Here is a 286,514-nt window from a genome sequence, read left to right as displayed (position 1 = left end):
TATTCTACAAGGCTTGATAAAGCAGCTCTACTTCAGACTTCACTGTGTGCTTACGGCCACTGAAATTAAGTGGACAATACAAACCAAATACTCTGGTTTTAATCTCAGTCCTCAAATCTTTTTCACGATCCTTTGTTTATTTGAAGTATTTCTGTGCAATTTAAATGCAGTGTATTACATGCTATGGCCCAGAAATCAAATCTTCTTTGTGCCCAATTTTTGTTCACTCTCATGTCCCAGTGCTATAGCTATGGCAGGGGGCCTTTCTATAAACTAGAGTCAGATCTTTTAGGCCCATAAATGCCACCTACATTTCAGTCCATTGATGAACTGGATTTATAAGGAGTGTATCATAAAAATTAGCCTTCAGGCACTACAAACTTATGAGGGTAGCTAGGAGACAACTGCACCTGATACAGACTGAAGCATAAGTCTGTAATTGAAGGATTCTGGTGATTATTTATGACCCAAAACCATAAAATTCAGACTCCAACTTCCTTTGTGTTTGGGGAATTGGTGGCAGGCACTTGATTGCAGTTCACTAATGCAAGTTAGGATGTTTAGGTTGCTAGAGCTGGGGCTTTCCTCCCCACCTTCAGCTGGAAACAGCTGCATAGACTACTGCATATTGTTACACACACACACCTTCCTTGGGATGTCTGAATCCTAGTCACTGATGAAGGATCCAAGTTGTGTGCTTTACAATTTTTAAGTCTCTGGTAGGAGACTTTGAAATGAATAGAGTACTATAGAGTTATGTAAGTATTCATGAAGCCCTAGTTGTATTTGCACTGCGATAGCCAAAATAGCCACAAGAAACACCCGCTGTGAGTGAGTGGGGGGAATCCTAGATTTGTTGCACCCCTGAAGCCCTGACAAGGCAAGGGATAATAGGAGGGTACATAGTTTTCTGTAAAACCCAGTGCCATTTCTTCTACCAGTATTGTGGAGACACAGAAGAGCCGGTGCCACCAGCTGGCCATGCTTCCTATGGCTCTCCTGTGACTGCCTGGACACCTTTGGGACAGCTCCATGGAAAACAAATCCCAGTTTGCAGGCAATGACTAGTTCTCCTTCAGTGAAATAGTCACCTGTTTCATTCCTTATATTAAACAAGCTCTTTTTTCTCTGCCACCAACCAGCTGATCACGACTCCCAAGGCGGACAACAACATGTATGTTCAGCAGCGAGACGAATACCTGGAGAGCTTCTGCAAGATGGCAACGAGGAAAATCTCAGTCATTACAATCTTTGGCACCATGAACAACAGCAGCATGAAAATTGACCACTTCCAGCTAGGTTCCGTCTTTTTTTTATTAATTTCTTTCCACCTTGTGGGCACAATAGCAGATAGCAAAGGGAGAAATTTCCCCAGCTTGGGTCAAGATCTAAGCAAGACTATTTGTTGTGGTATAGCAGCACTTTCAAACCCATTCTTCCTCTTCCATGCTGACTACCCCCACTTCATATTTACGTAAGTGCCTCTGGTATTTTCCATGCTTGGGCTTCCAGTGCTGTAACTTGAGCACCTCCAGCTTTCTTTGTGGGAATTTATAAAAACAGTAGAACAGTCAAACAGTGAAAAGGCCTAAAAATGTGACAAGGGCATGTGACAGAAGGTGGAAGTTAGGCTCAGTTCTACCAATAACTTGAATACCAACCTCACTGTCTAACTGAATGGCTGTCCTAACACAACTCCACCATTGGTTTTGCAGTATGTTTGACATGGGTGGCCTATAAAGTAAACATACTTGCTAGAATGTTTTAAACACTATTGAAAGAAACTGGCTATTGTCATGAAGGAGAGGAGGCTGGCGACAGAAGAGGCAGAAGGGAAATGTTAGAGATTATATTCAGAATGGCCCACGCTAATCCTATTTTGAATTTCAGTATTGTTACCTCCCTGTCCTGCCATGTAACATTTTCTTATGCCTTTTCTCTCCTTACAAAGACATGGAAAAAGATGAATTTTGTGAAGGCACACTAAACCCAGGACAGAGAGAGAAGTGTGCTAGGTAGACCCCTTGCCATGAGTTCTTTTCCTCCCCAGGATCAGCTTCTCTAGGCCTTACAGCTGATTGTGAGATGTTCACAGAGTGAGTATTCTCCACCACAGGAGAGGCCCAGGCACATTTTCCCTCTTTTGCTAGTAAAGAGGTAGGAGATTTCAGCCATAGTCTCTAGGTACGTACAACCTTACAAATTTGCACCAGCATACCTGAATATTTACCATTTAATTGTTTAGCATTTTAATTCCTACAGCCTCTCTTTACCCTTAAAGCAAGACACCCATGGGTGTGACTGCTAATTGCTGCCTGTCCCAAAGAGGTTAACCTTTGGAGGCACTGTAAATCAGAGTATGCAGGTCTTGCAAAGTAGCTCATTCAGACTTCTCTAGTACTGCTTTCTTTACACGGATGTTCCCATATCTACAGGTGGCACAGAGCATCTACCTCTCTTAGGTAGATGAAAATCTACCTAAGTTTACCTGAATCTACCTGAAGATCTTCGGTAGATGTCTTTGAAAACAACTGGTGTCAGTGCTCAGGTCCTGGGGAAACACCCACCAAAACCAGCAAGAGCTTTTCCTTTAATTATGGTGGGGTTTGGACACAGACTGCAGGTCCAAGTCCAGCAAAGCACTTAAGCTTAGGTATCTCTTGAAGCATGTAAACAGCCCTGTTGCTGTCTGCATCTAGTGGTTAATACCAGCTTAAGTGCTTTGCTGGACCAAAGCAAAGGAATAGTATGAGCACTACTCACTTTGCTTATAATTCGCCACATCTTTCCTCTGGAAGTTTGTTTGGTTTTACCAGACCTTGGGAAGAGATTTGAGATGAAATGAAAAGCTTAGGACCACATGATGCTCCCATCAACCGTCTCTCTCGGGGTATTTCAGGTCTGGCATACGACCAGCCAGAAAATTACCGAACTATGCCTGGCTTCCAGCCATGCCTCCAACATCTCAGAGGGGACCTAATTGGAGAGCAGCAGACTTGTGTCCCTGAACAACAGGGAGTCACATATCCAGCCAGAACGCCCGTTCGTGCACCTCCTTGACAAATCTGGAGTGGCACAGGATTTTCCACATCAGGCCAAGGTTTCTCAAGGTCACTTTTTGTGTACCTAGACCAAGCTGTCTGTCCGTGGACTTTTTAGGTTTATATATAGCTCCAGGCTGGCTAATAAACAGGCACGCCCTCTGTCATAGACCATGTCAGAGTGACAGGCCCTTTCAGCCTGTTCCAAACTTAACTTACACCCAAACTTTCCCCAAACCACACAAACGTGTGTAACAGAGGAAATCTCATAGGAGGAATTAACTTGTTAAAGAAAAGCAGGATATAAGCAGGGTATAAGTTAAACTTTACATGAAAACTCACCTTACATTTTTGCTCAGAATGCCTGATCATGAACTTTTAAAAAAGTTTAATGCAAACACCTTTCTAGACCCACAGAAAAGACTTTTCACCTGAAATTTCAAATACATTTAGAAGCAGTTAATGAAAGAGCTTATTAACGCTGTTTGGCCTAGATCAGCTCATCCTGAAACCAAAGAGCATCTCCCAGTTCCCCACTGGAATGACAGAAAAGCTGAGAACTCAGTGCAGAGTTCTCTTCACCCCAAATCGTCCTTTTGGTCTCTTTCCCCAGCTCCTGGGAACTGGGTTTTAGTGAACTAAACAGCAGCCCCAGGCTAGAACACACCCATCCCATAACCAAAGCCAGCACCCAGCCTATTAGACCACTGCACTGCCACGACAAATTGCTGAATCTGCAACCTCGTTTGAACTTTTTTGTAAAGAGTAACTCGTCTTCCCATGTCTAGCTGCTAAAGATGTACAGAGAAAAATTTCTACTCTTTCAGGGACATTTCCAGAAACAGCAGAGAAGATTTTGCAGGTGGTATCAGGCAGTCCCAACCCTGTTGTTACTTAGGCTGACCCCACATATCCTTTATGACAGTGAAGGATGGGGACAAGTAATTAATTGGAAAAATATTAGATTTTTTAGTTTAATTTATTTTTTTCCTCCCTAGAAATCACTTCCAGGTTTGCGAGGCAAGCCAGTCCTTGTGGCTTTTTTCCCCAAAAACATTTTTCTCTGTCATTCTTGTAATTTAATTTTCTTTACATTGTGTTGAAAGACAATCTCCCAACAGTGCAACTTGAGTGCTGTCTTCATGTTGATATCTACAGTGTTTAAAGCAGAATAATGCCATGGGTCAGTTTGTGTAAAGTACTGCACCACAGTTGTTTTCCATCGTGTTTCATGCTAATTCCTCTTACATTATCCTACCTCCATACAGGCCAATTGGATAACCCTGATTCTGCTTTGGGAGAAATTTGCAGGCATTAATATGAACTTTAGTCTATGTTGTAATAGTCATGCTTGATTCAAGTAAGATGTAAATCTTGTTTATGAAGCATTGATGCATGATTTACAGATATTTTTAAAACTGAATAACCAGTTAGCACATCCAGCAAAACGTCTAATGTGGGATTTACAACACTGCCTGTAATTCTTCACAAAACTTTCAGCCGAGGTACATAAACCCATGCACAACCATATAAATTATGCCTACAGCATGATTACTTACTATAACCAAATTGCAACATTTGCTGTTTTCATTTTTCTGTAAGAAGCGGGTCCAAAGTATGAAACCTAAAGGGCAGTTTCTGCTTTGGACATCTTCCCAAAGATGTAATTCAGAAGCTCCATCCAGCCTCTTACACAGATTAGACCTATTGCAAAACTTGGATCAGATCAATATGCTCTTGGGGCTGTGGATGTTTAGAAAATAGCTTAAAATTCCCTATTGTTTAATGAGTCAAATATTGTCAAAATATACATATGTTCTTGAAAAAGTATTTTCTGCTGCTGTATGCTCAACTCAGATGAGTTCATCTCATGTCTGTTTGCTGGTGAATAATGGTGGGGCAGGGGATGGGAAAGTTGGGCCTCTGGATCCCAGCTCTTGACCGGCTGTGGTGTCTCTGTTTGACTTCAGGCAGGTCACTTACGCCAGGGCTGGGATTGTTAAGTGTGGATATGAATATTTATAACCCAGAGCTGTCACAGGGCATAAACAAGTAACATCTGCAGACAGCTCTCTGGCCCCCAGGTGACAGGGTGCTTCATTTCAGTTTTTGTGTGACTTAGCCTGGCTTTAGCTTTCCAGGCACACAGGTTCATACAGAACCCAGTTCCAGCACTGTCACAGTTGTACAGTGCTGTGCTGGATGCTGAGCTGACGACATGGAGGCTTTCAGGACTTGGCCCTAATGCACTCTGGCTCTAAGGGAAGTAAGGAACCTCATTACCTCCACAGGCTTGTTTTGTACACGTTTCAGATCTCTGTCATATGTCACACAGCTCTAACGTCGCAAATGTATACTGCGAATTTCTTTTGGTATTTGCCACCAAATGATGGCAAATCGTTTGAAAATGGTGAAATGGGCAAAATTTTGGAGTGGTCAGATTAGTGAATTTTCATGTTAAGCACAGGAAAAGAGGCATAAAGTTTTGAGTTAAAAATCTTTTCAAATATTTGGTTCTTATCCATCTGTAAAACTTGTAGATTTAATAACTCTGTAATTTTCAAAATGAAATTACAGCCTGCTTTTTTTCCAAGCCTGTCCGGATGTTTTCTTAGGGTAGAGCAACACGTATATACAAAATCATTGTCAAAATGATGTTTTTTCCCATTAGGATACTAGAATGGGAAATTAACATCGGCAAGCAGTTGGAGGAGTGCCACAGCAGGGTATTTGTGGAGACCTAGAGCTAGAGCTGCAGTATTCAAGATACATAAAACATTTTCTGGTTTCTTGTAGTCACTAAACATCCCATCATTTTTTAAGACTGGAAGACTCTCTAGAGTCCTGGCCAACTTTAAGTTGTTCTAACTATATTTTACTGACCCAAATTCTCTATGCTGTTTCATTTGGATGTGGTGCTTTCCAGCTCCTGTCCTAAACTGTCAAACAGTTTCTATTTTCTACTGCAGAAGTGGCTGCATTTCAGGAGCTGGAGAAATGATTAACACATGCATATAAATGTATAAATACATCTAAAACATCTTACCAGAAAAGAGCAGGCAACCAACATTTTTCGAAAGTAGAAAAGTTGAATGCTGTAGTAGACGTGCCCTAGGGAAAACTGATTTTCTGACAATACTGGGATTAAAACCTGGCAGCTAAAAGACACAGTGCCATAGTGGTGGTTTTGAAGATCTTGCCAGGGCAGTGGGAAGAGGGCTTCTGGAAGATGAACCTCCCCCTTTCTTTCAAGGTGAAATTGAAGTCAGCATGCTGTGCAACTCCATGACTTTCTCCTGTTTTGTATTAAGATAATGAAAAGCCCATGAAAGTGATAGAGGATGAAGATCTTGTGGATCAGCAGCTTATCAGTGAGCTGAGGAAAGAGTATGGGATGACCTACAATGACTTCTTCATGGTGCTGACAGACACTGACATGAAAGTCAAGGTGAGGGTTTTGACTATTGGAAAGAAAAGGCGTTGGAAAATATGAAAATAAAATACAGGAAATTATAGGCTTGCATGTCAGGCACATAACTGAGTGATGCAGAACTTTGTCATCGCTGGGTGACAAGAGAAAGGACAGTAAGAGAAATTTTCAGGAATCAGCTGCCTTCGTGTTCTGCAGATGAGGGATTTCAGGAATTGTGGTTTTCTGCTGGGATGGTGAGTCGACACCACAAAGGCTAGGAGTCTCTGGCAGGGGGGTTTAATGCAGTACGTGATGTCCTAAAAGAGCATGGTTGCTCAACAAGATGACAACATATTGTATATGGACAATACTCTAGTTGAAGGGCCCTACAAAAGAATATGTTGACAATTCGTTGCCTGCAACAGCCTGCCCTTATCACATTGGACAAGTACTCACAATATGTCACTTCCAAAGAAGAGTCTGACTGCTAAAATAAGAGTATTTCCATGATTTATAACCTGTTCTAGGCCTTGTTACCTGTGTGTAAATGGGGATATTTTAATCTCTGTATATCCTGCTGTGCCGTGATTCATGCAAAATGACTGCTACTATGTGCATTCTTTTTCCATTTGTTCTTCTTGCTTACCAGCAATACTATGAAGTACCCATAGCAATGAAGTCCGTGTTTGATTTGATCGACACCTTCCAGTCAAGAATTAAAGACATGGAAAGACAGAAAAAAGAGGGCATTGTCTGCAAAGAAGATAAAAAGCAATCCCTTGAGAGCTTCTTATCCAGGTATTACCTTCTGCACTTATCTGCTATTAGTTCCAATTTCTGTTTTACTGGAAAAATACCTATCCAACTACTTTTACAATTTTTAATATAGATTTCTCCGTATTAACAGCGTTAAGCAAGTACAGAGATGCAGCCACAGCACCATGCACTCTTGCACAGAGCACTAAAAGTCAGCATGCACGTCGTATTTCCTGACTGACTGCACATTTTTTGGACGCTAACTTTCTATATCTTGGTTCCCCCACCATGACATGGAGATAACAGCACTGATTTGCATTAGAATGGCAAATAAGGATTAATTCACAGATGTCAGCTCAGTGTTTTGAATGAAGCACAGTGTTGATATTTCAACCATTAACCACGACAATCACATTAATCCCATTCTAATCCCTTCCATGGAGCTTGAATCAGTAATTAATTCTCTGTAACTTCCTTCTTATCCAGCTTGAGATAACAGTTGGTCTTCGCCAGTATTAGTCATATATAGCATTAAAGGTCTTGCAGATGTCTCTTGTAAAATGTCTGAGGCCTTCTGTAGCAAGACAGTTTTGTTTATGCAATCTCTATATGCTGTGTTACTGCTCTACCTGTGAGACCTAAATACTGGGAAATAAACATGTCTGGACTGTGGGAAGATTCAGATCCAAAGAACAGCTGTGCAGCTATGGCCCTCTCTGTTAAAGGGTAATTTACATAAAATTTGGGCTCCCTCATCACTGCAGGCTTTACCTGCTACTACTGCATCCTCCTCACCTAATATCAAAATCCTTGGGGGGTACACTTTTAATGCCAGCTGGCTATGCAAATAATCGAGACAGCATGATGTGGTACGACTTGAGGGCGAATGGAGCAACAGGCAAATGAATAGGTTGTTGGTTCATAAACATTTTAAAATTCGATGGCCACTTCAATGAAAAGAGAACATTTAAGATGTACCCCACCCGCCTCACCACCTCCTGTTTAGGTCTCAGTGATTCATCTTCAAGACCACCAAGAAGAACCACAGTTTGGAAACAGCTGCCCAACACAAGAAAGGGCTTGTATGCTGGGAAGTGGCAGCTCCCAAACCCTTCTTAGCTTGCAAACAGCCCTGGTAATAAACACACCAGAAAAACAGGCAGGAAAAATGCAGAGTGGTACATCTATAAACAGAACTGCCACTGCACAGAATACATCTGCTGTCTGTGAAGTAGGCATCAAGTATCGGGTGGACTTCACTAGCCACGATAACTGGGCAGATTCCCAGCAAGATTCATTCCAGCTTTGTCCAAGATTATCTTCCCGGCTGAGCAAGGGTCCTGGCATCATCTCCATGGTGTTGCTCATTTGGGAGATCAGTTATAATAATGCAAACATTGTTCTTAAAAACCGTGGCTGGATTGAAAGAATACTGAGACCTAGAACTCACTTGAGTAATGCTTAAAAGCCACATGTACCAGCAGGAAATCCCTGAGTTTTGGGGGAGAGAGTCTTCCTGTAGTCCCAAGACACTGTCTGTGTTGCTCTGGGCTCACAGAAGAGAAGGGGATGCAAAATGAGGTGGAAGAACAGGGTGCACACAGGGAAGGATCTGGCACATTTGCCAGGACAGGAGTATTGTTCAGATGTGTGCTCAGATGTCAGGAATAAGGCATAAATCTGTACATGAGTATTAGTAAACTAACAGCTGTGAAGGGCCAACTAAATTCATTTCTCAGTAAGGTGTGACCCCAAACAAGCACACCAGGTATTAGGCTTGTCTGGGGCATGAGGATAGACAGCTTGAATGATTCTCAAACCTTTTCAGCTCTATGTATCTACAAAACAGATATTCAAAAAATAGAAAGTCATCATTAGAGTATCTTAAAGCAGCTCACAGGCAAGACATCATTCTGATTTATGCCCTAGACAAAATGTGATCCAATGTTTGTAGTCTCAGTCCTTGTTTATAGACAGACAGGTGTTTTTGCTGTACAAAATACCACAAAGATTTTTTCGCATACTTTCAAAATAATAAGAAAATTTCTCTCTTTTCTTCACATAACATATACGACTCTTAATGCTCCTCATTCCTATTCACATATACACATGCCCATGTTTCTTACTTGTTCCTCCTGGACAAGATTAAAATTTGCTTTTTCAAGCATTTGCTTTTTTAATTATGAAAATACAAGCATCATCAGTCAACAAGACAAAATATTAGTCAGGAGCATCCTCTGCTCTTTCAGCAATTTCTTCTATGACTTTGAGCAAGTCCCACCTTATTTCCTGCTTCTCTCAAGTGGAACAGTGTTGATCCATTGCATTAGCCTTTATTTTGAGATCTTCATTTGGTGCTGTGGAAAGGCAGGCTATTATTGTAACAGGGTAACATCTGCATCCATTTAAAACATCATTTCCTGCTATAAAAATATCCCCGCAGCTTTGCAAATTCCTATAAATCTGATTTATTTAGGTTTAGTGGAGAAATACCTTGATTCAAAAAAGGGGTTGTTTGGAGAATATTAAATAACTCTGTAGTTAGAATTTTTAAAGGCTTCAAGTGTCCCTATGGCATCACCTTCCTTTGAGAGTAAAGGTGATACTCAGCACACAAGTTTGGTTAGATGAGACATCCTAGATTAAAGGAAAATATTGCCCTATGGATGCCTTATATACTCACAGGCTCATACTGCCACATATATGTAAACAAGCTTAGATTTTAAAACACACTAAAGGTATTTCGAGTGAATGTGGTAAAGAAGAAAAAGAGGTCAGCGACTATTTACACAGAAGTATGAGTTATGTCTGAAATGAAGATACACCCTAATTCCCAGACAACCCTTGGACTGCAAAATCACTGAGCAGTTCCAGGAGCAGTGAATGACACAAAAGCTAAAGTGTCTAGTGAGAAATTCTACAGGAATCTTTTTTGCACTTGAATACACAATTCTCAGCAGTGTTATATCTACTGAAGGTGGCTTAGAGCAAAGATCAGAAGCTTTGCGGTGTTTGTTTGGCAAAACTGCAGATGCTTTGAGTTCTGGAGCTGTAAAATTTCAAACAGGCTTTATCCTCTCCCAGTGATGGATGGAACTGGAAAGATCTCCCACCCAGCTGTTACTCAGAAGCTGCGAGAGATCTCACATATCTCAGCCCACACAGCACAGGAAGGCGTTGTGATGGTTCCCTGTTGAGCTCCTTTCTCTTTCCAGGTTCCGCTGGAGGAGGCGGCTCGTGGTGATTTCTGCTCCCAGTGATGAGGACTGGGCTTACTCCCAGCAGCTCGCTGCTCTCAGCGGACAGGCCTGTAATTTTGGTGAGTCAAAGGAAATAATATTCTTGCTCCCCAAAACCACATCCTTTCTGGTGATGTGATGGATTCCTTTGCTCAAGTCTGACACTAGACAATCCAAGGAGTCCGACAACTGGAAAGTTTGCTGTAGCTACTCCAAATATAACTGGAAAATACTGTGCTAAGCAGGTAGCACAGTGCTCTCTGACAGCTAACACCACTAAACCAAGTGTTCCCCGGAATCCTTTGGGTGAAGCAGAAAGGTGAGCACTTTGAAGCTTCTCTTCAGGCTTACAGTTCAGAAAATCAGTAACCACTTCAGCTTGCATATCTTCTTACTGAACAAATAAATGATGCAATGCTTTAAGATCCTTTGCAGATCCCGGTAGCCGTATCAGACCTAGGTCAGGTACTAGGGAGATGCGTGGATGTCAGCTGTTTTGTGTTGTTGTTGTTTGTTGTCTTTTTTTTTCTGTCCTGCTCCATTTCTTAAACCTGTAAAAAATCTTAATGGAAGCTACTTCAACCCAGTAACAATCTTTCCAGCCCTCTAACCAGGTACTTAAGATCCAGCTCCATGGTCAGTGGAGAGACAGAATGAAATGTCCTATCCCAAAGCCATTACTTCAATACATTCCACTTATGCCCTAAGAGAGGTTTGCACAGTGTTACTGCTACGCTGTCTGTTCATTCGTAATCACCTGGCTTCCATTTGGAGTTTCAGCATCATCTGATTTAGTAGCTACCAATGTAAACTGTGTCATGGACCACCGGTAAAATCCTTTCTGAAGAACAGAACATGACGTTAACAGTTAATTCCACCCTTTGTTTAGGACAGCCTGAAAGAGATCCAGTGAGTTGCTGAAGCATTTGTTCTCAGTGGTTTTTCCCAACCAAGTGATGTTTCTAAGCATCTTATCTCCAAGTTGTAAAAACAGTTACAGTAGGTTTTGTAGATCATATAGACTCTTACTTCATGAGCAGTTTCTACGGTCCCTAAGGTCTTCAAAGCAGAGGCAGCAGTCCAAGCCTTGCTCAGAACAAATGAAAGAAGTGAATGCCTGTCCTAAGCCATTCACTGCAGTGATCTGTGGTGATTATATTGCCTCTAAGTACTTTCCTGCAGTGTGGATGACAAGTAAGAACTTTACCAGTGAACAAAACAGTGCCGAGACATTCTGAATTTGGGGGTGGCTTCTGCAGTTTACTTGTATGTCTAATGCTTGTATCCCTGTGGTACTGAATGACATCAAGTGCTGTTGTCCTTGGGATGAGCAACTCTTTCTCATGGAGGACTTCTGAGACTGGCTCCTAATTCAGCAAGCATAACCTGGCTGATTAAACCGAAATCTGCCCAAGAATGTGCATAAAGATTGGGTCTCACTCAAAATCTCCTTCGTTTCCTCCACAGGTCTACGGCATATAACTATCCTCAAATTGCTAGGAGTTGGAGAAGATATTGGTGGTGTCTTAGAGTTGTATCCAATTAATGGTAAGTGACCGTTTCCAGTTTCTTCAGTATGACCCATGAAGGGCATTATGCACTTTAAGTGTTTTTTTTGCTGTGATTTCTTTAGAGGGCTGGATATGACTAGGATTACTTTTTTTTTTTTTTTCCTGAAACAAACAAACAACAAACAAAAAAAGAAGGCACACAAGCAAACAAGCTTTCTTGGCACAACTGTGCTAAACATTATATAGAGTATTTTCAGAATAGAAAAGCCCAGAGATGATCTGGAAAGCATCTCATATCTTTATCTTCCTTAAACATACGATCACAAGTGTAATCCTCTGCCTGCACTACTGTTAATGACAAAGAAATGTTCATGCATGAACATTTGATCATGTTCATGATCAAGAGTTTGCAGAGCTTATAGAACATATACCTAACACATTCTCTTTTATGGGTTCATCGTTAATCTTCCTATGTGTTTGCATACCAGCAGGCTAATTCAGGCAGCTACTCTTAGGAGAACCCTCTGTCAGGAGAATTTCAGGGTACATTTCAAAGGCAATGGTTTCCTCTACTACCTAATCCCAACGACTACCTATCAGTGAAGATATGAGGACAAGAAGCAACTTATTCATTCCACTGCTATTTTCACAGTGCTGTACATGAAAGCATCTCAGTCCTTCTAGCCCCGTACAGATACAAGTCCAGACCTAAGAAAAAGTAAGAATAGAGAAAGCAGATATGATACTTCTTTCTTCAACACCTTTGTATTCATTTACTTTTTGCTGAAAACCTTAGTCCTACATGCGAAGCAGCCCTTCCCCCATTTTGTCAATGTACTTTCCTAACCTCCTTTTGAATTCACCTTTGAATTCTCCCTTTGAATAGCACCTACACCTACCTGCAAAAGCTCTGCAGATCTTCAAGGCACCTTTTATTTGAAATGAACATGACCCTCTCTGCAGTGGCATTCACAGTTCTGTAGACCTTCACCCAGCCCGTTTGTTTTACGGGCTAGAGTCTTGACTGACTTGGTCCTTTCTCATACAGAGTCTATCCAAGCCTATGATTATCCTTACTGCCTTTCTCTGATTTTTTTTCCCAGTTATTCGAGGTTAGAGAATCAGAATTGTGTGCAGTGTTCAAGATGGACACAAGCAATATGTTTTAATGATAGTCTCTCTTTTTTGTATTATTTTCCTTATAGCTTCTAACATCTGTTTTGGCTTTTGGCAATTAGTGAGTAGTGAGCAAGCCTTTCAAGGAACTGCCTTTCATAACCCTGCTCTCTTCTAGAACAGCACTAGTCCCAGCACATGCAACTATGAACTTCACTGGTTACCTCCCTCCACTCCAGAAAATGATTATACATTATTCCTACCATGTTTCTGCCTTCCAACCATATTATCAAAGTTTCTTTTGAAGTCTTCTGGAAATCTGCATTGCTGATACACAGCCAGACTACCTTTAGCTATCTAATTGCTGACCTCCTTTGGGGACCCTCAACAAGTTTGTAAGCACAAAGCCACTTCGTAAGAGACTTGCTACTAAGCCAGCTTTCTCAGGTTTCTTTCATAGGTGTCCACTGATACTAACTGTCTTATACTTTCTACCTGCTTACTTGGTTCAAGCTTCATGCTTAAAAGCCCAGAGTTTACCAAATCTACACCAGAACAAGTTTTTAAAGTGGGCATGGCATCTGCCACATCCCATAATTCACACATAATTCCAGTTCAAGACTGAAGTTCCACACTAACATTAATGACTCAGAGAATTTATCCTGCAATCCTCCACACAATCACGTTTCTGTTCCCATGGTTTCTTTCAGTGTGACTGTTTTTGACATATGCCTTCTGCATACATGAACTGGGACTCAAGCCACATGGGAGTCAAAGATATACATGCGTGTTGGGTGAGGAAAAGGTGTGCCACACCACAGCAGCTTCAGCCTAGAGGAAAAAGACAAATTTACTAACCCTAACAAAACTGTTAAAAATACAGCTTTGGTTTCTTTGCAGCAGTCTTACATGTCAGAACCAGGAAATCCTAAGATGCAAATAAGGATCTTACATTGCCAGCATTGGACTGTATCCTATCTCACACTGCAAATTCACTGAGCTACTAAAAATCGTCACTGTTGCCTAACCAAAATGTCAACACTGTTTTATGTAATCCCTTTTTTAGGAAGCTCTACTGTAGACCGAGAAGACATCCCAGCTAATTTGGTGAAAGACATCCGAAATTACTTCCAAATTAGCCCAGAATATTTCTCCATGCTTCTAGTCGGGAAGGATGGAAACGTCAAATCCTGGTATCCTTCTCCAATGTGGTCCATGGCAATCGTGTACGACCTGATCGACTCCATGCAGCTTCGGCGACAGGAGATGACAATTCAGCAATCGCTCGGCATGCAGTGCCCAGACGACGAGTATGGTGGGTATGGTTACCATAGCTATCACCAGGGATACCAGGAAGGTTATCAAGATGACTACCGGCACCATGGAAGTTACCACCATGGATACCCGTACTGAAAAGAGCAACTTAGCCTCTGACCGCCCCGTGCCTGTCTTCTAATAGCTATCCAAGCAATAGGTGGCCAGTTGCTGAAAGTTTTTCCAGGCCACCTAGATATCCATGCCTCCTCCTTCCACTGTTCAGTCAAGGGACTCTGGTCATTTGCCTTCTCAAAAATGCAGAAGCCTTTACAGTGAAGCAACTCAAACCAGTAGTATTGAAGCTTTAAACAATAAAGACTCCTTTCTATTTTTAATCCTTTATAAACAAAGGGCATCAGCAGTTGCTGTTTGTTTGTATTAAAACCAAACAAAATGTCCCCGCAGCCTCAGTCCATGGACAATACTACAGGGCAGGAGACAAACTGTCCAACAAATACTGCAATGCTCTTTGTAATATTTTTTCTAAGGAGAAAAAAAAAAATATTTATTGGAAAGTGAGAATTTTGCATTGTGCTGATGAAGACAAGCAAAGAATCACACTGCAGGACTTTCCCAAAAAAAGGAAATGTTAAGGAAGTAGCATGTGGCAGGTTCTTTAATAATAAAACTTCTTCTGAAATAGCTTGTCTGAAAAGACAGCAACCCTCCTACGATGCATCAGCATTGTAGTTAGCTGACTTTGCCAATGAAAGTAAGAATTTATGGCTATGGCAGGACTCATTCCAATACAATACAATGTAAAGTTCTCTTAATCTCAAAGCTTGCTGCATGGCCATTAATTCTTTTAATTGGGGTTCCTGTTCTTTTAGGTCCTGCCTACCTGGCAGTTAATGAGAGCTAAGTGGAAACACCAACCATACAGTATTGTCTGAAATACAGAAAACTGAAAAGTATTATTTTCCATCAGAAGAAAAAAAATTCTCATTCACGTATTTTAAACGAGTTGTAACTAGCTCTCTATAGTAATGTTCTTCAGTAAACTATTGCTCTAAATTTCAAATTTCTTTCTACCTCTTCTCGTACCCTCCCCCATAAAAAAAAAATCTGGACTAAATGTTTATAGAATTGTTTGGGTATAATTTGATTTGCTACTAAACCAGCTGTATTTCTGCCATGTCTTCTGGAATGGTTTCCTTCTCCCTGGTGCCTTTGGGCATTGGATCTGTTGCACCATGCTACTCCGCTGAAATCAGCTGCAGGAACTCCATGCACAGCCATGCCTCCAATACCATTTTGGTTAGATTTCTAAAACTTAACCCAGCAGTATGATTAAATACTATCTTGAAGTGACGGCATCATGCAAACCTTCATAGTGGCACAGCGGTCACTTCTAATGTTTCGGACACACCTGACCATGCACATTTCTTTTTTATAATCCGTGACAGTGGTGCACATGTCATGTACGGACACACCCCTCATGCATATGGGCAACAGGTCACTCAGTCGGTTCTGTCATCACAGCAAAAACACTGGAACACATACATACTACAACTCATAATTGGCCAGAGCATGCTCCACAACGTGAGATTTATCATTTTACTGTTCCGTTTTTTTTTTTTTCCTCCCTCTCCTTTGCTTTTTTCAGCTGTGAGGTAGTTTGATTTTATTTTTTTTAATTTTATTTTTGAGGGGTGGGGGTAGCAAAATGACACCAAAATGGGTAAAGCAACAGGTTCACCCAAAAGCAGACACTTTCCTCAGGAACTTGGTCATAAGAAGTCAGACCCTGCTTGCCTTTCGTAACATCAGAGAGGCAGACAGATGTCAAGGGGTCACAGGACCTTGTCATTTCTTCCTTGGCAGTACAAAGTCACCCTCCATGCCACCAGGTCTAGGCAGCACAAGACACAGTTCATCTTACCCCTCTCAGGTTCGTGACTGGAGCTAACTGGGGGAAGGCAGGCTTTTGACAGACCCATATTGAGAGGACTGCTGCCTGCAGAGTGCTTCCAAGCATTCCTTTGGTTACAGCACTTCCACAGCTGAAAGCAGTGGACAGGGAAATTAAGAAAGAAATTTAAGAGGAGTGAAAAAAAAGAATCACAGAACCAAAAGGTTTCCAGAAGAAAGATCAAGTCCCATAGGTTAGCTTCAGAAAACAAGTACTTACTGTATCAGTGTGTTAAAGTCAGCTGCCTAATTATTTTTGCTTAAAGCAAAAGCAGAGGAAGAAGTACCTAACAGTCACCTCCTGTAAGCAAAAGGACGAACTCCTCTGGATTTTCTTTCAGGTGTTCATTTCAACTTTCCTGTAATCTTGTTTTTCCACACGACATACTTAAATGAAAGCCCTTTTAACTTACATTACAAAACATCAAACCTAAATGTCCTGTGCTGAGCAGGAGGAGGAGACAGTTAACTAACAAAACAGAGAGCAATGCTTAATCCAAATGGCCTTTTTTTGTTGTTGTTGAATATTTATAAAATTTGCAGAAGACTTATTATGATTCTGGTGCTGATTTCTGCCTTCATTACAAACCGTCTCAAAATTCCTAGGAATTTTTAGCAATGGTTTAAAATCCTTACTTTGCAACCTACCTCTCACTATGGAGAACTAAAAGCAAGGCTTGAAGGAAAGAAAAAAAAAAAGTTTTTAACAATGTATAGGTCTGTCGAAGACTACACGCATCAGGGAGCTACACTACTCCAAACACAAATCAGATCCGAAGTACTGGATCTGCCCCTGCAGCATCACTCTGAGCACAGGTTTATTGAGATTAGCTACTTCCATAGTTCTGAGCGGGCAGGTTCCACACAATGAGGAAAATTTCAAAACTTTTTTCTCATACATATTTCTGGGATTCGATTCAGCTGAAAGACAGCTGTTTTCATCCTCAGGCTGTCTTTCAAGCATGATGGCTCAGTTTTTACATTCACAAAGTAGATGAAATTAAACAAGATAAAAATCACTTTAACTGGCTTGTTATAAACAAGAGAATCAGGGGGAGACCTCTCTTCCCAAGAGGTTTTATGAACTAATTCCTCAAATCTGCAGGAGGAACATAACATTTTCAGCAGCTATTAAATTCAAACATTTGTGAATCTGGGTTTTAACTCACAATGTAGAAGGAACTCTCTGCCCAATGCTTTCATTAAAGATTATGTGCCAAAGTAATGCTGGTCTCCAAAAAACTTCCTCATAAAAATCCCTATTACCATTTGAAAAGAAAAATAGTAAGCTTTCTGACAGAGTAGGTGAGCAACTATACAATGGAAATATTTAACCACTGTTACTGCAGTAGGATTCACATGATCTATTCGCAAGGTATAGCTCTACAGAACAGCCCCCCTTGCTGACCAGAGCTGTTCTCCAGCTGTCTGTGGTTTGTAGTCACTTCCTCTAACAAATCTCATATACACGCTAAATTTGACTATTGCCATGGACTGCATGGCTGCATAGAACTGCATGGTTATATTTTTGGGTTACTTACTTGTTATTGCTAAGTTTATGCTAAGTCCTTACCCATTTTTAGACAGCTGTTAATGTTCCTGTTGCTGTATAGGGGATATACAGTTCTCCTCCATTATTAAAAGAAACCTGCCTGGCCAATCCAACTGAATGTCTCCAAGACCTCCAACCTGTTCACCTGAAGACAACAGAAAGGTTTCTACACGTTAGATAGGATCTAACTCTAGAAGGAAAGTAAATGCTTCCATAGACCTCCATAGTTACATTCCTGTTATCTTTGTGAAATCTGAGACTTTAGCAAAACAAGTCAATCATGACATCATGCTTGTGATGGAAGTTATTAAAATGAAATTTATAGAGGGTAAAACTGACTAAGCAGGACAAGAGCTGAAAGCAAGTCTAAATATACTTTATAACATTTGCAGATCAATAATTTCCAGCTCTTATTTCTCTTAAGGCATACATTTCATGGCAGGAAAGTCAAAAGAATGTTTAAAGATACTCATCTTTGGTTTGATGCTCTATCATTTGAGGTATGAGGCTAATTTTTATGCTCTGACTTAAGGCAAGGCAAAGCTGCCTGCAAAAGTTGATGTAAAAAGCTACCACTAGTAATGCAAAGCAATCTAAAACTAACAGTGCTTTCACTTTTCATGGGAATGTCTGCTAAAGTTGGTAGCTGTGACTGAAAAAGACAATGAATTCAGGCAAGTATATACTGCAAACCTGTATGTAATGGAAAGAAAAAGAAACCATCTTATTGCAACTAAGTCTTGAACAGTTTGAACTTTTTTTTTTTTTTTGCATTGAAGTTTCATTTCCCAAAATAGAATATTACACACCAACAAAACTCATGTTTCTGGAATTTACATTCAAATATGCTTTCTTATTCATTCTGTACAAATCCAAACAACCAGGATTCCTTTTGATGAAATGAGCTACTATGGTAGTACAACAAGATCAGCCGTAAAACATTTTTCAGCTCAACATATTTACAAGGTTAGCTCATATAATCAAACCACAACAGTAATTTCACTTTGTGTAATTCTTAATACATGCTAGAAAAAGTTCATACTCCTGAAAAAAAAAAAAAAAAAAAAGATGGAAGAAATCAGAATAAGAATTTCACATGCGTGGTTTATAACTTGACAGTCATCGGCCACAACTGGAAACAGGCTGCCCTGCTTGATGGATCAGTGACAGGAGGTATGTTAATTAATATAGCAATGAGCCATCGAGACAGTATGCGTAAGTAGGCACACAGAGCCTGGAAAAAGGATGGCAGAGGGGAACAAAGGCAGAACTGTCTTCAGTCCACGGAGAAATGCATCAGTAATTGATTAAGATACGCTGTGGTATGAGGCTCTGACACTGAACTCATTGCATACCTTCATAAGAATTCCTTCGACAGCTATCTTTCCATTATCAAAGCCTTGTTTTTGACTGTTCCCTTCATCCTCCAATTTCTAAAATTCCTTGAATTATTTTGAACCCATTTTTCATCTCACTGAAAATACAATCCAGCAGACTCCTCAACAGCGATTCTGAGTTCACCGTGCCTGACATTCCGCAGAATGATTTTGCTCTCTGCAAAAATGAATGCAAACTCTTATCAGTCTGAGTTGTCAGAGCAACAACAAATGGTATCAACACCTGCACCCTCCTGCTCAGTGTTCCAGATATTGCAGGGCATTGTTGCAGCTGCATAACATCCGTTTTCAGATAGTGGCCCCAGTGCAAAGTCAGTCTCTCCACACACCCTTTCTAAATGCAATAAAGACCCTACGATACATTCATACCAAATAACACGCTTTTGTTTTATTCAGGATCTTTCAAAGTGAAGCCATGTAAGTTGCCAGTAAAATCTACTATTTTCTACAAAGGCATTCCAAATTTCAGTTCCCCCAGACATTGGGAGACAGGCACACACAAGTCTCATACCGGAAATGTGAGAGTGAAATTTGCTTCAGTCACATCAGAGAATCAGAAAGGACTCCACAGGAGCCAGTACGGAGTTACACTGGTGTAAAACAGGAATGAAAACAGAATTAAGACCATTCAAACCGAAAAAGATTCTCCTAGATTAAGAATACATTGATCCTTCAGACAAATTATCTGATTATTATACATTCTCAGGTCAAGGTTTGATGAGATTGGTTCATGGGGACTCTCTCACTCAGCAAGGGATATTTCAATGTAAATCACCAAAATACAGTAAAACAGTCAATTCGCCTCTTATTTATGAGGTTATTAGTAACATCTTAAGCCCTGGAAAGAAAACTTCATGAAGCATTTTTACATTGGAAGATGCCAATCAACCCTTAAATCACTTCTGCAATGTGGACAAGTTTTATCATCTCTGCTTTGCTAACCAAGGAATTCACACAGGAGCTTGTGCAGTGACTCAGGACAGTCAACCGAAGTGATGAAAGACATATGGTTAGAGCCCAGGACTGCCCTCCAATGCAGCATGTCACCCAGACAACTGAGTCCAGGGTCCAAGCCTCTTCTTGTCCACTTCAGGTATAAACTCTGTTTATTTCAGCAGATTTTGAACTCCTAATTTGCACAGATGGAAAGAGGGAAAACAGCTCTCAAAAATAAATGGCTCAAATTAAGAGCTTGAATGTTTTCCTCATCCATCTCTGACATCCGGACCCAAAGTAGTCTCAATTGTTCTGCAAATGGGAAAAAAGGACCCTTCGCTATGTCAAGAAAACATTAACATTCTCTCACTATGAGTAATAGCATTCCTCTTAGCCAGCTCCACGCTAGAGCGAATCTTCATCTGTATCGATGTCACTGCTTGGTTTGTTCAGTCTCTCAAATTCTTCTCCATCCTACAGAAATAAGAAGAGAACAATGTGAGCAAAAGACATCTTGTTATTAATACATAGAAAGAGGAAGAGAGAAAGAAAAGAAGAAAGTTTATTTACGGTATCTCTATGATATTAACACCCAGTAATTTACATGTTTTACCAGTATGTTAAAATCTTCCTCTAACATATACACGTTCATAAGAAACATCCCGTTCATCTTTAATACTTTTTAGTGACTTGTCTCTAAACAGCTTGTAGTATTCATCAGGAAACTTGCTCACATAGCACTCTTTGTTTTTACCACAGATGCTCAATTGTAAATGCTAAAATAGATAATGCCAGCTACCCCAAAAAATACATCTGTATTATTTACTGCTTGTTAAACAACAATATAAAAGGGTACCATGTAGAAGTCCTTGAAAGCATCTCTACCAAGTTTAATTTTTTCTAGAATTAAATGGAGACAGCACTCTCTGCTGGTTGCATCATGTGTAACAGAGCAGATCTGTACAGGCACAACACACAGACATTAGTTCCTTCCCACTCTGACTAATTTCTCAGCTCAATTAAATGAGCTGAGCCTAAAGGCAAGCCCTCTGTCATGTTCTAGTTGTCTAGATTACTATTCAAATTAGGGGGGAAAAAAAAGTACCTGCAGAAAATGTTGTGTATGAAAAAAATCATGTTAAAATGTCTTCAGATATCTTTTGACTGCTACAGTATGAAGAATCTTAGCAATTAAAAAAAAATAAATTTCTTTATGGGCTCAGCTACACAAAGATTTATCAGTTCTACATAAGTACAATTAGTTCCCAGGTGTCAGTTCCAACTTCTGTATGCCCAGGGCCAGTGGACAAATATATCTGGTCAAAGAAGTCGCAAAAGAGGATTTGTATAAAAGTTGCTGAAGTTGCTCACAGCACTGTCTGTAGTCACGGCAGAAAAGCAACACTTACCTGAGCTTCATGAATTTAAAAAGTGGAATACACAAAATAATTTCCCAACAGTTTTAAAGATTTATGAGTCTGGTCACATGCACAACAAATCTTCCAAATATGCCATGGTGGAAATGGAGGTGAAACAATGGAGAAACCAGAGAAGAGGAGTACTGAAAAGCCTTACCCCACTTGACCTCTCCCACGTGTCTCCTTTGAAGAGCTTGCCCCTTTCCCGCAGAGTGACAAATTCCAGGCCTCTTGGTTTACTGGCATTATAGATGAATATGGAAAGAAGCACCACAGGAGCTTCCAAAAAGAATTCTAAAGAAGGCCTGAAGTCAAAAATGATGAAAGACACTGTGGTGATGATGACAGTGGTGATCTGAGCAGTCATAACATGGAACATGTTGTCTCGGAACTTCAAGATGAAGGCTACGGACAGCCCCAGGAAAGCTGTGACAAAGATAAGAGCCACTGAGAAGACGTTGTGCCCATAAAAGAAGCCGCAGTTCCCTATCTGCCTCCGGTCCTTGGCCCGCAGACCCAGCATCAGCCCATTGAACAGCACCCCGAAGGCATACAGTTTGCTGTTCTGCGTGAAGATGCTTTCAGCAAGCTGGTCCCCATCTTTCAAGATCTTTTCGTTGTAGATGTTAGCCAGGGCAGATATGAAGCACTGCACTAGAATAAGCAGATGTCCCAGACTGAGGCGGAGAGGTTTCAGTGCTCCTGCCATGGTGCTGGTGACGTTCCACTGGAAGCTGGGAAGGAAGCTGGGTGCTCCGCAGTTGCCCTTTTCAACACACGGTTCCTCAGGTCCCGTATAAATAAGGCAGTGGTTAGATGGACTGAAAAACATATTGTGATGGAATCCATGTACAGCCAAGCTTTGCTGATGGCCTCCAGTTCCCAGAGTCAGGGCGACAATGGAGAGGAATAAGATGACCAGAGATGCCCACTGTACCCAAGAGAGTTTTCGCCTAGGAGCAGACAAAAAAAGCCACTAACTTTAGAAACACGGCAGCACAAATTAAACGACAAGAGAACGAGCTCTAAAAAACACACAAAAGACATCATGCCACAGGTAAGGAGATGTAGACAAGTACAAAGACACATCTTGGGTTTTCGTAATTGACAGGAAAATGCCAAAATGTAGGGTTCTTTTCTGTGGCAAGTAGACCCCAGCCTGGTGATCACAGAAACACAAAAGGGAGAACACACAAAGCGCAGAGATAAATTTAAGGGAAGTCTTTCAAGATGGTAGTTCTAGATGCCAAACACGTGACCACTAAAAGCAACTATTGTCTCCGTGAACACAGAACACAGGTTTGATGAATTCAAAGAAAGTCAGACGTTCAAATAATTCTCTTTCTCTGGGAAACCTTCACAACATTTCACTTTTCCCCCATGATTTTGCGCACCTTTCTAATATTTTATGATGCTAGGAATGCAATTTAGAAGACCTAACAGTCTTAGCTATTTTACACTTTTTCACCCAAGGAAATCCTGTTTATTGCATGAAAAAAATAATCAGAATTTTGGAAGATTAAGCAAATGGTGACATATTGAGATGTAAATCTAAAGAACTAAGAAAAACCCTTTTGGTCAGACCATCAGATGCTCTTCTGGAATATTAGCGCCTGTAGAAAAGGCATCTTTGTTCAAAGTTGAACACAAGTAACCTTTTAGGTGGAGTATGAAAGCTAATATCCATTTCCCTGCTACTCTTTTCTGAATCTAAACCACACCATAAAGAGCACGAGTCAGCCGAAGAACACGCAGGACAGAGAAACTGGCTTTTGTCACATGAGTAACAAAGAACAGACGTACATATTTACTTTTAAAAACACACAGTTGACCAGAAACACATCAGGGCTGGCATAATATTACAGCATACAGCTGTGTCTTTCACTCTTGCATATCTCGTTCCTTCTCATTGGGTTACATTTACATTCAATTAGGAACAACAAACTGGCAAGAAGTACTGCTCATCATGAAATATGAAATTTAATGAACAAATGAAGGAACCCAAAACCAGACCTTAATTCTGGCCATTCAACAAGTATATAATCATGATTTCACTCGTTTTCTGTTACAGGTGACCAAATGTAGACACGTAGGAGCTCCTAACAAGCTATTATTTCCAATGCCTTGGTATGCAGAATACAAAGCCATCTCTCATCAAGTTGGTATAGCCATAAGAAAACAGTATTATGGCGCCTATCAGACACAGAAAGAATGTAACATAACCTCTTCATCAATGCTAGAAAGATAAAAAATTAAATCTCATTTACCTTCATAAGTACTACTTACTTTAGCACTATCCTGAAGAGAAGAGCTGTTGTTATAATGACAAAATTTGAGAAAAGTACAGCCATTGCCTAGAAAAAGAAGGAGAGCAACATTATAGTCCAGACACCATGTCGACACCAAAAGCCCACCAATTTTGAGTGGTCCCCTTTTTGCAAGGTGTTTGGAAAGCATCACCCTGGTGCCGAGTAGCACATCCTTAAAATGAAATTCAAGTCCCACTTCAAAGTATCAAGCAAAGTGTGGAGATTAAGTTTAACTGCAGCAGGAAGAGCTCTGCTGAAACAAAGATGTTAGGAAAACAATCCAGCTGGAAATGTACTTGGCCAAAAAGAAAGCTGTTTATTTTTCTGGCAGATCAGTTTCCCCGTCAGGCCGACCACTAAGCTGCAAAATCAGCTGTGTCAGCACAAGTGAGAAAGGTGCTCCAAAAGGAAACTCTGAATAGGGGAAGGTGAGGCTGCTTCTGATGGCAGCTTGTAGCATCCAGACTTGGGCAGAAAATATACTTTTGCACGTCAAATGCACCTGCTTTATTGATTATAAAACATAAAGAGATGCTCACCTTGAATTTCATGACAGGATTATCCTGTATAAACAGTATACATATAAAAAAAGGCATCTGAACTCTTTCCTCTATTTCAACATCAGATGGAGATTGCTTTTTAGACAATTTTGCACAAAAACATATACATGGATTCAGAAGTGCAAAGTGACTTTATCTTGTACTTTCTTATCTACATTTCCACACTCTCAGCTATTGCAGAGCCTTTCTCATTTATCAGAGGAAAAGCATATGCCTTTTTCCCATCACCTTAGGTGTTTGGTTTTTTTTGGAATAGATTGGCACTACGTGCTGAATAATAAATCTCATGAAGCAGCATGACAAGGTCTCAAGTAAGCTGAAGACTGACACAAGAAACACCTGCCTAAGAAATCACAGCTTAATTTTCTGCTTTGTGAAATTACAACTCAGTTAAAAAAAATATATATGTTAGATGAATATTGTGGAAGAAGGAAAAACACTGAATAAAAAGATGAATCTGGAACTGACAGAAATTACTCTGGAAAAATGAGGCTTGGTGCAAAACTGATATATAAATGATATGCAAAACGTTCCACGTATATTTTTGGTCTCACAGGCTAAGCCCCAACCATCTCTGGTAAAGTAATATGACCAAAATCTGTAACAGAATAGTTAAAAATGAATTTATTTTGAGTTTCTTTGTTCTCTGAGGCTTCAAGAGACCTCTGCTTTAGGTAAGTACAAATAAGAAACAAATTAACCACAGATTACTATGCTACTAGCTTGCATGCTGGAAGCAAAGTTTCTAAAAATAAGTTTTACCAGTAACAGATTGAGCACAAAAGAGCATCCACAGTTACTGCTGAAGCCGCAAGAGAAAAGATCTCACCAAAGCAACTCTGTATCTCAGACAACTGCTCACCCAAGTAATTACATAGTCCAAAATCTATAGTTTTAAAAGTCACATGAAACAAAGTTCAACCAGGCACGGCCACCTTCTTTTAGGCATCTTGCCTCTGCCTTTTCACTTTCAGGGTCTTGAACTCTTTCAAGGTATGCTACCTTACAGGTATTTAGTTATCTCATCTATTATTTATGTCTGTATTACAATTTCAGCTGTCAGTTAAAAGACACCAAAAATTCTGGAAGAGCACACATGCTCTCAGGGGAGAGAGACCAGTTTTGCAGTGTGTCCGTGTGCAATATACAAGCTGTGCATTTCACGAAAAGATCACCTTAACTTGAGCCAAAACAAATTGCTTAAGAAAGCAACAGTGTGGTGTAACCTTTTAAGTATCAGGTTTTGGTATTACAAATGTTATAGCTGAATTGCCTTCCCAAAGGAGAAAACATCAACTTATATTAAAACATTCAGAATGTTCATTTTCAGTATATTTTTCCAGCCAAGCCCTTTTCCAGACTGTTCCGTCCTTGTCAAAAATGTACACCTAAAAGGGCATCATTTTAGAGGAGAAGGCCTGAATGAAAATGAAGAAACATTTATACAAATTTTTAATGTCAAACAAGTGTAGCCATGCTATTTATAGCAAGCACTAATCATTTGTTTCCACCTAACCGGTTTGTGAACCAAAAAGTACCCTAGCATGCAAAAAGAAAGCTCAAAAACTGTATGCTGAGAATCTGTAGATTTATCCAGAAGGCTGAATGTAGCTAGAAGAAACTAGCAATTAAACTTTATCCTTAAACACAACCACATTTAATGCACAGCAACATAAAAATGTATGTAAATATTGAGATTCAAACAGTTTTCTTCTTTCCCAGTTCACTTCCTATTGCTCACCTGCTTTAGCAGGTTACATTTATTTGCTTTTCTTTGGAAACGGTGAGGAAAGAATGCAAGTCAACATGTGAAGTCACGTACATAAAGCAACAGAAGACAGAAAATTGAGACTCAAATACTAGCAAAATGAGCAAATACATTTAAAAAGAAATACAGAATTGAAGAAAAAGAAGTGTAAGCACCAAAAAGACCTAAAAGACCTGTCACACTCTTAGGCAATTCAGCCTATTCTTAAATTATTTAGGATGGAGAAAATACAGAGACCTTCCTCTACTGACAGCTGTAAAACACGGATCATTGGCAGGGAAAAAAAAAAAAAAAAGAAAAAAAAAAAAAAAAGAAGGTCTAGCTGAAGATCTAGAGATCATTCATTTACCTGCAAATCTTGCCTTGTCAATGTTACAACTGTAAATAGCTTAAGGTTAATGTTACCCATTAGTAAGACATCAGAAGATATTAATTCAGTACATGCGTACTTACTGGCTGGAGGTAGGTCAGCACATAGAAGACAATCAAGTTGTCCAAGAAGTAAAGAAAGGCAGGAATTGACCATTTCATGGAATTACAAAAATTCTTCCAGGAAAGACATCCAGAGGGATGATCCAAACAACCCTCTGGAAGGAAAACAAATTAAGAGGAAAGACATTTTTCTTGTTTTCTTTTAGTACAAGTTTTCTTTTAGTTTTCTTTTAGTACAAGTCTATTCCAAACCCTTTTGAACAGGTACCACTGTTGTGTTCTTAAGAACACTGCTGGACTGCAAAAAGCCTCAAGTACTATAGGTCTCTGGCAACACAGAGGACACACCCAAGGCAGAACACGTAGCTAGAGAGCAATCCATTGCCTATGGGCATTCACCTTCTTGTTTCACCAGAGAAACCATCCAAGAATCCTTTAAACCCCCCATGAGAGTATTTGCCCACTGGAAGCAAAAAAGCAAATATCAATCATTTGCTGAGGGCCAGAAAGCACTCCAGAAAGTCCCCACACAATAGTCACATCATTATTGGGTGATTATTAATCACATCTAGACCTGAAACAATGACTCAAACAGGGGATCTGTTCATATACCACTCAGAGGATGGCCAGTAACACCAGAAATACAAAATAAATCAGAACTCGGTATATATACAACACACAATCCGAGTCAAAAGAGAGCAAACGGGAAGAAAGCAGAAAGGACAAGGCACAAAGAATGACTTTTCCTTAGGTATTCAGGACACGTGCTTTAGGGTTGTGCCAAACCTTAGACTGGTCTAGAGTTGACAACAGAAGCACTTTGTTAGTACAGATTTAAGATTACAGAATGTTATCTAATCCTCTTCTGAATTAGTCACACACTGAGCTCAGTAAAACTCAGAAATCTGGTAGAAAACAAAATAAAAAAAAGCAAAAGAAAGCAGTAGAAAGGCCCAAAAATAAATTAGAAAAATAGCTTGCAATACGAAACTGGAAGGTAATGAAGCCTGACACCACTTTTCCTGTACAGACAGCAGCCCCAAGATTTGTCTTTGTAACAAAGCTACTTTGAATTCTTACATTCAAATGCTGCTTCTGACTGAAATACCACCACACACATAATCCCCTCCAGTGGAAGGTGGTGGCACTTCTAAATAGAAGCACTCAGAATATTGGAAGGTAAAGGCAAAACCTTTAGTTAAAGCAATTTATAAGATTCTGTTCAGTCACATCTTCACAGTGAGGTGAAGTACCTATTATCCTACCCTGATGCTGTGCTAAAATTCTTAAAAAAAAAATTAGATTGTGTATTCATTACACTATCTAATTCAGCTTACCTGTCCTCATTTCAGCTATCATATCAACAACTTGAGAACACATTAATTTATAGCAAAAATTACAGTTGTAAAAAGTGTTGTTATAATTCTGTATGGAAGACACAATCCCAGAGAACATTACTAGCAGGACTTTTGCTACACTATTAAAGGTGAATCTTTTAGTCAAAGGAAAAAAAAACTGAAGTACAGCAAATCTTAGAAAATCAGTACATCTTAGTTATGTTAAACATGCATACTTACCTTTTTTCTTAACCCATAGTGCCAGTATCAAACAGAGGAACAATTTCACTACTTCAGAACATATGTTCACCGTTGTAGGAAGGTAATCATACTTGTTATCTGTGGGATTCAGCAAATTGTAGAGAGTACACGGTCAGATTCTATCTCCTGCATTCACAATTAGAGAAGACACTATTTTAACCCCTCCAGTCAGAATTTTTGCTACTCCCCATAAAAACAAAAGGCTCTTTCAGCACTTCAATTATAAATACTCAGGTTGTGATGGTATACCACTGCCTGAATGCTCCCCTTCCTAGGTGAAATCCTCCTTCATTTGGTCTCGGTTTACAATGAAACTTTAAGGAAGAATTCAGGAATAACGCTATCTTAAAAAACTAAGGGGAATATCTTCCCCCAGACAGAAAAATGTTATTTTTTCCCTCCAAGGAAAAGGCTTCCAGGATGACACAATATCTTTTAGGATTATACCTCCTCTTTGCTAGCGCCCTTCGCTGATATACGCTGGCGGGGGAAGCGTTACAGCAAGACAGTTATAACATGCACACTATTTCTTAAAACCTGTTGAGAAACATTGGTCAAGACGTTCACCCCCAACCGTGCTTGCACCATTTATTTGCTGACAAACAGCTCCTGAGGCGTTCGTTCCCTGCCGCGCCTTTCCAGGGACGATCTCCACACGGATCAGACATCTTGCAGCCGCAAGGTGCTACTCTGCCTTAGATCCCGCGACATTTATGCCAGAAACCACGAAATTTATCCCGCTTTATGTAACAACAAGACGTTGGCGCTAAGAGCTCTGCGGGCTAGCATTTTGGGGACGCCTCGCCCGAAATGCCCGCTCGCCCCTAGCTGAGGCACCTTACGCCCACCGCCCGGCAGTACCTTCGTTGGCAGAATACTTCATCAGGAGGATGCGGCTGGAGCCCAGCGCTATGAACACCCCGCCGAGCAGGAAGGTGGCGGCGGTGCTCTTGGAGCAGGGGGCGAGGCGGCGGCAGCACCTCAGCTCCATCCCTCGGAGCCCTCCGGGCGAGGAGATCCTAGAACAACCGGCTCCCTAGGAAGCCACGCAGCCAGGTGAGGCTGCTCGGTGCCATCCCACACCAGGGGCTCACGCCGCGAGCCATGCCGTCCCCTCGCTTTTGCATTTAGGAGAGGGACGCGCTATGAGGGGAGCCGCCATCATCGCCACCCCGCCCGCCGCTCCCTCAGCGCCCGCCACGGGGCCCCTCCCCCGCGGCGCTGCCACCTCACCTCACCCACCCCTCCCTCCCCTCAGGGCTCTTGCCCTTACCCCGTTACGTCACCCGTGCTGGCCTCTTCCCCCGCGGCGCGCATGCGCGGGGAGGCCCGGCCGCGCTTTGCCAGCCCCGCGCTCCGCGTCATGGGCGCGACCAGGGGGACGGAGGGAGGGGAGAGAAAATGGCGGCGGGTCACGTGACGGGAGGGAGGGCGGGCGGTGGGAGGTGGAGGCGGGGGGCGGCGCCGCGGCCATCGCTCGGCGGGGCTGAGCTGAGCTGAGCTCGGCTCGGCTTGGGGCGGCCGGCGGCATGCAGAGCGTCATCAACACGGTGAAGGGGAAGGCCCTGGAGGTGGCCGAGTACCTCACCCCCGTGCTCAAGGTGCCGCAGGGGGCGGGAGGGCGCTGCAGGCGGCGATGGGGCGGTGCTGAGCTGTGCCCCCCCCTCCCCGGTGGGAGCCCGGGCTGGGGAAGGGGCTGCGGGGGGCGAGAAGGGCAGCGAGGTCCTGGAGGGTGTCCAGGGCAGGGCTACAAGGCTGGTGCAGGGCCTGGAGCACAAGTGCTGCGAGGAGCGGCTGAGGGAGCTGGGGGGGTTTGGGCTGGGGAAGAGGAGGCTCAGGGGAGACCTCATTGCTCTCTGCAACGACCTGAAAGGAAGGTGTGGGGAGCTGAGGTCAGCCTCTTCTCACAGGTAACCAGTGATAGGATTAGAGGGAATGGCCTCAAGTTGTGCCAGGGGAGGTTTAGGTTGGAAACAAGGAGACATTTCTGCTCAGAAAGAGCAGTCAGGCATTGGAGCGGGTCGCCCAGGGAGGTGGTGGAGTCACCGTCCCTGGGGGTGCTCAAGGAGATGTCCCTGGTGTTCGGGAGCCTTGTTTATTGTTTGACATTGGTAGGAGAGTGATGGTTGGACCAGATGATCCTGGAGGTCTTTTCCAACCTTAATTGTTCAATAAATCTCCTATTTAATATTTCTACTGTTAGTTATTTACAGCATCAATCTCTCTGCCCGTAGTTTTGTAGCGTGACCTTCTGTATGCCTTACACCTCACCGCTTAGATCTCTGGGTTGAAGGCAGCGATATGCAGCTATTAAATGAGCTTGTCCCTTGGAGGTATCCTGCCTGGGTAGTGGATCTTCCTAGGCTCAACCACCAATGCGTGCTGCAGTGAAGCTGTGGTGTGGAAACATGAAGTGATGTGTTCACCACGTACGCTTGCTGTGGAGCAGCTGGCGCTTTATTCTGCTGTGAGCAGAAGAGGAATCTGTGTGACCAGATGTACAGCTAGCGGCCGGGAGGCAAGGTGGACCCTCCCACATGGGGGAGGTGATAATATTATGTGTATGTGTTCCCTTTACGAGGGGCCTGAAATAAGTGCTCCCATTCCTTACCTTCAAAAATAAATCAGGCTTGTGTCTCGCACTAGCTTGCATACCACAGGATGCTTTGAGATGAAAAAGATGAGATTATTTACCCTCGGGGAACAGAGTGTGGGTATTTTACATGTTTCCTTCTGTAATTCCAGAAGCACAACTTTGTGTGTGTTGCATAATGCATGTGGTTAATGTTGAGGTTTTAAATAGTAAGCTGACTCTAGTGTGATATTGCATAATGTGTTATCAGGAGTTCTTGGGTTTATGGTAATTAAACTGCTAAACTATAGCTGTTTGGGTTTCTTTGGTTTTTGTGAACTGCACAGAGTGATGCTATGATGTCTGCCCAGCAGCCAGTTTGCTTTTCCTAATGTTGTTCTTAAATGTCTCTATAGAGATATTATGGGAGAGGAAGGTGTCAGATGTGTTCATGAACTAGGTGTGCTTGTTTCCCTTTATATAACACAGGTGGTAGAGTGCACCAGGGTTAAGTGTCAAGAATAGTTAAGTTAAGCAGTGGCTGGTTTTCTTTAATGCTTTCCTAGCGATTGAGTAGGCTGAAGTTGTAGCCAAATACCAGGTTTCTTCACTAAAAGCCTTCATATCAATGCATTGCACTGCTGTTTGGTGCTAAGAAACAGTTCCAAAGCCCTGACTGAGAGGATCACTAAATTCTATATGGTTTTCCATATCTTACTGGTCTCTTACTGGTGAACGTAACACAAGGTGTTAAGGAGTCTTTTTTCTTAGTTGTTGATATAGTTGGCAGCATCAAAAAAAAATACTTTGTATATATAATCTTTTCACAATTTCCCCAGGTACTGCATCTAAGTAATTATGTCAGGCCTTACTTATACATCTTGCTTCCATATTTTATCAGCCCAGGCAAAGGCTACCTCCAAGTTGCTTCAGAGATCTGTGTGGACTGAGCTGGTTGCAAGATGAAAGTCTCACAGATGTTTTTATTTACCAGTAAAGTGGGTATGTTGATTTGCCAGCAGAACTCAAACTTCTAACTTTTTTTTTTTTTAATTGTAGGAGTCCAAATTTAAAGAAACTGGAGTAATTACACCTGAAGAAGTAAGTATTTAGAACCTTTGAAATATCAGTACTTCCATATTTTCTAAATACAACTTTTACTCCAAATGATCACGCTCATTTCAAACTGTTTACACCTTTGTCAGTTCCTTCTTGAAACAATTTCCATGCTGTGGAAGTTAAATGGCTTGTTACTCTACAGATGAAGTAGATCAACAGCAGTTTCTTCTTGAAATGCAACATGGCATCTGAATGTGAATTATCTTTTCCTGTACTACATCCTAAAACACTAATAAGGAAGCTCATGCTGGGTCAACAACTCCGTATATATCATGGAAGTAAACAGGAATATGTTTGTTTCAAAGGCCTTTTCCATAAGCAATTCAAAGGAGAACTTGTACTGCTGTGTCTTGGAAACAGTCTTCTCTTTCTTCTCTTTTGGTTCCTTCCAGGGCTGTGGCTAAATCATTATATATGCTTGTTCACAGCAAGCATCCCTCTCCCAACCCCAAGAGGCTGCTTCAGAGTGATTGTGTTTTGGATTAATGCCAAACAGTTATAGTTTTTAAAGGAGTCTGCTATGAAGAAAAAACAACAAGAATTTTTCTAGAATATTAGCACTGCTTTTGCAGTGCTATTTAGGCTTCCCTGTTCTGCTGTTTTTCATGTTAAAATGCTACTGTTCTGAAAATACGTTGTCTTTACAGAGGTGTAAGAATAGCGTTCAGACTGTTAGGTAGAATGAAAGAAAAGTGAGACTGTACAAACATGAAGATGGGAGAGAACAAATTACAACTGGTACAGGTAGTGCATGTGGGCAAAACTGTCTTTCCTAATGTCGGTAGCGAGCATTTTTCTGCTCTGTTGCAAGGCATGCAAGCACTTGTGGTTTCTGTGATCCACGGGAGTACTACTCAGAAAAACAGGCTTAGCAACATGGTGTTCTGATAATTGTGTGTGCATAGGTGTCTGTGTATTTTATGTACTAATGTATTATAGATTAAAAATAACTGTTTATGGAGAAAGTAGATACATATCACGGAGGAATTAAACATTAGTAGATGTAGGAGAGAACGTTGCAGCAGGACTGAAAGATCAGATACCTCCTATAGAACATAGGAAGAACCATGCTGAGTTAAACTGCTTGCAGCATTTAAACACCAGTAAATGAATGCAAATAGTCTGTGTTATAAACATAGATGCTGATAAGATGATTAGAATGGATCCTTCAAAGCCATATTGAAGGGAAATGGTTATACAGTAAGACTAATAGTCCTCTTAAATTTAGATAGGACCGGAGCATGGATATGCTGATTGTCCCTTTGACAGTCTTTCCTATTCCCTGACGATTTTGATCTTAATATAGTAGTGATTGCTAAAGAACTGATATCAACTGTGATAATGGTAGGATGTTATCTTTGAATGAGTTTGGATTTCATGAGTAATGAATCTCAGTTTAACCTGCTCTGCCTGTATGTTAGTCTGAGATGCTCACCATTGTGATAAACTTAGTGTGGTTGTTGTGGCTTGTCTCTGAAGATGAGTCTGTTAGTGATAAGGCTAATGATGACTAATCAAATTCAGCACCTGTATTTTTTTCATTTATCAGTGCAATTGATTTAATTTTAACAAATTCTTGCCTGTCATGAGTTCTTACTAGCTAATGCTTCAGAAAGGTGGCCATTTTCATTTCATATGTAAGTACAGGCAAATCTCAAATTGTTTTCTTGCCACTTCTGCTATACCAATTCAGGTATGATAATGTTAGTGCTTTAGAAATAGAAAGTGAAACCAACTAGGTTAATTATGCTGTTTAGGAGAAGAAATTTAGTGTTGCTTTTATTTATTTATTTATTTTTTGCATTCATAGACTTCCAAAGAGTGCTTTGAATTTTTCATCTTAAATAATGTCCTTCAACATTGGAACTGCAAATACTGTTCCAATTCTCTGAACAGAGCATTTTAAGTGGTTCTAAAGTTTCATGTGTTATTTATTATTAGGTAAAGCCTAATAACGTGTTTTTTAATTTCCATGTGTGTTGGAAGGGATTACTGTTTTCTTTAAAATGAGTATTTCACTAGAGATTTTTCTTGGAAAATGGTTGAAAGAAATCACTTTTGCAGAGATTAAATCTGCTAATCTGCATGCAATACACATTGTGGTATTTTCTACTACACTGATGTGCCTTGCATTGGAAGGCGTGATGAGAATATGACTGGCACTTACGCTCCAAGCCTGTTGTGTCACTCCATAACAGATTGTAGTCGGCCTGGAAGTACATTATTGTAACCTGGTGTTTTAAGACAAAGCAATTGCAGCAATAGGCTTGCACCTTCTTTTCAAAAGGCACTAATGCATACAGCATGCAAACTGCTATTCTTAAAGGCAGGTTTGCCTTCTACCATTTGTGTAGAAAAAACTAAGTCAAGTGGGTTATAATTTGCTGTGTGGATTTTGACTTGGTTATACAAGTCTAGCACAGCATACCCAATATTGCTTTGAAAAGGTGATGTGATTTTAAAAAAGCTGTTATGTCTGATAATAAGAACAAGTGGAGTGAAGATTGTTAAAAGCTATTTCTTTAGAATGAAGTTCTACACAAGTTTTTTCAATGTTCTAAGTACTTGGTTATCCATATCTAGTAAACGTCAGTCAGTGATACATGGTGATGGTCATTATCAAAAGCGTACTATTTATTCTTCTGTTGCAGTTCTCTCACTAGTTCAATGAAATGGTGGCAATGTTACTTCCTCTCTTGCTGCAAAATTGTTTTGAACACTAGAAGAGAAACACCTTGTAGCTGAAACTCAAGTAAAATACAGAAATATTTTTTGGTTTGGTTTTAGGGGAAAGCTTAATTTCAAGTATTCATCTTCTCATGTTAATCTCTTGAGTGTCTTTGTAGAACTTTGAGGAGTAGCAAAGAAAAGCAGCTTATTCATCACAAAGTAAACAGTGCTACTTGGCCTAGGAAGCAATGCTTAGTATGCATTTCCTCCAGGTGAAGTTACTTTAGTCTTTGTGGGTCTTTATGGTTAGCTGAAAAGTTGTTAAAGCAATGAAATGATATAAACAGATAATGTAAATAAGAACTATTGGAGGAATATATGACTGAAAAGTCACTATTGCAGAAATTGCTTCCTTACTCTATATTTAACAGTACTTTATTTTTTTTTCTTAACAGTTTGTCGCAGCTGGAGATCACTTAGTTCACCACTGTCCTACTTGGCAATGGTAAGCGAAATCAAAAGAATTAAGGAAAGTTAGCATCCCTACCTATGCTTTTGTATGTTTCCATTGGATACAATTCATCGTTTCAGAGTAGTACACTGACTCTCACAGTAGAACTTATGCTATTTCTGTGATGAAGTGATACGAACTTTAAGTCAAACAGGTCTAATTTGTTGTTCTGTGTAGTGGTAGTGGAAATGAGGATTTGTTTGGGGATCTTTTATTTGTTTCCCAAAGGCTGTAGAGGAAATAAGCTACCATGCATGCTTTCAGTGTTCAGCTGCAGCATCAGTGTGTCTCCCTGAGTTTGTCTTAGTAATGGTGATTGAAAAAGCAAAGGCCATGTCCAACTGAAATTGCTAAGAGCAAGTTGTATTTGGTATATTTTAAGCAAGAGCTTTTTGGTTAAACATTCTCAAGTTGGCCCACATCAGGTAACTGTGCTTGCCCTCAGAAATCCCTTATCTTCTGTGTATGGTAAGGGTGCAAATAAGGTACTTATGTTTTATTAATGTCTTGCATGATAAAACTAATCAGTCTGTGCAGTTGGTATCATCAAGGTTCTTGGCTCTATACTGGGCTGCGAACAGATGAAGGAGGAATTGTTATGCTCGAATCATTGTTTCTTGCCTTTTTATTGTCTCCTTCAGAGAAAATGTTGAATCAGGTCTGTGTGTCAGCAGTTGGCAACAGACTATTTAGAAGCTTAGACTCTTATTCCAAACCAAAAAACACAGAAAGCAAAAGCAAGTGCTTAAATAATGTAAGCTCTGGTGACTGTTGCCGGTTTTTATATCTTTACAAGTCTTTCTTGCTTTTTCTGAAATTAATCTCTACAAATGCTTGGGACTGTGTTGTTGCTGATCCTAGTACGTTTCATATAGACTAGATTCCTCTGTCAACCCATCTTTGCTTGTAGTTCCTAAGTAGCTATTGAAGCAGCAAATAGGTTTTGATCCAAGACTTCGTAGTTTAGGAGTGGCCAACCTTTTTGACCTCATACCTAGATCAAAATCTCTCTGTAGCCAAGAGTAAAGTCATAGCAAACAAATTCTGAGAAAAGGGCAAGAGAAGTATGTAGAATGTTCTTCATATAAGTTGAAAATAGGGTTCTTTTGCACATCACCAAATTCTCAACCTTTTATGGTGCACTTCATTTTGCAGGGCTTCAGGAGAAGAACTAAAAGTCAAGGCTTATCTGCCAACAGACAAACAGTTTTTGGTAACTAAAAATGGTAAGGCTGAAGTTTAAATATAAGTGTTCTTAGGATTGATAGCATTCCTGATTGTGCTATCAACTCTACTGATTGTCTGTATTGACAGGGGAAGCAAATATCTTGCACTTTGGATGTTTTGGCTTTGGGATATTAAAAAAAAAATTCCTGCACATCTAAAATTTCTTCTTTAGACCAGTTGCTACTAGGGCTCTATACTAGTAATGCAGTTTGCCTTGCTGAAGTAGAAATGAAGCTTAAGTATAATAAACCTCCTTATCTGCCTGTCCTTTTTTTTTTCCGTCCTTCAGCTCACGTTCAGTTTCTAAAAAGAAAATAGGTTTATTTTCCTCTTTTTTGGGGAAAACCTGGGTTATGGAAGTGTACCTAGAATGTCTTTCATGGTAACACCAATGCTTCTAGTTCAGATGTGTAACTAATGTCAGTATTCCTTTCAATAGCAGTGATATAAAATACATTTTTAAATCAAATTTTGATCAGTTTCACGGTTATGTATATATAATATTTGTGATTCTCATGCATTTTATTAAAAACATGGTAAAGATAAGGTTGCAACACAATCACGGCAAAATCATTTTCTTGAAAGAAAGATCTTGTATCAAAATATGTCAAAGATAATGTCATTAGAAGTACTTGCAGAACTGAAGGGATCCTGAAGAGATTTGCACTTGCAGTGGGTTGTAATTTCATTCTTTGATTTCACTTGCAGGCTTTCAGAGTCTTGCAGGAAACTGTCATGTGAAAATGCTAATAGTAGTGTTAGATGGACTTTTGCTGAAATGGTCTTAATGGCTGCACGGCCAACTTTATTTCTTTTTCTCCTGGTTCCAGGGTCCCACATTGCTGTGACCCTTCTAGGACACATTTTAAAATGTTTCCTGTTCATGCTATCTGTGCTGGTAATGATGCATTGGCCTACCACATGAGTAGAAGTTATGGGCTAAGGGTGAAATCAAGAGCCATGCTACAGACTTCATTTTGGAAGTCAGGACAACTTCTCTTGACTCTTTTACACCCCACTCTTTCTGAAAATAAGCAATTGTTGACATAGTTCTTGCTTTCTGCATTCTTTCTGTTAATTTTTCTGGAAACTTCGTTTAAATCTGGACTTGATGTACAGTGATATAATAATTCATGTGTCAGAAGTTACTCTAAATAACATTAATGCTAACCTCTTCAAAACTTCTAGATAATTACCATGATAAATAAGATATGTTTAATAATAAATTGCTGATTCAAACTTGTAGCAGAAGACAAATCAATTCAGTAAACTTAGGCTAATGTAAGCGAAGTTGTTCTTGGACTAGAAATGGTTTAGTGATGCGAAGAAAACTAGTAGGTTGTCTCCAGTTGTTAGTGAATGAATAGGCAGCCTAAAGAGACATGAGAGGTTTCTAGTGGGTTGCAAGAATAAGCTTTTTCCAGTCAAGTCAAGTGATGCACTGCTGTGAGATTAAACACCTCCTACTATATTTAAGTTTGTGCTTTTGCATTTGAAATATAGCTCTAGAACTTCTTAAATAAGGATATATGAGAGACTACTATATTTCAGAAGTCTTTGTAGAATAACTTCATACTTCCATCCGATTTTGTACAGAATGGCTGCAATCATTTTGATGTGCAATTTTTTTGCAGTTCCGTGCTACAAAAGATGTAAGCAGATGGAGTACTCAGATGAGCAGGAAGCAATTATAGAAGAAGATGATGGTGATGGGGGATGGGTAGACACCTTTCACAATGCAGGTATTCAAAGTCTTGCTTCAAACTTTGCATTTGGTAATTGATAAGATAATCAGTTTCCACTATTAAAAAGTAAAATCTTTCTCAGATGGCTGTGTTCCATTATCTAATCTGGGAAAAAATAAGTTACAGTGCCAGCTACCCACTTGCTCTGCATATGGCTGCTTAGGTATTTAACTGAGTGCTTGTATGCCTGAAATAGGCTGTTTTTCAGGGGGTTGGTTGACAGTATTTTATTATTCTCTTGTTAAAGTACAACTAGGCTATCGGTCGGCTGAAGAGCTGTGTACCAGTTCGCTCCTTTAAAAGATCTTGTTTAGAGAATGTTGCTTTAAAATATTAATTTGAAGAACGTGCTAATTTCTACCGATCCTTTAACTTAGTGATGACCCAAAGAAACTTTAATTATTGTAGTATTTCACATCTTGTTAATTTGTTGTGTTTGAGTTAAAAGGGGAATCATTAGAAAATAACTCTTATTTTAGTATCTGAGGTGGACTAGGGGGCTGAAAAAGAAAAATTAAATACAGTGATCACTGTGAGATGTGGCCTTTCTCATAGGAAATCTTCAGATCGGCTTCCATTTATAATAAGACTAAAATTAATGCTTAAGTGAATTTGTCTCGTTAGTATTTCTGGCAGAACCTCTTAAATCATATTCCTCTTCTCTTGAGAACAGCTAATTTTATTAGTTTTAGCCTTTCTTCATGTTTTGTCATAAGTTAATCAACTTGTCTTCCAATGATGCCGTTTTCTACTGTTTCCAAGGGTAGAATGTACTTTAGTCAGTACTTACTTTCTTTGGTGTATTTCATTTTGCTGTAATCTGGTAGATATTCTCACTAAATTGTTCAGCCAAGCTGGGAAGAGGAAGGGTGAAAGAAGATGCCCTTTTTTCTTTTATGGATGTAGGTTTTTGATCGCTGGCAACTTTTAAATGCATTGCACTTCATAATACAACACCCCACCATAAGGAAATCTTTTTGACAGAGCTTTGTCATATTCTTGAATTAAATATGCATTCCCCTTTCCTGCTTTGTCAGGTTTGTTGTTTTTTTAGGGTGGACTGATTTTGGTCACTATGCTGGGCTAACACAGCTGCAAGACTCTTGACTAGACCCAGCCAGGTTTCCAAACGCCATCAGAGGAGATAGGTGGAAATAAATTATTTGTATTTCTAGGCTTTATAGCAACATATTTTTCTGGTGGGTGGGAAACACTCTGTAAACAACCACACAGCCACTGGAAATGCATCGTTTCCTAGTAGTGTTGACCTGGCATACCTGTTTTCCAAACAGTTGAGGTCCATTCATGCATTTCTGGTGGGCAGTAATTTGGTTCCAGGTTTATTCTCCATAATGATCAATTTCTCAGCTGAAGAGCTAATAAGATGTGTATACTATGTCAAAGCAGATGTTGGCCTGTATCCCAAAGAGCAGCAGATGAGAGCTGCATTAAAACTAGGAAGGTAATGGGGAGGTACTGAAGAGTTGATACTACTGTGATTTGGGGTGGCTTTTTTTTACCATTGCTTCCTCAGCTAAAAGCATCGTGTCCTGCCATGATATTGCTTTGTCACGAACACTTTGCTTTCAAGATGCTTCAGAAGTACTCATAAATACAAATACTCACAAGGCTGAGTATTATTGCAAAGTGAATGCCTATGCTGAACTCATTTTTTGTGTAAAAACTCCTTAAAATAAAAATCCAAATTACTTTGTGGTGTTCCATCAACAAAATTTGCTTGAAGTACCAGAACTGTGCTGTTGTGTTCTACGTTAAAAGTATGGTCTCATTATAGATGTCCATCTCCATGCATGCTACCAACACCAAATAAACAGCCTTTCAAATGTCTAAAAACGTTGTGACATGTAACTAGAAAAATTATATGCTGCTTTTGGTTGCAGGTCTCACTCTGCAATGTCTCAACCTATTTCCATAGTGTTCTGTGACAAAGAAACTTCTTTAATGCAAACTTCTTGTTCATTTAACAGGTGTAGTGGGTGCAACAGAAGCAGTTAAGGAGATCACACTAGACAGTAAGGTACTTGTTTTGAAATTTCTTTTGCTTTATTATGGGATGTAAAGGTAATAGAAGTCTTACCTGCAGCAATCTAGTGTTGCTTCTGAAAGGTTTAAATGCACTTTTATTGCTAGATATGTTGCCAGATGCTCATTGATCTTCACAGCCCACCATAGTAGTTAAAGCATGTGCATCACCTTATTTTGATGTTTACCAAAGCAGTATTCTTACTGCAATGTCTTTAGTTAGTCTGCCAGAAATCTACAAACTGAAGATGATAATGTGTTTACAGTGATACTGTACTTGTGTCTCAAGAAGCTAATGTTTGGAGAGCCAGTGTAAAGAAATTCTTATATGGAAAAAATAATGCAGGAGTGTGAAGTATTCATTCATAACCTTGAAATACTTCTGCAAGCAAGTTTAAACACATTAAGTTCTATTCAACAAACTGGTGTCCTCACATCCACATGAACTAAAACTGCTTAAATATCTTACAAAGTCATCACTATCGGTACTTTTCCAAAAAGTCACTCTGTAGCAGGTGCCAAATCTGAAACTTAAGCCCTTGGGAAACTGAGAATAGTTGGAAAAAATTGAGGGGTGTGTGTGTATGTACATATTTCTTAATGTGCTTAAGAGAGCCAAAGATAAAGTGCTTTAAGATTAGCTGATGGCTCAAGTGGAGTTCCAGCTATGCCTTATGAGAATTTGTGGAACTATCCATAAATCATTAGATTCTGAAGTTTAGGGGGGAAAGAGAACGGGCTCCCTCATATTACCGCACAAATTGTAAACAACTCAAAACACTATTGATATGATGAACTGTGAAATTCAACCATTTTAAATGGAACTGTGCTGAACATAGTAAAAAATACTGCTTTTTCACCACTTGGTTACATAAGGGTTGAAGAAACAGCCTTAATGAATACCTAAAAGTGATCTCTGTTTTTACAAAACAGTACTTTTAGAATATTATTGTGATGCGTAACTGTTGTGTTATGACTTGGATTTCAATTTTTATGTTTGGTATGCAGAAAAAATCTGCTTGTTGTATAGTACATCATTTCTTGGAGTACAAGTCCAATCCAGAATGACGAATCCTTTTATGATAATATGCTGTTTGCCAAAATACTTGACAACGTATTTTTGTACTGGTTTTTTTTTTTTTTTTTTTTTTTTTTTTTTTTTTTTTTTTTTTCTAGTGAGGAAACCAGTCTGGTAATGCTTACAACTAGGGCAGTTTCTAATTCTTATCATTTTGAGTATTGTCCTAAAGTCTTCATGAAACTAGCATAAACTGAGACCTCCCCCTTCTGAATTTCTCTAGAATTGTCTGTTGGATTCAAATGTTATATATCAGCACAAAATTTGGCTGAGGACTTGTCATATTTGTCATATTCTTCACCTCTGTTGGGCTCTGTTTTCTCAGACAGTGATATAAAAAAAAAAAGGGGGGGGGGGGGGCCCTTAAATGTTTCAGAAATAATTATGGAACTGTTGCACAGTTGTTTGTGGATTAATTCACACAAAATATCAGTCTATGTGTTTAGTCATTGCCTTTCATTTGATGTAGGTGGATTATTTGAAAAGAAATTGTCTGTTTAATACTATGTCTACTCTTTGCTTAAGAACACAGTCATTCTGGAATACAAAGTCAGAGGATAAATTTGTAGTGGATTTTTAACGTTATGCTAGGATGTCAAAACTAAGTTTGTTTAATAAGCAAATATGTGAGTTCAGCATAGTTGCTGAAATTGTAGGAGCTATTTTTCTGTATAGCTCAGTTGACTGGACCTAAACATGCTGGGGCTGTTAAACTGTGTAGATGCATCTCAAATGCAGCTGTCTTAAAGCAGTGCTTTCAATTTAACTTCTGAAGGATAATATAAAAATACCAGAACGATCAGCATCTTGTGAAGATGATGATGAGGAAGATGAAGGGGAAGCTGCAGACATGGAAGGTATTTTCTTAAATTGGATGAGGGGGTGTATTTATTTCAAGCCTTTAACTATAGAACACTCTAAGAAAATACTACTTTTTAATGGAATGCATGTTTTGTTTTGTTTTGTTTTTTTTAAAAAAAGTCTCTGTTCGTTGTTACCTTTTGAATGGTATTATTGATGCATGTTTAACTTCTGTGATAAAATTTCTGTGAGTGTTGAGTGGCAAATTAGTTTGAGTAGCAGCACAGATGCAAGCAAAAAATAGGGATTTTGGCACAGCTTCATTCTGGTTTCATATCTACGTTTAATCTGTCTACTAAAAACTACGTGTTTAAGGATTGTTCATTGTGCTTGTTACAGTCTGTCAAATTGTGTTAAGAGGTATAATGTGGTTTAGGGGTTGGGAGATCTCCCTGAACAAAAAATCTTTAGGTATGTGTGGATATTTTTTAATGGAATTGTTTATGAATGGGAAATATGACAGCTAACTATGAGCTGAACACAGAATTTTATGGGTCTTCTTTTCAGAGTATGAAGAAAGTGGGCTATTGGAGACAGATGATGTGAGTGAACAGTTCTGTCTTCTCTGTTGCAATGCTTATCACCAATATGAGCACAAAATAAAAATAAGGATGACAAATAGTTCACATAATCTTATTTTAAGTGGTGGGATTTCTGAACTTGGTTTCCTGTGGATTTTTCTCCTGCCAGTCTACCCTAATTCTTAGGTCCTGAAATATTTCAGTTACAGTAGTTTTGCTTTCTTTGCTGATCTGCTTTGTTCTGCTTACATGCAATGTTCTATTCACATGTGATTGTTCTTGAGGCTCACATGTGGTGAATTGAGTGGCTTGTGGGTTAAACTGACTACATGGATGCTGGAGTGTTACGAGGGAAAACAGGGGGTATGGTTATTTGGGGTACTTGCTTAAGATCTTTGTGACATGTGCATAAACAGACCTCTGTCTTCTGAATTTCATTGGAATCATCAAAAAGTTCAAAAGCTATTGGTGAAAGAATGGAGGGGATAGAACTATGTAGTTGCATGCTTTTTTGAGAAATCAGACTTAGGAAAAAAAATTGAGTGAAATCAGTATTCCTGCTTTGAAGACTAAAGCAAAACCCCAAGTCCTACATTTCTTAATATTAAGAATATTAATTTCAATTTTACGACCCTTCCTAACTGCTTAGGATGTGATGATGGAATATAAACAAGACTGTACTAATACTGTCATTTTTACCTTGAAAACCAGGCAACACTTGACACAAGACAGATTGTTGAAGTTAACAAAGCTAAAGTTGATGTTGGAGGGGAAGATGCTATTCTACAGACTAGAACTTATGACCTCTACATCACTTACGACAAATATTACCAAACTCCAAGGCTCTGGTTATTTGGATATGATGAGGTATATCTGTATCTTTTTCCTCACTTCTGTGAAATTAGATCATGTCAAATAGCAAGGCTACTTTGTTATTGCTTTCTTATTCACTGAACAAATTCAAAGAAATGGTGAGAAAACCCATTACACAGTCAGGGTTGCAGACAGGGCTTTGGGGGTTGCAGGAAGTAAAAAATATTTTGCTGAAAAATTGTACTCTGTAACCAAGCACATTTGACAGAAAGAAAATCATGCACTGCTATTTCTTGAGCTACCAGAAATAACCCCAGTCAATTTACGTAAGTAAGCAGATGTGTGTTTTCATGACCTTTGGGGAAAAAGATTAGATAAATCACTTTTCCCTTTTAATGAATAAGTTTAAGTTAAAGTTGAGGACTTACGGCTCAAATGCCTAGATGAGAACCAGGTTCTTGGTTCTCAAATATATTGACTTTGCCATTCACCTTGTGTATTGTAAACAAAACTTTGTGCAGTGCTGTTTCCATACCATATGGATCTTACAACAGTTCCTTTGACATGCTTTCAGAGCTGTTGTATGTTAGATACCTGTAATTATCGGTACCTCATATGTTAATGATGTTAGAATTAATGAGAAGGAGCAGAAGATTCTTTGCCAGTAACGCTTTTGTTCAAATGTTCCCTTTTTTCTTGTAGCAACGGCAGCCTTTAACAGTAGAGCATATGTATGAAGACATTAGTCAAGATCACGTCAAAAAAACAGTGACCATTGAAAATCATCCTCATCTTCCTCCTCCTCCCATGTGCTCAGTTCATCCATGCAGGTAAGTCTTTGTTCCTGGTGTGATTCAGGATGCAGGTATAAGGCATTTTGCTGGTCTTGTTAGGAATTCTGTTTAGATTTTTTGGCTGTATTTCCACAGGTGGCTGCCATAGTGGTCTGCTCACTTCTGAGGGAGTGTGAAAGGCAGATAACAGCTTTTCTCTGGAGTCACTCCCAGTGTTTGCTTCTGCAAGTGTATTATGAAGTTAGAGCTCTCTTCTGTGCTTAACTTGCTTTTCCTCCACTTCCCTATAGACTCCAGAAGATGGCAGACTACTAGAACACTTTTTAAAAAAAAAAAAAAAAAAAATTCTATGCAATAAGTGGCTGCATAATGTGTACTCTGGGAGAAGAAAAAAGCTATTTCATTTCAGTTTGAAATAACTTTCCTACTCTGTAATTGCTGCCTTCTTTTCCTCCAGCAGTCCTTGAAATTTTGTGCTGATAAACAGGTCTTCTATATGCCACACTGAAATATTTGTTGAACACAAGTGCAAAACACACTCATGTTCTCAGTGTTTTCTGTTGCATTTTCCACGTTTCTCATCCAAAATGCAAGGAGTCTGTAGTTAGACTAGCTGTGCAGATATTTTTTCAAACAGGTCTTTGAAGGTACCTTTCATCTTAGATACTAGGCCTTTATCCCTTCTGAAGTGGCTTAGTGATGCAGAGCCAGTATCCTAGCGTAACTCCTCAACCTCTTGGTAGTATTAAGATCTTGGAGATGTGAGTTTGGGCTTTCTCTTAAAAAATAAAAATAGAAATACATGCTTTATAATCTTGTATATGTTTAAAATATAAATAAATAAAATCCCAGTTGCCTCTTTCAGTCTTGTAAATGTCTTTGTACCTGAAGAAACGTACATGGATCTTATGTCACTAGCTGAGATGTCAAATAATTAGCTTGTCATTGGCAAGCTTATGGTAGCTTTTGCAGACTCGAAACACTCTTATTACTGGTTTAGGCCATCTTTAATTGTACGATTAGTCTTAGGAAGAGCGTACCATTCTTAACATAGAAAGAGCATGGAAGCTTTGCACCGGTGGATGGCTGCTCTTGATCTTGTTATGAAGATGTATATTCACATACTTCAGAAATCTGCATCTTGTCTTTCTTCCAGATCCTAGTTCTTTAACCACTGCTTTACAGCAGTGTTTGCTTTCATCAAGCACTAGGGGTTATGTCTGAACAACATTGAGCAGGAAAACCAGTGTACAAGTGGGAAACAGCTTTCTCCCCTGTACACCTGACTTAGAGAAATTTTTAAATAGTGAACTTCATTTTTGGTCTTTAAATCACAAGGTTTAAGACTGCAGTAACAATAGATTTGTCAAAGCATAAGCCTTGGTACTCAAGAGCAGTACAGGAGGGCAGAGAACTATTAGGGAAAGAATAAAAGGTGGAACAGAAAATGTCATTAAGCTTCTGTGATTAACGTGTGGCACCACCACCTGAAAATTGAATACTGCAGTACAGTTCTGGTCATCAGTTCCACAGTCTGAGGTAAAGGAAGACTAAAACTGGAAGAGGTACAAAGAGGGTGTTAGAGATAACTGCTATCAGTTATGAAGCTTCTTCCAAATAAGGAATTACTTGAATAACATGCCACCCTTCAGCTAGCAAAATGCTGCTGAGGAGGGAGTTCTGGTTTCTGAGACCTCCATCACAAACCCTACAGAAGGAGAATAAACGATAGGCGGTGTTTTGTTTTTTTTCTTCTTCTAAATAGTGAAAACTAGTGGCATTGAATGCAACTCACTACTTGCACACTGAAAGCCAGAAAAAGGAGTAAATTCTGCATACATCTAATTAAACTAAAGTTGTTCAGGCAATATAATGAAAGAAAAAGACTGTTAAGAGTTGTTACAAGTGAAGTTACTGCTTCAGTGCTAGGGCGTCTCTGGGCTGTGTACTGCTGGAGACTTGAAGTATTACTAGGCACTCGCTCAGGCTTCTTGGGCATGTACTATGAATTTATCAGATAAGGAGGTGGACCTCTGGTGTGATGCAAAGGTTCTTGTAACATATGAAGATAGGAATCTTAGTATGTCAATCTATTTGTTACTCTGTCTTGTTTGCACTAAGTAGGGCTTTAAAAAAGAAAAAAGTGCATCCAGTTCTTTGCACAGCTAGTGCTTTTGAAGGACTATCAGGTGGGATGGATGTAGGAAGGCTTAAGACTGACTAGGAAGATGACTATCCAAAGCAAAGACAAAAAAATAATGCATGAAGCCATGGCTCGGTTTAGTCACTGCTGAAAGCGGTGCTGCTAAGTTGGTTGTGAAGAAGCTTCTGTTGATGGATGCAGGTTGGAGCGCGCTCAGAGAAGAAACAAAGATGACATCTGGGAATGACAGCCCTCATTAACTAGGTAGAGTTTATGTAGGGCAGTGACTACAACGTAATCTGTTCAATTTTGAAAATTCCTTTGCAGAGTAAGAACCAATTTAATACTAGCTTGTGAACTTGGATTGAGTTTTCTTTTCCAGGAGATCTGTGAGCGTATCTTTTCATTTTTTTCCTGTGAAGTGAATGAAGTTTCAATGCCTTTGTTATGTATTCCATATGTACTCTTGAAGAAATAACTTGGATCATTAAACTTGCTGCAATTAGTCTTTTAAGAATAGCAACAACAAAAAAAGGATATTGCAGTGAGACCGATTTGTCAGTAATCTTAAATGTAGCCTTCTCAAAAACAAGGCAGTCTAGTTGATTGGCACCTGCTTGACCTGGGAAAGGCCTGAGAATGTGAGAAGTGACTGATAGCATAGCTAAAATGGATGTTTCAAATGGGGTTCTATGAATTCTATGAGACTGCTAGGTACCAGTGCTGTAAAGACCTTGGCTAAATTAGATTCTCATGCTATCTGACTTTTGAAGCATTAGGTACGTTCTCTTGTTCTCCAAGGCAAGCTATTCCATCTCCTTAATATAATAAGGCTTACAGCTAAGAAAGTCTGGACTTCTGAGTTTGTTTTTTTTTTTTTTTTTTTTTTTTTTAAAAAAAAAAAGGCCCAAAGTACTGTTTTTTCTTAATTTAGTTGGGAAGTTCCAGTGTTTATCTAGCTCTGCTGCTGTTGCTTCCCTACATGTTACAAATATTGTGTAATGTAAGGTATTTGGATGGCGCTAACCTTGCTTGGCTGTTCTTGTGATGCATTTATCCCTTTGTCCTGCGTCAGAGAAAAGAGAGAAACGGGGTGGTAGAGTGAAGATGATTGCCACGGGCAGCTGCTTAAGATTGCTTCTATTCTGAGTAATTAGTTGAAACTGTTCATCTTGCAGCCCTGCTGGAAGACAAATTTATTGTCAGCATTTTTATGGTACTGGCAGGAACATACTCAACTTCCTCATTAACTGCTGGAAACTTTTAATCACAGTTCTCAATGTTCATATCAGTTTTATGAATAAATTATCAAACTCGTTAAGTAGGGCAACTCAATCACTTCCGGTGGTTGTATGTGTTTTGTGGGGTGTTTTTGTTTTGTTTTGTTTTTTTCCCCCCAATATGTCCGGATGGCTTTTACTGTTTCCATTTACTTTCCCATGTTATGTTTCCCTTGTGAAATTTATTTCTTTAACCAAAAGTTTTATTCACTTACTTACAAAGCATGGGAGGGGGTTTCTTCACTTAAAAAGCAAAAACTCCCAATGACAGCATAAATGGTTGTCTTATCAGTCTAAGAAATCAGCAGCTTTCAATTTATTTATAGCCCCTTAATGCATGGTCTTAACTCTACATATTTTAATTTCTTTTCAATAGCAACAGTGGTATTTCTGACTTGAAATATGAATAACTCGTATCAACCAACTCTTGAGGTGATTCAAGTAATACCTGAAAGTAATTTAGGGGATTTTCGTAGGTGTTTCAAATGACTGACCTATTTGTTAGCTCAAGGGATCTACAAACAGGTCCTGGAACAAGCATTGGTGAGCACCTAGTATTTAGTCACCTTGAATTAAGACAACCACTTGTCTCTGGGGAGCTCTTATTCAGAAGTAAAATAAAAATCTTTGAGCTTTGAGATTTCTAGATAGGATGTTTTAGGTTACATTTCTCCCAGTTATCACATTCCTTTTATATGGAGGGGGAGGTATATGCTTCATGTTAATTCCTCAGAATTATCTAATGGAAGGAAACCAATTTCTGAGAATTTGCAAGGTTCTTAAAAAGCTTCTCCCAAGTAACTGTAAGAATGACTATTATGATGACAGTTAAAGAATTCGAGATCACTTTAGTCCATTTAAAAAAAAAAAAAAAAAGAACAATCATCATTAAGATGTATGTGATTGAACCTGTATTCTGTAAAACACTTGTAACATCTGCGGTGACCTGGACTCTGTGCAAGTACAAAAAATAGCCCACCATTACAGATGAGGTCAAAACTTAAGCTTTAACAGCAGTGAGGTTCCTATATTGAAGTAACCAGCCTTGGTACCACATACAGCATGTGTTCTGCCATGGCATCATGAGGATCCAAAACTGCAATTAACAGTGAAGAGTAGCTGGCATGTACGGATCAACAGCGCAATAAATGACAAATGCTGACCTTCTGTATTTCCCCAGACATACATGTTCCTGTTTACAATGTGTCTTGGTAATTTTGCAACAGCTTCCTTCCTTGTGTTCACAGTCACTGTCAGAATGATTAACTTCAGAGGTGATTGCTGAACGCCAACAATTAGTCAGTTATTTAGATTTGCATAACAACATCAAAGCGTGTTCAGTAAGTTACGCAAACTGTACTTGCCACTCTTCCTAGATCTCATAGGCACATAGTTGTACGGGATGGCTTCTTTAAACTGCTATTGTTGACTAGTTTGAAGTCTTGGATAACTGAGTGTCCACAGCACTATATGGTCTCTCTGATTGTGATTGCCTGCAGAATCATGAATTTAAAATAGGGTTGATGCATAGATGGAAGTAAGGTGAGTTTGGGTTATGAGTATATAAATAAAACTGCAATTAACCATACAGTAGTCCTCTCCTCTGATTTGGTATGTTCTTCATCCCGTAGGTTATGAGGTAGAAGAGCTATCCTGAACACAAGACCATTAGTCCTAAATTGTAACTGGTCTTGAAAAGATTTGAAGTGTTCATTGTTGGAGATAGTCAAAGCTAAACCAGACAACGTCCCTGAGTAATCTGTTCTAGCTCACTATTCCTTGTACAGGGAGGTCTGGACTAGATGATGACCAGAGTTTCTTCTAATTCTTCTCATCTCAGCTCTTTTGTAATTCCATGTCATATTCCTATGATCAGCTTTGTACAGAAGTATTTGTGCGGTTCATAGTAGGTCTGGTAAGTCACTGACTTAACCTCAAAGTACAGTCACATGGAGAAATGTTCATCCTCCACTGCACAGTAGTAATCTGATTTAGAGAGTTTGTCAGATTAAACCTTGTCATGATTTTAGTCATGAGTGAGCAGAAGATAGTTTAGAAACTGTTGCCATAGAACCCATTGCCATAGAACTACAGCTGTAGCCGGGGAAAGTTTCCCTAGTCAGTCCCAGAGCAAAAAAGTGTTTTATGCAGGGTTGGTTTAGCCTGGCTTTCCTAGGAAGCTCTGTGAATTATGTAAGTAACTTCCTCTCTTAACTTAAGCAAATTCGAAAGTTTATAGGAGGCAGTGAAACAAGTTGCAACAATTTCTAGTCATCTTCTAAGGGGGGTTCATCTGGGATTAACCCCCATTTCACAATTAACAGATATACTAGCGGCAAGCAGAATGCCTCTCACTATGCTACTCAGAATACATTGTAGTGTAGCCCATCCTCCCCTTTCCTTGTCAATGTAAGGGGCTGGTAAGTAATGTTATATTCATGACAATATTTTCAGTTATTATTTAATTTCTACCTTAATAAACTGAAAATTTCTTCCTCCTTTGCTGAAGGTAACCATCCAAAATTTAGTTTATGCAAAATGAAAAGGAGTTGTTTTATCTTTAAAATAATTTTTACTGTTTTTCAGGCATGCAGAAGTGATGAAGAAAATAATCGAGACTGTTGCAGAAGGTGGGGGAGAACTTGGAGTTCACATGTATCCTTTTTCATTACTGCATGGTATTTCTAGAGACTTCTTTGCACTGTAAGGAGCTGTTACCTAAGGGTTCCTAAACTGAAATACAGCGGTGTGTGAAAGCAGTAAACAGCTGTTTTATTAGCACGCTACAGATCTGGGATGAGATCTGTCCAAACAAACACCACTAATCAGTTGCAGGGAGTGGGGCAGGAACCACAGGGGAAAGTAGGTAGTGCTGAAGGGACAAGCGTTGAGTCTCTATACAAGTGGTAAGGAAGTAGCTAGAGGGTGGAACTGATAGTGTGATGCAGGAGGATGTATTAGGAGGTTGAGCTGGAGGTTCATAGAGTGTGGTCAGATTTGGTACGTGCATAAGTGTAATTTGGGAATCCATGCTATGATGTTATCTCACAGTAAAGACTTAGAAATATGAGAGATCACAGAATCATCTAGGTTGGAAGAGACCGTCAAGATAACCTAGTCCAACCTCTGACCTAACGCTAACCAGTCCTCCACTAAACCATATCACTAAGCTCTACATCTAAATGTCTTTAAAAGACCTCCAGGGATGGTGACTCAACCGCTTCCCTGGGCAGCCCATTCCAATGCCTAACAACCCTTTTGGTAAGGAGATGCTGCTTCTGCGTTAGATTTGGCTCTGAGATTCGTTTCTGACAGCTGTGGAGATCCTATTACTGCTCACACGGAGTGAAGAGAGTATTTGACAAACCTTGCTTTGGGAAAACACTAGGATGACAAAGCAATGAAGATGACATCGTTCTGAACATCAGTATAGAATGCCTAACAATTTCCTTTTAGTTAGGTGACTGGCATTATGCTTGTAGTAATTGGTACTGTGCTTTACAATCGAAATAACCTTGGTATTAAAAGCAAGTACGTCCTTTCAGAACAGTAATCTAACTGCTTTTGCAGCTACAAGGCAAGCAAGGGAGGGGATTACTGAGCAGCCAGAGGCCCTGAATCAGTAAAATTCACGTTCACTGAGTTGACACTTGCTAAATTTGTGCAGCAAGCAACAGAAAATGAACTGGAAAATACTGCTTCTCAGTAGTTTGAAATAGCTTATTTTCAAGATTTTTATTTTTTTTTTTTTTTGCTATTTCTAACATAATTGAGTGTTTTTAGCAGACAGTTTTGTACATCATTGTTGTGTAGTTCATGTTTGTCAAAAAGTACCAGTATAACATAATTATTGTAAGTTGTGATTTATTTTTCTTTTTGGTTGTCTGTCTGCCTCAGCCCCAATTGGACAGACATCCAGCAATATCAGACAGCAATTATCAGGCATATTCCACATTACAGATTGGGGCACAGCAAGTGTTTGAAGGTGACTCATTGAAGATGACTCATATAAGGGAGACTAGGAAGACTTCAAGGAAGGCAGACTTCAAAGCTTAGCAAAGCTAATTTCTCTACTTTCCCCCATCAACAGGAAGGAGCTTTTCCAAGGAATTGTTCAGAACAGCAACTTCTTTTTCTGAGCCACTGAGGAGCCTGATTTCCTTGCAGTTACAGGAAGGTAGCTAGGAGTTAACCTTTCTAGGTGCAGTTTACCTTGGCATTTGTTAATAGCAAATATTAAGTATGTAAATGGGATTGCAAATTTTTGTGTAGTTTGTAAGATTTATTGAAAGGAACTTCCGTTTCCCTGCTTTAACTTGAAAAAGAAAGGTCTGTGTATTTGGAGGAGCATCAGATGTTACTACTAGAGTTCTACTGTGTAAATTTCCCAGTCTCTAACTGTATAATTTTTAAGTACTGTTTTCCTATTAGCAAGAAAAACTGTTGAGCAGACCATTGCATGTGACTGCTGGTATGTTTAGGGGTCGGGGGGTAGAGGATTTCTAGCTGTTGCACCTTTTCCTTAACACCAAACACAGGTACCTTCTTATTTTCTTGAAATTTGTACAAGCAGTCATTCCGACAATAGAATATGACTATACAAGGCACTTTACGATGTAACTAAAATGAGAGATCTTCTATCAAATCTTTTTTTAAATAACCCTTCCATGTGACATACACCATTACACACAATTTCTGTAACTAACCTTTTATCAAGTCAATGCATTAAAATAAAATGTTCCATTACCAGCCTTTTTAATAGAAGTCTGTGTGTAATAAATAAATCACTTTCATTCCTATACGTATACTGCAATAAAAGGTGGATTTTTTTCTCCATAATTCCTTCAATTTCCTTTCAACAGAAGACTCTTTTTTTCCTCTATATTGGAAGTTAAAGTCTACTTTACTAGTATTAGTAGAAGCCTAATCTTCTTGGCTTCATTGCTAAGATGATTCCTGAAAACGTAACATATTTCTGTGATTTAAATTCACTTGAGAGACAAGTTGTTTTTTCCCATAGTTATGAATGGTTGTTTCCTCTAAGTGGAAGAAGGCTTTGAAAGCTGAAGGAAAATAAGTGATGGTCTTATTAGGAAAATTTAACTACGTCTTAAACTAAAGCAAACAACATTCTTTGAATAACGTTCAAATAAATGACATTCTTTGAAAGGTGAGTCAGATTTACACTTGAGTAAGACTAGCATTTGGAGATAGCATTTTTGGGGAGACAAAGGAGTATTAGTATGTAGCCTGTTCAACTTGTAATAAATGCAAGAACAGTCTAATTACAAAACTACAGATGGAAAGAGGGAGAAAATTGTGTTAGAGCAGGGTTCAATCTTGACAATTTGTCCCAACCTAGACTATGCGAACTTGCAGCTGAATAGCATGATTTCCATTTTAGGTTAAAGCGTCCATAATGTTTGAATTCAGGTATTGCAGACGCATCCAGGCTTTGGCAGCTATCTTCTGCCCTGTAGAATGCAAGTTCATCATTCATCAAGATAGGAGAAAAGGACTGTCATGTATATGTCATAGCTTCACTTAAAGTCTTCGTAGCTTTTGCAACAACATCTTTGTCTCACAAACATCCAGCTGTCATGCTACAGGATAATCCAAAATTGGTTATCTACATTTTCTGAACATACAGTTGAGTAGGAAGCTTGGCACAACTTATGCCAAGTCTTGCCTGTTCTCTGTACCATGTTCTCACTTATCAGGGTCTATAATCAATTTCTCTGTTCTTTGCTTAAAACAGCTTTCCTCTTTTGATACCAATTTTCACTTCTTTCTTGGACAATATTTTAAGCAGTGTCTATATAAGTGAAGAGTAACGCTGGCTGAAACAAGTTAAAACTTAGCCACACCCTCTGAGTCATGTCATAGGATTTTCCTATCAGATTCATTTCAAAGATGTGTTGAATCCTTTGTTAACAAAGGAAACAGCTTTTCTCCACCCAAGAAATGTGGGGGGGTTGATTTTCTTATTTTTTTGGGGGTTGGGGACAGCTTGCTCTGTCAGAATGTTTTGAAACCTCCTTCTCCCTAAAAGGTGTCTATTCTCTTCCTTCAGGAAGGTGAATTAGCCTTTCAGTGGTCTCCAGTATGTTGAGATAACAAATACCATGTTCCTCTTTGTCAGGCTGTTGACAGAAGTGGCATGATTATAGTTTTTTTTTTCTTTTTTAGTAATGGAAGGCTTTTTTCTCTGACTATAGGAGAAAAACAGATGGGCAGCAGCAGTGAAGCAAACTAGTCAGTGGCTTCCATCAACACCATGATATTTAACATCTTACAGCAGTTGTAGCACAAATATACCCTGATATTACAAAACCTTACCCACACATGAAAATAAGTGGATGCTTGGCTGGGTATCAAAGTGGCTGGACCTGACCTGACGGAGTTGTGTGCACTTGCAGCAATTTTTACTGCAATTTTACATTCACACTTTTCTATTTGTGACTAGTATTAAAAATTCATGTTAGAAATGAAGACTGCTGCTGTTGGAGCTGCTATAAATGTATGCAAACATAGTAACTTCAGTTTTAGCTTCTGGCAAATCCTACACAATCATTGTCTGAATTTTGCTTCTTTTGAAATAACTCCTGAGAAGTTCTGCTATGCTGGAGTCCTTTTCCTACTGTGCATCTTCTGGTTTACGTGCCTTCTAGATCTCTATGCATTGATTTTAGACTTTTTTGAGTACATTCTAGTTTACAGGTACTGCAGTCAAGACCTAGGTAAAATCTGATTCTGTTGAATATGAAGTTTGTTTGTTCGTTTTTACTGTAGGGAATGGATTTTGATGCAAAAGGAGTATTTTAGGTATTTTAAATATTGTCAAATTTGATGTCTATTCCTCATTTTATGTGCAATGCTTTGAAAACACAAAGTTTTGTTTCCAATAAAAAAAAAAAAAAAAGACATCAGTAACTTCCAAGCCATACGTGGAAAGAGCATTTATTTGTTTAGAAAGTTCAGTCCAAGTTGAAGCTTTAAATAATGTCGAGTGGAAATAGTGTTAAAGAACAAGGGCAATTTCAACGTTGTCCTTCTGTTGCAGCTTTTTTTAGGTGTGGGAAAGCACAGCTTGTTTGATGGGCCTAGTAACAAACAGCCTAATCAGTTGCTGGAGAACCAGACAAATTCAAGGCATTCTTGGTGTTACAAAGTCCGTAGTGACATATGTAATTTAGTATCTTATTTTCATTAGCTTATTGATTTGATGTTTCTTCCTGATACATGCCTATCTGCTTTCCTATTAGAAAATAACCTTATCTGCAAGTAACTGTAGGAATTGATTCAGATCTCATTTATTTTTTTTAAAGATGCATTTAGGAAACATGGCCATGTGAAAGAAGAGAGAGCAAATTCATCCACAAAGTATCGTAACTACTGTTGGAAATACACATGCATGTAATTTTACAAAAGGCTCATTTTTTGATAATAAATCTCCTCCTGGTTCCAGCAAGGATTTATGATTAAAAAAAAAAAGCAAATCTTCCAAGTTGGAAACTTGCAATCTTACATCACCTGGTTAACATCGTATTATAAGCATTGGTGTGCTTGCTTTATTCTGTACAGAAAGAAAGTCAAGTTTAGCGTGCTGCTAGACTGACTTAACATGTGGGCAGTTGGTCCTGTTCAGAACATCAGTTGTCAGACTGGGCAAATACAGAAGTCTTAGTACAGAAGTGAAACTGGAGCACAGAACACAAGCAGGGTTTAAAGTAGGAGCAAAATTCTTTGTGGAATAAAACTGAAAATTTGGGGGCAAAAATTAATTTTAAAATTTTTGAGTCAGACATTAATGTAGTTTCTGAAGAAAGGAAGGTAATTCATCCTTCTCTTTCTTCTATGAACGTTTCTTCAGACTAAAAGGCAATGGTATCAGACAAATTTGCTGAAGAATTGAAGTTAAATTTTACAACGTTTAGAGAATTCACGTTTCTGTGAAACTGAATTCAGTGTTTTTGTACAAATAGTACTGGGTCTGGCTAAAGAATAGTTTCTGGCAAACATACGGACTGGAGAAATACCCAATTCTAATTGAGGAATTGCTTTTCTCCTAAGGAAAAACAAGATTAGAACATGTGGATGTGTTTGTCTTAATCAACGTGATGATTTATCATCAGAAGCCGTTAGTACCAGAGCGGTCTGAAAATGCTGCTCTTCTATATTTCTACTGTCTTGTATGGTCACATATATTATGTGGTCTGCCTTTATTTAAGGGTTATGCAGAATGTGTTCTTTACACACGGCCATCAAATACAAAATGCATTAACGTGTTCCTTTTTGCATAATTTGTTCCTAGAAAGAAAGCCTAAAAGTTTCTCTACCAACTGTTTTCTTGGCTTGCTCACGTGATTTTCAATATAGTACATCTTATCTTAAACTTCTAAAATAACTCATTTCACAGATTAAGTTTTCCTGGCTTTAGTGCCTTCTTGCAAAAAGAGAAGATATTTATTGATGGTTTCTCCCTCTGCATTGTGCCTGGTAGATCTGGTACGTACGTGTCTATCTTTTACCTACATTCAGAATCATGTGTTTACTGCTGATCAATAATTAACTCATTGTTTGCCCATAGAAGTCCTTTCGCCCTGCGCTAAACAAAGTATGCTTGCTGGACACGTTGTGCATTGATTTGTGTGTCTGAATGAGAGAGAGAGACAGACCTGTGTTAGGGCATTATTAGCAACTAATTCAGTAATTATTTTACAACTTTATACTAGCTCGCTATTAGTCACTACAGTGTAATTGTTGAAACTAATGGCTGTCTTTGGCATATGACTACCTGATAGTACTCAGACAAATGAAGTTTGTCTGTAATTTACTGAAAGCTGAAAATCACTTCATAACTCTTTTGAAGAGTTATCTGTTCTTGATTGCTCAGACTCAGCCTAGGCTATTCTGGGTGAAAAACTAGCAATACCAGTTTGTTTTAGTGGTCAATCTTTAATAGGACATCACTTCCTACTACTCTTTTAGTATGTTTTCACATGTACTATAACAAGAACCAGCACCTAGGCGTCAGAACAGATAGTAAACTTCCCCATTTAGTGGGCTGGCTTTTAGTGTTAGAAAGTACTGTTTACACTTCTCTTCCCATGCTTTGTTTTTATTTTGCATTTAAATATCAGTACATCCCAAAGGTACAGCTTAGCTTTGAGAATAACTGTGTTCATAGTGCTGCAGATTGCTTTGCCAGTATAGAACCCCCACATTCATCAAAAGGGATAAATCAGAAGTAGCTAATTGATTATCAACGTTGATTCTCAGTTAACAATCTCACATCAAGGGTTTCTAACCAGGTTTTCTTGGTATTAATACTTGACCTGCATTTGTTTTGTTTTGTTTTGTTTTAATTACAGGGAAGAGTTAAGTTTTCCCTTATAGGTATGTTTCTAATACTTAAACAGATCATCAAACAGTCAAGCCAACTTAACTTGTATTTTAATTTTGTCTCATCAGCCTATCACATCAGAGTACAGCGAGATCCTCAAATCTATCTATGAGAGGGAGCTTTAGGAATGGTGTTGTAAAGTCCAATGGGTAGAGATTGGACATAGACATGAATCAGTTTTCTTTTTGTCAGAGAAATGTGCAGTATTTGTATATGCTTCTGTATGAATGTTTAAGAAGTAGAGACGAGCTAGCTTAAAAGTGAACGTGCTTTAGGTTTAAGAGAGTGTGATAGGCACTTCAGCACTAGCTGCTCCCCATCAGTTCCGAATAGAAGGTAAGAATAATTCATTTGCATGGAGATAGTGTTTTTGTTGTTGTTTTTCATAAAATCCAAATTATAGGCATTTTCATGTTGTCAGACTCTTAAACACCTGCACTGAAAGAGATCCTGAATCAGGGATGAAATTGGGACCAGAGCAGAAATAAGACAAGTATTACAACTTCTTATTTTAAGATTATTGAAGCAGTGTGCTAAGGGTTGTGGTGGGTTCTTTAATCAAATCAAGAATTACTTAGTAATAAAATAGTATTGGACTGCGTTTACCTAAGATTTTCTCATCAATATCAGTGCACACATTATAGTGCAACCTAGCTTTTGCTGGATTCTGGATTTTGAATCCATTTCATACATAATGAATGTGTTGAAGTGGATAATGGGTGCAAGTGATGAGCTCCATGCAGATGCAGTAAGAGGTAACTTCAGTTCAATATGCTGCCTTGAAACTGTTCCATGATGAAAACTTTCCATGCCTGTAGTCATACGCTGTACAAGTGATCATGATTGTTTTCAGGTTTAGGCATCAAACTATTTGGACATTTGGTAAAGGAATATGTAGTTATTAGTCTTATTTGATTTCTGTTTCTTTTATCTGTTTCTCTATTACTTTTAAGGCCATGCCATGCCTGCTGGAATAGAGTTATCATATGAGCTGCCGATTAGGCCATTCTGCTGTTGAACAGTGTATCAAAACTGGACTTCGTCAGGTTTTGTTTTGAAGTACTATCATCCTTACTTTGAAGTAATATCATCCTTATTTATGTCTCGATCTGGAATTGGATTGTTTTGGGTTTGTGTTTTTAGGTTATTTTTTTCTTACCGACAGTCGCAAAGCATTCTTGTAAAACCATTGTAAACTTCTATTCATGAAAAAAAATAAATATTTTCCTTTTTCCAGTTATTGCAGTGCACAAGGATAAAAGCCAACAACTTTCTACTTGCTTTGACAATTTTTTGAACACTGGCAGAAGTGGGGAGAGACCTTTGTTAGTACAGCTGACATTTGTAATTAGCCTATCAAAAGGTATTTTCCTAATAATTTCTCTTCAGATAAATTTTAACAGATTCTTACCAAGACTAGATGAGGAGGATTCTGACTATGCACAAGTCTTCAAGCTGACCTGTTAGCTGCCACTGAGAAACCAGTTCATTATCTAGTATGAGTTTCTTGAGAATATAGCAGGAACAAAACCGAAGTCGACAATGTTAAGAAATTGGATAAGCTGTATGAGGTAACCTCAATTAGATTTGAATTTCATTTAGCTCTGCATTCAGTTCTAGTCCCCACATCTAATCCCTCAGCATTTTGCTCTCAAACTGGGAATGTTTCCACAGGTCTTAGGAGATGTTGTTGCCTATCTGGGAAATTTCCACTACGCCAAGTATGTGCCGAGTTTCTGTTTCCTGGTAAGACACAATATGTGCCCCCCTCCTTCCTAATCAAGTAAGTCAAACATCTTGTAAGTAATCTAAGTAATTATTTCCTCCTCCTGCTGCTTCAGTAGACAATGGCCCAACCGCAGTCTGTAGCGGGGCTGAAGCAGCTTCTCTGTAGTGCATGTCTCTCAGTGAAGATGAAGTGGAGGAGGGGTGGGAAGGTAGTTTAAACAGTTTTTTTTTATCTCTATTGGATCCCTGTCAGCAAGGGGAGGAGAAGGTGAAGAGCAGTGACCTGAGCGTAGTGAGCACTGTTACCCTCTTGCGTCAGGATTATTTCATTTCAGAGGGGAAGTTGGAAGCAGCAACAGCAATAAAAGCAGCAGTTTCTGCCTCGTCTTCCAGAGCAGCATCTGCAGGCATCTGTACCATGACACTCCACTGCATACGTCTTTTTCTCTTGCTTCTTCTTGGTTCATGGTGGCCAGACTCAGGGAAGAATGTGGTGGGAGCTGCGAAGATCAGGGAGCACTATATAGCTGCTCAGACCATAATATGGACCTACAAACCAGAACCTGAGGAGAAGTCCAGGTAACAAAGTACGGGTTAGGAAGGGTAAAATTAGTTGTCTTTTGGGACTGGAAGTGTTTTGATTTTCATGGAGAATTTTGGAGCTCAAGAGAACCTCGGAGCCTGATCTGTTGGCTTCAGAGGAGCTGTGTGATCTGAACTGGAGACAAGGAAGTATCAAAAGTTTTTTGTTCATTAATTGATAGAATCATTTTTATGTTTTCAGAACACTTTTGTTGAATACATACTAGGGCTTGTTTTTATCATCATCTGTGTTTGTCTTTTTTAAAAATGTCATTATTTTTAGATACATAGATTTTGAGCATTGCTAAGTTTAGCCATGATTTGATAAGATTATTCCTTAAAGCCTGATAGGTTTCACAAATAGGTCCTAATTTGGGTACTATCACTTTCACTTAAATCGAAGCCTGATGAACTTTGGAACTAGTTGTTGTTTCTGAGTTGTTCGGTAGTTTTTGTGAAATGTTCATCCTGCGTTCTGCTGAGCAAAGGTTGTAGGATCAAGCATTACTATACTTTAGGTGAATTTAAACTAATTTCAAAACTCTTCTTTTATATAGCATTGCTGAATGGCCAACCTACATGCATACAGAAATCAAGCATGTAAATAACTTCTTTATATTACCACTGTTACACTGAGAATTACACACATTGCAAGTGCAATGCTACAAATGACAGATCTTAGACCTAACTTAGAATTCTGTTTAAATTTATCTTGGTTCTTATACTGAGTTTACTATGGTCATAATACATAGCTTCTAGCTATGAAATGAAATGGTACAAATTACTCAGATGAATTCTTCTGTATTCCCCTACATTGAAGGGTGTATTTGGATATTACAACTTTTTTTTTTTATATATATATATATATATCAGTGAATGACTTGTTTTCTTTATTGTGGTTTAGTCTGTGATTTTTTTTTTCTTTTTTAATATGTATTGGATTTCTGGATGCTGTGGGAAGGACACTTCCAATTCAGTTTTCAATTTTCTACATATTCCTTTTTCAAAACTAATTCAAACAAAGTTTCTGTGTTTTCTAAAACTTCTCCTTGGAAGTTTAATACAGCGTACTGTGACCATAACATCAAACTGGCAAGACAGAAGAATACAGGTTTTAAACATAGGAATATGAAGTCAAATACCATGTAACTGTTGACCTGGTCATGTGGATTCAGTATTTAGAACTTCAATATTATCTGCACTGAATGCATCAATATAAGCATCGACTACTATTTCATTAAATGTCACATTTTGGATAGATTGTTTTCATGCAGTAGAGATTCAGTAACTGTCTCAAACCTGAGTTTGAGGTTTTTACACTGTAATTAGGTAAGAGTTTTTCATGAGCAGTGCCTATTGAGATATCTCATGTATGTGTTTACAGTAGGTTACATACTGTGTGGATCTAATGAACTTTGTAGAACTTTTAGAAATATGAAAAAAAAAAAAAAAAAAAAAAAAAAAAAACTCCACAAAGATACTTACTGAGGAAGGGCTAATTACTTGAATCCCAAAGGCATCTAACTTGTTCTGATTTCAACAGGAACTGAATATGTAAATACAGAGAAGAATCTGATAGTTTACTTTTTGGAGTTCTAAGTAATTGGAGAGGCTGAAAAGAGAATGGATTATTCCTGAACTGCTTCCTTAATCTTCCAACCATTCAGGCTAAGGACACTTAACTTCTCTTCAGCATCAGTGTTTTTATCTTTGTATAGGTTTAACGATTACCATGACTGAGTGATATTTATAAGATAGTTCAAAGCAGAATGAAAATGTATTATTTGTGCATGCTGTATTTGCTAATGCCATTGCTGAAGGTTATGTAACTAGACTTAGTTGCACAGCCTGAGATTTGTGAAGTGTTCTTTTTACCAATACAATGGGCATTAGTAAGTTTCCTCCTCCACCCCATAGTCTTACGTGTGTATTCTATTGAACATTGCCACATTAGCGCAGTACCAGCCAATGAAGATGGTTTGTGTTCTTCCCCTTAAGAAAGAAATTAAATTTTATCAGTGACTTCAAAGAAAACACAAGGAATTGAGGCATGGACCACTTCTGCCTGACTGCAGGTGAAAGAGTGTTCCAGAGGTATTTACAAAAGATCTTTACACAGAATCACAGAATCACAGAATTTTCTAGGTTGGAAGAGACCTCAAGGTCATCGAGTCCAACCTCCAACCTAACGCTAACAGCCCTCCACTAAACCATATCCCTAAGCTCTACATCTAAATGTCTTTTGAAGACTTCCAGGGATGGTGACTCCACCACTTCCCTGGGCAGCCTGTTCCAGTGCCTCACAACCCTTTCAGTGAAGAAGTTCTTCCTAACATCTAACCTAAAACTCCCCTGGCTCAACTTAAGCCCATTCCCCCTCGTCCTGTCACCAGGCACGTGTGAGAACAGACCAACCCCCACCTCGCTACAGCCTCCCTTGAGGTACCCATAGAGAGCGATAAGGTCACCCCTGAGCCTCCTCTTCTCCAGGCTGAACAAGCCCAGCTCCCTCAGCCGCTCCTCGTAGGACTTGTTCTCCAGGCCCCTCACCAGCTTCGTCGCCCTTCTCTGCACCCGCTCGAGCACCTCCATGTCCTTCTTGTAGCGAGGGGCCCAAAACTGAACACAGTACTCGAGGTGCGGCCTCACCAGAGCTGAGTACAGGGGGACGATCACCTCCCTAGTGTGACAAAAACAGATCTCCCCCTTCTGGATGCTGAATGACACTGAAGCAAGTTCACTTGATAGTCTCTGCTCAGCTTCTCTGTGCACGAGAGACCCATCAACTTCCCACTATCAAACGTGCCTTGCTTAACTGAAAGAGCATTACAAAAATAGTAAGTGGAAGTACTGTTGGATCCAGCCATTGTATGTACTAGGAAATCAGCCCATATATACGAAACTAAGTACAGATTATTCTCCCTTCAGCCCTCATTTCATCATTTTCATTCCGGAAATGTTGTGTGCTGGTTTCTTTCTGCTTGCTTCAACATTTGCTGAGAAAACAGTGTGTGGTCTACTGGGTGTGTATTTCATTTATGTAACAAGATTTGGAAGAATTGTCTGGTATCCGAAAAAGCAGATTTTTTGGCTTTCTGTGAGCTTCTTAGTTGTTTTCAGGGAACAGTTTTATGTTTGTCTCAGAGGTTATAACTACTACAGGTGCTTGCTGTTTATGCTGTTATGCAATTATTGTGGTAAGTCTTAAAGTTTAAACAAGGAGCTCACTAAAGAGAAATACAAGTTTTTCATGATGTTTTGTCAGATGCTTTCTAGGTAAATATGGTCAGGACATCTTCTTCTCTTAAATGGAGAAAACAAAGATGTCTTCATCACAGAATCAAAAGGACTATAGAAACCACAAGCAGAATCAGGGATAAACTGTGCTAGGTACTGTAATTGTACATTTAATAGGTATGATATGGCCTAGCTCAACAATGTCATAGACAATAGAGTAAGAGGGAGAAGGGAAGACAGTAAAAAGTGTTAGACCATGTGACTTGCCTTCAGCAAAATGTGTGTTTAAATGTAATTCCAGAATTTATTTCCTGAAATATCTGTTGAAAAGCACTGACATCTCTGAGAATCTGTCCTTCTAATATTTTTTTGCAATTCTTCTGATTTCAGATTGGTACATTCTGATCCTGTGTTTAAGAAAATTTCTTACAGAGAATACGAAGTGGATTTTAAAAAAGAAAAGCCAGCAAATAAGTCTGCAGGTAAACAGGAAAGAAAAGTTCTGAACTATTTTTGTTTGTTGCATGTCTTAAAGCCAGTAACCTACTAAGCAAGCTTGTTCTTGCACATTTAACCAAATAGACACAGGGGATGAGGTCTCTATCTACAGTGCACTAGGCTTTGAAAGGCCATTGAGAAGCTGGATTTTTCAGAGGCTAGGGCTCAGTGCTATCTGCAAATAAATTGCATGGTACAGAGCTGTTCCCTTCATTTTCAGCATCAGGTGAAACCTGCCATACACATTTAGAATTGCATGGCACAGTCACAGTGATGACACCAATAAATTCATGTGGAATTGGCCTAAGGTCTGAGACAAAATGTGTTTCTGATAGATCACTGGAAAGGAAGAGACAAACTATGAAGTCAGATGTGAAAAATATCCCCTTGCCTTTACTGTCCTTTACTGCTTGAAGACACTTTAAATGGATGGAAGCAAATTCTTATGCTATACATGAGCATCGTACTTATGCAGGGTACTTATATAGTCTATCTGTGCTTCATAAATAACTTCTAGATGGTTGAAACCATCTAAATTTCAAAGCAAATGTGAGGTTTGTGATATCAAATTGTTACAAGTCAGCCTGAAAGGTCTAGTCTATGATCCGATTCTTTCCAGAACGTGTGTTCTCCTGTACTTTCTGAAAGTGCTTTCTCTTTACAAAGGAAGAAATTTACAAAATGGTTTACAAGAAAAGACTAACAGTCCAAAGGTTGCCTTAGTGATCCCTTTTAAGAAGGGATATAACTCCCTCTTAAGACCTGTTGCAGGCTATGCATAAAGAAATTGCAATATGAAACCAATTATTTATTTGGATTACATGTTTGGATCTTTTTGTCTGTGACTTATGACACAGAGAGTGTTACTTAAATGTTTGAATGCCTTTATAAACTCTTAATCTGCCTTCCTGAAACTGTATGATTGAATTCTATGTGAAGGATCCCTAGAAATTCCCAGTGATCCTCAGTGTGAACCTGTTGATAAATACTTTGTATCTGGAAAATAGCTTTTTCTTTGTGTTAGTTTCCAGATACACAATTCATAACATTAATGACTGTGAACTGCATGCTTTACACCTCCCATGTCCCTTTTTATGGGTAAACGTTCATTGCAATGGTATTATATTCCTGTCTATATTTTGTGCAACTTGTACTTTAGCAGAGCTCACACTCTCTGATGGAAAACTCTTCCTTTCTCTAAACAGACTGTTTTGCTCACTGTTTCCTCTTTTCTTATCTTGAATATCTACAGGACTTCTCGGACCAACTCTGCGTGCTGAAGTCGGAGATACTTTAGTAGTTCACTTTAAGAATATGGCTGACAAGCCGGTCAGTATTCATCCCCAGGGCTTAGTTTACAATAAAAAGGCAGAAGGTAAATGCTATAAAAGATCTATGTCTTATTCTTTTAGACTATTGCATGAAATATAGAAAGGGCCCCAGACCAATGTTTGGGGTTATGTGTAACACAAATATATGTTGATTGTGGATTAAAACTTCACACTCAGTTAGCTCCTTGTTCATCGATATAATACGAGGAATATGAGTGTCTTTTGACATGTACATTCTCTTGACCAGCTCTCCTGTCTGTGTGTCTAATACTTTTTGCTCCTCAGGAACCTGAGGAAGCAAAGGGAGTTGAAGGGCAGTGGGCTGTATTTCCCAGCAGAACCTGAACGTGCATGTTTGGACAACACTGATATAGTCCATTGGTTTTCCAGAGTACAACAATTGAACCCTATCTGGGCAGAACTAGCTTTTTATTGCTCAACTTGATGCTATCTGGCCATTTACCTTCATCTAATAACCAAATAAAGAGTAGAACAGAGTTTAATGTTAGGACAATTTAAGGGGTAGTCAGGGATATTACTTCTCAAAGAGCTTTAGCTGTGGATATTCTAGCAAGGAAGAAGGTGGCCCAGGAAAGTGTTGAGGCTAGAGTTTCTTTAGGTCTTCTGGACTTTCCTTCCTGGAGCAGGTTTTGATGAAGGAGGAGGAAGAGAAAAGAATTGTAAACTTTAAAAGCTTTTCAGAACAACACTGATTTGCAGAAGCAAACACTGAGAAAGCAAACAGTCCATGAATGGATTTGTACATACATGGGGATCTGACAGCTTTTGACCTTTGAATCGAGTAGGTGGTTAGCTGTGTGTGAAGCAAGTGAAACTCAGAACATTGTCTTGCTCCCTCACATACTGTTTGGAGTGAAGACCCACAAAGTTTTCAGAGACAATTCATCCCATAACTGCAAAATGATTTATTTTAGGAAATGTAAACTCATTGACGCAGTTTATGATCTTATGATCAGTCTACAAACTGACAGTTAAATGTCTGCTCTAACACAGTGAGTTGGAGTGATTGACTGTGTTTCTTGGATTGCCTTGCCCTAGGTGCTGAACCAGAGCTCTAAACTGCAGTTTTCAAACTTATTCAAGGCTTTATTTATTATATGACTGCAAAAGGAGTTTTGCCTTCATCTCATGGGGTTGGACAAAATATGTTATTGGGTATGATAGGTAATTCAGTTTGACTATCCTATTAATATGCCTTTTGCACCTAAAATTTTCATCCTCTGACTCCCCTTTGTCATACGGTATTGGGGAGGGGGGTACTGGGTAGGCGTAGATACGAGAGATCACTGATATCCAGTGCACAGAAAGTCTAAGGCAGCAAGCCAGTGCTAGTCTGCATGATGGCTTTATTAGAGATGATTAGAAAGATGACAAAATGGGTAGTATTTATCCACAAATAAATCCACAAAGGATTAAGTGAGCAGAGACAGCTTCATGCCATCCTAACCCTGGTCAGACCATCAAAGAGCCCCACCTTTTGGCAGTGAAAAAAAGTCCCAGGAAATTTTAGATTTGTAAGAAACAGAAGAATTGAATAGGTACTCTTCCCTATGCTCCCCTACACAATGTGAATAGACATGAGTTGTTCCTATGTATATGGCAAAATAGAAATCAGACTTTTGAAATTGATTGTATGAGCTTTACTTACCTCATGCTTTAATTATTCTTTATCTTCATGTGACCCTACTGACTTTTCTTGGCAGGCTCCCTGTACGATGACAGAACGTCATCTGTAGAAAAACAAGATGATGCTGTGCTTCCAGGCCAGGTCTACACATATGTGTGGGAGATAACAGAAGAAGTTGGTCCAAGAGAAGCTGACCTTCCTTGTCTTACTTACGCTTATTATTCTCATGAGAATGTGGCAATGGATTTTAACTCTGGTCTGATTGGAGCACTGCTTATCTGCAGGAAAGGTAATGAAACACTTTGACTACTGTAAGGTAATGTAGGCTTATTTTTTAATAATATTAATGTTCAAGTCAAACATGTTTTATAGACAGCAGATGGCATGGACTTGGATCTTGACCCTTTCCTGTACAAGGAAAGGATTATACAAGGGCACTCTTCTCACTGACAGACATCTGTTCAATTGCAGAACTTGCCTACTCATTATTACTGAACAGGAGTGTCATTAGTACTAACCATGATCCTCCTGAAGTTTTATTTATTTATTTATTTATTGAGAATTGGTGCTTTTAGTATTAGAACAGAACACAGTAGTTAGTTGGAAGGGATCACTTAGTCCAACTGACTGACTGCTAACTAAACGTTACGTTATCAAGAGCATTATCCAAATGCTTCTTGAATGCTGGCAGACATGGGCATCTGCCACCTTCCTGGGAAGCTTCTGTGTTTGACCACCCTCACAGTGAATAAATTTTTCATAATGTCCAGTCTGACCTGGTGCAGCTTTGCTGGTCCTGCATGTCTGCATGGCATCAAGACTTTCTCTTTTTCCAGCTCTACCCTATCCAGCAAACTGACTTGGGGTGAGCAAGCGTTTGGGAGGGGACACAGCTGACAAGCTGAACCAAATTAGTAAAAGATATTCCCTACCATGTAACATCATGCTCTACAATAAAAAATGGAGGTAGAGGACAAAGAAGCGGTGGGTGGAGGTGGCATTGGCTTCCAAGGTGAATTTTGCTTAGACTGGCTGGCATTGGTCTGCCTGCGGGAGATGATGTGTGATTTTGTTCATTTTTGTGTTCATTTTTTTGTTTGATCATTTTTTCCTTTTTCCTTTTTCCTTAATTTACCGCTATCTTAACCTACAAGTGTTTTTTTTTATTCTTCTTTCTGTTCTCTCTTCCATCCTGCTGCAGGGGATGGGCAGGAAGTGAGCCAGCAGCTGTGTGGGGGCTTGCCTACTGGTTGGGGTTAACCCACTACAGTCTGACACATTATGAGCATCATAGATTGTGTAATGTGGAAAGGTTAGAAAAGGGGACTTTTGAGTTAATGCATTGACTGAATGACTATTCTTTGTATGACAAGCAGATAAATTCCTCTGTTGATCTGAGAGTCCTTCTTTGCAAGAATACAGGAGTTTGTAGCTTGATAAAAGTGAAAGAATTATATAAAGATAGCTGTTTCCACTGCAGGTGCTTCCTCCTAAGTAGAATAATCTGTAACCTCACAAATTTTCAGTTCCGGCAGTCCAAATAACATACATTTTAGTCTTTAATTATGTACATTTACTGAAAGTAGCAAATTGAAGTTTTTGATCTGAGCAATCTATAGAAAGAATTGGTGAAATCACACCAGTTCTGTGTGGCAGTTAATTATGCCTAAAATTAATTCTGCTTATGGATAGAAATCTCACCTGCATCACAAACTCAACTTAATAGCTTCCTATAACTGATCCAATTCTGCGGTATTTGTGATTCTTTTATACGCAGAATTTTTTTGCTTTTTAAAGGAACTGATGATCTCATTGTGGTGCTTGAGAAGGCAGTGTTCACACTGCAGATGGCTCAGACATCATTCTTCTCTTTGCCGTGTATCTCAGAAGAGAAGCCAGAGTCCGACTGTGGACAGAAGGCTGTTTGATTCTCCCATTCATTAAGGTGCTATCTGCAGCGCATTGCCAGAGTTGTCAGAGTCAATTCACTGCATGTTTTTAATCTTCCCTTGGATATTAGAGACTTTGGTTCCATGGTTACCCAAACCCAAAAGCAGTGGAGAAGTCAAATTAGTTTATGATCATTATTAAGATCTTTGGTTCTTGGGCAAGCTCAGCCAGCACATGGTAACAAATGAAGCAAGCACATTAAATACACAGAAATGCCGTTACATTGATGTGGAAACTACTCTACTTCTGCTTCAAATTGAGATCTGTTGTTTCTTTCTTCTTCATAGGAAGCCTCAATGAGGATGGGTCCCAGAAACTTTTTGACAAGGAGTATGTACTCATGTTTGGTGTTTTTGATGAAAACAAGAGTTGGCAAAGATCAGCATCGCTCAAATACACAATTAATGGGTATGCTAATGGAACATTACCAGGTACTACTCAAAGCTTGTGTGATGTGAAATGAACATTAATGAAGACTGAATATGAATGTGAAATGAATGCTGCTAGAAGGAAGTTATGCCATATTGCTGATAAGAAGAACAGGATTACTAACTTGAATAAAAAATAAAATCTTTTTTACTCAGTTAATGGGGGAAATAGTGATGTGGCTAGGCAAACTGCTGATTTTAAAGCATGTGGAACATAGTAAATGGAAAACTTCCTGTAAGTGAAAAATCAGTTGCAGTTAAATCAGATAATTAAGTGGGAAGACCTTGAGGGTAGTAATAAGATAATTTTGTTGCTACTGTTTCCCCTTATCCTAAGGAACTACTTTCATATCTCCATCCAGTCCATCGAGCAAATACAAAAGACTGTTTAGAGTGTTTTGTTTTGTTTTAAACAAATACTGGATAGGATAGTTACTTTCACTACATTACATCCACTACACACAGCATCATTCTTTAGCTTGGATCATTTTTTCAAACAAGGACAGCTTGGTGCTCTGAAAGAGAGCTACTGGCTTTCTTCCTCCTTCATCTCACTATAACTCAGGTTGTCACTTGCACGTAAAATTTAAATATCTTCCACAGCAAGCTTCTGAATCTTCCTCTTGTTGCAATTGCTAATCACAGATATCAGAGATTTATTTAATGTTTTGAGTGAAGACTCATTTAAGACTCATTTCACACCTAGTGTGGCATGGGTAATTTGTATGATTTGCCTATATTCTGAACACTACTCTCACTTTTCTTTCAGATTTAGAGGCTTGTGCATATGACAACATTAGCTGGCATTTGATAGGAATGAGTTCCAAGCCAGAAATTTTCTCTATTCACATCAATGGCCAGGCCATGGAGCAAAGACATCACCGAATTTCTACTGTTAACCTAGTGGGAGGAGCATCAACCACAGTAAACATGACAGTGAGCGAAGAAGGAAGGTGGCTGATTTCTTCTCTCGTCCAAAAGCACCTGCAAGGCAAGGAAACATCTATTTATTAGGCAACTGTAGAGTTGTCCTCTTCTTCTTTATGTCCCAAAGAGCTTCTGTTCTGCAGCGGTACAGTAACCGTGTTTCAGATGGTTGTCATTTCACTAAGAAACCAGCAGAGAACAGGGCATTTTGTTGGAGCTGGAACTGTAAGATGAACTAAAAGGTGTTCTTACCTGCAGCTTTACTGCTGTGTGCAGATCACAGAGCAGCAGTGAATCTGAACTTGAGCTTCTAAGTTTGTGAGCTGCTCAGATGAGCAACATTATAAAATAAGTGAGGAACTGCCTGTTTGCTGAGAAACTGAACACTTTTAGCTATGGACCACTCAATGTAAAGAAAATACTTGCTCCTTGTCATTTGAAAGTGGGTATAATTAGTGATCAAAACTCTGTTTTAAAGAATGAGAGAAATCTGTCTTATGAGAGCTGGAAGACATATATTTTGAAGGGGGGCAGGAAGGAGGAAAAGTAACTTTCTATCAGTTCAGCCTTTTTCAAAAAGGATTAGTTGAGAGAGCTGCTGTATTCAGTTTGATTAATATGGTTTCCTTAGAGGCCTCCCCATCCATATAACCTATATGGATGCAGCTTTTTTAAGCCTGAGAAGATAACAGTTGTGGACCAATGCTTGCAGGCCACCTTAGCTGAAGAGATGAGAAATGCAATTGAAATGGTAAGATTTCATAAAATGGAAAAATCACTGTGGTACTCTTTTATTTTTCAACTAGCTGGAATGCATGGCTACCTCACCATAAGAGACTGTGGGGACAAAGAGGCGAAGAAGAGTCGTCTCTCCTATAAAGAGCGCCGTATGGTCAAGAACTGGGAATATTTCATTGCTGCAGAAGAAATCATTTGGGATTATGCCCCAAATATTCCAGACAGCCTTGACAGGTAAAATAATATTTTGTCAACATAATAGAGAATGTTAGTACAAAATCACAGAGTAATTCAGGTTGGAGAGGACCTCTGGGGGTTGTCTCACCTGAAATTGTACTCAAAGCCGTGCCAACATCAGTTATTTCCAACTGCAAAATTAGACCAGGTTGCATATCATTGAATTTTCAAGGCTGGGGACTCCTCAGCCTGGGCACCTTTTTAACCTCACAGTGAAAAAGATTTTCCAACATAATCTGTTGTTATGTAGCAGCTTGCATCCACTATTCAAATTTTATTGATCAGTTTGTCTTTTCCTTTATTTTTAAGACACTATAAAGCACAGCACTTGGACAACTTCTCAAATCTCATTGGTAAAAAGTATAAAAAGGCTATTTTTAGGCAATATACTGATGGCACCTTCACCAAACGTCTGGAAAACCCTCGTCCCAAGGAAACTGGGATCTTGGGCCCAACTATAAGAGCTCAACTTAATGACAAAGTTAAAGTAAGTAACATAAATTCAGAGATATATACTATAGCATAATTTTTCTGTTGGGCACAGTTACATGAGAACTAGTTTGATTATTTTTTGACAAATCATATAGCTAGTGTTATAAATATTGGCCTTATTAAAAGGTATAATGATGCGTGATAGTGTTTAGGTTAATTTTTTCAACATTCTGTCCATAATTTCCATGATTGTGCTTTATTTTACAAACACTATTCATTTACACTTTTTGTGAAGTATATTTTTATGTTGACAGTGGTCCAAAATTAAAAAAGTCAGACCCTGTTGGACTTCTGGGGAAATGTAGATCTGAGGCTGAAATTAATGATATGCTCACTCTTTTTTTCTTTCTTTTTTTTTTTTCTGGCTGTTTTAGACAATGTTACGAACTTTTAATAGTTAAATGTTCTTTTACTGAGTTATCAAATGAAACTACAAAGCATCATAGGCTTGTGCTGCTGTTTTGCAGTATCACATCCACCTGCCTTTTGGTTGTCACTTAGGGATACATCACAAGGTTTCCTGGCCTTTCGTTGCTACCATGATTCTGAACCTGAATTTAGCACGGTGTTCCTTCCTTTTTTTTTCCCTGATTTTATCATGAGTAGATAGGACATCTTACCTTTTTGCTCACCTCCCCTTTGATTCCTGGAGTCCGGGAAAAGACAGACTTTTAAGTCAGACTTCTCTCATACTGAAGGTAATTAAGAATTTAAGTCAATAATTCCAAGTATTTCCTGAAGCAGTATGTGCCTAGAATCTGGAAGAACAAGTGTTCTTTTTAAGTTTTCCAGAAAGTTTGTGTAAGAAGCTGAATTTCACTTAATGGACTCTACAAAGTGTAGAATTTGCGAGATCCTGACAAGTACCAGCAGCCTTTAGACATTGGATTTATAATGTCAGACAATATTTAAGGTATCCCTGTGCCTTTCGAGCTCTTCCAGAGCTGAAACCAGGCAAATTCTACTGTAGTTGAATCTTTTGGTTATATGTTTGGACACAGATTTGTGGGGTACTGAATTATTTTTGTCTTGTTTTGTCTATCAATACAGATTGTGTTCAAAAACAAAGCCAGTCGACCCTACAGTATTTACTTCCATGGAGTGACACTTTCAAAGAATGCAGAAGGAGCTAATTATCCTCTGGATCCCACAAGTAAGAAATTTGTGGGTCATGTTTTACATACCACTAACTGTTGCAGAGGGTCTCATTGCTTTGAAAGAGATGCTGTAGATAGGAATGCATGTCTAGGAGACCTGAATTCTATGCTCTGCCTCTGCTGACCTGTTAATGTTGCTTTATAGAGAAACCAGGGTAGTATGTGCAAAGCATAAACAACTGTTCTTTTTTTGGTGTCTTGATTTTCTGTTCTTGCTTGTGATTTTAGAGAGACCCAAATGTTCCTGCTGAATTTACCTCAGAGGTAGCTTGAAATGGTATAACTACACCAATTTCATTGAAGGGTGCAACCTGACACTGTATAAAGATCTGTCTCTAAGTTTGTATCATTATTGTTTTCCCTCTTTATTTTTTCCTTAGGCAATGACACCCAAAGTAAAGGAATTCAACCAGGGAATACCTACACTTATGAATGGCAAATTGCTAAAACAGATCAACCCACTGCACGGGATGCACAGTGTATTACTAGGCTATATCATAGTGCTGTAGATATTGAGAGAGATATAGCATCTGGACTGATTGGCCCACTTCTGATCTGCAAAAGTGAAGCACTGACGCAGAAGGGTGTGCAGGTAACGTGTCTGGCAACCTTTTGGAGAGATTTTGCTTATTAATTTATCTACAGTGAAATTTGGTTTTGCTTTGATTTAGAGAAGTGTCTCGTGAAGAGCAATCAAACTAATATTTTTCTGAAGAAATGACTTGAAGATATAGTAATCATCCACAGTTGTGGATGAATTATATTCTGATTTTCTTAAAGCAGCATTTCAACAAGAAGTCAGCCTGATTTACAAGTCTGTTCCTAGACTTGATGCTAGTTTTTCCTGCTGCTATTATGCCTTCATACTCTAAAGACATTCAGACCTGAGCTGGTTCTTGTCTGTCAGACCCTATTGAGTTACATCCATGACAGTCTCAGGCATCACTAAATCTAAAGCAATGCGACAGGATGGGAGAGTTCTGGGAGACTGATTCTCTATTTGCCATTCATTGAAATCTTGCTGGCAAAGACTGGAGCATTGCTTTGGAGAAAAAAAATGTCAAAAACTTGTGCTCAGGTCAAACCAGAAGGCTGGTCCTTTTACAAACTGCCCTGTTGCATACCATCTGCATGTAAGTAGTGCTAGTGGCTCGCTCAGTGCTCCACCTCAGGCTGGCTGCTGCACTGTCATCCTGAAGTCCTGACCCGCTACTCCCTTTCATTGACCCCTTGAATCACACTTACCACAACTCTGTTGAAGCTGACGTTGTTTAAATAGTAAATAAGATAGTAGAATTGAGTACTTGAATAAGTGCCTCTCCTCATAAAATGCAATTGTGCTCTGTTGGTTGTCTTCCAGAAAAAGGCAGATGGGGAGCAGCATGCAATGTTTGCTGTGTTTGATGAAAATAAGAGCTGGTACATAGAAGATAACATCAAGGAATATTGCAGCAGCCCTGCCACTGTTAAAAGGGATGACCCCAAGTTCTATAACTCGAACATAATGCACAGTGAGTGGGATATCAAACTGAAGATTATGAAAGCTCATGTGAGCCTGAGCATTCAGTGATTGATTGTTCACAGATGTAGTGCAATCAGGGAATTCTGTGGCCAACACTGGGCTGGCTTTCAACCCAAAACAAAGGCAAAAGTTATTCAATTTTGATGCAGTTCTCTGCTAATTTGGAGATGCTGTTTCCAGAGCTGGAATCTCCATCAAGGCTATTGGGGTTTCAGCCCTGTGCCAGTCTGTCTTTGAGTGTAAATATGAGTCCCATTCAGTGGACTGACATTGAAGAATGAGAGACTTTCAAAGTCTTGCTCTTTAGTTTTAATATTGGTGAGGCATGAAAATATTGAGCCAACTTTTATTTTGCTTTCATTTTAGCGATAAATGGCTATGTGTCTGACAGCAGTGAAATCCTTGGATTTTGCCAAGATAACGTGGTTCAGTGGCATTTCTCCAGTGTTGGCACTCATGATGACATTGTCTCTGTTCGTCTTTCTGGGCATGCTTTCCTATATAAAGGAAAATACGAAGATGTGTTGAACATTTTCCCAATGAGTGGAGAATCAGTCACAGTAGAAATGGACAATGTTGGTAAGTGGCAAGACTGCAGTGTTTATTTGACAGCTCCTCTAAGATACTATTTTATTCTCTAGTCTGTAAAGATTTATCCAGATTGAAAAGGTTTTCAGATAAACATAGTGGCATAAAATCATGAATCATTCCCCAATGCTACTGATATGTATACAGTTTTGTTGGCTAAGCACATAGCATAGTGGTTGTTTGTGTTTTTCTTGTTTTGTTTTTGTTTTTTTTTCACTTCACAGTTAGAATTAGGGTTAGCAACAATTGCTTTAAGGCATTTTAAGACTGTCCATGCAAACAACCCAATATCAAGTCCACTGCATAATTCCCAACTTTGACTCCCAGCTTGTCCATCCAAAGTAACCTAAAATGAGCCAAGATTGTCAAATTACACTGGCCATTATTGAACAAAGTGGCTACGTATTACCTCTAGGCTTGTGGTCATTTAGCAGCAGTAAAGTCTGGCAGCCTGAATCAGATCATTAGTTCATCAGTATCTATTTCAATATCTAACTAGGATTAATACCAGATCTTGAAAAAAGTGGTATTACAACCCATGTAGTCCACACATAAGGAATTAGTTATGAAAGGATAGAAATATGTTTCTCATTGAAGACTGTGTCCAATGATCACCTTAAAATCTCCCAGGGTTTAGGTATCTTTATTTAAAATATCAGTGTGCTTTTTTTTTCTCTCTTTTGTGTGTTTGAATAACTGATTATTTTTGTCCTCTAGGTTTATTTTCAGTGATCTTACAATCTCAAGACTTTATCAGTTAAAAATGCATTGTATGTTAAGAGTTGTTTTTTTTTTTTTAATTATTGTTCAAGTCTGGGGGATTATAATAACTCCAGCAGACTTGCTGCAACTTCACCAGTTGCAGGGCTGCAACTGGTAGCAGGGGCTGCAGGGCTGGTTCTCATTCCTCACTCCCAGCTGCTGTTGTGCAGCAGGTTTTATCCATCTTTAATCTGCTCTCACAGAGGTGCAAACCAACAGTGGTTATTGGCTCGGCTCTGGCCAGCAGCCAGGTCCCTTTGGAACTGTCTGGAGCTGGTTCGGGTCTAACATGGGGCAGCTTCTGGATTCTCCTAACAGAGGCCACCCCTGGAGCCCCCTGCTACCAAACCCTTGGCACGTAAACCCAATACACGACATCCTTCTGTCTTCTGTCACTTCTGCTAGTTCCAAAAGCAAGCTGCAACAAGCAAAGAACTTGATCTAATGCTGTTTAAGGAATCGGATTTGTATTTTGTTCTCTGCATATCCTAGTTTCAAATGGAGGAGCTTATCTTCTAACTTGACAGGTTTAATAATTCCTCCAAAACCTAGTCATTTTAGATGCTCAGATTGGCAGCTTAATATTTTACGTCCATATTAGAAATTCAAGTTACTTCATTTTTTGAAGATCATCTCTCCTTTATGCATTCAAAAGCTTTTAAAATGCTGTGTTTGTCAAAGGTTTGTCTATGTTTTCTCAAAGTGTTTGTTTTGTTTGGAGTTCTTTGTGTGCGGCAATATACGTAACATAAAAGACAGCTTAAAATTAAAATTTTATCTCAAAAGATCAAAATCTTGGATCCTGCTGTAAACATAGGATTCTTTATATAATTTCTTTCTTTTTCATGAGATATGTTTGGACTCAGATCCTTGGTGCACCTTAATCATTGGAGATCTCCATCTGTTATTTATTTGCTGTTGTTTATTTACATGTATTGATTATTTTTCACTGCAGTGGAGCTCATAGGAATCCCAGCTGAGGATTAGCACTCTGCTATAACAGTTGCTGTAGAAACAAACCCAGCAACTTGCCCTGACCATTTACACAATAGGCAATATCCGCTCCAATAAATACTGCATATTAGAAAAACATTTTTTTTATTTTGTTTGCAGGCACTTGGCTTTTAGCATCCTGGGGTGCCCCAGAAAAGAGTAACGGCATGAGGCTGAGATTCAGAGATGCCAGATGTGAATACGAGGATTATTCTTCGTTTGAAGTTGTAGATGTCACATACACCAAGACTGATAAAAAGGCTGCTTCCACCTCAGCTGAAGAAAATGTGGGAGAAGAAGCAGAGACAGATGATTTCGAAGATGATTACCAGGAAGAGCTGGCTGCTCTGTACTCCATCCGAAGCTCAAGAAAGTCAAAAGGAAATGAAGAAATGCAAAACCTCACAGCACTGGCCTGGGAACACTATGAAGACGCTGCTGCAAGTTCTACGGTGGCTGGTGACTCAGGTCTGAAAGTCATAAACACCAATGAATCCACACAGCTCTTAGAAATTCATACCACTCCTCTTCCCCAAGTTGAGGCTGAAACATTCCAGTCAAATTACACATCAGTGACAGCAGAAAAGGATTTATTTTTGGCTAGCACCAGTGATGGAAAGCCTGACTTAGTATTTGAGAACAGAAGCCAAAGCAGTTATGCAATAGATCATAGTAACATGTCTGCAGCTGAACACTTGCTGAGCAATGGGGAAGCCCAAATGGAAGTTGCAGAAGAGCCTTTGACTAACGGAAAGGACAGTAAATTTTCTTCAGAAGAACATCAAACAGAAAGCACAGGGAAAGGAAATGACAGCATTAATAGTAAAAGGAAAAAGCGAAGCTCACTGGCTATTAAGTTTTACTCCATCCAAAAGATGAATGCCCTTCTAAATCATGTAAGAAATAAAAATGCTTCATTTTCTGACGAGACAAGTGCACCTCATTCCATGCATCACACGGAGAACACCACCAATATAACTCCTGTGGGAGATGGACAGCTTCCAAGTGATTATGATGATGAACTGGAAGAGGAGGAAATGAAGGAGGGAAATGCTATGCAAGCAGTTAATTTGACACTTGAATTGGATGTCTTTGTAGAAGGAGACGAGTCTAATGCATCCAGCCTCTCTGAACTCGAATTATCCAAAGACAAACAAGCAGATACTTTTTCTTTAGATCATACTTCGGGCAATGTAAGACCTAATTCCAGCCCTGCACTAGTGAAGAACTTACTGGAAGCATCATTGCCCAGGACTGTGAAGTATTCATCCAAAATGACAAATGAGGAATGGAATTTGGTGTCCGCAAAGGAGAGTCTGAGATTAGAGGCAAACTTAGATAAGTCTGTTAGTGGTAAATTCCATCGTGGTGGCAGAAATGGTACATTATTCCTAAATAAGCATATGAAGAAGGATGACGGGTTCTCAGGTCTAATGGGAGGAAAGCGCAAAGGCAGCCACCGGCACCCAACTCTGAAAGGAAAGCGGGGAAACAGGAACAATACTTTGAGTTCATCTGGAGCCCTCATCAGGATCCGAAGGAAAAAACAGGAATACCCCAAAACTGCTCACTTGTTGAGCCCAAGGAGTAAAAAATCCCAGAAATTCCCCAAATCTGCAGCAGAGTTTGGCCGCGCGCTGTTTCGGATTGAGGCCAACCACACAGCGCCGCCGTGCTGCACCAACACCACAGAGGCACCCAGTGAGGCCAGCCACGGGGGGCTGCCAAATCACACGCTCTCGCCACGGCAGTTTAAGCCATCCATTGTGATTGGTCTTCCCCATGGCAATGGAGACTATGAATATTTTTCAGGAGAATATTACGCTGAGGATACGTCAGGTGGTGAATATGAATACCATTATGTGAGCTTTGATGACCCGTACATGACAGACCCAAAACTGAATATCAAAGAGCAACGTAACCCAGAGAGCATTGCTGAACATTACCTGCGTAGCAGAGGGAATGAGAGGAGATACTATATTGCAGCCAAGGAAGTCTGCTGGAACTATGCAGGATTTAAAAAAAGGTTTGGCTAAATCCTTTACATTCTTTTTGCATACCATCCTCATATGTAAAATTGAAAATTCCTCTGTAAAATTGAAAAATCCTCTGTAGTACGTCAGGAGGGAAACTTCCAGTTAGTTTTGTTATACTTGGACAACATGTTTTATGTCCTTTAATTTTTGGATTCTGTAGTAGAGACAGCATAAAGACTTCCTTGCACAAAGCCTTTCCAGTGTTAAATGGGCTAACTGATTTAATACATGAAGGACGTGCTTAGAGGCAGCATGAAATCACACAGTTTCTAGCACTAGCAAGAAGTGATTCTGGTGTCTCAGTTATCTCTTGTAAAATTAGATAATACTTTCCAACCTTACAAGGTCATGGCACTGAAATATACATGCAAAATGATTAATCATGCTAGTGATGGAGAATGCCTTATGTTTAAAAGTGAAAGCAAAGCTGCATGAATTATAGCAGTGTTGTTCTTACTGTTTAGAGAAATCAGAAGGTGACTGGATCACAGACCCTAACATTGAGGATTTTTCTTTTTTTTTCTTTTTTGACAGCGCCCCCATGCCACAACAAAAAGTATGTGATTTGAGAGAGGCTCATACTAAAAATTTAACTTAGTTCATCCAAATTAGAATCACTGATTACCCTACAATGTATAGAATTCCTAGCAATTTTTTCATCAAAAAGCTGAACTTTGTGGTTCTTGAAATGAACAAGACCAAAATGGCCTGTTTTGCCACAACTTCAGTTTTTATCATGAGCAGAAAAAGCAGGAGCAAGGAAACTGTCAGTACAGAAAAATCAGCTCTGAAATATATTATTTTCAGATTGAATTTCTAATTTATTTGAATGATATTTTCCTCACTCTTTCTGTATCCTCCGGGTTTATTCCTGCCTCACCTCAGTCTGTGTAAATGGCACTTGTAAAAATAGCAGAAACCACAGACAGTTTCTCAGTGCGCTTGGAAAAATAAAGAAATCCTTATGCTCAGAGCACTATACAGACCTCCCCAGTGGGGTTCATTCTCAGCTGCTGTGATGTACATAGTTTCAGTGAAGTTAACAGAGCCCATGGCATATGCAGTGTCAGTGTGCTGGAGAGCTGAAAACTGTCATATTAGGTGACATAGGTTAAGTTTCTATTTTTGCAGTACTGGTAATAAGGCAATGTTTATATTTTATCAGAATAATAACCTCCTGGTGCTTCTATTTAAGACCTAACAAATGGTCTGAGTGATTAAAAGCTTATTGGTCCTTGCCATCTCTGCTTTTGCAAAATACAGATATAATTTGATGTAAAATGTGTTTCTGTTAATTTTCTGGAGATGGTACATCTATGAGAAAGTAAGGTGTAGGTAGCACAGTAAATCTGAGCTAAGCTCTGATTTAGCTTATTGAGGCTAATGGTAAAAAAGGGAAACAGAGCTTAGATGGGTTTCCAGAGGCTATCTGGAGTTTTTGCCACTGACAAATGACCAAATCTTTGAAGGATCTCATGAACTCAAGAAGTAGAATTGCTTAAGTATTGTAAGTTACGGTTTTCAGAATCCTCTGACATTTGTGTACTTATTCTTTACATTCTGAAATGTTTCTGTTGTGTGAGTACTCAGATTTCATCAGAGCAATTTCCAATTCACTTGTATGATTTTTTTTTTTTTTTCTGGTGGGAATTTCCTTTCAGTGCAATGAACGACAAAGCCTGTAAAGATGGTACCACATATAAGGTGATTTTTCAAAGGTATACAGATAGTACCTTTACAACTCTCCAGGATGAAGGCGAATATGAAGAACACCTTGGCATCCTGGGACCAGTTATCCGGGCTGAAGTGGATGATGTAATCCTAGTAAGTCACTGAGTATGTGTACAAGATAGGAGTCTCATGGTGATCTTAGTGTGATATAAATGGGTCTCAAAATACCACATTTTACAAGATGATAGGGAAGTATTTTTCAGAGCTAGAAATTGCATTGTAGACAGAAGAGCACAGTCCACTATCCACAGTAAATTCACTTCTGTTTTTCTAGTTTCCAACCATTAAATAAATACTCCTCACCTTTCTCCAGTCAGTCTTCCAACACACAAGGATGGAGTACATACAGTAGATCTCATACATTTCTGCTTATTTCCATGAGTCGTATACAATAGGAACACATGGAGCTACATTAAAAACATGAGTATGAAGAAAGTCTACTTTAGCTTGGGGAGGTAAATATGGAATCTCCCTATCCTCATGTCTCTTCTCTGGGACAAGAGAGAATCACTGATTTCAGTGCAAGTGACACATACAGAGGTCTAATGTTACTATTTGCTTATCTTGAGCCCTTCTTTACTGCAACCACGCAGCAAAACATACGTAGAAACTCCCTGCTTGCTGTAAATAAGCATACCCAGGAGTGAAGGGCAGCAGCAAAAGACCTAGGAATCTGGGCTCAGTAGAAGACAGGGAGTTAGACTCATGTTTCCTACTTTGTAATTAACCACCTGCATTGAAGTATGTGACTTTGCATGGAGATCTCAAAAGAAATCCCTGCTAACTTTGTCATGAACAGTGTGAACTGTAGTCATACAAATCTTGACCCTGGTTTGAGGTTATCGAAATGTAATTGTGTAGGTGCTGTGGTTTAGGCCTGAATTTTCTCAACAGATTTTTTTTTTCCTTTTTTTCTAGGTTCATTTTAAGAATCTGGCATCCAGACCTTATTCTCTCCATGCCCATGGACTCTTCTATGAAAAGTCCTCTGAGGGAAGCACTTATGATGATGAGTCTACTACTTGGTTTAAGGAAGATGACAAAGTTCAGCCAAATAGCAGCTATATATATGTATGGTATGCAAACAGGCGATCAGGACCTCTGCAGTCAGGAGCAGCTTGTCGGTCCTGGGTCTACTACTCTGATGTAAATCTGGTAAGGAAATTGAAATAGCCATTGATAGCATTGCAATTGATCACAAAATCATTTAAGTTGTAAGGGACCTCCTGATATCATCCAGTCCGATACCCCCCTCACTGGCTCTGGCAGAATCAGGTACAGTGGGTTGTCCAGGACCATGTGCAGACAAATTTTGAACATCTCCAAATGATGTTACTATACAGCTGTGGAAATTTCATAAGATGCAGAACACTTTTTAGATATCTGTCCTTTTTATCTGGCCTAATGTTCCCATCTGACATTTAATCTCTTACATTCAGCTAAAAGAGGATATATGCTGTTGATAGATTCAAATTAGGAAACTCTAGTTGAGATTGAGCAGAGGAGAGTAAAGATACAAAGCAGTGGAAATGCAGGCCCCTTCCCTCAAAGTTTTAGGACCCAATGCATTTCCATAGAACGTTATGCTTTTTGACGTCTTTTGGGAAGTCCACTCTTATATTTAATGTGGGTTTACTACCTTCTAGGAGAAAGATACTCACTCAGGTTTGATTGGACCAATACTGATCTGTCAAAAAGGAACCTTGAATACGTCAGACAATAAAAGAACATCCACCCGAGACTTTTTCTTACTTTTTATGGTCTTTGATGAAGAGAAAAGCTGGTACTTTGACAGACATTCTAGAAGATCTTGTACTGAGAAGACCCAAGGAAATCAACAATGCCACAAATTCTATGGTACTTATTTCCTTTTGTCAAGTATGCAGTTTATTGGGGTAGAAGGAAAGGTGTTAGGGAAGTTTTCTCAGCTTACCCTACCTTTGGACATGCATAAATCCTGCACATTAATTATGTGAATGTTTTTGTTGTTGTTGTCCTCCATTTTACCTGTAATAGTCATAGTTTTATATGCAAAGATTATCATTGGCTGGAAAATTGATACTAAAATCTAGAAATCTATCTGACATGTTAGACAAAGTTTCTACAGCAAGATTCTTTCACATGCATTTACCCCCTGCATTTAAAACAAACAAAACTGTTTTCAGAAAGAAGCTAATACTCTGGAAAAGTGAAACCTGCCTGAATTGTAGAAGTACAATAATAATTTGGCAAATCAACTAGTTCTACTGAAAGAATTTTAAGCAGTCCTAGGACAGCCTTTCATATTACCTTTCTGTGGATACAGAGATTTTAGTTATGTAGAGTTAAGTAGCTATGTGTTGAAAGGTAATCTGTTGTTCTGTTTGAAATAATGGTCATTAATGAAAGCCTATGAAAATCTGCCCATTATGTGAGCTGTCTTTAAAAAATCTGATGTTTTTGTGCCATAAATCTTAAGTGATCATGTTTGAAAAAGGCATGTTGAAAAGTAGAATCTGCCATTGAAAATGTGGTCTCTAAAATCAGTTATTAATCAAGGGTGTCAGTTGTGACAGAACACATCATTATTCTCCTACCTGCCACATGTTGCAAGCAAACTGAGCTCAAATTCTGTGATGAGGTCTCTGGATTTTCTGAATTGATGGTACATAGACTATATTGTGTAGCACTTTAGATTGGAAAAAATTATATTTTTTCCTCAAATACATTACTTTGTTAAATATTTGACTAATTTTAATAACTGCATTATAGCACTTTATAAGACATATTTTTGGAGTGTATCCTTACCAGCTGTATGTTATTTTTTAGCCATTAATGGAATTACCTACAATTTGCAAGGCTTAAAGATGTATGAAGGTGAACTGGTCCGATGGCATTTGCTGAATATGGGAGGGCCAAAAGACATTCATGTTGTTCATTTCCATGGACAGACCTTCGTTGAACAAGGAGAGCCAAAGTATCAGCTTGGGACATACACACTCCTTCCAGGTAAGTATCAGAATAAATTCTAAGGGGTGATGATTGAAGTCTGTCATAATTATACCAATGTAAGGGAGAACAGAAGTTTGCTTTGGGCACAGGGAGAAAGAGTCTGAGGGCACTAACGGTTCAGTTGTCAGTGATGGTAAAAACTCATCATTTTGCATCTCCCTTAAGGTGCAAAGGTGCACTTATTTTAAGAGGGGGAAAGCAAAGGTAACATTGTCTTCTGAAACTGGAGATATGAGTAAACTTACAGACAAAACAGACAGTATGGGCAAATATCTTCCTGTCAGATGGCCAGGGATGTATATGGAAGATGAGTAGTAGAATGAGCTATAGCACAATTGACACAGTGGTGATAGTTACTGCTTTCTCTGCTATGTTTAGCAGGTTATTTATTTTTTCTGGATCAGGCCACAGTATGATCTTTAGTTTAACACCCAACCTCACTAACATCAACCTTACAATAACGCTAACACTTCTGATATGTTTCTTTCTTCCATTTTTTTCAAGGCTCATTTCAAACAATTGAAATGAAACCACAGAGACCTGGCTGGTGGCTTCTAGACACTGAAGTGGGGGAATATCAGCAAGCGGGAATGCAGGCATCCTATTTGGTTTTAGAGAAAGGTACTGAACTAAGGTATTTTTTTGTCTGGAGGAGCCAAGTTGTAAAGTGATGTCTTCCCTCTCAGGATCGCTGAAACAAATCTGGGAGATGTTTTCAATGAGGAAGAAAAAATATTCAGCCTTTAGCATAATAGCTTTGAATTTGTTGTGGTGTTTTTTTTGTTTTTTTTTTTTTCTCACAGTGACCAGTAGATTAATCTATTGAAAGAAATTTCAGAGATTTATTTTGGTCTTCTCTGGGAAAAGAGTGGAGATGTTACAGTATTATTAAGAATTGTTCTGAGTGCTGTTTTAGAACATTCCACCAAGATGTACATTGGAATAGACAACTTTTTTAAAACAAACTTCTTGTACTCTCTCTAGAGTGCAGGATTCCAATGGGTCTGGCAAGTGGACTTATACTTGATTCACAAATCAACGCTTCGGATCATATAGGTGAGTTAATAGTTAAAAAAGTCTGGGCATGCTACTGAACATCCCCAGAAAAGTACTGCAGGTCTATATTTTTTTTTTGCATCTCATGATACATTGTAAAAGATCAGTGCATTAATGAATCAACTTTCAGGTTAAAAAGCTCTTCAATTCTGTAGGCAGAGATTGTGACCTGTACTAGGTAGGCCTCATCGTTGTATTCCAACACTGTTCTGGGTCTTCTGTCAGCATTATAAGCCTGAGAGTCAGGAAGTCCTCTGTCATGGGTCTGCTGGATGACATGGAACAAATCTAGCTTCAAATTTTTGTCTTCTGGGTTCCCTGCTTGAGAATCAACACCAAATGTTCAAAAAAAAACAAACACTGAGATTTGCATGTGGTATGAGCTGTGAAAGTGCAAAGTGTATCTGTTATGAAAGATTTGGGAAAGTAGCATCTAGAGCAATCACAGTCTTTGATTTACCAATTTTATTCCTGGTATAAAATTGGTATCATTTGATAAGAAATATTGATTGGATTCTACATAGACCGTGGCAAAAGAAGATACACAGGTTATTCACACAAGCAGAAACACACCATTTCCCTTGAAATAACAAATAAATTACATATTTTGAAGAATTTGCTGTGGATGTAACTGCATTTTTTCATATTCTTCCCCCCTTCTTGTCCCATCCATTCCCAGTGTTATGAAGGCTTGAAAGCTGATTCATATATATTCAACATCAGTTCTTAACGTGGAAACTTCCTTATGTATAGGGGAACTCTGCCACGAATATGGCAATATAGAGCATGTTTTGTCTGATTCTGCTTGCAGCCAAAACTTGTTTAGCCAACTCTAGACCCTGATCCCAAATGAGTAGAGTATATTACATAAAATGCTGTTATTTTTTTGAAGTTATTCTTCTAACTATAAAGCTTTGTAGAGTAATAGTTGACTTGCAAATGCTGGCTATGTCCAAATTCTCCCCCCTTCCCCCCCCCCCCCCCAACAGATCTGAAAAGAACTGAAGCACTTAAATTAGCATCTCCTTAAATTCTTGCTTTATTCATATTTTCTCTGTAGACTATTGGGAACCTAAGCTAGCCCGATTAAACAATTCTGGAACATACAATGCTTGGAGCACAACAATGAAAGATGATCTCCCTTGGATCCAGGTATAAAACAACACGTGCTTGGCCATCACTGAGTCTGGGCATGGACATAGAGTCCTGTGTTGTGATTTTGTTGTAACTTTTGTTAGAAGGTCAAGCTGCTCTTGTTCTTGCAGAGAAGACTGCTGGGGAAAACTGAGAAGATGCAACAAGTTTGGTGATACCATAAATTGCCCATCTCCTCTGAGTAACCTCATCTGTAGTGTTATTGAGGCTCAGTTCCTGGACAGTTACCCTTACAATTTAGGCTGTAGCCATTTTGTGGGCAAATTAAGTCATTATTTCCACTACCATTTTTTGTACTGTCTACCTAACAGTTACATATTTATTTTTATGTAGGTTTGTTGGGGGATCATTTAAAGTGTAATACTCTCTAGTATTACTTCAGATAGTTTTGGAGGTTTTTTGTTTTTACTGGATGTTCCTATGTGCAGTTTGACGCATTACGGGGAAATGAAGCTTATGTGATTATGGCTTCAAGTACTACATTAATCAGTTGCATCACTTCCATCTTCTATTCCAAACACTTTTGCAACAGATACGGGTTTCAATTGGCTATCTACAGAATGTAGCTAATGTCTTAAAAATCAAACGAAAATGTGCAGTTGGGAGAAGAGAGACTCAAACTAGTGTTGCAGCATAAGTTCAACAGGTTGCTGTTACGTTTGGCTTGCTAATGTTTGACATGCTATCAAGTTAGTGGAGGTGAAGTAGGGGAACTGTAAAAAAATGTTGAGAGAAGAAATAATTTAATAAGGGACGTGGTAGTGAGAAGCTGAGGTTATTGCAGGAAAGCATGCAGAGATGTGGGGTGGAGGGCATATGACAGAGAATGAGTTCCACTGGTGACAGGAACGTCTTGCTAATTTTTTCTTGGGTGCCGAGTGCTTGGATCTGTTGTCAGAATGGATGGTGGCTTTCTAGCACTTCAGAACGTCATATTTCATTTCTCAGCCTGAATATCCAAAACTAGAGGTGGCTTATGAAAATATGAACCTTGACTTTCTCTATACTATTTTCGCCTATCTGTAAAATGAAGATAGCAATTCTGCCTAGCACAGGTGAAGATATTCTGAGGTGTCTTTGTAGTGCTGTGGTGAACACTGTGAAATAGACTCTGAAACTAAATACACACAGAAATTCACAAATATTAGTGAAAGCATTTGTTTGGACTCTGCCATCTGTTTGTATTCCTCCTGAGAGTATTAGTGTTGTGGGTACAAAAATGCAGGGCTCAAAGCAATTGTGTAGATGCCAAAGAATGACGCTTACTTCACTATTCAGTATTCACTTTATAAACACTCTTTTTTCCTAGGTGGATTTTCAAAGACAAGTTCTGTTAACGGGGATACAGATGCAGGGTGCCAAGCAATTTTTAAAGTCCTTGTACATCCAGAAGTTCTTTATTGCATACAGCAAAGACAAACGGAAGTGGAAGACCTTCAAAGGAGACAGCTTTCAAGCACAAAAGGTCTGTACATGCTATGGGGGTTGCCACAACCTTGGTAACCTTACTGGATGATGCAGTGAGGTGATAACTTTATTTTGGTGGTCTTCAGAGACTTTAATAATATAGTGCTTGAATCAAATTATCGAATAATCACATTCAGACCAGAGGACAAATTACAAATTGAGGAACCTATGAGGCTGGAGTTTAGATCAGCCCTCTAACCTTGACTGTAGATTCTGGCTTTCTTACAAACATCTCTCCCTATTTTTATTTCTGAAGCCCACATTGGCTTTTTGAAGCAAGCAGGAAGATGAACTAAAAATTAGGCCTACCAGATCCTGTTTCCTTTCTCTTCCTTCCAGCTGTCACAATGGTTGAATTTTAAACTGTCTGAAACACTTGCAGGAGGCCCGTGTAATAAGAATGGTCATACCCTGCAAGAGGCTCGTTTTATGCCTAACCCTACCAAATACAGCTCCATTCCATTTACTCTGAGGTGTCTGTGGTGGAACTCCCGAATCAATAATCTATTATCTTACCTCTCCTTTTGCCTCTACTAATATGTTCCTACAGTTCTATATAGCACATAGCAATGGGTTGTTTATGTGAACTGAGGCCTACAGGTGCTTCCAAATGTGCTAAGGTGGAAGTGTGAAATATTTCAAGTTGCCGTGCGGCATAGGATGTCACAGGGGAAGATGCTAGTGGCATAAAAGACTACTTTCATAACAGCGGAGGCTTTCAGTTTGTGTTTGCATTATATTAACTACATGTGATTTTTTTTAATAGATTTTTGAAGGTAATTCTGATGCCAATAGTATAAAAGAGAACATCATCGATCCCCCTATTATTGCTAAGTATATCAGAGTCTACCCAACGCAGGCCTATAACAGGCCTACTCTTCGCATGGAGCTCCTTGGCTGTGAAGTAGATGGTAAGAACAGATCATGTGTTGGTGCTTCCTTTCTGGATAATTTTTGTGCTAATAGGTTAAATTAAACTGAAATTGCAGGTGTTCTCAGTTCCAACATTGTTGCTGAAGCTATGTCTACTTGGATGAACAGAACTACAAGGCACTTCTCTTAACAGGTTGCTCTTTGCCACTTGGAATGGAAAATGGAGCAATCAAGAACAGCCAGATAACGGCCTCATCTGTTAAGACATCCTGGTTTAACACATGGGATCCTTTCCTTGCTCGTCTCAATCAGAAAGGAAAGATAAATGCCTGGCGAGCTAAGGTAACAAGTGAAAAAGAGGGACAAGGGCAAGGCAGCTACTGTTAATAAATTTGTGCTGCCTGTGTACTTGTGGGATTCCTGCACACCATGTCCAGTGCCAAGTGGACTTCACAGCTTTTACTTACAGCTTACTTCACAGCTCTTTTGTCATCCTTTGAGAAGAAGCCCATTTAACTCTCTTTCACTAGAAATCTTGTTAAGCTTCTGGCAACAGCACTGAAATCATATTTTGGAGAGATTGATGGTGTCCTTTGGGCCAGAGCCTGCAGCACTTCCCCGCAGAGAAATAGCCCTTTTAATTTCAGGAGTTGAATACAAATTGAATATTTGGCTCCAGGGGGTTAAAGAAACCCTTGCTGGACTGGTCGATAGGCAGAGCAGCGTAATGGATGTGGGGCTGCAGATTCTGTGGTTCATTCTGCCACTGTTCTGCTGAATGACTTTCAGCAGGTGTGTGAGCTTCTATGTCTGCAAAATGGAGCTGCATTTATTTACAAAGCACCTGGAGACTTGCTCGAAGCAACTGTTTTCTAAAGTGTTTGGTATTAGTATTATGTACAAGGCACTTTGAATTTTGCTGGAAGCTACTGTTTTTGTATAAGTATTTGGTATTTTTGTGATATATTGCATTTTAATGCTGGAGAGAGAGAGTCTGCTGCACCATGGTCTTCTCCGTTGGCTGCAGGGGAATCAGTTCTGGTGCCTAGAGCACCTCCTTCCCTTGTGTCTGCAGGGTTTTTTCTCTCACATTTTTGTACTCCTCTCTGACAGCTCCTGTATGTTTTTATCCTTTGGTTATCACAGAGGCATAACCAGCATTGGTCATTGGCTCAGCTTTGGGTCCTGCTGGAACTGGCTCTATCTGATTTGGGGCTCCTGGTCTTTTCTCACAAAAGCCACCCCTGCAGCTCCCCCCTACCAAAACCTTGCTACATAAACCATTGAAAATAATGTGAAAAGACTCCAAATACACTATCTGCAGTGAATAAGTTAGTTGTATGGGTCACCAAGAATGTTTCTGACTTTAGCATAAGATAGTCTTAACTATCTTTAAACAAGAATTTTCAATTAAGCAAATAAAGCATTATTTGCTTTCAATTAAGCAAATAAAGGCATAGACATGTTTGCTAATAGATAACCCTTTATATCAATTGTAGTCGAACAACAACCAACAGTGGCTGCAAATTGATCTACTCTCAATTAAGAAGATAACTGCTGTTGCTACCCAGGGGGTCAAGTCCATGTCATCTGAAAACTTTGTGAAAACCTATGTTATTCTCTACAGCAACGAAGGCTCAGAGTGGAAATCCTATACGGATGGTTCAAGCTCAGTGGCAAAGGTATCATGCTCTGCTCAGACAATTCTGTCATTGCTTGGTTTTAGATTCTGAGCACCGTCAGGGCCCAAAAGCAGAATAGCCAGCCAAAAAGATATTCTCACAGGACACTAAATTGTTTGGGAGCTGGGGTTACTACAGATAACTTCATAATAGCCATCTGATTTTTCACAGTAATTTACAGTAATAAAAGGAAAGAACACCAAATCCATAGAGTCAACAGTGTGATAAAAGGAACTGATGTAATGAGTAAAGGAGGGCATTCAATTTGAACGCACAAGGGCTTTTAATTTGAATGAACAAGGGATTTTCCAAGGCCTCTTTCCAGCTTTCTTATTTTTGCCTTTATTTTGTAATTGAAATTAGTGAGCAGTTATGTTGTAACAGATCTGGAAGGCTCTAGGTACACACAGCTGACAGGGTACTTTATATTGTTACCTGTATCACTTTACACCAACCTGACCCACAAGGGCTGTTAGTGGAGGTAAAATAACCCAAGTTTGGTTTTGTTGTCCATCCCAATTAGAGTGGTAGCTTTTGTGATATGGATGGAAACAGAGGCTGTTTATTTGCTCAGATATTGATATTGCTGACCTAAATAACTTCGACCCAGCATTTTAGAAAGAGACTGGATCTTAAATAAGAGCAGAAGTTAACCAGTCCATCCTGTCCTGGTTGGCTAACGCAACAGCTAGGAACTATTTAAAAAGAAAAATCAGCTTATTTTTAATGTGCTGCCTTTTTACTAATTGTGTGTTTTGTATTTGCAGGTTTTCTCAGGTAATGAAAACAGCGATGGACATGTCAAGCATTTCTTTAACCCACCCATCCTCTCCAGGTTTATCCGCATTGTTCCAAAGACATGGTATCATGGAATTGCTCTTCGGGTAGAACTCTTTGGGTGTGATTTTGATGCGGGTCTGGCTGCAAAAAGGACTGAAAAATCTGGGAGCTCTTAACCCTTCTGCAATCATCAAGCAGGGCAACTTTAAAAAAAAAAAAATCCTTAAAGCAATCATACTTAGTAGTTTGGATGTGTGCTTCATCAAAGGACCTAATGTTTTGCCAACAAGAATTGAGAGGGTTCTTTTGCAGATAGTTCATTCCTATAAATATACACTTCAAAAAACAGATTCTTTTCTCTAAAGAAATAGCAGTCTCTTCTGTTTTATATATCACTTCTTCATCCTAAGCAGTATAATCTTGCTTTTTACTTAATTTTAAGTTCTAAATCCCTGGGAACAGAGACTAGCCTTAGTCCTGAGCCCTGATTGCCTCCATTTTGTAATGCTTCTGCAGCATAGAGGAAGAATAGACAGCTACAGGCAGATGTTCTCTGTACATAGTGCTTGAGATGGAAAACAAATGCAGATACGGAGCTGTCGTGCTGCATTCCTGCAATGCCTAGGTAAGAAGAGATAGTAGGGGTAGTCTCACCTCCACGTGTCTTTTATGTACAGTATGACAAAGGTAGAATGCATCCCAGTACTGAGGCATATGCAGTATCCCTTCTCTGAGAACGTGGCTTCACATTATCCATTTGGTTCTTACATACCAAGCACACTGGAAAAACTATTGGTTACACATCGTTTATCTTCAGTGTCCTGGCAAGGGGAGGAAGAGTCAGCCATATCTTTCTTTCCCAGAAGCGAGAAGGGAATTGATTTACCCCAGGTCATGGAATGGCAGTGGCAGAACCAGAGGGAAAATCCAGAACTCCTTACTTTCAGTCTCATACAAACTTTTAGACTATGAGGAGCTCCCTGAATAGGTAGCATTGAGAACTTCAGCTGTTGAGAATACAACCTGGTGGTAGCGGAGCAGCAGATCAAACTGGATAATAATCACCTGCATCCTATTTAGCACTGACAGTGCTTTCACTAGAGGAGCTACTCTTGTGTGTAGAGTGTGCACACGTTTTTCCCAGGATGACTACATTTAGTAAAAATACGAACGCAGTCCATGAATTCATTCCAGCAGTTTTAGCTATGCTTTCACTAGTGTCATTGGATTCTATCCTGTAAATTAATTGCAAAATGCCAATTTATCGCATGGTTTCCTTGGGAAGGGTGGAATTTTTGAAGTAGTTTGTCTTTGATCCTCATATGGTATTATCCAAGTTATTTCAGTAGTTTTTCAAATCTTGTGTCTTACAGACCATTCAAAATAAAGATATAGAAAAGGAGTGTCAAGAAGTATACAACTAAAATATTTTTTCCTTTTTTTTTTTTTTTTACTATGTCACAAACTTGTCATTTTTCACTGGAAAATAAAGATAATACTGCAGCATGAAAACCATCAACATTTTAATTTGTATATTTGCCTTGACAGTTATACTTCTTTGGCAATAATTAGTGGAAATTTGCATCACAAAAGTAAAATTTCCTGCTCAGTGGGAAATTCCAGTGGTAATTAGAACTAACTTCAAATTGTGAAACTGTATGGAAAATTGTTTCATCTTAGAAAATATTAAGAAACTGATCTTTTAATGGTGCTTAATTTATTTTTGTTTGATGCGATGATGAAACTGCAATAAAAGTCCCCTTCACTTTTTTTTTTTTTTTTAAGTAATTTAAACTGTAGAGAAAAGTTTCACCTGAGAATACGAACAATGAATGCTGGCTAACTTTGGTCGAATTAGAATTTTGTGTGATGAGTGCTAAACAAATCTATGTTTAAGAAGGCCATGTTCTTAAACTAATTACTTATTTATAACCTTTATTATATACATGTATGTAAAGTTAGACAAGTGCAGAGCAGGACTAAATACATCTGCATCAGTGTTCCAAGTTGGAGGCTCTGCTTCTGCTTGCTAATGGATGGGGCAGTGGTCAGTTTGGGGTCATCTGTCCTGGTTGTGTCCCCTCTCCACCTCTTGTGCACCCCCAGCCTATCACACTGGGGAAAAAGACAAGACCTTGGCACTGTGCAAACACTGTTCAGCAGCAGCTAAACTAGTGGCATGTTGTCAGCATTGTTTTAGTCACATATCCAAAACACAGTACCATATGGGCTGCTCTGAAGAAAATTAACTCCATCCCTGCCAGGCCTAGTACAGTCTCTACTCCTTACTCCTTAACATTTAGATCATGCTCAATTCCTATACTACAATACATCAAGATCCTCATTAACCACCGCCTCCCTTCTCATCTGTTGGTACCTACACAGATGTTATTCCCTTAGCCTGTGGTCTGTCCCAGTAAAATGTCCAGTCATAGCCCATGACGCAAGTAGCTGCTCAGAGGTGGTGCATTGTGTTGAGTTCCTACACGCCAAACCTAGCTCAGGTCAGGTCACTGCTGCGCTTGCCTGGCTTTTTGTGATGCTCATTCTCTGTTGGGTCAGGTGGTTCACATTGTGGGACTTCCTATAACATGCAACTCAAGGCATGGGTTACAGCAGCGTGTACCTGCTTCAGTGTGGACTTCCTCAATGGTCGCAGTCCCTTTGACTGTAGTTCATGCTGGAGTTCCTGTATGTCCAGTGTGGCAGCATTGCCCAGGCCACCTGCCAGCCTGGGCACGTGGCCATTGCTGTTATCACAATATTCCTGGGAACAGCACAGTGAGATGATAAGGGCTCAAACAGCAAAAGTCAAAACTAGTCACTAACAACAAGCACTAGACTCTAATAAACAGTCAGGCCCAGGACCCTGCTAATTAGCAGTTAAGCAGCTCCAACAGCTATCAATTCCATCTGGCACACTGATCTGTCATTGTCTTGGACCCCTTTTGCCACACATTGGGCAAGGAGCATGGCAGGTTGACCCTAGCCAGCAGCGGAGCTCCAACCCAGCCACTCACACACTGCCCCTGGCAGGATGGGAGAGAACTGAAAGGACAAAAGTAAGAACAAGCTGTGGGTCAAGACCAAGACAGTGTAATAAGCAGAGCTGTGCATGCAAGCAAAGCAAAGTCAGGAACTGTATTTCCCCATTGGCAGGCAGATGTCCACCCACTTTGTGGAAGTTGGGGTCTCAGCATGCACAGCGGTTACTTGGGAAGGCAAATGCCATGACTGCAAATGTGCCTCCCTTCCTCCTCCTTTCCCTCAGCTTTTATTGCTGAGCATGATGTCGTACAGCACAGAATATCCCTTTGCTTAGTGTGCATCAGCTGTCGTGGCCGTATCCTCTCCCAGCCTCCTACCTCTCACTCCACAACCTACCTGCTTCAGGGGCAAAGTGGAAAAAAGGAAAGGCCTTGACACTGTGCAAACATTGTTCAGCAATAGCTAAACCATTGGTGCCTTGTCAATACTGCTCTAGTCACAAATTGAAAACACAGCACCCCATGGGCTACTCTGAAGAAAATTGACTCCATCCCAGCAAGACCAAGCACACAAAGTATTTCCATATGCAAATGGAGGGGTCAAGTTCTTGGTCTAGGTTTACAGCAAGACGTGAAAACATATCTGTACTGGATCTGCCATACTGAAGGTAAGCTGTGTTCAACGAGCCCTTAGGTGACTGGAAAACAAAGAATTTTTATCATGTCTATGAAGCAGCCAGCTTAGGTTGAATCTGCCAAGGCTTTTGGAAATATATAGTCAAAATGATCAGGTTTATACCACCTTTTACACACCACAGGATGCAATCCTGTATACGTTGAAACTAATTATAAAATACGTAGGGAGAGCAAAAACTCCTGCAGTTCTCTCAAACTAAAAAACCAGAGATGCGTATCACTACATGAAACATTAACAAACACACGCTCTTTTGGACTAAGGGAGAAACGTAGTATCAGAGTTCAGAGTATTCACATCTTGCCAGTATGTCACACAGGACTCCAGGTGGGTGCCTTTATGCTGGCCTTTTGATCCAAAGCCCCAGCGTTAACTGTTTGTAGCCTCAAATGGTGTAGTAATGGAGTTGCTGCTCTGTAGTTCCAGCTTCCAGGAGGCTGCAGGGTGTCCAAAGCAGAGCATCTCCAGACGATAGGAAGGGATAAGTGTGCATGAATCCCCATGCTTTTCTCACTAGGTGCCACTAAGCGTTTCCTTTTGCTTTCCAGAAGTGGTGGTGGCTGGACTACAGGCAGAAGCTGTGAAACTGGTCGTGTCTGCTTGTCGGTGGGAAGTGAGGAGGAAGTGTGTGTAACCACAGCTGAGCAGCCGACAGCAGCACTGCAGTAGTTTCTCCAGACCCAGACGCGTGAGCCCAGTACTCAGACAGGTTTGTACAGGTTGTGCTGTAAAGTGCAGCTGTAAAGGAACAGCAAAGCACGATGGAGACACAAAGCTGCATATTGCCCGTGGATTCGAGTTGATGCAGATCGTGTGTCTGTGTTCATCTACCCAGAAACCTCCTGAGATATGTAAAGGTGAATCTGGGCTTCGAGGTACTTCACGTATTAAACACCGCTGAGCATGTGTGGCAAAAGTAAGGCATGCACATATGAAGCACCAGGAGAACTCTACAGAAAAAAGCAACAAGTGGGAATCTGGCTAGGGCTTCAGGCAAACATCCAGCCTTTTGAGCACCCTCCGGTGCACCCTGGTATGGCCATGAACACTGGTGTTTTTAGAACAGTGCTAAGGGTCAAAAAAAGGGATTGCAACTTGATAAGCAGCGATGTGCAGGAGGTATCTTCTATGACAGGAAAAGACCTTTTGGAGACATACCTGAAGGAGGAAGGTAAAAGCTGTGCCCACGCACACAGATGTGCTAGGGAAGACTGTTTATTACGTGTGACTATATAGCACCACAGAAATGAGATGCAACAGTGTCCTGGGGTGACCAATTGCTGTTTGGTATTAGTGAGTCAGTCGTTCCACTTAACGAGCATTGAGTGTTCCTCTTCTTGCTCTCACTCCTTTACTTTGTTATGTTTATTCATGCTAGTTGTATAGCATCCGCCCAATTCATCCACCCACACTTTCCTATCATTACTGTGCCCTACTCTGCACTTGTTTGTTACACCCAGTACTTGCATCATGCTTTAATTACAATAACCTCCTCTGGGTAGAAGCTCCATCGCCTTGGAAGTTTGTACAGCACCCTCCAAAATGGGCCACGGAATCGTTCTCAGTGTTCCTGGGAACATCTGTAACACCTCCCCTAGTGGGACAAATGCTATGCTAAGCGCACTGGGAACTGGATATGTCCAGAGGCACAAACTAATTCAGTCTGATCCTTGTGCTTTTATATTTTAAAAAGTACTGGGTTTGTTTCTTCTAACTCTACTTGATCCACTGTTTGCTGTTCTTTATAACCACCCTCTTTAGGCACTTACCAGGAAAATTTGTACATCAGTGTCCCCATCTGTAGCAGACTTAAGGGACTTTTCCTTTTTTTTTTTTTTTTTTTTTTTTTTTCCCCAGTAGCCTACTGAAAAACATTTCAAAAATGTTCTGCCCATAATGGAAATGCACAATGCTATACAACGTGATCTATCTTAGGCTCAGGGGTAATCTGATAACCCATGGCAAGTGATTCCACAAATGAGTCCTTCAGCCATAAATGTCATTTCCAGTGGCCATGTGCTTCAGCCTGCACTGTGTCAAGCGCAGAGTGCCATAGTGTCCAGTGGATAGAGCTTCTCCCAGAGTTTTTAGATAGTAACCTGCCTCCTAACAGCTCCTACACTTCGCAGAGGTGGCTGCTGTGTGTCCTAAGTGTGAAACTAGAGGTGATGAAGACAGCACTGAAGGAGATATATGGAGGAACAATGCGGACAATAAGGCATGAACTACAGGTAAAAAGCGGAGACATTTCAATAATAATAATAATAATAATAATAATAATAATATGAATTTGCATGGAACTAGAGTATTAAAATGGCTTGGACTCTTGGACTTCCAGATTGTGTTGTAGTAAAGTAGAAGCAGAAAATATTTGTCATTGGTCCACACTACAGAGAAGAGCTGTTGCATTCCTTCAGTGAGGGACCTTTTCTTACAGTTCAAGAGCAATTGATCAGATTGTAGCAATACAGCGATAACAACAAGCATTGACCCTCACTTTAGCTCTGTAAAATACAAGATTACAAGGTACCCCCAAGAGATTTTCCGCTCTCAAAAGCCAGAATGGCTTCAAAATGGCTGTGGCATTGGAAGAATATTCTAGCAAAATCTGTGCATCCTTTTTTTTTGAAAAGGGGAAGGAATCCTAAAAGAGGAGGGGGTTATGCCGATGAGACAATTTTGTTGACTTTCTAAATTATTTTTTTTAAAAACAGTAATTTACTGCTTGTGGTCCTGACATGGGAAGACACTGTGTTCTTCCCTCCAATCAAATTATTTTGTTCCATTGTTTTTGACCCCAGAGAAACACATGCTCTGTGCTTGGAGGACAGGCCTATTCTCTTGAATTGGGGTGCATATTTACTGAAAACGTGACGTCTTAAATATTTGGAACTAACAAACCCTAGGAGCTCAGGAAATAACAGAAATGAAGGCATCTGAGTAAAGTAATCAATGGCAAAGCTTTTTAATTAGCCCTTCGTGACCATGTAATTTCTGTAAGTCTCCTGTTGAGAGCCCCCAAATCAAAGGATCAGCCAAGGGGATCTTGAAGAGATGGACCTTCAAGGTTGCAACCAATCTTCTATTCTTATAGGTAGCTACACTCTATAGGCCTTGTTGTAAATTAATCATTTCAGATTTATTTTTTTCTTCTGTTCACGCTACTGTTGCATTCCATCATACATGGTAATTAATAAAGTCTAATTCCTCAAATTAATTAATCAGCCAAAATCATAAAAGCACAGAAATTAGTTCCTGCCTTTTCTCACAGTTACGTCCATGCTCAGCATGGAAAAAAATCTGGTTTGCTGCCTGCTTTTGGTGAGTTTCCAAGTTACTTGCACCATCTTAGTGCTTTCACCTACTGGCTTCACAAGAGCGCGTAAAGTTTTTAACTTACAGAAGCTTTTCTCCAAACAGCTTGGCAAGAATTTAAGAGAACTTCTCTCGCACATACATTTTATAAAACCCTCCGCAATTAAATACAGGCCAGAAGTGGTTAACAGTGCTCCCCTCTGGTGCATTTCTGTGTGAAACTTAATCAGAGTTTATGGCGCAGGTAAGATGTGACCTTAAAATGCTTTTTGAGTCTCAGACTGTACCGTGCATTTAGATGAGTTGCTTGGATCTCGTGCCTCATTAAGCATCCCCTAGGGGTGATTCCACCGCAGATTAAAACAAAAAGGGTTCTTGGTCCTTAGCACTAAGGAAAGCAGCAACAGTGCCCTGCTGAAGGAGGGGCTTGGTGTTATTCTTTTCTTCCAAAGTGCCAACAGCAATTCCAGAGATTGGTCTGAGGATCTGGAGAGTTCTGGGCAAGCACAGACAGATGTCAAGCTTCCCTTGTGCTACAGAGGAGCAGGAAGAAGAGCGGGCATGTACCCTAGCCAACCAAAGAGCCTCCTACTGTACTACTGCCCTACGTTGAACGAAGGTGAGGCTCCTCCTAAAGAGGTTGTCTGAGGAAACCCGTACACTCTGAAGGCAGCTCTGGGTGGTGAGGTAGCACAACACAGAAGGTACCACCAAAGGAGTGACTGGGTGAGGGACAATGGATCTGTCCCTCCAGGCGAATCCAGCAGAGAAGGCCCCCTGAGGCACTGGGCACTGACCCAAAGCCTGCAGCCCCCAGGTTGCAGTGGGATTCTCAGAAGTTCACGTTTCCTCCATTATGCTTGCTTGGGATTCTTTGTAGGCCAGCTGAAGATAAGGGCCTGCTTACTGCTGCCCAGCTGGCACTCATTTTAATGTGAATTGCATTAATGTATCCAAGATCAGACGCAAGTTTTAAATGGATTCCTTACGGCTTTGGTTTCTATTAAAATTTGGAGTGATTGCTCAAACCAGTCACATTTTTCCAATAAGAGAATGCTTTTCTCTGGAAAATGGTTTCATCCTGTGTGGAAGGTAGTCATTTTCAAAACACTCTTCATGTTATCTGATTAGGGAGATAGAAATGAACAAACACATACCTTTGGAACAAACCAAATTATTTTCTAGTACTAACATAAGGTGGTTTTTGGTTTGGAGTTTTTAAAAATACAGCTAAAAGATAGGAGTTCCCCCTCTATTCTTATTTCTTTATTTTTAAACTTTCTATTATTCCTCTTTTCTATTAAAAAAGGCGTGTGCTTATTGAGAGAGGTAGGGAGCAGGTAAGATTAAGGGGAGAAAGTGTGGGAAATCCTACTTTTCATAGCTAATGCTTTCCATCTTGGAGGAAAAAAAAGAAAAAGAAAAAAGAAAGGTTTTGAGTTTTTTTTTGTCTACTAGCAAATGCCTTTGACTTTACTTTTCCTAATAGAGTGGGGAGATAGCAAGAGAAAATAGAGAGGAAGACTGGGGAAGGAAGGAAGTAAAAATCTGGGAATAAAATTTTGGCTTGTTTCCAAAGGATGAAAATGCTCTGAAAACAAAATAAGGCGGGTGCTTCAGAGAACAAAAGAAACCCTGGGAAAACCCGGTGTGCTTCAATCAGAAATCTGCTTGCTCTTTTTCTCGCACAGCTTTTGGAGGACAAATCTAGGTACCCTGCCTACTGTCTGTATCACTTCGAGTAAATGTGTTGAGCTGCAGTGGAGCTACTCTAGATGATTGCTATTTTGGAAAGGACAGAGGCTGCCCATCAGATCCTGTGAGCAGCCTGCAAGCTGCTGCCCCTAGGCAGGATGTGCCATGGGAACTCTGAGGTTTCACTCCTTCCCTCTGCCCCTGCTCAGCACGAAGCGATGGCCCAGGTCAGTAGGCAGGTGCCACAGGCTTTACTTACCTGCTACTGAGCCACATGCCAGCAGTACAGAGGGGGTGCTAAGAGATAAGTGAGAGGGAACTGTACATTTCTGTTCTCTTTCCCACAGCAACTTGTCTATCAGTCATTATTTTGTCTCATTTCACCCTAACCATGCTATTTTACGAGATAAGCAGTTCCTTGCAAATGGCTGGGGTGGAAACCAGTACTACTAGCAAGACCTGATTTGTTCTACTTAGAGTTCTGCTTCAAGCTGAAGTACATTGAAGTGGCTATTGTCATCTTTTCTTTCTTCCTAACAAATCTGCAAACAAAAGAGGGCATGAAACTGCTGAGAGGCAATGGCCTGAGGGCAACTGAAAGGAAATTTTGCAGGACCCAGAAGACATCCAGAAAGCAGCAAACCACTGATGCCAGACAATACAGGACCAAAATGTTTAAAATGGTTGGCTGGGTTTTACACAGCTGAGTAATCTTATTAACCTAGAACCTTTTGTAGCTACATGTGTTCAGCTATAATGATGGAAATAGGAATAAAATCCTGCAATTAAAGGAATCTGTTCTGGGTTCAAGAAGAACCTGTTCTTGCTTGCCCACCTGTGCGTAGTCAGATGTCTTCTAAGGACTTTAATTTTGCATCCTCACGTGCTGTCCCCAGCTAGAAGGCAGGATATGTGATTGCAGAAGTGGGAGCCCTGACCCCTTATGTGAACTTTCTAAGGCAACAGTTCGGAGAACAAACTGTTGGTACAGAGTAGGAAGCCATAGCAGTGGTAGCGACGTGGTGGAGATCAAAGGGAGGCAACACAGAGGTGAAGGAGTTGGCTAGTAGGGGGTGGTAAGGGATAACATAGGGTAGAGTGAGTAGCAGTACAGCCAATAGATTGGAGGAGGACTGTAGTTCTGGATGAAGCTTCACTGACGTGCAGAAAACGGACTCCACAATCAGTAAGACTGTAATTAGGTGTGTTTATTCAGTGTTGGGCAGCACGAGGGGTAGTCCCACCAAAGTCATGCGCACCCCAACACGGCAACTTGCCTTGGTTATATGCAGTAAAGAGTTACACATGCATGAAGTTTCCCAGTGCGCCTATACACATGCATGACCTATCCCTGCTTCATACTAAAATTAGTTCCAAGGAGTCATTTCCATTCAGTCATTTCCAAGAAGTCATTTCCTCCCATCTGCACTTGTGTAGTGTCTCCTGGTGGTGGTTGGCGGGGGTCATGGGGATGAAGGCTGATAGCTCTTCATCACTGCTAGGTGACCTCATGTCTTTGTGCAGACTCAGCTGCTCCTTGGCCCTTGTCTAATCCACAGGGTTGGTTTCAGATGGTTCTTGTGACAGGTTCCCCATTTTTGTCAGGAACCATCCTTTGTGAGGGGCCCAAGACTTCTTATTTCGGTTAATTTGCACAGGAGCAAGCAAAGTCATTCAGCAACATGTGTTTTTAATACAATAATCCAGGTATTCGTTAGCCAGCACCCTGTCTGCTACGATTCCCTCCGCTCCCTCTCTCACAGCAACTGCAGGAGCCGGGGCCAGGCAAGGCAGGACCGGCACAGCAGGTGGAGGCTGATCTCTTCGCAGAGATCCTTCCCAGGAAAATCTCGTGCGTGCCCTCAGGGGTAGGGCGAGACGGGGCAGTTTTGGGGGCAGTTTTGGGGCCAGCGGGCCCTCTCCCGGCCCCTTTCCCAGGGCGCCCCGCCCCGCCCTGCGCACACGTGCTTTCCTCCCGCCACGCCTTCCCGCCACGCCCCCCTCTCCCCATTGGCCGGCTTTCCTGGGGGGAGGCGGTTCCACCCAATCAGCAGCCGGCGCGCGGGCACGCCCCCCTCCCGGCGGCGAATGGGCTTGAAGAGCGGCGGCGCGGGGGCGCGCCCTGAGGCTGGTGGCGCCGGCGGGAGGTGACCGGGGACGGCGGCGGCGGCGGGGACACAGGCGGGGACACCGCGGGGACACGGGGCGGCCCCGCGGCCACACGGCGCTGCCTGCCCGGCCCCTGCCCGGCCCCTGCCCGGCATGGCTGTGCCGCGGGGAGCCCGTCCCGGCGGCCCCGGCTGCTGCTGGGCGCTGCCCACGGCGCTGCTGTGCGCCTACGGCTTCTTCTGCAGCGTGCGGCCCTCCGAGCCCTTCCTCACCCGCTACCTGCTGGAGCCGCACAAGAACCTCTCCGAGACGCAGGTACCGGGTGCCCGCGGCTCGGCTCGGCTCGGCTCGGCTCGCAGGGCGGTGGCCATGCGTCTTACCACCCTGTCTTCTTCCTCCTCCTGCAGGTGTTCAACGAGATTTACCCGGTGTGGACGTACTCCTACCTGGCGCTGCTGTTCCCCGTGTTCCTGGCCACCGACTACCTGCGCTACAAGCCCGTGGTGCTGCTGCAGGGCCTGAGCCTCATCGTCACCTGGTTCATGCTGCTCTACGCCCAGGGGCTGCGGGCCGTGCAGCTCCTCGAGTTCTTCTACGGGGTGGGGACCGCCACCGACGTCGCCTACTACTCCTACATCTACAGCGTCGTCGACGTGGAGCTGTACCAGAAGGTCACCAGCTACTGCCGCAGCGCCACCCTGGTGGGCTACACGGTGGGCTCGGTGTCTGGGCAGGTCCTCGTGTCTGTGGCAGGGTGGTCCCTCTTCAGCCTCAACGTCATCTCCTTAACCTCCGTATCCATCGCCTTCGGCACGGCCTGGTTCCTGCCGATGCCGCGGAAAAGCCTTTTCTTCCACCACGTCTCCAGTCAGCCGTTCAGCATGGAGATGAAGGTCATGGACTGTAAGAACGGAGCGGCTGTCCAAGATCAGCCCAGCGTGCAGAGGACGCCGGGCTGGGAGGATGAGACTAAAGTCCCCTTAAACGTGGAGGGAAGCTCGGCAGAGAAACAGGTGAGTTGTGCCCTGGGTGTGCTTCAAAAGAGGATGTAATACTCACGTGGTTGTCATGCATGCCTAGGTGTATATGTGTGCACACAGCAGGAGAGGTACAATATCCAACAGCAAAAAGCATCCCTTTACTTACACAACTTCCTGATTTATGGTACAGGAAAATCTCCGTGTGATTTCCCTTCTCTGCTAGAGCATGGTATTTTCATATGGCATGGTATTTTCATTCAGCAAGGTTTTGCTGAAGTTGTTCTGCATGCCTCTCAAGGATTTGCTTAAAACTCTGGGTATCAAATTGCTGTTCAATGCCAGGAGTATCTCGGGGCACTAGAAATTCGGTGCTTGTCCAAATTCTGTGTATGCCTGTGACTCGTAGGGAAAAAAGCAACTCTTCCAGCATCCACATCTTGAAAACATTTGTTCCTTCAACTGTTGTGTAAGCTGTGTAGTAAGAAGATGTGTAGCAACTGGATTTTAACTTACAGTTCAGGAAGGACGCTAGTCCAGGGAGGAAACAGCAGCAGTTCTGGGGAGTGCTAACAACTGGTGTTGGTTATCTACAGAGGGACAGGGCATGGGTAACTTGCAGGAGATACTGTTGGTAATAATTTCAGCGCATCCCATGAGCACACCACAGGTTATGCCAAGTGCTCTGGGCTATGTCACCTCTAGCAAAAGTCCCCAGAGGGCTGCTAGCTGTCCTGGGGCCGTTCATTACAGACAACAGCTTGCACAGAGAGCAGCGTGCTGCAGGTGCCAGCACTTGGTGTGGGGCCAGGTGTGCTGTCCCTGGATTGAGAGGAATGAGGAGCTGGGGGAATTTTTTTTCTTAATGTGTTTGAAGAGAGCATCTGTGCTGCTCTGTGCATGTGTCAGAGCTGGGGTTTGCTCACTGACAAGGGGGGAGCAGAGAGGGGCTCTGCGCTTTGGCTGGGTTGAGGGGGCAGCATCCCGGGCTGCTTTCAGCTTCCTTCAGCTGCCACTTGGAATTAAAGGCATTAACATTCCCGGGACCCGATCCTGCCCCATCCAGCACAGCCTGCCGAGAGCCAATTGCTGAGATGGCAAGGTGTTTAAAAAAAATAAAAGTATACAGATTTTTAAAGAGGGGTGGTCTTTATTTTGCTTTGTCATCTGGTGGGAAGCAAGGAGAACATGCCAGGACAGAGTGGCACAGCAGCAAGCCTGAATGCACGAGGCTGGTGCTGAGGGCTCTTCCCTCTGGCCTGTTGCTCTGTGCTGTCCCCAGGTGCCAGCACCTGAACGGTGCTTTCCTGCCTTGTCCTCCTGGTGCTGGTGCCAAGGAGGGAGCTGTGTGGCCACCCGAGAGCTAGCATGTATGTGTTTCTGCAGACTCTGTTTTTAGGGCAGGAGTGGCTTTGCTGAGGCGATTAAAAACAAAAAAAAAAAAAACAAAAAAAAAAAAAAAGAAAATGTCTTTAACCATGCAAACTCATATGCTGAATGGTATTTGTTAACCACAGAGTGCCTCAGATTGGGAGGGACCTTAAAGATCCTCTAGTTCCAACCCCGCTGCCACTGCGCCAGGAATGATGAAGGGATGAATGTCGCTTATCTTCCCCTTCTGTTTATCTTTCTCACACAGCAAGGGGCAAAGCTGCTTCAAAATTAATGCTGGAAGGGGGAGGATGCAGGGGGAGGGAGGTACCTGTGCTTTGGTGGTGGTCATACCAGGTGCTGAAAGCTGGGAAACACTGGTGTCCGACTGTAGTCTTAACTAAGGTAATGGCAACTGCATTTGGTGAACGTGCATTAGAGGCTGTACAAATAATTGAAGTGAGGCATTGCCGAGCGATAGGAGGGCTGATGGGGCCCTTCTGGCTCAGCGGGCACCTGCTCGCATCGAGTTTGCTGAGTCAGTGCTTGCAGTGTCTGTGGCAGTTACCTTCCCTGGTTTTCTGCACCTCAACTCGTGCTTCACGTGAAGCCTTCTGCGTGGGAGCCATGTGCTAAAGCTGGCTCGCTGTGAGCTGACTTCTTTCCGAGTCATTCTGTTGGGCTTTGCAGAAATAGTATCCAGAGCAAGCCTCTGGCAAAGCACCAAAGGGACCGCGTGGTATTTAATAAAGGTGTTCAGAAACTGGTGGGACTCTGAGGGGTGGAGAAAAGGGAGTTCAGGATGGAGTTAGGCTGCGGTCTTTGTTAGGAGTTTGAGCAGCGATGCCTTAAAATAAGTTTTATTGCTTGAGGAGAATATTCTTTCCAAGGCACAGGGTAAGTGATTCCCATGGGTCAAGGGCATGCTGCCAAGAGCATGAAGCTGCTGCTGATGGGGAAGCTGCTCCAAAACTGGCTGTGTGGTGGCTCAGTGTGCAGTAGCTCAGTCCTGTGACAGCTCCGTATGTTATCCCGCAGGGATTTTAAGCTATTTTAAGCTACCCATTGATGCTGGGTGGGCTCAGGAGCTCTGTCAAGGCCCACGTGAAGTAACTGCTGTTCAGGCTCATGTGAGAAGGGTCTTGCTTGTCCGCAAAGAGCGTGTGCACAGAACAAACACAATTAGCAGCTTTGTCTACAAGGTGAAGACCTCTTCGTTTCCTCTGCTGATCTGGTGTAAAGTGGTCTAACAGCCTGTATGTACAAGGCAATTTTCATTTGTCACCATCCCGTCTTGCCAAGACTGACCTGCTTTCAAAATTTTCCAAACCATTTTGTGGGTCTGCCCCCCCCCCCCCCTTTTTAGTGCTCTTTCTAGAAAGATCCGGAAGAGATTCATTTCTGTCTCACTGAGTTGTCAAAGCACTTGCATAAACAAGAGCTGCCATTTGTGACAGGGTCTGAGGGAAGGAGCTTTCATTTCTCTGCAGATCCCCAGGCAATACCTCTCTAAGAGCCTTGGTGAACATTAACAGGAATAGAGTAGTGGAATGATATTGCTCCTTTGAATAATTCATTCCTGAACGCTACTGCTAGGGAAAATTGACTGATTTATGAGGGAGAAATACCCTCATCTGGTCACTTCCACACTCTCCATGCTACCTGGTTTGGCTGAATGTGGATCAGGACTTAACAAATGAAATGTCAGTGGTGCTTTTTCCTGTGATTTGAGTGACTGGCTTTCTGAACCCGTTTCTTCAAAATAAAAATGGGCCTGTGCCTCTTCTTTCTGATACTCTTTGGTTGCTCTCATGGCACTTCTAACAACCAGCAGCTATGGCTCCGTGTGAGAGAGCTGGAGGTGGAGTGGGTGCTCGAGACCGACCCCTTCCTTTCTGTATTATGGATTGGTGTGTGGTATTTGTGAATGGAGACTAACATTTCTCTCCCCCTCCCTCCTCTTCATGCAGGAGCAGAAAGTAGACATCGTGAAGGTGCTCAAGGATCTCTGGCGGGACTTCTTGCAGTGCTATTCCTCTTGGACCATGCTGTGCTGGTCAGTGCGGTGGGCACTGTCCACTTGTGGCTACTTCCAGGTCATCAACTACGCTCAGGGCCTGTGGGAGATGGTGCTGCCTTCTAACAGCACGGAAATCTACAATGGTGGCGTGGAGGCCGCCTCAACGCTGCTAGGTAAGCTGCTGACGTGGCTCCTGCTCTGCTGTGAGACATGCCTCATGTCCCTCAGGGCCACCAGCACATGATTTGGAAGTGTCTTAGGTTCCTCCACACATGCAGGCAGGGGAATCTCTGCACTTGGGCAGAGTCTTCCCTGACACGCGTGGTGTGGCACTCGGTGCAGAGTTTGCTGTTGCATGCAGCCCTGGTTCCTGTAATCCAGCTTGTAGGTGTTTAAAGGAACCTCCCAAGTCAGTTGTTCTGAATGATTTGCCAGAAAGGCTCCAGCTGTGTGATCGACTCTTCTTGGCTGTCGCTGTAGCTGCAGCCCTGAAACAAGTTGGGGTTGTGCTTGTTTTAACCACTCAAAGCCTGGCTAAGGGTCCTGTGCATTTATTGCGTTTTCTCTGGCCGCAGAGGGAGCACGTGAAAGTTTCCTGTGCGTGCACAAGCACGCGTGAGCCACTGCAGAGTCATTTCAGCAGTGTTAAGCAGAAAGGCTATTAAGATGAGAAGTCACTTGACTTGAAAGGGCCAGGTGGGTCCGTCAACAAAAAAAAAAATTGTTTAATAAGTTAATGCTGTTTCATTACCAGAACTAGGACAATAGTTCTTTTAATATAGCTAATGTATCTTTGCAGAGGCTGGCTAGGTGTTGCTCTACTATGTTCCTTTTCTTTGATGGAGTCATTGTTCCTCCACGTGCTGTGAACTTTACCTTCTTGGGGCAGAAGAAACCAAGGTACCCAAACAAGCAAGGCCTGGAACCTGTCTTTGGCATGCTCAGACCCCTCTTGGAGTTCAGTGGGAAGCTGAGACTCATTTATAGCTCTAGTAGCTGGACTAGCACCCATTGTTAACTGTGTTTGAACCTGTCACCACCTTTATTTAATGGTCAGAATCATCATCTTCGGAGTGCACTTAAATAGCATGTGGTCATATGCTATCACAGTGTGATCTTGTGGCTCTTATTTCTTGTTTGATACAGCTTCCCCTACCATCCTGCCTTGGCCACAGGAAGGAGAAGAATTTGTATCAAGCAAAAGAAGTCAGTTTGTGGGTGCAGAAATCACAGGTCACTGCTACACAGAAGATGCTCATGCTTCGACTGGAGCATGGTCTGTAAAGCAGGGAATCTTCAGAGGGCAGTGTCAGGTTTTCAGAAGTCTTTACCGAGCACATTAAATTATTATGTTAAGGGATTATAGCATGGCCAGATGTGGACAGATTGGGGAAAAAAAGTGAGGAAATATTCTTCAAAGCTTGTTATAAGCATCTGTGATGTCAAGGTCCTTTTCAAATCCTATGAACAGTGGCCCTGTTGGAAGGAAAGGTTGTTGGCACTTAGCTCCAGGAAAATGGAAATTGTTGTTTTCCCACAAAACAAACTTCGTTTTTTCCTCTATTGTCTTTACTGTAAATGGTTGAATTATATTGGGTGAGGTCTTCTGAAAGCAAGTTAGCTTCTGTCCCTGAGCTGCTCAAAAAAAAAAAATCCTTCTGCTTGACAGATTCATTACTTGGAACAAATGAAGTTTAGTGAAGTAATCTCAGCAAAGAGCCTTAAATATATAACAAGACTAGAAGTGATCTGTTGAAAGTGAGCGCCCAGTGAAGCACCCACCTTTTCTACCTATTCTTAAGTAAATTGAAGTTCTTCATTTGCTGTCATCTTACAGGCCCCTCTTTGCACCAAATCTGGTTTGAATTGCATTCTTTTTGAAGATGGATGACTCCTTGAATAAATCTGTGTGCAGCTGTAGTCCTCAGATCTGTAGAAGAACATGAATGCTCCTTACTTTTCGTATTTTATTGGAAATCCCAGGTCCCATTGGCCATTGTCCTTGCTCTTGGTCATTCTGTGGTCTGTTATGAGCAATGTCTAGTAACCTTCGTGAGAGATGCTGTTGCCATCCCTGCCCGTAGCTGTGGTGTCTGGTAGAAGGGTTTGAGTAGAGCATGGTGACTCATGTGGCTGTCAGCTTCCTGTCCTGGGCAAGACAAATATTATTCTCTGCTGTGAGGCCAACTGATGGTGTAGCTGTGTCCCTGCAGCTTCTTGGGACTCTGTGGCATTCCTTTATCAGACTGGGATGGGAACCACTGAATCAGCTGTAGGTAACTAATTGCAGCACACAGATTAAGTTTTCATAATTAGGTGTCGGGCTGGTATAACATTGAGCCATATGGGGAGTATGACTTGGAGTTGCCACTAAATCCCCAGAGTGAGATGTAGAATCTCTCTCCCCAAGTTTCTGAATGTCTGAGGCAGTAGAAAGAAGGCTCTAGGACCTAGCTGTTTTTTGCATCTGAGGGTTTTGCTACCAGGGGCTCCAGGCTTCCAAAGACCACAAAATGTCAGTCTGATAATGTCACGGCAGGCACTGGAAAGAAGAGTTGAGGGGGAGGGACAGGGAATAAATTCTTTGTCCTTGGCACAGCTACCTGCACTAGCCTGGAAGGTTGTTGTGAGATCTGACAGGATTGCCGGCTGGTACACTGATGGTACACAAAAAAACTTTTGTGTACTTGAAGGGTTTCCAAGAAAGCAGGCCAGCCGAGGGCTACAAAGCATAAATGCTGCTGGGTGGCACTTCTGCACAGTGGTGAAATGCTGAATACAATCCTGTTTTTCAGAGATCTCCAGTGAACCTCCCATTGTCAGCATGCTGTTTGCTGTATGCAGCAGCATCTTTATGCTATCAGTTGCTCTTTGGCTTGTTTGCAAAACAAAGCCTACTTGGAACAGGAATTTACTTGTAATATGTATTTTGGTTTCTCAGAAGTTAGAGCTGCAGCAGTGCATGAAATGGACCCTGTCTACTGCTTGAAATGTGCATGATAATTCATGCCGCTCACCTTGTGATCTGTCTTCTCCTCCCAACCCCACCTTTCTAAAATCCAGCAGGAGGTACAAACCTGTTTTGATTATAAAGGATTGTTCAAGCACAGTTAGCGGTGAAAGATTTATTTATTTTTTCTTATTTACAGCCCCAGTAGCTTTCAATGAAGCTTCATTCTGGTAGAAGGAGGGGTTTGAACGCATGCTCTTACTGATACAGCCCGGTGTGAAGATGACAGTAAACGCAGGTTTTCCTGCTTCCTGAGTTGAGAGCTCTTAACAGCTGTGTATTAAAATAGATTGTGTCTTCTTGTCCCCACCTGCAGTGAATGTAGATCCGAAGGCACCACAAAATCATTAACTGGGTGCTTTTGTGAAGCAGGGTTTGCATTTCTCTGCCCAGCTGATACCTCTACAGTCAGCGGCAGTGGTATGAGTCATGGGGCTATTGTACTTACGAAGCTAGGGAGAAGATTTCAGGAGGGGTCACCACTGACCTATTTCTGTTGCTGTTGTTGCCAGAAATGCGAATGGGAACTTACAGCACAGTTCCAGGTAAAGGGGAGGTCAGGAAGGAGAACTCCTGAGGTGTGCACATTAATATCTTTCACTTCGTTAATGATTCTCTAACAGAGGCCATACAGCTCCTAATCCGCAGTGTCCAAATTACTTGAATTGCAATAACAAGTTATGGTTTCTTTCTCACTCACAGGAGCTGTAGCAGTGTTTGTTGTGGGCCATATAAAAACATCCTGGGCATTGTGGGGTGAAGTGGCACTTGCCCTCCTCTCCTTTCTTATTGCTGCTGCTGTATATATCATGGACACTATTCGCAACATCTGGGTGTGCTACGCATCGTATGTTGTCTTCAGAATTATCTACATGCTGCTAATCACAATAGCAACGTGAGTATTTTTTAATGTAAATTGCTCTTGAGATGACAACTGTTGGGAAAGCTGGCCTGTTGTCTCTGTAAGCATGGTCTCACCTGCCAGGAGTCTGGAAGTCTGTTGCAAGGGTTTGTGTTCTGATTCAGGTTGGAAACAGAGGCATGGAGATGTGTATTTGGTTGGCAGCCTGCCCAGGCTCAAAAGTCTCATGACACTAATGTGACTATTTCTAAATATTAGATAGTGCCGCTTGTTTTGTAAATGTGGCTGGATTGAAGTGTTAGCAGATAAGGAGAGGACAAGGTTTTATCTACATTGTGGGATCAATTTTTGCTAACCTGTGTGTAGGAAAATGTCAATGTAACTCCTGTCTTTGAGAAGGAAAACACAGCTGTTGTTCAACCACACATACTCAGTGCTATGTGACAGCCCAGGCACAATCTGAGGGGAGATGTTGAAGCTGGTAACTGCAAAGGGAGTTCTGGTCAGAAGGATGCAGGAGGTTACGAACCACACTGCAGTAGGCTGATGTTCATAGATTGCCAACAGGTCTCTGAGATTAGACGGTGTTGCACCTTCTCTGGATGGTGAGGCCCTTTGTAGCTGCATCAGACGGGGATGTTTCAGTCTTACTGGAACCTACAGACCTTCCCAAGTTTTTGCAGCCGTTTAGATGTCTCTGCAGGTCTCCTGCTAGTCTGTCATGAGCTTATTTCTCAAAACACACTGTCAGTGCAAGCTAACTTAGCTGTGGAAAATATTGGACCAATCTATGTGACTCCTTAGGTTGCACAGTTGTCTTGTACAGAGATGTCCCTCATATTCTTGTTCCCTGCTTCTTCCCCATCCTTACATTTTTGGTCATCCCTTTCTCTCCAGGTTCCAGATCGCTACAAATCTCAGTGTGGAGAGGTACGCCCTGGTGTTTGGGGTCAATACTTTCATTGCCTTAGCACTTCAGACTCTGCTCACATTGATTGTTGTGGATGCCAGAGGGCTTGGGCTGGACATCTTCACCCAGGTACGATAACCTCCTTTAGCTTTACGGATGGGAGGGAGGAAGGTGAAACAGGCTGTAAAGCGCCTCAGCCACCAGTTTCTGGGTCAAGGGTTTGCCAACAGAGGAATGTTCACTAATTCCTGACGTTTTTGAAGAGGAAGGAAGCTCATGAATTAACTTTCTTATGTATTTGGTAACTGTTTTGTTTAACCACTTTTTCTTTCTCACCTTCTCTGCAGTTCATGATTTATGCATCTTACTTTGCGGTTATCTCCCTGGTGTTTCTGGGCAGTGGCATATACACTATTATTAGAGCTTACAGAAGACAAGAGCAGATGCCAAGCAGATCTCCTGAAAGCCACTAGTGCACCAAGTGAAGACCTTCAGTGGCTACGTATGAAGATAGAGGTCTGTTTTTTAATCTCTGCCTTTTCTTCCCAAGGCAGTCACCTTAATGGTACTTGATCCATATTTATACTATATTAGTAGCACATTTTAGAAGGTAAATGTATTAGGTCTTACGTAAGTAAGAACAAATATCTTCTTTCTAAAATGCCTTTTGTTCTTCTGTTGCATATATGGATGTGCAGCAAAGAACAGTAAGTTTTCTCAAAAAATGAAAGCCTTGAGAGGCTTTAGTCTAAAGTCGTGCATCTGGAGACTGTCATTGAAAAGGCAGCTTTGATGGCCTGGTAAACAGCTGCTCTCTTTGTCATTAAGATGCTGCTGTGGTGAGGGCATTCTCCTCGACCTCTTTGTGGAGAGACCTGGGCCTGGGAGAGGAGGTGGCCTTAGGCCAGTGCTCTTGCCATGCCTGCCCTGAGATGCTGGATACTCTATTTTGAGGACTCATACACTTACATTTCTGCATATACACATGCTTCTTTTAGTTTAATATTATTTCTGCAGCTTATCTGCTATCCCTGCTGTCAGAGCTTCGCCATGGCTGATCATGCCACCTCCACAAAAATCTAACTGTCCTGGGGCAACTTGTGACAGCGCTAACTTGGCTGCCAGCGGCGCTACTTGTGCTGTGAAGGTCTGCACCCAAGGGACTGTAAAGCTGTAGGGAAAGCCTAGGGAGAGTTCAAGTAGGCAGGATGCTGAGCTGCGGAATTGCTGGGCATCTTTGCCTTTGTCCTCTAGGTCTGCAGATTCCTGCAGTTATTAGAGTCACTGACTCATATCGCAGAAGCCTGGGCTATTTCAGTGGGAAGGTGGATGTGATTGTAGCACCAAGAAGGAAGGTGACTTGCAGGATTTTAAGCTGTTCTTTGTAACCTCAGAGAATCATGACTGCAGTGACTAGACACCTTCAGTTACTGTATTTAACAAAATGAACACTGGAGGCCTTGAAAAATGCTGATTGCTGATCTGTTGCTTCTTGCCTTTTTAAAATGCTTTTGTTTCTGGTGGGTCTCTATCCACTAGTTCTACCTCTTCTTTCCACTTTAAAAAAAAAAAAAAAAAAGTGTTTACGGAGAGAAGAGTTTTTTTTTATTTTCTTTTGTCCAGTCTGAGCAATTTTGGACTTGCCTCATATCTATTTTTTAAAATGCTTTTTTTTTTTTTTTTTTTTTTTTTTTTCCAAATTGCATCAGCACTGAAGGAGTTGCACAGAGCTGTCCTAGGCTTGGGCACCTGGGTACTCAGGCATCATGACCGGCACAGCAACAGGTATCTGTAGCACTCTGGTCATGGCCTATAAACTGTCCCAGTTGCTGTGCAGGTTGTAGTTTTAAGTGCATGGGAGAACTGGAAGGGAGAACATGCTGTGCAGTGTGCTTCCTTTCCATGCCTTCTCTTTGTGTGGTATTTGGAGTTTATTCCAGTCAGCCTGAAGAAGCAGCTTCATTTCATTACTTGGTTTGTTTAATGCCATGGAGATGTCACAGCTTTTCTCTCCTGGCTGGGACAGATACGATCTTCCTCATCATTTCTGAGAGCCTCAACCTTTATGACTCAAGCTGAATGACTAATGTGTTTGGGATGTGCTCTCTGGGGTCTACGGAGCTCTCTAAGGCTGGCTTCTCAGGGAAGTGCACTCCCCAAAGCTTCACTGTGTCAGCAGGCTGCCTTCTGAAACTTCTTAGGGGCTCAGCTTTATTTATACTTGTATGTGTAAACTTAACTGCCTTATCCTGAAATGGAAACTTGAAGCCAACTACATATATATTCTGTTCTTTACTGTATAAAAAATAATCTGAAGCTGTGAAATGCTAGCTGATGAGCTGGCCTGAGAAAGGGTAGTAAGGGCATACCTTGTCCTTTGGGTTCCTTGGCCTGATGGCAGCTGTGATGTGAGATGAGGCATGGATGCATGGCACTTGTATCAAGTGACAGAAAGAAGCAGCTCAGTTTTAATTGCACTTTTCATACATAGAATAAATCTTTGAAGGGGAACAACCCAGTTAATTTTCAACTTATATTTAAGGAACTAATGAATTACAGCAATAAATTTTTCTACCAAAGTCATGAAATTGTGACAGCTCTAATAGTGATGTGCTACACTGTGTACATCTTCAGGCCTATTTATGGAAACTACACCTAGATGTTGTTCTTATGTTATGCTGTTGCTGTGGTGATGAGGTGTCAGAGTGTGACTGTACGTGGAATTATTGATGCCTATGAAATTCTGTAAGCATATTGATGTTGTTGGTAGGACCCCTTCAGCTTGTTTCTAATTGAATAGCTATTTTTGTTAAATAAAAATATTTCAAGATATGTGTGGCCGGTGTTTGTTTTGTCTTTTTGATAACTTGCTAATCCACAACATTGTTGCTGCAGTTGACTAATGCAGATTGTTCTGAGCATCTCTGTTACAAAGGGAAAAATCGAGACAAACCAGGAAAAGAGAACTAAGTCTTAAAGAAGATGATGGCTGAATGTTTTGTGTAGTTTAGTAGAACTCTGTGCAAGTGTCTTATCTTGAAGTTCCTTAATTGTCGATCAGTTCAGCAATTCCACTCTGTAGTTCCAGTGCAGGCTGGTGCAGTGGGGGAGAAGCTTACTCACTGGTGTAGGATCACCCTGATCAGGAAGCATCAGCATCACTGAGGGTGACTGTAAGGGAAAGCAGGTGCAGGTTTACCGTACAGGAGGACCTTTCTATTCACATCTACCCAATTATGAAATTGAGGCCCTAAGGAAGAAACACTATACATTACCTCTCCTGACATGCCACACTTGACTGGTTTAGAAAGCTGTCCATTCCTGTCTTGTGATTCTGGAAGAGATGGCTTGTACCTGCTTGCGCAGGCTATGCTGGAGGTGAAACTGCTCTCTGAATATCCACTGCCAGTTTGTAGCCAGCAAGCCTTCTGTAGGGCTGGGTGAAAAATAAAAAATGGGTGGTAGTTGGAGAGAATGGGTGTGTGCTAGGAAAAAATGCAGTCCTTGCTAGGAAAAAATGCAGTCCTTGCAAGTGTTTCTTTGAGAGCCTTATCCCTGAGGCAGGATGGATAGGATTGTCAGCATGTTAGGCTTCTGAATTTCATTCATCAGCTTCCTCTGGGTAAATACAGGAGTTAGCTGTAAAGGGATGCCAGCCTGAGCTTCTTGGCTGTGCAAGGGATTAAAATCTATGCTTGCATACAGCAAGAGGGTAATTAGTAGCTCAGATAGTATAGCGTTACGTTTCAAGGCAGATTCAAGCATTGCATGTCACTGGTACTGGTGAAAGGTGTTGTGACAAGAATCCTGAAGCTGCTCTTGCCTGTGAGCAAAGCAGGTCCACGTGAACCGTGGCAATCCCCCTTGCTCCTCCCATTGCATATAGTGAGAGCTGAGAAGAGACGCCTAGCTACTGCCACGGAGCTGAATCCCTGCCTTGGTGGTACAGCGCACGCTGCGGTTTGATAGAGACGAGATAAATACCACGCACGGCCAGGGTGCCTCCCTGGGACACGGTGGCTGTTTCTCTGTTCCAGCTTGTGCCGGGTGCTGCTGGAGGTAAGTGTCGGCTCAGTCTGTGCATCCTGCGCCGGGCTTGCTGTGATGCTGGTCATCCTTGGCATGGCTTTCTGGACTTTGGGATCCTTGTCAGAGGGAGAGGCTTGCTGTGTCCAAAAGGTAAGGCAGGGTGCGACCTGCTGGAGGGTGCTGTTCAGTGGGCAGCCCCCACTGTGGTGACCGTGGGCTAGCACTGACCCCGAAAGCCTGCCAAGGCATTGCAGGGTTTTACTCTACTGTGCTCTGTCTCTCTGTGTCTCGAACAGCAGGCTGTTCTGGCAGAGCTTTCAGGGGAAGGGGAGGGCTCTGCACAGATGTGATCACGTTTTCTGTTCTATCAGTGTCACCGTAACCAAGCACTTGGGAAGGAAATAGGGACTTTCCTTATGGAAAGGGACAGGGGACTGGCAGCTCTGGACCTTATTCCTAGTGACTCTTGACAGTGTCAGCTGCTTCCTACAAACCATATAAAAGGTGTTACGGTGCTTGTTTAACAGCTCTCTGAAGGTGTTATGCAGCCTTTCTCTGTTCCCTAAAGGTGGCATCTGATGTATTAGTGACACGGAAAAAAGCAACCAACGTGTTGGGGCCTGTCCCTGAAGCACTGCATTGCTCAGCTATTGTTTTCATTGCATTTCTTCACAACTGTGTTGTGTAGCTCCCTTGCAGAAAGGAACACCTGAAAACTTAAACTTAATGACATATGGGTTCACAAACACAAGCATGCGATAGATTGATAGATTGATCCTAAAATACCATTTTTAAATGTCTTACATTCTTTAAATATCATTATTAAGGATTATAGCTTAATATTCCAGCAACTGGGTCTAATCCTTGTTTTAAAATCACACCGATGTGTAATTAGTGGAATAAAGCATCTCTTGTGAATGAAAGCAGTAGCACTGGCTTGTAAGATGAAAGATGGTCTTACGATAAAAGCAGAGCACAAAGAGAACCGGGAGGAATATCAAAGCTTTATTTTAGTCTGCTGTGAACTTGTCTAAGCCACCTGTCTGTAAAATGCGGAAAATTGAAATTCCGGAGTGTCATCTTCATGTACGAGATACCTAAGTGACCCTGGGTTGCGGGTCAGTGGTTGATGTTTTTCCAGGTGCAGCAGGAACCATGTATATCTCAGGTAAATACCAAGGAGCCCTTCCTACTTGCTGAAAACAATGTCAAAACCCATTTCTCTTCTTGCTGTATGTAGGACTAGAGGAAACCCCTGCACCAGAAGCCTTCAGAAACCTCCTGAAACCCACCTTGAGGCAGTTTAGCCCCCTGCTATGAGTGCAAGGGTAACTGTCCTCATGACCTTTAGAGCTATCGATGCCCAGGCTAAATTTACTCCTGGCTGTTTTCTGCCTGGGTTTTATTTTATTTACATAAGCCTTTGGGACACAGAACATGTTGTCCCTGAGGTGTTTGGCCTTCTGGTGTACTTGTAGATTGTCATTTTCAGCTCAGTTAATGATGTGGGGTTTTTTTTGTTTGTTGTGTTTTCAAAACGGGGACCGGGCGCCATGTGGGGGATGAGGTGATGTGCGCCATGTTGAGGATGAGGTGATGGGCAGGCACCATATTGGTGCTGCCAGCCAAGACACCTCCCTCCCCTCTGCCCACAGCCATCGTGCTGCTGCAGCCTTGTGGCGGCAGGAGGCCTGAGGGGGGCCATCCCCCTGGATGCCATGCTGGGAGGTACAGCGCCATGCTGCACGTGCCACAAAGGCGGGTGCCATTGCCAATCCAGCCAGCATGGAGGTTGTTTCAGTCAGTGCCTGCACCCACAACATGCAGCCCTGCTGCTGCGCCTGCTGGCTCCTCCAGCCCAGAACGTCATTTATTCGGGGTTGTATTTTTTATTATTTTTTTTTAAATTTTTATAATTTGTTTATTTTTTTAATTTTTATTATTTATTTTTTATTATTTTTTAATTTATTTTTAATTTTTATTTTATTATTTTTTTTCACTACATTTCGAAGTTCAGTGAGAACGCTGTGTGATCTGAGAGTGACGTGATGCAGCAGGTCAAGCTCCCTGCAGGCGCAGCGCTATTTTTACTGACAAAAGCTCCGATTTTGACACCGGCAGCTCCCCCCTCTGACCCTGCTTCTCGCCAGCAGCGGGGGCCAGGAACCAAAAATAAATAAATATATAAATAAATAAAAAACGCCATGGCGACGGGGCGGTGCCACACGGACTTTGGGCCTCGGGGGCCGCCGTCGGCGGGGAGTGGGGCCCGTGCTGCTGCCATGGCGACGGCGCCGGGCGGTGCGGAGCTGGGGGGGGCGGCTCATGGCGGCCGGGGCGGGCGGTGTCTTGGTGAGGCGGAGCTGGGGTGTGGAGGGGCTGCGAGGCTCTGCAGGAGCCAGGCACCGGGTACATTGCCCCTTCCGCCCTAAAAATGGAAAATAGGTGGCAGGTGTGCCTTGAGAGGACAAGGGGTGACGGCTTTAAGCTCAGAGAGGGGAGATTTAGGTTAGATATTAGGAAGAAATTCTTGTCGTGAGGGTGGTGAGGCACTGGCACAGGCTGCCCGGAGCAGCTGTGGGTGCCCCATCCCTGGAGGTGCTCAAGGCCAGGCTGGATGGGGCTTCGTTGTCATATTCTATTGACCAAAATGCAGTTCCAGCAAAAAGAGGAGCTTTTGTAAAGTTTGCATACAAGCAAGTTTGCAATAAAAATATCCAGCTTTACTATTATTCTTCTCTTGTAGCTAAATCTTGACTAAATTTTGAGGTCTAAAAGAGCAATGCTTGTCAACTGTGGTACATAGGGTTTTAAGAGACAGAGCTGGTGTTTGTGTGAGTAAATATCTGAGAACTCAAAGATGCTCACCAGAATTTAAAACCTTGAAGGAATTTAATCAGTAGCTTCTGGATGGAAGAGTTTTTACAAAACACTACGAAATGCTTACAGGTTGGGAAGTCCAGATGCGGCCCTTACTGTCTGGAAAGGCAGGAAAGAGCTGTTCCAGGGCCATTTGGGGTCAGAGCTAATTCTTACATCCCGTGTTGTGTTGCCATCTGCTATGCTGTGCTCATGTAATGGTGTACTGTAAATGATGCAGGTTTATCCTGTGAGAGACAGCAGCAACTCCAGCAGACATCAGTGGGTACAAAGAGAAAAGATTGTTTGCCAGATCCCATCCTTACAGTGGCTTACCCTCAGTTTTGTCATGAATTTGACTATAGCCAACCTGATTGACTGGTTACTGAGTATATTTTGTTTTGTTTTGACTTAGATCTTGCCCTGCTAGCCAGAGCTGGAAAGGCCAAAACCATTCATGTTCAAGGCCATTAATGCTGCTTAGTTCTGAGGTGCTGTGGCACTATCTGACGTGGTTGTGTTGATTCTGCTCCCAAGTTTGATGTGGGTGCCATGGGAGATATCAACATTCTGTGCTCGTGTGTCACTGGAGTTTTAAAACATTTTTTCCTTCTTTTGTAGTATTACTCTAAGGCATCACCAAAATGAGTGAAAATGATGACCAAGGTGATCCGGCAAATATGGGTGATATAACAGAAAGTGGAGAATATGAGGATGACTTTGAAAAAGACCTTGAATGGCTAATTAATGAAGAGGAAAAAGAAAACCTCGGTGAAATAGAGGTATTTGTTAAATTAATTACTAGTTTTCTTAGTTAGAAGGATGAAAGAGTAATATGAAAGCACAAAGGCACAAAAATCAGTGTGGCTTGAGATGTGTAGGTACGTTTGCTGAATTTTGAGAAGGAATATTATTTGGAACTATAGTGAAAAATATTTCAATGAACTGATTAGTTTGCTTATAATTGTCTTACAACAAAAAGTTCAATGTTCATTGAAAATAATATGTTCAGTACAAAGTACTTCTGCTTTCAGTGCAGGCTCCTTCAAGTATTTGTGCAACACATTGTTCTCTTTTCGTATTGTCGCTGATTGCTTTACTGCTCCAGCCATGGTTGGTTAAACTTTGTATAGATGTTAACATGGAGAAACTGTAGCAGAGATGTTAGCACCAAAAAAAGCTATTTGTTAAGACACTCTCTATCTGACAGCCTGTTTAAAAAAAATAGTGTAGTTAGTACTGCTTTCCTCTCCTGCTGTTCCTTTTCTGTTTCCCTGATACTGTTCTTTGTTGGGAGAACGGTTTGAGATAAATAGTTGATTTTTATTTTTTCAGAGTCCTGAAAGAAATGAAGGACATATCAAAGGAAAAAATGTTAAAGTTGTGGAGACCTTTGAGGAAGACAGTGAGGAAATGGAAGAAAATCCAGATCAGCTTTCAGAAGCTGGTATAGATGTGAAAGTGAAACCCCGCAATGAAGAAAGTTTGGTATCTGGGTCTGACATGAAACAGGGGGATCATCTGTCTGATACAGATAGTGAGTGCTCTATCCAGGAATCCAAGCTAGAAAACCAGCAGCAACTGGATGAGGAAGAGGACGAAGAAATAAAGCGTTACATCTTGGAAAAGATTGAAGAAGCCAACAAGCTGCTGGAGAATCAAGCTCCTGTGGATGAGAATAGAGAACGGAAGTTAAAATTTAAGGATACATTGGTGGATCTTGAAGTTCCTCCTCCAGAAGATGCTGAAGTTTGTAAAACAGACTTTGCAAGAGAAGATGATGTCTCAAATAGGCTATCTCGGTTGCATATTTCTAATGAAATGGGACAGGAAAGCTCATTGTTTTCACCACATGCTGGCAAGAATGAGGAGCAGAAGGATGGTAAAATCCTGGTAGAAAAAGATGGGAAGTTTGAACTTCTAAGTTTACGTGATATTGAAAGCCAGGGATTTTTGCCCCCAATAAGTGTTTCTTTCACTGATATTGAAACTCAACGTACATCTCCAAAATCATACCCCAGTTCTTCTGGTGCTGTCTCTCGAATGAAGGAAGTACCTCCCGTAAGACCAGGTGTACATTCTTTGTCTCCTGCTGGCGAAGAGTGTGTGTATTTCCCTAAGCCCCCATCTAACCCTAAGTATCGTCCAAACTCTGCTATCAATGCTGCAAGAGGTCTGGGAAAACGGAAAACTCCGCCAAGAGCACAATCTGCAAATGTGCCCGTGAGAAGTTCCACTTACTGTCTTTCTCCCAGACAAAAAGAACTGCGGAAGCAGCTAGAACAAAGGAAGGAAAAAATGAGGAAAGAGGTAAAGATACAGAGGCAATGAACAGATCACAGTGACCATCACGAAGGCCACATGATCAGGGCATTTACTCAGTAATAATAATAGTAATTCTCTGGAGTTTGTACAGAATCTCTCAAAACTCCTTTCCTTTCCTTTTATTTTTTATTAAGAAACAAAACAAAACAAAAAGCAAACAAACAAAAAACAATACAAAGAGACACCAAAACCATGGAGTGGTATAGGACCATCCCTTGCTCAAAGCAGAAATTAAGTATTTATTTAATACATCCTTTATAAATAAGCCTTTTTTTTTTTCTTTATTGTACTTACAGCTTTTGCTTATTGACTCCCTGTAAATTCCATTACAGGTCCACTCTTTGCTGGAACATTGTACACAGTATCACATATACATTGCAGTGTGGTCTGTGGAGAAAACTAGCATTAACCACAATAATGCAGGTGCATGTGTGGGTGTTGATGAAGTATGTAAAAGGCAATTATCAAATGGGAGAGTGTTTAGTCATAAAGTAAGATTTTACACAGGAGGGTGGCTGTGAGATCTATGAACAAAGCAGTATGTGTGTTTGAAATGGAAGGAAGACTTCAAAATGGGCATGCATTTTTGTTACTGGTCAAAAATGAGTCCAGAGGAGAGCTGCAAAGATGATCTTTAAGGTCTTTTCCAACCCAAACCATTCTGTGATAATAGTGATCGCGTCAGGAAGCTATGCATATTCATTCAGGACAGGATAGACGGTTTGGATTCTAACCAAACTGTTCACACTTCTCTAGGGTTCTAGTCAGGTGCTTTAAATGTAAGGTCATGGTCTGAATAAAAAGAACGTGTTTTTCTGTGCCGTGATGTTCTAAGCAAGCTGGAAATAGTTCTGGCCTGTTTTGTGTGAAAAGTTTGCTGATGGCAGTGATGAGGGGCATGAAACATGGAGAATTACTGATGTGCTATATTTGTACACACAAGTTTAGATCTCTTGACAGCATTCTTTGCACATTTAAAACAATTAGTGTGGTGGAGGCAACCTTCTGTTACTAGGCTAATGTAGTCTGCACTACTTCATTGGCTAATTCCTGAAGAAGGTAAGAATGTAGTACTGTATTTCTTCATCTGTGAAGGTGAACTAACACTGTGGATTTCACAGGCACGAAACGTTTCTTGACTTTATTTGAATCCATCTGCCTCATTTTGGTGCTTGGGTTGTTTTATTTTTTTTCATTTCAGTAGAGTGGAAATTGTAAGTTTGTAGGATGCTGTCTGCAAGTTGTGTGTGAGTGGGAGGAATATCATCTATTTGCAGGAAGAGTAGATTTTGGAAATGAATGGGGATTACAGCTTTTGTCAGAGAATTAAAACCTGATAAACTGTCCTCCTCAGTTTTCTGAAGCATTGTTTGAAACCATTTCTGCTATTTATAGATACTTGTTAGCTAAAATGTGATTAATAATTACAAGAAGTGTTTTCAATTTTGTAAAAATCATTTTTTTAAATATTTTTTTAAACTTGAGAAAACTGTTAAGCTATTAATAATCCTGTGAATAAATGCATTTCAACTTCATGTCCAAAAAAAAAACTCCATTAATACAGTAGTGCCAGCAGTCCGTGAGCAGTTAACTATCCTTTAGGGTTTAATGGTCTATCAAGCCTGAGGGTTTATTTAATATTTAAAATGCATCAATTAGCTCTGATTGGCTTCAAATCAGTTTAATTGGGCAGATGTCATTTTGTTATGGGCAGATGACCTGTAGCTACTGAAATGCCCATGAGTTGGGATGTATCATGGAAATGGAGGTAATCACAAAAAACAGGTAAATGCAACATGCGCTGGGGAAGTGCTCAGACTAATTTCTTCCTAAAAACAGTACCAGCTTGCTGCAGTCTGAGTATTCCTGTTCCATCAGTATTTTTGTGTCAGATATAATTCAAATGGCTCATTTATTACCCACTTTGACAATGAAGCCTTTGCAGATTAAGACAGTTATCTTAATGAGCAAGATTTTTATTCACTCTTAATCTCATACAAGGAAGAAGAAAGGAAAAAAGAACAAGAAGAACAGAAGAGAAGGGAGAATGAGATGGTATTTCGAGCCTGGTTACAGAAGAAGAAAGAACAAGTGCAAGAAGAAAAACGAATTCGTCGTGCAAAGGAGCTGGAAAACTTGAACAGCAAAGTAAGATCATCATAATGTGAGACTGGGAGTTATACTGCTCTGGTTAGATAGGAAAACTGAATTCTAAGCCCCTCTTCTTAGCGAAGTTTATGAACATTCATAGTGATAGGAAATGTTTTTGTCATATTGTTTCAATGAAGAGCTAGATTGACTTGCATGTTCAGGATGGTTCTGCCTGCCAGGCTGGCTTATGCCGTACAAGCTCTACGCGTGACCTTCATAGCTATAAAATCACAGGAGGTACAGGAATGCCCTTTTTTAGCAGGTGAATGACTTCACTGAGCCCAGCAGTGAACAAGCCAGAAAACCCTTTGAAGTATATTCATTACCATCAGAACTTGCTGGCCAGCAGTTAATGCATGTGACGTGACCAACCATGATGATTCAGATACTCTGAAGTTCCTCTGTCTTGCAGCAAGGGGCTTGAAAAACTAAATTTAGTATTTTTTTTTTTAAACATACTGCTATGTATTCAATGACAGATTAGCATATGGTTGTTTGCCTATAAAATACATTTCCCTAATGTGGATGGAAATGCCAGTGGAGTTGAAAAATTATAATAAAATGATTAATATAAAGGTCATTTGATGATAAGCCTCATGTATATATGTCTTTTATTTAAATAGGACAGGAGTAGGAATCCAGAAGAAGCCTTCAAGTTATGGCTTAAAAAGAAGCACCAAGAACACATGAAGGAAAAACAGATAGAAATTTTGAGACGGCAGGCAGAGGGAATTGCCTTTTTCCCAAGAACAGAGGAATGCAACAGAGCTTTCAAAGAGTGAGTAGAAACATTCCTTGGGAAGCCATTTTGAAATTTTTGTAGTGTTATCAACTTAGGCTGTCATTTTATAGTACATCTTGAATGCCGAAGTCTTTTTTTGAGCGAATATGCCCTCATTAGTTTATACTATAGAAAAAACACATCAGTTCTTTGATGTTTGTTCATTGCTGTGAAATTAGTTGTCACAGCCTGAGCTGAACTAGGGCATTGCTTCTGCTGAAAAAGAGAGATCCTTTTCCCCTAGCCCTTTATGCCTGTTTTAAAGCAGTCATGTGCCAATTTAGTCTATTAAACGGGCAGAAAGTTTATCTGGTAAAGTGATTTTTTTTTCTTGAGTCTGCAAGTTGAATCAGCTCAACAAAAGGGGGTACGGAATGTGGATGCAGAACCAGGAGTGCTGGGATAGAAAAGTAGTACCTCTCGTGTTTGGGACTGATGGGCTTTTAGTTGGCCCTAACATCTGTATCCTGAAGCACCAGGTGACTCTAGTTACTCGCGGTCCAGCCTCCTTTGAATGGATGAAATAAAGATTTCAGTTGTTACCTGTCAGTACTGTTTCTCTCTCCACAGATGGCTAAAAAGAAAGAGAGAAGAAAAACGAGCAGAAGAACTGGCTGCTAAAGAGCGAGCGAGGCAGCTTAGATTAGAAGCCAGAAGAGCAAAACAGATGCAGAACATCCACTGCATTAGTTCAGAGCCTAAATCCTTTCGCTTCAGAGACCATTACTGTTGAAAATTTAGAGGTAACTACAGAGTTCTTGGGGGCAACCCTCTTAATTTTTATGGCTCTTTACAGCTACTGACTTTGTGGTGTTTTTAAAGCTTTCAAGTGAGTTTAACAATTCCCTTCATTGACAATGGTTTTGCTATTTATTCGTAATGAATTCTGTTGAAAAGCCTGCTTTTATGTACAACTCAGGGATCTTCTTGGTTTGACCAAATCTAAATGAGAGCGAGATCTGTTTGCGAGGGTGGCAAATACATACTCCCCTTTCAAAGGCACTTTATTACTGAACTCCACCATGAATTCCCGGATGCAGGCTATATGTAAAATGGTGAATTTTTGCTGGATTAATATTGCTGTTTGCTGCTTGTGATGATGCCTGTACAACTTGTTGTGTTGTTGGAAAATGCTATTTCTTGAATCTTTGAGTTACTGCTTTCTACTGGTTTGTGGACCAGCTGTCCTGGCTAGGCCAGAGGACACTTATTTCAGAGAAAGTGGTGACTAAAGGTTTACACATATGTGAACTCGCATCATTTTTTCAGAAACTTATTTCTTTGAGCCAGACATATTCAGTAGTTTTATACACCATGAAATTAAAGATAATGTGAATTATGATCTTTACCACTATCAAGGAAGCTGGATTCCTTGTCTAAATGTCCATGTTTGCTAAACTTATTGAAATAAACTATGTCACCCTTGATGCTGTGTACTCTTGATACAAGAGAATATGCTGAGGTGACTGATGAAATCAAAGGAAGGCAGGGTCAAAGATACAGCTGTATTAAATCCAAAACTGTAACGTTAAAGTAAGCAAAGAAAGTTTATTGTAGTTTTCTTCATGCAACCCAAAGCATGGCCAGAAACAGTAGGAATTTGTAACTTATATACTCTGAGCATGGTATGAGATTTAAAGAAAAACTGGGGGAAGGCAGCCATTGTAGAAACCCTTTCTCCTAACTAGACAACTACATATGATAAATATGGGAGAGAAAACAGATCAAAATGTGTATTTGCGTCCTCCTAAATTTCCTCTACATGTGCAACTCAAATTTGAATAGGCTTCTTTGGATTCAGCAGATCATCTGCTGGACTATCTCTTTGAACCAACATCAAGAAAATAAAATCATAAAAGTAAAAATACTTTTTTTTATTAGTACTTGTGCAAACTTAGTGCTTACTATCAGCCTCCTGTAACATCCAGGAAGACTTTGGGCAAGGACTGAGTTCTTAATGCTAGGTCAGGTTTCAGCACTGTGTACTAAAGGAGCTACATCAGACTTTCTTTGCTGAGGTTCAGCTACCTAACAGCTTGGCTCTGGAAGCTGAAATAGATGGAAAAGGCATCGTTTTATCACCCCTCTCCCTTCCCCCATTTTCTAGAATCCATTTAAAGCCAGGTCCTTTTTATATATTATAGATAGAGCTCATCCAAGCTCTTTTTCCCTTCTCCATATGAGGAGGGCAGCAATACTGCATATGCTCTTTCAGAGCTTACAGCTGTAAAGCCTCATTGCACACACTCCTTTATATTACTAAATTTAAAAGGCTGAACATAGACTTGAGGACAGTTCCTCACTTTGAATAATATTAAAAAAACATGGAGCTGACTGTATTCCATTGTCTTTGATTTTTATATTATTATTTTACCATATAATACTTCATTTACTTTGGTATAGCTTATGCTTTTGTCTCCCTCTAACGAGAGATTCATTAAGATTTGTTAATGAGACTGTAAACCTCAACTAATCAAGGGGATCTCTATGTTCTACAACTTGGACCAGCATAACATTTTGGTCTTGCCTTTGTAGAAGGAAATAAGTAGCTTTTCAGACTGAAAAACAGTAGAAGTATTTCACAGGCTAAGGAAGTCCTGTCAGTCCCTGACTTCAAGTGGCAGAGAAGCAGAAAGTGCAGGATTTCCAATTTTAAATGCGCCCCTATGGAAAGAAACAGGAAAAAGGAAGCCTGCTGAACATCAACTAGTGTTATTCTTCAGAAAGAGTGCATGTGCAGTTGCGTTTGCTGTGTTTTTAAAGGGCTATCAGCTCCCCTTGACAGTGATTGCAACAATTGAAAGTTATATCTTCGTATCTTGTGTAAGGATGAAACCTTCCAATATTCTTCTTTGTGGAAAGGAAGGAAGATGGAGAAGTCTCAGAAAAGGAAGCTTCTGATGATGTTTCTGTACAGGCAGCTGGATCCAGTACACGTAAAACCTAAAGATGGAAAAGCTGAGAATGAAAATGTATCTATTAAGGTTAATAAGAGTTATCGTTCTGTGACAGCTAGGAAGGATTTCTGCTCAAAAGCAGAGTTTTTCAGCTTTATTTTAAATTTAAAACTAAAAAATGGCCATCTATCCAGACTCTCAATATAAAAGCATTAAGTACTGTTTATGAATTAGTAATATCAATCAAAATTCAAGGTATGATTTTGAGAATAACAGAACTCTTGAGCTTAGTTGAGCAAAAATAAGTGAGGCCAATATACATATATAAAAAAAAATAGGTACTGTGAGTCTTCTGCTGCTAAACTTCAACTACTTCCAGACTAGACTGTTAGTCTAGTTTGTTATTTAAACATCAAGCTTTTTTGTAGTGGAACCCTATCTTGGAAGAGATACAGCTTCTCTCTGTGTTTCCTCCCACCTTCAACAATACTATCTTTAGGGCAACAGAGACTACTCCTGAAGTAGTATGATTTATTCCTACCTGAGTTAGATCTCTTCTCCCTATCATTTTTTAAACTTAAGTATTTTCAGTTGGCTTTCTCCTGACACACTAAGTCTAAACAAATTTTGACACAATCATTTGTGGTGCTATGGACAGTAAAAGAAAACAGTACGTATTATATTGTTCTGCTTATTCTTCCAGATTTGTTTTTTAAATATCAAACAGAAAGCTCCATTCAGCATGTTTCCCTTGGGTGTAGCTTTTAAATAAGATATTAAGTAGTTTCCAGAAAGAAAAGTCTTGCTTTATGGCAGCACAACCCAGTGCTGTGATGACAGATGGAGATATGTGAAGGGTTCTTACCCTTTCAGCCATTTTCTCAGCAGGGGTATTGCAAAACTCCACAGCTGTTGAAGTCTTTTTTGGACTGCTAGTTCCAACATTTCCAAGAAGATGTGAGCTTACAGCTTTGGCTAGCTTACAGTTCACAGTTGCTAGCTCTGTTGTAGTGTATGGTTGGGCACTGGGGTAGTATGTCTGCTGTCTCCCCCACTGAAGAGAAACCATCAGCTCCTCCAGCAACCTGCACAGAAAGGAAAAAAATTTGTGTTTTTTTTTTTTTTTTTTTTTAAAAACCATACTGTCAGCAAACAGCACGCTTCAGAGGAATTGTCTCTTCCCAAAACTTACTGCACAAGTCAAAATGTCCACCAAAGAAGGTTTAGTATTTAAACAAGGAAGCAAAGAGGCTATTCTCAACGGCCATGCATCACCAATACAGAATTTTAATACCAGTGAAACTTATTTGATATCTGTCTGGATAAGCGTAAAGAAGTCAATACAGGTAGAAGAATCTGTATGCTTTGGAAGGAGACAGAGGAGACTTGAAGTCAAGACAGTAAGCGATTAAATATAGGAGGTCAGTATCTGAGAGGTATCAGTTCCCCAGCATAAGACCCCTGAGAACTCACACCTCCAGGGAATGCTGCAGTAAGAATTAATGCTACTTCGGCTATTTCAGTTCCAAGATTGAAAAGCAACTATACTATCCATCAGCATGTTGTTGTTGTTAAGTATCACAGGAACAAAGGAAATCTATTTGATTCTTCTCCAGCCCATAATAAACTGAGAGAAATGAAAGCTTGCAGAGAGGTAATCTGGATTAGAAAGATCATACTTTTGTGTCTCAATCATTTCTTGACGGAACTGATCGCGTTCATTCAGCAGATCCTGGATTGCGCTCTGTGCATCCCGCGTTTGACGCTGAAGAATTGCTCTGGTATTGGTTAGCTCATCGGCCATAACCCTGCAGAAGAAATTTCCAATCAGTAATTTAAGTGAGCAGTTTCAAAGTCACCTTAACTCTACGACAGACAGTATTTAATCAGCTCAAACTAAGGATTAAGCTGCTGTTCCTCTTCCTTCCCTGCCACTCAGGGCCTGTATCAACATAATTACTAAGGACATGTAAGATGGCTACGGCTACTTACCATTCACTCTATGACAAAACTGCTAAATACCAGCAACTTAAATGAAGGAGAGTCTTCTATTACAGTCTCTTTGATGCAGTAAGGCTTTTCCACAATATGCATTAAACATCACTAATTAAAATTTAGCGAGTTATACATGGCTACAGTAGAAGATTAAAATCATATGATGCTATTTGCCGATCTGGTAAATCAACTACACCTAGCAAGTTAAAAGTCCAAGGAGATTTTGACATTCAGACCAGTTTAAGATTTGCTCCTGACTCTTGCTACCCATTAGCATACGGTTAGAGAAGTATCAGTAGGGTTCTTAGTAACACGAGTATTTAAAGAAGAGATCTTCCTCCTTTTCCACTTTCTGCTGTTCCCAGTAGATCCCTGAATCGCTGTAAAAGTTTATCAAATCAACTTCTCCACAAATTTATTATTTTATGGGGATTATTTGGGGAAAAAAATAGATGAGTCAAGACAGCTGTCCTGGAAGATATTTTTAAACCCTATACTGGACATGTCTTACTACATTGACAAGAAGTGGAGTTAAGATTTTAGGAGTGTTAGGACCCACTCTACTACCTTTGAAAGGCAGAATTATTTAGACTTACAAGGAGTTTACTTTCTTTATATCTTCGAAGAGACTGAAACTTCATAGTAAGTGTCTTATAGCTGTTGCGGCTCTGCATATATAAGTAAGAACACCCGCAGGCGTTGCAGTGGGTGTGTGAATTAAAAGACTAAAGCAAAATGCTGCTGTAACAGTTCTGTGAGAAGGAATACCTGCTCGCTAGGAATTTGCTTCGCCACACATCGCACTGTATAGACATGCGCTCCAGTTGTTCAGACAACTGAGACATATTCCGGCCCAAGACTTCGTTTTCTAGGATAAGCTGATTTTTCTCACGAGCCATCCGTTCAAAGTGATACTGCAGGTCATCCCCAACAGAAGCAACAAGCAATTTCTTCAGTTCCCGATTCACCTAGAATTAGACCAAACTATCTTATTATTACCAAAAGAAGGTTGAAACACCTTCTGCTTTCTGAATGCAGCACAACTTACTGCAAATACCAAACTGTAAGTTGCCTTCCTCCTTCCAGCATGGGATCTACCCAAAGCAGAGTATATTAAGCCTCACAATACACTTCAGTAAGCCATACATTTTTAAGACTAATACATGTTAACACTTTCTTGCTTAAATTTTAACAGTGTTCAAAGAGGAAGAATGAAAATCTGCTACAAGAAACAAAGAAAGTTTCCGCAGCGTTCAAGTCCTGACTCAGTTAAGATAGCAAAGGAGGAAACAAGACATCCATTTATTACTTTTGAAAGTTACAATCCCCCTTTCTACGGTAACATTTTTTACTTAGCAGTTGGGTTGAGGAGTAAAGACTTTTCTCATGAAAGATACATTTCCCTGCAGCTCTCTAGTGTGTTTCTCCCAGCTTTGCGCCTTTGATACTTTTATCTGCTGACAGAGAAGCCATACTGGAGTCCTCAGTTGCACTTTTACTCCATATCTTAGCTGATAAGTTCAAAAAGAAAACTTTTTGTTTCAAGGCTACAGTGTCACAGCAGTTAGCTTTGATTTTATTCACAAACTGTCTAAATAAACCAGAGCTGCTCATCTGTGTGTGAGGAAAAAAACACACAAACCTTTCATTTCTTACCTCTGTCTGTATACGAAGCTGATTAGAGAGACCTTCTTTATCCTGTAACAACCGCTTTTCTGAATTCTTTAGCTTTTCAAGTGCATTTTTCAACTCTGTCTGTTCTTTCTTGGGATCTACAGTGCCATCCGACTGATGGAACGGATCTCCTTTATGTCCCACTGATTTAGCTACTTTAGCATTTTTAGTTGGAACAACGTGGGTGATAGCTGCTTTGGGGACTAGTATACGCATAGCTTCGATCTCTACTGATTTATCAGCGTGTATTTTCCCTAGCTGCAGAACTCCGGGACTCAGCGAAGAGACTGTCTTTTTCTGTGGGCTGTGGTGGATGACATGGTTCGTAGTGTTGGCTCCAGTGCTTGCTTCCACCGATTCAGCCGTCTGCTCTGTTTCCATGCCATCTCCAGGTCCTCGGATGGGTGACGAGGCATAGTCAACTAAAATTCAGAAAGAGTGGAAGGAGAAGTTTACCACCTTTCATTTTGTTATGGTTTCATTGCAACTCTTCCCTTTATTTACTCTAAAGGTGGAGATTTTCATTTTACACTGCACGTGTAAAACAGTCCTTTACAGCACAAGTTAGGATCTAGGAAGTCATTACTTAAGTGTGTATTGCTCATTAAGACAAAATCATTGATCTGAATTGTATTAATTCTGGGCTGCCATACAAGATTGGGTAGATGCAGACATGAGAAAGAACTACTAAGGAAAAAAAGTCGTGACAATGTTACCTATAGGCTGACAGCAAACTTCACATTTTGGGAGCTTGACAGAATGAGAGCAGGCCTATTTTAAAAGCAACAATAAAAAGCAGCTACTAGCTACATAGCTACTAATGCCATAAGAAGTTTAAGAGGTTTAAAGTACTATCTGCTGTACGTTTTAACTGTGAATGAGTCAGTTTCACTTCATTTCTAATCAATGGCCCCCAGTGCTCCCAGCGAGGCTGCAATCTGGTCTAGATTCCCAAGTAAACATAACAGTCACTGACATTCATTTTACTTAAGTTCACCAAGTTTTCAGCTGAGTTACATATTAAAGTTTCCTCACAATGGGTAAAGGCAGGAAAGTGTCTTACAGCACAGCTACACATGCTGCTGTTACTTCTCAAACTGTGGGCGGTAACACGTGTCTGCATCCTCTATCCAAAATTTCAAAAATACCGCAGTGGTGCCGTTACACTGCCCAATTTTCAAGTTGGTTGAATCAGTACCACCAGGTTGTAAAGACCACAGTAGGACTGACAGACAACTGTAAAAACAAGTGACAGATTTGGTTTTCCATACAAAACTAGATTACGAAAACCCATTGTATTAACTGCCCCATCCAGGCAGCTCTTTGTTTTTCACTGCAGCAATGAGGCCACACAACTGTTTGCTAACAGCTAAATAAAGGGAATAAGCCTTTAGAATTGAGGTTAAAGTACTGGTAACCCAGTCTGCTTAGACATCACGTGAACCACCTACCTTTTTCTAGGGATGTCATTTTCTCTTTAGCACTCAGTTCTTCTTAACTACATGAATCTGAGGAGAGGAAAAGAAGGAAAAAAAAATCTTTAGCGAGATAGCACTGATGGTTAATGTTGGGTTACCCTATTTTCTAGTACAACCTTGAAAGTTCAGTTCAGGCACGCTGATAACGCTCTTTGCCGTGAGCTGGAAGTTGTAAGTAATTTATAAGGGGAAAAAAATAAATAAATAAGCAAGCAGAAAAAAAAAAAAAAAAAAAGAACTCCAGGACCTAGAAGAGCTAAAAGGCCACGCAGCTTCCAGCATTTGCTTCTTCTTTCACTGAACTTGACCTCCCAGCTCTTGCTGCTCGACCTCCACCCCTCAAACTCCCGTGACAGTACCACAGCCCCGCAGCACAGCCTGAGGGGCACGCACAGACAGCCTGAAATCACCAGGGAAAAAAGCCAAATCCGCGCTGTGCTCGGGGCGGACATGAGGGGAGGAAACGACGTCTCCCGGCCGCTCCTCCGCCCGACACGGCGCAGGTGGCGGGGAGCAGGCCCCTGCCAGCTTCCCAGGCCCCGGGCTGCGTTGTGGGGGGTAAAAAAAGGTAAAGAAACAGAAAATGACGGAAAACGAGGAAAGCAGAAGCGCAGCCTCCCCTCCCGAGGCTCCCTCAGCCCCCGCCCCTCCCCCATCTAAGCCAGGGCACGAGACGGTGACGGGCCCGGGTCCCGATCCGAATCCAGCTTCGAATTCGAATTCGAACCCGACCCCAACGGCTGCCCCCCCCGCGGCCGTTACCGTCGGCGGCAGCCCCGCGCCCGGCTCCCCCAGCGCCCGCCTCAGCTTCCGCTTCCGGCCGCGGGGCAGGGCCGCGGTTGCTAGGGAACGGCGGGGGCAGGCGGCAGCGCCATGGTGAGCGCCCGGCTGGGCTGGGATTGGGATGGGATTGGGATTGGGATTAGGATTAGGACTGGGATCGGGGTTAGGGGACTCAGCGGAAGGCCGGCAGCGGGTTTTAGGCGGAAACACGTCTGCCCGCTGGGCGTTGCGGTTCCTCAGGGGGGCGGTGGGGCTGTAGGGTCGCGGTGGGCGCGGTTGGAGGGACCCCAAAGGCCTAACCCCAGCCCCGGCCGTGGCAGGGACACCCCCCCCCATCGGACCGGGCTGCCCAGAGCCCCATCCGGCCCTCACGCAGCTGGGGTCTGTCCCTGCTGCTCCAGCACCCACGCTCGGCATCAGCGCCTGCTGCTTCATCAGGGGCACCACAGCTCGCTTCCACACACAGGGCTTCTGCTGAATCCAGGCTAAATTACGCAAAAAGGCCCTTTTTGTATTTACCCGTGTCAGCAGAAGTCCTGCTTTGAGTTTATGCGGATGCCACCTAGGTACAGAGTGCATATCACAGCTGCTTCACGTTAAATATGATGTGTTTCTAACCTTTGCAGCTGAGGTGACACCAGTTAACCGATCCATTAAAGTGGTGTTGAATCCTACAGCTATCTCTAACGATACTTTCCATAGTGATTTTGTTTAACTTGTTTGGAAAAGCCTTCAATGACAGGGACTTCCTGATGTCCTGACATAGCTCCATTACTTAATGATTTTTATAGTTTCTGTTTATATTTTTTTCCTTATGCATTTGTTATTGCAGCTGATGCCAGTGGTTACTGGTTCTATACATGGCAGGCATAAAGATAACCCATTTTTGTCTGTTACATGCAAAAGAACTTGAAGATTATTACTTCACTATTCTGTCTTTTCACGTTACTCTACACTAAACAGACTTTGTTCTCTTAGTATTTTCCTATTGATCACATGTGTTTAAACTTTGGATTTTTTCTACTGTCTGCAATTTTCTCTAAATGTGGTGTTTAATCTGCATACTGTACGCCAACTGAGGTTTCACTGCCGCTGACCAGCATAAAATTCTTGTTCCTTATGTCTTAGATATTCAGTGGCAAATTAGCCACATTTTTCTCTTCTTTCCTGGCTGCATTCTCCTGTTGAACTGCGATCTTCTGTAACTTTCAGATTTTTCGTGTCTTTTTGCTGTCTGGCTAGTATTTCCCCAGGTATTTGAATTTATTTTCTTGATCATCATTGTAGTAATTGGCCTCTATAGAATTTCAGACCATTTCTCAGCTAATCAAAATCACTTTGAATTCTGCTTCTATTTACCAGGCTGCAGTCTCTCCCAGCCTATTGTGAGCCCAGATTCTGAACGTGCACCTCCTCTGTTTCATTGTCAGTGTAACACTGAAATAAAATATGAAATAAAACCAGATGTGGGACAGGCCATTTCGGGACTCCACCTGAAATCATCTCCCAGTTTGCAAGTGAAGTATTCCTAATTGCTTTTGCATCCAGCAGTCATAACTGCTCTTTTAATTCAGGCTGTGATTTCCTACTCTGCTTGTCAGAATGTGGGATGTCTTGGATTAAAAGGCCTATCAAAGCCAAGTGTGTCACATCAGTGACTTCGTTACTCAATTAGGTCAGTTACTGTGCAACTAGAAACTGGATGTGATAGGATTTGTTGTTGACACGTTAACATTTTCTGCTTTTTATTATCATAATTGTCTTAGATGCTCAACAGTTTTCTGTTTAATAACTCATTCCGTTGTCTTCCAAAGGCAGCAGTGAGGCAGCTGTCCCAGCCTCATCCTCCTGCAGGGCCTGGTGGCCTTGCTCTAGGTGTGCTCAGAAATAAGAGTGTTTTGAGGTTTCTTTGGCTGGTCTTGGTGGTACATCAAGGACCATTTTACATGCTAACATGGGTATGTCTAACTTCTTCAAGCTGTTCTTTCTCTCCCCGTTTGGCAGCTCTGTCCCCTGATTAAAACCAAATGTGTTACTTCTTTGGTCATAAGCTGCTTAATTGCTTTGGTAAGTGCTGAAGTAAGAAGTGTATTTCAGTTTCCTCTTCATTATATATTGTATGTTCTCTTTCCCTGTAGTGTAATGGGCTGCTCTTTTGATTTTCTCTGACATTTCATGTGTTACAGAAAGAGATAAGTTACCAAACTTTTGGGCAGTGACTTTATACACCTGATCCATCTCAAACATTTTCAAAACATCTTTTCTTAGACACCATGAATTAAAAAATGAACGACTCCTTCCAAGGAATTCAAGTGTTGTTCTACAAGCCAGGTTTTAACCTCAGGAACCTAATTATGTTCTGAAAGCAAGGACTATTCTGGTGGAAAGCTTGGTAGGCCCATAGTACTGTGTTACTTAAAACTAATGTAATCATAATTCATAATTTATTCTACTGACTGTAACACGTATATCTACTCAGAAAAAAAAAAAGAAAAAAGTTTTAAGTCATATAATGGCCACAGAAAGAAAAGTATAGTAACTTTTAGTTGTTTCAGGTCAGTGTACTAGTGTTAGACCTTACACTTGGCTTGCACAGAGCCAGTGCACTGGAGACTTGGTTGGGTGCGTTGTAAAACCAGGCACATAACTGGGGGGGAAGCTAAGGTAAAAGAGAAATGTTTTGAAACATCGTGCAGTTGTCTGCTAGCTGTTGGAAAGCAGTTTTCGTTGACATCAGTTGACAGGATTTCAAATCAGCTCTGATGCATCTTGAGTGTGCATGTGTGACATATGGCTGCTGTGGACTGTCGGCAGTAAATGCCCTGAGAGAATCTCACTTGTTTCCCTCTCCAGAGGTGGTGTTTCACCTGGCTGCTGGAAGCAGTTACTCTTTTGGGGTGCCTTGGATGTAATCACACGCAGAGACATACTGGAACATCATCTTGAAAATGTTTGTTTCTTTTTATTAATGAGTTTGTTGCACTCTGACACCTGAAAGAGTTCCAGATGTAGAAATCCACCATTTGCCAGAGAAGAATGGACTCTACGTGCAAGCAGTGGTCATACAGATACAGAGCCTTATCGCACTTAGGCTGTCTGGAGGTGCAGTTACATGCTTTTGTTTCCCTCTGTTCTTTAAAACCATTATTCTTGCCCCCGCAGCTCTCACAGCTGCAGAGTACATCCCCAAGACTCTTTTCATAGCAGAGCAGACAAGTAATACTTCCGTCTTGCACGTGTGGCTTTGTCTAATAGGACGTCATCTGGATGTCATCCAGCTTTGGTTTTGTGGATGTGCAGGCACACAGTTAGTGGAATTTGAGCTTCCAACTACCTTTGATTGAAAAACATCTTTGATTCATCACTGGAAAAGACTTTGTGTTTTGGAAATGAATCTTAGAAAATAGGAAGCAAATCAGCCATTTCTAGAACTTGACCACAGTGAGCTTGCTCATGGTCCAGCGTTATCGTGTTGTGATCAAGTTTTCGGCTGAAGGCATTATAAGGCAATACAGCTCCTGAGGCAGTTGTGGAGTATACCTTGGTTTACTGGAATTTCATTTGGGAACCAGTAATCTCAACCATACTGGACTAGCTTGTAAGATGGGATGATTTGGTGAAGAGTGGTCATTCAGAGATGAACATATAGACAGACAAAACTCTTTCCCATTTAATAGAGTTTCCTGAACAAGGGCACATTTATAGAGTAACTTTTCTTTTAGTCATTTGCAAATTATGTACTTTTGCTTGCAAAACGGTTGCCCTTAAAAAAAATATCATTTTCTTTTTTTAAACTTTTGTGGAAGAGATGAAAACCTCTCCCAGAAACTTCCTTAATGCTTGAGAAGATTTACTTCTTTGGTCTTCAAACAAGGGACAGTTTCACTGGAGTGCCAGCTGGTGATTACCTTGGTTTTTCATCTGCAGAGTAAGTGGCCTGAGTCTTTTTGTTGTAAGCTGGCATGACAGAAACAACCGCAAAGACTGGTTTCCTTACTTAATGGCTGTCACTTGCAGCATTTAATTGCAGGGAAAATAAAACATTGTATTGCATGGTGAGTCTTATACAAGCATCAGAAGTACGATAGCGTTTCTTTTTGAACCAATGTTTCTTAGTATTGCTGATTTCCTTCTTGGGCAGGCAGCCTATGCACGTGGCAGAAGATGTAGCTGATAAAATAACAGGATTTTGGGCCTGTGCAAGCCAAATGAAAACTGCTAAAAGAATGCAGCTATATTTGACTGAGCAATGTGAAACATTGTTCCAGGAATTGTTTTGGGTTTGATGCTGCCATCTTTGTGGCATTACTTGCTATACAAAATACCACCCTGCATATATAAAGTTGACAGGTTCAGAATCCATGGGATAAATTGCCTCCTACTCCAGCCAACTCTCGGCTGTGGCTTGCAGGAGTTGCCATCTCTCTAACAGTAATTTTAGATGCAGTGAGAGCTCTTCTGACTGATGTGTCTGAAGTAGCTGACAGCATGAAAGGCAAAGTGATCTAGTTATCTAATGAATGTATCATTACATAATGATACATTCCATATTAATCTCCCAGAATTATCTCTCAGGATCCTTCAGATTATAGGTGCAGTTGTTAATAACTTTGGCACATCTATTCTAATTACATGGGTTTGTTTGTTTTATTTTATTTTGCCAGAAACCAAAGCAATTCAGGGATTACTCAGTGAGCCACTGTCAGGAGTGAAAAGAAAAGTTGCCAACTGAAAGTTTGTAATAAAGGAATAATGGGATTTGATGATAGAGACAGTGGTTATTTAGAGAATTGTTCCAGGCAGATTTCATGTGGATAAAATTTATACTGAAGGATGTTGTATCAGAGGTTTTAATTTTGTTGAAAGCACATCTGGACTTGGGTTATTATAAGAACCCAACAGGTCTGTGTAGGACGTGGAGGAGTGCAGAAGGATGGGTGTTACCTGTGGGCAAGAAGCATCCAAACTGACAATAAAAATCATGGAATGGGCATTTGGGTTGGAAGGGATCTCTTGGGGTTATCCAGTCTGGCCCCTTGCTCAAAACAGGTCTAATTGGAGCAGGTACAGGAGTCCTGAACATCTCAAATCCTCTCCTCCCGGCAGCCTGTTCCAGTGTCTTGGTTAAAAAAAACAACCGACTGACCAAAACGCCATGGGATTAAAAATCCTACTGTGTAACTGGAACTTCCCGTGTTTCAGCTTGTGTCCTTTGCCTGTTTTGCTGTCAGCATGCGTCCTTTGCAGTCAGGCTCCTGCTGGCCCTACGGGCTGTACTTGGGCCACCCTCACCCTCTCCTTTCTCTGGCTGGCTGAGCAAGAAGGCACCAGTGTCTCAGCTCTGTCTTGTGGGTTGTGTTCACCACCCCCTGACTTTTCTTCCTCTTTTCAGTCAGTAGTGTCCATTTTATTTAAGCCGAGGGAATAGGGAGTCTCTGAAAAGTGGTTTGGGACTGTTCAGTTGAGCAGCTTGACTGAGTTCCTAAAGATTAGCAGTGCTCTGTATATCCAGGTGGGGGGCTCTGCTAATCATTGACAGGTGAAAAACAGATGATGAGGAATACCTGTTGCTGTGAGCCTGGAGCCGTGAGGCTTTTTCCATCAGCATCGACCTTTAACTACAGCTGTGGCCACCATGAGTAATCACTAAAGGTCCTACCTCATGAATGTGCTTGGCCTAATCCTCCAAAACTGTTTTGTGTCCACCTGTGGCCTTACGCAGATGGAAACCAGGTGCACTGGTGCCTAAGCAACATGCCAAGGTCATCAAGTACCCTTTGGTGAGTAGAACCCAGGAGTTTTCTCCCAGTTGACAAAATGGAAAGAAAAAACAGCATAAGGATTGATGAGTAAATGTACCTGTAGTCTCCGGAACACAGTGCCACAGCTTATTATTGAGAGCTTAGCAAGTATTTGTATGTGTAATGAAAATATCCCCTGATAAAGTGAGCACATACAAAAGGTAGACTTTTTTTTTTTTTTTCATGCTAATACCTATAGGTAAATACATTTCCTCTGTGAGGTTGCCCTTGCAAGCTGTCGTGAACAGTTCTGTTACTCCTCCAAAACACACAGCACTGGCATTTTTTGGAAGCTGGGTATTGAAGAAGGCTGTGTGACCCCGTTTCAGCCACTTTCCTGTATTAAAAGGACTTTATCTCTCAGGCTGTGGGAGTCTGTGCTTTGTAATTTAGTCTTTTTATCTCGTTTTGCCATTTAGCTTATTTTGAGGCATAGTGTACTTGGAAGTGGTTGAAAGGAGGTGTCCAACCTCCCTTTGAGCACTAGGTGGTGCTCCGATATTTGCAAAGAAGCGGCTCTTGGCGATGCAGTCCCGAGAGCCTTGTTGCATCTATTTGCATGGGATTCTTCATTAATTTTAACCACCTTTTTCATTAAATAAGTCATGCTTTCGCTGCAGAATATTCTAACGTGCTTGGAAAGAGCAGCCACACACCAGAGATGTATACACATGGGAAGGGGAGGATGTGTGCATGCATACTTGAGGCTGTGTACCTGTTCTTCCACATGAATGCCATGCATATTTAGGTACGATCTTTCACTAAACCTAGTACCCCTTCTAGTTTTATCTTTTCCCTGTGTTCATTCTCTTACTGTAGTATCTGGGGATGGCAGTTGTGGAGCAGGACTGCATTATGCCACGGATTTTCTAGTTACCTAATAGCAATGCTGTCCTTGCCTTGCCTGATGTGCTCTCTTATGGCACACTGTAATGACCGAGTTACGGCTTCGAAGCCTGAACATCCCCAGCTCACTGGGGAAAAGGGATGAGCAGCGGTGTGGATCCAGTCCTTGCAGCTGCCGGACCAGCAGAGGTTGCTCATGGCAGCTGCAGAGCCAGCAGGCTGGGCAGGGACAGCAGCCCTGTTCTGGCTCCTTCTGCAGGTTTCTGCACTGCAACAGAGTCTGCAGAAGTGGGAAAGGAGAGTGAACCAAATGAGCTGCCTTTGCCTTGTTTTTGGGAAAAACAAGGTGGGGGGTTATACTTAAGCAGTCTGGATATTTAATCCATTAAATCTTGCTGTCCTTCTGTGGTTGATGGTTGTTCCTATTGGTGTAATAGACCTTGATGGTGATTATTCCCATTTTACAAAAGGATGAAGTGGGAAATACAACCTCCTTTTTGTAAAAGTGTCGAGCATCGAATTCACTAATGCAGGGGATAATCTGTCAAGGTGGAACTAAGCTATTTGACCCAAACCATGTACAGGTTTGTTATTCTTCAGTCACTGCCCGCATCCAGCAGAGACCTTCACATACTAATGGGGACTAATGCAGGCTGCTCAAAACTGTGATGACAAAAGTCCTCTGCTCTGGAAGAGAAGTAATTTTTGTTAGCTCATCAAAGAAATCTTCATAAAATTGACCTGTAAAAGGCCAGTAGGAATGGCAGAGTTTAAGAACAGGATTCAAACTACCCACTCTGCTTCCACTGCCGCAAAGGATTTTACTTTCTGACAACTTTACTCCTGGGAAGCTGCTGAACAGCTTTTGCCATGAGAACTGTTCACAGCTAACTTGTCATTAGCCTGACAGCAGATTAAAGGGTATATGACCACAACATCTGTGCTAGCTGAGGTCTGGATTTAGTCCACCTATGTTAGAATTAATATTTGACACAATCTAGGAAAAAATCTAGGAAGTGTGTTAACTTCAGCATTTGGTTAAACAGTAGTGCAGGCAAAGTACTTGCTTTACGTGCCCATAGTAGTGAATAAGAAACCTGTCAGCAGGGTTGTTTGCGTACTTCAGGGCATCGTAAATCTTTACTGCACCGTTACATGCTCTGACTGTTCAAGCTGGATGCAGCACGTTTGGTCTTTGGATCATTCACTCGAACTCCAGGGTGTTAACGCTCACTGGTGTCAGCGGGCCGAGGGACACCCTTAGCTGTGATTCCAAGGCAAACAATTGGTTCTTGTTAAGACCAATTTTCAGAACCTTATTATAAGCTGAGATAATTTCAAGATGCTGAAGGCATTAGGTTAACCTGAAGTGCTCGTGAGAGCTTTCGTTCAGGATTTGTAGGTGTTTTCCTTTTGAACCTCTACTTCCAGCTGCCCATAATGATCTGAGACTTGAACCATTCTGCTGGAAATTTTCCAAACAGCTTCTACTGGGAGTCGAAAGTTGAATGGAAGACTTGAATAAGAATGTGTGGAAAACAAGTTGAAATATTTTCTCAGTCCTAATAAATAAGAAAACAGACAAATAATAAGCAAACAAACAAAATTAATAAAAATTCAGTGTTCCTCCAAAGAGCTTTTGTTTTGAAAGGCTTGGAAATTGAAAGCTGGAGTTTTGACAGAGGAAAGATGTATGAAAGGAGACTACCTTTGAGTGTGACTATCAACGTTAATGTTTGGATGAGTTTTGAGCCTTTCAAAACTGTTTTTCCTGTACGTACAATACAGGAAGGGTTGTGTAATGGGATGTGCACAGGTATCTGAGTGTATGTGCAGCCCTATTGTCCTTTCTGGGGTCACATGCAGACGCTAACCTCCTATTTCAAAGTCAGAGACCCAGCATCCAGCAGCTGACCACGGCAGTGTGAGTTCTGCCACTACTGATGGATTCTACAAAGCACCTAAGCTGTATCCTGAAATGTAATTATGCAAGTGCCCCAAGCCTGTGAGATGAGGAGTGTTACAGATGCTTTTCTGAGTCAGGGAACGGCTCTGCTTTCGCTATAATCACTGTCACACTCTTCCTGAGTTGGTGGAGGCAGGTAGGAAAATGCTGAGCACTACTGACTACTACTAGAGAAATTATATGGGGCCATGTAATTAAGGAGTACAATAATATAACTTGTGATCTTCAGCTTTATAAAGTACATCATGTAGCATGCATTAAATGGAGAGATACTCCCTTCAAGATGAAGTTTAGCTGGTCTTCTAAAGCTACACCTGTCTTCACGGAGCAGGAGCAGCAGTGTGGGGTCCTTCATGTGTTTTAGAGAAATTGCATTCCAACATCATTAGAAAAATACCATGAGTCCATAACTAAGTACTTAATTATAACATGTAATTGCAGAGGGTTGGAGTTAAGGGTTGAGGATTTCAGTTCTTGACTCTCTTACATGAGAGACTGGAGGGGGAAAGAATAGGTTACACTAATCACGCCTACATACTACATAGAAAGCCTGCAGAATTTGCATAATCTAGTAAAAGCTGATTTCTTCCTTAGCAAATTGGCAGAACAGCCAGATAACGTTGTTGTTGTGAGGTGGGAATGCAGATTTCTAAATCTGGGAAGAAAGTTTTGGGTCTTCAGCCTTTAAGGGCTGTGCTCATTGAGAGCCCTGCACATATGGAGTGGATTTATTGAACCAAAATCCCAGTCAAAGGTGACGATTAACTTGGTCAGTGCTACAGAGACAGAAATATCCCCACATTACTTGGCAGCAGAAGGTCTGGGCAGCAATGGCCATGTGCCAAAAGCATGTGCATAAGCCAAAAGGTATCTGAGAAGCTGGGTACCAGTAGTAGTGGGAGTCAGGTAACTGGATCTGGAGGAAGTAGCACCTGTTTATGGCAGGGGAAGCGTTCTAAATGCAGCAGTGTTTCACTTGTTTAAAAGATTTCCAGTGTTGATTAAGATTTTTGAAATTTTAACCAATCTTAATTAGTTTCTAATAGTTGTCTAGGACTTCTGTGAAATTTTCATTAGGTAGGATTTGCCTTATACAAGGAGAGGGGGGAAAAAGAGACTTCCAGAATTCACCAGTGAACTTCTGAATGCGAGGTTTAGTTTGAGAATTGTCTGTAGTCAAGACATTGCCATGGAAATTGCAGTTGCCAGATGTTTCTCAATTTGAAAGTGATCTTTCTGACTCTCTGAAGAAAAGCCTGTCGAGAAAGTGGTGGGAGGACCAACAGCAGCAAAGGGGCTGTGGAATTGGAGCTACAAAATTTGTACCAGTGCCTGTGGCAGAGACATGGACAGGGGAGGAGGAGGAAAATGAGATTTGAGAGACAGCTAATTGAGAGCTCTATCTGCACAGTGCTGTGGATTTATGTTGTGCCTGGAAAATATCCTGTATTAAAGGAACTGTGAAGGGTAGAAGATGGGTTGAATTGCACAACATAATAAGTGTGCATTGCTGAGGATTCATTTTGGGTCTTAAGGTGCATTACAATGCTGAAAATGAGAGCACTTTCTGCCACTTAAAATGCTGTTCGTTAAATGCCACCAGTATGTTTGAAGTCTTGTTTCTTGCAAAATTGTCACCAACATTTAATGGCTTAGCTGTTTCTGCACCTTTTTTTCCCTTTCCCTTTTCTCTCCTAAATGGATATTTTTCTTTTAAAGAATTATTGGTGATAGGAAATTACTCATAATGTACAAATGGAATTTTTTGTACAGCTGCTTTCAGCCTACTTGCCTCAGAAAAAAACAAAATTTATGTGATTTCAGTCTGCATGTTATGTGTATCTGACCACTGTCTTGTGTCCTCCCTTTTCTCCCCAGTAAGTCTGAAATTACTGGCAGATTTCAGGCAGAGGGATAATGATGTTCCTTCAGGTTTCACAGTAAAGCAAAGAGGGAAGAAACCTTCTAAGGCATCTTTAAAGAAAGACTTCATTGTGAGCTCAACCTAGTTACACATCAGAGAGTCCAGGTGGGTTTCAGCCTTTATTAAATGCTTGAGCTGAAGAGAAGTTACAGGTAAAACAGTTGGGGAAGGGAAACAGGAGTAGAAAGAACCAGGGCTCATTATTTCTTGCGTTTGCTTGTCATTTAGTAAGGACAAGTAGTCCTAACGGAAGGCAGAGTGTAGTGGTACAGAAGTGTATTTGCCTAGTACTGTTGCCGTCTGAAGTTGTGCATACAGGCCCTCTTGTTCAATCAAACTGAAGGGCATACAGTGCCTGGAAACTAAGAAGACAGACATGTTTGATGAAGCAGCAAGTGCTTTGCTCTGTGATAAAGTGACAGTCACTATTTCGCTCACCGTCCCTTTGCTCTCTGAAAGGCATCTCGCTGTAGCAGTCCCGTCACTGACTGTATGAAAGGGAGTGATGCTGTTTGGTTTGTCTAAGCTAGAATTGCTTTACAGCTTTTAGAGTACAAGTATCCCATTTATTCATAGAATCACAGAATGGTTTGGATTGGAAAGGACCTCAAAGCCCACCCATCTCCACCCCCCTGCCATGGGCAGGGACACCTCCCACCAGCCCAGGTTGCCCACAGCCCCATCCAGCCTGGCCTTGAGCACCTCCAGGGATGGGGCATCCACAGCTTCTCTGGGCAGCCTGGGCCAGTGCCTCACCACCCTCATAGGGAAGAATTTCTTCCTTATGCTAAATCTCCCCTTTTTTCATTTCAAGCCATTCCCCCCTGTCTTATCCCTACACTCCCTGACAAAGAGTTCCTCCCCAGCTTTCCCGCAGGCCCACTTTAGGTACTGGAAGGCCGCTGTAAGGTCTCATTTTCTAACTTCCATCAACCTTTATGTAGCATGTCAGAAAACTGGTCATGATGTTTTTTCCCCTCTCCTGGGTGAAAACTGTTTGCACAAATGGAGTTGGCCAGCTCATTAAGTATTTTGGCATCTATTAATGTAATTTAGCTTGACGTGTCTTGTTTGATGTTTCAACTTCATCATTTTACATAACATTTTTGTAGAGACTCCAATTGTTTTAAATGGTTTTGATTTTGCTCTTTCAGCTTCATGGTTTTATCCGCAGGGGACTGTCACATCTGAGATGTCCTTACCCGAAAGAAAAGCACTCCTAGCCCACTGGTTGAGCCCATTTTTAAAGCTCACTGAAGTGACAGCTTTTGTCTGGTGTTCTGAATACATGAGAACACAGCGCTACTTGAAAAGCTAGGTGTCCTGTTCCCTGGGGAGGTAACACCTAAAAGCATTCAGCTGAAAATAAAGCGAAGCTGTCTGAATGTTAGAATGGGAGAACACTAAAGCTAATAACAGCGAACAGTTTAAAGCAATAGAAGTAGTATTTCTGGGGCTCTTCAGCAAGCAGGTGTTGCAGTGACAGTGCTTCTACCTGTGGCCTGCTGGGGGAGCATGAGTCTGTGAGTGGCTGCTTTGGAGGAAGGTGGAGGTGGATCTGGCTGCAAGCCCTGATTCCAGCTCCACAGTTTAGGATTTTATCGCTGTCTTTCTTTACAGTTTCTCTGAAGTCCTTTTGTGGTAAAGGTAAATCTGAAGTGGTGATTAGTCCAGAAGATTTAATGATCTGTGAGCTCTGAGGAGCTGTTTCAAATAACTCATAACAGGACTTAGATACCCACTGTTAAGAGATTCAGCATACATCTACAACAATAACTTCTGGATCCGATTCTGAGACTCTGAGGAAGGCCGCTGGTCAGGTCCCACACTTCAGCCTGTTGTCTGAAGAGCATGAGACCAACATCTACTAAAGGAAGGCACCAACACATACTGCAATAGTTCTTTGTAGGTTCTACAGAAAAAATAGGAAAGATGAGAAGAAAGATACCTGTGGGCTGGCCATTTCAACAAAGTCTAATTTTTGCCAAAGAGAGTGCTCAGCAAACTTGCATGCACTTGTAATTTATTTATTTATTTCTAAGAAATGTAAGTACATGTTAGTGCATGTTATAAATTCTGACAGTGCATAACAGTGCATAAGCAGATTACCTTATATAGGAGTCAGATTCATATCTTCACCCGAAAAGTTGTAAATTTTGTGTTTTTGTCCTTTAATACCATCTAATTTTTTATAAAAATATTCTTGCTCTCCCAGAACATTTCAGAGAGTGCCTACAGCCTGGCATAGGAAGCAGCAAGGTTGTTAAATAAATGTTTCTCCTAAAGCTGTTGCCAGAATTTTGGGAAGTTTCAGGGCTCTCTTTCCAGAAAGTTTTCTTTTTGTATGAGGAGAAATACTCATTCAGTATGAGGATTGTTCTTGCCTGCTGGCCCAACCTGTTCCCAGTAATTTTCATACAAACAGCTTGATCGCTCAGACCAGTGTTTGAGCACAGCTTTTTCCTGGGACGGCACAGAGTTTTACAAAATACGGAATCAGGAGATCAAGACGGGTCTTTTTGACTCTGATCCAGCTTCTGCTGAGGTTTTTTGCAGTCTTTGTATTGTTTCAGTGGGAGTTGATTCAGGTCCTTTTGATTTGATTTCCCTCAGATCGGATTTCGGAGTCACTGAGTCACTGGGAAAATCGAAGGAGCAGCAGACACGAAGCTACCCACTTAAAACAGCGACGTGCTTTGTGACTCCTAAACTTCCAGATACGTGGGCAATGGGCCCTGAGCCTGTGTCAAAATTTCATGCATGCTGCCGCTCCTGATTGCATATATAACCCTCAGTAGAGGCAGGATTACTAATAGCATGTAAAGGTGCACTTTCCAGATACCTCAGAGCTTTTGTAATTCCAAGAAATATTTGGATAGTTTCATGTGAAATTTCTTGAGTAATAAGCTGAAGGAGTCACGGTGCATTGCAGGCTGGGAACTGTTTTAAGCACAGGTGGTTGCTCCTAGTCAGCCAGAGATCGTAGAGATTACAGCTAAGAGCACGGATTGGCAAACAGGTAGAAAAATATTAACTTCAGGCTCACTGATGGGACAGAATTATCTGTATAGTGAAAAAGAATAAAGCCATATGAAAGGCGAGATCCTAGTAAAAATTAATTGCCTGTATGTTAACATGGGGAATCATCTCAACTGCCCTTCTCTTAGACTGTGATGAGGCAGAAATTGCACATGACCAGTAGAAACAAATGGCCTGAAACCCCGATTTCCTGTTTACTCCATCGTAAGAGATGGATTTCATCTCTAGGATGAAATTTCTAGTCAAAACTAGAGGGAGAGGACAGAGATGCTCATCCTGGAACAGTAGAATAGTGCGGTACTCAGGAAGGACCCTAAAGTTGGGATAACTGTATGTTACCAGCTGCATGTTCTGCCTAGCTCAGAGCAGGGGGATAAAATTGTTCTTCCACCTTCCCGTGCAACCTCTTTACTTCCCGAGCTGCTGTTCCACCACTCTGTTGTTTCTTATGAGAAGCTTTGGAAGATTGCTTTTGTTTTACTGCAGAACAGAAGCCCTTTGGAAATCTGTGAGCTTTCCAGGACAAGAGATCATTTCCTGCCCAGCTTACCAAGCGCTCTGCTTTCTGGTTATGAGCTTCCTTGGCAGCCACCTTCCAGACAAACTGTTTCTCCCTGCTGCAGAGTTTTTTATGAGCACAGTTCTGTCAGAAATGCTTAGATTTAGCTTCCAGAACTTAGCTCCATGCTAACAGAGTGCCTGCTACTCCCATCAGTTTCAGAACTAAGTACAATATATATATATTTTTTTTTATTCAGCTGTACTTCAATAAATGTTTCTCCTGTGCACAGAGCCATAGAATACATACTCCTACTGCATATTCACACATAGAAGGATAAACAAAAAGCCTAAGCTAGCAAAACCTACACATATATCCAAATGCTTTTCCCTGCAGCTTGCGAAAGAAGGAATAAAGAGAAAGATTATTCTTTTTGTCTTCGCAGTAGGTGGACTGAGATCACTGATTTCAGTGGCCCTGGATTTTACCATAGAAAGGGGCTGCGAAAACTGAACTAAAGACAGCAACCCTGAAACTATCAGTATGTGAATATAAAGCAGACAGTCACTGCTGGGTTTTCTAATGCTGGTAATTTTTCCACTGATGTGAAAAGCGTAAGGAAAATTATTTCTGTCTCAGTAGGTATTGCTTGGTTAATAGTGTGGTCGTGATCGAAGAGGCTGTGTGTAATTGTGATGAGGGTGCAGATACAGAAAGGAATGGAAATAATGTTTTAAGGGGAATTTTTTTGGAGTTATAAGGTATTCTTAAGTTGACTTGATTTGTTGCTATTTGAGCTGTTCATGGTGACATGATTTTACTGGTCCCTAACCACGTCAGCCGTTTCCCCTCTGGTGCACTGAGCAGGATACCACCTGGCAGATCCCCTCTGGTCTCTGATCACCCTGTTCTGTACATGTGTTTTCTCTGCAAGTTGCCTTTCTTAGGAGGAGGAGCAGAAGGCAAGGAGCAGCCCCAGCACATTTCCCATAGTACCTGCCTGTCTCTGAGACTCCTTTCCATGTGGCAGCCTGGGACACACTCGTGGAAGAGTACATAGGAAAGTTGTCTGCCATAGCAGTTATGGGGATTGTGCACTTGAATGGAAGATGAAAGTAAATATTTGTAAAAGATAATTTCAGGGTTGTGAAGGCTTTATATTCTATTGCAGTCCTTATAGTATGTGATGGGAAGTGGACAGATGTTTGTGTTTGGTATTTGCCTTTGAAATCCTGTGGCATTACGTAACTAAACAAAAGGCTCACTTCTCATTTAAAAGGATTTATTATGAGTCTAGTATGTAGTCAATTTTTAAAGCATACGATATGAAATTGGTTGATGTTTTTGATGAGTTGGAGTGGCAGTTTTACTGCGATGCTTGGGAAGGGCTCATCTGAATGTGTTTGCATTATTCCATTTCGTGATTGCATTCTGGACTGCCTTCTGTCAGTTCTAAGGCTATCCGTATGAATCTCGAATAGTAAAATTGCAGTCCTGTCATGTTTTACATTGTACTTGCTTGGCAGAGTCCGCAGGTTGCTTTTAATGTTGAATTTCTTCACGTTGCGGTATGGAACAATTTACCTGTTCACAAATGTAATCTGTTTCAGTTATTTTTCTAATGTTTTCCTGAAGCTTGTAAGCTTTCTTCTGATACGGTTCTCTGCACTTAAAAATGACTTATTGTGATATTTTTATGTCTGTAAAGCAGAGAAAATTCTAGTTATGGCCCAGCTTTACAGATTTAAATTTGATCGTTTTAGAAAACTGTTAGCTCTGTGTGTTTTCCAGATAGAAAATAATAACCAATTCCTATTTACCTGCTAACTGATTCCATTACTGGGCATTTGGGGGTTAGCTCAGCAGTGCTTTCTGAGTCTAAGCAGCCTTTATTACCTTGGGCTTGCTTGCCATCCTAAAAGAAGGTAATACAGAGTGGTCATTTCTGCCATTCAGCTAAATAAAAAGCAGTGGCCAGAAGGGCTTGCTAAATAGCAAATGTGAATAGCTCGGATGTTGGGTAAGATCTCAGAAAATGAATTTTGAATGCATCTTAAAACCAAGGATATGTTAAAAGAAAGAAAAAAAAAAAGCTGGCCAATTCCTCAACAGACAAGACACCATGCAGTTCCTCACTGTAAATGTGAAGATACTGGTGACTAAATGAAAAATCTAAACTCTTTTTCTTTGCTTGTTCATCTAAACGTGTTACTTGCCTGAGACAAGTAAACATTTGGATATTTCCAAATTTTTACATAAATGAAAATTAGTAGCTTCTCTGTCAACTGCTACCTAGCAAACATGTTTGAAAGTGATGCTATAATATAAAATTGGTAACGTAAATACAATTGTATCGGTCTTGGTGTTATGAGGAGTGCATCTTCATTTATTTCATATGTCAGCAGTGTGTTTTTTTTCAGAAAACCTCTGTGGTAGACAGCTGCCTCAAAGTGATTGTGTGTACCATGCATCCTTGATCAGATGGTGGTCAAATTCATCAGTCAAATGATTGTCTTGTCTTCCAGCAGTAGGAGTGTATTTAAGATCAAGGGCGAAATTTGTCATTTATTATAATCTGTCAGCCCTCCATGTTGTTTATTGCCAGTGACATGCCTATATGGAAGAACTAAGGTGTGAGTTTTCAGGTAGGAAGGTGTTTGTTCTGGCTTACATGTGTCTAGAACGATGGTGATAGCAATGAAGACACGAGCAGGACTAGCGTGAATAAGGGCCTGAAACTAGGCTAAGTCCTCAGGGAGTTTTTGTGCACGATGCTGCACCTAAAACATATGTTTAAGTAATGTCCAAGGCTGTAGCGCAGAGATAAGGCTGTGCTGCCCCCACCGTGCAAGTCTCCCTGTGTTACAGTCATGTCTTTGTTTTGCAGTGGAGGGCACCGTACGGGCTGACAGTAGGGTGGGGAACTCGCCTCAACGCCTTTAACTGACCAGACATACGTGTTCGTCACACTGTGAAATCCTGAAATTGTTCTTTTTTATCTCATTCTTACCCACCGCTGCTTCTGTTGAGTCTTTAACCTGCAAAAGCTCTTATGTCAGTTTTAAGCTGAAGATGTTGGAAGAAAAGCTGCACTGACAACAAAAGCAAGATCGCGGATTTGTTTGGCTTAATGTCTGTAGGCTTCCACTCACCACAGAAGTGATTACGACTCTTTACCTTCTGATGTTCCGGAGTAGGCATTGAAGCCCGTGGGAACTCCTTCTGTCTGGTTGCTTAGTGGGCTGTCTTTGAAACAACTGAAATACTGCTGTTTTCTAAAATCTGAAGGACAAAAAAAGCCTGCTTGGCTGCAACTTCAACTCCCAGTTGTACCTAAATGTTTAAGATAAGAGAGTGCAGGTACCTCTAAAGAGTGGAAGCCTGTGATGAGACCATTCTTGCCCTCAGGAGTAGCAATCAGATTTAGCAAGGATATGGAAAATAAAAACGTAGAGCTCCATCTAGCAGCTCTCAAACAATTGGTATTTGTAGGACCAATAGCTACCAAACACACACCACTAAGAGGTGCTGGAGCTGCGCGTCCACGTGCACTGCATCGCCTTTGTGCTTGCTTCCCCGAAGGATGAGTGGAGACAAGCTAAGCATGTAGCTACAGTTTCATAATTATTGCAGTCTACCTTTCAGGTCACACTCCGTAATGGCAGAAAATGAGGTGTAAATGAGATCAGGTTGCTTGTGCTTTATGTAAGTTTCAGGCATTTAAGTAGTGAATTGAACTAATGTCCTTAGCTTGAATATGTTTATCTCAGCATTAACAGAAGTTCAGGTATCGCTGGTCAGGAAGAGGAAAGTGTTTTCCTGAAAGTTGTGTGGGAAGCACGTTAAAATTCAGTATTTTCATTGTGAGCAAACACACTTTTTTAACATACCAAAGCACATCAGATACCTGCCTCAATTTCACAAAATTAAGAAGTCTAACAAGAACTGCTACAATAATTCAGATTTAATGGGTGATGAAATCAGAATAAGATTTTAGATTGCCTGGAAAACTGCCATATTGTTTTTATCATACTTAGAAGATGAGAGCTGACAAGCGAAAAGATGTCACCAGCTGTGTTAAGCAGATGAAGATGTGCAGGCTATGCATTTACTAATGAATTTTTTGACTTTTCTGATAGCAAATGCAAGGAAGTTTATTATTTATTATTATTATTACTACTACTATTACTGTTATTGCTATTTGTATATTTAAAACCATGTATGGTTGCTCTGATAGCCCTCCCATTTTTGTTTCAGAGTCAAGATGATAGATATGCTTTCACTGCTGAATGGTATGACCCAAATGCTTCACTCTTTCGGCGTTATGAGCTTCTCTATTATCCAAAGGATGGATCAGTTGAAATGGTAAGAATAAAAGAAAAATAACAGTTATTATAAGTACAATATGCAATTAAACAGTCTGTAAAATGGAAGGCCACTAGCTATGCCAATGAATTTTCCAGGTAATGAAAATGTAATTTAAGATGTACCTTGCTCTGTTTCTAAAACTAAACAAAAAGCAAAAACACTAGGTCACAGTGGAGCACATGGAAGACCTTCCATGTTAATGATTTTTACCTTAAATCTTATTTTGGCGTGGAGAGATTCATTTTCACAAATCTGTTTTCATTCAATCTCTACTTGGGTTTTAGTATTGGAACCAATCTGTGCTAACCTACTGCATGAGAAACACAAATTGAAGCTAATTCCAAGCAGGGAAATAAGCTTCAGCTGAAATTCCAGAAGTCTCTGAAGAGTAAAATGTTAAAAAAAAAAAAAAAAAAAAGTTATCAAAATAGAAGAAATGGTAAACTACTCTTAATTTGGTTTTAAAGCAAAGAAGGATATTTCAGACAGTGGGATCCAAATCTTTCCATCAGTGGTGCTTGCTTTTTGACTTATGGTTCATACAACTAATCCCCTCTATTTATTAATAGGTTAAAACAAGGATGTTGCAGAAGCAGGCACATATATAAAGACGAAGTATGGATAGTACAGATTATCCTACTAAAACAGCCAATTCTTTGTGCTCCCCTTTAGGAATGGGGGAATGGTTTTGACTAGTCTTTTCTGATTTTTAATGGCGATCTAAAGGTCTGAGAGTAGACTAGGTTTGTACATTCACGCTTCTAAATTTCGTTATGAAATTTTCTTTTTCCTGCTGTAAGTATCAAATGCAGAAATCAGAAATAAGAAAACTAGCAAAATGTGCCTTTTCTTACCCAAACAATTGCGTACTGAAACTGTGGTACCCATCAGCATGAGGAGATGCACTTTGCACTTTTTACTGATAGTCTCTTCAAACAAACTCTACCATGATGTTGTCCCTTTTAAGTTAGTTATTTGTATGATGTCTGTGTGCACAGCTGTCAAAATGTGAAGATTTTTTTTTCCCAGAGACAGTTTAGCTAATCAGTCAGGAGCCGTAATAATCTTCCTACACAACCATGTGTAGGCTGACAAAATTGTTGTTCATTTCACCTAGATGTCTCAAAACCAAGAGCTTTCAAGGTGTTCTTGAGCTGTCTTAACACTTTCTGCATCAAACATTTTTGACTTGGTAGAGCAGCATTTTGCTATTGTGCTCTCATGTTAAGAGAGTAGTACTGTGTGTTCACAGTCATGAGTACACAGACTTCGTATGATCAAGACAACCATTAAAAAAGCAAAAATGCTTGTAACACCTCTATAGAAAGAATTTTTGGGTGAGTTTGTGGACAATGATTAAATTTAGGATTGCCTTCTTCCCTCCTGGGTCTTTTTTTTTTTTTTTCCTTTTTTTTTTTCTTTTCATTTTCTCTGAAATTTGATGAGTCTTTCTTCATTACTGTCAAATTCTTCTGTATCTTTTGGTGTCTTTCCAAGAGATGATGACTGCCCACCCTTACCTCTAACATGCTTTAGGAGAAGGGAGGTAATGGATGTGAGCCTGCTTCTCCCTGCTTAAGAGAGATACTGACAGAGAGATCACTTTTCCTACTGTTGCAGTGATAGCTCTTCTTTATCACACACCTCAGCTGAGGGTGGAATGGAGCATTTGAGGGCTTATGTTATGTCAAATCCTCAGCTTTTATTTTCTTTTTTAGTTCTTCATATCTTGGTTGATCCTGGAAAGGAAAATTGCAGTGGGAATAATGTGACAAGTTTCCAGCTTGCCTTGCAGCCATTAGAAAACAACACAGGTTTTTGTCCAAGAACAGCAAGCAACTGCTGTGATCAGACTGGATGCCTTGACAGAGATGTGCCCAACTGTCCCAAGTTTTCTGTAGTTAATAACTCTCACAGGAAATTCCTGAAGCCTGAACAACTTTTCTTTTTACATAACATTTTCGAAAAAGAGAGAAGTCTTTAAAATGAACATGTACTTAGCAGAGAACTATTTTATTTTGGATAATTAACCTGTGCATGTACATGAGAGAAGGGTGAAAAAACAATCAAATTTGTCTTACATCTCTTCTATTGCAGTTTATCATTTGCATTATAAAAAGGTATCTTAAACAAATCCAAAATTCCATTCTAAAGAATTGTTTAACACAGATAGATATCTCTCTTGTTTCTTCTGCTTGAGAAGAGAGAAAAAGCTGGGAAGGGTGCCTTTCTAGAAACTGTTAGTGAAATAACCAAGGAAATGTTCAGATTTTTAGTCAAGATATTGAAGAATTTTAATGTTCGATTCAGTTGATAGGATTCCTGGCCAAGTCTAGGAAAAAACAAGTAGCTGAATTCAAGTGATTTTTTTTCCCCAGTATGTTATTGTTTCATTTACCCCTATGTTTGTAACTGAAGGGCACGCAGTAGGATTGGAGAGGATTGAAGATATTTCAGCGGGGAAGGATTCTTCTTTGTAATTCTGCCTCAGCAGAAGGAAGCATCCAAATAATTTATATTCTCTGATCTCCAAAGTTTTAGCTGTTCTGGAAAAGCTCACAATTCATCTAGCTCAAGCCTAAAACAGGAGATGAATTCAAACATTTCAGAACATGGAGTATGTAATTTTACTGATTTATTTTTTAATCTGAGGCTTACAGGAATGAAGTTTTCTTTTAATGCTGTTCTAGTTTGTATACCGTTGCAATGGAGGACAGTACACATAAATGAAGAACAGAAGAAGAGAAGTTTAGCCTGAAGAGGGCAAAAATTTTCCTTTCATAGGATTCCATTTCTCCAGGAAACTGAAGGGATCTGTAATATTGACATGGAGCAGAGAAGAGTGTGTTCATCAGGTTCTCTTTTGTGCTTTGCCAGCCCATCCAGAAAACTGCACATTACCGTCTTGCTACGTGCTGAGAAAGATGATACAAAGCTGAATTATCTTGACAGGCATTTGAGCTTGCAGCTCTAGGCAGTGAGAACTTCTCAACCTAGTGCTGCAGCCATCCATCCATCCCTAATTCAGAGTCTTATGCAGTCAAATAAAGCGTAATATCACTGGAACAATGCCCTGAAGAGGAGACTTGCCACAGACAGTGTGCATCGTGGTCTTTACTGGTGTGAGCCGTTGGCCTGTGAAACGGCACAGATCTGCTAGGGGGAAATTCTCAGTGAGACTGGGCAGAGGTATCCATAGGCACGTGAACCATTTATCACAGTTTGAATTAGCACGAGCAAATGGTAAAATAAAAACTGCAAAGACAGCTGTCACCCTGAGACTATTTAAATGGAACCAATTTTTAATCGGGTTTTAATCTTCTAGGCATTCCCAGTACGCCTGCAAGTTCAAATAGTTAGGAATTAAATCAATTTAGTGATCAGATTCAATCTCACTGTACCATGGAAATTTCTGAAAGTTGAGTAAAAATTATGTTGAGTTTGCCTACAGCTTAGATCTCTTGCTAAGGTAAATCTTAACCTTCTTTTCTCTGCAGTATGATGTGAAGAACCATCGCACCTTTCTGAAGCGCACCAAGTATGAGAGCTTACACCTTGAGGATTTATTTGTGGGCAACAAAATTACAGTTTTTTCTCGTCATCTTTCCTTAGTGGACTATGGAGATCAATATACAGCACGCAAGCTGGGGAGCCGCAAAGAGAAGTAAGAATACCTGTTTTTTGAAATCTTACTTTGTGGTTGGGGATTCAAAGTAGTTGTTGTTCTTTGCTGGAAATGAGATAAGATTTCTTTATTGTGGTGAGAAGATGAATTACTCACAGGTTTTCATGCAGTTGGAAGGGATCTGGCATACTGATGGCTGGAGGAAAGCAAAGTGTTCCCTGCTTGTAGGAAAACCCATGATTGTCCCTCCCACGTGATAAATCTTCAAGGCCAGCTTATCCATGATGTCAAGTGCTGCCTCCTCCAGGTCTCTCAAAAGAGGAGAGGCTGAGAAGAAAAGCATGGGCTCCAGTTCAGCTTTGTTACTCCCCTCAGAGCAGGCAGCAACGGTCTTGTGATTTCTGTATTCCCTTGGGGCTGTATTGGTGTGGTAACCATGATGCGTGCTGCGCTTCGAAGTCCTGAATCTTGCAAAACTATCACCCGTCTCTCTGGAGTCTGTGCACTCTCTGGAGTCTAGCACCTTACCAAACAGATCTACTCTGTGTTATTAGTAGTAACTGAAAACAGTAGGAACAGGAATGAGAGTCCCGTTCTCCATTGCTTCTCCAAGCATGGATATGTTTTGTTTGTTTGTTTGTTTTTTCCTGAGAATGTTTTCAGCATTTCCTGAAATGCATCATGAGGATGGGAAGGGTAGAGTGGGAGTGTCAATAAAATCGTCAAGCTTGTTTGTTAGGACAAATTTCATTTATAATGGGTAAAGGTAAGACTCATTGTCTCTTTTCATTTGAAAGACTTGCTTTGGGAAGGACATTAAGAGCCCATCCAAGAATAAAAATATCATGAGAGACTTAATAAAATGACAAGAAGATTACTTTACAAGGAATTTAAATCTGATTTGATTGCACTGCAGGTAATTTCTGAATTTGCAAATGAGAAATTTTCTATAATTTATGTAATTTGCTCCAGCTTTTTTTTGAAAAGAGTACAGGATATTTTCTTAGGTATGATGTTCCAGGGAGCCCTATTCAGCTCATTGCTTGTTCCCTCCAACTATGTGGGCTTATTTTGAGCTCTTCTTGAAGAGGTGTAAATAACTGGGCACACAGGAAGAGCTGCAAGTTTTAACACTCTTCTTAGTCTTAACCTCACAAAAACATTGACTTGGAAATAACTGCGCTAAGTTTCCAGAGGGAGTTCTTCAGGTACTTTTTCTTCAAAGTGGAGTTGGGAATGGTGGAAGAGTAGCAAAGCAGGTAGAGAATAGCAAAGGAGGGCTTCTGTATGTGTTACTGCTCTCGGTGTGCCTTGTTGGAGCCTTGGGTAGATTACATCTGTCTTGTTTAGGGTTTTTCTATCAATGTAACTTTTTATAGCTGCGTATTTTCTGCTCTGCCTAAACTAGCATAAGCCCTGGTGCTGATGCAGTTAAACCAAGAAAAAGTAGCTTGTGATAAAATGGCATGTTCTTCTCATCAGGGAAGCTATATGTGTCTACAGCAATGCTGCAGTCAGCAACACCAGAGTTGTGTCAGTGAGGTGGTCCTGGGAGAGTGGGTGAGGTTTTACACTGCTCTACAAAAGGAAGGAGGGAATTTATGACATGTCAGCTGTTTGGAAAACATTTTAGGAATGTCGACTGAAAGATAACATAGATATGCAAGTGGTGTTACATATTCAGAATGGCCTAGGGGAACACAGTGAAAGGCATCTTAAACAGGCAAGGGATCCTCAAAATCGGCTTTCTTCACAGAAGCTAGCTTTCACCGGGTAAACAGGGTCATAGTGAAGGAGCCCTTGGGCAAAATGGTTGCATATGGGGTGGTTGTCCCTTTGGCCTGGGCCTAGCAGCCTTTACAGCAGCTATTAGAGCTATTAATTAAATAGATACAGTAAGATTAACACAGTACATAATAATTCCTAAAGATAATTTGTAGTTGGAATTCTACTAATGATTTTATAGATGTCGTATGAAGAGAAACATTTCCCTGTCTTTTCTTCCCTGTGTGCTGTACAAGACTACTTGTAGTTTATTTTGACTTCGGAGGTACAGTCATTGGTGACTGAATATGCACGGAGACAGGGCCAGAAAAGACCTATAAAGAAGACTGAGAAATGTACATTAAAAAAAAAAAAAAAAAAAAAAAAAAAGATTTTTCAATTATGGGCCTTTGTTTTTTTCAGAAAAGCAAGTGTGACTCTAGGGACATGAGGCACAAAACAGATGTATTAAGAGACCAGTTTTTACACAGGCCCTTTCTTGATTTAGGCTAATAACAATTCAATGACAGTTCAATGACAATTCAATGTAGCTTCAGATTGTTACACTTATTTTTTTCTGTCCTGGGTCAATTTTTAAAAACAGCCATATTTGATTGTTTTTCTTTCCACTCCCATCCCAGTACATTGTAAGGAAAGGATCACAAACCATGCCCAAGATGGGTAAGTAAGCACATGCTTGCCTACCCATTACTTACCCATAAAAGTGATTTCTGTTTCTCTGGTCCTCCAGTTGTGATCCCAGGTGGTTGTAACCTGACGTAAAAAACTGTCTGACTAGTGTGTCCTTTCTAAACAGACTATACTCAGAGTCAGTTAATACCTTCGTTTTTGAAAACTGTATGAGAAAGCTTGTGTCTCAACCAGAAATACTCAAATTCTTTTATGATTGGATATGCTATTAATATGCTTCCAGTCATCGACATAATTAATGGTTCATCCCCTACCAGACATAAGCTACTGTAGATATATAAGTCCTATGATTAGGAATAAGTAGATCTCACAGGCATAGCCACATCATGGGTTGTGCACCATTCCTTTGATCACTTCCCATCTTCTGTTTTTTCAGTACTCACTGGAGTACTGTCATCCAGTCCTTCTGAAAATGTAAGTAAACATGCTTAATTCTTTCTTCTTTGTTCCTAGACATAAAACTGTTTCAAAAAGTACTTTGCAGACTGCATCACGTCAAACCACAAAAACATATTGCTAATTAAAACTAAAAATAGGGCACATGAATCAAAATTCAATCTCAGAAACAGTCTTCAGCATCCTGAATTATGTTTTTTCTTACCCCATGTGTCTCTGAAAAGCTCATACTGAAATGTTACAGCTTATACAGCAATGCTCGAGAAAAGATAATAAAGGAATTGCTCAATGCAGTATTTATTAATGTCTTCTAGGGAAATTACTTGATAATGTAATGCTTCATTACATATTGCTAGGAATTACAGTTTTACTGGAAAGCTTGAAATTAGAAAAATAAGGGTCAGTTTATTTCTAGTATTAGCAGTCTGTGCTGAACAGCCTGTGTAGTAACATAGATTTAAAAAAAGTTCCTCAAGGAAATGCAAAGTGCACTGGAGATCTTATTCCAGTGATTTGATCCTTGGTGTTCATGGTAAACGAGAAAGTTGAGAGCCTCTTAGGTCAGGGTGCACATCATGCCTCGTGTGACTGTGTGTGCACATCAGTCTAGCACACAGCTGTTCCCCCTCAAGTGCCTTGATTCACATGGCACATCCTGTCATATGATAAAGTGTCCCAAAACGAAGTAGAGCTGTGATATCCTTGGGAAAGGTGTTGAGCAGTCTGTGGGCCATATGAGTTATGCTGGTACACTTTCCTGTACAGTGGCCAGAGGTCAGCTTTCCTGGTCTGAAGACAAGGCTAAACCAGTTTTGTTTTACACTGTGATGGACGGAAGCATAGGCTCAGCTGACTACTCTACTGCAATTTCTGATAACGGCCTGCACCCCTAGTCCACAAGCCTTTTGGGTTATTTTTCCCAACAGATCTGGGCCTATGCTGAACTGTGTAAATTAGTTTTCTGATGCTTGAGGAAATCTATGCTTGTTTCTGAGCCGTGAAGGTCATCTATGCCTCTCGCTTGCTTTCAGATGAAACGTTACATGCATTCAAATTTCCCTCTTTCCATTTCTTGGCCCTGACATCTCCCTTCCTTTACACTTGCTGTAGAATAGATAGTCTGTCTATTCCCAAAGCATCTGACAATCTCGTGTCACTTGAGGTTCAAAGTAAATGTAGTGAAAGTTCATCCGTTTTCTGTAGCCTCAGCATATTTGTTCTCACTAGAATATGTTGCTGCAAACCTAGAGGTTGCTTTCTGTGCAATGATGGTAAATAAAATGAGAAATTTGCAGTTATTTACCTTGCGTTTATGGAAGTACTGCAATAAAAAAACCTATCTTGGGTAGCCTTCGTTATTGGAAACAGTGTAAAAGATGGAAAGAGCTCTTTAGGATTGTTGGAGACGTGGAGTCTCAGAGATACGGGGCTGAATAAATCATCTGTTGATTTGTAAGCTGAGCACATTTGAAGCTGACTCACCACAAGATGAATGCAAATAGAAAATGCCATTTTACAGACCTTCTTTTTGTGCGTGTTACTTTTGATTAATAATACGTTTAGTGCTGATGGTGTACTTGGTCCAATGCAAAGCACACTAATAAAACCGTCCTAGCCTTGGGGATGTACAGTATAAAAAGATAATTATTGAGAAGACAGGATGTACTTGGAAACAAAGATGTGGGGGAGAGTGTAGAGATTTTGGGATTGGTCTCCCTTAGAATATAGCTGTCAGTCAGTAAAAGAGATGTAAAACCTCCCTTCGTAACCTTTTATTGTGCCTGTTAACAGTGTCAGCCAGTTGACATTCCAACTGTATAATATCATGAAGTGTATGTACCGTGCTAAGCACAATTTGATCCTCTTCTCACTGGGACATCCAAATATTTAAAAAGTAGTAATAAAATAATCATTTCACTTTGAGTTTTATGGAAGAGGCATATGTTTAAGTAATATTTTTAGAGAGAGAAGTTTAACAGCTTTTTATGTATGTAATGATTTACATAGGGAGCTGAGCAAGGTTAAGGAGAAGGAAACAAATGAGTTATGTTCTAACGAAGAGCAGGGAGTGGGGAGCATAGGGAAACTACCTGTCATTACAGCAGGAGAGAGATGTGCTTCAGCAATTTGATAAATGTATCATACTTCCTTCTGACGGAATATTCCTCATAGCTTTTGTGCACCAGGAAACAGTTCTTTTCTATCTGTTGTTAAAGACCCAATTGTGAGACTGTGAAGTTACCAACTTTAGATGTTTCCTTGGATCCTTGCAACTGAAATCCCTGAATAAAATCTCTCAGACAAATTGCACTTAAAAAGCAATTTAGGTGTTAAATTATGTGGATTCTGTGGGAAGAATGTCAAAAAAAACAGACAAGTTTTCAGCATGCAAGGAATTCCTCAAGTCTGAAAGAGAAGCAGCAAACTTCGAGTGTTGATTGTGAAACAGTTGCTCCGAGCTCGGGGTAGGAAAGGTAGCTGTTACTGCGGAACAGAGGTACACACCACTCCAGGAAGCAGCCAGATTGTTTGCTCTCAGAGTGAGGGGAGAAGCTGGCAAATAGTGATCCGTGGTGGAACACTGTGGGCTGACTTGGCTTAGGAGCCATGGAAATTGGACTGTGCAAAGCTCATTCTTATCAGAATAATGTCTTGCACAGGCATTCAAGAACAGCGTGGAAATTGATGAGACACTGGGGCTGGGATGCTTAACTGTGGCAGAATTTCTCTCTTTGATGTGATGTTTTTCTGTCTGAATATAAACTCAACATGCACACTAAAAGCTTTAAGGAAAGAAGTGTTGGCAGTCTCTCTTCTATTTTTTTTTTCTTTTCCAGAACATTGGCTTTGATTAAACCTGACGCAACACCCAAGATTGGCGAGTTAGTAGATATCATTATTAATGCAGGATTTACAATAACTAAGGCCAAAATGATGATGCTTTCAAGGTAAGGAATTTTTAAGGTCAGCTCTATTGTATCTAAATATTCTTTGTGCAGTTAAGGCCATTCTTTCTAGCTATCCCATGTTGTTCCACACATTAAATCCATTCCAGTGAGTAATAAAGGGAAGACTCATCTGTTTCATAATCATGTGTAGGTTTCTGAAAGCATGTAGAGAATTAAGCTAAGTATTACAAAGTTCTGTGCAAATGAGTATGGGTGATTAAATATAGAATGTCTCTGGATGAATCCAAGGTGACTAGCATTACTTTAGCAATTCAGTAGTGTTTATTAACCACACGTCTGTATGTGCTCACCTCATGGATTCCTGATACAAACCATGCTGCTGATTATAATTCAGTTGTCTTAAAAGGAGTGAGTTTCTTCACTCTTAGTCAATCCATCATCTTAATTTCTGCTCCCACAACCTTGCTTGCTTTTTAATGACTAAAAGTCCCAGGCAAAGCAAGTGATCTTCTGATCTCAGTGCAGGGTTGAACAGAGTTTACTCATGCATCTTTCTACTTCTCCCCACCCTTTGCTGCTCTCCACCTGCCTCACTCAGCAACAGGAATATAAGAAAGCATTTTGCAAAGGAAAGAACACAGATGGTTAATTTACCCTAGAAGAATTCCTCAAGGGTACCATACAATTTCTCAGTTGCTGCTTTGCCAAACCTATTGATATAGAACATCTTTATCAAAAGAAAAGCTATCCATATTAAATAATATCATTATAATGGATTCTTGTGGTTTCTATGTGAGGTCAGGAGCAATTTTGCCCCAGCTCAAAACCTTTTTGGCTTTTTGAAATCCTGATAAAACAACTATGTGACTCCCTCCTCCTGACTCTGTGTTCATCTGCTGCAGTGTTTGATACTGGTCCCAGATCCTCCCTCAAATAACTCCCGTTCATGAGTTCAGGTTTGTAACAACAATTTACAATTCACAATGTCTTTCAAGCTAGCATTTTTTGGCTTGCTCTCCTGCAGTCTGAGATATTTGATCCTGAAGTGTTGGGTGGTTCTTTATTTCAGTTTCTGAGAACTTGAAGAACTGTTGAGCCAAGTCGTGTGACTTGAAGGAAATGGAAACTTGGAGATTTAAACTTTTATTGCCTATTACTATTTAAAACATCCCTGCTCGTCTTATAAAATTGAAATTAATGATTAATAAGCACAAGATTGAGCTGCAAGACTGGATATATTTAAATACTATATGAGAGTTTGTGGTTTCTCTGCATAATATACTCTGTTTCTTGTGACTATGCCATTTTAAAATGATAAAACCATGGCTTTGCCAAAGTCTTCTCCCCCTGAGAAGATCCGTCATGCTTGTTCAAACTGTCATCATCTATTGCTTTCTGTAAAGAAATTATTACTGACATTTATCTGGCAATCTCTGTTAACTTGATTCACACCTTCTGTAAAAATTGTAGCCAAGATATAAAAGTGAGGGCAGGCACCTGATTTGATAGGTCAGCTCTCTAGTCACCTAAGTTAATCATATCTCAGTTGAGTCTGCTGAGTCTATTATTCCCACATGAACACTGTTTTCTTTATAAGCAGAGAAATAACGAGTGAGATTAAATGAAAAAGGAGCTAAGCTATACAGCACAATTGCAGTTTTGTATTTCTTGAAATAGGAATACTTAACTGAGTAGTAGAGCTCAATTTGTTTCAGAAAAACATCCCTCAAATATTTCTTCATATTCAGAAATAATAATGCGGAGTACTGCATACTTTTTCCCATTTGCTTTCCAAAGTTATTCGGTGAATTAGTTTCAGAAGAGGATATTCTGATGAAGTACTGAATTGGAAGCAAAAAAAATCTAGACTAATTTTCAGAGTATATGTTTGAAGCTTCAGATCGCAAGAATTCCAGTGACTAGCGTCATTTTTGAACAATGTCACTGCCAGAGTTACGACATGGAAGGAAAGCATGTTATCTGTGTAGTCAGTGAAAATCTTTTGAATGGCCCATACTTACATGGAACTGAAACTATTCACTTTCAATGTGCAGGCACTCATTTAGTTAAAAAAAAAAAAGTAAAAAAGAAAAAAAAAAAAAGTTGAGGCTGTTCAAATCTTTGTCGAGGTTAAGAAAATTGAAATATTTTTAGATTCTTCTTTAGGTTATTTCTTTCCTCTGGTAATATCAGGCTTAAGTCTGGACTGCAAATGGAGAAAGATATGAAAAGTTGCACAGCAGATGATGGTATTTTGACTTTGTTCAGACTTTGAGTCTGTTATTTGGAATACATGCCGGTCATTTATTTCAGTTGAGGGGGCTGCTCAAAGTGAGCAAGATCATGGAGACCTGAAAATTTCAGAAGACTGTTTCTATAGGTAAAAAAAAATTTCAAGATGGGACTCCTTCAGTCTCTCTGCATCTCTGCTTTGGTAGTGAGATTTGTACCCAGACTAGGGGTGAGCAGTATTGCTTGCTTTCAGCTGCCAGTCCACCTGCAGAGCTTGTCCATCTCCACAAATTCCCACTTCAGAACATGGTACACACCAGGACTGTACACACCTGGAGCAAGCCAAGACCAAGCCTGCACTTCCAAACTGGAATTTTGAAGTTGCAGTTGCAAAATAACAGGGCTAGACTTGAAAATCCTTGTGGATTCTTCTAGCTGTTGCCATGCGGAGTATGTACAGTGGATGTAGCAAGAGTTAAACATGGGAAGCAGATAAGGAAAAAGCGGGAGGAGAGTAGGCTTGCTCCCTGCAGCAGGTGTAAGGTGGAAAGCCAAAGAATGGTGTGCCCACAGGTGGATGGAAAGTGGGTCTGCACCATGGTCCCTGAAACTTGCATAGTCCTGCTAGCTGAGTGCAACACTGCTAGCAGCATGGCTATGACAATGCAGAGCTTAGAGAGGGCCACCACCCCATTCGAGTGATAAATATTCTGGCATTTAGCCTGCAGCAGCATGTGCTTTGCTAGCTGGGTGCTTAGGTACTGAGACTAGGTAGCAGCTGGAGCCCAGACATACTGTGTATGCTTGCTGGCCTTTATTTACCTGACACCATGAGGAGCCCTCCTCATTACGGAAACCCCTTGCTATGGGAGACTGCAGTGTGTAGTAACTGGTGTTTTCCCCAAAGAGAAGTGCAAGACCAAATTCACTGTTCAAGTAGAAAAGTATAGGAGAAATAATTTTTAGTATGGAGGACATTGTGCTGCCCATGTTATTTGTAATTTTTGTGGCTACTGAGTAGAAACAAGGTTATGCAATATTCTGTTGTGCTCCAGTGTAATCAAACACCAGCCTCAATAAGGAAATAAATTCCAGTGAAGCAGATAAATTGTTTATTTATGTTTTAAAGCCAGACCTCATTAACTAGCTTACACACTGAAAAAGAGCTGAAAGATGAAAGCCATGTAACTGTAAATGGCTTATCAAGAGGGTGTCTGTGCTGCGTTTGTTTTCCAACCTGCGAATGTGGGGACCAGCAGTGACCCTGAAAATCCGTGTTTACGGGCTTCAGCGATTACTTCCTTTCCAGAACAGGCTCGTAAGGGGAAGTCAACTACACCTCTAGCCATGCTAAATATGACAAAGATAAATGTAATTTCTGTTACTGGACGTGAACACCCCACAAGCTGTCCATCTTGTGAAGACATTACCTGTAGAAACATATTGATGAATGGTAGTTTGTGGCTTTCAGGGGTTTTTATATGTACATACATGCATATATGTATATGGATCTTTTTATTCTTCCAGAAAAGAAGCAGTGGATTTCTACGTAGACCATCAATCAAAACCTTTTTATAAGTAGGTATATCATTTTCAGCTTGACATACATATTTATTGAATGCACATGATTCCTTTGCTGTATTTGTCACTGCAAGACCATGGGAACATCAGGGCTTGTCTCTAGTTGAGTGCAGCTCTTTGAGAAGTATGCACACTGCTAATCTTCCTCCAGGGACAGATCCTTATTCCAGCTATCCAGGGTTTTAACTCTCACTTTTACAGCCTGATGATATCAGGGGACTGTCTTTGGTCTCTCTGAAAAGAAAATGTTCCAAGCACGGCAAAACTTCAAAGCCAAAAGAAGGAGCGTCTTCAGGATCAGAGTAGAACTTGCAGGTAATGAGAACTGTGAGGAAATACTTACCTGTGAGAACTGATTTGTAGCAAGTATCCCAAATCACAGGTAACTGAAAGGATGGTGCATGAGGCAGTTGTTTACCATACTGCTACTCTTGGGCAAAATGTCAAACTTTGGTGATGCTGGACTGCTTTTCCTAACATGGAAAACCTTAGTCTTTCTGTAACTGATCAGGCTGACACTTATGTCCCAGACATTTTCAACAACCACCTTTCTTTTCCCTCTCTGCGTTTTATAGTCTACTTCTTTCAGGAAGAGAGTGTCACTCTGCCTTGTGTTTTTTGTGGAACATGGTTTTGCACTGTCGAAAGATCTGATTTCAGTGCTGTTATGAAGTGCCTGGGTATAAGGATCCGCCAACTTTTTTGCAACAGCAACTGATCTATTTTGGATCCAAACCCAAGCCCTTCACTGAGGCGTGTGACTCTAGGCTATGCCTGACCACTTTGGAGATCAGAGGAAGATTTAGAATTGCCTTTTCTTCACAGACTAAGTTTATTTGAATATGTTGATAAATAAGCAAGAGTTTTGCCTGTGGTGTTGTTTCACAGATACCTATCTACACTAACAGTAGCTATCTGAGGAACCACGAGCTTTTGTCCTCTGTGATGTACCTGGTCTCCCATCCTGCAGTCCTATCAGCTACATATTCTGTACAGGACTTTTCTCTAATTTACAAACAAATAGTTATAAATAATTACAAACCAAATAGAGCAAAAATCTTCAAGCAGGTGAAATGTAAATTCTGCGACCCATTTATATTTAGCATTTTATTGCTTGTCTGTAAAGACTACTTTCAGATTTAATTTGCAAGTTCACTAGTCAATGCAAGTTTGGTGAATAGTAAAAAAAAAAAAAAACAACAACCCTACTTTGGAAAATAATGTTTTTCATATTAAAGAATTAAAATTATAAAATGAATGTATTTAATATTCAGAATTAGACTGCACAGTAAAGAGTGTTGTGGAAATCAGTTTCCTTCTTGGGTATGTATATACATAAACCATTTAACTATCCTAAAGAAGCAGTCTCTCAAGAAGAGAATGTGAGTTCTAGTAGTATCCAGTAGCTTTTCCCACTGTAGATACTTTACGTTTATGTAATTCTTTATAGTTTTAGTATTTTTCCTTTAGCAAAGAGCTAGTAGTCTTCTGTCATGCCCACTGATCTGCACAAATGATCATTAGGAAAAGGATGGATGGAGAAGCATTCATGTCCACAAGTAGAATTGTGTAAAGCCTTTAAAAAAAAAATAGTGCAAAAAGCATTGAATAAACTTTCTCTTTTGTTGGTTCTTTCCAGACTACACAGTGAAAAGACAGGATTGTCATTATGCATGCTCTGTAAAGATACAGAATTATAGCTGTGAGGTTTTTTTTTTCTTTCTCTTTTGAATAGAACATCTGGGTTTCGAATTTTGGGTGGTTGCTTTTCTTGTGAGATGGTCAGGATAGGAGGCAAGCTGCTCCTGACAATCTCTTCTCCTTTCTCATATTCATCCCACCAAAATGAGATAATTTCTGCTTATGCCAGAATGTGATAACTTATTTGTGTTTAAGTCCTGCCTTTGTCCCAAACTTTCAAAATCTTACTTCTCCCTCCTCTCCTGCTTTGGATTTTGGCTGTGCAAGCATTGACTTGGCATGCACAGAGGCCAGGCAAGCGAAGCACTCCATCCTAACAGCAGCACTGAGGTTGTGTCAGTGAGGACCGTGCACAGGGCAAACGTAAGGATCCTGAAAGTCACTTGTGCAGAAGAGATATGCTTAGGAATCATTTCTGTCAGAAAAATCACTAGCAGGGGGCTTTTTCACCATCACCAGTACTGATCTTTTAAAATTTATTTTGAAACCTAACGTACTACACAGTAGCTTGAACTAGTTTGTGTTATCTGATTCTTTCTCTACAATCATAGTAAAAAGAGAGACTTTGCACATGACCCAGTCTAACCTCCTCCCCGAAGCAGGACAACTTCAAAGTCAGATGAGGTTGCTCAAAGCCTTGCTGAGTTGACTTCTGAGCATCTCCACTGGATAGTATGTTTTTGTTGGCTTTAATTTGTAGCCTGTATCACCATATGCTGTTTCTGTTTTGCAGTGAGCTTCTCCATTTTATAACAAGTGGTCCCGTTGTTGCTATGGAAATCTTGGGAGATGATGCAGTTTGTAAGTGGAAAGCATTACTGGGGCCTGCAAACTCTGCAGTGGCTAAAACTGATGAACCAGACAGCATCAGAGCAAACTTCGGACATGATGGCATTAGAAATGCAGCTCATGGCCCAGATTCAGTTGCTTCAGCTGCACAAGTAAGTTTTTGACTGGGTGTATTAATTAGCTTTCTTACTAACATAATTTGGTAACGTAGCTGGGTCAGGAATTCCTCTTTTTTTTTGTTTTCCCATTTGAGTTCAGAATTAGTTTAGGTATTCTTCATGGATCCTTCTTAGCATGGAAAAATAAACTGTCTGTAAAGATAAATTGTGTTTATGTCTGTCACAAAGGGAAATCTTGGGCACTTTGATCAGGAGAGCATGCCTGGTCATTTTTACCATCTTCTGCGTTTCACTTACTTGTTCTCCTCCACAGTCCTCACTAATCTTCTGCTTGCAGCCCACTTTTCTCTGCTGTTATTGTTCATAATTAATATTTATGAAGACAGGACATTTTGTATTGTTTTGTGTTTTGAAATGTAATACAGTGGGCCTGGCATTGATGAGTTTGGTTCTCTTTTGCTTTGTTTGCAGTCTGTGTCTTTTGTTAGAGTTAAGAAAAAACCCTGGGGCTGGGTGATAGATATTACCAGCATTTCTATAAAACTTATGCGCCTATTCATGTGCATCGATGTGGGGTAGATACGTTGATAAGCAATGGCTAGGACAAAGTTTACCTAACAGTTATTTGGTATTGCACCATGGTACCTTAGCTCTAGGCCAGCCTGGCCTGCCGGGCCTCTTTGCATGTCCCTGGTTTTGACAAGAAATCACGTTCAGGACCTGAAGCTTTTTTTCTGATGGCAAGTTTGGTGGAGATGGTATGTGTTTGGAAAGAGTTTGGATGAATTTGGTCTCTGGTGAAGTGACTTTTTTAATCACAAAAGTCTTTGTAGTTCAGATTAAATAGCCAGATGCCTTCATGTACAAAGGGAAACGTTTCTCTTTGTTCCTGTGTACTGCCACGACAGCTATGCCAGCTTTTGAACTGAGAGTGTAGGGGAGAGAGCATCTTTTAGCACACGACTTTGATTATAAATTTAATTAAGTGTTTTGTCTTAAGCTTGTTGTCCTTCTTGCATTTCATTATTTTTAAAAGGCAGTTTGAAAGCCTCACTCATCAGCGGTATTTCTTTGACAGGAGCTATTATATTGCTGAACTTCTGCAGACGTGTGCATCTTTGTGGTGTTACTGATACCAGTCTCTGATAAGTCCACTGAAATTTTGAATTTAGCAGCCCTGTGCCTATTTTAATCTAGTAGGTCCAGTATTACATGGTTGTATTGCAGCTGCCATGGAAACTAGCTGGCTGCAGCTTGCAGAAGCTTTCCTGAAAAGAAAGAAATATAAGATAGAGGGGCCTAAACAAACTCTTCTGAAAGAAAACCAAAGTCCCAGCCACCTGTAATTAATGTATTGTGAACTAAACAGTTAAAGAAGAAGACTGCGTTATTCTTTTTTGGGGCTAAATGATAAGTGAAAGTAGCCCTCTAGTGCAAGGTGGTGTCTCTCTTTCTGCAGGCCAAATTTGGGAATTTGTTTATGTTAGGCATAAATTAAATGTATTTTATTTTTAAGGCACCATTGGGTTTTTGTTTGGCATTTCATTATCCCAGTCCATCAGCATTATATATTTGCTTTGCTCTTCTGGCTTTTAAGAGGCAAAAGAAAGTGTTAAATGTTTTATATATTTTGCTGCCTTTTCCTGGCTGCTGCTTTTAGAGCAAACATTGGTTAACAGAGTGGGACAAGGTCTTCGAATCATGCAGCATGTCATCAGAAGACGGATGTAAGAAACTAACCCTTTTGCCTCAGATATGCAAAGTTAAATTGTAGATCATTTTCTAGGAGAAAAACAAAACACACTTTCCCTACCATTGGAAGATCCATTAGTTAAAATTGTATAATTGTTCAAGTCAGGATTACAGGAATTGTCAGAATGCCATGAGGTAAAGACTGCGAGATAGTTAAGTCTATTCCATCTGAATTCAGCTAGTAAATTAAATGAGACAATTCCAGGAAATGGCCTTTAGCGTTGTTACTGTTACACACAAAAAATCAGATAAATTTGGTAGTAATATCTCCAGGATATTATTATTTCCCTTAAATAGAAATTCATCAATTCTCTTACTTAATTTGACCAATAAGTCTTAAATGGAATCTGTGTCTCGAGCATTTGGCTAATGTTTATTGGCAGATTGTGTAAGCTATGTGAATAAATGATATGGAAAGAAGCGTGAAGCTGGTAGTGAACAGTAAAAAAAACATCACTGAGGAAAAAAGTTCGGATGTCAGGCTTACCCCAGTATGGTCTAAGACCCAGGCTTCATGATACTTGAATAGCAATGGCAGGAAGAAAGGAAGTAATTGGAGGCAAAGAAGTTCTTTTGATCCATCCCAGAAATCAGAGCAATTGAGTTCATCAGCTTCCATTCACTAAGACCAAAAAAAAAAAACAGAGGGGAGGGTCAGTAAGTCATGAGAAGGGAGTCAACAATTTTAGATGAAGTTCAGTTGTTTAAAACAAAAGGAAAAAATAGTTTTAAGCAGGTGGGATGGAGGTCAGTTTTGTATATAGAAGAACTGGATGCTCATTGCATTTTTGCTCATGTGGAAGAAAAAATGGTGTGAGAAAAGGGAAGCAATGATGTGTCTATCTGGGAGTTGATTTGGGAAAGATGCTGAGGAAAAAGAGAATTCAGAAAACTGGGAACACCTCTGCCAACTGATTGTGGCAGCAGCATTTTGAGTGCTCTGAATGGAAATAGATTGCATTGTAGAAGTGGAAGGGAAAAAATTGCAAGAAATATTCAAACTGTGATTTTATGATTGTAGTAATGTTGCCAGAGAGGGTAAGATATGTTTGAGAGAATATTGTAGGGGAAAAGTGTTTAGCACAAAAATCCATAATTAAGGTTTATTTTCTGTGACTATGGATACTTATGGTAAAAGTTGATGTTTGATGTATGTAGCTAGATAAAACTAAAATGTGTTAAATTACTGTTGTTTTCAGGAGCTGGAGTTGTTCTTTCCCTCCAGTGGAGGTCGTGGACCAGTCAACAGTGCAAAATTCACAAACTGTACTTGTTGCATTATTAAGCCTCATGCAGTTAATGAAGGTAAGCTATGCAGATAGTGGAGGTGAAACCAGTGTGTGCTTTGCTGTATCCCATGATCGTTCCTGTGCTACTTCTTTTTGCAAAAAGTGAAATCGCAAGAACACAGAATATATTTCATAGTATGTGCAAAAGTATGCAAGTACTTCATCTTTCATGCATGTTTTTTATTTCTGCAGTTTACTTCCATGGGTTGAATGCTGTTTGGGTGCTTTTTAATTTCAGAATAAGCAGTGAGAGGTGAAAATAAGGAAGAAAAATCAAATTATAAATGAGATTCAATGAATCTGGCTGTGACAGCTTACCATATCTTTTCTCCTGTCTGTCCACCAGACTCATCTAGGGGAGGTTAGCATCCCCACAGCAAAATAAAAGCAAAACATCTGTCTATATTGCAGGGCTTTCCGTTCACACAGTAACATGTTACATTAAAACTGCTCACAAAGGGGTATTTGTTCTGATACCAATCTTGTTCTCCTGACTGCAGTGAGGATGGAAAGTAGCGAAGTCTTATTTACTCTGTGAAAGGGAGCCAGAATCTTGAAACATTTGTTGGACTCCATGATGCTTTCTGTCCCAACTGTTGCCATGCAGAAATAATCTCACTTTTGTGTGCTCTACTTAGATAGAAGAATATGTGTAAGAGCAGTGACTGCAGTAAAATATTTTGGTTCTGGCACTTCAAAAATATTTCTGAATGCAGAATAAATATTGCCACGTGAGAACATTGAGGTTTTTCATGGTAAGATGTGGACCACACCACAACATTTTAATTACTTCTCTCTGGTTAGCTGAAATAGAAACAGTGGAAGTGGCCAGAGCAGTTTCCAGGCCTTTCACACCTCAAGTCTGAAGGGCTTGGTGAAAGAAATGGCTTTTACAAGAAAGAGTCTTGCATTTACTGTTGGTAAAAGGCCTGTTATCTCTTTGAGGCCTTGCACTGTACTTGCTACTGATAAAGTCAGCAAAGACAGAATGATGTTCCTCTTACCTGGACAGCAGGTGAAACTATGATATTAGCTGAACACTTGCAAGAGGCAAACTTTACTGTGGCAGGATTGTTAAGGTCCTTAATTTTTCAAAATGGCAAAGTGGATGGCTTGAGCTGTGTATTCTCATACTTGAGATGTAATTTCTATTGCATATGGGGGGTCAGACTCTTACTTAGTGAGTCCAGGCCTTCTTCATTTTAATCCTCTTCGTTTCTGTAGATTTCATAGTGCCCTGTCTGACACTTTTCTTTTGTCTTGAACTACTCAGATTTTTTTCTAAATCAAGGGACAAATTCTTGCTCCATTTGCACTCCCCTCTGTATGTTGGCTTAAGGGAGGGAAGAGTCACTGTGGCTGGGCAGCGATCTCCCCTTTTGGTGGAAAACATTGGTGTGGCTTTGCATTGAGTCTGGACTGTTCCCAGTGGGCAGCTTGAGGTGAGATGAATCCTTCACAAAGGCTGCAGGAACTCTCCGGCATCATCATCCCGATGGGCCAGGAACGTCCCAAGGAAGAGGATTTGGCTTTTTTAGCTTGTCTTCAGTCTTCCTTAGTCTTTCTTGTCCTCTTTAGCCTATCACAGAGTGGTATCTCTTTTGGAAGTCTTGGTTCCAAAGAACCAGCAGGAAGCACTTTTGCACCATCACCAGTTGGAAGAGCTGTGCACAGCAGAGTAGAGAGCTACGTACTCACTTTACAGCAGTTTTTGGAAGACTTAATTCTGAAATAACTCTCTTGCAATTAAACTGTCTGGTTTAAAGCTGAAGGAACATAGCCTTTTTCATCTATTGATTCCAGAGCTTTTATTTTTTTTTGCATGCTATGTATCCAGTGACAGGCTGTCCCAGCAGAAGTGCCACCATTCCTCTTTCCCCTTAGAGACTGCTTTGGAGTCGAAAGAATTTGGGGAACCTGTTCAGACTCAGTGGTCTGTAACAGAGGAGTGAGGCCCTGCTCATCTCATCTCCCTTTTAACAGCTATTAGTAACTGTTTGATGATACCTGAGACATTCTGGTAGTTCCAGCAGCATCTCCTGTATCTCAATTAAAGTAGGTGCTATAGCAACTAATGAGCTTCCCTCTAGGCAAAATAGCATGTAGGAGACCGTGTGGTCTTAAAGAAAGGCAACTTGCCTCCCCCTCAGGAAACAGCACCTCTCACTGTGGCCGTCCACTTCTGCCATTTCTAGCAGGAAGAATGCAAGGTGAAATGTGGCAGCTGGAGAGGGGACGAAATCCCACGTAGCCATCAGTGTCAGGCAGCAGTGCAACTGAGGCACAGAGAGGAAAGTTATGTGGGTCAGAGCAGCAGAGCCTCTTATGCATTGCAGATTTGATTTGTGCTCTACAAATTTTCAGTATTGAGTATCTAAAAATAAACCTTTTTGTAATTTCCTATGCACTGCTGAGGCTTTGAACTTATCTAATTACCATGAATATAATCTGCTCATTACACGTGTACAATTATGTGAAGTTTCACTTACACGCTTGAGTTTATACAGAGCCGTAGTCTTCTGCAGGAACATTTGACTGAATTCATGATTTGAATTCTACTTTCCTGTCCTTTTCCCCCCCTTTTTTTTTTCTTTTTTGAGCTGAGTAAATTGCATAACAAGTTCTTAGAAGGAAATAGCAGATATTTTTCACTTCCAGAAAATGGTTTCCTCAAGCCATAGGTAAACAAAGAAGCTTTTCGGTGAGCTTCCCTTGCTGTCGAAAGGCTGGATCAAACCTCCAGTTTGCATCAGTTAATTCAAGGACAGAGCTACTTCTTAGTAGCTGAATTTGGTTACTGTAGAGGTTTACAGGATCCCGCCCAGTGCTGAAGTGGTGGAAACTCACAGGGTGTTTTATCTCCAGCCTTGCCGGCCTGCTCCCAGCCAGCACACAGCAATGCCAGTCGCTAAGCAGGCCGCCATGTGGTGCCGGGCCCTGCCACCTGCAGCCTGTCACTGGAGGGTGACAGGTAATGCAAGTGAGAGTACCCAGAGTACCTGGCAGGCTTCAGAGAAACCCTGGGGCCTGAGGAGGGGTGTTGGGGAAGTTAGGTGATGCTCACAGAGCTGGTGGTGCAGGGGCAGGGAGGGGTGGTACCACCGGCCCTCAGAGAACATGCATCATGTGTGCCCCTCAGAGCAGGAGAGCAATAGCTATTTTGTCCGTGTAGTGTCCACATAATTTCTGTTGAGGTTCAGCAGCTGGGAAATTGAAGAATTATCTGGGAAGGCCATTGAAACTTGTGCCCTGGACTAGGCAGCTTTAGCTTGCTCTCTAGCAGCTCCTCCCAGTGGACTTGAAGCACTTCCCTGGCTGGCTGGGAAGCTGGCAGCAGCCAGCTGGCTGGATTTGAACTTTGAAGAGGGCTTGCAAGAGCACTCCAGTTCCTCTTTGCTGGGGATGTGAAAGAGTGAAAAAGCAACGTGACACAGCTCCATGTAGACTCAGTCTGACCGGGGCTGTGTCTGAGGGATGCGGCCTGGTTTGACCTCTCTGGAATCTGCCACACTTTTAGGTGTCTTTTAGCTTCCTCCTTCTCTTGTCTTGGGACCAATTTTCAGCCAAGGAAGATGGTAACTAGCAAGCACAGCTCTTTAGCACTTTAAATGTAACATTAGTTACAGCACTACACTATCTGTTTTGTCAGCAGAAACAGTGTTTTGTAGGTCACTGAGTGGGATTAACTTTAATTTATTATGTGTAACAGGTTAGTCATGTTTGCTGTAGGAATTAGAATTTGATATTTCATGACTTTCTTGGCCTAAAGTTTCTTTAATGTGACTTTTTCTTGGTTCCCTTGTGAAACAAACAGAAAAAAAATGATGAAAATAATGATGATCAGGCTATAAAGGCTGAGATCAGAAGTGTGTTATATTTCACTTTTTCGTGTATGTAGGTTACAGCACAGAGCTTGAAAGTTGAAGCCCTGTCTTCCATTTCTGCACTCCCAAGCTAAGACAGGGGTTCTAAAGACAGTCTTGCCAAAAACAGATTTGGGGCTAGAACTGTGCCATGAACTTGAAAAACAAAACTTCTAGTTGGGAATTCATTAGACCTGATGCAAACTGAAAGGCCTGCCTAAAGACAAAGGAGCTTCTGTGGTCTCATAGAATCACAGAATGATGGACTCAAGGGCTTCTGGGTGTGTGGCTGCCTACACAGTTACATTTGTTCTCCTAGGATGTGCTAAGCTTGAGATTTTGTTCTAATGTTACTGGTAAATTGTACCCCTGTACCTTATTTGTACTTAAAAGAAAAAGTTAATGGTGCTGTCTACCACATTATTCTTCAATTAAGTCTCATAGAAAACAAAAGGAGCAGGACTTTTTTGTTTGTTTGTTTGTTTTTCCAAATGGAAAAGATATTCAATGGAAATATGATTTTAGACCTGCTCTGAGTGGATGATAAATGTTAAGAGAGCTATCGCCAGCTTTCCTATCTTAATACTTTTTGGACTGCATTAGCAAGTCACAGAGCTTTATATTGATCAGCAAAATGCTGCATGACAGGTGACAATAAGAATCATATTTCCTTATTTATGTAAAGACTTAGTCAGAAAAAATGTAATTGAGAGTAGTTCTTTGCTCTAAAGACAAATCTAACTTTGTCAAAACGAATACCAAGGACAGCAATTCAGTCTGCAGCAGGTGCAGAAACACGGTTTACTTATGTAGGACCTCAAATGCAGTTACTTTACAAGAGATGGTGGAGAGAGGAAGACTAAAATCCAGCATTGCAGTAGATTATGTGTATGACTGAAAACAACCAGAGATCTGTTCCTGACATGCAACAGACCTGTTGCTCTTTGAAAGAGAGAAGACGTCAATGTGAACCTGTTCAATTCACCTCTGTAGTGTGCTAAATTTAATTACGTGCATGGGGTTAGGAAAGGAAATAAGCTGGAAAAGAAAAAGAGGATGTAATAGGAGAGGTGCGAATCTGTCATCATTCTCAGGTCAAGATATTTATCTCATTGTGTTTTAGCAAGCTAATTAGTGTACATTAGATACAACTTTTAAAAATCATAAACAAGCTCTGGAAATTATTTATTCTCACCCTGGGTTTTTAAATAGACTTAAGTTTGCATAACTCATTATTTTAATTTCCAGGAAACTTCAGAAGTAGAACAAGCTTTTCAGAAAGCTGTTTTCTCATACTTTAGAAAAAAATAGCAATACAGTTTTTTCATAAGTAATCCAAAAGTATATATTCTGTCTATAAGTATACATTATAGAAAGGTAGAAGGCAGACATTGTGGACTTCACCTCATTGTAGGCAGAAACTTGTACCTTTTCTTTGTGTCTTGTCTACAAGGTTGAGTGCAGAGAGGCATCAGTGATGAGAGAGATGAACACAAATCACAGAATCACAGAATTTTCTAGGTTGGAAGAGACCTCAAGGTCATCGAGTCCAACGTCTGACCTAACGCTAACAGTCCCCACTAAACCATTTCCCTAAGCTCTACATCTAAACGTCTTTTGAAGACTTCCAGGGATGGTGACTCCACCACTTCCCTGGGCAGCCTGTTCCAATGCCTCACAACCCTTTCAGTGAAGAAGTTCTTCCTAACATCTAACCTAAAACTCCCCTGGCTCAACTTAAGCCCATTCCCCCTCGTCCTGTCACCAGGCACGTGGGAGAACAGACCAATCCCCACCTCGCTACAGCCTCCCTTGAGGTACCTATAGAGAGCGATAAGGTCACCCCTGAGCCTCCTCTTCTCCAGGCTGAACAAGCCCAGCTCCCTCAGCCGCTCCTCGTAGGACTTGTTCTCCAGGCCCCTCACCAGCTTTGTCGCCCTTCTCTGCACCCGCTCGAGCACCTCGATGTCCTTGTAGCGAGGGGCCCAAAACTGAACACAGTACTCGAGGTGCGGCCTCACCAGAGCTGAGTACAGGGGGACGATCACCTCCCTAGCCCTGCTGGTCACACTGTTCCTGATACAAGCCAGGATGCCGTTGGCCTTCTTGGCCACCTGAGCACACTGCTGGCTCATATTCAGCCGACTATCCACCATCACTCCCAGGTCCTTCTCTGCCTGGCAGCTCTCCAACCATTCCTCTCCCAGCCTGTAGCTCTGCTTGGGGTTATTGCGCCCCAGGTGCAGGACCCAGCACTTGGCCTTGTTGAACTTCATGCAGCTGACCTCAGCCCATCGGTGCAGCCTATCCAGATCCTCCTGCAGAGCTTTCCTACCCTCAAGCAGATCGACACACGCACCTAACTTGGTGTCATCTGCGAACTTACTGAGGGTGCACTCGATGCCCTCGTCCAGATCATCGATGAAGATATTAAAGAGGACCGGCCCCAGCACCGAGCCCTGGGGGACGCCACTAGTGACTGGCCTCCAACTGGACTTGGCTCCATTCACCACGACTCTTTGGGCCCGGCTATCCAGCCAGTTTCTAACCCAACGAAGCGTGCGCCAGTCCAAGCCAAGAGCAGCCAGTTTCTTGAGGAGAATGCTGTGGGAGACGGTGTCAAAAGCCTTGCTGAAGTCAAGGTAGACCACATCCACAGCCTTTCCCTCGTCCACCCAGCGCGTCACTTTGTCATAGAAGGAGATCAGGTTCGTCAGGCATGACCTGCCTTTCATAAAGCCATGCTGACTGGGCCTGATCACCTGCTTCCCCTGCAAGTGCTAAATCTTTGCATGAACTTCAGAGAAGTACAGTGGATCATTTGCAGTGTGACCTCTGGATATTCTCACATGCAGTATGGCAATTTCAGTGCTACAGTTGACTGAAACTACTTAGTAAAGCACTGCACTTTCAGATGCAGACCTTTTTGCAGATATGTTTGCACAGAGAGAAAATGCATTTGTATAAATTAAATGCACTCTGTCTCTTAGATTTTCCTTGAATATATTATAGACAGGGTGTTGCAGTGTTCTGAAGTGTTTGGTGGTCTGGTGACAATTATTTTTTATTTTTAAGGAAGTGAGAAAAAAATAATTAAAATAAAAACAACTTAGTTTTCAACTTCTGAATTAAGAAAAAAAAATTACCCTCCGTGAGAACAATAGTCCATCCACTTACGTCTGTTTTTTACATTCTTTGCTGTAGTTGTAATGATGGATATTCTGTTCTTGAGGTGTTTGTTTTTTGAAACCAAGCCTATGTTGTTTCTTGATTATTTCCTGCATGACGTTTTAGCAACTTGGCATTGACTTCCCAGCTTAGACTGACTTTGAATTTCAGTGGCTAGTGGGGAAGCGGCATTTATTTTTCCAAGTATGAAAAATATTTTTTACCTTTGAATCAATTAAGGTAGAGGAGAAAGTGGACTGAATCTGGAATTCGTTTCTGACATTTTGATGCAGGAGGGAAGAGAAGGAGCTATACTTCATTGGAAGAAAAAATAATCAAATGGCACAGCCAATCTTTGAGAAAGATCATAAATATCTCATACTACTGGAAAGTTTTCCAGTAGTGTTCAGTAGACTTATGTAAGTGTTGAATATCATCTTTGTGCAGAGCTTTTAATATTTCGGAAAAAAAGATATGAAGAAGGAGTATTTATTACTGCATTTGGGGATTTCCATTCTTAATGAGTTAGAGAAAAGGTCATACTATAGTTACACTTAATCATTTCTAAGAGTGGTGCAGGAAATTTCAGGTTAATGAAACTACTTTCATTCCAAGAAAACTGATAAATCAAGACTCTATACATTCATTTAATTCACTTACATAATGATGATACAATGGACATTTACCAGCATGTCTGCTGTGAAGGAAAAACATGCTTTACTGATCTTTGAGTTCTCTAAGTATGTTTTACAGAAAGGAAGGTAAATCAGAGCCAGATAGTATAATTCGCTTGAACATCAGTGCTTTCATCAGAGGCCCTTGGTGTTAGGAAACCAAGATTTTCCTTCAGTGAAGTAATTTGCATGTTTGGATCTGTGCAGCATAAGCATCTGCTTAGCTTTAATTTTTTTTCATGAACGCTGGACTGGAGACATAAGCATGTCAAATTAAAAGAGTTTTATAAGTCTTGGCATCTATCCTTGGGCCAGTTCTTGTCAATATTGTAATTGGTGACTGGAATGGGGAAGGACAGAGCATGCCCACTACCAAGCACCTACTGCAGTTTTGGAGGATGTGATCAGAATTCAAAACTGCAGAAATGAAGCAATGTGAAGAAGAGGAAACTGAATATAAACAACTGCACAGCATGTCATGGAAAAGGGAAGACAAACGCACAAATATGAAATAGTGGAGGGCAGGATATCAATAACAAGTGTGTAGAGAAGAGTTCAGAATAGTGATGTATCATAAGTACAGTCATCATCATTAACGTTGGACACACTTTGTTTAGTTTAGGTTTATTTACAGTAACTTGTTCTGCTCAGTGCTGCAGAGATCCCAACTCGTGTATAGCATCCAGTTTCTGGGCGCTCTGTTTCATGAATAATGTAATCGGCTGACAGCAAAAAGAATAGGAGATTCAAACAAATTGATTTTTGCTGAAAAATTGAAAGGTTTAATTTACTGAACCTTAGATGGAGAAGACATAGATACACAGCTTTCCATATATAAAATAGAAAATATGTGCATATTTATTCCTTCAGACGAAAGAAGATTTAATCTAATCATTATGGAAAACTCAGAAGTATATTGCTGGCTTGATAAATGGGGATGTAATGGAACCATTGTTACCAGAAGTTTTTGAGAACATTTTAGAAAAATTAAAAAAATACAGCCATACGTAGTCTAACTTCACCGTGCCTGTGAGCAAAAGATAAACTACCTAATATCTTGAAGTCCTATCTTACTGCCTTTTTCAAATCTGTGCATGAGGAGAAATGTAAGGTATTGAGCCTTAAAAAGAGTCGAGAGACAGAATGCAGGAGTATGTGAGTCTTTTGCCAAGGCAAAAATAAATGGTAGAGCATACGGTGTGTTTACTATTGATCTAGGGCAGTGATTTGGCAAACTTTCCATAGGAAGGGAAATACAAAATTAGTAAAGGCTGGAGCAGATTCTAGGGGATCTCTTGAGGATTTTAACCTCCAGAGTTGAGTTAATTGACAGCGCAATAGTAGATTCAAAATATTGTTTATAATTATGGGCAAATGCATAGTGCAAGGAATGATTTTAACCACTTCCTCTTTGTAATTGGAACCATTCATGAACAGTCCCATGCACAATGTTTAGTTAGGGATTAAAAAAAAAATCTATAAGCATATGAATGGTTTGGATGATAATACTATATGCTATCATACAAAACAGTGGTACAATCTCAATTAAAATATTATGTTTCATTTTGTTTATGCTCAGGAAATAAGCAAAAGTAAATTAAAATCATGATATAAACATTCTCCTAGCCAGAGTGATTGAGTATAGTCTTTTCAAGTTAAAAAAAAATCACAGTTGATGTGAGAATGGAGTAAAAAACAATTAACAGCCCTAAAAAAGAAAAGAAGAAAAAAGAACAACAAGACGAATATTTCCTTTTAAGTCTTCTAACACAAGAACAATGAAAAACAGAAACCTAAGCATTTCTGTTTTGTTGTTGTTGTTGTTGTTTTCTAAACATCAATATGAGTTCATCATACGTGTTGCAGAGGTATTGATCTTTCCTTCTTAATCTTTCCTTTTTCTGCAGATTCTTTTCTCTAACATCATCCACTGCACAGTCAACTTGCTGGGCATTTTCTGTAGCCTGACAGTGATTTTGACTTGGCTTTTTGTATAGGCCTTTGTATTTGAATTTTAAGCGTGATTCTTCTCATCTGTTCCCATACAATAACTCCCAGAATTATGATTATTATTTTCCTACAGGTTTTCATCATTTTGTGTCTCAATGCCTTGTCTGGAACTCACAAGTGTGGTTTTCCCTTGTTTGTACTGGTTCAGAAAGTTGAGTCAGGGATTAAAACTTTGAGCCGTTCACTCCCTTTGAATCTTTCTGCTGGCTCCTTTTCTCAGTCACATCACAACCTTGGCCATTTGGGTTTCAGGGCCGCTAAGATTTATTCTCTCTATGTGTAATATTTCTTGTACCATCTTCTATTCTCCAGTCAAGAAGTGGCAATATCTTCTGTCTTCATCCTTTCATTATTTTCAAATGAATAGTTTGTGAAGATTTTCACCAAATGTGCCCTTGTGTGTTGATAGAGTTCTCCATAAATATCTGTAAAGCTTCCCTTTAAACTACTTTTACATCTCCTTTAATGCAATGCCTAGAAAGAAATCAGGAGCGATGGAATATCTTGGATTCAATCAGGTGAACAACATTCTCTATCATTTGCTTGTATATTCCTTTTTATCTTTTGTCAGTTACCCCTTTTTGTTAATCTGTGTAGCTTTTGAACTTCCCGTTTCTTCTCCATTTGCCCAGCATAAGGCTAGGAGATCAATAGCTGCAGATTATCACTATGGTTTTGCGATGTCTAGAGAATGCATGTTTATGTTGTTTAATAAGAACGCCCAGAGTTGCATGGTTCTAAAGTGGAAAAGCAAAAGAGAAGGGATAGATAAACTTTGCTCTTCAGAGGATAGGTTGGCCAACTGATAGGAAGAAATGCAGAAATGAAGAAAGATGGCTGTCAGCTTCCTCCTTTTGCACTGTTGGCTGATCAAGTGAGAACTTCAGCTGAAACACATTGAGGAGGGCCAGCTCTGAGTCCCACTTTTTCTTCTTTTGGAATTAAAAAAAGACTTTGTTCAGAGCCAAGCCTGAGCCTCTGGGACAGGACCTTAAAGCTTGACAACAAAGAATCAGATAACCTTTTTCATTTCATTATAATGCAAAGGAAAAGTGCATTTCAAAATGTCAAAAAACAGACATGAAATGAAATAGCTACTTATACTTAGTGGTATTTAAAGTATCCAGTACCAGTTACTTCTGAAAATATGTTATTGGATTAGGTAGATCATTGATATGATCGGTCATGGCAGTTTATATATTCCTGTGAAAAATTGTTTGTTGTTCCTGAGAAATTATTTGTAGTTATTGGAAAGGTATTAAATAAATGGCACATAGAGATTGAAATGAAGAAGCCAGTTCTTGACTTGCCTTGCCTTCAAGGCAGTCTGTCTTACTTAATAAGCTTTTAACAGTGGAATGGTTAAATTGGGAAACAGGCCAAGAACCAAGGGAAGAGAATGTAACGTCCTTAGTCATAGGGCTGGTGGTTAGTAGTGCCCTGGGACTGGCAGATCTCGGGAACACAGCTGTGACATCCCAATAATTAAAATGCTGTTAGGTCAAAAGTGACTTTTGTGAACTGTTTTATTTTTATTTTATTCCAATCCACAATTCTGCAGAAAGTTGTAACATTTTTCAGTCTGATGTCTCCCCTGCTATTTTCTGCTCCTTAATGAAGTACAATTTTCAAATATTGTGTTGTGAAGAAACAAATTGTTGAAGATCAATGTAACTGATGAGATCTTGGTGCCTTACCATTTTATCTGATTAAACTGTGTTGAGAGATTATCTGTCCAGTATGAGGTGCATAAATAACATAATGCTGTCTAGGAGACATAAAGTGCTCTCGCTTTCTCTCTCTTTCTGTCATTTGTTAGGATTAGTATTAAATTCCCCAGTTGTATTTAGTAATGCTTGTGATTCTTTTGTGTGTTGTGATTGAAAATTCATCATAATTAGTGCCTAATCTACAGCTTTGATTTGGGTTCTTACTGTAATCGCATTTTAAACATGCGCTGGCCCTGCTTGAAGGGTCCTTAAAAAGTTGACAAAGTTGTTTCTTTCACTGCAGATCTGGATTTTAAAGTTGAAAACAAATTGTAGAAAGCTGCTGAAACGACGCTTTATCTAATTAGTTCTTCTTTCCCTCAGCCTTATCTGCCCACAAAGGAGAGTACATGTCCCAGTTCAGTCATGCAATTGGCTGAAAGCCCAAAACAGATCCCAGGCTGAACCTTGAGCTTGTGCTCTTCAGCTCTCTGGGGATTAGCCTCTATGTTTTTTGTTCCTATTTCAGCCCAGGTATAATCGGAAAGGAAAGCATCCCAAGGAGAAGTGGTGCTTGCGTTGCCTGAGCTGGGACAGTGGAGGCCAAGTCACTGGATTTGTAGATCTGCACTGCCACTGACAGCTCACCCATCCTCTTGTGCCTCAATTCCCACATTTGGGAAGTGGAATTAACATCTCATTTTGCAGACATAAATGAGATCTCATGCCTCTTCCTCAAATCACTTTGATTTTTATTTTTTTTAGCAAGACATCTGTCTGCATGCAATGGGGACAGTAATTCTTGTGGTTAAATCGTTTAGTCCTGCAGTCCTGGGCAATCAAGGCACTCTGTTGCTCTGATGAGTGATAGTGAAGTAGGAATACAGTGTAGAGGACAGTCTTGATAGGTTTCCTCTCTATAGGGAAGAAAATTCTTAAAAACTTCAGTGGAGAATCAGCCTAGAAAGCAAAATGCTTCAGTCCCCTTTCGCTTCTCTAAAACATGGATTTTGCTTATAGCTCATAAAACTGCTGAGGATAAAATTCTGTAAAAAGCAGGCTTTCCTAGTACCTCAAAACCTGATAGCTGATTAGTGTTTTAATCACAGTTCTTGCCAGCTGTGAAGGCCTATCCAAGCAGGCCATTCTTTACTGACACAGCCTAAAATGGAGATTTGCAGCTGTCAGGCAGAGCATCTTTCTCATGCCAAGGTAACTTTGTCCCTGCAAGTGGTGATTGCCATTTGCCTGCCACCGTCCTTTCCTCCATCTCTACTGGCTTCGTGTAAAGCAGTAGCTGTTAACTGGAGAAGTGGGTCTGAAGAATGAGAATGAGGAAATGTTCATGCTCTGTCACAGATTACTTTTTTTATATATTTATTTTGTGGATGATGCCCAGCCTCACCATTCATCCCTGAAGTCAAGAATTTTAGGCTTGCTGCCTCCCTGAAACCGACGTGTGGAAGTGCTGAGCTGCACAGCCTTTTCTGCAGTGCAGACCGAGAGAAACTAGAGGTCTGGTTTCTCTCTGACATGGTTTTGCATTTCCTCTGAAAACTTGTTCGAGTCCCTTCATTTCACTGCTGCAGGTTTTTTGAATTGATTTTTTTCCCTTGAAAAGAAGGAGAAATATATTTTCCTGGTTTTACAGGAGGGTTACAACGAAACTTTTGTCAGTGTGAGTGAGCTGTGTTGGAACAGAATACTGAGACAAGAGGAACCATGCCTGCCTATGTTATGTGTTCTGTAGACCCAAAATGCTGCCTGGACTGAGCACATATACAAATCTCAGGCTTGCCTGTTACCAGTTTGATGATTTTTTGGAACAAGTATGCATTGTTTTATATGGGAAAGGTTTTGGTTTTCCTTTTTTTTTTTATTATTACTATTATTATTATTTTATTTTTTTTTTACTTAATCCTTAATGTGAAAGTACTGTGGCAAATACTGCAGGTACAGCTTTTTTCATTTTCATTTGTAGATAAAATTTTTAGATCTCCAGCTATCTATTGTATTTGCCCAGAGCTTCCACTGCCCTTTCAGTGTGTAGGAAGCTCACCAATCCTATGCTACAGATATTAGCAGACTGTGTACAATTCAGGTCTTGAGCATGCCAGAACCTAGATATTGTTCTAACCTTTGTATTATACTAATTTACTAAATTTTTATGCAGTGCTACAAAAAAAAAAAGTTCAATTTATAGTCTAGTTAACAAAAGGAATTAATGACTAAGAGTCAAATCTTGTTGTTGTCGTTCATTACAGAATATTCTTCTATCATTAACTCTGCTCTGAATAAATGTCTAGAATTTATAGTTGCTCACAATTTTTACTAGAGGACAGACATTTATGCTCTATAAAAACACTGATGCTATAAAATTCTTTCACATGGAGTACTGTGCTTGGCTGACATGATCTAAAATACACATTCAGTGGAAAATCAGTGGTTCTTGTTCTCCTAAGTTTAGTGTTTTGCTTTTTACAATGCCATTCAGCCTTGGAGGATGCATTCTGGATTGTATAAAATAAACAGTATAATCAGCAGTAACATATTTGTGAGTTACAACCTTAGAAACAGCAGGTTATTTTTCACTAATGTGCTTTTCCCACAGAAGACATGAATTTCTGTGATGTTTTATTGACAATGTTTATCATTGTCCTGCATTGTTTTTAGTTCAAAATTGGACCCTCTGTTGAATGCTGTACAAAAACAGCAAAATAGGTAGCCTGTGCCTGGAACTGATTGCTTTCTAAGCTGCAATGTTGGCATTGGAACATTAAATATATAAATCTTGACCTTGAAGCTCCTGGGTGTTTTGCAATTGATCTTAGAAAAGCAAAGACTACACAAACTACCATTTTTGGTAGAACATAATGAATCACGTCATTTCAACACCAATATGGAATTTAGTTGTTTGAAGTCATCACTGCATCACTTTAGATAGGAAATGCAGATATTATTATAAATTTATAAATGTAAATTTAGACAGAATATTTAGGTAGAGAGCTCTGCTTTTTGCTTCCCTTCACAGCATTATACAAACACTGTTTTTTGTTCGAAAATAGTTAGTATGGTGGCATAAATACCTTCCAATTGGAATTTTTTATTTTTTTTTAATTGAGTACTGTTTCTTGTGTTTTTCTTCAGGGCTGGCTGGGAAGATTATAAAAGCCATCACTGACGAAGGATTTCAGATCTCAGCTTTACAGATGGTAGGTTTTCTTTCGTATATATTTCTCTGATAAACAGAGACTGGAGAAGTGCTGTGTACACTTTACAGCAATGCACAGGTGTCTGCCTGCAATACAAAACCCTTGTGCAGACTGTGAAGCACTGTTTTGGGATCAGCACTGTCCTTGTGATATTTGTATTTTATTGTTTGATCAGCTGACCTGTTTCGCCTTGCTGGTTGACCTTGAGCCAAGACACTTTACCTCTCTGTGTCTCAGATTCCTATGGTTATTTCCAAGGGAAATAATGATGCTGGTCTTTTCTGGAGCAACAGGGATGTCTTTACAGAATGCATTAGTTAAGATTAGGGAAATAATTGTTAATATAATTCCTCATTTTTAAAAATATATAGCTAGCATGAATTTATGGGAGAGTTTTCAAAGATACTTAAAGGATTGGCACCCTCATCACTATCACAATTTAAAGGATGTTGACAGAGATTGTTCCTGTGAGTATCCGTTTAAGTTCTGCTCTTTGTATTTTGTGGTAGTCCTTAGATCTGAAATCCCCTCATGACTCAAATCCCCACTGCAAATGAAGAACAGCCCCTTCCCTTTACTATGCAACAACCAGCTCCTCTTGTACATCTTAGTGGCATTAGTTGGCACTGCAAATTAAATACAATTTCAACTTATGTTTAGGGTAGAAAATGATACTGTATGCTCTTTTGTATGTAGCAACATTGGCTAAATGTTGATGCTAATAAACATCATATTGCAGTTGTAAAGCCATTCCTTTTATCTAGTGAAACTTAAATGAGTACTGTAAGTTCTGGTTTGTTAAGAAGGGGTGTCTGTCTAGTTTTGTTTTTTTATTTAAAGCAAATGGCTAACGTTTTTGTTTTCTTAGTTCAACATGGAGCGTGCAAATGTGGAGGAATTTTATGAGATTTACAAAGGTGTTGTTGCTGAATACATGGTAAGCATAAGTTTGAGAAGAATCTATTTAAAAATAGAGGATGATTAAACAAGAAAGTGGTCACCTCTGTCCATTTTTGTGACTGTGATTGGGTTTTCTTTAGAAACTTGTCTTTGTCCAATTCTACCTTGTTCTGAAATAACCTAACTCATCTCAGAAAGTATGCTACATGTGTTGTAGGAAAGGAGACTCTTGTGTGAAAATTGTTGAGCCAAGGAATTTGTAATATACAACAGAGTAAAAAAAAAAAAAAAAATCAGTTAAATTATTTTATTGTGGTAGAGCTATGAGAATGATGAGAATGTATCATATATATATCTTTGGCCAGTTTGATATTGCAATAGTGGCTTGGATCAGAATAAGTATTTATTATTTTGTTTACAGTAGGGATGCTGTATTTGAATGCTTTCCTAATGACATTTTGAGCCATTCTTAAATTTATTGATCTGTATTCTGTGGATCTTCAGAAAATTTAAGAAGCTAAAGATATAGTGTAATCCTAGTGGACATCTAAGTATAAAGACATATACATAAGACCCTGAATATATTTATGAGACCCTGTTTGTGTGTGTGTATATATATATATATACATAAGACCCTGTATATTACTATGATTTGTTGTACTGCAACATAAAACTTCCGATGGCAGATAGAACAACAGGAATGCAGGAAGTCAACTTTTTCTGTATCACCTTCTGTCAGAGAATTGTCATTAATTTTGCAGATCATAACAAGTTTAGTTTCACTCTCATGCTATGTACTATGCAAGTTATCTCTAATTTATAAATAGTTAAATTATTAAAAGTTTTCTCTGCAGTTACAAATATTGCTCCAAACAATTACTAATATTACTGGGACAATGTGACTTTTTTTTTCCTTTATGACTGTTGAGTCCAATTTACTTCAGCAGAGTTTGTAGATTCCTCTTTGGATAGTTTATGAACTCTAAGTTAACTGTCAGATTAGGAAATGCTTATAAAGTTTCCTCTGCTTAACACCCTTTGAACTGAGAATTCAAGGAAGTTTGGACAGGGAGACTTGTAGGTAAGTAGCAGAACTCAAATGTGGTGGCATTGGACCAGTATTTCAAGACACAAAGAATCCTCTGGTGCTGCAAAAGTCTATGCTTTGAAGCAAATTGAAAATTCTCAACCATTTTCTGCATTTTTATACAAACTCCAACCCTCAAATAAGTTGCAAATTTATATAATTTGATTGGAGACTTACTCAGAAGGGAAATGACATTTAAACAGGGTAAGTCAATAAAGACGCTATGTTTCAGATGAGATTTGAAGAAAAGTAAGAATCTGGGGCTCTGTCCTGCACGCCATATGTGCTTGACGCACTCAGTTGAAATTAATGGGATATCTTCATGCACTCAGGGTATCTGTGAAACAGGAAAACGTGGGAAAGCTAATCATGATGGTAAAGGGATCCAGAGAAGGCGCATATGGGAACAGCAATAGATACTGTCAGTGCAGGCCAAATAGGAAGATGTGCAATAGGGTATTGAAGAAAGAACATGACCTCTTGTGTCTGTGACTCAGAACCGTCTGTTTTGATCTGAATTTTATTTATAACTTTCAAATAACCCAGTGCAGAAACAGAAGATGCATATAATCCTGAAACCCTTTTCAGGAAATGTACTCTTATTTCTTCTGGTTACTCCTTGTAGGTGAGGTAAAGGCTTGATGTGTTGCATATAAAGCGGTTCTCCAGGAAAAGAGAATGCTGAACAGTTGCTAAAATGAAAAACAAAACAAAAACAGCTTTCTTAGTTTCTTCTCTAATCAATAGGTCCTACATAGAATTACATAGGTAACAGATATTTACATAACAGAATTCAGAGAAAACATACAGAGTAATGACTTTATGGCAACTTACTGCTTCTTAACAGGAGCAAATATATTGCTCTTTGCCTGTTGTTTTTATAAAAATGTCCATTAGTGATGAGGCCATGTTTTTAAGTGAAATATTTATTCTTTTTTTTTTTTTTTTTTTGTAAAATGTGAAACTAGTCTGCTCTCTATTCACATCACAGAAAATATCATAGGAATATTTCTACGTACATTTCCTAGGATCAAGCTGATGATAGAGGCACTTAGCTAAAATTCTTTCCCATTGATTTCAGAGTAGTGAGATTAAACATGTGCATTCAGTGTGATATTCATTACAAAAATACCAATTCTTTGGAACCATTTTGCTCAGATTTGTTTCATTCATTTTTCTTTTCCAGGAAATGGTTACAGAGTTGTGTTCAGGCCCTTGCATAGCAATGGAGATTATACAGCCTGAACCTCCAAAAACGTTCAGAGAGTTCTGTGGTCCTTCTGATCCTGTAAGTACTCACTTGAGTGATAAAGAATGCTAAAAAATAAATAAATAAAATAAAAAATAAATGATGCACTGCCTATGTGAATTAAAATATCACAGCATGGTATGGCTGCCATGTACTTGCTGCATTTCCTCGAAGCATGTGAGCATTACCTTATGGACGTGAAATGCTAGATTCTGGATCAGTTTGCGAATCCTCTAACAGATCCTCTGATCTTACCTAAGCCAGATGATAAAATACCATGATGTTTTTTTTTATGATTATTTGTGTGAAAAGAAAGCCATTTAGGCAAAAATCTTGCTTAACGATTCATAAATACTCTAACAGAAGGCTTCAGAACCCTAGAACAGATAGTTATTGCTTTTGCATGCCAGCATAAACCAAATGTTAGCCACTGCAGTCAGTGGCACTGTCCTAGGACAGAAGCATAAAAGGAGGATTGGTTTCAGTGGTTTTGGAAGGGACCAAACAAACAGTGATGGTAAAACTTTTGGTAGCTGTTTGTCATGCTAATGCTTCTAGCTTTTATTTTTCATTTGGTGAGGTAAGTAATTGGATATGCGTGATACTGCAAGCAATCTGGAGACAAATGTAAATGCTGTCTCAAAGGGTTTGCCATTTTTTGTTAAGTAATCAAGGCCATACAGGAACCATGAAGTGAAGTATCAAGATGGAGGCAATGGAGTCACATCGGATGCTATGATTTGATGTTTTAGTTGCAGACAGGGTTTACCAGTTTCAATGAGGAAAAAAAATAATCATGTGGCTTTGTATTAGAAAGGTAGAGTAAGTTGTTTGGGATGTATTTCTCTTCAGACCTGCAGTTTTCATTACAGAAAGAATGAGTTAAAGGCATTGTCCAAGCCTGTTTTTCCTCTTCTGTTTGGTCGCGTTAAGTTTTTCAAATGTTCCTCTGCTGGGTTAGCATCTTGTAAACAGAGCAAGTAACATATTTTATCTCACTTAGTTTTAACTGCAATGATATATCAGTAGTAATGTGTCTGGTATGGTTATTTCGGATTTACTTCAAATTCCATGTTTTAAGGTTTCCAGTATTTAAAACTTTCAAAGATGTAGTTGCTTTATTTGCACCTATTATATCTTTTTCACGTTTCTTCTTGTTCAATGCCTGATATGTTAAAATTAGAATATATACACAAACATGACATCTGCTTTATGTTACTAAAGACAAGTGCACCTATACAAGGGGAATTTATTTTCACTTGCTATATCCCATGAAAAGTTCCATCATAGCTATACATGTGTGGCAGAAGGAATTGTTGACGAGTTGAGGAGCTGAGGGGTGTATAGACTGATGGCTTCTGTGGGTAGCATAGGAAAACAGCAAAGGAGGGAACTAAATTCCTGTTTCCCAGATTGCTTGCTAGTGATCTACCTATGCTGTTTGCCTTTCTCTCTTAACGTTTAACTGTGTGACCTGTGAAGTAAGAATGAGTACCCTCCTGCTTCCAGGGGAAGCAGACGTCTGTAAGTTTTGGACACTGACATCATAGCAGTTGTGCTAATGTATGTTTGGAAGACAGGCAGCTGTTACACATTTCTCTCTACTGTTTTCTATAAGAATTCCAAGCTCATTGATTCCTTAGGCACTTAAAGTGTATATATAGTGACTACGCGTGTTTTCAAGAGGGGTCTTTGCCTGAAATTTATGTATCTCTTCGGATAGTGTATGTGGCTTGTCCTTGAGGAAGAGGTGGCTAAGATATCTCCATGGGCTTTTGTCATTCTCAACTTGTATTGTCAGAGAAGCTCCTGACTGAATTCAGTGGTCAAAATATCTGGCTCAAACAGAGGTAGCAGGAACCATAACAGCAGTTACATTATGTGGCAAAGTTATATACAGACTATTAAGATACCAGGAATTAGATGGTCTAGTGGTTAAGTAAATGTACGTATCACACAAATAGTGTGTTAGCTTCGAGAGATCTGGATCTGTCTGTAACTTTGTTGATTTAGATATGCTGGATCCTGATGCGTATACAGGCTGCTTATAAATGCAGGTGAAGACCAGTTTGTACCTGTGGTACAGAATGCATCAGGTTGGGTCACTTTGGCTGCTGTTGGGTAGTGCCCTATTTGGCAAGTAGTGCCATTGAAATCACCGTGATTGCTCTCAAAGCAGGGTCCTATTTGAATTGAGTAAAGGTGTTGGAATTTGGCTTATATAATGAATCTCAGTCACATGTGCTGTTAATTATATCTCAGATACATTGCGAATGTAATAAGCACTTTGTGGCAAGTCAGGTATCGTAACTGGGTCAGAGTAGTCAGCCCTCTCAGTCTGTCCTTGGTTTTGCAGGGAAATAGTTGGGAAACACCTCAATAAAAGGCATCCAAATCAAAGCAAGATGTCAATAGAAATAGGTCTGGTTTTGTCCAAGCCCCTGGTATTTAAGGCTGAAAAAAGAATCAGATTTGTTCCATTTTGAGCATTATATTTTAATACACTAGCAATTTATACCAAGCGTAAAATGCTAAAAATGAAAGGGGGCTTTGTGCTATTTTCTTGAACTGGGTAATATTTTGTTAGTACCGCAGGTCAGTAAAGCTCTCTGCCAAAAATATCTTGCATTATAAAACAGCTTATAAATACTTTATTAAAACCTCTCATGGGGTAGTGGGGAAGACTGCTAACCAAAAAGCTGTTTTGAGCTTTTTTGTAGTAGTGTATGAACAGTCCATGAAATCTGGAAAGTGGGATAAAGATATTTGTCTGTAAGGACCTGTGCTAGACGTGTTCACTCTCAAAATTACTGTCCCTGACTTGACGGAAGGGATCAGTGCCCCAGGTTCCACACCCATGGGTGTGTGCGTCCCTGCTGGGTAGCGGATGGACTAGGAGTAATGTTTTTCTGCAGGTCTTGCTGCTTCTTGCATTCTCATACACTGACACATTTCCGATGAGTGGCTGGCTGGATCATTGCACTTTTGGTGAACTGTCAGCATCTTTATACTTGGCTGAACCTTCTGGAGTGCAGCCAGATTTTTTCTGGTTTTGGTGGTCTCATCTGAGACTTTTCTGTACTCTCACATCAGCTGTGCTGCTTGTTGATTTCTCCTCTGGTTGCAGGCCTTTAGCTTAGCTGTTCTTCACAGGCAGATCCCAGACAGCTTGTGTAGCTTGAGCTTGAATTCTCTTTGCACCTAGTTTTCTCTGTCCTGGAAGGCCTCTGTACCTACTCCGTACCCTACTCTGTAGGGCTTAGAAATGGAGGGTTCTCCACATCTACTGCAATAAACAAGTATTCATAATTTGTATTTTGTTGCAGCAACCCCATAAAGGCCGGTAGGCTATTCTGATCCCTATCTTGAAAATACTGTTTCTTTACGACATTAATATGTAATGTTTAAAAAAAAAAAAGGTCTCTGAATTCCATGCCAGACTCTAACTTTTCGAGGAGGAAAAGCTCCCAAAGCAAAGAGGTATGACGTATCAATATCCTATGAGCAGCTGAGCACTTTTATTTAGATATTTGAATTTCAAGTGGAAATGGGATTTCTGAAATGGCGTTGAGTTCCACAGATTTTCCATGGTGTCTGAATCAATCAAGCCCTTTTTCAAAATATACTATCAAATCTTGTTATGCAGATTATTAAACTATGTGTGTTTTTTTGTCGGTTGCTTTTATCTCACTCTGTTTCTGCTGGTGTGGTTCTCAAGAGAAAAAAATATACCTATGGCAAAGCGGTAACTGCTCTAGAAAGCTAGGAAGAGGAGTTGAAAAGTTAATTAAATCAGATTAATAGAGCACACAAGCCTTTTGAACTTTCACTGCACGCTATCACTGAGAAATAAAAGAGTTGCTAACTGCAACCAAAGTTAAACAGAAAAGCAGCTTCTTGAGAAATGACAGGGCTTGGAGGAGTACGGGTAAACGCAACACAGTGTGCTTTATCAAGAATGCTCATTGTTGAAATACAGTAGGAAAAAAACCAGGAAACTATTTTAAAGTGAATTGAGAATAGAGAAGAGAATGTGGAGGGCTGCTGGGAAGAGTAAAAGGGCATGGGTATCTGTTGTTTCACACGGATCAGGAAGCACAAGCTAGCACAGAAAACCTCAACCTCTGAGCAGGGGGATGGTAACCAGGGAATTCTGTCCCTGCGTAAGCTCAGTGGCACCAATCAATGTTTTAACTGGTTGGTGGTTGTGTATTTTTGGTCCCTAGAGCACTCTGAGGCCTTTTGTTAATACCTAGATCTGAAGCTACAGCTTCAATTTCACATCATCTTCATTTAGTTTATGCTGAAATAGCTGCTGGTAGCATATTATCATGGAATTGTTGAGAAGATTAGTTAATATTCATAAAACACTTGTAAAATACATTAGAAATGGAAATAGAGCTTTTATTTTTTGTTCTTATTATTTTTTTTTTTTGAACTTTCCTCATACACAATGAAAAGGGGGGTTATAACACGTGATTCAAGGAGTCATAAGCTACATGCTCCTGGCAGGTTACATAATTTTTAGTAATCTTAAGAGCTTTTAGTTAGGACTGGCAGTACACTAAAAGTGACTCAAGTACCTTCTGCTGTGAAATATTGTTAAAGTGATGGGACATGGTGCAATATGTCTGCATGCAGTGGGCTGAAAAAGGATTTTCGTATACTTGCACTGGATCCTAACCTGCATTCTTTTTGCGTTGGGGATTTGCAATTTTAAGTGAAATAGTGCATTAATAGTCTTTTGTACTTTTGCATCAGTGACAAAAGCTGAAAGGGAGAATAGATGGTTTAAAACAAAGCAGTGAACTGAAAGAGCTGAAGTCTGCTTTAGCTCCATTCCTGACCTCACTGTGTGACCTTGGACAAAAGGTTCAATATGTTTCTGCCTCAGTTATCACATCAGTTAAATAGGATAACGGTATGAGCCAAACAGCACTGTTGCTGTAAGATTCTCATTTTGTGTAGTCCTTCTGTGAATGTCTAGCGCTGAAAAAGATCTGCATAAGAGGCCAGGAAATGTTCATGTTCAGCCATTTATTAGGAGCACAACATTTTTATATTACATCACATAAAAACTAGTTCAGAGGAAAATGTAAAGAAATACAAAGACTGATTTTGAGATGTCAGGTATGCCTTTTCTGGTAATACCTTTGTAGCTGTTTCAGTGTGGGTTCTGATTCTCCCTGTAGCCTGGCGAATCTTGATCAGAGTGTTGACAGTGAAGCGCATAATGCGTTTCAAGAGAAGTAAGATTTATTAACCTCATCTCTGATGAAGACTTTCATATCATCAATTACCTGCTGAGATAGCCTGAGTCATGTAATAATAATAAAAATTTTCATTCAATGCCAGACCATTATCAGCTAGAGTAGCAAACAGATCAATACCAGTTACGATACCCTGCTGTCTAGGCCTGCAATGGGAAAGACATAATTGAATTGCTGAGATGTTATTCAGGGTCAGTCATCTGACTCTGTCCTTTCAGTTTATATTCTCCACGTCAGCTTTTGCAGGTCTAATGAAAATGTGACATAGACAGGGCTGAGGCCTGTTAGATAGGGGACGTGATGATTTTTGACTGAGAGAGAGTCTGTAGAGGGAGATTTTTCCCTCTGGTGCTTTTGCTGAGCTGACACTGCTGATTCATAAAGCCCAAAGTCTCAGTGAACTCAGGACTTGTCCTTTATTCTGTCTCACCCCTCTGTGTGTTGGGGGCTTGTTAACGCATGATCCAGAAGAAAGGAAGTGTTAAGACTGCTGTGCACTAATGATCCATTAATGAGCTGTAATGGGACTATGACCATGAGCTGCCACCACTGCTTTAGGCTATGCCAGATGTAGTGGTGTATGGTGTGAAATTTACCTCCAAAAGTGTCGCAACTTGTCAGTCAGGCCCATATCTTTGTGGATGCCAAACCCCAGGCGTGTAGCAGTGATTTGCTTTCCCTGGTTTAAAACAGAAGGAGTCTGTACCAGAAACCAGGCTGATACATAAATGTCATGTTTGTTCTTCCTTTCAAAGCTGGATGTAGCCCTGTGAGCAGCTGAGAATTACGAATCCCCCCAAAATATTTTTCAGGCATGAAGGCAGTGTTCAGAGTAAGTTTTTCTGATGTATTCCTCTTGCTTCTGGGTGGGTATTGCAAAGGTCTGTCAGCACCCTGGCACCCTCCCGCCCTGAATATTTGGTTTTATCATGCATGTGTGTGCTTTGTAGTGGCAGGGATGCACAATCTGGTTACAGTTTTGAGGAGACTGAGCTCTGCTTCTGATGTACTGACTTCTCAAAGTCACTTTTTGCAGGTGACAGGAAGTCCTCTCATAAGGAGAGGGACATCAGGCTCACTGAAATATGCCTTTGTGAGGAGATCAGAATGAAAATCAGAAGACTAGTGGTGGAGAAGCCTTTTGCTTGCAGATACCGCTTTAAATGTGGCTTGTTACTGCCCAGGGGTTGCTGTCATATGATAGCTGTTTGGTGTCATGTGGAAATGGAGTTTGTAGGCTCATGTTGATTCTTAATGCATGCATGTTGAAAACTGCTGTTATTAGTGGTGATTGGCAATCACCATCAGGATACTGAACACTGACAGAGCCCTGCAGACTGAGCTCTGACTTAAATTCGGTGTGACTGAGGCATGTTGGCAAGGTTATGGTTTGAACAAAACTATCTGCCACTCCTTGTCTGAGGCTCCGGAGCTACCAGACCTGACAGCGTCCACACTGTGACATTTTCTGCCTAAATAAATTCTAGATGGGAGGTCACCGCACTTAGATTCAGTGGTCACAAATTGCAATCATTTGGTAAAATAGATGATAAGAAGTATTGCATGGTCTGATATCAAGCCCACTACCATCACAGAGACATGATGCTGCTGGTTTCATTCTCTGGAGAGAAGATTCTGAGGACTTCTGGAAGACTGCAACTAGAATACATTTGCATCTTGTTTGTGGTTGCTGCTTTAATTTTTTTCCCTCAGTTGCCAACAAAGTCCATCTAGCCTATGTAGGTTCTTTTTGCATAGTTTCCTTTGCTATCTAGCACTATGGTATTTTAGTGTCCCCTGATGACAAGGGCCCCTTCTTAACTACAATTTCTGGACATCTTCAATGAGTTACCAAGATTTGTCAGTGGTTCTGTGTGTCCTCCTGGAAAGCAGCATCAACTTCAGAAGCCTCAGGGTTCCCATCTGCATTCCCATCCTTTCCTTATGTCAGGTTGTCTCTGGCTTTGAACAGGACTCCTCATGCCTGGTCCCAGGCTGGAATAAATAGCTTGCCTTATTTTAGCAAGAGGAGGGAAGCTGAACATGAGCCCAGAGACTGAAGGAAAACAGGGTTGTACCGCAAGGCATTAGCAGCACTGGTTGCTGATCTTCATTGACTTGCTGCCATAGAGACCTCCTACCTAGTCCCAGAATGCATAACGTGCCAACGTATCCTGAAGCCAGGTTGATAAACTTTTCCCTTCGAAGCATCTTATTAAAGCTAGCCATTTTTATAAAGAATTAAGCCACATTTAGAATATTTACTAAAAAACTTTATTTCTTGGTTAAGAGCTTTGTTCCTTTCAGCTCTGCAGGTGCTTCACAGATAAATGTGCAGACATTCAGGCTCATCTGCAATCACAAAGATTTAACTGTATCTATAGGTAGGTGTGAAAGAAATCTTTAAGGATGTTTCAAGGATCATAAAGGCTCCCTTTGCACTCAGACTGAATGCATCTCAACGTAGTAGGTGGGTGTTATTAAAAATGTGATTTTTTTAGGCTTCTTTGGTGAACACAGGATTTTTATAAATGCTGTGAGTTATATAAATTTGTCTATTCAGCCTTTAGGAGGTGGATTTTTTTTGATTGTGAGGAGTTTTGATTCTAACTCTCCCTCTGCAAGTCTGATTTTACAAAATTAATGTTTCCATATCCTGTTTGTGCTTTACCTTTCTGTTTAGGTTCTCATTGAGCTTTCAGTATATGCAGTGGTTTAGAGAGTGTGATGTATGTGATTTAGTATATAATATAGATGGATCACATTTTATTTATTTTTTAGATGCTTGTCTTGCCTAGCTTCTTTATGATTTGCTGTTGTTTTGTTTTGTTTTGTTTTGTTGTTGCTGTTTTGTTTTTTTAATAATGGTAGCTAATACCTTTCAAAATACCATATGTTTATTGTTTCTCGTCTTGCATATCTTAGCTGGATTAAGGAGAGAGGTTTTGTTTCTCACTACTGTAGAAAAAGAGGTAGGCTTTTAACTACCAGGTGGTCATGTGACACCAGCCTGATATAGACAAATACACGATGTACTTTTACCACTGGTAGGCTGATCAAAGGTAGCCTGCAGGGTTCTCTCCAGGGCTTGTTTCTCCCAGCTACACTGGGTTAAAAGGTGTCTTTTCCTATGGTAGGGTTTTAACACTCTATTCTAAACAGAAATATATTCTTCCCTTGGGAAAAAAACAGTCTTTGCCAGTAAAACACAGAGGTGGTCATCAGAATTCCCTTCCCTTCCCTTCCCTTCCCTTCCCTTCCCTTCCCTTCCCTTCCCTTCCCTTCCCTTCCCTTCCCTTCCCTTCCCTTCCCTTCCCTTCCCTTCCCTTCCCTTCCCTTCCCTTCCCTTCCCTTCCCTTCCCTTCCCTTCCCTTCCCTTCCCTTCCCTTCCCTTCCCTTCCCTTCCCTTCCCATTTCTGAGAACAGATTCATTGAAATGCTCAGTCCATAAAAGCACGAGTTAAGAGACTTCTTGAGAACATGCTTGGATCAGGATTAGTTTCAGTCTAAGCTGTTGGTTTCTTTGTTTCCCTTTTATTCCATTTGATTCCAGCAGGCAGCAAATCACTCTTTTACATTGAACAGTAATGTTTTTGAATATAGGAAAGTTACTCCCTGAAAAGAGGCATTTAAGCAAAAACTAAAATTCCATATGACCTCAGTCCTTTCTTGGAAAAAGGGAGCAGTGTTTTCAGAAGATATGGGAAATGCTGATGTCACTCTGGGAAAGAAAGTGATACTGCTACTGTACTAAACTCTTTTTTCCTTCTCCAGTTTCTTAGTAAAGAACAGATATACATCCTGGTCACAGTGACCTTGTGTTTTTGCAAATTCTTTGATTTGAATAGATTAAAAGCATTTGCCTACATGCCCGATTCAGGCTTTTGTTGACTGTAGATAGGCTTGTCCTTCGCTCAGATTCTTCCTAACTAAAGGTCGGAGCACATTTTGGTAGTGCTGTTAGGTATACTTCAATTTGTGAAGTAACATGAATTGTATCTCCTGTAAAAAAACAATGCAAGAAAATAAATATGCCAGGCTGGAACTTTGCCAGGCTGCAAGGGTTTTTTTTCCAGAGGTCTGTACAAGGCTGTTAGAAAGAGGCAGCGCACGGAGGTGCTTGTTGATAATGTACAATAGAGGAAGTTATAAAAACACAGGGGAAGGGCAGTGGTGCACTAACTTTTCCATATAACCATGATGATGGGGTGAGCTTGTGTATCCTGAAGTTGGCTGCAGCTGTCCTAAAAGATTTCCTGTCTTTCAGTTGGCAGCTTATCAGTAGGTAATTCTTGGATGTACATGACTTTTCGTTTTTTTCTTTTTTAAGATCCTTTGGGATAAACAGATGGAGAGGATGATCAAACTTATGAAACTCTTATCCCAGAGAGCTGCTTATTCAACCACTGCTTGGTTAATAAATGGGTGGTAGTGCTAATCATAACCAAACAGTAAAGAAGCTGCAGATCATAGTATATTTTATGTACTCTTGGCGATAAATTGGTCTTTGAGTACACAAAAGAGATTGATCTGTGGGTAACATATCGTTGCTAGAAGATCTGTCAGTTTCTCAAGTGGGTTTCCCCTAAAAGGGATCAGTTGGCTTTCTAAGTGGCATAGGTGGTTTCCTTGCCACTATACATTGCAGCAGGGTGTGTGTGGACTGAAATCCCCTAGGTGCTTTACATGCCATTATAGTAATTCAAGAAGTACATGCTATAATCAGAGCATATCTGAACTTTCCTTCTGCTTCAGCTACGTTATTGAAGGCTTAAAAGTTGGCAAAAGCAAAGCTGTGGCCTCAGACTTCCTTTCTGTAAGAGACAGAAATAATCTGGTTTTGCTTTTGTTGTGATGATGCCTATTTTAGTTATTTCATTTTCATTACTGTTTTTTAAATCCTCTCTGCAATTGCTGATGGCCTTGAAAATAGCTGTGGTAAGAGTTTTCAGTCCTTAGCACTGGTCTTACTTTTTCTAGATGCTATTAACTAAACAAAAGTATAGTTTAGTTTAAGAACACTGGATTTAAAATGAGTAATCCAAATGCTGAGAATCCAAATAATTGAAGGTGCTGCTTGCTGGTGTGCCTGGTTTAGGCTGACACTTTCTGTTCTACTGCAGGGCCACCTGATCAGAATTTTTAGCAGCTTCTTTCGTTTACAGTATGATGGACTGCATCCGATATGTGCATGAGACTTCTCCTGAATACTCCTGCTGAGGAGTTTTCCCTTTCTGTGCAACCTTTCTGCTGGTCCGTGATATAGAACGAGTTTGGGGTGGAAGAAGGGTGAGCAGCAGTTCTTCACATTTACGGGATAGCCATGAGGCTCTGGATAGTGGTAGACAAGGGATGTGAAAAGATGGAAGAAGAATTTGTGCAGGTTCTCCCACCAAGGTCGGATCAAGCAACCCCTCGTAGCAAGTGCAGCATCAAGGCCTTTGCTATGAAGAAACAGCAGTGAATGACAGCTGTAGGTGACTCCCTGCTGAAGGGAACAGAGGTTCCTGTCTGCAGGTCAGGCCCTGTTTTTAAAGAAGTTTGCTGTCTCCCCAGGGTCTGGCTCAGGAATGCTACCAATAAGCTGACAAGCTTAGTACAGCCTTTAGATTGTTGCCCACTCCTTCTCTTTCATGTGGGTACCAGTGGTGTTGCAACAAGAGTTCTGTGGTCAATCAAAAGAGATTTCAGGGCACTGGGAAGATGGCTAAAGGACTCAGGAGCACAGGTAGCGTTTTCTTTGATCCTCCCAGTAATGAGTGACATTGAAAGAAACACGAGCCCAGGACATCAGTGCCTGTTTCTGAGACCAGTGCCTCTGCCAGAATTTGGGGTTTTATAATTGTGGAAGAGTCTTTGAAACACAAGGTCTTCTGGGGCTTGACAGGATCCACTTGTCTTGGTAGGGGATGTGTTTCTTGGCTTGTAACCTGACAGTACTGAGTGAGACTGCTTTAAACTAGGATTGATGGAGGAAGGAGGTATCATTAGGAACACCGAAGTTAAGTCAAGGGGTGGTATGGCACCACTTGAGGGTGGCAAGGATAATGGGAGGATCTGTGCCACTCCAGGGAGCGCTGAGGGTTCAGGAGCACATCTGAAATGTTTGTTTACCAATGCACACAGCATGAGGAACCAATGGCACGAACTGAAAGCTTGGGTCCTTTCCCAAAGCTCTGATATCATTGGTATTAGTGAGACCGGGTGGAATGAGTCCCATGAGTTGTGCTGGAGGGCTGCTGGCTGTTCAGGATGGGTAGGCAGGGCAGGCAAGGTGGAGGTGTTGCTCTGTATGTCAGGGAGAGATTGCGCTGTACAGCCCTTGCCATTAGGGATGATGTTGTAGAGAACCTCTGGGTGACAGTGAAGGGGATGGATAGCAAAGCAGATGTCTACTGCTGGTCATCCAGCCAGGATAATAGCACTGAGGAGTTATTTAATAGGCAAGTGTGAGAAATCTCTGGATTGGTAACCCTAATCCTTGTGGGATGTTTCAGCTTCCCAGAAAAACTGGGAATATCATACTACTGTGACAAGAAAGTCTGGGAAATTCCTAAAGTATGTTGAAGATAATTCATTGTCACAAGTACTTAGCCAACTAGGAAGGGTGCCCTGCTAGATCTGTTGTTGGAGAATAGAGGAAGGCTCATGGGAGATGTGGCAGTAGGTGGCTGTCTTGGCCATGGTTATGGTGAGTAAGTTGAGTTAAAAATGTTTGGTGTAATGAGAGAAAAGGACAGCAGAGTTGCCACCCTGGATATTAAGAGAGCAAATTTTAAACTACTCAGGGAGCTATTTAACAGCGTCCCATGGGAATCAGCTTCAAGGGTTTAGGGCAGCTGTAAGAGCTGCTCACTTTTTAAGCACCACTTTTAAAAGGCCAGGAGCAGGCAGTCCCGCTGTGCCACAAGTCAAGCAAGCAGGGCAGAAGACTGGGCTGGCTAAAGATGGAACTCCTCGTGGAGCTAGGGCAGAAGGAGAAAATGTATGGCCTCTGGAAGCAAGGTCAGGCTTCACAGGGAGAGTACAGAGCTGCAGTTCACATTTGTAGGAAAAAAACACAAAAAGCCAAAGCTTAACTTGAGTTGACTCTGGCCAGTGTGGTGTCAGACAACAAAAAAGGCTTTTTGAGTATGTCAACAGCAAGAGGAAGTCTAAAGAAAGCACTGGGCTGGTACTTGATGAAGATGGTCACCTATGAAATAGGGGTGAGGGAACATCCTTTTTTTGCCTCAATTTTTAATACTAATGATAGATCTTGAGCTGCCCAGTCCTCTGAGATGGAGGATGGAGGATCCTGACAGGGGAGTGCTGGCTTTCCGTTTGCGGTCACTGAAATTGTAAGGGACCAGTTGTAACAGTTGAATATTTGTAAGTACATGGGGCCTGACAGGATTTATTCCAGAGTACTGAAGGAGTTACTGGATGTTACAGCTGGATCCCTCTCAACAATTTCCCAAAGGTCTTGGAAGTCTGGGGAAGTCCCTGCTGACTGGAAACTAACCAGGGTACAAGAAGGGCATGAGAGAAGACCCAGGGAACTACTGATCTGTTAGTTTAACCTCAGTGCCTGGAAAAGTTACAGAGAAGGTTGTCCTGGGTGCTATTGAAAGGCATTTAAAGAACAACGCTGTTATCAGGCATAGTCAACATGGGTTCATGAAGGGAAAGTCCTGCCTTAGTAACTTGATCTCCTCCTATGACAAGGTCACCTGCTTAGCAGATGGAGGGAATGCAGTGGTTGTGATGTAATCATGCTGGATTTTAGTAAGGTTTTTGGTACCATCCCTCTCAGCATCCTTCTGGACAGACTGTCTGACTGTGAGATGAATGGGTACATGCTATTCTAGGTGATGAACAGGCTCAACAGCAGGGCTGAAAAAGTGGCAGTGAATGGGGCTACATCTGGTTGGTGAACAGCCACTGGTCTTGTTCCCCAGGGCTCAGTTCTAGGCCTGCTTCAGTTCAAGGTTTTTATCAACGATCTGGATGCAGGAGCGGAGTGCATCCTTAGCAGCTCCGATGATGATAATGAACTCGGAAGAGCTGTTGATTCTCTGGAGGGATGTGAGGCCTTGCAGAGGGATCTGGACAGATTGGAGCACTGGGTGATCAGCAGCAGCAGTGTGAAGTTCAGCCGAGGAAGATAGTGGGTTCTGCTCCTGGGACAGAGTAATGCCAGACACGGTACAGAGAATATAAAAAGGACGTTAAGGTGCTTGAGTGAATGCAGAGAAGGGGAACAAAGATGGTGAAGGGGCTGGACGCATATCCTGTGAGGAGAGGCTGAGCACACCTGGGTTGTCCAGCCTGGAGCAAAGGAGGCCGAGAGGTGACCCCAGGGCTCTGTGCAACTCCCTGAGGAGGGGAAGTGCAGGGGAGGTGCCGGCCTCTGCCCCTGGTCACCAACGTCAGGGTTCATGGGAATGGCACAAAGCTGCCAACTGGTGAGACTGGATGGTAGGAAAAATGTCTTTATCACGAGGGTGGTCAAACACTGGAACATGCTTCAGAGGGAGGTGGTTGATGCCCTGTGGTTGTCAGTGTTCAAGAGGCATTTGGATCATGCCCTCAATAACATGCTTTAACTTTTGGTTAGCCCTGAAGTGGTCAGGCAGTTGGACTTGGTCTTTGTAGGCCCTTTCCAACTAAACTATTCTGTGTTCCCATGGCAGCTCTCCAGTTCCCCTCAGTGACCCCGCATGGCCTGGGTTTTGCAGGCTGTGACTTATCATCAGAGCACTATGCTGGAATTAAAGCAGCGATAAATCAGGGAGAGAGAATAGTTGAGTAACTGGCCTGGGATTTGGAAGATATGAGCTAAGATCTAGACATTGAGCTTATGATGCATGTGAAATGCATATTTCTTTGTGTTCCTGGGAAATCAATGTCTCCCTTTCTTGCTTTCCTATGCTGAAAAATGAGCTCCATTTTACTCCTATTTTATTTTCTTCCTTGTGTCTGTTCGTACGGTAAGGTTTTCAGGCCAGAAGCCATCTCTTCGTAATGCTGACTAGTACAACTGGTCCTGAACACAGGAGGGGCTTTTAAGAAACAGTTACAACACAAATACTGACCGATTCCTTCCCTCACAACAGAGCTGCTAACTGTGTGGGAGGAGATGGCAGCATTACTGCCTCCAAGGAAAAGCTTGCTGTTGGACAGGAGAGGCTTCAGGGCACGGAGCTGAAGGGAAAGCATTCTCTCATGGTAGAATTTTAGAAGCCATTTTCTCCGATTTGCAAAGTGTGAAGTTCAGCTACCCGTACAGCCTTTACAAATGTACAATTCTGCCTCTAAGATTTCTGAGGAAAAGATAATTTATAATTATCTTGTTCTTAGAGGGGAGAACTCAGCCAAAATATCTGCAGACTAAAAATAATGTCTTGCAACTTCATAGTGGCTTTCACTGGAGACTCTCCATATATTTTGCTAACAGGAATTAATGAAATCCCAAAATATCCCCTGCAGCTTAGTATTTTTTTTAATCCTTATTTTACACGTGAATTAATAAATGGATAAAATTCTGGATGCATTGAAGGCAGTGGAAAAGCATCAGTAGGACCAATATTTCACCCTTAAAGCTTAAAGTAAAGCAACTCATAATCAAATTCAGTTATACTATATTTTCTGACGTCCTATAGGGTTAGTTGTTTTGGGTTGTTGTTAAATGCTTGCTTTTTCCATCCTGTCAAGTAAAGTAAATATCTGTTATTCCACCCAGGTAATACACTAAGATAGCTAGATATTTTGTCTTTACCCTTATTTTGTGACCAACTCATATTTGGTGTGTCAGTTATCCTCAAAACTTCACCATCAAATATAGTTTACACTTAACTCTGAAATGTGCCCGCTTACTCTTATCTAAATTCAGCCCATTGACTGTGTCAGATATGCGCACGAATGCAACAGTAAATAAATTTTGTAGCAGGGCGGTTATCATTAGAATTGCTCAGGCATCCACGGGAAGTGCCAAGACCTTTAAAAAAGCTATCTCAGGCTGGCAAATGTGCCACGGTTGCTGCCCACAGAAAAGTCTGTGGAGAGCTGGTGCAGCACCTTTGGGCCGCCAGTGAGAAGGCTTGGTAGGGAACGTGTGGGAGTGAAGCGGAGAGGATGAAAGTGCCTCAGGGGATGGAGGGTGAGAAGCAGACAGTATAACAACTTCTACAGACTTGTGAGCTTCAGGAAAGCCTGCCAACACTGGAGCATCCGTTAGCCAAAATTCCAGAAGATACAGGGCTTCAGACTGGTAGTTCAGGGGTAGGCTGACTTTAAAGTAAACAGAAAAGCAGATAATTTATTTTATTTTTTTTTCTCAAGCTAGAGCGGGCTTTTGTAACACAATAAACTATGGTTTGATTACTTGCTGCTACTGTTGCAAAACTATTTGATTTCAGAAGGAGATGAGTCTCTGACGCACTTTCCACAGCTTTGCAATTGAAAATTTGGTTGCTGTTGCCTGGATCAGATGATTTAATTTGCTGAACAAACCTTTGCAGCCACAGTATTTCAAGTACGTAACTGTAGGCACACAGGCTTGGCTCCGTTAAAGCTAAAAGAAACTTGTCAGAACAGCCAGTGATTGAGGGCATAAATATTTTATCATCAATCAGGAGAAGATAACCTGAATATCTAGGTCAAATGTGCAGTGCTCAGAGGATACAAGATCATGCTAAATTTTATAGAGAAATTTAGCATAATCCGTGTAACCTTCCCAGATTCTTGGGGATCTGTATATCAGTTCGTTTTGTGATAACAATTAAAAGGTGAGGGCTGTGTGTGTGTTTGGAGGGGATTGTTTTGGTGTGACTTTTTTTGTATGATTTACAGAACGTACAAAAGCCTTTCTGATAACATTGGCTCCCTTGGAAGTGTGCATAAGGCCTTCGATATTCAGTCCATATATGTACATGACGTTGCTGCAGCCGATGTGGACACAGAGAAAAGAAAATGTGTCACTCTGTCAACAGGAGACTTCTGTTCTGGATTGCTTTGTAAAATGAAAGCTGAAGGAAACCTATTGCATTCTCTTGAACATTGACCTGGTTTTGTATTTAGAATCTTTCTGAAACACTTGTCAACAGAAGGGCCCCAGCTTTCAGGGCAGAACGGTTTCTTACCCAGTTAAAGACTGTACAGCAATGACAGATCCATCTTACGTAGGTTTTTCTCTCAGTGATAGAGACAGAAGGCTTAGGACTGCATTTGGTGAATTAAATAGGCCTCAGATGTCATGTTCTTCTGCTGCAGTCGATGTTGAGTGTAAGGTGGCTCATTGCATGAAACAGGAACATAAACCAGGTCAGCACCGAGGTAGTTGCAGGGGAAGCATCCATATAAAACTTCGTTGCTTAGATTTTGAGAGAAGTATGGACTTGCAGAGAAAGCACACTAAGCAAAGGGAGGCAAGCGAGCCCTTGTGATATATTGTGTGCAAAAGATCATCCGTGACCACAGATTTGATTTGGAGTTCAGCCTTTGTCTTTAGATGGGAGGATCTTCTGTGAAGGACGTATCAGGCTTATCAAGCAAAGTTGTCCCCACTGTAACAATAGCATTCAGGTGTTTCTTTAGCTTAAATGATCATTACAAGAGACTTGTCTAGTATTGTGTTCTGCATAACAGAATCTGTGCTGCTTTTATCATTTTACTTCTTGCTGATGGCTTCTGTCAGAGCGACTATTCTGTGCAGTGCCCTGCTGCAAGAAGCAGTGTGTCACTGGTGCTAAAATTCCTGAAAATAAAAGTCAACTGAAGAGCTGTGATGATGGGAAGAGAAAAGAGAGGTGCTTATCCTACCTGCCTTACATAGCTGTTGTGCTCCACTCATTTCAGAGGAAACTCAGGTGCCATCAGCTTTCAGATGGCTAAGGTTTAGCCAGACAAATTCCACTGAAAGTGCTGGAATTTTTATTTGTTCCCAGTAAACGTGGGTTCTGTTCTCTTGAAAAGGGCGTAGCTGCTCCTTGAAAGGAGAAAGCACTTGCTTTGTTTGCCTGGGTCTGGCTACTGCCTTCTAAATCATTTAGCACCCTTGCAAGGAGGGACTGTCTCTTTTATGACAGCAGCTCACCAGGGTGAGCCAGAGGAGGAAGAAGCTTCCTGAGCACAGGGTGGGAGACCAAGTCAACATAAAGCTTTCAGAAGGGGTGGTGATTGAGGATGCTGAGAAGAGCAAGGAGCAGATGCACAGTCAGAGCTCAGGTGGAGAAGGAAAACAAAATGTTTTGCTGTGGCTTTGAGGTGACTGCAGAGTTTCTTGCAGCTCAGGAAGTCCTGTAAATGCTGGTGGTCTTTAAGCAAACCTAAAATAATGAATCTGTGCTGGTAGCACACCATGGGTAGGAGAGGGATGGATTGTGAATTCTCTTATTTTTATTCTGTTTTGCTCAGGAGAAGTGGCAAAAAAAAAAAAATATAAATTCAAGGTTCCTTTTCTAGTTTGTGTTTTAGTGGAACATAGTTCTAGGCTGTAAAAGTTCCTCTGTGTGTTTTTGGTGATGAAGGCACCAAAGAGTTTGATTTTTCCCACTGAGGAAGGAGGGAATGGTTGCTACACAGAGTCAGTGTTTGCTTCTTTGCTTTTAGCTTGAATGCCATTTAAACAACAACCAAGCAGACAGAAGTGTTTAAGAGCACTTATATTTCTGCCTTTCTAGGTTCCCAAGTAAACATTCAGGACAGATGCTTTAAAATACCTGGTTGTATTTACTTGAAATCTGCAGTTTTGGCTGGAATATATGCTACTGGTCTATACAACTTCGTGTCTAGTCCATCAAAAAGCAGCTGTTTGAAGGAAAAGTGGTTCATGAGCTTTGCTTATCAAGTATGTTTATGATTTTTCAGTCTGATTTTGACGTAGTATTTTACGGATGTTATTGGTGAATTTTTTGTTTCCTTTTGCTCATGTAGAAAGATTTTAGAATGTGCTAAGCAGTTCATACAAGCAATGTTGCACAGGGCACAATTATATGATAGAAACAAGAAATATATGCGTCCGTAACTTATGTAGGAGGACAAGGGTCTTCAAAGGGCTGGATGTAGATCAAAGCCCAGCCTATTATGTGTGATCAAATAGCCAGCTGCACAAGACCAGAGAGGATGAAGCTTTTTGGTACAGCATCCCCTGTTTGATTTGTTGCAGACACAGAGTACCCTTCATGTGAGATGCAAGTTTGTGGCATCCTCATTTGCACATGTGCATGAAGTTCCTGCACACACATGTTCCTCCCCTCTTATGCATATGGTAGAGCAGCTGGAGCTGCTCTTAACTGCTCCCTTATCACATCCTCATAGACTCATTTAGGTTGGAAAATACTTTCAAGATCGTCAAGTCCAACCATCCACCTAATACTGCAAGTTGACTGCTAAACCATGTCCCTACAAGCTGCATCCGCACATCCCTTAAATACCTACAGGGATGGCGACCCTGCGACTTTCCTGGGCAGCCTGTCCCAGTGTCTATCCACCCCTTCTGTGAAGAAATTCTTCCTGATACAAATCTAAACCTCCCCTGGTGCAACTTGGAGGCGTTGCCTTGATTCTTTTGAAAAAGTTTTTGAAAACCACTATGTGAAACACATATTCTAAGGCTCAAGCAGCAAGCTTATGAAAAAAGATTAAAAGGGAAAAAAAAAACACACCCCCAAGCCAAGTATTATATTTGTATCTATTTGCTGTTGCAGTTGAGGAACTATAAATAAAATGCTTGGCAAGCATCATGTCATAGAGCAGAAGAGCATATATTAAGACGTGCTATAAGGACCAAGTTTTGTAAGGAAATCTCTTCCCCCTCCCTGAAACATTCCCAAGATTTTCAATTGTACATACACAAGGATGCCTATATCTGTTCACATATCTCTTTGTATCCTCATCCTTTACTGATACCTTATTCCCTGGGGGGTTCTCAGTGGTGTTATGAGATGGACTAGTGACACTTTGGAACTGATGGTTATTGCTCTTTTTTTTGGCTATGTAAATGTAAGCAGAGAATGCCTTACCTCTCATCCTGTTTATTAACTGATGGCAAGAAAGGTTAATTTAGATTCTTGTTAATCTCGTGCTAACAATGTAAAGAGCTGCAGGCCCAACTTCTGTGTGCTTCTGATTTACTCCAATGCCAGGCAGAACAGAATCAGTCCCTTTTGTGCAAGAAATTTCAGGTTTTGTGCAAGATAAGTTTTAGGAGGGCAGGAGAATGTGTCACAACCCGTGTAGAAAAACTGAGGAAAGAACAGGAGATCATCGGTGAGAGTGAGTGAGTCCAAGCGAAGAACAAAAATGAAGTCTTCTGTTGTGAAGTTGTGAAGCAGAAATGAGAACGCAGGACAAATGATAAATCAGGAGGCCATAAGTGTTTTTAAAGGAGAAAAAAAAAAAAAGAACAAAAGAAAAAAAAAAAGAAACATGGGCTTGGTGAGGAAGGAGGGAGAACTTGGGAAAGTTTCAAAAGAAGCGTCATTTTTGGACCTGTGGGAGGAGGGAACAGTTTGATGCATAAGAGATAAAGTTTGGTGTTTCATCTTCTGTTTAATTTTTGAGATCGGAGCTATTTCTTACTAAAGTATTTCTAGAGATTCCATAGCCACAAGCATTTTTTCTAATATGCCCAAACTTTACTTAAAAGAATTGATATCCTAATGCTGTTGCCAGTTTCCTGACGAGGTAGTTATTACTGGAATCAACAGTTGTTTCAAGGAAGGCTTGATTTAAGTGTTGTGTAGCTATAGTTGACTGGTATGCGACTTTTGTTTTTCCAGCGAATTTTCTTATCACAGGGCTTTAGTGAGGAGAATAAGGTGGCTTTTTTCTACTGTAGTCTTTTTTTTTTTTTTTTAATATGAGACTCTTGACCTTTCCTCTGAAACAAAATTTGCCTGATGTCAAGATTATCTTATTCAGACATCCCTGGCAGGCATCCATCTTCAAAGATCCTGTATAACCTGCAATACACACATGGTAGCAATGGGGAACTGAAACATCTTGTAGTACATTTTGGGTTATACACATTTCAAACATTAAAGCAATTTGCCTTTCAGGTGGGTAGCAGATCATCACAGGAAATGGATCTAGGTTTATTAGGTCACCATGATTGTTAATTGTTATTACAGGAAAATATCTAGGGCTTGCTGGGCTAAGAGAAGGTCTTGCCCAGAAAGTCCAGTTGCCTTAGTTTATGAATGAGACGTGACAAGTGGGTGAAGTTGGAAAGCAGCTGAAGGTTGCTGGCAGATATATTCTTCTGAGGTCTTCTGGGACTAGCTTAAAACATTCACTGCCTTCTCAGATGAAAGTGTGCATCTTGCAAGTGGTCCTCATCTGTACCCGTGCAAAGTTTTCCAGGTCAGACAGGAGCCACAACTGAAGTTGTTTTGAACCCACTTGACACCGAAAGTTAAGAAACGCTCAGACAATCCAGTCTGGTGACTCGGCTGTGGGGGCAGTAACCTCTGGCTGTGACACTGAAACAAACATCTGGGAGGGGCACAGCAAAACTGCACTGGCCACTTCCAAAGTGATTACACCCTAATAAACCTGGTGTCTTGTCAGAAAGTGGCTGATGTGTGCTATGTTGGCAAGGAAGAATATTTTGTTGTTGTTGTTCAGTAGCTATAACCTCAGCTTGTCATCAGCCTTGTCCCCTTGCTGGCAGCAGTGCTCCCTAGAAACTTATGGAAGAATGTCAAAAGGGTTTTAAGGAGGGGTAGTTGGGCTAATGCCATCAACACTTAGTTTTTAAAGGAGGCATATTGTCCATGAGGGAGGTTTGGAAAAAAACCTCCATTGCATTGGGAGGAGGGACCAACAAGGCTTAGCATGGTTGGCGTAGGATAAAGGTCCAAAGGTAAGTCTGCAAAGAGGTAGTGCAAAAAAGTGCAGCATGGCTGCTGCACTTGAAAGAAAGAGCACAGTGGAGGTAAGAGCTAATGAAAGCAGTTCTCTGAGGTAGAAGATGGGGAGATTCACCCTGCTGAAGAGATGGGAGAAGAGTGTTGTCTCAAGATCTGAGTGGTATCTGCTATAATAAAAAAAAAATATAGTCAGGGAGGCAAAGGAGAAGTTTGGTATCATGGAGAAAGAAAAGAGGGTTGAAATGTCAACTACAAAGACCAGAGCATGTTGTAAAGAGTCTGGAATCATACTGCATGGAAGCACAGCAGCAATGAAGGCTGAAAGCCTGGCTGCTCAGTAGTTCAGTCTCACAAATGTCAAGTACTGAGGCAGAGAGTACAGTGGTAGCGGAGGCAGTCTGCAAGGTGGCATGCTAGTGTCTGCTCACTCAGGACAGGAACATTCTGTGCTTGAGAGCTGCAAAGTTGTCAACACAAACTAACTACATTAATACAAATGCCAGGAGGGTGGATCTGTAATATGGAATGTCCTGCATCCCACCCAACGTGGCTTAATTAGCCCAGTTTCAAGCAGTTTTCACAGGTTTGGTCATGGCTTTCCAGCAGTTGTGCCTGTGTAGTGCAAGCTGGAATTTCCCTCCTCATTTTCTTTTACAATGTACCACACATGCTTGCATATAATAATAATGTTTTGCTTTATAAGATTCTACTGCATCATGTCATTCACCAGGTCTTTTGATTTTCTTGTGTTCAACAGGAAATAGCCCGTCATCTCCGACCTGGAACTCTGCGTGCTGTCTTCGGGAAGAACAAGATTCAGAATGCTGTCCACTGCACAGACCTCCCTGAAGATGGACTTCTGGAGGTAAGAGCTGCTACATAAAAATATGCTTTTATATTGTAGGAAATTTTAAGTGAAAAGGTGAGCTTGACACTATTTTAAGCTGTTCAAGTGTTTTATATGTGGAATAGCCTTGCTGGAGACCGGTGAACAATGAGAAACAAAAGCAAAGAGCTTATTAAGGGCAATTAACTCATTTAATTAGGATACTGTAAAAACGTATCCATGCACTTTTCTTGAGCAAATATAGTACAATAAAATACTTGCTGAAATGAAAGTTAAGTCTTCTGTGTGGCTGAATGTATACTTGCAACTGGATACCAACGCCTAACAGTGTTTCTGTAAGGACATCTTCTTGGATAACCACCGTCACTCCCAGTCTGGATTGTCTCTACAGAGAGCTTGTGTTGGGCCAGGGATATCACAGGCTCTAGGGATTCAAGTTTTCCACATAGGCAATGGTTTTCTTGGTAGGTGGTGATAATTATGCACATCAGTTGGAACTTCCTGTGTTTTATGGTAACTTACTAATTATTACTTGATGTTGGTGTTGTATGCTTATATTAAAGTTCAATAAAATGAGAAAAATAAATTAAGGGAGTTCATAAAGACATAAGTACTCACTGTGAAACCCAGAATAAGCTGACTCACCTAGTGCCATACCCCAAAGATGAGGTCTGAACAAGGGGGGCTGAAGTGATGTGTCAGCATATCTTGGATGGATCTCTTCATCACTGCGGATGTTTCTCCAGTGCTTGCATAGCTTCTGTTGTACTTCCTACGTGTATTTGCGAGTGGTTTGCTGTCAGAGTGTATCACTATGATGGAGCAGCAAGAGTTTTCCTAGCTTGGATAATTTTATGCTGCCAAAAGTGTTTTTTCATTGAGGGAAGAGGAAGAGCTAACTGCGTCATGATCTCCCTTCATGAAGTAAAATTAGATGTGTGGGTTAAAGTGCTGTTTGCCAGGAAATTGCATCTAGCTTAAAGAGTAGCATAGTGTTAACTGAGAATTGCAGCCAACATCAACAAAGTTAAAGCTTTTTAAACCATTTCCAAGCTGTCATTAAAAGTTGACAACTTTTCATTTCTGCCCAAGGTGTCTGGATTTAAACAAGCAAACAGGTATTTATCACCGTGTGCCTAAAATCTATCCGTCATGGCTTTTAGATGGCAGCAGTAAAAAGGTGTAACCTACAAGGGAAAAATAAGTCTCATCAACACTGACAAGGCATTTTAGTACTTCAGCAGAATTCTCTCTCATGTTCAGTCTGTCTCCTTTATGCTGCCTACTGGTGCAAAGCAGCTAAAACCCCATTTTGCTGGTGGTTTAAAATGAGTATATAGCTACTGTGAGCAAGGTGTGTGGGACAAAGCATTTGAATTGCTTCTCCAAAACAAAAGTTAAGGCTGGAGTTCCTTCTCAAGTGGAAGTTCTCCACTACGTGTGTTTGTCCTTTGAATCCCACAGCCTATTCAAAACTTCTTGATCTAGTATTGCTCTTGACTGCACACTTCGCAGTTCCCATGGCAGACTGGTCATTTTAACAGTTTGTTGTTTTTCCATCTAAATCTAAATCTTTCTCTCTCTATTTTTTAAATTATTTATTTTTTAACTTAGGCATAATTGTACATGGAGTGTGGTTCTTCATCTGTCTGTAGTTTCTTATATACAGTCCATGTTAAACCAGCAATTTTAAAGGACATCAGTTAGCGTTCTTTAATGAATGTGACAGAGCAGCAAATGTTTTATTGTCATTGTTTAGCAAATTAATGTTGTCATGTAAAATATGGAGACCTTTTTACTGCTGGAACTGTACGTTTTGGAGTTTCCTTAAATCTGTGTTTTGTAGGAAATGTAGCTTCCTGAAAATGTTGTAGGTAAGCAAAATTAAAAAACAAAACAAAACAAAAAAAAATCTTCTGGATTTGTTTAAGTGGAAGAGCTTGCCACAGCTGATGAAGAAGAAATGATACAATATGTGCAGAGATAATCCTTGTGAGAGACTTCCTACAGAAGCTTTTCTGTGGGAGGACCTCAAAACCAGTCACAGATACCTGATTTGCTTGTCAAGCAGAAATCAGACCTTCCACACTCCGAGCCCCAGTAGCTGTAACAGTGCCACATGCGCTGGGCTAGAGCAGAGCGACTCTGTGGCGTGCAAGACAACCATAGAAAGAAACTTCAGCCAAAGGCACTGGGCCAAACTGATGTTTTTAAGAAATATGCCATTCAGTGAATGATAGTGAGTGTTTTAATTCTTTAATGGATAACTGAATATTTTAATGTATTGAGTTTAACGGAGCAATTATCCCCAGCCTCAGAGGAGGTGAACTCAGATAAGGAGCTTGTTGTAGAGGAGAAGGACCTCAGCAGTCTTGTGTTGGCTTGGTGTCCACATGTAGCAGTGGAACTTGATTCTTTCGGCAGTGTTATAGTGTGCACTCGTCATGTCCATGTTCTGGTAGCAGATGTTGTTATTGCTGAGATGTTAAGTCTGCTGCTCCAATAAAAACTTTACAGTATCATTGCTGGATAACAGATTAGTAGAGAGGGAGTCTGGAGTAAGTGTACCCCTGCTATATCTTTATAGACTGAAATTTCAGAGAGAAATCTAGGCTACTGGGTTTGTACTACAAAGATGAACGACCCTTTTTAAAACCCCGATGAAAAGGACTTAATCATTAGCAATCTCTTTCATTTCTTCGGGTGGCATTGTTTGTACAGTGTTACTGCTCTGTTTCAGATATGACTCAGTATAGCTTGAAACCCCAGACTCTATGCAAATTATTGCATTCCTTTTTGCTGATGGAAAAGGTAAGTTTGGGATCTGAATTCAGGCCAAAGAACCTCAGTTTCATTTTTAACTCTGGTGCTGATTTTATGTGAGCTTGGCCAAGCCACTTTTCAAATTTTGGCATGGAAGTGTTTGGCTCTGAAATTCTGTATGAAGATGCTCTGACTTATATTTATCTTCTCCAAAACGAAATACTAAATGCAACTAGTTTTAGAACAGAAATTGCAGAAGCTTTAGTACAAATAATGGCATGAAATTGTTAACACTGTTTTTTTTTTGTTTTGTTTTGTTTTGTTTTTCCTACTTACTAACACATTGAACTTTTCTATTTATTTTTTTAATATTTTTATTTTTTCTTTGCAGAATAGGAAATAGCTTAATTACTCTTCTGAATCCTTCCATGTTCTGCACCTCCCCTAAGACCAATAATTTTTATTTTATTTTATTTTTTTTTGAGAGAGAGAGGATGCTGTGTTGTAAGCTTTCTGAAACTCTTGGTCAACCAGAGAGGTAGGCCTTAGCCAACTGCTACAGGCCCAAAAGCAGGCAGAGCCAGTCTGATAGACAGTGAATAATGCTGTTTACTGCCTTTGATTCAGAGCTCCTGTACAACCTTTAACATATCTATGGCTGAATCATCCCTTTCCAGATGTTCCCATTTCCAATGCAGCCTCTTCTTACAGGCTGAAGAGCTGCAGAGTAGATCCTCCAGTATCTCGGAGCTTGAAATGAGCCCAGCGGGTTTGTACAAAGACAGCCTTAGCTGCGTCTGTCAGCCAGCGTGCAGACTACTTACACTACTAATGCTAAAACAGCTTATTAGGGGTCCCTGCCACAGCCCCAGCTCTGTTGTGGCCTCATGTTGTGTGTGCACACCTGCAGGGTAAGCAGTGCCCTGAGGAGCTTAACTGTTTAGAGGAGATGAGTTGGATAACTGAGGATCAGGTGCTTGCTGAAGTTAATAGTCAAACTCTAGGTAACTTCGGTGGTTCATACTTAGTTGATGGTCACTAGAAAGGGAAGGTAGTGAACTTTCTCCCCAAAATCATGACCAAGGAAGGAGTACTTGGGGGAAGGAGAGAGAGCAACTCTCAACTCTTTTCTCAGGAACAAGGGCTAATTAACCAGGGATCAGCTTACACACCTAGTTTTAGAACAATGTGTGTTTAATTAATGCAGTGCAGTAGTTTTCCAGTGTTTTCTGTTGGACTCCTTTTCCATGTACCTGGAAAAAGGAAAGTTCACTTTTTAATCTAAAAAACAAGCAAACAAACAAGCCAAACCCCGAAAACCAAACAGCAGCACTCGCTCCCACCAGTTTGACCCTTAACTCCTGTCTTTGTTCTACAAACTACTTCACGTTTTGGGCAGTGACTGAAGCATATCAGAGTTAATGAATAACTCACTTTGGCGCAGGGGATGAGGGGAGATGCAGTTGAGTCTAAAATGCAACTGGCCATGTGGAAAAATCTGTGTATTTTCAGTTGTAAAGCTGTAACTACTTTTTTTTTTCTTGGTATGCGGATACAAGAGGAAGGAGAATATTGCCCTGAATGCTCTTGGATGAGCACTTTGACTTACTGGGCCAGGCGCTTATTTATTGATTTCATATACTTGTGTGTCTTCTGTCAGTACAAAATGTATTTTCACAAGTGACAATGGGCAGACACAAATAGCTCAGAACAGTCTGTTTTCTCAGCTTTGCTGTAAGTTTTCCATTGTAATGGGGAGAGGAGAGGAAGGAGGAAGTATAGAAAGGATTCTGTTAGACATGGAGTGTTTACGAGATGGTGGGGACAGTTTTGCATCTACGCACTGACTCAACTCACCGTCTTGGACCTGAGGAACATTTCTGATAAGTGTCTTGTTGAAATAAGTGTTTGCAAACTATCAGATCTAATGAATCAGCATTCCCTAGTCAAACAAGTTTTCTTGAAATTAGTCATTTCTAGGCTAGTTTTAATTGAAGTACTTGATATAAAGTGCTGTGGCTAACAGGCTTTACGATTTATATGTCCCCTTAAAGAAGTGAAAGAAAATTAAAAATCAGTCAGTGAAGGTCTCACATCACTGGAGGTACAATGAATGAACTCTCCACAGGAGGTGGTGCTGTACGCACACCTTAGCTCCTTGTTATCTTAAATGGCAGAACACTTTCCAGATTATGCAGGAATCCATGTAATCTGAAGGCATTAAAAAACTGCTATCCTAGACCCTCAGTTACTACAAAACCAGTATTTGGGGATTTTGTCATGCTCGGCCTGCAAATTGTTGCTCGAACTGTGCAGTTCAAGGTATTTTTGTTCCTGAAGGGCATTTGTACTGCAGCCAGACACTTGGGGAGCGATAGACTGCATGCCTCTGGGGTAACCTGAAAGGTGTCCTCATTGAGATGCAGCCTGAGTGTCCGAGCTGTCCACATGAGCTTTATCTTCCTGTGCCATCCTGTATGGGGCACAGTCAGTCTCCTGGGGCTTCTTTGCATTGCTGAAAAATGCTGTCATACCTGTATATACATGTGTGTGTACATAAATACATGTAGGGAGAGGATGCTGCCATTGGTGCAACAACATGGTCGAAATGTGAATTTTGGGTGGGATAACCTTCTCCCCGTTGCTGAGGGAGATAACGTTATTAGGTGACTAATTCTTCCAGTGGCCGATAACATGGCAAGCGCTGTGGGAGTGTGCTTACCTGTGCCTTTGTGTGTCTGGTAGGCCATGTATGAAACAGCAGAGGAGGGTGAGCTGCTCAGCCAGTTTTTATGGGAGTGGAGGATGTGCCAGCTTTCTTCTGGGTCTTGTGTCTCCATCAGTGCTCTTTCCACTGACTCCTCAGAGCTCCACACGGCTGCCGGGTGCTGTTGGGGGCAGAACTACTGCTGGAAGCTCTTTTTTCCCCTGCACAGCCTCACACCGGTGAGATGGGCTTACTGTTTCTGAGCAAACAAGTAGTATCATCCACCTGCACAGGCTACCTGTGGTGGTCTGACAGGCAGAGGCTCGGACAAGTTCTGGCAGTAGGAAGTTCAGCTGGTTGAATCCAGCCTTGGGGAGATGGGAGGCAATGTCATACGATAAGCAGTGACAGGATGGGCCAGTTCACCAGATGCATTTTGTCCAGACAAGTGCTGTGGGCGATGCAAAACAGCACTGTTTTTCTTGGACTCTGTATTACCTAAGTGCTCTGATGAGTGTTAAGAGCTGTGCTGCTCCTGGGCTTTTAGCGCAGCTGCCTTCCACCTGCCAGAAGCCAGCTGTACCTTGCTCTGGTTTTCCAAACAGTGCCGTGAGAAGCACACCTTGTACCTCCTTTCCCTTTGCGTTTATTTGAGGAGGCTGGGAGGAGGGGGTTGTTCTAGCAAGCTGTTCAGAGTGGCCGGGGAGGCACTCACCTTGCGGCGGGGGAACACGACAGATGCGTCCCATAACCATTTCCCTAAGCACGGAGTCCTGTTACAGAAGCACTCTGCTCCCTGCCAACTCGCCTTTTTCTGCTCGCTGCTTTCTTCCCTGCCTGCTGCCATTGTCTCGACACGTGGGTGTGCTGCAAGGTGGTGGCTATCATCCACCCTGGAAATGCTGTTGTGCCAGCAGGGAGCTGGTCGCTGGGTTTAGGTTGTAACAGTTTAGGACGGAAGGCATCAGAGGGATGCGGCTCTGTTACACTAATCTTGTTGGTGCATCAAGGTATAGTCCAAGCAATTTAATAAAGCATGTCAATGAGTAACTCTCAGAAGCGTCAATGTGCTTACTGTGGAATTTGTGTATGTCACATTCTGAACAAAGGTCTCCTGCATTGCTTGTTACCGATTAACTTGTCTGGTATTATGCAAGCTGCCTCTACCAGCTGAGAACTAACTCTCCCCATTCACAGGGCAGCGCAGCTTGTAAAACATTACACAGCAGAAGTGCATAGCATGGCAATGAACCTTTCACTGAGGGCATTTCAGCCGTACAGCATTTCCCTCAGGAGTCTTTAAAATATTAATAAAGAAGCCATTGTTTCACTCAGTCATACGGCAATTTTGCAATGAAGTCTTCTATTAGGGGCCCATACTGAGCTGCATAATCCAGGGTAAGATGCTTTTAATAATTTCCAGTGAAAAAAAAATACAAAATTGGAAGGTTTGAGTTGTTGGTTTTGTTTTGTTTTGTTTTTCAAGTTTTCACCAAAACACTATTTTTGGCTGTCATTTGGAAATTTCAGTCTCTCCTGGTACAAAATGATTTCTAGAGAGACCTGTCAGATAATGGTTATTATGATTCAAGTGCGTCTCCATTTTAACTTTTTGACACTTTTTACCCAACAGCTGTGAGAACAGGTTGGAAAGAATCTGGAGTGTAGGAAAACTTCATCTCATTTGGTGATGTTTTTGCATATCAGCAAATGTTAGCCAGCACTGGAATTCTGTCTCAAAACGTTTCCTGAGGCTGTATATACACTTATAGAGAGAATTAAGTAATCTTTTTGCATAGGCCCATCTGAAAAGAAATTAAAATTAAAAATAGCAATAATAGAGAGATGGATTTTGAACACATGTTGGTGATTTATCCTTTTTTAAAATTAAATTATGATATTATTGGGTCACTTGCAGCCTAATTTTGAACATCAGTTGTATAATTATTATACTTGTGGGCCAGACAGGCAAACTAAACTAGAACCTTGTTTAAACAGAGTTGTGAAATAGTTGAGCTCTTGTGCTTCCTCTTCTGGGTAAGATCCGAGGTCCAGCTGCCCCTCGCTCTGCCAAGTCGGAGGTTTATAAGTGCCAGAGAGGAGAAGTTAACGAGTGTGAACCAAGCAGCTCCCAAAGCTCTTTAAGTTTCACCTTACCCCGGAGGTAACCTATGTGATAAACAGGGCTTGACTTTTGGCATGTGTCCATGTTGCACTGAGCAAGGTAATTTTGCAGAGGGGAGGTCAAGGCAGAGGGACAGCTTTGCACTTCTTTATAATTCATCTGAGGCCCAGTTTGCGTCTTTGAGAGCACTGCTGTCTTCTTTCGCTTGACATATTCTCATTTTGAACCAAAAACCTCAGGTCCTATTTCCTCTACCCCTGTGCTGAAGTACAACAGCAATTTATGTGCAACTCAGCTGCTCTGTGGGCAGACTAAAGGAAAGAGGAGAGAGAAAAGCCTGCGGTAATACCTCATACAGCAAAACCAATAAGCAGTGCTGTCAGTTGTGCAGAAGCATGGTATCTCCTTTTGTTTCTTAAGCAAGGAGTTCTGCACCTTTTCTCATGGTAAGAGAAGCACTGTTTTCATGTAGTGCACACTGCTGTGTGATGCAAATATATTTTTACATGAATTCCTGTTACCGACCTCAGCCAGCTGCGCCTCCCACCTCTCTCTCAGAGGTCAGGTAGGTAAATAATTAGCTATATTTGTACTTCCTGTATAGCATTTGCACCTTCTCTCATCAATGCAACTCTCTTGACTGGATACTCTAAACTAGCAGTAATTATTAAGTCAGCCATCTGCATATATGTGTTGAAATGTACATGGAGCGTGAGGGTTGAGGGGGGGAACAAATCCAAACTTGTATTAATATGGATACAAGACTGCACACATGCTTTCCTGTCCAGCATACATGTAGATGCTAATGATGAGGGTTATCTTGAGTTAGGAGTTTATCAAGCTCCAGAAACCACTTTGTCTTTCATTATTAATAATAAGCAATTAATCAAAGTGTGGTATCATTATCAGTGTCGGTTTTGTGTTGTGTTGTGATAACACTGCAGGCTCAGGCCCTGTGCATGATGACCGTGTGCTAGCAGCTGTGCCAGTCAGAATGGTGATGGTCACCTGAAAGGATGTTGGCCATAGTCTAGGGCTCTTTGAAGTCACCAGCATCTTCTGGCTTCAGTAAGAGCAGGATTGTCCCTCTCCCTCCTTATCCCTGAAGTGCATTGGTGTAGAGATGGGGAATGATAAATCTGTAAGTATATCACGTTACCATGTGGGCAAGTTTCCCTCTGTGTTGATCTCAGTAGTAGTTATTGCCGTTGTGTTGGAGAGGGACAGTGTGCCGAGAGTAGCTAGCCACAATCTGGGAACTGTGGCCTTCCTGGTTTACTCAGTCCAGCTATTGAGCAGGGACGTGGTCAGCCAGGTGCCAGGAGTCTGGTCCTGTCATGACAGTTTGAGGTTCAGCCCATAGCAGGAGTGTTGTAATTGCAGAGGATCTCTGAGACTTGAAACAAGCTCTTGGCCTCCCCATACTGACCTGTCCCAGAGGGGTATGGAGCTTTCTAGGCTCAGTGGCCTCATCCAGAAGGCACTTTGAACACGACTCTGTGGGAGGGTTGCCACTGCCTGGGCAGGATGATTCCTGTCAGCACAGAGAGCCATGGTCTGCACAGGGGCTTGTGATGGTGCATGCAAGGCCACTGCTTGTGGATGGGGTGGTGGTCTTGTTTTGTTGGGCTTTTGTAGGGTGTTACAGAGTCACAGAATCATGGAATGTCCCAAACTGGAAGGGACCCACGAGGATCATTGGGTCCAACTCCTGGCTCCACACAGGACCATCCAGAAATCAGACCCTATGCCTGAGAGCGTTGTCCAAATGCTTTTTGAACTCCGTCAGGCTCCATGCCATGACCACTGCTCTGGGGAGCCTGTCCCAGTGCCCGACCACCTCTGGGTGCAGACCCTTTCCCTAACCCCCAGCCTGACCCTCCCCTGTCCCAGCTCCATGCCGTGCCCTCGGGTCCTGTCGCTGTCCCCAGAGAGCAGAGCTCAGCGCCTGCCCCTCCGCTCCCCTCGTGAGGGAGCTGCAGGCCGCCATGAGGCCTCCCCTCAGCCTGCTCTGCCCTGGGCTCAACAAACCAAGGGACCTCAGCTGCTCCTCACACATCGTGCCCTCCAGACCCTTCACCATCTTGGTAGCCCTCCTTTGGACACTCCTTAAAAGTTGTATGTCCTTTTTATGCTGTGGTGCCCTGAACTGCACACAGGTGAGGCCGCACTAGCACAGAGCAGAGCAGGACAACCCCTTCCCTCCACTGGCTGGCTGTTAGTCTGGTCTGTCATGACTCTCACCTTGTTGCCAGGTGTAGCCTGTTGGGTCTCATGGCCAAATGCTTCCTTGCAGAACATCTTGGTTGCCCAGGAAGAGCTGTAAATGATGGCTGCCTTCTGCTTCATTTATTTGCTTGTTGCTTCCTCACCTGAGTACATGGCGTGGGTGAAAACAAGTTCTCACTTTGTGACCGCTTCCTCCTGTATTTGCATGAATCTGTCAGCTCAGGACCGTGACTTTCCATGCTCTCAGAGTAGGTTGGAGAGCCTTAAGTCGCTACTGGCAAGAAGCCCTCATGGTGTCTGTGGCATTGGAGAGCTTTACCAAGATACTTCAGGTGCTGGCAGCAGGGGCCTCTTTCAGAGTTTTTATCCAGCATTCAGGACATGGTTGCAACTTGTGCCCTTTTATCAACACCCGTGTTGTTGCACCTAGCATCTTGTCTGTACCGAAGGTGACTGGTTCAAGGGTGTCACAAGCATGTTTGTAAGAGCTCCTCGGCTTTGAGGCAGGCAAGATATATGTCCCTCAAGATATAGGTGAAACACAGAGGCAGTGATCCTGGTGGCTCAGTGAGTTACTTGGGAACCTTGAGAAAGCCGTGCTTGCTGCCATGTTGTAGTTTTTTCATGTGAGGTGGGTGCCAGGACCTTCCACTTTGTTTTTTTCTAGTGGCTCTTCCAGGCCAGTGAGCTTTCCTGATGGTGACCAAAGAGCAGGGCTTCTGGTGAGAGAGCCCTGGGGTAGTATGTTTCGCCTCAGCTACCGAGCAGTTAGCTTATGCCATGGAGTAGCAAGATTTACTGAAACTGTACCTTCTTAGCGGGCCTGCAGATATCTGTGCTTCAGAAATCAGTGGCTTGAGTCAGCACGTTAGTTATGCGCTGTGTATAAGCAATGTTTCTTTGTTATGTTAAATAAGCTTTTGGTTTCACTTGTTTTTCTTGTACTGTTACAGAGTCAATAGCATAAATCTTGCTTTCTTGGCGTTTTGTTTGTTGTGTCATAGTGGTGATTGTCACGTCCTCTCATTTATACCCAGCTTGAAGTTCAGATTTCTCTAATGTACTGTTCAATTTCCAAACAGCTTCCATTGCTCTTCTCTTACCATATTTTCTGAGTTGATCGTAACCATACACAGTGTTTGAGATGACTCTGTTATCAGCATGTAGTATAAAGGCAGGATATCTACTGTTATTCTCTAGTGTTTCTTTAATGAAACCTTCTGTTACAAAGGTTTTTTTTGTTTGTTTGGTTGGTTGTTTTTGTTTGTTTGTTTGTTTGTTTTTTTGTTTGTAGGGTTTTGTTTTTGTCCCAGCTGTACTTAAATTAATCTGGACACATGAAGAGTGTGTGTGTACTTCAGAAATAGTTCTGTCTTGGGCAGCCTGAACAGCTGTATTTCTTACAGTGTGTGATGCTTTAGAGAGGGGCAGGAGTGACTGACTTCTGATTTTTTTTTTGAACAAACTTTCTGGGACTAAACTCTCTTTGGGTACATGTGGGAAAATAATTCATTATGAGCAACGAATTAGATCCTCTTCTTTGACAACAGTTTTCATTCCTATACTGCTTTTGCCTGGAAGGATGGTAGGTTTGGGATGTGTTAGTCTAATTATTTCGTGAAGTGCTGAGTGAAGTGTAGCTGAAATTCATTTTAGGCATTAGCAAATGCACTAGAGACTTCATGTTCATGTTGATGTTCAAAACAAAATTAATGAGTGAAGAGATTTTTGGCTCCTCGTAGTGACCTCAAAATGAGATAACCTGTGAAAATTATAAGACCGAAGTGTTTTGGGAGAGTGGTATTTTTGGTATTTTGTACTGATGCTGAAAATTGAGGTCAGCAAAGATTCTCTGTGTCATGTGCATGGATGCCTACACTGAGTCAAGACAGTAACGTTTCATGGTGATTTCAGGGAGAGGGGTCTGTCCGGCTGCTTGAAAGGTGCTGAGATGACTGACAGCTCTAAGTTAACACAGGGATCAAAAAGCTTTCCATCTCCCAGCATCCAATTTCGGTTCAGCAGATACGAGGAAGGACCGGAACTGCCATTATCTTCTGGATGATGGATGTGAAGTGAATCGGTGATCTCAGCATGCGTTTTTACCAGTGTGTCTCTTCATCAGCCCCCTCACTTCTGACACAGGCTGTATTAACAGGATCTGTTGTCCAAAACTGCCACCCCAAAGGTCAAGGGGATTGGACCCTGAGTGCTGAGGTACCTCTCAGTGCCAAGATTTTCTCTGGAGCACTGCCTGTGTCATGTGGTGCTCAAGGTGTGCCTTGCTCTGTCCTTACGGAGAATCACAGGATGTCCTGAGTTGGGAGGGAGGATGAGGATGAGGTAAGAGAACTGATGGCATCTAGCTGCACTGGTGCAAAGCATTTGACACTGTCCCACACAGCATCCTTTTCTCTAAATTGGAGAGACGTGGATTTGACAGATGGACCACTTGGTGGGTAAGGAATTGGCTGTCTGGTCTCACTGAAGGAGCTGCAGGCAAGGTCTCAACGTCTGAGATTGGTGATGAGCGGTGTTCCTCGGGGGCTGGTACTGGGACTGGTGCTGTTTAACGTTTTTGTCAGTGATGTGGACGGTAGGATTGAGTGCACTCTCAAGCAGGTTTGTGGTCAACACCAAGCTGCGTGGTGTGGTCAGCACACTGGAAGGAGGAGAGGGGCTTGGACAGGCTTGAGAGCTGGGCCTGTGTGACACTCATCAAGTGCAACAAGACCAAGTGCAATCCCAAGCAGAAATACAGGCTGGGCAGAGAATGGACTGAGAGCAGCCCTGAGGAGAAGGACCTGGGGGTGGTGGTGGATGAGAAGCTCAACACGAGCTTGGGACTGGATGGGCTTTGAGGTCCTTTCCAACCCAAACCAGTCTGTGATCATCAAATCAAGCTGTGTTTGGCTGACACCTCTCATCAACCTTTTTGCTTTGTTTTCTGGGTAGAAGGACAATTAAATTGTAGATGTCTGTAACTTCTAGGCTTGAAATCCTCAGGACACTTTGTGCCTGCACTGTGTCTTGAGTTATTAATGAGAGCTTTTGCTCTCCCTTGAAAAACTGGCTGCCTCACTTGATTTGCTTCCTTTTCTTTTTTCTTTTTTCTTTTTTTTTAATTTTTCCTGGTTCTCCATGCTCTGAGAGCACACATTGTTCAGATGATAATTGTTTGTGCTCTGCCAGGGCATTAGACTGGATTTTGCTGTTGCCTGCTGCATTTACTCCTGACAGTTTGCAGGGACGTTTGGAAGCTTCTGGAGGGAGCGGCTGACTTCATCGATGTGAGCTCTGCAGCGTGCATGCGACTGAAGCAAAGCTTCATGGAGCTGGAGCAGCTCTCAGCCTCTCCTGGCTGAAGCAGTTTGTGGGGTCAGAGCCAGAAGGTCACAGTTATTCATCCCTGTCACTACTTCCTGAACATGACTGGTGTTAGTCCCCGAACAGGAACTAGAGCAGGCATAGCTGCAGACTGCAAGGCAGGTGGGTGGCTCCAGGGATTTGTAAGGAGAGTGCTGATTTTAAATTTAATCCTGTTTCATCCCTGGCAAGGAGCAGACACACCTGAATGTTCAGCATCCTTTGAAGGTCATTGGGTGGCTTCTGTGAAATGCATTGGGTTGGCTTCAGGCCAGTTCCTGGTGTGAGCTTGTCCTCTACCACCTGTAGAGGTCCTGGAGAGAAACCAGAGGAGTGCTTGGATGGCAGAAACCTTGCCCTCGGTCCTCGGGGTGTGTTGAGGGGCTTTATGCAGGCGCAGCTGCTTTTTTCGTGGTTGATACTGTACCTGGGCCCTGGGAAAGAGAGTGACTGTTTCCTGAAATAGGGGGTGTTTCGGCATGCCTAACCCCAGCTGGGATGCCCTGGTTGCCTTGGCACTTTTAGATCTGGGTTCTTAGAGCTGTCTCCAGCTGGGTCCTCTAAAGACGGGGGCACCCAAATCTCTTGGTATTGCTGAAGTCCTTGCTGTTGGTTCTTGCCTTCTGCAAAGCCCCGCACGTGTTGGCACTGAGTGGGATAACTGGTGGCTGCTGGCGCCTGCTGGCTGGCGGCTCTCGTCTGAGCTGCTGAGGGCGAGGTTCTTGGAGAGCCGCAGCCTCCTGGCGCAGCTGTTAGCAGGTTTTACTGGAGCCGGGCGGCACTGACCCACCTCAGAGTTACATGCGAGGAGGATCTGTCCTCGGCACCCAGCTCCACACTTCATACAGCACACACTGTGCCTGTCCTCGTGGGTGAGCCTCTGCAGAGCAGGCCGTGTGGCTCTGAAACAAGCCAATGGAAGCTGGTTGAGGAGGACGTTTCCTGTAGGTTGTCAGCAAGCTGAGGTTGTTGGGCTGCTCAGCCCCAGGCAGTGTCCTGCAGCACCTGCCAGAGCGGGTGGGGGCCTGGCCGTGGGGTGCAGGATGTGGTGGGAGGTGGCGGAGCGCCGCTCAACCTGCCCACGTTCGGTGCTGTGAAAACTGGTTCCTGGCCTTTATTTGTACGCCTGTGCCGGCACGGGCTTAAAGGGGCTTGGCGTTAAATGTGTTGTTCTGCTTCTTATTTTATAAGGATTTTAATGCCTCGCTCTACCCCTGAAATCCAGCGGCCCTGTATCAACAAGCCAGGAGATAAAATTCGCATTAATGGTTACAGTTGTACTGAACTACAGTGAGCCAAGCTGGCAGCAAGAACAAGGTGCTCAAACTGGCAGCTCATAATGCGGTGTCCTGCTGGGCGGCGAGGAACAAGGCGCCTGCCTGGAGAGAGGGGCTGTTACACGGGCAATACAGCACAGACCCCGCCCCCAGGAAAATAAAAATCAGCCTGCAGGTGCTGTTAATTTTAGCTGGATGAGCTCGTTCACGTCTTTACCATCCCCAGCTTTTCACTGTGTGCATAGCAGCACACGGCGGCTCTGGCAGTAGGACTGTGAAGGTAAAGTCTGCTGTGTAATCATCATTGCTGGCTCCAGTGCGTGAGCTGCCTGTCCAGAAGTCCACGCGTGGTTTTCTGGTGTGGTTGTGGGTTGGTTTAATCCCTGCAGCCGTGTGGTGCTGAGCCTCCACTGGGGCTGACGAATGAGTTGTTTTGGGGCAGCCTGGTGGTAGCCGAGCTGTCAGGAAGCCCGGTCTCGTCAGTGGGCGGCTGGCAAGCGTGAGGACAGGGCAGCCACTGCAGTTAGTGCCTGATTAATTAGTGAGCCAAGCTGGCCAGCCTGCTTTCACTGAGTCCGTGCTAGTGATTTGTGGATAAACGCTTGGTTTTTTGCATTATTTTATAATGTATTACTCAGGGTGCATGCTGCCTGTGCCACCTGCTCCCTGAAGGAAACGCAGGTGCCATAAGCTTTCCGTGGTGTTTGGCCAGCCCCCTAGAATAGGACACTATCTTTATTATTGGTTTACACTTGGACTTTGCTCTTATATAGTAAATTAGCCTGCAATAAATTATCTATGAGTTGGCTTTTCTTAAACTAAAGTTTTTTTTTTTTTTAAAGTATCACCTGCCAAGCACATAAGGTTTGACCTGTAGGGGCGAGGCTGTGCCTAAGAAACCTTGACCCGTGCAACCCCCATCTCCACCCCATCTGGGTTGTAAAACAACCGCCTGCCGGGCGCCCACACGGCCAAGTGTTCCCGTAACGTGTGTGACTTCAGCGTGCCTTTCAGGGAGTACTTTGGTGCTTCACTCACAGCGGCTTTGTTTTGTTGAGCCCTTGCCTATATGCATACAGCAGCAAATTAACCAGCCGAAGGTGAGGTTTCAGCTAGCTCATGCTCGTTGTTAAAAATGATTAAATACTTGTGCTGACTGCTGTGGTGTACAATAGCTATGTTTGGCCTTCGAGCAGATGGCTAAAAGTTCAGCAGATTGCTTTTCCAGTATATTGCATTCTAATTATGAGGGCTTTTTCAAGCAGCTTGCTCTAGGATATTCATGTTTTGCCACTTTACCCAGAGAAATTCTGCCTGGGATCTGCTCCATACAGCATAAAGGGATCCTGACTCCGGCAGGAAGCTGGCTGCCAACCCGTCACATCTCTGAGCAGCCCTCTCAGGCGCAGCCTGTGCTCAGAGCAGGGCAGCTGGCCCAGCAGAAGCCAAGGACAAATCCCAGCCCTGCAGCTCCCTTTCTTCTGCTTTTGTGACTCCAGTTTTCTCCCCGCCTGGCCCTGCAGCACTTACCTCTGGCGGGTGGTTAACAAACGGCTCTTACCTGACCTTACCACAGGAGCACTCAGCTGGTGCCGCTAGGCCTGGAGCACATGCAGTGACAGTGAACACCGCAAGCCTTCACTGAGGATGTTTTAATGAGCAATGCAATCAGGGTGTGCATGCCTCTGCAGCCTCTAAGGCATCAGCTCAGGGCGAGGGGAGAACAAATACTTAACCCCAAACGGCTCTGTTATAGAGCAGAAGCATCGTGTATTTGCTCAAAGGTGGCAGCAGCGCTTGACAGCAATCCCAGTGCGCGTTCCAACCACCTCAAGCTCGGATGCTCTGGAAATGATAAAAATGTATTTTGTTTTTGACTAGGTGCAGTACTTCTTCAAGATCCTGGACAACTGAGAGCCTCTATCCCCACGCAAAGCAAAAGCCGTGGACACCAAGCAGTGTGTTCATTCATTTATTTGTCCAATGTTTCAACCTGACTGAAATACAAGATCAACAAGAGCACTGTACTCCTGGCTATTATTACATGTTAGAACATAGAGTTTTGCACTTTAGACAACATTTAACACCATTCTATGGGGTACTGCATTGCTTTTATAAAGTTTAAAATAAAGATTTATTTTCAAACATGTGACTTTGGTTTATTTCATACATTACACTTTCTTGCAGAAAAAATAAAATTGTACAACTGCATAAATATAAAATTCGTCCACCATGAAAATGGTTAAAACATTCAATAAAGACATTAGCACCACAGTGTGCGATGCCTCCAGCAGGAAAAGAAAAAAAAAAAAGAAAAAAGAAAATATACAAAGCAAAGAGTTATGCCTATCACCAAGGGGAGTGATAGTCTGACCCAGGTCTCTCACACAACATACTGGAGGATGAGGGAAAAGGTGGAGAGAGAGAGAAAGAGAGAGAGAGAGAGAGACAGCATTCGCTACAAGCACAGTACACAATCATTTATTCTCTTTAACTTCACTTAAGTTAGTTTCCCCTGCCACCCCTCCAAATAAAATACCCTAACACCACAGAAAAGTCAGAAGCCTTATGGAGTGCTGTTAAATATAGTCTCACAGGTGGGCCTTTCTTTTAAAAGGAACAAAATAATTAGAAGTATCATGCCAGTTCTAGTCCCATTGAGTATTTACACCTTGGACAGCAAAAGTCTTTGCTCACGAGAAGTAGAAAACAGATACAATACATGGCTTGAAAAATGACCAGAGTATGCACCTATAGTACTGTACACTAAATAAAATACACAAGGCAGCAATACTTAGGGGCCAGAAACACTGCTTACTACAAGTCAGTTATGGAATCATAATTTACAGTAAAAATGGGCATGTCCCAAGGCTCAATTTTGTTTTCTTTTGTCATTTACAGTAGAATAAATATTTGTCGCTATTGCTACACTTTGTTTACATTCTAACCTAGTAAATGCAGAAAGCTAGTGTAAAGCATATAGATTACGTGTAGGTCCCATACGTATGACAGTTTGTTCAAGACTAGTAGGTTTTCTTTTTTGTTCTTTTTTTTTTTTTTAAACCTTTTTAAATGGCTAGGAGGAGGAGAGGGGGGAAAGAGAGTTGTGCTTACAATCAGCTGCTTCTTATGTCAAATTTAATATCAAAGCGTCCCTGGAAGCGGTCTTTGTCGCTGTACTGGATGTTCTGCCCGTAGGCCCTGCACTCCACGCGCACTTCCACGTCGTAGGTCAGGTTGGTGAACTGCACTGCCACCAGCGGCTGCAGGTACCGCGGCTGCAGGAGCTTGCCGTAGTAGGGGTAGTACTGCAGGGCAAAGCCGGAGTAGCCTCCCATCCCGTAGTACTCCACTGTGCCTATTTTGTCTGCATCTTCTTCTCTCTGAGAGATGGGCAAGAACAAGAGATGCTCGTTATCCCAGCGCTGCATTTTGCAGCTGTTTTCCCACCATCTGCTTTTCACCAATGCTGTGCGCTCTCTTTGGTCACCACCCATCCTCAGCCTGACAGCATGAGGACCATCCCCGTGGTGGAGAGGACAGTCATGAGCTGTCCTACCAGCAGCTGCAAAAGGAAGCGCCTCCAAGTGTGTATCATCCAGGAAAAGAGCTTTTTTTTTAAAAAAAACTCAGCCACTTCTTTGTACATAGAGAGGACACCACAGCTGCTTGTCATACCAATGCACCATCTGTGGTTAAAAAACTAATGGAACAAGAAGCCTCTGCTGTTCCTCAGCAGTTCTAATATTCAAGGCAAAGCATCTCCGCCAGAGCCATTTTTCAACCATCCTTGCTAAGAACTCCAGCGTATCACTTGGAAGCTATTCTGAGGATCCCTTTTACTCCTTGGCCCTGCTGTTGCCCCTCTCTGTGAGGACACTGCTGTTGTTCCTTCCTCACCAATGACATTTTGGGAAGAGCTCCCAAGTGAAAACCACCCCAACTGCCTGCAGGAAGGCAGAGCGAGGAAGCTCCGGCTGGACGAAGACTCGGGGAGTCCCTGCCTGCAGTATGCTGATTGCGCCTTCGTTGCATCTCACTTACCTTGGGAGCACAGTGCACGGGGATGAGGTACGGGTTGTATTTTGCCATGACCTCTGCAGGAAGGCTTTCGTTTACTGGAGCCTAGAAGAAACCCAAACCAAGGCAACGTTACACACTGAACGCCTCTTGGCAGCAGCAAAGCTGAGTGGTACCAAACTAACAGCTAATGGGGATCCCTTCCAGCTCAAGTTCAGAGGCAGCAGCAACTGGTGCCTGTTCCTGGGAGGACACGTAACACAACTACACAACACAAAAGTTAACCCACGTAAAGCTGCTCTGGCTGCCAAAGCAAGCACTTCAGGGTATTTTTCATTTCACTGAGGAAAGCGTCTCATGGTAGAGCACCAGCTGCCAGCAGGGTTTGTGCAAATGTCACGCAGTGGCAGAATGAGACGCTCTGCTGGAAGCTTTGCTACCTCTGCGCCAGGTGAGTGCAGTTAGGGCTGGAAAGCGCAGCGCAGAACAATAGAGGCAGGCACACCCTGACGTTCCCTAACTTTGACATCACCGGCACGGAAGGACAAAGGCTCCAAGTGTCTGCGGGAAAGCTGGGAGCGTCAGCTCCGACGTTGGTCTCTTACTAAGAGGAGTTTGGCTTCACTTGTGTTTGGCAACACCAGAGCTGTAGGGTCCCTGATGAAGCGTGGAATGGGGGAGACGAGGACTGCCTTGGACACGTGCGCCATTCCTGAGGGAAGCGTGTGAAGTCATACCTCCACCAGACCCTGCTCTCTAACGCAGCCCGGAGCTCTGCAGAGCCCTGTGGCAAGGAATGGAGGCAGGCACCGACCCCTTCTCTTCCCCGATCATCAAACACGCACCCTTCATGCCATCCTACAACCGCCAGGTACCAAGCACAGCATGTGCCTGTTCTAATGCACCCGCTGTTGCCACCCAGGATCAGATGATTCAAAATTCAACTGGATTTTAGCACAGGGCAGTCCCCTTTGTAAAACATGCCTCAAAACACGTCAGCTGGCCAGTCAGTACCCTTCCCCCTGCTCTCAGAGACACTGATGGTGGTGATGAAGGCTGCTTGCCGCACCATTTGCACTGCTTTCCCCCCAGAAGATGGAGAGGCGTGTTTTGCACAGTGCCTCGTTCAGGAACATGCACTCTGCTGCCGAGTCCTTACAGAACGTTTTAGCATTTAAACGTGCTGGGGAAAAACCTGCAAGTAAAAGCGGTTCCTGTGCAGCTGAACTTCCTTCAGCGTCACTGCACACCTGCTATGCAGCCCAGCCCGAGCCAAGGGTGACAGCAGACATAAACCAGCATTTCTGAAGCTGCATTAAATCACCTAAAGATCTCCTCACCTTTCCTGCAGTAAGAGCTTTGCCAAACTCTCCGATGTAGTTTACGCTTTACAGACATGTATCAGCCTAATGCCTAATATAGCACTACTCCATTTAATTAAGTGGTTTTAGCAAGCCAGGCAACTCCGCACTGCCTGAGGAAAAAACGGAGAAGATGGAGGCGTGACACAATTTGCTGAGCTCACTACAGACACGGTAGGTCTGCAACGGTCACGCAGAAGCGCAGGGTTAAAGTGGGTTTTACCAGCTGAAGAGAACACCTCCTCAGAGCAGGCCATTAGCAGGCTCTGCGAGTCACCAGGCAGTTCACCAGCAGCTCGTGCTGTCAGAGCTCACTGCTGCTCGCCATAAGCTTGCAGTGTGCAGTTTGCTTTTTAAAGAAACGTACTTTTAAAGCCAGTCGTTCAAACGGCCTCACAGTCCCCCCGCTGCAGAACGGGTTTCATGCTTATCTCCCTCCAGAGACAGAAGCGCAGGCACAAATTCAGTAACTGCTCCAGAGCCACAGCAAATCTGCAGCCAACTCCCCGTCCTTATCAGTAGCTCCTGTTACAAAGGGAAGGGATACTTGCCTTAGGTTTGAAGCCAATAATTCTGTTGAGCTTGACGAGGATGCATGGTTTGCCATCCTTGTACCCAAAGGTGGGATCCTGTATTCCAGAACAGTTTTCCAGCCATTCACGTTTGAATTTGCAGACCTTCTTCTGGCCTTGGGTATCGCTGTATGGTCCTCTGTCTTTGTAATCCATAGGCATCTCTGCCATGGTGGAGGAATGGAAAAACAAACGTATGCAACTCAACCTTCTGCTCGTCAGGAACAGCTATATTTGTGCTTCACCGTGCCGTCGGGATTTCCCACTTGCCCAGGCAGGTGACGCCACCTTCTAGAGGCTGACAGCACAGACCTGCACCCAGCCACTCCCCCACAGGCAGGCTGATCGCAGACCAGCAAGTCTGTGGGGGCTTTGTTTTCTATCTGAGGCTTCCTACGGGCTACCAGAGAGCAAACACATTTGCAATTCGCTGGCACAGAGATTTTTTTATCAGCTTTTACGAGCGGGTTCCCCTCAGATTTCACATGCACGTCTCACATGAGGCGACAGTCTGATTCCCCATCATTGCATATAATCTGTGAAAGATTAACATCTTCCCGATGCTTTGCTGCATTGCATCAGGAAGACCGACACTGGCTTCAGCAAAGTCACCTGCAAAATCCCCCTGTGGCTTGCAGGGAGGATGTAAGGTCAGTGCCAGGCGCTTTTGAGAGTCAGCTGCACCTTTGGCCAAGTGAAATCTGCAAGTCCCTGGCCACACACCCATTGCAGTAAGCTTCTTAGGTACGTCCCTGGCCAAATGTGGTCTGTCTCAACTAATTGTTTAATAAGCAGTAATGAGACTGAAACCAAAGTCTACCAGTTAAAGTTTACCAGCGTGGCTCTGGTAACAATGCAAGGAACAGCTGAAGACAGAACACCGCTGCTAACCCTCCTTTTTTGATGGGCCTGACACAGAGGCACCGGTCAGAGACCTCAACCGTAGGAAACCACCCAGACTTACCCCCGCAGTCCTGAAATACGATGTTTTCGGTTTGCTGATCAGCGCTGTAGTCCTTCAAGAACTTCTCAAGATTCTTCACGTACGGCTCGTAACTTTTAGAGTCGGAGGCAGTGAAGGAAATTTCTGTCTTTTGTACCTGGGGGATTTGGGTCAGTCCTAAAGAAAGCAAAATCAGAAAGAAAACATTAGGAGCTGCACAGCCTCCAGGCAATGCTACACACACCGAGAGCATAAAGCGTGCTTACTAATCTGCATTTTTCAGACCTCAGGACTTGCACAAAACAAGCTCACTAGCGGGGAGGTTCTGAAGGGCTCTTATCTCCTCTTTCCAACAACAGTCTGGAATATTCGTCACGGTGTTTGCATCACTAAGCAGATAAAAATCACAGAGGCAGAAGGGAGGCTACAAGTCAAGGTTTTTCTCCAGAAAAACAGCCAGCCGCAGGCCCCCTGCCCACTGCTGCCTCCTCCCTGAGGGCAGAAGGGAAACTGTGTGAGAGAACATCACACAACCAAACTCCCCTGGAAGGCTTCTCTAACACATGTCCCTGACAGGGTGCAATGCTACACGTTTAGGGTGCATCGGGGATGCCCATTCATCAACCCCTGCAACAGCAGACGAGGGGGGCTCCCTAAGTTAGGTATGGCCTCTCCACATTTCCCTTGTGGGATGCAGGGCAGGAGACATTTTCTCAGTGAGTTCATCAGACTGATCATTTTGACTCGTCTTTTCACTCCTTAAACATCATTTCTGGCTGTAGAAATAGCATCCTGAGCTCTATAATCAGAAACACACCACCGAGCAAGAAACACCTCCACACAGGAGAGACGTTCAAAAGACTGCCCTACATTCTGGGCTGAGTAACCAGCTCCAATTTCGACTTTCGGAGGATGAGTAGAAAAAGAATGCATGGGCAGAAGGCACTGGATACAAGTAATGGCTGTGGATGATGAAAAATGCCAAGCCCTTTGCTTGTCATTATGGGACTTGGAAATAGCTGCTCTTGCGTGAAGCTCAGGTCACGTTTTAATTGAATGCATTGATGCACGGCTAACGCTTAAGCTTAAAGTAATGGGAACTGGAGCTCACGCTGCCTTTGCGGCTGCCACTGTAATTATTGAGGTCTCGACTTGTGTTCAGTTTGTCATCTCCACTTTAGCGAGAACAAAAAAAGGAGCAGGGGAGCAGCATTTGCTTTGACAGCAGGTCTGTTGCCAACAAGTTCCTCCAGCACAGAACTCGGGCAGCTTAGCTGGCTGGCCCCAGCCCACAGGAGCTTGTGACTCCTGCCGTTTTTCCAAAGCCACTTGAGTGCTTCTGCTTAGTCCCTCCTCGGGCCAGCTCACCACTCCCCTGCCCACTGAGGTGGAATTTGTAACCCGGGACAAAGATTAGCTTTGTTCCCCTAAACGCAGCTCCGAGTAGCCAAAGATAGCGAGACGTCCAGCGAGCAGCTTGCGGTTTCGAGTTTTATTCCAGGAAGCAGCGCTGCCCTCTCCAATCTCCCGGTGGTACGAACAGGCCGGGGCGAGCGTTACAAGTTTAGAAGCAGCTCGGTGCTCCACCAGCAGAGTTAGGGCTCACCCTACGAAATCAGTCGAGTTTTCAATCCCTTTTCAATTAATTATTTGCTTTCTTGCTTCACAAATGGTTATAAACATATAAACTGTGTTCAGTCTGTGCTGCCAGCCTCTCCTTGTATTACCAGCCCGCTAGGAAGCAACAGGCTGAGAGTCGCTTCAAGTGGCTATCTGGGTCTGCCTCCTCCAGAGTTCAGGTTACAGTTATCATCTGCGTGTGTAAATATAACATTCAAGAAAGCTCGGCCAGGCCTTAATAAGCTTTGGCCAGGCAGCTGAACTATCGGCTGCGCTGAGGACCCCTGGCAGCAAGTCCCCACCCCTGCTTTTTATCTTATCCAAGGCAGTGCAGTGCGTAAAGGCAGCCGCGCAGGCGAGGCAGAGGTGAGGGGAAGGGCAGCACGAGCACCTGCGGAGGCCCCGGCAGCCCGGCCACTGACACACCCAGCCCAAAGCCAGTCTTCTGGCCAGTGACCTGGAGAACAGGCTCCCGACCCACAGGGTCTGCCTTTGGGACAGGTCCACACCCGGGTGCCGATGTGCAGAGCAGCACTCATCAGACAAGCAGGACAATCGATGTGAAGATGAAAGGTGCTTTATCCTGATTCAAAAAGATCCATCACTGGTTTTCACCACCACTTCCATACTCACATGCCTGTGACTGACTGCACGGAGCCCTACGCACAGACCTATCACTTATTTCCTTCCTTGCCATCCTGCTGTGCCACCTGTATGTTCATATCCAAAATAAAAGCTTCACTACCAGTGAACCCTTCCTCTCTGAAACACTTCTGCAGCCCTTCTGAAACCTTCTCTCACCCCTACTGCGAGAACTGAAACAAGTAAGGAAAAAAAATAAGGAAAAAATTTACCAAGTTGAGCCATGCCAGAGCTACCTACCAGGGGCCAATAGGCACGCAAGGAAATATGCAGCACTAATGAAGTACAGGGATGATTAAGCCTCTTAGGGACTTGAGCACACGAGGAAGCCATTCATGAGCAAGCTCTAAGGGGAAAGAAATGAAGTCTCAAGTGTTCCCATAGCCAGGAGTCCAAGCAACGCTCCCTCACTGTGCAGTGATGTCCTGCTGGCCGCGGTTCGTCTCATGCTATCACCGGAGAAGCACCAGTCACGTGTAGTGATGCTGCTGCCCACAACATGGAACAATCAAGTCACTGATTGCTAGGAAAACGGTGACAGAGCTGCTTTTGAAATACTATTTCCGCAGTTGCCTTAGAGGACACTGCTAGGAAGTCAGACTGCTGTTCGCACTTGACTGACACCAGCCACTAAGCAACGAACGATGCCTTGACTTAACAACACGACGCCTCTTTTTGTTGGCTAACTTCATGACTGCATCAGGGTATCTAAAATGAAGCAAGTGTGAGGCCATTATTTTTTCCAGCTACCATTCTACTTCCATAACGCTGTTGCAGACTAAAGTCACATTCATCCCATTTCATTTAAAACTCAATCCCTACACAGACCTCATCGCTCTAAGCTGCAGGAGCAAGACTTCAGAAAAACGCGTCTGGAGGGTGAAGGGGAAGAAGCCAGGAGCGGTAGGTCAAGCTCGTTATTAGGAATGGTTGTGCAAGCCTGTAGTGACAACAGCTGCTTCATCACGCTGCGCTCACTTCCCAGCACCACGTTCTCCTGGTTCACGCTGTGTCTGAGCACCACTCGGGTGACACAGATGACCAATTTAGCAACCACTACACCATCCCTACCCAACGCACCCCCGCCAGCCTCGCTCGGTGAGGACAGACTTTGAGAGCCTCCGCACTCATGGATGTCCTTCCCAGCTCCTAACCACTGCCTGCCTCACCACAGAAGTGCAGAAAGCAGGTGCAAGTTCTCTACAAATGCAAGGTCTGCTCAGCTGGAGGCAGGTTGTGTCTCTGGAGCTCGAGATCCAGGTATTTCTCGTACTCTGGTGCTGCGACAAGAGGCAGCAGCAAAGCATGACTCGACAGGAGGAGGCACTCGCTCCTTGGGGCTTTCCTGTCGCTCTCATTTCCACCTCCCAGATACTATCTGAGCTAAGTAAGCCAGCTGGGGAATACACACCACACCAGCACTGCCCAAGCACATCGTGGCAAGATGGTGTTTAAACCAGCAGGGACACGAGGACATGAGATCTCCTGACCCTTTGCAGCCACTCCTGAACAGCCTCAGGCAGCTGTGGGCTCCCCCCCACACCAGCTGTAGGGCAGGTGGACTGTGTTCCGCAGGACAAGCACCACAAGATGGCAGGATACACAGCCCGATTTAGATTGGGTCGGGAAAGAAAATGGATTCAGGAAAACACTTGGCACTCTGTGTTTCAAAGGCAATTCCCCCCCCTTCCCCCTTAGCAGGGTAAGGGCTGTGGCAAAGCAGAGCCCGAGGCACGGCACAGGTGGAAATGTACCAGGAGCAGGGGCTGTCCCCGTGGCAAGGGCTGGACAAGGTGAACTGCGCTGCCCCTTCCCCCAGGAGGGAAGTTATCCTGGAAATGCACAGCCAAGTGGTGCAGGAACCAATTAGCATGTTAATGATATTTAAAAATAGCACTTTATGGCTTTCAGTGCTGTGCCCCTATCAATAACTCAATGAAACATCCTGTAGCTTCTGCCACTGTTAGTGAATTTGTGTACTGCAGAACAGGAATGAGATTGCAGCAGCCCCTACAGCATTTTTTTTCCTGCAAACCTTGAAGGAGAGGTTCATGTGAGCCCAAGACGGTTAGGGAAGGTGCAAACTGAAGGGACTTGCCCTCTAGTTTTCAAGCTGCCAATATACTTGGCTTGCAACTCTCCCCACAAGAACCAGGAACTAGAATTGCTCCACATTTTATTTTAAGTAGTTCACAGTCTGCACGGCTCCCAGTTCATGGGAAGTTCGATGCTCACTGTGTACATGAGCAAGCGTGCTAATCGTCAGAAATGCAGTTCTGCTTGCAGTGCAGGAGACCACAAGCAGCATGGGAACACGGGGACTGCTGACCTCCCGCAGGCAGCGGTGCACAACTCAGCACAGCCTCGATAAAGCCCTTGTTAAAAGTTTATTTGGGCACATTGTGGTCTAACGGGTGCCATGCTGCAGGGCTAGAAACAAACTTGACATTGACAGCACACCTCACGCAGGCTCATCCACGCTGGTAGTAAGTCAGATGATGGCTTGCCAAGGGCCCTGTGCTGTTAGCAGGTAAGTGTCCCCTTTAAATGGTATTCATGTGCCATTACAGTGGGTTTGAAACCCTTTTCAAGCAGGCTGCCATTTGTTCAGGAGTTAGATTTTTTTTTATTCTGGTTGGTTTAAGTCCTGAAAGCCCATTTCAAACTCAAAAGATCCCCCAAAGCCTTTTCAGCCTTCCTCCATTTTGCTTCCTATGGCACCCACTACAACAGCATCTTGAAATTCTTTTTTTTTTTTTTGTTGCTGTTGTTGTTAAAAAAAGGACAAAGCTCAGAGAAGTGGTGCAGTATTTAATTAAGAGACAAACCCTCTGCAGGCTGAGATCTTGCACAGAGATTTTACTACCAAGTTGCTTTGAAATTAGCTTTGGGTAATGGGGGTTTGCAATAATTCTAAGTTACCTAGAATGAGTAATTATGTGACATCAGGCTAAACAGCATGTCTGTCTGGATGTGACCCAAGATCCAGTTTCTTTGCTAATTATTTCATGTCTGGTAAGACCACTGGGCTTCAACTGAGGAAAAACACATTAAAAAAAATAACTCTTCCACCATTACCCATGTTAGTCTTCCAAATGCAGCTAACAGCTCTGGTCAGCACCAGTGACAGTTTAGTCCTTCCTGCAAGCATCAGAAGCCTGATGCAGAGCTGGATACAGTGCTCCAGACAGCACTTAACCCAGCCATGCTGGTACCTTAAATGCCATATACTAAGACAGCAATTTCAGTCTGTTTTGTTTAAAAAATGCTGGTGGAAAAGCAGTTATCTGAAAAAGATGATTCTCTGCGGAGATTAGCACCATCTGGTGAAGGCAACGCTCCCCGTGCTGTCAGAGCAGGGAACAGTTGCAGCATAGCAGCACCGCAGACAGTGGGGCTGTAAAACACCGTGTGACACTAGAGCCAGCTTCTGCAGCTACAAGCCGTCAGCCTCACAATTGTCACTTAAATACCACCGTTATTAAAAGCTTCTGAACTGTTTTACAGAGCAACTGGAGGCAGATCATTACCATAGCCAGTGCCAAGCAGCCTCAAGGTCATTTGCAATGTGGGCAAGCAGCAGTTGCGCAGCTCCCTGCCACGCTCCGCGCGGCCGCTGGCTGCGGCAGGAACCAGCGCAGCAGAGCCTGACCTGCGGCAGTGGCTGCTCACCCCGTCTGCAGCAACAAGAGGGGGGCTCTCAGCATGTTTGCACCTCGAGCAGGGGCTCCTGTTTTGTCTAACAGAGAAAGGCCGTCCATCAGGAGCTGCCTCTAACCCTCCCCACTCGACATCAAGGGAATCAGCCCTCTGCAGATGCTGTTACCTCCTCCGGCTCACACAGCAGAGCTCAGCATTAACCAGCACAATTCAGCAAGCACATCCACAATTGGTACTGCCCCCTCTCTCCCTCTGCACCCCAGTTTCAAGGATGAAGCCAGCATTTTCCCTTTGTCCCTTCATTTTCCCATAGGAGTGCAGTGGCTATGAAGAAAAACTGAACCCAGTTCTGTCACAGAGCTCATTCCTGAGCAAAACCTGAGCCTCACTGCATCATTTCTGTTTAGGGAAAGGGGAGAGCAACAATCCAGGTTCGAGTTCCTCTCCGAGAGGAGGCACACTCCATGTGATGCAACCTTTAATTCTGTCTGGATTGCCTTCGATTTCCCGTGCTGTTAACACAGAAGGCTTAGAACATACCCACCCCCTACAAATATGTGTTGCAGCAACGAGATGCTTATTTCATCCTCCTCCTGGAGGTGAGTAACCAAACTGCCTCCCCAGAACAGCTTGCACCCGGGCCGGCACAGGCCTCCTCGTTAGTTACCTGGAGGTGCCACTCGATCCTGGTATTTGGGTTCAAATTCACTGACGGTGAGCAACATCACTTGGATGGTCCCAATGAAAATACCTGCCAGGCAACCGTAGAAGATGACATAGAAGAGGAGGATCTTAACTGCAAGAGAAAACAAACGGAAAGATGAATCGAATCAAGCCCCAATTAATTTGGGATCATAAAGGGTGAGGATTACAATGCGTTCTCACATATTTTAATGGATCCCTTGGCTGACCAAGGCTACCACAAGGTGCCAGGCTTTCAGCAAAGCACCAGCCCAACGCAAGTCAACGTGCTATAGGCAGTGCTACACACTCCACACCACTCTGGGCATCAGAGCTATTTCCACAGAGCCCACAGGAGCTATTAGATTCAGGTTTACAAGCATTGGTCAAGTGTGACCTCCCTAATAATTCAGACTCTGGCCTCCACCAGAGACAACAGAGGCAGATTTTAGGCCCAAATCAGCACCAAGGCTCAATCTCAAATGCAGGCAAGCACTTCAGCGTGTCACAGCACTCCGCATTTACCAACCTTGCGCATCTACAAAGGCACGCCAGCACCGCTCATACTAATTAAAAACTGAATTATGTAATAATGAAGGACTAAATTTAGTTTGGGTCTGAAAGGAGATGCCTAGAATAATCCTAGCGGGGGGGAAGAGCCTGAGAGGCAGCGCAGCTCAGACTCTGGGTATCGGTTACCAGTTTACAGGGATTATCTCAACTGATTAACTGCACAGTAACACGCCGTACTAGGCATCACCAGGCCACCTACAGGAAGGATAAGCCAACCCATGCCAAGCAACTAGGGGCTAATCGGGCTGCGGGAACAAGCACTGCAGCGAGGAACACTTCAAAGAGCCTGCTCGATCCCGGCGTCCTAGCCTAATCGCGAACGCGGACGAGGTTTACATGGAGGACTCAAGGTGAACAGATACAAGGGCAGGGGAGGAAGCAGTAGTGAAGGTATTCCTCCTCTCCTGAGCCCCATCACAAAAAAGCTCCATCAGTGGAGAAGCCTCCTCATTAAAGCAGCCATTTCTGGTGGATTTCGTTTTCCATTTGTGAAAGAAAGGATCAGGAGGGCCAGGCTCAGAAAGACACTCCATCCTCTCGTCCGCCGGAGAGCGGGGCGGCAGCCATGGCTGGTGAGCAGAGCTCGGTGCGGATCGCGGTGCTCCAGGAGTTAAAGCACTCTTTGGTATCCAGGCAGCGTAAAGCAAATGGTCGTGACGTCAAAGACATTTGGAAATTTTTTCCAGAGCACGGTCATAGGAGGTGCTGTTGTAACAAACCAAACACTAATGCTGTTGTCCGCAGCGTAACGCCTTTGAGTTTTTGTAACATCAAAAGGCCGGCGCTGGGAGGTAGCTTATTGAACCGGTCTCCCAGCCGGGATGCTCCTAGCCCCAGAGACACCTTAAAGGTCACGGTTTCAGAACAAACACACGGCAACCCAGCGCGAGGGGGTTGCGCCACACAGCTTCCCACACCAGGTAGGCTTATGACGGAGGAACGGGATGGCCAGCCTGCAGGTTGACATCGCTCCTAGGCGGCTGGGCACGAGGAGGGCTCGCTCTGCCTCCGTGCTGCAAGCATTGCGGAGCCTCGGGCGCAGCGGGCACCCATGGGTGCGCACCCACAGCCCCATTCAGCTCACGTAGGGGCAGGGCAGGAGCCCGCTGCGGTCCAGCAGAGCCAGGGCTGGCACCTGGGGCTGCTCCCTCACGCCAGGGCCAGGCTCAGCATCGCAGGGCACCCCAGCACCCGCGGGGGGCTCCGGCAGGGCCCCGCTGCCCTCCCTGCGGGGCGAGGCAGCGCCAAGGACGAGGCGCCCTCACAAGGTCGCCCCGCCGCCGGCTCCCCCCCCTTCATGCCCCCGTCCCACACTCACACCAGCTGCCCCCGGTGCGGCCCAGCAGCTCCTTCTTCTCCGAGTTCCAGATGAATTTCTTCCAGTTGCCGTCGCCGTCCTTGGCCTTCCCGCGGGCCATGGCGAGCGAGCGGGGGGCGGCCGAGGGGATGGGGAGAGGGAAGGGGGGGGTGAGCGCTGAGGGGCTCGGGCGGGCTCCGCGGCACCGGGACGGGCTGCGGGGAGGGGGCTTGCGGGGAGGGGAGGGGGCGCTGGAGGGGGTCCGGGGGCTGTCGGAGCACGGAGGAGCGGGGAGTGAAGCAGCGGAGCCCAGCGGGCACGGAGCGGCCGCGCTCGGCGCCCTCCGCAGCCCTTCATATAGGGCGCGGGCCCCGCCCGCACGGCGCCGCAGCCACTGGCAGGCGGCGGGGGGCGGGCAGGGGAGGGGACGGCACGGGACGGGAGGGGAGGGGAGGGGGCGCCGCGCGGCACCTGCCGGGATGTTGTGTGTTTTTTTTTTTTTTAATTAATATATTCTTTATTTTATTTTTATTTATTTATTTATTTATTTATTTATTTATTTTTTGAGGAGGGCGCAGCCGCCCTCGCAAGGTGACCTTCAGGGAGGGGCCGGCCCGATGATGGGGGGGGGGGGGGGAAAGCTGCGGCACCCTGTGGGGGTCCCGGCCCCGCAGCTCGTTGTGAGGGGACCCCAGGAAGGGGCAAAGGGCTCTGGTGCAGCCTTGGGATCCCCATCCACGATGGAAGTTCACCAAGATGCCCAAGTCCCACAGTGTCATGACACAGCTGAGTCACACGTGCAGCCCGGCTGCCGTGCCCCACTGGGATGTATTTACCTCTGAACTTCCTCCTGGTCACGACATGGCGCCCCGGGTGTCTTCCTGCTGTCAAGCTGCAGGCTTGCTCTGTCAGCCTTCCCTCTGCCCGTTCTGGTTGCTCAGGAGGCTAGGCAACCGCACGCCAGCCAGCCCGCTGTCCCCAGGGGCCAGCCCCAACATGGGGCCCTTCTCCAGGCACCCCATGGCCACCACACACAGCCAGCCCCTGAAGCGATCTGCTCAGGCCTGATTTTTTGGGCTTTGGTCTGCTGGGAATGGGCACCTCGAGGTGATCACACCCTGCAAGGCTGAGCACGGCCTCCCCATGCCTAGGCATGCAGCTGGGCTCCTCAAAGCCTCGCGGGGTTAGGAAGAGGAGTGTCACACAGGAATCAGTGCACCCAGGGGCAATGTATGCTGAAGGCTCTGTGGTACATCACGTGTGGTCAGAGGGAGCCAGCCAGGTGTGCCTCAGGGATTTCCAGCCTGGGTCCGGGGAATCGGCCCTCAACAACATTTGTGCGGTGGAAAATGGCCGATCAGATGGCTGAGGACAAATGGCGTCTCCCTCCTGCCTGGTGGCTGGTCAGAGCTGGTCTTTAAAGAGACCTGCTGATGGTGGGCGATAACGAGAGCAAACAGACAGCAGTATCTGATACCCGAGTGAACATCATCTGCCGTGTAGGGAGGACGTATCATTTACAAGTTAAGAAGGCTGTGATTACAATCAGGCCAATAAATAGAGGAGCACCACAGGAGGAACAAGCGGTCACTTTTAGCACCCAGCGCCATTGCTGCTGTAGCCAAGGCTGTGTCTCAGCCGCTGGGCCACCAGGCCTGCCGGGTCACTTGGGAGCCGAACCTGCTCTCCTCCTGATGCCCTGGGTGCTGTTTTTGCCTTGGCCCCCTACCCTACAAATTCCCTACCTACGCTGGGAATTGTGTGCAGGTTGCAGTGTGGTCACCCAAACACAAAGCCCTCTCTTTAGCCTACCTCATGGATGCTGTGTCCAGCTTTACCCTCGGGTCAGGACCCATCTCATCCAGTCTGCCTGGTACAACCCCTCACAAGCTGGTTCAGGGCAGGTGGAACAGCAGCAGTTAACGCAGCCCTCCCTGCCCTCTGTCCAGGCAATGGGGTCAGCCAAAATGAAGCCAGCATCAGGTACTCAGGCAGGTGCATGGCAATCTCCAAATCAGAGAAGAGAAAGGGACCGCACACTCTCCCACAGTGTTAGTTCCTGAGGCCACAGAAAGTGAGTTTGGAGAAAGCAACTCGAATGAATGATCTGAAAAACCTGAGCAGTCGTATCACGGTTACAGACTAAATGGCTACCCAGAAACACGATCTTCCCCCGAGCGTGTTCTCACTCTCGCTACGGGAGCTGGTGGTGCCTGTGGGAGCCAAGCTGCAGGAGCTCCTGGCTTCATCACTGTTTGTTTAAGGATCACCAGGAAACTTTCTCCTCTTCCCGCAAACGTCTCTATTACTGTACAAATACACAGAGAAGTGGGGTTGGCAGTGCCAGGGGTACCAGATCCCCGTAACTGCACAGGCTGGGGCATGCAGGATCTGGAATGGGCAAAAGGCACTTCATGAGGATTGCACAGCACTTCTGCAAACCCTTTTCCACATCCGCAGTCCCATGGATGCTCGGGACACGCACTTTGCTTAATGTTGGCAAATTATCTTCTCAGAATCAGCAGAACTAATAGGCAACAGGGTGCCATATTTTATTCAAATTTACCATTTGTTCAGCTGCTCCGATATCAATCAGGCCGTCTCTAAGGCCACCACTATATGATCTGATTTTTTAAGGTGATAAGAGCCTCAGGCAACTTTCGAAACTGCCAGGAACAAAATGTGCAAAGATATCCGTGTTCAGATTAACTGCAGGAGGAAGGACAGGGCCGGGGAAAGCTGTGCACCGGCACCAAGGAAAGAACAACATGCGAATGGACTTTGTTAGGGGGTTATCTCACCGCCCTTAGGAGCTGGTGCATGAGGAGCTCTCTGGTTTTCTCCAGTGGGTTTGGGCACAGCCATCTAATGACGAGATCCCAGCTTCCTTTGGGTTTCCTGCTTTACAGGAGACCCAAAGAAAGCATCTCAGGTGGGCAGAGGTGTCTCACTGCAGTGCAGGAGGAGGGCAGACACAATTACTTTTGATGCAGCAGCAAGAGAGAAGAGCACAATGTAGAGCAAAGCCAAGCCATGATTTATCCAGCTTGGTGACTTGGGAAATGAGACTGTGCAGCTGATGGTGACCGGCAGAAAATTCGGGTAATGTGTGATCTAGAAACATCTCTGACGGTGGCTGCGGGCTGTGCTGCGACATGCAGCGGAGGAAGGGGAGAGGCTGGCTGTGGGGAGGGACTCTCACCGGCTGCGGGACCGAGTGCTAATTATAAGATGACAGAAGTGTGCAAAATGGCCTTAAGTAGTTACTATTCGTGGGCTGCCGCTGCAAACAAACGGGGCTGGGCCTCCTCGCGCTGGCATGCCCGGGAGCTGGAAAAGGGCAGCTGCTCAAGAGCTTGGCACCAAGCCTGCATCACACACAACAGGTGAGAGGGGGCGAGGAACGAAATGGGTGGCTAGGGCTGCTGCAGCCCTGCAGTGCATGGACTGTCCTCTCTCGCAGATGAAAAGCAAGAGGCTGCATGGCACACGGGCAATTTGCACCCCTCTGGGAGCTGCAGGAGGCCTTGAAGGGGACAGGAGCAACCCTCAGTGTCCCCGCAAGGGGAATACCAGCATGTGGTCCCCTCAGAGCTTCCCAGTCCCACAGGGCACTGCCTGAGGCCTGCCCTCTGATTTTCTGCTTTGGAGATTCAGGGGAAACCCAGGAGCTGCTGTATATTACCTCATCTCAAGTGGGGTCTGTAGTGTCCCAAAACACGGCGTGACAAAAATAGCTTTCCAGTCTTCTTCCTTCTCCTCCTTGTCCCCCACAGATATGGGGTCACAAGAGATTAGGCTTACAGACATATGTGTCTGGTCCTCTGAGCGTGACAACGCATTTGAATGGATTTATCACATGGAGCTATGCAAGCTGAGGTAACTAAGTTCAAAACATTGTGAACTGGTAAGCCCTGAGTAAATAGATATATACAGAATATAAATATAAAAGTATATATATATAAATAAATATATACGGAACTGACCTCCAAAATCCAGCCGTGTTCTTTTCTCTAATACAAGCTTGATGGTTGTGTAACATCACTAGTAGGGGTGCCTGCACAGCTCACCCTTGGCAAAATGACACGGACAACAGCTGCTAAGATTGAAAAGTCAGTGTAAACACCATGCGTGAATGGGAAACCCAAAACTGTCTGAGGAAGCATGTACCCCAAACTGATCTTGCTGCAGCGGGAAACAACCATCAGACCTCAGCTGATCATGCTGAAGAAGACACCCACCATCAGCTGGAGTAAGTGGTAACCAGGGAATGACAGAGAGAATTTTGAAACAAAGAAGGTGTCAATCTGAAAAGATGTACACAAGAAGCACCAAAATTTGTAAGGGAGTGGGGAGAGACCCAGTGAGCAGCAGTGAAAACCCAATCTAGCACCGACAGTGGTCACCCTGCTGGCATCACACCTCTGCCCAGACCCAGCAGCCTCCTGTCTGTGGGACTGCTGGTGTCCTGCTGGGCTGCCTTCCCACCAGTGGGTGCATGGAGTAGTTGTAGGGAGCAGCATGGGCACCCCTAAAGCAGGAGTGGCCACAATCCCAGCAGGAGCAGGTTGTAAGCAGGGGAACCCACATTCCCAGAAGTGACCCCTTTTGCTGTAAAGAGAGGGGTGGGTGTCTGTGTGTCTGGGATGAAAACTTTTGTAGATTAGTTATAGGAGCATGTTGAGGAGCTTGTAGGAAGGAATGTATTAGTGTCTAACACTGTGGTTTAACTGTGGTGTTGCTGACATTGGTCCTGAACATATAGTTCACTGGTTGTTGGTTAATCACACATTTCTTCAATCAATAAACCACTTCAGCCCCAATCTGGTTTAACCAAAAAAAAAAAAAAGTTTTTTTTTTTTTTAATATTTTTTTTTAGAAAGGTTTTCCCCAATCTTGGCAGGGGAAGGCCTGCATGCTCAGTCAGTGAGAAAGCATTCACTTCATGGTGAACTAGTGGTGGAGCAGGGCACTGGATGGTTTCTAGGGTGGCCTGGCAGGCAGGAAGGTGGAGACAGAAAAGGGGGATGCGTGACAGACAGTGCGCTGTGTGCCTGGTGTTTGATAACCGGGGCAAATACCGCTGGTGGACAGTATAGAGTTGCCCTGGCTGAGCACACCCACCGGCGGTGCAACTCGCCAGCTATCAGCATAGTTCTGATGGAAGCAACGGCGACTTGTTAAGGCAGCAGTAGCCAAACCATATTGTCAGACTTTCTCTTTTTGGCTGGTGAGGGGAAAATTACCCTAATCTCACTGAAGATAATATGAAAATAATTTCCTGCAGGAAATCCACCCTGTTTTCACACAGGGAAGAAGCATTACCCAGGAACTAGCTATGAAGTTGGCAAGAAGAGCACAGTTCTGTGCCAGTGGGCACCCGGAGCCCTTACTGGAGCAGCAGCCAGCTTTCTGGTACCCGGCCACCAGCCCTGGCAACGACATGAGCTCCTGATGCAGCCAGCATCTGCACAGCTGGGGGAGATAAGGAGCCTGCATCTGCACGGGACTGATTCAGCTTCACCCCTGCTGGTTGACACAAAATGGCTCCCATCGGAGACAGAAGCAATATGCGCCATTAAAACAGGTCATCATTAGTTTTCTGTCTTGGCAGCAAGACTGTAAGGTTTCAGTCTTTGCTTGCTCCTGACCATGGTTTGTAAGGGGTTTCTAGTGGTAGGTTGTATTTGGGCACCAGCCTGCTCGCCTGCCCCAGTTAGACCTCTGCTGTCTCCAGGGCCAGCACGTCTGGGACTTCCAGCACTAAACCAAGTCAAAGAATGAGAACTAAACAAACTCCAAAACTATTTTGAGGCCTGCCCTAATACTCTTTAAGAAGACAAACAAGATCAGAGTGGAAAACATTTCTATCTTTAGCCATCAGGAGCAAGACTTATCTGAACAGCTCCACACAGGAGTTGGCAATGGGAATGGGTAAGTTAGGGTTTGACTTGTTCCTAAACATCTTGTTTTAATTGTTCTGTCAGGGCCACAGTGGGATTTGCAGTGCCTGCCAAACGCCTTTCTCTTTCTTCTCATGGGAGGTCTTTTCCCTAAAACAACTCAAAAATGTCTATGATTTTAAAGGTTACTCCAGTGTTGTCCACACTAAAAGTCCTTACCGTATGAAGGTAGATCACCCTACAAACTGGGGAGCCTGTTGTCCTCTGTTGGCTCCTTGTTGGTCTTTGCTTTGGTTTGGGTTGTCTGGTAGGACTGCAGTGTCCTGAGATGACCAGCACTGCCGAATGGCTGCACCCTGACCTGAAACACAATAAAGAAATACAAGAAGACATTTTGAGTGGAGAATCTCTCACACAGATATGGCTTCATTCCGCTGGCATAAATTCAGTGTTGTGGTAGTCACACTGGAGTCTGAAATCATGTTTTCTCCTTTAACTGGTCGTGCATGGACCACAGCACCTCACACAGCCTCATTGCCAGTTGGGAAAGGCCCCACATGAGAGCCATTAGCATGCAGGCCAACAGAGGCAGACACACACCTAACAGGATTTTAAAACCTGCTGAAGTTTTTCTCATTATAATCAGTGGGAATGAAGGGCCTGACCTGTGCGCTGTATTCAAAAAGCCAGACGGGCCGCAGTTTATATATTTAGATGCTCGTGTACCTTGGAAAATCTGCTTGTAATTTCCATGGTTCAGCCTTTCTGCTCAAATAGGCAGGCTACCTTTGACATGGATATTTGTGCCAGACCCATGACAAAGCTGCAATGGCACAACGGGAGTTGGGCCCTTGTGACACTGGTGTCTACAGATGCCTCAGGTGTTCCTCAGGAACGATCAGTTCTTGCTGAATACGAAACCACAGGTTACGACAGGGAAGTGAACACCATGAGCAAACCACTCCATCACGTCTGGTCTAACAATGCGACAGGTAGAGGACAACAGCACATGTGATACCTCTGCTCTTATTCACACGAGGAAAACCTTTTTCTGTTATTTAAACACTACTTATCGATTGAATAACACAAACCCTTGCAGCATATAATTGTGACAAGACAAGGACCTCAAGACACAAAGTTTTGAGTTGCACTATTTTCTCACTGGAAACCCTCCCAGAAGACCAACATGAAAATCTGCTCTGCTCCGTGTTACAGTATTCCCCAGGCTAGCAGGATTGGGGACTGAATAGAAATTCCCTTTTCTCCCCACCCGTATTTCCTTTTGAAAAAGGAGTTTCTACTGATAATCAAAGATTAGCTATTACCAGCTGATGTTCAAAGCACTTCACATACAATACTCAGTACTCACTTCACACTCAATATGATAACAGCCCTGGCTAAACAGTTTTATTACAAGCTAGTTTTCTCAATTTCATACATAAGAACATCAGACTGGCCACACCTGGAGCACACCAAGGGGCCATTTAACCCAATGTGCCTTCTCAGCTGTGGCCAGTAGCAAATAATTCAGAAGAAAGCCTAAGAACAGGGGAAGTACAGAGTGACCGATGTGACCTCCCAGGTGCCAGCAGCCTGCTGCCTTGGGATTTCCCCAGCCAGGGAGTACACTGACAGCTAAGGGTGTAGTCCCAAACCTAATCTGTCTCTCGTTTAGGAGAAGCAGTTCGTATCCAGCACGTGGCACCTCGCCCAGCTCAGCAGTGGGACTGCAGCCTCTGCAAGTAAACCTTAGAGGCCAGTAATTGCGCAGAGGTGAGGACAGGTTTCATAGCTACACACTTGAGGAGCTATAACCTGCACTGGGCTTTGCGCTATTACTTGCCATCGTGGTTTCAGTCAGAGGGTTTAAAGGTGTCTCTGGTGTCACTACATAAACCACCATCAGCTTCAGGGGGCCCAGAGATCAGCCTTCCCATGGGGTGAGCAGCACGAAGTGCAACACAGACTTCAGTGCCCATGTGTTAGAGTGCGTGATGTGTGAGGTACCTAGCTATGTCTTCACCTTACTATCATTGTGGTGTTTCAGCCATCACCTGTATGGCAACGCCACCAAAGAGCATACTAGCTAGGAGTATAAGAGTATACAAAGAGCTCTGAATCTCCCACTTGGAGTTTTCTCCTCTGAACACAGTCACAAAGCACATACGAACTACTCCACTTTTTGTTTTTCAGCTGAGATGACCAACTGAGGTGGCCTGCTCGTCACCTGTGGTGACCCAATGACCCACAGTCCTTCCTTGCTGCACCACGAGACGAGGCTAGCCACACGGAATGACGCGCTCTGCTAGGCACATACTTAATTTATAAGTGCTAATTAATTGAATAACGTGTTGGTTAGCAAGGCCCCCGATCTATACTGTATTCAAAACACCATCTGGAAAACGGCTGGTGAGGTTAGCAAGATGGATGCTCTGTTAAATCGGGTACCTTTGTAAGAGAAGCTGTCCCAGCATAACTGATGTGACGGTATTTAACGGTGAAGACGTGTATTTGTTCTCCAGGAGAACTTAGGTGAGATAGCAAACGTTTGGTCATTGGGATGGTGATCAGCGTGACAAACGGTGCAATGAATTTCCTGTTTTAAATGGAAAGTAAACAGTCTACTCAAAGCACTTTAAATGTCATCAGTCTCTTAGGAAGTGCACATCAGGAGGTCGTGACTCTGAAAGCCGTTTAGCTCTTCAGTGTAACTTTTGCCTCCACCTAGGCCCACTGGCTGCACACAGCTGAGAGCAGCCACCTTTACACTGATTTCCTTGTTCCAGGACGGGGAGGTTCTGACTTGCCTCTGAATTGAAAGGCTGAAGCTCTGGACAGATATTGCTGTTTCAGTTCTTCCACGTTTATCTCAGGGATCAAGTTTCCAGGAATCTGCTGCGGTTGAGTTCCCATAACAAAATACCATAGGAGAAGTCACCCACATCAGGTGCTCACAACAGGCCTGTCAATCCTTCTCTCCCCTCTTGGCTTCACATCACACTGAAGAGTAGATGCACAGTGCTATAGCCCCTGTTTTCTAACAAGTGGGTACATGGCGGCATGTGGGAAGCTGGTGGCAGAAGAAAGAGCAGAACTGGTGTTTTGTCGCTTCAGGTATGGCTCCAGGCAGGTGACGGCAGCATCCTTGCTGCAAGGTCAGCATCCTTGGTGACGGCAGCATCCTTGGTAGGTGACAGGCACCAGAGAGGGGTCCATCTGGGAGCCTCGCACAGAGCCACGGGCAGCTGCCCAAAGCCAGCATCTGCTGGGCCCCTGAGAGAGAACGATGCATGTTTTGCCTCATGTATGGGTTTGACTGTATGGAGATGCTCCGGAAACCTAATTTCAATGAACTTTTGCAAGCTAACAAAACATTTAAAAACTTAATTAAATCACATTAAAGCCCCAACTGTGCATTTATACTTAGATTTAAAGGTGTGATTATTCTCTGCAGTATACTTCACCTCCAAAGCAAATTGAGGAACATTTAATGTAGTCCACCCTAATTCTTACTAAAGGTGTCCACTATAATGCAGTTGATTCACCTGTGTGAAATTCATGCTTTTAGTTCACTGAGATGACTTTTTCCTGAGATTTCTTTTGTAAAGAAGCCCTTCCAGAGAGAGAAGAAGGGACTTGTTTAGGATCATCCAAAAGAAGATCCAGGAGCAGACGCTGGGGAGCCCAGACATACACAAGTACTCAGAGAAGCAGCTTTTCTCTCCACCACCCCTCTGTCACTGCTGGAAATGTTTTCAGTGGATCTAGCCCTGCTGTACTCTTTATCTACCCCTACCACAGTCATACCTTGCTGCAGACCTGAACAGCAGAGGCAAGGTAGGACGAGCAAGCTAGCAGGTGGCTCGTCTGGCTGCAAGCAACACTGTACAGAAAATTCATGGAAATGCCACTGTCCTTTCAGACTGCAGTCTGTGGATCATTTATTCTGCCCTTTCAGCATAACGCAGACAGTATAATTTCATTCCATTACTTCTTCAGTCAGCCTGATAGCTTATCTTTGACTGAAGCACAAAGTATTTGCTGCAGTCATATTGTTCCAGGCATTTTGCTGGATGCATGTTTTCCATTGAAACCAATTTTCCTTTTAGTAAACTACTTTTTTTATATTTTCCCCTCTGACAGATATGCTGTTCTCTGCAAATCCATAGTCACTGCATTCTTGGGATTGCAGCTTTGATGTGTAGCAGCTTAAAAAAAAAAAAAAAAAAAAAAAAAAAAAAAAAAAGAACAGAAACCCATTGCTTTCCAGGGATCCGAAATTATTAAATCAGAGTGAATGCAAATTTCTGCAAACTGTAAACACCTCTCTGATGACATCACTGCTATATCTAGGTTCTTAAGGATGTACAGTGGCTCCATTTGGCCACCTCCCATGTCAGCAATGCTGCTGGAACAGGAACACCAAAGCCTTGGAACTTTATAGGCACCACAAAGCTCAGGCACTCTACAGGAGCCAAAAGGAGAGCCTGGCAGGCAGATTCAAAGCAGCTCTGAAACCCATGAATTTAGTTTCCTCCCTATCCCAATGGTGGTGTGAGGTTGGGCAGTGCAGAGAGACTCAAATACACAGAGGAATAAAGCATAAAAATGAGGAAGACAGAAATATACAGGATTGCCTCTGTAGAGTAGATAATTCACTCCTATAAATATTTTAATCTTACCAGACTAGACTTAACCACACAACATCAGCATCTTGGGACAGCATCTTGGGACCATCAGTAATACTCAGAATTTATGTATGAAGTTTACCGGTGCTGAGTGTTAACACGATCAAGAAGCAAGAAGCACTATTGCTTACGTTTTCCTAAGGCAGAAGCTGAGAGATGGTAAAAAGTGACTTGACTTTGGAGTTTTCTAGGGAACTGGGGGCAATGCCCAGAAGTCAAATTATAATTACTGTATGTTTGGCGCCATGATTCACACACCTGTCTGGCCAGAGCTCATGGGGTCCACAGCAGAGCTGAGTGCAGTGGTTAGGTAGAGAACTGTGGACAAGATCCTCTCTAAAAACAGTCCTAGATACCCACCCATCCCACCCTCTCTATTACCAGGAACCCTAGGGCCCAGACCTTTCCTCAAGCTTCCAGTCCTCACTGTGGAAAACTACAGAGCTCTGACAAAGCCCTGTTGAAACAATGTTGGAGTCGTCATTAACCTGTCAGGGACTTATGCCCAGACCTTTATTATAGTATCCTTACGTGAAGCTGAATAAAACATAGGATATTCAGCGGAGTCCTTGACAAATGTATTACATTTGCCTAATTTTCTCATTTGCCACAGAAGGGAGTTGGAATTATTCTTTCTGAGCAAATGAGTTTTAGCTTTTCTCATTACCTTTTAATACTCTCTAGTGCACAGAATGAGAGGAAGGGTCTTTCGGCAATTTTGGCTGAAAGTAAAATGCCTAAAGGTTAGAACTGAGAGTATGAGGGAATTTGCCACCATTGTAGAGAAGTTTCCAGCCTTCTTCTGCTAGTCTTGACTGTATGAGGAGTTTAAAAGCAGAAAAAAAGAAAAGAGAAGAAAAGAGAAGAAAAGAGAAGAAAAGAGAAGAAAAGAGAAGAGAAGAGAAGAGAAGAGAAGAGAAGAGAAGAGAAGAGAAGAGAAGAGAAGAGAAGAGAAGAAAAGAAAAGAAAAGAAAAGAAAAGAAAAGAAAAGAAAAGAAAAGAAAAGAAAAGAAAAGAAAAGAAAAGAAAAGAAAAGAAAAGAAAAGAAAAGAAAAGAAAAGAAAAGAAAAGAAAAGAAAAGAAAAGAAAAGAAAAGGAAAGAAAAGGAAAGAAAAAAGAAAAAGACAAGAGACAGAGAAATCCTTATCCAGGTAGTAGAATGGGCTGTTCAGGTGATTCACATAGGGTGATCTAATGTAAATAACCAACTTAAAAATGGAGGGTTTATCCATACACAGCTGTCACTTTCAGCCTCTGTTCAGTCAGCACATATCACTCCAGTGAGTTAACTTTATGGCAACATTAGAGCTGTGAAGTCTTACACGTTTTAAGGTAAAGAGAGAGACGTATTATATTGAGTGGGGCATCCCACATGCATGAATCTGTCATCTGACCTAAAGGAGTATCCAGTCTCCTCCAAACCATTGCAGCTTCCACTGCACAGGGCCCTGCATGTTGGAATTGAAAGAAGCTGATGTGAACAAACTCCGAGCACGCAGCTGCAGTATCTTGCTGATTAAAAATACTAAATCAGAGGCAGGTCAGAAGCCTCTTGCACACCCTCCTCAAGCCTAGACTTTGTAATAGGTGCATGCCATTCCTAGGAGTTCCACCAAGGTCATCGGACTACTACCTAGGTTGAGCAGCTGCCAGAACCATGCAGGCTGAGTCACCGCCCAGCTGGACTGTATACCTTGCCATCGTTGCACTGCATGATCCTTGAAGGTCTTTTCCAACCCAGAGGGATCTATGGGTCTCCGAGCTGCTTGAGGCGGGACTTGCCAATACAGCAGTACAGGCCACAGCTGAGAGCAGCGACAGAACGCATCCCCCAAAAGGAAACCAGTTATCCAGACAAAAATGCTTTTTTTGCTGACATAACTGTGTCAACATCAGGGTTTTCACAAGCTTTGTTGTTGTTGTTGTTGTTGTTTCTTTCTTTTTTTTTTTTTTTCACACTCCTATCCAGCTCAGCTTCACCAGCAAAACTGTGAAATGGAGGCCAAATGCCCTGAGACAGCTAATCCTGCTTACTTATATAAGAGCAATCAAAGATGTATGGCTGATCACAGGTAGCAAACGTTGCAACACACAAGAGCTCGCAGGAGAAGGAAGCAGAACACACTCCATATTGCAGTGTTTTCAGGGAAGCATTTCCCTGCGCACCTTGCAGAGCGTGGGCAGGGCTTCAGGAACCTGAAGGTCACCCCGGCACACCTCCACGCAGCATCGCCTGCCTCGCCCTGCTCTGCGGCTGCGGGACACCAGCCCAGAGGACACCAGCTGTGACAGAGGCACGCGTACGAGGTGCACAGAGAGTGGGAGGAAGGAGCAGACCCACGGCAGGCTGTCAGCAAGGCAGCCCTTCTGCACGGGGGCACGCACCGGCCCCCAGACCGCTCGTTGTGGCGCCGTGGATGAAAGACAGACTTAAGGCAGGTGATGCCGCATGTAGTGCATATCCTATGGCAGACGACCTGTAATTCTTTGTCTGTACGATGTTAGAAAGCGGGGGTGGTGTTTTTAAAGATATTTTCTATAGTGGAGCTAAGAATGGCAGGTTTCACAGTGAAGCTGTTGTTCAATTAAATGTGATTCAATGTGTTTGCAGATCTGACTGAGACAGGGAAGTAATAAAACAAAGATACTAAAACTTAACCGTAACTCTTGCCATTTCTTAATGACATTTCTACTCTATGCCTTTGACCCTCTGATAATTCTACTTTGTTCCCTGCTGCTGTAACATTTAGAAAATAACTGGAAACTTTATGCCAGTTGCTAGCTTATCATGTTTGCTTTATGACAGCCCAAGACAAAGGCCAATATATCATAAAATAAAAGTCCAACTCCATATTTAGACTCCTAAGTAGATGCCTTGAATTTCAAATGAGCAGAGATTTGCTCTCTCACTGCTTTTAATAGAAACTCAAGAGTTCCTGAAAAATCAAGTCTTTTATCAAACTGTCAGATATGGACTCGGGAACAGAGCTTTTTAATGCAAATCAGAGGCACAGGCCTCAGCGAGTGCTGTGTCATTAGTACAGCCATTGGAGGGTGGGGACTCCTTAGGATAGGAAGGGACCTCAAGCAGATACCTGTGCTTCTGCTTTCAAATGACTTTAGGGACAGCTTTGCATGCTGCCGGGCTGGCTTAGCCGCAGGGGCTGTGCCTACCGCTCGAGATTGCTGGCCTACCTCCCAGGCAGAGCAGCAAGGGGCAGGTTGCCTTGCTGCCATCCCTCTTCCATGTGGGGTCTGCGGGGCAGGAACACCTCCTAGGTGGGAGCCACGAGTTCTGGGAATGTGCCTGCAACAAGGCTGCGGCTGAAGGACTCTTCTGGCTGCACCTGCTCGTTGAGTGAGCGTGGGCACGCTCCTACACCCCTGCTTTGCATGGGCAGCACTTCCACTTCTGAGGTGAGACGAGAGCTAAATCAATGGCAGACATATCCGGGCTATTATAATGGAACTGAAACTTGGAGTTATGTTGGTATGGCCTCAGTTAAGTGAAAAAAAAACTCCTATTACATGCAGGTAACCACAACAGTCGCGCAGGTATGCAACTGTAGCTCAGGCACTTAGCCTAAAACGTTTCTCGGTAACTGAAAGAAAGGTGGGAAAATAGGGAAAATAGGCAGTTCCTAAAAGCATATTGCAAACTTTTACAGATCAGCACTTCACCCCATGAAAGTTAACAACACACACCTTGCTTTGGCAATCTTCTTCTTTGTGGAGCAGCCCTCTCCACCCAGCACACTGAACATGCCTGGGAATCCTGCTGCAATGTTGGTTATTACCCGGAAGGCCAAGCTCTGTTTTACCATGGAATTTGTCCCAAGCTGTAACATGGACTGGACTTGCGTATACAGGCGAGGCAAAAACATGCAGTAACATGGTTAACAAAGAATTGCACTGTAACGTGACTCCTTGGCAGAGATCTGCCTGCGTAAATGCCATTTGGGGCTTGATAGATGGAGGGAAAGGTTTTAACGCTGCTGCATTGTGCTACTGCTATCAACCTTGACAGATCCCACCGTGGTTCCTTAGTGTTTTGCCTGAACCACTGTGCCCTCTTACTAGGTGCTACCAGCCACAGTCCCATCTATGGGGGCAGGAAACCCCACAGGTAACTCCCTGAGGAATACCAACGGGAACCCCAGGTCTAAGTCCTGTTTGTGCCTCAAGATTTTCTCACCATCGCTTAGGAAACCAAAAAGGCGACATCTCTGTGCCCCCATTTCTCTTCTGTGAAGCAGGCAGGGCTAACTGCAGTTTTTAAGTCCCAGAAACGTGAGATGAATGCAAGGGAAGCCATGAGGTGCTCAGGTGGGGTGGTACCAGAGACCACCGTGGCTCATGGGACTGTGAGCCCTGTGGATAGTGTCCATGGGGAGAACCTGGATGAGCTTCTCCCCAACACGCAGGGCAGGCAGCCGCAACTGAAGCTCACTCACCCTGCCTGTGGAAGACCTCCTGTGTGAGGGGAGGGAATGCAGATGATATCTCTTCCAGACCGCTCAGGCTTTACCCTAGGAGGGGACTCTCCACCTCCCTCCATGCTGAAGCCTCTTTGCATCAGGATCACAAAACGCCTTGGCCCGGCACAGCTGCAGAGCCCAGCACCACATCTCCCGGCTCCCCTCCCTTGCTGGGAAGAAGCAGCTTCTCAAGACTTCCCGGAACAACCATACAGCGTGTTACTGAACAGCTTGTTCTACCTCGAGCCACGCGGTTATTTCATCTTGTGGTGGGCCTTGGGGGAGCTCCTTTATCACCAGCTGCAGCAAGCTGAGCTGTTTCCTATTGTTGATTAAGGAAATAAAAGTCACCAGTCGGAGATTTTCCTGAAGACCTTGGGTGAAGCTCTTCCCCTTTGATTGCTCTTCACTGCCTTGCTTTGCCAAGCCTTGTTAAGGCTTCTCCATTGTTCTTCGCGTGCTGTCAGTCAATCACGATTGCCTGCACACCCTGGCAAGCTTTGCGAAGACGAATATGCAATTGAGATCCTTAATTAACGCCATGTAACATTCAGATATATTCACTGGGGAAGGGACATGTGAAAAGAATCAAGCAAGAAACCTAGCAGAGTGGGGGAAGGGGGTGGACCCCTTCCAAGGATTTTATCTGCAGAAAGATCTAATTAAGCTAGAATAATATGCAAGCTCGCTTTAAAAGAAAATGAACATCAAGACAAGCTGAAGCTAACAACCAGCTGTCTCCTCTTTGAGAGTTAAACGCATTAGCTCCAGAGGCAGAAAAGAAAGAGAAAAACAGGCTTAGGATTTGTGTACCTTAAAACACGTGAAATCGACACCCGCTGGTGTAACACTGCAAATCTTCCACCTCCTTTGCATCACAGGGGCAGGTCTATTCACTGAAAGGGAATGTCCCTCGATTTTCCACGGAAAAACAGAGGCTTTGCTGACTGCTGTTGACAAACCTAGTCCTGCCCTTCCAGGCACCAGTGGCACTTTCTCCCCAGCGCAGCACAGCCCAGCCCAGGCTTCCTCTCCTGGCTTTGCTGCCTGGGGGGTGTCTGAGAGCCCACGCTGAAGGCAGGGTGACCAAGAGGTGGGTTATCCTGGATCTGGGACTGAGGGGAGATAATGCCACGTTGGTGACAGAGACCTCACAGTGAAGAGAAATAGTGTAAACTATCAGATAAAAGAAATAAAACAGGCTTTACATAGCAGTGATTTCAAATGCGTCTGTGAGTTCAGCACCTAAGTGATCTTCCCATGGAGCTGGAAACTTCATTCCTCGAGGGTGTGTCTACACTAGAAGGGGTTTTTCAGCATATATATATATATTGCTAGAGCCATGACAAAAATATTTCAGTAATAGAGATGCCATTCATACCACTGAAGGAGCTATTTTCTCAGCTACCTAAATAGACTAAGCTGTACATTTTTATTTTTGCAAGCATAAATGCAATGTTAGGGCCAGCACTGATATGAGCTGGATGTATATTCTCCCAACTAGTGCAGCCAGGCCGTACAGCAAAAATTTTCAACATGGACTAACTCACATGCACATTATCAGTACCACCATTACACTTCACCAAGTCACTAAGGGAAAAACAAACCTAGGAAAAAGCATTCACTCCAGTATAAGAAGTTGGACAGCTCTGCTTGAGAGCCAACAGTAGTAACTCAAATTCTCCCTCACTTTATTTTACTTTTCCATTCATTGGTCTGTCCTCAGATGTCAATACCCTGAGGATGTCAATGGTTCCTTTATGGCTGGAAAGATTCTACCTCTGTCTGAGCTTTACCAGAAAATACATTTCCACCCATGTACTAAAAACATCACGAAATCACAATCAAACCCACATACACTGCAAGACAACGGAGAACCTGAGCAGCCCTCAAAACACAAGCCAATGCGAAGTGCTTGGATTACCCAGCAGTGGCTTATCAGGGATGCACAGATTTATTCGCAGGGAGATACAGGGCTGTTAGTCCAGATGAAGACACAGATCAAAGAGCTTCCCCTCATTGCTGTAGTTGTCTTTAAAAAAAAAAGACACGTAAAGCATTACATTATTATAGACAGACGTGCTCAAATGTTTGCTCTCCCCTCTTTCTTGGTTGAAAGGTGGAAGTTAAAGTGTTTCTATAGTCCAGGATTCAAGACTGTTTTTGCTTAAATGTAGTGCAAATCCAAGGATCGATCTAGTTTTTCAGCAGACCTACTGTCTTTTGAAGACAAAGCATGTAGTGCTATGATATGACCCAAACAATTTCCTTGCCCTTGGGAACTCCATTTGAACCCTCTCTGGTCTGGTTGAGATTTTTACCACTCTTGACAACTTCCCAGCCCATTCACATGGGCGATGCCCTGAGAATTCAACAGCAAAGCAGGGAGTAAAAATTCCCAAATGCCCTTGTTCAGACCTGCTCTAATTCACAGCCTGATCTACCATAGATTCCTCTAGTGGAGAGCAGTGGGAGTGGACTGGTCAATACCCACCAGAATATATATAGATTAAAATGAGATTAAAAATACAGAGATGTGAGGTCTTGATTATACTGAGAAAAGGTGAGCACAACTACTAAAGCCAGCAGGTTTTGAATACAAGGATGAGCACTCCTAGTGCTGGGAGGTTATTAAATAGAAAATGAATTAAGGGACAAGCAGGATAACAATGTAATATTGTACACTTTATATGCACATGTATAAGGCCGGTGTTATTCTTTAAAAAAGGGCAAATAGCCTATGAAGAAAATAAACAGCTACACAGCAAGACCCAGACTCATAACTGACTCATCAAGACCTCCCCTCTCTCCAGTTATATTTGGGAGAAATTGTTTGAAATTTCTTGAGATTTTTATTGTGGTTTCCCAAGCTTTCCTAATGGGTCATGTTTTAGCTGCAATTTAGTGTTTCTAGCCTTCTATTTAAGTAATACTTTGTTTTGGTGAAGAGAACAAGCACGGCCTGAAAACAGACTGCAACCGCTTCCAGTCAAATTCACAAATGTAATTCTATGGCTTTTGTCTCCTGCTGCCGTCTGCTGCTGACAAAATACATTATTATATATGTGATTATTAAGGCAATCATAAAACATGACATATTGTTTGATTTTGTTTTGTAAACCAATAAAGATCCCCTCTCTGATTGGCAAATACCATCTTTGTCTACACTACATCTTTGTCAGCCCCGGCTGGGAAAACGCGTCTTCCTCATCAGTGACATACCAGGATACTTCATCCTGGGCTTTACCCTTACACTCAGGAATGTTTGACATGACTATAAATAATTCAGCCCTGACACGTAGTTTTTCAAAGGCTCGGTCTCAGTTATCATGCAAGATAAAGCAAAGTACCTGGTAGGAAGCAGGGAGCATGAGAACCATGCTCTAGCCGTTCTCTTTACCTGAGTGACTTTACAATGAAGATGGCACTTCTGAGGCCACATCTTTGTGGGAAAATGCACCCAGCTGAGAAGCTGGAACAGGCAGAACCAGTGGAAAATCCCCGGTACAACACGCAGCCCCTGACGGGAGAGCCAGTGCCAAACAGTTAACACATTCCTGGCCTAAAGAAATTTCCTTTCCACAAGTCCTGGCTTGCTGACAGCAGGGTGATCTGAGACAACATGCTTACAGGCCACCTCTCCCGCTGGAATGCATTGAAAATAGGGGTTAAAAAACCTGTAGGAAGGGAGTGGGGAGATCGCTTTCTCCAGGAGTACAAGCAGCATGTGCAGAAATTCAGAGGGAACCAAGGAGAAGTGTTTTTTTGTTCTTGTCCACAGCATCAGGTCCTTGAGACAAAAGGAATTCAAAAAAAAAGAAAAGCAAATAACCCAGTTTGGCTTTGTCCTTCCAGTGTGATAGAAGTGAAGATGAAGTCCAAGTTCAAGGCTTAGGATTTGGTATTTCTGCTTGCTCCAATGAGGCTTCTGCGGTTTAATGGTGAACTCCAGAGCAGGAATCTCCTGCTGAAGCCTTGATTGGCAGAAGAAAGGGGCTACCCGTCCTTGCCTAATGCTCTTTGCATCATTTCGTGCCAGTCCTCAGAGCAGGAGGAGCAGAAAAAGCTGTTCAGGATAGGATCACACATCCCTGGCCCCCTGCACAGCTGGACTCTGCCCAGCCCTACTCGCACATCGCCGCGACACGAAGTGTTCAGCCAACGTGCTCCGTGCTCGGCTGCGCTGTGCATTTAGCCCAATTCTTGTCAGCCAGGCAGAAATGCCCAGCGGCCAAGCGTGGCTGCTGCTGGAGACCATGGCCCTTTACAGCAACATCACCTTGCCTTCTGGAGTTCAAGGAGAAAATGCTGCAGAACAGGACTTCCCCCTTGGCTTTTTCCGCTGTCCCTCGGGGCAACAACTTGGGACAACAAAAGAGCGCAGTGAGAGTCATTTTCCTACAAGGAAGCCTTGTAGAAACCTTGCTCCCCTGCAAACCAGGATTGTGCACAGCTGGAGGCCGATGTCAACCGCTTCCAGCCTTCTGCTCGGCCTCATGGAGGCACCTAAAGCCCCATGGCCATGCTGCTGCCATCGGCACATGCTCTCTCCCACTGGTGCCGATGCCCTGCTGGCTTTCCACTGCCCACGTGGTGGCACGGGGCCTGTGGTCGGTGGGAGCCTGCTCCCTCACCCGCATGGCCCTTCTCTGGCTGGGCAAGGAGCCCCAGGAGGCACATGGTGTCGGTACCCAGTGGCTGCTGTGCCCCGAGGAGGCCCAGGGGAGGAATCTGCTCCGGTGCAGGCAGCTGGAGTCGGTGCCGATCAAACCAGTTACACCAGCAACACTGTCCTCCCAGCCCCCATGCTGGGCTGGCGGGGACACGGGGAGGCCTCCGGGCAGATGAGAGGTGGGGATGGGACTTGTGGAGCTGCTACGGCCATCTCTTCATGCATGCTCACCACAGGGCCCCTTGACCCACGTGTTTGGGACCAGCCATTCCAGCTGCTGGTTAATGCTTCAGGTTAAAGTTGTGGCATAAGCCACACTTTTTTCTCCCAGTTCCAGGGAAGGCAAAGCAGGGATTTCCACTCTGGACTTGGTGGAGCTGGGACAAACGTGCTTCTGGGTAGGGACAAGGTCACAAGAGAGGAAAGGAGACACAAAGACTGACAGGGCAGACATTTGTTTTCCAGGGCAGGCTCTTCTGAGGGCTGACACAGCAGGTGGGTGGAAAGCAAATGGCTTTCAGAGATAAGCAACCAGCGTTTCACCAAAGGTGAGAAGGAGCAAGCACAAGCAGGCCAGATGTGAGGCTCCAAGCCCTCCTGTGTGTCCCAGCCTTTCCTCCACTCCTGCCTGTGATTCTGCTGCTGCAAGCCCCGGACCGGCTCCTCGGGCTGCGAGACATCTGGCTTACACTAAGCAGTGGACTTTTCATGAAATGCCAACGTACCTCACTCATCCTTACAACACGTGTGGCAACACCGCCTCGATGATGCGCCTGCCTCGGCCTGCAGCTCACCTCTTATCAGCCCTTGTGCAAGCGCCTTCTGGAAATCCCAAAGCATTCTTCCTTGTGAAGCCAGCAGGGGACCGAAACCGGGTCAGGTCGTGAACATGGATCACTGCTTCAGAGGGCAGTGCACCTTGGGCAGAAGGTCTTGGTGCAGCTGAGCTTACTCTTGATGTGATTCAGGTTACAGTGGGACAGGAGCAAAATCCTCACCTGCTACCTGCGAGCTGCAGCCAGGCAGCCCGGGCTGTTCACGAGGCAGACTGTGCAAGCATGGCAGCCGAAACACGCTCCCAAACCGTAACTTGTTGCAACACCGCCGGGGTTATAACCTAAATCCGTGGGCACGCGTTGTGAAAACCAGGCCATGAAAAATGGCGAGAAATCAAGCTGCGTGTGAGTGTCTGGGTGGCTCCTGTGTGCTGTAACAGCCTCTTCACCTCCCTGTGCTACTCCCGTTGACCTTGACTCCAGCAAGAAGGCCGCCAGCGTAAATCAAACACAGACTAGCAGTGCTTAGCTGTCAGATTCCAGCTGGTGACTGCTGGCACGCTGAGCAAAATGAGTTGTAGGCCTCAGGGGTTCGTATCTCGGTTGCAACGGACCCAAATCAGCTGCTCAGTTATGGGGCTAAGATCTGAACAGGCAACTGAGATTGCTCTAACCCAAGGGAAAGGACAAGGATCTGGGAGGCTTTGGCATGACTGTTAGCCTTGCCACAGCCTGACATGTAACCTCGTGTTTAGCCCCCTCACCTTGTTTCAATTAATTCAGGGCAAGAGCTGTGTCAGCAGGGTACTGGGGGCTGGTACTCTGAGGCCTGTGCAGTTTGGTGACATTTCAGGTGACAGTAGCCCCAGAAGGGTCCACAAGAAAGAACCTGAGCCTTTTCTGCACCTGCACTCCCATGGACCTGCACTGTCATGGCCACCTGGAGCAAAGGCAGAACAAGTATGTTTTGCTCCAGCCTTGCCTGTTCTCCACATCCCTGTGAGCGAGGCAAGGCTTGAGGAACCAGGGCTGTGAACAAGTTAACTCTCATCAATGCTACATTTGCTTTAAAAGCAGCAGCATCTGTTTTTTTCTCACCTCCTCCATCCCCTGAAGTTCCTTTCAGGTAACAGGCCACAGCCAAGGATTCCTCATGATGTTAGCACAGGAAATCTTGGGTTAGAGACGGCTGCTGTTGTTAGGACAACATGTAGCATAAATGCTTTCGTTGCTGTGTACTCCCTGCCTGGTCCCAGCCACTCTCCTTCTGCTTCACGGCCTCTCTCCCACTTGACAGGCTGCAAATGAGGTCAAATGCTCTGGAAATGGTTTGCAGCACTTTTCCTATACGTGACAAAAAGCCCCAAATGAAAGCGTTTCTCGAGTCAGCACTGTATCAGCAAAGATGCCTAAACTGCAGTGTTGAATTAAAGGCAGTGTTGATCAAACTGCTGCAGGTGACTGACTTTGCACAGACCAAGCAGTCCATCAGTCTGTGAGGTGGTCACTCACCGCTGTAAGGACCGACTGAGATGCCTGGGGTTTGGTTAACGATAATCCATGACTTGTATTTGCACAGTGCACCCACTCCATGCAATTAGAACTACTACCCAAAAAGTTTAGACCTCATGATTACACATCTCATGGAAAATGTGGCCAGTAGCATGGATTTTTCTAGCGCTGTCATGGGTCTTTCCTGCTTCAGATATAAGATTGCCACCTACTGACCAGTCCTCCCTCCTCTGGGCTATATCCCAAATCCCAAACTCCCCTCCTAACACCCTCCATTCCCCTCCCATGATCAGCAAGACTCCACTTTATTTATCTCGCGATATCTGATCGGATTGCAACCAGAGGTCGTGTAACTGTACAGACCATTAAACACCATTTCACCCGGGCAGATGCAAATGGCTCCATTATACTGAAGTGCCATTACTCACACAGCTCACCTTAAGCATAGGGCTATCATCCGAGCCAGGCAGTAAAGGCAATAAAAATGCAGCCTGCCCAAGACGTGGTTCTTGCTGGGGAGATCTGGATGTGGGAAGTATTTCCAGATACTTCCAGATCTGTTCTGCTTAATGCACAATGGGAGCATATTGCCAGCGGCTAGATTTATATGTCTGGGACTAGAATATCGGGACACGTGGTGTTGGTTTGTGGTACCCTGTTCCTACCTAGGGAGCACGGGCTTTTAAATGACTTCTCATCCAAACGCATGTGAAAAGAGTATCCCTGCTGGAAACTTCTCACTGTAGCACAGTTATGTTTGTGCTGGAAAACCCAGCTATCACCACCCAATATACCAGAGGAGTGATCTTGGAGGGATTCTTTTCAGCAAATGTCCAAAAACAGCAGATACCGCAAGAGGGTAGAAGGTCACGTAACACCCATGCTACAACGCTCTTCTGAGTCTTGTTTGTTACCTTCAGCAAGCCAGACACTCTCTGCTATCCTATTTTGCTGCTTGCTAGGCAGTTTCTAATACCACAGTGTTTCTTTAGCCACTGTTTGCTGAGTATCTCATACATTTTTGAGGCCTAGTTTTCTTTCAAGAGCTGGGGTAGCTGCATTGGGCTGAAATCTGTGCATTTCTGAGTTTTCTCTCTCATTTCAGTCACAGCCCCTGCCTCTGACTCAGAGTGGTGTTTCTGATAGGAACCCAGAGAGGGAGGAAACAAGAACAGATAGCAGCACGCCCTCCTCGTGTGGGTTGTGGTGCAGAGCTGAGACAGAAGATGAGGAAGAGCCTGTGTCGGCAGGCGAGAGGGCTGAGCTGAAACTAACCTGCATCTTGGCGATTCCTCTACCCTAATGGGGTGCTGGAGCAGGGGCATGACCAGCCTCTCCTTCTCTCATACCGGGATCCAAACTGGCTATTACTAGTTCCTAGCTATTGCAAGCATGAGCTGCCCAGCCTAACCTCCCAGAGCTGTGGACAAAGCCGCGCTAAGAGGCAATTAACGCTGTCGGGCAGGATGAGGGCAGGTTAGCATGGTAAAGGTCACGCACAGAGGGCACCCTGCCCTGACCGAGGGTGACGCTTTGTTTGCTTCCCTCTGGAAAGCGACGTTAAGGAGAAGTTGACTAAGTGGCACGGGCCACTTAGAGTAACTCTGAAACGGTGGTGGAAAGCTGAATAGCTGTACTGGCAAGGAAGGATAGAGAGCTTAAGGATTTTGACAATAAACAACTGATCTCTGACCTACTTCAAAACCTGGTCTGGCAGGAGTGGATGGTGACTCAGCCTCCGAGGACTGATTAGTACTCTGCATGCCCGGATGTGCTGGCCTCAATCTGGTTCTTCAGACATCTATGTGATGAAGAGCTCCTCGTATCTGGCACATATTGAGAGTTTTAGGAGGCCACTAGGCTGAAACTGAGTCAGCCACTTACTATTACAGCCAGAAAGGCCTGATGCTCTCCATACCAAGCTGTCCTTGGTATCCCAGCCTACACAAGCTGGGACAAGAAGCCCCATACTTAGAGGCATTATGCAGCTCTCCTTAGAAAGGTCCCACGTGCATATGGGTGTCCTCAAAATGTGTTCAAGTGCTTTTCTTAGGTGCCTGCAGCTTAGTTCCTTCACTCCTCATGGTGCTGCAGCTTCTACTAAAATATATTTCTTGCCTCACTGGTTGCACAGTTTCAAATCTCACTTTTTGTCACCACCAAACAAGGCGCAGCTACAGCTGTAATGCTGTAACTAGCAAAGTTCATCAATGCTTTTGTGGTTTATTTTCCCAGGTAGTAATAAAGAGCCACACCAGCAAAAAAGCTCACTATGTTTTTGCCTGTATCACTGCACTTACATTAAAGCTTTTGCTGATTGCAGTTGCCTGGGGCCTGGGGGTGTGGTGGGAGGTGGGGGGGAAAAGGTATTTTCCGCATTCTTAATAGCTCTATGATTTCCCAGTTTGAGATAAGGCTGGGTCATGCTGTTGATTGCTGTAACTCAGGACAGGCATCCCAGGGTAGATGGAAGGTAGACAGGAGTCAGGCTGCCCATTCTGTGCACGGGACAGAGCTTCACAGAAGAAACAGAGCCAAAGCCCACACAGGACTGAATCCACACCATGGTTTTCCTCTTTTCATTAGACCTATTATGGTGGAGATGAGCTCTAGTATGAGGCAGGAGCGGCTCTTTTTAATGCTGTGTGCTCATTAACATCTCTGATTAAAATGCCAAAATAAGCTGTTGGAAGAAAATAGTCTTGGCTACCTTCTGGCTAAGAATTCAAAGAGCTCCTGGTCAACATCTCAAGTCCACCAAGAAAGACCTCCAGCAACCAGACTCAGTGTTCATGACAGTTCTAAAGGTAGAACATCATTCTCAAAACCTATACATTTTCGAACTTTGCCTATACACACTAATGCAACAAAACAAGAGAGAATGTCTCCTTGCTTCCAGATCAGAGTTCTCTGTCTCAAGAGGGGAAGCAGGAAGAGGAAAAATAAATATTTTTCTGATACACCCTAGCTCAACAAAACAAGAGGGAATTTCTCCTTGTTCCCAGATGAGAGTTCTGTCTCAATAGGGGAAGCAGGAAGAGGAAAAAGAAATACATTACATTAGGAAACCCCCAATGCAATATTTACGTGTCTAGTTACATCTTTTTTCCTTTTTTCTTAGCCTCTTCTACTGCTGGCTGGCTTTCTGCATGAGCTCTTTCACAGGAGCACTTGACTCTTGATTTGGGAGATTGATTTGATTTGGTTGTAGTACTTTCTAGCTTTGCCAAGGCCCATCTGAGGAAAAAGAAAAGGAACAGCATGTGATTTTGCACCTTCTCCACATTCTTTTTGGACTTTTGCTATCTCAGCCTCTTGCACCTCACAGTTTGAATAACCCTGCTCAGCAGCCTGGTCATGGGCCAGGCATGTGATCCTGAAGGGATTTTCCCTCTGCTTGTGCTCTGAAGTCAGAGTATGTAGGCATCTGGGTGCCCCTGGGTTTATATAACTCTGAGAAACATCTGGGCTTTAAAAATCCTAATGCCTCAATTTGTTATGGAAGTAAAGCACATGCTTTGGTGGATAAGGATGCTGTTCTGCAGCTTACACCACTTGTTGAGTCAGAGGGAGGAGCAGAAGGAGGAGGAGGAGGAGGAGAGGTTGGGTTAATGTGTGCACTTCTCTGTCCCAATTCTTTTGATAATGGTTCTGGGCAGCTGACTGTGCCCTTCCTGAAGCAGATGGGAAACATCAGGAGACTGCTTCTGCCAGCCCGGCCGAAGCTCTCTGCACCAGTGCGTGCAGAGGAGTGCACATTTCACAGAAGTATTTTTAGTGCTGGGGAGCTGACAGACCTGGAGGGGGAAGGCGCCTTTCCAGAAGCCACACTGGGCAAGCGTGGGGCACCCGTCCATCCAAAAGCACTGCCAGGCTGGAGGGAAGCTGCCTTTCGCAGAGGTGAGCACGCTGCTTGCCCAAGTGCCCGGGCTTCCCCTTTCCTGCCATCCCTCTGCACTGCTGGCAGATTTGGGGCCACACACACCTGCCTGGCAGGAGCCCAGCCCAGCCAAGAGGAGGTGCCCACAGGTCCTTGTCCAGCCCTGCGTAGGGCTTGCACCAGAAACCTGGCTTTGAGCCACCAAGAAGTGTCCACTCCTCCCAGGAAGGGAGCTGATTTTTTTTTCAATACCGTTTCTATTGTTCAGGAGATTAAGGACGTGGTTGAGGCTTGTGGCGTTTTTCCTCTGGGATCTAATTAGGGAGGAAGAACAATGAATCCATATACTCATTAACTCTTCAGAATCCAAAATACATCAGAAATGCCAGAGTGGAGCAGGGCAGAGGTTTATCTCGCCCACTGTCCCTGCTCTGACAGCAGCTAACACCACACATCTTGGGAGATGGACACGGGAAAATACGCAGTGGGGCACTGGGTCATCCTCCAGTGCTACCGTGCACCAGTGGCAGCGTGCCAGTAACTGAGAAATGAGAAATGTTACAAATTACCTGCATATTTTTATAAAAGCAAGTTTTGCAATATTTGGTATTTCTCTTCAAGCTGCAGTTCCTGGTGTCAGGGGGTTTTGTTCGAAGGGAAGGGGGATTCAAGCTGTCATGACTACACCAAAAAGCCTGAAAATCTCCCTGTGCACCAAAAGCACCCATATAAAAAACTGTGTAAAGGTATAAAAAACTGTGTGGGGGCTCAATGTGTTTAATAATACTTAATTTCTAAATGTTGAGGGCCCACTCCTTGATGACTGAACACCTGAGATTAGCAGCAGTGCACACAAATACCTTTTCTTTGCACAAAGATACGCATTTTTTCTTGACATTCACAACACCTTGGCTCTTCATTTCAGAGGGAGCAAGCACCTGGCACTCTCACGATCGCTGCTGAGCCCTCTGCCCATAGCATAAGCAGACATCTGAAAACATTCAGATATCCAAAAGCAGACCCACAAGTTAAACAAAAGAAACAATCAGCTCTGAGGCCACCTGCAGATATACATAAGCCTAACTAGAAGAAATACTGCTGAAATGCTGTGGAGTAGATGTCTCTTTTATGGTCACCAGTATATTTTAACCAGCCAAGTCGCTACTTAGCAAATACAGCTACATATAAAATGCAAAATCTGCAAAATTTTGCAAAATGCAAAAAAATTTCTCATGCAGATTTAATCACCTCATCTGCACTCTGTCCCAACTCCAGCAAGGGCTGCTAACCTTTAGTCCATATTAAGACAGATGAACATTCAGAAAGAACCATCTGGCTAGGGAAAAGTTTCCTTTGTGTCCCCCTTGCAAATGACACTGACATCTAGTATTTGATCTTCTACTAGCTGCTCTGGGATTTGTCCCATGAGAATAGGAAAAGAGCTTCTGCTCCCAGAACAGAGGCAGGCTTTCCAGAAGAACAGGCGATGCTTTTAAGATTGCATACTATGAAACCTCAAGGCATAGTCCAAGGTATTTTAAAGGACATTAGTACTACTAATTACTTTTGTTCTCTGCTAGACTTAGATTACTTGAGGTTTTTTGTTTTGTTTTAGTTTTGTATTGTCTTTTAAAAAGAGGGCGGAGTAAATCACAACATACATTTAGGAGTGCTTTACAGTGCACTTTGACAGAGAACACATCACATGCAAATGTACCAGTGTGATCTACCGATATTCAGCTGTGAGCAGCCCAGGTAAGTTATTTCCCATTTTGCCATTTCTAAACCATGCAGGTATTCCCTGTCTGTTTTCAGATACCTGCATATACCAGATATATGCTTTCAGATAGCTGGGTATCATCACACAGCATTTTATTTAGGGTGGGCTTTGTCTGTCTTGCAATGCGTCCAGTTGCACTGGCATAGGCTGACAGGTGATCTGCTCTTCCAGCAGATTTCTTGCTGGGTGTCTTCCTCCATGACTCAGCTATGGAAAACCAAATTCTCCCTGGAAATCGGTAACAGCAGGGGACATGAAAGGGACACAGAATTTTCCAGTCTTAAAATTGTTACATTCAGGAGTCATTAATGACAGAGGCTTATACTGGCCTATATGTAAATCTTTGATCTGTAACTGTGACCTCTTCCAAAACATGGCCAAGGTGAATGAGATCCTCCCCTCAGCCCTGAAAAGACATGACTTAAAATTTATTGTTACTTATTTAATCTGAATACCAAGTTTTTCCCTTTCTAATTACATTGTCCAACTCTGGTTATGCAAACTGTTGTTTAGGTAAAGCAATCTATGTGCATCTGTATGCAGTGCCCAGAACTATATACAAAATTACAATTCTTCTTTCATTAAACTCCATAAATGAGCTTTCACATATTTATTCCAAGCAATCTTTTAAAAAGAATGATCTTGCACTGAAGAAAAAGAAAAATGTCTTCAAATAAATCCAATTTTCATGAGAGAACAAGCTTTGGAAATTATTTTTGAGCATAAATACTCAAAAAAATGTAAAAGTACTGTTTGTGCAAAAATGACAGAGGCAAACAAAAGAACTTTAATTTGTTATTATCTCACACAATCTTAATTTAGGCAACAGTTTCCTCAGCTGATACTACAGGAAGAAACTGGAAAGGATGAGGTTAAACTTTTAATTGGTTGTTTACTGTTTCAATTCCAGGCAGTATTTACCTATCTGCTCAAGGCTGGGATGGCTCAGGGATGATACTGGGTGTACTGACTGTACATGTAAATAGGCTGCAAGTTTCAAGCCTGTGAACCAGCCACGATCTGATGTAATAAATCACAAGTCAGATGCTCTTGTGGTTCCTGACATCATGGGCACTCGAAGCTCTATTTATAAGCTCTGCCGTGCCCTGTCAGAGTATTGCCAGTTCAGAACTGCCTGCTAATTAAAATGTTTAGGATTCTTTTCTTACGCTCTTTCATAGATAGGGTGGGCGACCTATTTTCAGCAAATTTAAACCAATACAAAGAGAGGATTGCGCAGGGCCACGGTTGACGTGGGGCCAGGCACTTGCATTCAAGGGGGGCCTGGTGGAGCTGAGTGCGCAGGAGCTGGGCCACCAAACCGCCAGCTTTGCTCTTGCAAAAGCAGATTTCCCTCCTGCTCCACTAAGGTGATCTGAAGCACTGACAAAGAAATATTTGAAGAGTGCAATGAGGACAACAAAGAGAAGGTGAGTGAAGATAAGATGACAAGAAAGAGACTGAAAATGATCAGCATGGGCACAAGGCTCGGGGAGCCCCTCCTGTTAATGCTCTGCTGTCCCACTCATGCAGTTTAGAAATGTTCCCATCCATGCTACTATTTATTGGGGCTTTTAAGGGTCAAATTCTTCTGCTATAGCACAGAGCAAAATGGGTTTGCCTATGTCTGCTTTGGATGTAGCACTTCAAGCTGCTCCAACAAGGCTGCAAAGGCAGCTGAAGCACCTCTGGGGGCTGGGAGAGGCACTGCTTGAACTGTGCCCGCCCTGGTGACCAGTCAGAAAATATAGCCCTCATCAGGGCAATGCTGAGCCTTACCTCCTATGCGTTAGGCTGCTCTATGAGCAGCAAAGCATCAGCTGCTTCTACTGACAGGTTTATTCAGATCAGGATCAACTAATTTCCAGGATCAGCCCCTCACACAAAACCCAGCGGAGCAGCGCAGGCACCAGGATGCTGTGAGGTGGCCGAGGAACTTCAGGAAAATTGCCCTCTGTGTGCAAGGCTTTAGAGAGCAAGGCACCACAAACACTCCTAATCTGATGGAGGAGAAACTGCAAAATCCTCAGGCATACTCACTGATTGATAAAGCAGACAACAGGAAAAGAGATTTAAGCGAGACAGGAAGAGGATATTAGCAAGCCTCTGAGGTTTATAACTATTTAATTCAATCAGAGAAAGGTAACAGCTGTTTAGTTAACACCAGTGTCCCCATATAATTAGTGCAATTACGCTGAAATATATTACTCTGTTTACATCAGTTTGGCTGTGCAATGTTCAACACATTTGCACTGCTAAGAAAGCACCAGCTAAACACATCTCCATCTGCTGTGCCAGCCCCCTTCCCAGGTCCCAGCTCTCCTGGGACTCTCATGATGGTCAACACATTGCTGTGGCTAGGAACTGGACAAAGAGTCCCATTTTAAAAATCATTAGGGAATGCAGGGCTCCTTCCCGGTGCTAAGCTGCACAAAGGGTTACTGCAGTTTTAATTTGCCGCATTGCTAAAGCCACAGCAGTCTCCTGTTATCAGCAAGGTGATCTTTGGAGACCTACCCGAACAGCTGGAGGAAAATGGGACATCCCCAGGCATGAAGTTTTTCCGTGTATCTGTCTGCACTGGCAGACCAACCTATGCATAGTATGTACGAGCCTGATCTGTACAAGGACTGAGCTTGCAGGACTGCCACTGAGGCCAGTGGACACTGCTGTTAAGCTCTTCAGAAGAGGAAGCCCAGCTCTCTGATACAAAGGCATCGGTATTGCCAGCTGGAATTACAGGCAAAAGGACAATCAGCAAGTGCCAAAGAGCTAAAAAACAGATACTTAAGCAAATCCTGTATGAAATATGCATGATACAATTTCCTTCTGCTTTCAGGATCAACTGACTAATTGTATTTAATTGAATTGTTAGGGTAAGGCCCATTTCCTAGAGGAACTTGTAAAGGATTTCCTAAAATAGCCCGCCGAGACTTCCAGGCCTCTTTCATGTCCAGCCAAACCAAACTATAAAGCAGCCAAGTAGCCCTGAACTGAGAGAGTCCCCTCCCTTCCCCTGCTTCAGAAAGGTGGAGGTGGTGCTCTCCTGACCTGGCTGCTGCAGTTTTCCCCTTGAAACGATTCCTGTATTTCACTGGCATAATGCTGGAAGGAAGCAGGAGTGACTTGTGGCTGGCGTGATAAAGGATCTCTGTATGAGCATCGCTGCTGGGGAGAGGCTGTATCAAGGAAGAGCGTTGTGCTCTTGCACTTGAACTCGGTCCATCTTAGTTTCTGACAATTGCTTCCAGCCAGGACTGATGACCTGAAGCTAAAAATTGCCGGTACCCAGCGGTGCTTAGTTTGGCCCTGGCGTTTCCTAAATCCATTCATCCCCGTACAACAGACTCTGCTATCTCAAGGGCTCGAAAGGGAAAGCGAATGCCTGGGACCTGCACGGCGGGCGGGTCAGGAGCCTGGCTAGCAGGCTGCAGCTGAGCACCGATGGCTGGAGATAGCGACCAGAAGCTGTTCCCAGCTGGCAGCGGTTCAGCTTCCTGTGTGACATGAGGCAGTGGCTTGGGGCCAGGGACCAGTGAACAAAGTACCCTCAGTACAGCAAACAGAGATGCCAGGGACTGGGTGGCTTAGCAGAAGATGGGCTCTTCTCTGTTTTTTTACACATAGCCTCCCGCTGCCGGGGCAGCAGCGCTGTTCAGGCTTTTTAACGACAGGGAACACGAGCAGAGGACAGTGGGTGTAAGGATATTTGGAAATATCCTTAAACTGAGGTGAGCATACAGAGGTGAGCATACAGAGAAGCAAAACTTTATTCCTGGCTTGTTGATACTGCTATCCCATCCTCTCCACGGGCCCACAAGGGATTTGTCATCCTGAACAGCAACCTTGGGAGGTGTCCGCCCCTCAGCTCAGCAGAGAACAGCAGGAGGTGCAGTTTGGGCACATGAACCGAGTGCAGTCCTACAGAGAGCACAGGAGCCGTGTATCCTGCCCAGCCCCTTGCGCCCTCTTCTCCATTACGCGTGGACACAGTGTTCCAGGTCTGAACATGGGACTGGGGATGCCTTCATCTTTAAGCAGCTTTCCCATTTCTGTGAGGTCTAAAACGCCACACCTAGAAATTGCTGAGACAGGAGGAGTTAGCGATTCCAATAAGCAGCCTGGTATTCAAAGCAATTGTCTGTCAGCTTCCAAGTCTTTAAAACAAGGTTGTGCAGGGACATGAGAGAAGAGAAAACACTCGGATTAATGAGAGAAGTGAGTAACAATAGACTTAATTAATCAATAACCACACCGACACCCTTCGGAACCACTGCCAGCCAACTGGAAAGTTCCTCTCTTGCGTAACAAAGTCAAACTCTAAGTGCTTTATTGCTCAACGGAGAACTTTTTTTTTTTTTTTTTTTTTTTAAGCCCTAGCTTTGCATTTCATTGGAATTACTGACCTTTCATAAACATTGACCCTTTCATGTGCAGTCTTTTTTTTTTTTCCCTCTGGTGAAAGGACGAGGGAAAATGTCAATTGACATTGAACTGATAAATGAAGTGTAGTGCCTCAGAAATACCTGTGGATGATTTCTCCAGAATGAACAATGTGTCCTAGAACACATTTTGAAACACAGACTATCTCCCAAGGACATACCTGCTGCATGTGCTCATGAACACATGCTAGAAAACATCAAAAAATATTTTCTTCCTTTCTTTCTTTCTTTTTTTTTTTTTTTTTTTTTTAATGATAAGAGGCCTCTCTCTTCCAAGGACTATACCAAGAGGACTAGACACAGAGCAAGAAACAGAAAAACCATCAACCTGAAGAGACAAGATGGCCATAAAAAAGGAGAGAGAATGGTACTGAAGAGACTAGTCAAGATAACACCGAGCAGTGCCTACAATCTAGTGCAGAAGTGGCTTATCTTAAACCAGAAAAAGGCACTCCTTATCAGGGGTAACTACACCTGCAGGTAGAGTCAGACATGCCAAGGAAGGGAGCCCCCAAAAGAGAAGAAGAAAAACACTATTTTTACTTAAAACAGCTCTTTTAAGACTCCTTCCGGTGGCAAGGAGTTTTAAGACAGCCCCCCACAGCCCCAACCCACCTCAGTTGAACAAATCAGATACATACATACATAGGACAGAACTCCCTCCTTATCTGACCTAACGTATTATCCACAGTGGGATACTCCAACTTGTTGCCATGTAGGCAGACAAACTAGATGTGCAGACATGGATTCACTTGAAGAGCAGTTTCTTCATTCCACTTCATATCCTGGCTGCATGTGACAACACAAGTGATCCCTCGGACCCCTCCTCATCTCATCTAGGGAAAGAAAAGGGGGACACTGGTCCCTCAGCCTTCACTGGTGACCTGGTGTTTAGGAACCAAGACCTTGGTATTTCAGCCCCTTTTCCAGAGTTCTCAGCAAGTTCAGGAGGAATAATTCACAGTACCCTTGGGCTAGCTTTGATTCACAAATGCAATGAAAAGGCGCATCGTATCTCCTTACCAATATTTCTGAGTCTGCATGTTTCTCCTGCAAGCTATTTTGCAGTTGGCAGTATTTTAAAGAATAAAGCTCCCTACTCTACAGAACAGATTTGCCGCCCTTAAGTCATCTGATGAGGCTTTTAAGATCCAAACCTTCCCCCCACGCTCCTCCGTACACACTCATTCTCCCATGTCGTGATAAGTGTTGTGAATCAGCCAGATATTTAACAAATACAGAGAAAACCCCACTGGAAACAAGTACACATTTATAGAAGTTTTAAAGCTATGGTAACTGCTGAGATTCTAATCATTGCATCTAATAAAAAAATCCATCAGCCAAGCATCAAATTCCACAGTGACATCAACACTGTAAGTTATGCAATGTAAGCAAGAATATTTTACAGACTAGGAGACTACAGAAGGGGCAGGGAGCAGCAAGGAGAGCAAGCAGTGGAGGATTGGAAGTGTCTGTGAAAGAACAGTATTTTTCCTTCTTATTAACCCTTGTGTTAGTCTTTTTTTTTTTTTTGTTCCCTGTCAACGTACAAGAAGCACCCCCAAGTACACATCTGAATGTGGCCCTGTAGCTCTGCATCAAGCTGGGTCTTTCTGGATTGATAATGGGAAAGAGGTGATCGTTTGTGAGGATGGCTGACCAGCTTTCAGATCCAGCTTATGCAGCTTGCATAGGAAAGGGAGAAAAAAGAAAGAGTTCGTTTGCCTTACCCGGGAGCTCTATGCTTGTTGTCCTACGCTTTCATTAATCTTGTTCGGTGGTCCAAGCACTGCTACTCTGAAGCAAGAAAGGGATCAAAAATAGCTCTAAATGCATTTTAAATGGATCTAAGTGTAGCAGCATATTATAGGAAACTTCTGTTCATCCAAGGAACTTGAGAGAAAGCAGAGGCCACACGACTCAAATAATCTTCTGCATTATTCATTTCTGGGCCACACCGAACAATAGGCAGAGAAGTGGTGACAAACATTTAGACCCTAGGATAGATTTGCACTCTGAAACAGGCTGGTCTGTGGATTTGCCATCAGGTCTTGGGCATCTCTAGACCATGCATGGGCAGTGCTGAGCTGAGCCAAGGCTTCCTTGCAGATCAGTGCAGCATGCTGCTATGCTGACGTACCCGGTTTAAATGCGGATGCAGTACAGCCACTTTTATGCACCTCTGGGCCACGACATACAACTTTCAGACTGGAGCTGGCTGGGGATGGAGAGAGCAGAAAAAATGGAAAACAGAGAGATCGGGTAGCAGGGAGCAACAATAACAGTATCTGATAATATAAACAGAATAGTTTATAAACAACATAATTACAAATAACATAGTTTATCCTCAGAATATCACGTCTATGGTAATAGCATCTGTCAAAGGCCCTTATGAAGTACTTCACAGCTTCATGATGCCTTTACAGCTAAGAAGCCACATCAATCTGCTGTATCTCAGGAGAGCCTTAGAAAATAGGATCATCTGTCTAATCACATAACTCTGGATGCAGGGAAGCTGGAATTAAAGCTGCAATCCTTAGCAGGCTAGCAGCCTTAGGCACTGCCTCAGTTTTACATCTCCCTGCCTCAGAAGGTTTCCAGAAGGTTTCCTCACTCACCAAGCGTGTTCACCTGAACTAGCTGTGAGTTCAACAACAGGCTGTTGTGAGATGAACTGGGGATAATCAATTCACACCAACCTGTCTAAACAGCTCATCCTTCCAAGCCATTAACAATGGGAGCATGACAGAGAATACGCCTTTCACCATGGTAGACTTTAGACAGGACTTTTAGATACTCCAAGCTTAATAGCCTTCTTGGAGGAGGTGTGCTAATTAGGTTCTGTTAACTCACTGAATTTTTACAGAACATGAACAACTTCTTACTGTCATAAACTAGTGATAAGTATCTATTATCTCAATTAACTGATGTCATTCCAGGTGAAACAGATCATGTTGTAGGCTGCAATCTCAAGTGAGTAAGGATCTTATGGACCCAGAACCACTTTCACTTACTCTTGCATACATTAGAGGAACTGCACTGAAGTCAATGTGGTGGCTGTTGCTATGATCAGTACTGGAGTGCTTCTCTTCATCCCAGCAGGTCCTGATTTAATTGCTCTCCCTCCTAGCACACAACTAGTTCAGCTGAGTCAGATTATGCTCAGGACAAATACAGCTTGTTGGACTGGACCCACGGTTCTTGTCTTCTTCCAGAGTTAAGTCCACAGTGTTTCAAGCCTTATGTATATGCTTGAGAGCTTAAGGTAGGGCCATGGGTTGTGATCTACCACTGTTTAGGAACTTAGGAACCTCTACACTTGACAAAAGAAAAAAAAAAAAAAAGAAAAAACACTGAGACCACAGAAATATGAAATCAACAAATCACTTGGGATGAACAAAGAAACCTAATCAGTATTGGATCAACCAATCTCAAGGCAAACAAACTAGATTTTCACGTATACAGTGGCAATTCACATGTAGTCTTATTAAGTAAGAGATTATACACTTGAGTAAATCTAATGTTTTAACTCAAGCCCAGTGGATGCTGTTTAAAAACACTCAATCACCTTAAATGCAGTACTTATACCATAAGTTACTGATGATGCAATTTAAAATCCATCTGTTTTACCTGTGTGCCATTAAACTTTCCCCCCTGGCTTCAGAGAAGAAATAAAGGCAGCTTAATTTCACTAAATCTCTCTCCTATTCGAGCTCTGAAATAGTGAACCACTTTATCTATGTCAGGGTATTTCCATCAATAACATTTTGTTACTGTGGGTTTTGTTATTTGTACATTTCTAAGTGTAGTCAGTGTAGGTCTGGATCCTACTGGTAGCCCTGGATCCATCTATTTAATCACAGGACAAACCTATTTCCTCCAGTTTTTCCCTTGAGTTCAAGGAGTAGCAGTTTTTGCCCACTCAATCCAAGTTCCTCTTCATAGATGCTCCTGAAACTGAAGAGCCTCGTTACACCTATAAAGATATAAAAGTTCTTGTAGCCTTGGTTTTCCCAAACCTCCTGTTTCCCTTTCCTGAGTTAGTCATTGGGAACCCAATGAAGATTTCCATTTATCTTTACTTGTATAATAAGATCATAGCTTGCAGCCTTGCTGTTACAACAACAGACTTAGTAGAAATCATAGAAATACCAGGCTGTAAAGACTTCACTGATCCCTTCTTTACAACAAAGTGAATCTGCCTAGGCCATCGTTGACTAATACAGCTTTGTTTTTAAAAGACTCCATAAACAGGGACTTCACAAGCCTCCAGCGCTGCCTCACTGCTTCTTCTCTTCCTATTTTCAGAATAAATCTACTTCTGATACTTAACCAAAATCTTTGTTAATGCAAACAAAGCTGCCCACTATCTGTTGTATAACCCTTCTGCCACGGAAGCAGGGAACAACTAACTCCTGTTCTTTTTAGAACGCCATCAGAAATGGTTTTCCTTGTTCCCCCTCAGTCTTCTTTCTCCTAAACCCGGAAAAGCCATTTCTTTCAAGCAGTCCCATTTCCACCAGGTTTTCTGGACCTGTCACCCTCTTCATTGCTCACTTCTAAAGCCACCTCACTTTGTGTTTCATACAGAGATGTGCTATAGGTAGGCTGATGCTTTCTTTTTTCTTTTTTTTTTTCTCATATTAGCAGAGAGCTTCTTAAATACCTCAGATATGTCAGATGACACCACAAACTGGATCAGGTTTTCTCCAGCAAAGAGAGCAATTGCATATAGGTAATTCAGTAACTTAGAAATTTTCTGGTATTATCCCAAGAATTTCCCAGTACCCTGGGGTGTCCAGCATACCATCATTAAAATCATAAGGATGAAAATACCACAACTGAGCAACTGTGCATGTTATGCTACTTTTGTTACCTTAACTCTTGGTCCCATTACCTCGTTCTGTTTCATCCCCAGGTTGTATCTTGTCTCCAACACCTTGTGACCATCTTGTGGGAATGACTGTCCTTTAATAGATCTATAAACTGCCAATAAACTATTAGGATTTTAGCTTTGTGGGATTGTGGGCATTAAAATGTTTTCCCTACATAATAATGTATTGCATGACAAATCATCTAACAACATAGACAGCAGAGAGAGTTAATCTGGTACTAGCAGGACTGACGGAGGAAATCCAGGCTGGAGAAGAGCAGAGCAGAGAGCTGGGGACAGCAGGTCCTTTGCCTTCCCTGGCACCAACCCAGGGAAGAAGAGCACTCGGGGAGGTGCCAGCCCAAAGAGCTCCATGAAATCACTTGGTAAGCCGGAAGGGGAAGAGGTGAGGTTGTGTTCAGCACACTGATGCCAGTCCCTTGGCAGAAATGGCTTTGGTCTTGGATTCTCATTGAACCTCTTTGTTCTCCTCTGTTTTTTTGAACAATGTGGTTCTGTTTCTCCCCATGAATGTAACTCCTTATGGCTAACTGCAGTTGTGTTTATTCTTTGCATAAACCTTAGGAAACGATGTTTTTTTTTCTTTCTTCACAGCAGATGAACTTACCTAGTCTCCCACAATGGTCCTGGGGTTCTCTAGAACAGCAGAGCTAGTTGGGTCCTGTCTGGATCATTACCATAAAATACGGCCAGGAGGAGAGTTAAGGGAAGTCAAGTGGTGGCATATAGTGCCATACGATGTAGGACAGCTATTTAGGTACTTCCTTCTTCCACCACAGGGGTTCACGTTGTCATCAGCCTGTTCTCTAGCTTGACAGCACAAAACCACCAGGAGCCACAGAAATCGCAGGCAGGCCCAAGTTTAACAAGGGCTGTGCATCTCTGTGAGATGCAGGGAGGGGAGCGATCTGTTTAACAACAGAGGTGACAAGTCACTCCACAGTCAGCAGCATGGCACACTTTTTGCAGCAAGCCAGCTCTTTAGGCCTCCTGTTCATCGCTGTCGGAGGGGCTGGGAGAGAGCATCAAAAATGCGTAACAGAAGAGTGAAGGTCTGGGGCGATGATTGGGCCATTTAGTGCAATGTGCTTAGCTACTTACATATTTTCCTTCCACTCAGCCCTTCTTTCTTACTTTTCCCTGAGATCCTGCGATTCTCCCCCTTCTGCCTGCAGACACAAAGCTCTAGCTGTTGCTTGATCTCATTTCTGTGACATTTCAGGCACTCTTCCTGCTGACTTGTTCCATCTGGTTATTACCCTTTGAGTGAGAAGTAGCTCTGCCTGCATCTCTGCTGAGTATCCCAGCCTGTGTGCTGAGCGTTTCGGCTCCTCCTCCCTGAGCAAGCAGGCTCGAGCAGGTTTATAAATAGGAGTTTTCAAATTAATAAGAGAGGGTGCGGGGGTGAGGAAGAGAGAAACTGCGCTGAAGTCACTTCAGAGGCAGATACTAATACTCTTCAGAATGACGGCTTTGCAGGCACAGCGGCACAGGGACATTTGGAGACAGGATGGTTGAGCACCAAGAGGGGGAAGGGGGTTAAGGTTTGGCTCTGCCACAAGTTTTAATGTGACGTAGGAAGTCGTAGCTCCTCTCGGTTCTCCGTGAGCTGGATCCTTCTCCTGCTTCTCTCCCAGCAAACGTGCTGTCATGGTAGTGGGGCAAGAATGGCATATTGCTATGCATTGGCTTGCAGATCAGTAAAACAAGGCTTGCCTCTTGCTGGGCTCTCCCAGGATCACTACAGTAACATACACTTCTATTTAGAGGCACTGCAGTGCCCAGGCTGCACCCTCTCGCTGGGGCAGAATAAACACCTTGCACTTTATGACCTTTTCCCCCCTTTGTTTTTATTATCTCCACTTAGGGCCATTAAATCAAACACCACAAGCGCTGCGGGGAGTAAAATCCTTGTGGTGACTTCCAGCCCACTTTCCAGAAGGATAAAGCCCTTATCTGTACGGTGAAGACAAAACACAGCCAGTATGACCTAATTCATACAGCTGGCATGCAGGTCAGCAGCCTTCTATCAGGACAACACTCTGCACAGGTTACAGCATTTTGTAAATGCCAAGTGTTACTGTATTTGGTCTCTGAACCAAAAAAAGCAGGGACATACACCGAGGTGAAAGCTGAGGAGTAGCTACAAGGCAGCTTTCTAATGGTGTATTGGTTCACGTCATTAAAGGGAGGGGGGGCCAGACTCACTAAAGGCAGTATCGGACCTGAACAGCACATTCTGCTCCTGGAAAGCCTTCCAGGAGTAACAAGATTATTAGACAAGCACTCTGTACTTGCAGGTCCTAGGGCTCAGCGTGACATCTGCAGTGTTCAGCAGATACATGGAGGGGATGTGAGGTCAGATGGTAGATGTAAGCTCTGCATACAGGCACAGTGGGTCATGAGCAATTGTCTGGGATGGTCCCTGATTGACTCTGAACATGAGGATTCAGCTCTAACACGCAGCATGTTCTGTTTTTCTGGCTGCAGTGGAAACAACTTAGATTTATTCTGGTGCAGGACAGCCAGAACACAGAACATCATGCTTGAAATACTCAGTGTACCTACAAAAGAAGGGATGTTCCTGAACCTCTTATCTCTGGACCTCACACAGGCTAACCCCCAAGCATGCCATCCTCTTAATCCACCAAATTAGGACTGATTCCTTGCAGAGAATAGAGCACAGGCCTCTCCTCCTTGTATCTTCTTTTCTTTTGGAAGGTGCTTTCTGAAAAGGCTTGGAAGCTTTCATTTCCAACCATGGAAATTGTTTGACACCTTCCTGTACTGTCTCCCCTCCTGGGACAAATTCTCATTCAATCCATGATTAAAACTGATCACTAAAAACAAATCCTCTGGTTTCCAGACATCCAGCTGTAAAAGTCAGCCATTCATAACAGCAACAAGTACTAGTTAAAACGTGCCAGTGTTGTGAGACATGAAGAATTAGCCACAGATTTGCTGGAACCTCCTCAGCATCTGGAAGCATATCCAAACAGCAAGAGTGCAGATCTCACTTATCCAGCTTAGAAAAAGAATATCGAGATGGATCCTATGTTTTTGCCCAGTAGGCTGATGGCATGTTTAGTAGGAAGACAAGACATTCTCCTATTCCTGGGTATTCAGCTTTCCACAAAACTCCTGCAAAAACTTTCCTGACCTCTCACAGATAGCGTCACCAACCCAGTAATTTCACAACGAAGGTAAGACATGGTAACGATGTCCTGCCAGCAGGTTGTGATCTGACAGCAATTCAGAGTGGGAATGGAAAATTTAGCCCTTGTATTTTATTAGTTGAATGTGGTGCTCTTCCAAAGACTGTTGGCAAAGTTAAAAGGTTGAAGGCATTGTTAAAGAGCAGGCTGAATTGCAGCCAGCTCATGCAGTCTTAACTGGAGATGTGCTGAACTTCTGAATGAAGTATTGTGTTCCCCTGCCTCCTGCAATACAGAAGAAACAAGTCTTCTACACACTGAAGAGGAAATTCCTTCTGATGGCACCAGGACATGGACAGGCTCTCTCTGTCACACAAATGTTAAGCGCTTCTACCACTGTCATCACCCTAGGAAGCCAGCTTCTGGTAATGTCACAGAAAAAGGTCTCTCTGTAGTTACGCAGGACCTCAGGAAAAGTCTTTTTCAGAACTTGCCACAACAATAACCATGCCTGTCTACTTGTCCTTTTTGGAAGCTGGTTTTCTATTTAATATTGCTTCCATGGCTCCAAAATACTGAGCTAGGTACCTGTCCCATCTCTCCACAAGCATTAACCACGCTTTCTGCTTTGCAGAGCACGTTGCACAGCCACAGGTCCTGTTTGCTACCCAGTCTCCTGACTGCTACAGCAGGGCCTTATCCACACGAACACATTACCAAACAACTAACAAATAAAGCAGGACCAACTCTGCACCCTCTTTCTGCACTGTTTGCATCTGGGATTAGACCTGTTCATTTCACCAGTGGATCTGGTTATTGATCTAGTACTGCAGTTTTCATCCCATAGTATATGAGACCCCAAGGCTCCACAAATTATTTTTAAGAAGACTACGGATAAAAACCAAGAAAAGGAAACTAACTCGGCCCACAAGAGTCCACACCTCTGCTGGAATTTTTAGTGGCTGGCAAATTGGAAAAAGGTTAAAAAAGATTTGTCTGGTGAAATGAAACAGGATATGTTCCCTCAAGCATAAAATTTTGGGGCACTGCTGAGAAACTCTGCCAGGCTGTAATAGCTGCAGTGTCTAGTTAGCACCTGTCTCTGAAGAGCAGTATCTGTGAAATTGCTGGAGGTGCACTGAGTCCACAGGAGCTATTCCAGGGCTGGACGAGCCACCCCATCTCAACAGCAAGTGTTTCTTTGGGTCATAAATCACACCAAATCTGCACAGTGCAGGAAACTGCTCCTTACATAGGGAGCTATTGCGGGCTCCTCTCACCCTTCCAGCTCCCTACAATGTAACCAAGCCTTTTTTAGGGGCTGTGTGAACCATTCCCAGAAAAAAAGACCAGAACACAATTCAGTAGCAGGTCTTCATCAGGAAAATACAAGGCAAAGTTGCACTGTCTCTGCAAGAGCACACATCGATGGCAATGACATGGCATCTAGCAGAACGGAAAGAAGAAATTTTCCATTTTTAAACTTTCTATGAAGCAAAAGGTCAACAACAAGAAGAGAAAGCACCCTGAGTCACTCCGACTGCTCCAGCTGAACCCAAATGATACATTTGAAAAATTATAACTTTGTAAAAGCATGATGGTTCTGTGTAAAAATCACACACAGAAATAGAAAGGTTACAGCATGAAATTCCTGCTCCTTTTGGTTTTCTCCCCCCAGCTTTAGTAACAAGTCACTACCCCAAAGTCTTTGCAGGATCAGCCCCTTCAGTTGGCTTATTTTTCTTCCCCTCACAAGCATGCTGCTCTGGGATGCTGCTGGATGCCCATCCAGCATCTTTACATGTGAGTCTTCCTGCCATGCCTGGAAGTTCTCCCCCATACATACACAGCCTCTGCCACTTTTCAGCTTGGCCCTTTTGGTTTTGGTGCAACCAAGAAGTACTTAGGAAGCCACAGAGCTCTGCACAGGAGCAGCTTCTCTCTTGTTTGGATAATGCTGCTATCAGCACACAGCTGTTCAAGTCACAGCCTTAAAAACGAGCTGATTATAGTTACCCATGCTCTGCACAGACCTACTGAATGGTTTTTATCAGCTGTTCAGACTATTCACTTCTAGTATTTTGCTGTTTGTGGCAATATTTGCCATTAAAAGTGTGTGTGTGTGTGTCTGGGGGGAAGCACTGATGAGGAATGCTTTTCCTTTTAAGTCCTGCCCATTTCTAGCTTTGTTCACAGTCTAAACAGTACCTGCTAACTGGAACACAGGAGAGCTGTTTTCTTTGTGACAAGGCACCCCTTGTAGCCATTTGCATCTGATGAAAAATGCACACAGTAAAATACCATGAGATGTTAAAAAGCAAGAGGATATTACTGGAGAGAATACTAGCTTCCAAGTTTATCACTGCGTTGTGGCATATTAAAGAAACACTAGAGAGGATCCATTCAGAGCAGCTGTTACATAAACACATAGTAGTGAGAGAACCAAGCCCAAGCTGCAACCTGGTTTATACAATACCCCAGCATAAGAATTACTGCAAGTAAGGTATTTATCTTCCCTGCAGTTCTTGGCAGCATCTTAAAATCCTGTTAAATGCCTGTGTCTTTACTTTGTTGTATTGCTTTAAAAACACCTGGTCTTGCCTGTAAAGCTAGACCTATTTCAAGAGTGATATACCTCCAAACAAGAAGTGCCTTAGTGGGGACAGTTGTGAGGCAGGCTGGCAGCTGCTTCTGCTGAATCAAACCACACTGGCTCTCACGTGGCCTTTGCTAGCCTCATTTAGAAATCACCTTTAAGTGAGGACTATACTCAGCTGGGTCATCTCTATAAGCTGCTGTGCATGTGGATCCATAGTGAGGCTTGGGTGAGGTGTGTGGGAGACCAGAGACTGCAGCTACTGTGAAAAATGTTGCTACTGCAGCCAAATTCTTGAATAATGCCTGCTTTTCTGTTTATCCTTACTCTCCCATCAGTGAAACTACCTGTCATAGCTTCTCAGGACTAATAAAAAGAAGTAAGCTTTACTAGATAGCACAGCTGAGGATTTCCTCAGCAGTGATTTCTCCAACAGGCATCCCCTCCTGCGTGTTCTCAGTTGCCTGCAAGAGTCTGACCAGAGGGCTTTGCTTCATTTTTTTTGGATGTATTTCCAAGGTCACAAGGATTTTCACACCTTTTACTGCTGGCTGCTCAATGGCAGGTAAATGATGTTGTAGCTAATGGGAACACAGATTGGAGCTAATTATAGAGTGATTGACTTGCCATGGACTTAATTGCTTATTAGAAGTCACACTGATCTCTGAAATGAAGTCTCTGAATCTTATATCATGCGAAGAAATATCCACCATCTGAAGGATAAACCCGCAAAGCTCATTCAGATACAAGACATGGGTATTTGCACACATCTTGCAGTATAAAATATGCAGTAATTCAGCACCACTGCTTGGAAGCCAAATGTAGCTGCTCAGGTGGGAATGTCAGTGCATGAATTTAAACCAGAGCAGCTCTGGAGCTCTACGGTCTTGCCAAGGACCAGCACCAAGTCACAGTGTGAGCCAGCTACTGCTAAGTACTCACATATGGGGCAAATAGATTCTGTGTTTTCATGAATCTCCTCTTGTGTTAAGCAACTCTGCAAGCTCTCCTTTCATTACAGGGCACCAGCTCAAACCACCTTCCCTTGCTGCCTTGCAGCACATGCTGCTTGCTGAGCGCTCTCCAAGGCAGCGACTGCACACTGGTGTCACCAGAAGCAGCTACAGAAGGCAACATGGAATCAGGGTACTTGCTTTTTATAGAGCTTTTCATGCTAGGGCTTTGCCTAGTTTCAGGACCTTCAGTTTCCTTCCCCATTGTTCTTGCCCGCAGGCACCAGCTGTGTCCATTGCCTTTTCCACCTGCACCTCCTTTTTCTTGAAGTGGCTCTTTCAGGCCAGGCTCAGCACAGGCCAGAGCTACTCCAGCAAGCACTGATGGGACTTGTCCTGCCTGCCTTGCAGTCCTGCTTCAGGAAGGTGTGAAGTTTGCCGGGTACTGCTGTGGAGTTAAAAAAGCACCTTTGTTTTTCCTCTCCCAATCATCTCTGTTCATATCAGCCTTCTCACTGCTGACACGGCAACCTGCTTCTCCGATGGCCCCACTGTCCTGAGCCTCCCATGGGAGCCCAGCACTGACACACTCAGAGACAGATTCTGCAGGGCTGCCTGGCAGTTAGGCTGCCCTCTCCCACCACACAGACGCAGGGGTACGTACTTGCTATTCCCCTGCTGCATTTCACAGCTGAACATCTGAGTGCACGTCTAAACTGAGAGTAGCTCGAGGCAGTGCTCTTGGGAACTGCAGCAGCTCAGGAGCAGAAATGTGGCAGCCCACCCCGAGGTGCAGACCTGCTCTCTGCTCCCACCTGCCTGTTCGATATCTTGCACCAAGTCAGGACTGTGCTCCACGGGATCTCTCTGTGGCCTGTGGCTTTGGACATCAGCCCTCCTTGCTCTCGCTTCCCCTTCAGCAGGCTCCAGCTAGCTCCTCTGTCATTATTTCTCTGTTCCTCAATTCATACTCCGTCATAAGCAGCAGGAGACAAAGCCATGCCAAAGGGGACAGTCCTTGTACATCACACAATACAAACCTGGAGCTGTGGATAACACGGTTTCCCCTTTAAAAAAATACTCCTGGGCCTGAATGGGAGCTCTTTCCACTCTGACGTGTTAGCGCAATGAATTCCCTGTACTGAGACGCTGCTCACAGCCTTGAGACAAGGCACAAAGGGAGTGCAAATAAATGAACAATACGGTGAAAGAAACAAAGGGCAGAATAAAAGCAGGCAATACATAAAAACAAAAAGGGAGAACCAATCTCCAAAAAAGGGAGAACCAAGCCTGCAGTGCTTAAAGCTGTGCCATACCATGCAAAATGATGCAGAAAAACCACCATGCAAAATGATGCAGAATTTCTGCAATAACTGGGCTGGCAGAAAGCCTATGGGGAGCCCAGTCAGAAGAGCATGCTGACTTCATGAGCAAGGACAGAGCTGGCAATTAAAGCACAAGTGCTGCATGATTTTCACATTGGCCTAGTGCATCCCACCCCATGGGATCCCTCAGGGTTTTACAAGGTCTTTCCCTGCTCCTGAAATACAGTCGTATTTGGGCTAACAGCTTAGCAGTGTACAGCAACAGCATACAAGTGAAGAAAAAAGAGATTTTTGCTGTTGTAGGGGTCCTCACTTCTTTTGCTTCTGCAAAAGCTTCCCTCAAAACAAATATCCCTCACGCCAGCAACTACACAAGCCCAGCTCCTTTTACAGAGACAAAGAGCCATAGGGAGTCTTTTACACCAGGGTCTTCAGGCTTGTGGGGGAAAACAAACAAACAAACAAGCAAACAAACAAAAGGGTAAGACGTGTATCAAAGAGACAGGTGCACAGGTCGTTGTATTGGAGGCTGGCAGGAACAGATGCAGAACTGTGTTCCCTCCACAAACGATTCTCTCAACTTCTCTTTGGTGTCTTTTCAGAGCAGAGACACTCTACTGGGTTCTCACAGACAAAACATTTAATACACCAAAGCCTCAAATCTCAGGGCTCTATAAAACAGAGCTTTTGCTTGGTTGTAACTATCTGCCTAGCATAACACCTAGTGCATGACGTGGCCAACTATATCCACTGAACACTACCTTCTTGCTCCCACATGAGGTGTGCTATGGGATGGGGAACCAGAGGTCCCTGATCTGCCTCACAGCTGTTTCACAGTGTCTTAAACTTCTCAACCTGGGCTGCTGCATGTTTCAAGCCCTTCACTTGCACTAGATCTAGTGATTACTGACGGGCAAGTTTTTGGCCAGATCAGCAGGGTGATCCAGCTTACTGCGTGACCCAAAGTGCACAGCACAGGGTGTGTGAGTGCGATGGTGACTGCCCCCAGTACTGCAGTGCAGGGTACAGAAGCTCATGAGAGCTGTGAACTTACAGCCAAATTGAGGGACACACTTAAAGAGGGCTGCCTGTGTTGTTGTTGATGTTTTTTTGTTTTGTTTTGTTTTTTCCTTTACAGATTTCTGCGACACAAAATGCTTGTATAAGATCTTTCTGCCCAACCTGTTTGCTTTTTCCCTTCCTCCTTTTTCTCTCCTGCCTGTAATTATCTGTCAAGTCCTGGTGCATATTTTCTGCTCATCTGTCTTTTAAAAATGCAGAAGTCAAAGCTTCTAGAAGATAGGCAGGAGCTCATTTCCCTCTTTTGCTCTGGTTAAACTGAGACATCAGTGATGCTAAACTTGATTTAAAGAGCCTTGATGCTCCTCACCTTTATCTATGCATTCACGCTCCTGCACCACGCTCTTCCTTGACCCTAGTGTTCACACAGCTGCCTGCTGAATTAGCTCAGGGTGAGAAATAACTTTCCCTTCAAAATGGTTATCTGGTTCACAGCATTACGACACAAACACTTGTGCCAGCACCACACACGGGGCAAGTGAGCTGGGGGAGAATGACAACAAACTATCATGGAGTGGGAGATTTATAACATTTACACTGGTAGCTGCAAATTATAGCTTTATTGCTGTCAAAAGTCTCAGCCTGCTAGACTAAAATTGCTCAGCCCACCATATACTGAACGGGGTCAGAAGCTTAACCCATAGCTGTGAGTCTCGTCGCCGCCTTCTTGCAATTAGACCACCGCCAAGTACCTGCAACTTCAAAACTCCCTCACCTCCCTCCGCCTGCTTCTCAAAATGTGCAGTTCTTACACAAAATTCTTACACAATCTAGGTCTCTCCTTCCCAAGCTGGAGCTGATGCTCTAAGTCTAACCATGACCTGCAATAGTCCTTGTTTATTACTTTCTGCCTAGCAAATCTTGCAGGGTAAGAACAGAGATTTCTGCTCCTCAAGGACATTTCTCTGCATTGTATCCGTAAGGATCTCAAAACACTTTACAAACATCTTTTAGTAATGACTCATGGCACCTCCTTTCATTGCTGTTTAGTGCTGAAATGGAGGCTGTGTTTTGTCAATGTGAAGAATGCGGTGGCAGCAAGGTCTGCAGTGCCTGCCACTTCTGCACCTTCCTCACTCATCCCCTGTGCCACCTTCACCTCCCAGAAGGCCGACCCTCAGTTGCGCACTGCTCCATGAACCAGATGGTGTAACTTCTCCAAACAAACCTCACAATGTCTTTTTTTTTTTTTAATGTATATTTTATAGACTCAGCAGCTAACAGACTGATAATACTGCTGGGCAAACACTGACTGATGAACGCGGCAGTGACACAGGAGCAGGAATGAGCTTTGGAGGGAGGAGAAAGGGAAGGAGAGGATGATGTTGGGAAGTGAAAGAGCAGCACCTGAAACCAGTGTTGCCAAAAAAGACTCTGTGCCATCAAGGCACCACCCCAGGCACATAGGAACTGAATGACTTGTCCACTGGAAAAGAGTAAGTTACTGGCAGAGAAAGCATTATTTTAAGAGATGCTGACACCTCCTTATCCCTTCTCTCAACTCCACGCATGCCTCTGCTCTGCTGTCACTGTATGAAATCGCAAGGAGAAGGTAACGAGTTCAACCTGAGACTGTCCCTCCCAGGTTTACTATCAACAACTGGCAGCTGGTAAAGTTTCTGGACTTTTATGTTTTAAGAGAAAAGAAAGAGCTATATCCAAATGCCAAAGCCAGGCCTTGCTCTTAAAGGCTGCATGCACATACACATCCAACTGGTTCGTTTCTGCCATCCTCCCTTCCTTTCTTCTCTTTGTCCCTGCTATCACAACAAAAATGCACTGGTTTAATTTAAAACTGAATAAAAAAGAAACTTGTAAGTAAGTTTTAAAGATGAGTTTCAAACCAGAGCAAAGGACTGGTTAACCACCCCTTAGACTTCAGAAGGCTCTTTTGGTTTAGCTTGAGCTGTTCCTCAATTCCTAAACCTGAGCAAAGCCTCTCCTATGAGGGAAACTTGGTAGTGCATAGTGCTCCCTGCGTGCAAGGTCAGCAGCGTGCTTAGGGGCAGCAGGGGCACGGCTCTGACCTAGCCTGCTCACAGATTGCTGTGGGAAATGTCACCCCTCTGGCCTTTTATGAGATCCAGACAAACCTGCTGTTCACACTTTGTGCATCAGAAAACAGGAAGAGGTTAGGAAGCTGCATTTGTTTGATGCTTTGCAACGTGTATGCAACAGCAAGGCCTAGCAAATTAGTAAGCAATTCTGTGTAAATCTATGTAGATATGGTAAACCATCTCTTGGGCTATATTCTGTGAGCCGACTTTTCCTCTGCTCTGCTGCCACTGTTGAAAGCACGGCTGCAGCTTCCACCTCTGGGGTATCAGGGGTACCAGCCTTCTGGCCACACGTCCATCTTTTCCTACTCTGCCACCCCTCTCCCCCAACACTTCCAGCATGAAGTAGCAGGCTTGTGCCACACTGGAAGAAAACGGGTTTGGCTGCAACATGGGGAAAATGCTCCCCTCACTCTCCTGGATTCAAAGGGACATGGGCGGCCTCCCAGTCGGCGTGGCCTCAGCAGTCAGCAGGCGAGAACTATCCATGCTGTTGCAACACTGAAATGCTGGCAAGAAAAAGAGAGAAATGCCCACTAATAAAGCCACAACTTACCCTCACAGGCAGTTAGGGGGAATGCTCATCATCCTTTCGCACACTTCAGCCATGTGAGACAATCCACCATGTTACTCCTAGACCTAGACTCCTAAAGCAGCCCGCCCTGCAGACGTAGGCAGCAGGAGATGGAACCAAAGATGCTCAGTATGACCACACAGACTGCCACCAGTTGAATTAAATGCGCATCCTTATTATGAAGGAGTGCTA

The 286,514-nt window shown here is 42.4% G+C and overlaps 9 protein-coding genes across 13 annotated transcripts in view; 6 read left to right on the top strand and 3 right to left on the bottom strand.

Moving 5' to 3' along the window:
- Positions 1 to 15,532, top strand: part of CCDC80 (coiled-coil domain containing 80) — a 20,277-nt gene extending 4,745 nt beyond the window's left edge. Inside the window, exons 3-8 of the mRNA XM_084292911.1 lie at positions 1,143 to 1,299; positions 6,353 to 6,489; positions 7,103 to 7,251; positions 10,425 to 10,528; positions 11,916 to 11,996; positions 14,142 to 15,532. Of these exons, the coding sequence (XP_084149037.1) occupies positions 1,143 to 1,299; positions 6,353 to 6,489; positions 7,103 to 7,251; positions 10,425 to 10,528; positions 11,916 to 11,996; positions 14,142 to 14,488 (975 nt within the window). The 3' untranslated portion in view covers positions 14,489 to 15,532. The remainder of the gene's footprint in view (positions 1 to 1,142; positions 1,300 to 6,352; positions 6,490 to 7,102; positions 7,252 to 10,424; positions 10,529 to 11,915; positions 11,997 to 14,141) is intronic.
- Positions 15,533 to 18,881: 3,349 nt separating this feature from the next.
- On the bottom strand, positions 18,882 to 29,420 carry SLC35A5 (solute carrier family 35 member A5). Of its 2 annotated transcripts, XM_084291559.1 has the most exons (7): positions 29,135 to 29,420; positions 28,253 to 28,351; positions 26,697 to 26,830; positions 23,893 to 23,960; positions 21,764 to 22,559; positions 20,559 to 20,662; positions 18,882 to 19,842 (listed from the first exon to the last, which is right to left on the bottom strand). In XM_084291559.1, the coding sequence occupies exons 1-6, from the start codon at positions 29,262 to 29,264 to the stop codon at positions 20,594 to 20,596; spliced, it is 1,296 nt and encodes a 431-aa protein (XP_084147685.1). In that variant the 5' UTR covers positions 29,265 to 29,420; the 3' UTR covers positions 18,882 to 19,842; positions 20,559 to 20,593. The 2 variants fall into 2 exon arrangements, with proteins under 2 accessions (XP_084147685.1, XP_084147684.1); XM_084291558.1 differs by having other exon boundaries at positions 18,882 to 20,662.
- Positions 29,421 to 29,728: 308 nt separating this feature from the next.
- ATG3 (autophagy related 3) lies at positions 29,729 to 52,452 on the top strand. Its single transcript, XM_084305730.1, has 12 exons — positions 29,729 to 29,874; positions 31,905 to 31,946; positions 35,090 to 35,139; positions 36,301 to 36,371; positions 38,007 to 38,114; positions 40,106 to 40,155; positions 42,014 to 42,095; positions 42,607 to 42,641; positions 43,332 to 43,487; positions 44,136 to 44,263; positions 50,237 to 50,305; positions 52,189 to 52,452. The coding sequence occupies exons 1-12, from the start codon at positions 29,803 to 29,805 to the stop codon at positions 52,268 to 52,270; spliced, it is 945 nt and encodes a 314-aa protein (XP_084161856.1). The 5' UTR covers positions 29,729 to 29,802; the 3' UTR covers positions 52,271 to 52,452.
- A 6,750-nt stretch (positions 52,453 to 59,202) lies between these two features.
- Positions 59,203 to 91,215, top strand: F5 (coagulation factor V; the record flags this gene model as incomplete). The annotated part of the gene is made up of 25 exons (XM_084285018.1): positions 59,203 to 59,363; positions 62,994 to 63,085; positions 64,354 to 64,476; positions 66,157 to 66,369; positions 68,318 to 68,461; positions 69,228 to 69,449; positions 70,192 to 70,357; positions 70,670 to 70,847; positions 71,903 to 72,005; positions 72,390 to 72,601; positions 73,370 to 73,520; positions 73,898 to 74,110; positions 75,995 to 77,900; positions 79,572 to 79,734; positions 80,560 to 80,796; positions 81,288 to 81,498; positions 82,450 to 82,629; positions 83,137 to 83,253; positions 83,617 to 83,688; positions 84,749 to 84,840; positions 86,153 to 86,308; positions 87,077 to 87,221; positions 87,377 to 87,525; positions 88,683 to 88,865; positions 89,633 to 91,215. The coding sequence occupies 25 exons, from the start codon at positions 59,203 to 59,205 to the stop codon at positions 89,819 to 89,821; spliced, it is 5,778 nt and encodes a 1,925-aa protein (XP_084141144.1). The 3' UTR covers positions 89,822 to 91,215.
- Positions 91,216 to 100,482: 9,267 nt separating this feature from the next.
- Positions 100,483 to 112,427, top strand: SLC19A2 (solute carrier family 19 member 2). Its single transcript, XM_084292073.1, has 6 exons — positions 100,483 to 100,760; positions 100,853 to 101,458; positions 104,764 to 104,986; positions 108,526 to 108,718; positions 109,583 to 109,724; positions 109,943 to 112,427. The coding sequence occupies exons 1-6, from the start codon at positions 100,599 to 100,601 to the stop codon at positions 110,066 to 110,068; spliced, it is 1,452 nt and encodes a 483-aa protein (XP_084148199.1). The 5' UTR covers positions 100,483 to 100,598; the 3' UTR covers positions 110,069 to 112,427.
- Positions 112,428 to 115,903: 3,476 nt separating this feature from the next.
- CCDC181 (coiled-coil domain containing 181) lies at positions 115,904 to 122,636 on the top strand. Of its 2 annotated transcripts, none has more exons than XM_084285916.1 (6): positions 115,904 to 116,033; positions 117,105 to 117,265; positions 117,819 to 118,793; positions 120,810 to 120,956; positions 121,583 to 121,737; positions 122,311 to 122,636. In XM_084285916.1, exons 2-6 carry the CDS (start codon positions 117,128 to 117,130, stop codon positions 122,471 to 122,473), a joined length of 1,578 nt encoding a protein of 525 aa, XP_084142042.1. In that variant the 5' UTR covers positions 115,904 to 116,033; positions 117,105 to 117,127; the 3' UTR covers positions 122,474 to 122,636. The 2 variants fall into 2 exon arrangements, with proteins under 2 accessions (XP_084142042.1, XP_084142041.1); XM_084285915.1 differs by having other exon boundaries at positions 116,000 to 116,076.
- Positions 122,637 to 123,268: 632 nt separating this feature from the next.
- Positions 123,269 to 130,625, bottom strand: BLZF1 (basic leucine zipper nuclear factor 1). 3 transcript variants are annotated; one of them, XM_084300439.1, is made up of 7 exons: positions 130,547 to 130,625; positions 129,758 to 129,814; positions 128,289 to 128,728; positions 127,401 to 127,600; positions 126,317 to 126,445; positions 125,503 to 125,722; positions 123,269 to 124,683 (listed from the first exon to the last, which is right to left on the bottom strand). In XM_084300439.1, the coding sequence occupies exons 2-7, from the start codon at positions 129,774 to 129,776 to the stop codon at positions 124,498 to 124,500; spliced, it is 1,194 nt and encodes a 397-aa protein (XP_084156565.1). In that variant the 5' UTR covers positions 129,777 to 129,814; positions 130,547 to 130,625; the 3' UTR covers positions 123,269 to 124,497. The 3 variants fall into 3 exon arrangements, with proteins under 3 accessions (XP_084156565.1, XP_084156567.1, XP_084156566.1); XM_084300441.1 differs by lacking the exon at positions 130,547 to 130,625 and adding an exon at positions 130,032 to 130,284; XM_084300440.1 differs by lacking the exon at positions 130,547 to 130,625 and adding an exon at positions 129,901 to 129,987.
- Positions 130,589 to 224,204, top strand: NME7 (NME/NM23 family member 7). Its single transcript, XM_084300465.1, has 12 exons — positions 130,589 to 130,660; positions 148,900 to 149,007; positions 152,508 to 152,674; positions 158,344 to 158,454; positions 162,175 to 162,225; positions 164,663 to 164,870; positions 167,789 to 167,894; positions 182,450 to 182,514; positions 183,383 to 183,451; positions 185,688 to 185,789; positions 207,632 to 207,739; positions 224,070 to 224,204. The coding sequence occupies exons 1-12, from the start codon at positions 130,658 to 130,660 to the stop codon at positions 224,100 to 224,102; spliced, it is 1,131 nt and encodes a 376-aa protein (XP_084156591.1). The 5' UTR covers positions 130,589 to 130,657; the 3' UTR covers positions 224,103 to 224,204.
- On the bottom strand, positions 224,148 to 237,876 carry ATP1B1 (ATPase Na+/K+ transporting subunit beta 1). The gene is made up of 6 exons (XM_084300477.1): positions 237,579 to 237,876; positions 235,674 to 235,802; positions 229,106 to 229,261; positions 228,121 to 228,305; positions 226,233 to 226,313; positions 224,148 to 225,571 (listed from the first exon to the last, which is right to left on the bottom strand). Exons 1-6 carry the CDS (start codon positions 237,676 to 237,678, stop codon positions 225,305 to 225,307), a joined length of 918 nt encoding a protein of 305 aa, XP_084156603.1. The 5' UTR covers positions 237,679 to 237,876; the 3' UTR covers positions 224,148 to 225,304.
- Between the last annotated feature and the right edge of the window lie 48,638 nt (positions 237,877 to 286,514).

Source organism: Netta rufina (genome assembly GCF_964035555.1).
Source record: "Netta rufina genome assembly, chromosome: 1".
NCBI lineage: Eukaryota > Metazoa > Chordata > Aves > Anseriformes > Anatidae > Netta > Netta rufina.
This window is presented reverse-complemented; position numbering and strand designations above follow the sequence as displayed.

Coding starts and splice junctions, on each gene's coding strand:
- ATP1B1 (XM_084300477.1), bottom strand. CDS start 237,678: ATGGCCCGCGGGAAGGCCAAGGACGGCGACGGCAACTGGAAGAAATTC. Junction 229,262..235,673: donor GGATCGAGTGGCACCTCCAG/GTAACTAACGAG, acceptor TGCTTTCTTTAG/GACTGACCCAAATCCCCCAG. Junction 226,314..228,120: donor TTATTGGCTTCAAACCTAAG/GCAAGTATCCCT, acceptor GGTTTCTTCTAG/GCTCCAGTAAACGAAAGCCT.
- ATG3 (XM_084305730.1), top strand. CDS start 29,803: ATGCAGAGCGTCATCAACACGGTGAAGGGGAAGGCCCTGGAGGTGGCC. Junction 44,264..50,236: donor TGCTCAGTTCATCCATGCAG/GTAAGTCTTTGT, acceptor ACTGTTTTTCAG/GCATGCAGAAGTGATGAAGA. Junction 50,306..52,188: donor GGAGAACTTGGAGTTCACAT/GTATCCTTTTTC, acceptor CACCAAACACAG/GTACCTTCTTATTTTCTTGA.
- NME7 (XM_084300465.1), top strand. Junction 182,515..183,382: donor AGATCTCAGCTTTACAGATG/GTAGGTTTTCTT, acceptor TTGTTTTCTTAG/TTCAACATGGAGCGTGCAAA. Junction 207,740..224,069: donor CTGAAGATGGACTTCTGGAG/GTAAGAGCTGCT, acceptor GTTTTTGACTAG/GTGCAGTACTTCTTCAAGAT.
- SLC35A5 (XM_084291558.1), bottom strand. CDS start 29,264: ATGGAGCTGAGGTGCTGCCGCCGCCTCGCCCCCTGCTCCAAGAGCACC. Junction 28,352..29,134: donor GAAGTATTCTGCCAACGAAG/GTACTGCCGGGC, acceptor TGAATCCCACAG/ATAACAAGTATGATTACCTT. Junction 23,961..26,696: donor TGCTGACCTACCTCCAGCCA/GTAAGTACGCAT, acceptor TTCTTTTTCTAG/GCAATGGCTGTACTTTTCTC.
- BLZF1 (XM_084300439.1), bottom strand. Junction 127,601..128,288: donor AGCTTCGTATACAGACAGAG/GTAAGAAATGAA, acceptor GTCTAATTCTAG/GTGAATCGGGAACTGAAGAA. Junction 126,446..127,400: donor AGCAAATTCCTAGCGAGCAG/GTATTCCTTCTC, acceptor TTTCTTCTGCAG/GGTTATGGCCGATGAGCTAA.
- CCDC181 (XM_084285916.1), top strand. CDS start 117,128: ATGAGTGAAAATGATGACCAAGGTGATCCGGCAAATATGGGTGATATA. Junction 117,266..117,818: donor AAAACCTCGGTGAAATAGAG/GTATTTGTTAAA, acceptor TTATTTTTTCAG/AGTCCTGAAAGAAATGAAGG. Junction 121,738..122,310: donor TGCAACAGAGCTTTCAAAGA/GTGAGTAGAAAC, acceptor CTCTCTCCACAG/ATGGCTAAAAAGAAAGAGAG.
- SLC19A2 (XM_084292073.1), top strand. CDS start 100,599: ATGGCTGTGCCGCGGGGAGCCCGTCCCGGCGGCCCCGGCTGCTGCTGG. Junction 101,459..104,763: donor GAAGCTCGGCAGAGAAACAG/GTGAGTTGTGCC, acceptor CTCTTCATGCAG/GAGCAGAAAGTAGACATCGT. Junction 104,987..108,525: donor GGCCGCCTCAACGCTGCTAG/GTAAGCTGCTGA, acceptor TCTCACTCACAG/GAGCTGTAGCAGTGTTTGTT.